Raw genomic sequence first — 288358 nt, forward strand, 5'->3', positions numbered from 1 at the left:
AGTACTTAACAAGAATGATAGGAACAAATGACAGTTGCTTTAATTGCCATTAATTGCTCTTATTTTTTTACATGAGATACGCATTGATTTTTTTTTTGTGGCATTATTAGTTTTAAAGCTGAAATTACTATATTTTAGCTTTAGTATTGGGTCTGGAGTAAACCCACAGCTGAGTAAATACAATCAATTTAAGAGAATTTATTGGTTGCAGGATAATTATGAATCTGATAGACATTTTTATAAAACAGATACAGATTATAGTCTCCTGCAGAAAATTATCAGAAAGGTTCTGAGTCACCTATAGCAGAAGTGTTTACAAAATCAGCACAGAAATATCTAGTTTTCTTCTTGGTATAAAGAACTATACCAGGGATGGAGGCTATGGGGGCACAGACTGTCTCTATTCCCCCCACTCCACAGATAACATTTGTGGACAATATGATATTCAAATTAAAACTGGTATGAGTGGTAGTGATTCTTTATTTTTCATACCTTTGCTGAAACTCAGTCAATTTAGAGTAAAATGGCTCACATACTGACTTTGTGAAGAAACAGAGATCACAGGACTGGTGGTGTTTAGGATTATGCCAAGTATTGAGAGATTTCCAGGATTCTGCCTGAAGTATGTCACCTTAACAGCAGGGCATTAAATATCATCTGAGTTAGATTTTAAAGTACAGTTTGAAATATTCAGAATCATTTTTAGTCTGGATATGGGTCATGAGAAGTCTCTGATTTGAATGGGAGTTCGGTGAATGCCATGGCTTGGAATGCCTACTTCGGAGCTGTTCTTTCCATTTTTTCATGTATATTTCAGGTAAACACAATAACTTTCCATCTAAGTAGGTGGAGGGCTCACCATAATTTAAGTGGAATCCCATGGCTAATCTTTGTGGACTGTGGTATCACCAAAACATTAGTGCTCAGGTGAACCGACTGGGGAAAATAACCAGTGCGAGTAGGGGATGGGTCTTGGTTGGCGACAGGAGAGCATAACCTGGGTTTGCTCCTGTGGCCTCCAGAAATCTCTGTCACCTGAGGTCATTAGCGTTAAGTTTTCCATTTTTTCTTTTCTTTCAAGAAATCAAACCGGGGAAGAACCAATTTAAACATGCTTCCATTAGTGCTGATTTCTTTGGCAAAATGAATAAGGTTTTCTGATATAACAAAGGCTAGCCAGGACGGAACTGGTTGGAAGGGCTAGGAGGGGCAGAGGCATTGTTACGTGTGTCCTCTGGGCCTTCCTGAGTGTTAGGAAATAATCATTTGGATAGAAGTAGTGACAGGTGAGCCGGGCAGAAAAACCCAAAATAATACACACAAATGCACAGTACCTAGAATCTATTATTTTTCTAGTGTGTGAAAAATATACAAAACAAGAATTCAGTCTGTTTGTATTAAAATAACAAAACCAAACTAAAAGGCACAAACCCTACACCCTCAAGAACAAACAAAAAAATTAAATACATGGGAAAATCACAGGAATTACAGATTTTTCAATTAATTTTTTCTATATCTGTCTATAGCTTCCAGGAGAATGAGGAGTATCTACTCTGAGAACCCTACAGCCAAATTTCAATGGTAGCTAATAACACAAAAGGATATTCCCTCTAGGCTGTCCACACACATATTTTAATTCCCTGAGCAAAGAAGGTGCAAAGGAGAGCCAACTGCTTGGCACTGTTAGCTGTTGTCACCTGATAATGTTTTGAACACCATCTGTGTGTATGAAGCTCTTCCAGGACCTCGGCAAAAGTCAGCTTTCTAGAAAACTCTTTTGGTAGGGCAGGAGATTTACAGAGTTTACATTCTGGAAATTGAGAATTGACTAGGAATATAATATCAACTCAACTCCCCTTCCTCCTCTTGCTTTTCTCTAGCATATCTCCCCCATTAGCACATGGCTGTCCCTAGACTATTCCAGTTCCCAATCAATTCTTACTCAGGCAAGGATAATACTGGCAGCTGTGCAATAGAGGAGGGAGGCTTTGCAAAAGTAAACTGTACTTCCAGACCTAGAATTTGGGATCCAGACTAAAGCCTTAGTTTTTACCAACCAAGCTCACTGATAGCCCCAGTTGCCCAAACACATGCATAATTGTGGTCATTAAGCCTCCTCCCTGACAGTTAGACCCAGCTGCTGTTCTCCCAGGCCTGGGCCTCACCTAAACTCCATCTCAGCTTGCACTGCTGCTGTGCAAGGACACATTTTCTGTTGAAACCTGCCTGCTCTCCTGACTCCTGACCATACAGCACAGGGAACCCCTTTCTCTAAATGACCAGGGTGCTTGCTCTTTGCCTTTATGGTGGACTTTATCACATTGTACTTTATGTCATAATTAAGCAAATATTGGAGTATAAGTATCTTAATGGCAGTACTTTTTCATCTCTGATGAAAGAGTCTAATCTGAGACTAATCTGTGCCTTGCATGAGTAGAGGTGCAAAAAATATTTGCTAAATAAATGACTCTTATGTCCCAGTGTTCCTTCAACCTCCAGCACTCAAGCCTTGCTAGTGGCTATGAGAAGGTAGTAAATCCTACATGCAGGGTTTTAAGGAAATAATTATGTGCTCAAATGCATACTAGGGAAGTGAAATTTTATATTTTCAAACTCGCCAACCAGGGACCATATTTGGAGGATTCATGAGTGAGTAGTATATGACTGATAGCAGAAAAATGAATGTTCATCCTGTGCTTTATTGCAAGAAAAAAATGAAGACACTGTAATATTTATTATGGTATTTAGTCACTCATTCATTCACTCATCCTTTCACAGGTTACTCGTGAAAAATAATTATTTACTAAATGGTATTGTACAATGTATTAGTCACAAGTTCAGTACTTCAAGAAATCTGAATTATTAAATGATTCAACCTGTGCTCCATGTGTATATAACAGGTATTTTTCATAGAATGGTGTTTCACAACCTTCAACATGCATACAAATCACCTGGTGGGTTAAAACGCAAATTCTGATTCCATTGGATGAGATGGGGCCTGAGATTCTGCATTTCTGACAGACTCCTGGGTGGAGCTGATCCTGCTGGTCCATGGATCACACTACCAAGAAGGAAAGCCTCAGAAGACTTCGCTCTTCTCTGAGTGAAACTATTTAAGAATTTAACAGAAAGAAGACCTGTGCATGATCTAGGTTCTTTCTTCCCAGCATAATGCTCAAGGCAAAGGTGCCTCACTCAACTTTTTGAGCATCTATGAAACGGGGTGATAATACCAACTCTAACTATCTTAATGAGTTGTTAAGATCATAAGAGATGTGATCTTTTATAAATAAAAGCATCATGATTAATATTGATAATAAAAATTACTAATTTCACAGTTTATTTGAAATGTGGAGCCCTAAGTAATGGAAACTTCAAATAGGAAAAAGAAAAGATTTTATAACACAAAAATCTCACTGGTCTGATTTCTTGACTGACAGGAGAGAAGGTGGTTTCTGACTTGGGGTGACATTGGGGTGAGAGAGATGTTAAAGGTGATTTTCAAAAAGCTTTGCTGTGTGTGGAATGGGCATGATTTCCCCTTTGCTGCCATGTAAATGGGATGTCTTAAAGAAATGAATTCCACACAAAGGCTTTCGTGTTGAATGTTGAGTCTACATTTAATTTTGTTTGACTTGTGCATCAACCCTAGACATGATATTGGTTATTCACATTTTAAAGATAAGGAGCTTCATGAAGGCAGGGACTGTATTGTTTTCCTCATCAGTATATTCTCAGTAGTAGCACAATGCTTAAACAGAGTAGGCATACAAAACCATTTAATGAATGAATCAGACTCAGAGAGATGAGGTGTCTTGCTTAAGGACACACCTAATTAAGTGGTAGAGCAAGGCATTGTTTCAGATCCCTTTGGCTTGTACATCAAATAACTGACTTGATCTTGGAGTTTCTCATTCAGTAGTCCAGGCTGAGTCCAATTATTTGTATTTCTATCATGCACTCCCCTGGAACTCTTTGGCTTATTCTTGTTTTGAGCATGTATTTAATAAGCATGTAATATATGTTAGTCACATTCTAGCTACTGGGACTCCATCAGCACCCTGATGGAGCTTTAGTGCTGGTGGCATATCAGGTCAGTCTGAGACACTCTGCATTATGATGTGATGATACTGGGTTCTGTTTATTCAGTTCAAACTGGCATCCAAGGGAGCTTTCATTTATCCTTCCACTCACATTTCTTATGAGACCTAATAGCATCCTGGACAGATGAAAGCAAATTCGAAAGGTCCTCTTTTAATAAGGAGTCCTGGATTTTTAGGTAGGGCAATCTTTTAAATTTTGTGGGCTTGTTTGACATCCCTGACTCTTAGCACTAAATTCCAGGAGTGCTCCCTCATCTTCACTGGGACAGCTGAAACCAAAAATGTCCTATCCCCCTTTCCTGTTGAGGACTGCTGGGGGTACTGAAGTAAGAATGTACTGGTGGGGGGACGCTGTGGCTGAGGCTGTGCTCCATCATTTGAAGGTCTTTCAGTTCCCTAAGAGGAATTTTTGATTTACTCTTCTGAGGAACAGGCTCTATTTCATTAAATGGAGGTACTTTAATAAAAGACAATGTTGTATTTTAATTATCTGTAAAGCTCCCACAGATCATTATTTTAGATTTCTGACTATTGCATTGAAAGGTCTTGATTGCCAGCATTTAACATGCATTGCCTCCCTTCTTTGCCCCCACTTTAAAATGTGAATAGAAATTTCAGGCAGGTGAACGAGGGGGGCAATGATTACCTTCGTTTTAAGTGTCTGCTACTTTAAAAACCTGTAGTTACTTATCTGCTCAAATGAGTAACCTGCATAACTGTCATATTTTTAGTCCTTAAAAATCTGTTTTTGCAATGGAAATCTTCATGCAATCAGTGTAATCAATTGCAAAATTAATAAACTGAGGCACTCTTCAACACACCTTTTCTGCTTTGAGAAATGAAGGGAAAACTATCTCCATGTGTGGTTGAGACCTGAAAGACTTTTAGTACAAATTCTGAATTGTAAGGCCTTATTTCGAAGGTGTTGATGATGCTCATTTTTCTGACATTTTCTTAAATGTTTTCTGCACCGAACTCAGCACACTTAAAATGGACAGAAGACAGCAACTTAGGGAACCTCTTGCAGGGTAGTGTGGGGTGATGTGTGGCACTATCTGAAAGAACTTTGCATAAAATTTCTCTGTTAACTCTTCCCTATTTTAGAAAACTAGCAAAGCTAGGTACGTGTTCATGGAAACACAAAAATATGTGGAAAATCAACTGTTTTCATAAGATTTTTCCCTAATAAGAGGTGTGCTTCATTTGTTACAATATCAGGAATGGAATTGTGGGGAAAATGGAAGTTGCCATGGCCAAGATCCTCACCTGACCCTAAACTACTTGATGATGTAATTGGCTTACCACTAGGCAAATGTTTCATACCTGTAGACAATAAGCTATTATTGACTGAGTCACTGTATAAGGATCTCTGCCCAGTGCTCTGGAAGGAGGCAGGGATGGAGGTGGATTATGGACCTGCAGACTGCTGGATGCAGATGCAATTCTAGTGCTCGACCTACTGCTGGGAGAATAAAGCTGGGTATAAACCCTTTTATCCCAAGAACATTCCACTGTCATTTCACGGTCTCACTGAATCCATAGTGAACTTGCCTGGGGATGAAATGCTCAGGCAAGACAATTGGCATAGTCAGCAGGATTGACTGTAGACTAAATAATGGAACAGGTTGCCCTTATGGAAGGGGTGCTTCAGCATGGTGCCCCTATGGATGGGGAGACATTCAAGTGTCCCCCAGGGGGAATGTGGTCTGAGGTTTCTTGCCTTCTAGAGGACTGGGTCCCTCTTCAGGACTGGGGAAAGGTGGAGTTGACACCTGAGGCAGTTGAGTTGGCCTTCAGCATAAAAAGGAGGTCCTTTGAGAAACTGAGTGCCTGTGAGACAGTGGGAACTGTGGGTTGGCTGTAATTTCATGTGTTGTCTGAAAGCAAAGTCTGCAGAATATTTTAGATATCTAGATTCATAGTATATACAAACCGGGTCAAGTTATATAACATATTTTTAAAGGTCTTTTTCACTCAAGTCACCACCAAAGCATGGTGCCCATATGGAGAGCATTGCAATGTTTTTTTAAAAACAGTTTTTGTTTACTTTTAGCCATTCTCTAAGTGAAAGTAATAAAACAAAATATTTTTAGTACATTTTATGTTCATAATGAGCCTCATCCTATTTTGTATATCATAGAGCTGCCTCTAGTTTAAGTTCTGTTAATGAAAAGTAGGGTGGGATAAAAAGGCAAATTGTTTGTTGAGGAAAACCCAAGTTGAAATTGGTTACATCCAGACACGAGTTGATTTTCATTTTGCTTGATTAGGGAAAGAAAGAGAAAAAAATTAATAATCCAAGTCTCTAGCTTAATTTCTAATACTGATATTATAAAAGTGTTAATTACCTACATAGAAATTTATAATAATATATATGGTTATGATATATTTTATATCATTGAAAACTAGTTTTGGATTATTTTTCTATTTAATGCCAAATAAGAAACAGCAAATTTGTGGACAGCACTTTTTAAAAGTATAGCCTTGTGGACTTTCAAAAAGTCTGTTTATGCTGTTGGAAATGAGAAAGTAAAAATAAGGTTTTTTACTTTATAGTTTATTTCTTTCATATCCTTGAAAGCAGAATTAGTTTTTCATGAGCAGCAAAGACACAGGACACAATGAAATACAAGTGCTATGTAAAAACATTTCCTCATTTAACAACTAGCTGCTATAAAAATAAATTACACTGTATGACTCAGGGAAGTTTTTAATAATTCTACTTTGTTTACATTATACTTGGAAAGCAACATAGCTTAATGAGATCTAATATTAAGCTAACAGTGTATCTTGGAGTCATAATGTTTTCAAGTTCTGGCAAAACTGTAGGCAGATTGAATGTGGGTTGTTTTTACTGATAGTGTTTTCAATAGAGGAAATGAATAATGTCCTGCTTGGTATAGAAGCTATGCATTCATTACCTAAGAGTATTGAGTACACACAGATTACTGAGCTGCTTTGAAAGGACACAACTCAGTGCAAGTGGGGAAAAGATCAAGAACCACAAAGATATTTTTATTTAAGAACTATGAATAATAATAGCATTAATAATAAAAACCTACAGAAAGCCCATAATAACAAGTGACCAAGTATCCAAAAAATCATGTGATTGTGTTCTAAAGCAGGTGAACAGTGTTTAGAATTCCAATTTTCTACTAAATAGAATTTCCTTCTATTCCTTGAGTTTTTTGAATAGATTAAAACGAAGTGAGCAATCATCAGTTTCTCACTTTTATGATTCAGAAAAGCATTAAATTTCTTAGCCTCGGAATTGCCTACTTGATTTTTAAAATAAATGTGATATTCAAATGGGTAATACTTGATCTTATACACCCTTTATTAAGTACATGACTGATTGTTAATGTGCTAGGGCATATCATTGTCTTCATGAAAAATGCAAAAGTAAAAGTTATCGACTGTGATGTTAGTTGACATAAACCTGGATGTCTCTAACACATAACATTTAATGAGCACAGTCACCCCAGCACAACAAAATATCTAACAACAGATTCTTTATAGGTTTGTTTTTTGCTTTTTCAAAATAACTTGGTATTTTTTACTGTCTTTCTACATCCAAGCTTTGCAAGGTGCCAAAAAAAAAGAAGCTACAGCAGCAATCCTAAACACACACTTTGCCAAATCAGTGAGAAAGCAGAATCTGTGAAATATAGAAAATACCTGTTTTGTGCCAGTAGAACGTGTGAGCTGTATGCATGCAGCTGCCATGTTGAGCATATGTAAGTTTTCTAAGGGGAAGGGACAGCACGTGTCAGTACATTTAACCTTAGATAAAAATAAATACGACAAGGGCAATAAGAAAAACATTATTTTGCAAAGCTTGTTGCTAACTAGTGAGGGGACATGTTGTTATTTTGTTCTTGCATTCAGAAAGTGATGGAATTTCTAGGGGTGGAGAGAATGTACATAGTATAATTTAAATTAGATCTAGATCCAGAAAGGCATTGCCTACCTTAGATGTGACACTGTCAAATGAGTATAAGCTGGCAAAATCCAGTGCTAACATGTGTAATCTATAAAGCTACACTACCTTCCAATTTTTCTATGAAACTAGTTCAAGAAAAAGGAGCAAAAGAAAGTGAGTTTTATGGTGGTTAGTCCATCATCCCTTCAACTGCTATCTTGCTAGTGATTGTAGAGTCTCAGAAGTAAATTCAGAGACTGTTTCATCTATGTGATAAAGAACAGTCTGTTTTGGTCATTATTGTTGAATAATGTGTCACACCAGTAGTTAGTGAATTAAAACAACAGCACATCATTACCTCAAAATTTCCACAGGCCACAAATTTGGGATGGGCTCAGTTAGGTGGATCTCGGTTGGGGTCTTACATGGTTATAGACAATTACTAGCTGGTGCTGAAATGGTGGTCTGGATCAGCTGGGGGCTGGCCTGATATCTCTCCCTGTCTCTCTGTCTCTCATCTAGCATCACAGAGTGTCAGGGCTCCTCTAGGTAGTGTCTCCTGGGGGGCTCATTTGGGATTCCTCACTGTATGGTCAACTCAGGGTAGTTGAACTGCTTATATGGTGACTCAGGACTCAGTATATATACGTCCTATCAACATGGTGGAAGCTGTAATATTTTTTTCCAGCCAAGGCTCAGTAGTCACACAAAATCTACCACATTTTATTGGTTACAAGTAAAAGAAGATAATTAGATTCCACTTCTAAATAAGTGAGTGTCAATGTTCAGAGGATCTTGTGGGACCAGAGATACTGGGATGGCCATCTTTGGAAAATACTGCTGCAGTGTCTTGTACTCTGATGGTTATCTTTGCAAAATTGATGATGTTATATATTGAATAAACATAGGTGTGTCTTTGCTAGTAGATGACTAAGGATGAATCATTACAGTATAAAATAAAAATAATATGAAAAATTTAGTCTCTTGATTCCTTGAGGCAAACTATATTGTTAGTCATAACATTATCCCATGGAAATTCCAGTAGTTTCCCTCACCATGAGTATGCTTTGATATTTTTTAGCCTCAATCCTGCTAGAAGGTCTGGAATTACACCTTTAGTTCTAACAGATTCACTTCTTTACAAAGACCCAGCAACAGTGGGAATAACAGAAAGTGAGGGCCATTTAGCTTGGTTAGTGAGGAAAGAGGAGAAAACTGATGCCAACACAAACTGACAGGGGAGCTGGGTTATCTTCTGCTAGTCTTGTCATGTCTCTCTGGTTATAAAACTTGCCACACAGAACAATGGTGATGCAAAGCTAAGAAAAATACTTAGGGAACAACTTTCAAATATATTGTTCCATCTGGATGCCAAGTGGGAGATGCAGTTATGATACTTGAATTGGTTTGCCTACAGGCCTATGGCCAGGCCTTTGTCTTTGGAGACCACGGACTTAACACTCAGATACTTGCTTGGAATGTTTTTTTTCTCTAGTGGACACAGATCTCTAAGCCACCCACTTTCCTACCTGGTCTTCCTCTCCAACAGTGGAATGTCCCTGTTGGGTGGCTGGCTGGGTGAGCTAAACCCTTACTAAGAGGAATAAAATACACTGAATTTTCTGACACTTTGGTCTATTAATAGAAAATTTTAACCAAGTGAAAAAAAGAAGTCTGATCACAAAGGTCTGCAAAACCTTCTAGGTAAATGCCTACTGAAATCTGATATAAACTCTTGAGAGTCTGCAGTACAGAGGAACTTGCATACTTGAAAGCAAAAGTGAGAATGTGGTAGTGGAAGCAGAATTTTTAGTCCACAGACATCAGAAGCTTACCTTCAAAGGGTAACCCAGAAAGACAAAGGTTGTTTCACTATTTGGGAGTCAGGGGAAGCTCATCCTCTGCAAAAGGATTTGGCAGGGCCCAGTGAAGGGCTAGCTCACCAACTTCATAGCACTACAGAATATTGGATTTGGAAGCCACATTTCAAGATCATTTAAGGCTGACAACCTGACGCTCTTCCAAATGTGATCATCTGGGATGAACATGACTCCAAAATTCCAAATCTATGGGTTGTTTAAAGCATATTTATTGCAAGACCTCAGGGGCAAGTTGCGGTTGCAGTCAGCTTCATGCTGCAAGGATGGAAAAGGTGATATTTCTTATTGTTTAGATGAAGATGACAATTTATCTTTGATACTCTCACCTAACTTTCTATTCCCATTAAATAATTCCTGACTTTTAAGATCCTGGGAAGGAATCAAACTCCAGCTGATCCCAAAAAAGCAGTTTGGAAATAGAGCAATTATTGCCCAGATAAGGAGATAAGAAAAGTTTCTGACAATCCTTTAAGTCAAATTATTTACTTGCAAGAGAGTCACCTGTATGGCAAGCACAGCTTGATGCTTTTGTAATGTCCTCTAACTCTCTTCTAAAAGAAGCTGTATTTAAGTAATCATCCATTTATACCATTTATACCGGCAGATAACTGCACACCAAACAACACTTTGTACTTCTCTGAGAAAATGTGAAAGAAACAGATTTTCCTAAAATGAGATTTCAGTGATATTTTGGGTTAAATACAGTGCTTCTATTGTTTCTGTAATTTAGAGTCTTTACTAACAGTGAGCAAAGAGAAGCAATGATTCCAGAGACTTTTGTAAGGCAAATAATACAGATGGTATTTCACTCTCTTGCATTGTTTCTAGTGAATAACTTCCACTGGGCTAATTAGTCTTGGAAAGAATTTCAACTCTGTATACTACACTGTTGAAAACTGGGCATAAGAACAAGTAGGCTATGCTCTGAATAAATAATACTTCATGGATTCAAGATGCACCAAGGAGGCATAACCCCAGACTGAAAGACTGACTTGCTCTGGATAGAAAATTGATATAATACATGGTTTTTGAAACCAAAAACCTGTCTGACTTTTATTTAACAATTGCTAACTGTGGTTTCTCAATGTGAGCTTTGTATAAACAGATTAACTTTGTTTTCTAAGTGTTTCCAAAGAGCTTGGAAACTAAGAATTAAGCGCTGCTTCTTCCCATCCCTCAGAAACCAACAAATTCTTCCCCAAGCTTAGCACCTGTTGTTGAAATCTACCCGACAGTGGCCTTCATCTTCTATGCCAACAGATGTGAAGATGCCCAGAGGTCCTTCAGATGTTTGTGCTTCTGAGTCTCATGGGGGAAACCAGGAAGGGAGGGAAAATAATTCTGGAATTCCAAAGGTCACTACTGGATTGAAATACTTAAAATTGCCCACATGTTGAAAAAAACTCAGATGTGATTACAAGAAAGTCTGGCAATCAGACCAAGAAGCACTAACTAGGCTAGAATTTCATTTATACTTAAAAAAAGGAGAGAAAGAGAGAAAAGGATGTTGTACCAGGGAAAGAGAGAAATAATTACTATGTTCTTCAGCCTTTGGAATACCCCAGTTAACAAGTTCAAACATAAAATGGAAGAAATATTTACATGTACCAAAAGGGATCAATTCTTCCTGAAAATAAGCCTAAGAATTTAAGTAAAGAAAGTCCAAATCAGAGAATTTTTTTTTATAATAAAGGAGGACCAGGATACATATTTGAATTTTCTTTCAAGGTACCTATTATGTCTGACTATTTCCTTAAAACTTTTTTACTCTAAGGACAGCTTTTCTTTCTCATGTCTCTCTACTCTTCCTTGAAAGTACTAGAAATCTGTGTGGTGATACTAACATGATTATAGATGTAAAAAGATACACTTTGAGCATGAAAAACTTGACAATGATAGTCTTTGTAGTCTTTTTATTCTGGGTTATTTAGTAGGTGACCTAGAGGAATAATGGTGTAGTACCCATTGGGTAGAGACCAGGGGGTTTGTAGGCTAAGTCAGAGCTGGGCTCCCACCCAGCTCTGGTTCTGGGTAAGTTTTCCTATATTGATTTATTCCTTCATCTAGCAAGTAAACAGAGGCACCTGAGAAGTGACAGGCTCTGCGTATGTGCTATAGTTACACAGAGGTCGATATCCTCCCCTCACAGTTTTTTTTTTTTTTGGAATTTCACCTCATTCTAGAAGAGAAGCCTGTGCTCCATTCTAGAAAAGAAGCATGACTTGGGGGCTCCCATGAGGGTACACTCCCAGAGTGCTGAGGGTGGGTGGGCTGAGGAGAAGTCAGGGAATACTCCTAAGGAGAGGTTAAGAGGGAACCAGAGGCTCACGTAGGAGTTATCCCATGGAAGAGCACGGAGGGGTTGTGGAGAAAGAGCTTAAGACAAAGATGGCATATATATATAGACCTCAAAGCGCTTGATTTGCAAATATTTTCTGGGTGGCCTTTCAGGTCACTTAATGTATTTTGAGACAAAGAAAGATGCAGAGTTTTGTTTAGAACTAGAATCTTTGGAAACAAATGGCAGAAATGGTAAACTTATGAATAGCATCTATTGTAGTTGTCAGTGGTTCTCCTTCAGCTTTTCTCTTTTTAGTCCAAAGATATCATGGAAATCACACAGGTAAAGGTGTAAGCCTTTGCTTAGAGTAACAGGTGGGAACTTCTTAGATTATACCAGCATCCCTGAAGCCAGAGAGGATGCACACCCAGGCTTTCCCAATGTCTGATGCATCTTCTAAAATAAACACATATTTTAGAGTGCAGCTTCTAAAATTTTAATTTTCATAAAAATCACCTGGGGTTTTGTTAGAATGTAGATTCTATTTCAGTAGGTCTAGGTGGGCCTGATATTCTCCATTTAAAGCTCCTAGGTTTTGCTGATCCCTGTGGTTCAAGGATGTCACTAAATAGTAAGATACTCAAGCACTTATGGAATGCCCAATTCAGGGCCTTAAAGTTTCAGTATTTTGAATCATTTACTTAAAATAGACTCTCTCATTCTCCACCACCACCCCCATACATAGGTGTACACACTCTAAGTTTACCCTGCTGACTACACACAAAATCATAACAACTGGCCAACCAATACTGTAAGTAGAACTATTCTGGTTATTATTATCAGTCTACAGATGGGTTAAACACATATCCTGTCCACCATTACCTCTTTTAATGATTATGCACTTTTATTTTTCTTTCTTTTTTGCTCTAGGATATTAGTGAAATGTCAGAGCAGCACATTTAAATGTATATTGCCTCCAAAATCCCAAGAAGGTCCACCCGGTGTTGTACTTTTGTCTTCATGGGGGGAGGCTCGAGGTGCATCAGGATGTCTCTTTTTAAAAGAAGCATCTCCATGTGCTCCAGAACACTGCACGCACAGAAACCTCCCCATGGGGAAGACCTCTCAACTTTTGTAGGTTTATTTCCCCCTCTCTGGCACACATGTATTATCAAGGTGTTTGAGATTCTTGCTTTATCCGACTTATCAGATCCAATTAGTATAATGTCACCAGTGACTAGACCAGGCTGCTGTTCTGGGGGATACCAAGTCAATCAAAGTCCCTAAGAGAATGATTCAGAGAAATCTGGGGATTAAAAGTCATCAGTCTTGCCTGTGTTTGGACAAATATCCCACCACAATCACCAGAACCCTACTCCTTCTCAACTAGTCTCTCATCTTAGCAAAAGAGACCTGGTGGCCTGGTTTATTTAAATGAAACAGCGATTTCAACTCTTAACAATTAAGCTGTGGCCTGATTCTCAGCTATGTGGGCCCAGCAGCCAAATGAGTTAAGGAAATAATAAGGTATCATAGAGGATTTCTGGTTTTCTACCAGTGTCTTGGGTTAGAAATTCAAGACTTCATACTTATCTTTTTCTTTACACGTACTTTCTAGAGCAGTCATAAGCAGACATTCCATCCCATCATCTTAGTAATCACAACTGTCACCATAGCAAGTCAGTGCTACAAGCCACTTCATCTGCCAGTGCCTTGATCTCTACTTTCACTTACTGCCACCACTGGTGATAATCTGAAAGACCGTGATGCTACTGTATGCCCTGGACTACCAGTGTTTTCTATCCCTCTATCATTCTGTACACCATTCAGATAGGGGTAAAACAATCACAGAATCCTGTTTTGAGGTTCTATTTGTCATGCCCATACTTGGTACCAATTACTTCCTTAGTCAGAGTACAAGCAGCAAACACAGCACACTCACAAGGTTTAATGATAGTTTAAAACAGTACTAATGCAGTTGTCTCCAGAGATGCCCATCAGTTTGTGTTGGCTGGAAATAGCTGATTATTTTCTTCTATTAACTATATAGTATGACCTTTCACAGCTAAGTTTTATGACCCATCTAGATTCATCTCTGTATATCATACAAGTTAATTTTTCTCCATAAAATAAGCTAGTTTGCCATCAATGTTCCTAAAAATCCATTACTTCTTCACTAAAATGTGATGCCACCTTTATCATATATCAAATTTGCATATATGCAAAAGTCCCTTTCTAAGCTATGTATTTTATTGCATTGGTCTATTTGTCTATTGCTTTTGTTATTGTGACTGTGTGGGGTGTCTGAATATCTAGTAGGAGATTCAAGCACCTTATATTCATCCACATACATGTCAGATTCAGCTTACTAAGTCCTTCAAACAACTCAGCATGCTCAGTTACCAAGAGATGATTCTGAACTGCCAGCTAGGAGGGTAGATCTGGTTATCTTCAGGACTTCTGTTTTGCTGAGCAAGATGTGTAAGTAAAAGATAAGCTGAATTACTCATTTGTCACCTGTGATTTTCCTTCTCCACCCTTTCCCACACAGTGATCCATCTTTTCCTGCAATAAATATTGACAACAGGCTGAATTGTGTCCCCACCCCCAATTCATGTGTTGAAGACCTACCTAATATACCTCAGAATGTGGTTTATTTGGAGATAGGTGAGGTAGTAAAGTTAAAATGATGTCATTAAGGTGATCCATAGTCCAATATTACTAGTTTCTTTCTAAGAAGAGTAAATTTGGACACAGATACATACAGAGGAAGACCTCATAAAGACAAGTTGGCCACCTATAAGCCAAAGAAAGAGGCCTCAGGAGAAACCAACCCTGCTAATACCTTGATCTTAGACTTCTAGTCTCCAGAATTGTGAGAAAGTAAATTTCTGTTTTTTAAGCCACCCAGTCTGTGGTATTTTGCTTTGTCAGCCTTAGCTAACTAATACACATAGGTATTGAAAGAATGTTTATTTAAAAGGACTATTTCTCATGTCCATGTGCCTTAATCTTGCTCTGTCCAAATGTATGACTTTAATTTTGGTCTTTTTTTCTGAGGAACAGACCTACTAGTCAAATGTACTTTTGCCATCCCTCTATGGATTTTCTGTGTGGTACCTGGAGCTTAAGGCTCCAAATCCAAGTTGTGATGTTTTCCTTCAATTTTGCTCATTTCTGATCGTCTCTGTCCCATATAATAACCATTGAGTGGCCTAGGATTCACCCAGACTTCTGTCCCCACCTTTCTTTACATCCCTTTGTTCAACTGACTCAAAGAGTCAGTCTATTCTGATGATTTCAACCTTGGAGATGTCTCTTGCCCCTGACCTCTAGCCATCCCAATTACCACTGTGCTGGTCAGGTCCTCAGGTTTTCTCGCCTGGCTTTAAAGATGTAAAATTGGTTTCCCCAGTTCCATTCTTTCCATTTTTCAATCTATCCTTCATCTGGCCTAATATCTTCTAAAACATGTTTCATCATGTGACTCAACCCTTTCATGATTCCATTATTTATATTAAAAAGTTCTAACTCCTTAGGAAGACATTTGAGGCCTTTTATAATATGGATCAACCTACCAATTCAATTTTTTTTTTTTACCACATCTCCCTCTTGCCAAGTACCTTTTACTCCTGCCACACCAATCTACTCATACTTCCTCCAGCATAAAACATGTTCTCAACACCTTTATATTTTTGGTCATCATGTTAGTCTCTCTGCAATGCCTTGTTTCATCCCCTATTTTACTATTAAAATGCCACACATATTTTGAGGTCCAAATAAATTGGTACTTTCTTCAGAAAACTGTCCTTGGTACTCTTAATTGTGATTGACAGTTTCATACTTCACACCCACTACTGCACTTTTTGAATCCCATTTCCTTCATGTTGACCACCTTTTGTTTTAGTTTGGTATCACTGGCCTTCCCTGGGAGGCAGTGAGCTCTCTGAGGGCAGGGGCAATATTTTTTTCTACCCACCCAATATATAGCATAGGGCTCTGTATATTTGATCTATAAACAATTGAATGAATGAAGAGTTTTGAAGTCCTACGTAATATAATTCTATTAGAGTTTTGAGTTTGGAAGCATGTCACCATTTAATTAGTTTTAGTCCACTTATTTTATGGAAAATATGGCTTACTCATTCACAGACCTAAAGTACTAAAAGGTTCATTTCTTTTTTGGCTAAAAGTAGTTCTTAGAAAATATTAAGAAAAATGAAGTGCAAGTTAATCAGTGAAGTGAAAATTAAGTTTTCCTTGAGATGTCCTCAGAATTAAAATTCAGAGAAACCATTCAGAAGGCAATAATGTGATTGCATTTGTGAAATCCAAAATATTTTTAGTAATATTGTATGGTGATTGTCAATCTTCTCAAGGTTCAGAGACAGACTATGGAAGTAGCAGGACCACTGCTCTGACTCCAGGAAGAAGAGCTATTTGTAAGTGAATATGGCCACACAATTAAGAGACAATACAGCAAAACATAACAGCATTTGAGAAGTGGTCAGAACTAAATAGACTGACACCTTTCATTACCTTAACTTGTTCCTCAATTATTTTTGAAAGCAAGTCTGGTGTAAGTACCATTTACTGCCCAGATAGGATCTATGGAATCATGGCATAACCCATTAAATACTCCCAAGTTGAGATCTTTCTGCCTTGATTTTGTTGTGTTTTTGTTTCTTGTCTTTTTTATGTGTGTTTCTGATCCCATTTTTTATTGTAGAGTCTCTCTGGAGAAAACAGAGGTTGTTCTAATTTAAATATCTTATATGATTACAGTGTTTGTTTTTTAAGGACTTCCCAGTGATGTCTTATAGAGCCCTGGGTCTTTAGATCCATGTTTTGAAGATTGCTGATTTAGTAAGTTAATTCAGCTTTATGGAGAAAACATAATATTTATTTTGTTCTGACAGCACAAGCTCTGTATGCCTCCATTCCTTAACAGTTGATAAGGCAGCTCTTTAACTATATTTCTTCATATCTCAAAAAGAAGAATCTCTCAGCAGTTGTTAAATGAAATCCAACCACAAAATTTGACAGGACAAAGTAAAATATTTGTTATCTTTTACTTACTCATATATGATGGTCTCCACAGATGAGGATTCCATTTCTCCAAATTCATATTAACTGTAGAATGAATATGGAAAATCTTGATCAAAGAAAATTCAAATAATGCTATAATCTTAAACGATATTCACAATAGCCCTGTTAGGTAGATATCACTGGGTAAAACAGTGTGAAACTGCCATGTGTATGTCAAAAATGGTTGAATCAACAGTTTCATACAGTTTAAACTTTCTTGTTAATATCTCCATTATACAGATGAGAAGCCTGAAGTTTAGAGGTCAAATTAACATACTGAAGGTTACAAAGCTGTTAAGTTTCAGAGCAAGACCTGGAAACTAGGAACCTAGGTATGTTTGCATCCAAAGCCTTGTTGTTCTCCACCAGGCTGTACTGTCAGGTGAGGAATTAAGCTAAGAGAAAAAGATGCATACATTTTCTTCCCTGTTCATTGACAAAGCAGAGAGATAGGTAGCATTTCTTTGTTGTAGTTACATTCATGACTCATAAAGACAGATCCAGACTTATGCAAGTATTACATTCTAGTTTCCTCCCCTATGAGCTTTAACTGTGTTAAATAAACAATGGTTTTACAGACCTTGATCCATGGGGATGAAATTGCTTAAGATATGGATGGTAATGGTTTTCAGATAAGCAATGTTTTAAGTCACCAAGGCTGTGACTGGCTGGAAGGCTCTCACACTGCCTTTGGGTTGTCTCATATGCTTTGTCTTAGATTGTAAGTTGCTTAAGCATAGCTACCTTTTTCCTTTTGAGACTCCTGGGTCGGCATAAATAAATGATAAATGACTTTTAGGAAAATGGTTCAGCCTGAAAATGGTGGTGGCCCAATTACAGATAAAAATATCACTGCCTAGATAGAGAAGCTCAATCAAAGTTATATGGACATACTCCTGTTTTGAGTAGGGCCTACTGTATACATACTTCATTTCACTAGTTTTACTTTTCTTTTTGGAAGTTTGCTTTTAATTTCTTTTTCTTTTAGTTTGGCAGCTTCAAAGCTACAATCAGTCTTCTCTACTCCTGCCGAATGCCTACCAAAATAAGGGCAATTGATTTGTGCCTCAAAAGTCTGATAGTATATAGAAGGTCATTCATCGAGAACTAAAGGGCTTATTTGAACAGTGGTGGTCATGCAAATTAGTGTGATTGCTGGCCCAGGTCCTGAAAGAAATTAAGTTGAACTGAATAAAAACCAAGCTATGAGTAAGTTTGATTTTAAATAAGGTTTGAAAGCATATGTTTCCATCTTGGTCCTAGATTTTTTTCATGTCACTATCATGAATTGCTACCAGTTGCATGAAATTAATAAGCAGGTATAATAGGGCTATAGAGATTGGTTGGGGGTGAGTTTGTGGTAATAACATTGTTGGCAGGAAATCGATGTTTTTAAATTTGTCTTCACTGTTTTGTTAGACAACATGAAATGACTTTGAAATACACCTTTATTTTATTTTTTAAATTCTCCCACACCTGCCTCCCCACCAAGGAATCCTGAGACCAAGAGAAGGAGCAATTGGTGGAAGCTTTCCTTTGACTTTTTTGTAATAGTTTGACTAAAATGTTGTTTGCTTTTAATTGAAATATATTTGACATATAACACAGTATAATTTTAAGGAATACAACATGTTGATTTGATACATGTATGTATTATAATATGATTGAAATTGTCACATTAGTTAGCACCTCTATCAGTTCACATAATTATTCCTTTTTTGTGGAGGGAGTAATTAAGACCTAGTCCTTTGGTCTACAGAACTTAGTTTTCTACAAGTTGCAAGTTTTGGTCAGAGTTATTTTTAAAGGTGCCGTTTTCCTTCAAGCTGGTCTTTCTCCGTCTTTGACTGTTCTGCCCCACCTCTTCCAACAATGGGCAGCTTGGGTAATTGATAGGGCGAGAAGTTCTGGACTGTTGCATGAATAACAGGAAGTGGTGCAAGATACCTTTGGCTAATCCCTCTGAAGCCCCACCCACCCTCCATTAATTTCTTTGTCCTATTTCTACTTGGCAGCTACTGCTCAGCATCTCAATGAGATGGTAACTGGATTTAGAGGGATTTCCCTAAATCCCAGAGTGATAGTATCATTAAACTCCCATGATTCTATTTCGACTTACATATACCCTTTATTCTCATGCCTAGGATGAAATCCATAGACAATATTAAGACAATCTTTGGTGAATCAGCTGTGGAGGATATAAAAAAGACACAAAGCTTGCACTGAATGCATGACACCCTTCCTTAGTTTGACTTTTAAATTCTGAAATATATATATAGAAGAGTACATAATATACATATACAGTAAAAATAATAAAATGAGTTGCAATGTATCATCTACCCTGTTTGAGAAACAGAACATTACAATCCCTTTGAATTTACCTATGTTATGGATTCTTTCCCAATCCCACCACCTTACCTTTCAGAGATAATCAGTATTGTGAATTTTATGTTGTTAACTTTCTTGTTTTTCTTCACAATTATATGACATATATATGTATCCCTCAACAATGAATCACTTAATATTGTGAATTTCTAGACTCTATATAAACTGAACCATATCTACATGTGTGCTTATATGATACCTTTTATACTCAACATTATAGTTTTGAGATTAATCTGTGTTTTGTATAGCCATCTGTTGTTTTTATTGTTGTATAGTCATCTGCTGTGTGACCTTTTTATATGTAATTTTTCCATCCATTCTCCAGTTGATGGATATCTGGATTGTTAAAATGCACATTAATATTACAGTAGAATATTAAATAGAAAATTTCAAAACAAAATATTTTCAAACTGTTTAATCAGATTTCCTTTTTGTCTGAAATGACTATGTGCAATTCGTAAACCAGTCTTTAAAATTATAATCTCTTAAAATTCTTGACAATCATCGTCAACAAGAAATTTTGTCAGAAATTTGATGATAAAAACTTTTCAACCATTTTTTATGATATTATTTTAAGAATCTAAGAGCTATCATTTTCTTTCACGGACAAATGTAATACTGAAGTTCTTGTTACTTTGTGGCAGTACATAGGGATTTCTAATTCAACTGATCTTTTCTCTAATTTGTAGACTGTTCAGGCATCATCAGAGCAGCCACTTTGAAATGACACCAGTGATGTGGTGCTAAAAGGACACATGAGTCACAGATATACAGAAATATCCTCTATATGGGGTTGAATAAATGTTCCCCCAAAATCCATGCCCACAGGAACTACTCATTATGTGAACTTGTTTGGAAATGGGGTCTTTGCAGATATCATTCAGATGAGGTTGCACTGGCTTATGGTGGGCAGCAACTCCAATGACTGGTGTCCTGATAGGAAGAGAGAACCCAGAGACACACAGATGCACAGAGAATGGCATATGATCATAAAGGCAGAGATAAGAGAGAGGCCGCTACAAGTCAAAGCATGGATTGTCAGGAGCCACCAGAACCTAGGAAGAGGCAAGAAAGGATTCTTCCCCGGAGGTTTCAGAGGGAGTATGGCCCTGCCAACTTTGATTTCAGACTTCTAGGCTCCAGAACTGTGAGAGAATAGATTTCTATTGTTTTAATCTCCGAGTGTTATGGCAGCTGTGGAAACTAAAACATCATCTATTAATGAAGACGGGTGGGATGCAGCTCATGGAGTTTTGTCTTCCAGGAGACCCTGCTGGTTTCCTGCCCTCTACACCTTCAAGATGCTGCATCTTGGTCTGTATGCCATGTTCCTTGGGACCAGATTCATGATGACCTTTTCTAACAGCTCCACAGGCTGAATTGCTGTCCGCAATGGTCCATCTGCAGTTGCCTGATGGAGTGGATGTCAGACTGTAGAGCAAGTTTGGGCTTACCCACTGTCCAGACAGTGGTGAGGGCAGGGTGACATCTGTAGGTCTCACCCTCTGCAAGGACTGTGGAGCCATCACTCACTGTGTCTGAGCAGTTTTCCCCAGTCCTGGGAGAGGTTGTATACAGATGGAGGTGATTAGCCTGGTGGAAGCTCTGCTGCCCCAGGTCCAACAGATCACCCCAGGGTATGATGGGATCCTCACACTGATGGGGAAGCTCAACTCTTGGCCAGCAAACTTCAACATGTAACTGTAGAGCAAGAGTTGCCTCCAGTGTTTGCCTCTGTGGGACCCTGTTTCCTTTGTTCCTTAGAAGGAATCTTTTATTTCTTAAAAGCTTTGCTATAGGTTTTAAATATTTTACTAAGCATATTAACTTGTGCTGTACTGGAAGATTTTCTATGAGCATTTAGTCTGTCATCTGGTGGGGGAAAATGACGTGAAGCTGACTTTTATAATACCTAGGTCTTCGTGTGTTGCTGTTCCTAGGTGTGATATGTTGGTATGTTCTGCTTGTAAAAGCATAGGAAACTTATCCTCTTGAATTCCCATTACCTTATAATGACCACATTTTCCGAGTCTTAAACCAGGATATATGGTCCACAAAATAGGACTATGTATTTATGGAGAAAAGGATAGAATCTTTGAAATTTGAACTCTTATGGAAAAAGTGATTAATCATCCAGTTTCTGGCATTAGATTCACATACCCAGGCCACCACTATTTATTAGTAGTGCAAATGAACAAGTTGCTTATATCCCTTACACCTTTAACATCATCTCTAAAATAATATTACTTAGATCACTAAATGATAACTAAATGAAATAATCCACATGAAGCATCAGATTCCTATTATATGCACTTGTCAGGCATACAACAATTGCTCAATAAATGTTAGCTAGTGCTGTTATTATGCTGCTGCCATTACCGTGCTAGGACTAGCTTTTGGTAAGACCAGTGGGAAAAGAGTTGGCTGGGCATCTTCTCCTTCTCTTGTTATCTGGTGTCTCCTCTCTTCTATACCTTTATCTTTCTTCTCACACTTCATCCTATTCTGATTAAAATGCACCTGGAATTGCCTCATACCCACCAGGTCTCCGTTCTCCTGAACAGATCCAAAATCAGTGAAGATCAGTGTGAAAACAGAGGAAAGCCTACTTAATGCTAGTTGACCATGCACTATTTAAATTTAACAGTAGTCTTGAGTGTTCCAACTAAGGGACTCTCCAGTACGACAGTTAGAGGGATAAAACAAGGCCCCTGCACTGTGAACTTTTAGGCACGGAAACTTTTAGTATGATGGAAGCAGAATCCACAGAAGATGATTTAGGGTATGAAAAGGTCAACTAATACTGTTCTTATTCCCATTTCACAGAAGAGAAAACTGTTGCTTAAGGTGTATATATAATTTGCCTGAAGTCACACAGATAGTCAATGTGGAGGGTTTGCATCACCTATCTCTAAATACAGAGCCTTAGCTCTTACTTATGAAGCTGGTGAGCATAAATTAGTAAGGTTTGCATGGGAGTCAAAGTCAGCGCAAAGCACAATAGAAAAAAAAAGGGTAATAGCAGCCGTTAAGGTAGAGAGCTGTGAACAATAGAAAATGGGCTTCCAGAAAGTCAGAGGGCATTTAAGAAGCTGTTTATTAATATGCTATTAGAAAATAATGTCTTACTATGTATGGATCATTGTGAAACCCAAGAATGATACAAAAGAGGCCCAGTGTCACCACTGGGATGTTGTATGAGCCATAGGGTGCTCAGAGAGTGTAGCTGTCCCTTACAAGGAAGTATTAGTGGTTAACTAAGAATCACATTCTACTGAGGAAATATATGAATTGTAATCCATTGGCTGTTCATGTTCATTCTTTAATTCAATAGTCAGCTATGTAGGTAAGCCCATGTACTAGATACTGTCAGGAATCCAAAGGTAATGGAAGTGACTTAAGCCTATTAGACTATATATATAAAACTGATAAGTATCTGGTAATTTTATTTGTAGTTTATCCATGACAGCATTCTGTGAATTCATTTCTTTGGTTATAAATTTCAAAAAAAAAAGAGAAGAATTCCTTTCCATTGTTGTTAAAGGAGAAACATCTAGAACTGGCTGTAGATACAACTGATCTTAACATTTAAGTTTAGACATGAATTAATCTGTCTGTTACCAAGATATCTATAACAGGGAATGTTTCTGATTTAAGTATAGTTAGGAAACCTAATTTTATGTAGGCAGCTTCCTATTTTGCTTGTAGGGAATGTAGGTGTTGGCTCTTGTATTTCTTTTGGATATTATTTCAAAAGGTATTTGTGTGCACCATTGGGTGCACCATTATTCAGCTGCTTTGACAAGAAATAGCGAAGTTGTCACTAACCTTACGGAAAGGAGGGCTGTTGCCACTCTTCCTCTCTGGCCTTGAAAAGCCAAGTTGCTTAGAGAAGGAAACTAAAGGCCCCACTCCTCCTCCCATCCTGTATGACAGCTCATCAAAGTCCTTTCTCCTGTACAGTCCACCAACAGGGGAGCTGGTTTGTATGAAATTGTTCAGTGATGGATTGAGATGCCAGTCTCTGAAATTCAAGTCCTGGCTTTGAAACTTAGTAACTGTGTTCCCATGACAGGTTATTTCACTCCTTATGCCTGGTTTTCCTCAGGTATAAAAGTGGGTGCAATAGTATATTTTATGGGATTAAATATTAAATAGAATAATGCATGAAAAGTGATTAAATATATTATCTGGCATTAGTTTGGTGTTAATTAAACATTGGTATGAAGCTGTGACTCTTGTGGTCCAGTCTTATAGCAGTCAAAGCCTGGAAATATGAAAAAAATCTAAGATGCTCAGTTTCTTTACTTACGTGTATTTAATAAGCCCCTTGAAGAGAACACATAGCCTTTAGTAATAATTCTTAAACTTCTTTTTCTCTTACACCCACTCAGTTAGTTGCTTGACTCTCCTTCAATTCCTTCTGCAACCATAGACAGTGAATCTCTCCTCCCTTCAGGCTTCCCTCTTCTCCCAACTCTGAATCACAAAATCCCAAGGGAAGACGCATCTCTGGGGAGATGTGGTGAAGAAACTGAGTGAGTAAAATAAAAATTATCTTAGTGGTTGTGAACCACTGTTTTGATGGTGTTAAAAGGGACAGCACACTAATACACAAAAATCCGTTGTTCCTTCACATTTTATCAATTCTGATGCCCTTTAAAAATAAGCATTCATTCACACCTTATCATAAAGTTCTGCAGCCAGATAATTGAATCACTGACCAATCAAATTAAAAGAAGGCAGGCAGGTAATTTTGGAGCAGGATACTCTAAATGCTGAGTAATAATGACCAAAATAATGACTAAACCATTACACCATGTACATTTGTACCATACTTTACAATTTTATTAGTATTTCACATGTTATCTAATATGATTCCCTACAAAAACCTTGTGAGGTTGGTGGCATGAGGGTAATTGTTTCTCTTTTAATAAATGAGGAGATTGAACCAAAGGAGACTGGTGTCATGAAGGTCTTCATACTTGCCTTTCTTCTATTAAGATATAAAAACACAAATGAATTAATTTTTAAAAAAACCATGTTTTTTTTTTTTTTTTTGTTAAGAAACAGGAAAAATTTTTTTAGGCTGACTCTTAGTACCTAGGAAATATATCTGTTGTGGTTTTAGAGCATAAGGACACCACAGTCAAGACCTTTTATCCCTAGTAGAGAGCAACAGTACATTTTATTCAATACATTAAATTACATAGACATTAGCCACAACATGTTGATTCAGCTTCACAGGAAATGAAAATCAATACCATCTGTATGAATAGCTACGCCACATCACTATAGCACACACCAATGTGTTCACTGCATCTCAGTTCCAAAACCTCACTTCACTAGAATGACATTACTGTAAGTTTTTTAAAAGTCACTTTAATGTGCATATAAAAAATACAAATCAAGAAGTCAAGAGATTTTGAATCAAGATTTCAGCAGCAATGTTCTTAAGCTGCTTTGAATTTGCCTCAGGTTCGATAAATTTTGCTCAAAAAATATCTGTTTATTTATCAGCACAGATCCACTCTCAACTAAATAACTTATCCTGGGACAGAAAGAAACTTAAAAGTAAGTGTCCTCATTGAACACAGGACATGAAGTAATTTACAAAATGTGAAAAAAATTGTAATTTAGAACTTAGGAAAAGCAGTGGGTGTTCTAGGAGAGGCAAGTGTGCTGGAAGTTTGGAGGACTAAGAGTTTATTTGCATGTAGAGGAACCAGTCAATTTTTTACTATAATTATCTGGAGAAACTGTTAGGATTGGCCCTTTTTTGAGAGCTCCAGAATTCCTGAGTAGGAGTGGCTTGGAGATGACAATCTGACTAGAAAGAGGATGAGTGAGCAACTAAAGGACTTGCTAGAAAACATTTGTTTAGGCAGCATACTGGTTTTCTTAGGTTTGCATGGTTATTTGAGAAGTCTTGGATTGGACTGGGGGTAAGGAGGGGGTGATGGTGAGTATGCAGAATTCAAAATTTTCCATTTGGAAAATTTATGAATTTAGGAATTTATATCTAGGTTCTATATCATTGTCTACTCTCCATTTGTCTGCTTGTCTACCTTTCTTTTCTTGAAAGCAGTATAGCCAAATTGTCTGCCTTACTTGAAAATAACCTCTGTTTATATTTATCATATACTGCGATACTCATCATTCTCTTCCATATTTAGAGTATTTCCTGAGAGAGCATCTTCATTTTATCCATCTCCATCTCCACAGCATTAATGTAGAGCCTGGCTCTTAGTAGGTGTGAAATAAAGTTATTTATTGAAACGAATGCCCTTGAAAAGCATAGATGGGAGAATTCTTTCTTTTCAGCATATTCAACATATCGGATCATTTTTCATTTTGTAGAGAGAATGATGAAGGGAGATTACAGGCCCAACCTGTAGTTATAAATAAAGGTCAGAAGAAAACCTGAGCTAGAATCTAGAGGGTTCAAGTTCCAGTAGTGTATTTTGCAACATATTCTCTAAGTTCCAGAAAAAGTCAGATGTATGCTCCTTGCATATGAATATGTTCTTGTCGGCTTAGGCATTGGGACAGTTTTATTACTATTTCAAACTTTAAAAGTCAGACATACATGTTAAACTGACTTTTGGGGAGAGGAGTGGGTTTTGACCTTTGAGTTACTGACATGCACCTTGTGACTCTTGTGACATGGTGGGGGAGGGTGTATACTTGTCTCCATGTAATAACATGCTATAGAGTCTCATAATTTCTGGTTCTTTAATTCAAATTTCTTAACCAACTCCTTCAAGTTGGATCTTCAGTACAGCTGTGCTAATCCCACAGCTTCAAAACAAAGTCATTTTTAAGCTATTTGAACATGGAAAAAAATCTGAACGATTTCTGAAAGCACAAAGCAGGTATTTTCTTCAAACTCAAGTAACTGAAATAACTGAAGAGATTTAGTTCAAATTGCAAATAAATTCGTCTTTGGATCGAGACAAGTCAAGAAAAATATCAGACCAAAGGTTAAAAGGAACATATTGGAGTAAGTTATAAACAGAAAATAGGGATTTAGAATGGGAAAGCTGAACTCAACAGTAAGATAGGGTCATGACACCTTGGTAAGTATTTTTTATTATTACTTTAAACTCACTGTGTTAACCCTGTACTTTATTTTCACTGATTCTAATTGAGAGTATTTTAGTGATTTTGTTTCTGTGTGTGTGTGTGTGTGTGTGTGTGTGTGTGTGTGTGTGTGTGTGTATGTGTGTGTGTTTAAAGGATCAGGGAATGATACTTTGTACTTTGTTATGTCTTGGTTCAGAGAAATTTAAAGCCTATAGAAATCTTGGGCCAGATATCATCTCTATTCCTGCCTCTTCTCTAGAACATTTAACCCCAAATTACCATTTCATGAGGTTAGATTTCTCATGTCTATCCCTTTCAGGTATAATTTTATTTATGTAAGTGACATATGCCTAAAAACACATTTTAAATCTTGTTAATCTAATAAAATTCTAGATCCATGCCACATTGTCCAATATAGTAGCTGGAGGCCACATGTGGCTATTTAAATTTAAACCAATTAAAATAGAATAAAATAAAATTCAGTTCTTTAATAGCACCAGCCATATTTTCAGTGCTCAGTAGCCACAGGTGGCTGGTGGCCACTGTATTGGACAGCACAGCACAGAGAACATTTCTATCACTGCAAAAAATTCTGGATAATGCTACCTTAGGGAAACTGGCTAGATTTGGTCATGTTTCAAATTCTTCTGTAAAGTAAATAATCATATTCTAACTAATTACCTTTGAAAATCTGGATGCTAATATTGCCAGATTATTTAAATAGTCTTAAGAATGTCATCATCTCTGGTACAGCCAGGCATTTTACAAATGTTTTAAATAGTTTCTATTTAAATCTAAAAACTGCTCAACAAAATAAAATCTTGAGACTAATATGAATCAACATGATGACCTAGGTACACCATTTTATTATTTTGCCCTCCTGAGACACCAATAAAATTATAGCAAAAAGAATGTTTTATGTACTATATATAATTCCACAACATGAAGAGAATGGGACAAGATCATCAGTGGACAAAGGAATTCAACAAATTTATTGAATATAGAAAACTGATGAAGCAAACTGGGAGAAAGCAGCTGCCTATATTATATTATATTATACCTGGAGGGGTGTTAAGTCCCCAGTCTTGATACTTAGAAACATTAGATAAAAAGGAGGTCAGGAATGAATTATTCAACAAACAGAACGATTTATTAAAATCTGTCAGCTGGGGAAGAACTACTGCTTGGTACAATAAAGGAAAAATTACCTCTATTTATCTCACCCAGGCATTTTAGAACATCAGGGATAAAGGGTATATGGACAGAGATAGAAAGGGGTACCTACAAAATAATGAGCAGCAGCCTTAGAAGAAGCTTCTCATCGGCAACATTAAGTACTGGAAGATAATGGAGCAAGCTCTAGAGGTTCTTTATCCATTAGCATAAGGGCAGAATGAAGATATTTTCAGATATGTCCCATTCACAAAGCTTACCTACTATACACATCTTCTTAGGAAGTTACTAGAAGATGTTCACCAAAACAAGGGAGTAATGAATAAGACATAAGTTCTTATGGTGGATTAGGCTATTGTTTCCTGTTGTTCACATTTTCCCTCTCATCAACATGTATATTCATGCCTTTGCCAAGTGCCTCTGCACTGCCTCCCACTAGAAAGATGAAATACATTTTCTTACTCCATTGATGTTGGTGTTAGCCATGTGATTTGTTTTGGCTGATGGAAAATGAGTGGATGCAACATGAACAGAGACTTTGAATATGCTTGTTTGGCTTATCTTGGTCTCTCTGTCTCTCTTGCCATGTTCCATGAGAAGAGCATCCACGGAGAGTTTCTGGCACCACAAGAAAGACACATTGAGCAGTCTTGAATTCAACCCACAGTCTGAAGCAGAACAGAGAATGGTAAATGATTCTTGTTGCTGCTGAGATTTCAGAATTGTTTGTTATGTAGCATTATGGTTACACAGCATTTCTGTAACAATAACTCATTAAGAAAGTGTCAGGAACAATTAATCCAGTCTATGAGAGCAGACCATTCTAGACTGATAGCTGTGGAGCACACTTAAACTGGTTCAGTTTGGTGTATGTATGAGGATTAACGTCTCTGGTTGGGAGATCTCTAAGAAATAAGAAGAATCAGTAGAAGAGAAGGTATAATCGACTTTAGGAATATAATAAAGGTAATTCGAAGTGCCCCAAAACAGGAAATCCACCCAACTGAATTGTGGGACCACAGTGGTCATGGCATTGGACTTTGTAGAAAAGGTATCTTGAGCCTATCACATTATTAGTTTTGCAGTGAACCAGACTTATATAGATGTAAGTTAAGTTCCACTTAGAGATTTTTTCCCCATGACTATGTACTTATACCTGAACTAATCAGATTATATACATTAAACACATGCAGCTTTTTGTATGTTGATCATAACTCAATAAAGTGGTTTAAATAAAAAAGAAAATAAAGAAAAAATTAAAACTGAGAAAAAGAGCAGAGAAAAAAATTTAAAAATAAGGGAAAAATAGACAAAACGCCACTTTTGGAGGAAAAGAGCTAACTGTGGTCAGAGTCTTTCAGGTTAACAAAAACCAGATTCCTGAGTTAGAAGGAACAAAAGCTTAGACCCAGCCAGGGATTTGTATAGGTGCTTGGAATTCCATAAAAATTGTTCTTTATGAGGTCATAAGGTACTATCATGGTTATGGATAAAACACAGTGGTTTTCTCATTGATTTTATCATCTTATGTCTTGGTCTTAAAAATATTTTACTCTGAACAAAAGGGGGAACCCCAAAGAGCTTTTAGTTTATGTGGGTTATAGTGATTGATATTTACCATATTAGAAATTAATGAATGGTTCAGCTGTCTTTTCATTTCTAGTTTGAAAAATTATAATAATTATTGGATTTTAAAAAGCTCATAAAGTCTCCACTTAAAATATTCATTTTTTTTCCTTTAAACTCTGAGTGATGGGTCAAAAAATGCCACAACTTGACTGGTATCATGAGACTATATGAAAATGTTCCACTGCATAAGACACAATTATAAGATATGCTATTAACATCAAGAAAGTTGAGAGGAAGCCAGTTTTCATCATATCTACATTTCCTTTTTACAGTTTAGCTCAGTTTTTCTGCAGTAGATTCCTCCCTTCCATGAGCCAGAGAGCTTGCTAAGTCCATTTCTGTGTCTTGTGATGCAAAGGTTGCAGCTGTGGATTGACAAAGCAAGTTGTGTCATCTTCCCTTTTAAGCCAACAGTCCTTTTTGCTTATGTATGCATTATTCAGCATAGGTAAGGGGATCTTGGTGCTGGGCATAGCTCCAGTACCACAGAGGAGGAAACAAAGCATCCCCTTCATTTATTCCTTTTCTAGTATTATTTTCTTTATGTAGATCTGAGTTTCTGACTTACATCACTTTACTTCTCTCTGAGAAATATCTTTTAATATTACTTGCCAGGCAGATCTATTGATTACAAATTCCTTCATTATTATTTGTCTGTGAAAGTCTTTATTTCTCTGTACTTTTGAAGGATAAGTTTGCTCAATACAGAATTCTACATTGGTTGTTTTGTTGTTTCTTGCTTGCATGGTTTCTGAAGGAAACTCTGATGCAATTCTGATCCTTGTTCCTTTATAGGTAAGGCTTTTCCCTCCATCTGGCTTCCTTCCAGATTTTCTCTTTGTCTTTGATTTCTTGTAGTTTAATATGGCCTAATATGCCAAAGCGTAGAATTCTACAACATAGTGTTTTCTGAGCTTCTTGGTCTATGGTTTGGGTTCTGTCATAATATTGCTTTTTATTATGAAACTTTAATCATATTTAAGTTTTAAAAATGTAATATCTGATTCATATATTTTAAAAATAATTATGGCACTTTCTAACCCAATAATACTCTATAACATCTTTTCATATTTAATATTTTTTCAGTCTTTTTAATGATCACCTTCATATAAATATCTACATAAACACCTAATTTGTTTTCTTTTTATTTTATTTTATTTTATTTTTATTTTGTTATCATTAATCTATAATTACATGAAGAACATTATGTTTACTAGGCTCTCCCCTACCCCAAGTCCCCCACACACACCCCATTACAGTCACTGTCCATCAGCATAGTAAGATGTTGTAGAATCACTACTTGTCTTCTCTGTGTTGCAAAGCCCTCCCCTTTCCCCCATCCCCCACATTATACATGCTAATCATTATACCCCCTTTCTTCTTCCCCACCCTTATCCCTCCCTACCCTCCCATTCTCCCCAGTCTCTTTCTCTTTGGTAACTCTTAGTACATTCTTGGGTTCTGTGATTCTGCTGCTGTTTTGTTCCTTCAGTTTTTCTTTTGTTCTTATACTCCACAGATGAGTGAAATCATTTGGTATTTGTCCTTCTCCGCTTGGCTTATTTCACTGAGCATAATACCCTCTAGCTCCATCCATGTTGTTGCAAATGGTAGGATTTGTTTTCTTCTTCTGGCTGAATAATATTCCATTGTGTATATGTACCACATCTTCTTTATCCATTCATCTACTGATGGACACTTAGGTTGCTTCCATATCTTGGCTATTGTAAATACTGCAGTGATAAACATAGGGGTGCATCTGTCTTTTTCAAACTGGAGTGCTGCATCCTTAGGGTAAATTCCTAGAAGTGGAATTCCTGGGTCAAATGGTAAGTCTATTTTGAGCATTTTGAGGAACCTCCATATTGCTTTCCACAATGGTTGAACTAATTTACATTCCCACCAGCAGTGTAGGAGGGTTCCCCTTTCTCCGCAACCTCGCCAACATTTGTTGTTGTTTATCTTTTGGATGGCAGCCATCCTTACTGGTGTGAGGTGATATCTCATTGTGGTTTTAATTTGCATTTCTTTTATGACTAGCGATGTGGAGCATCTTTTCATGTGTCTGTTGTCCATCTGAGTTTCTTCTTTGGAAAACTGTCTGTTCAGCTCCTCTGCCCATTTTTTAATTGGATTATTTGCTTTTTGTTTGTTGAGGTGCATGAGCTCTTTATATATTTCGGATGTCAAGCCTTTATCAGATCTGTCATTTACAAAAATATTCTCCCATACTGTAGGGTACCTTTTTGTTCTATTGATAATGTCCTTTGCTGTACAGAAGCTTTTCAGCTTGATATAGTCCCACTTGTTCATTTTTGCTGTTGTTTTCCTTGCCCGGGGAGATATATTCATGACAAAGTCACTAATGTTCATGTCCAAGAGATTTTTGCCTATGTTTTTTTCTAACAGTTTTATGGTTTCATGACTTACATTCAGGTCTTTGATCCATTTTGAATTTACTTTTGTGAATGGGGTTAGACAGTGGTCCAGTTTCATTCTCTTACATGTAGCTGTCCAGTTTTGCCAGCACCATCTGTTGAAGAGACTTTCATTTCCCCATTGTATGTACATGGCTCCTTTATCAAATATTAACTGACCATATATGTTTGGGTTAATGTCTGGAGTCTCTAATCTGTTCCACTGGTCTGTGGCTCTGTTCTTGTGCCAGTACCAAATTGTCTTGATTACTATGGCTTTGTAGTAGAGCTTGAAGTTCGGGAGTGAGATCCCCGCCACTTTATTCTTCTTTCTCAGGATTGCTTTGGCTACTCAGGGTCTTTGGTGTTTCCATATGAATTTTTGAATTATTTGCTCCAGTTCATTGAAGAATGTTGTTGGTAATTTGATAGGGATTGCATCAAATCCTTGATTTGGGCAGGATGGCCATTTTGATGATATTAATTCTTCCTAGCCAAGAGCATGGGATGAGTTTCTATTTTTTAGTGTCCTCTTTAATTTCTCTTAAGAGTGTCTTATAGTTTTCACGGTATAGGTCTTTCACTTCTTTGGTTAGGTTTATTCCTAGGTATTTTATTCTTTTTGATGCAATTGTGAATGGAATTGTTTTCCTGATTTCTATTTCTATTGGCTCATTGTTAGTGTATAGGAAAGCCACAGATTTCTGTGTGTTAATTTTGTATCCTGCAACTTTGCTGTATTCTGATATCAGTTCTAGTAATTTTGGAGAGGACTCTTTAGGGATTTTTATGTACAATATCATGTCATCTGCAAATATTGACAGTTTAACTTCTTCTTTACCAATCTGGATTCCTTGTATTTCTTTGTTTTGTCTAATTGCCATGGCTAGGACCTCCAGTACAATGTTAAATAACAGTGGGGAGAGTGGGCATCCCTGTCTTGTTCCCAATCTCAGAGGAAAAGCTTTCAGCTTCTCGCTGTTCAGTATGATGTTGGCTGTGGGTTTATCATATATGGCCTTTATTCTGTTGAGGTACTTGCCCTCTATACCCATTTTGCTGAGAGTTTTTATCATGAATGGATGTTGAATTTTGCTGAATGCTTTTTCAGAATCTATGGAGATGATCATGTGGTTTTTGTCTTTCTTTTTGTTTATGTGGTGGATGATGTTGACGGATTTTCGAATGTTGTACCATCCTTGCATCCCTGGGATGAATCCCACTTGGTCATGGTGTATGATCCTTTTGATATATTTTTGAGTTCTGTTTGTTAATATTTTATGAGTATTTTTGCATCTATGTTCATCAGGGATATTGGTCTGTAATTTTCTTTTTTGGTGAGGTCTTTGCCTGGTTTTGGTAATAGGGTGATGTTGGCTTCATAGAATGAGTTTGGGAGTATTCCCTCCTCTTCTTTTTTTGGAAAACTTTAAGGAGCATGGGTATTATATCTTCTCTGTAGGTCTGATAAAATTCCAAGGTAAATCGATCTGGCCCAGGTTTTTTTTTCTTGGGTAGTTTTTTCATTACCGCTTCAATTTCTTTGCTGGTAACTGGTTTGTTTAGATTTTGTGTTTCCTCCTTGGTCAGTCTTGGAAGGTTGTATTTTTCTAGGAAGTTGTCCATTTCTTCTAGGTTTTCCAGCTTCTTAGCATATAGGTTTTCATGGTAGTCTCTAATAATTCTTTATATTTCTGTTGGGTCTGTCGTGATGTTTCCTTTCTCATTTCTGATTCTGTTGATGTGTTTTGATTCTCTTTTTCTCATAGTAAGTCTGGCTAGAAGCTTATCTATTTTGTTCATTTTCTCAAAGAACCAGCTCTTGGTTTCATTGATTTTTTCTATTGTTTTATTCTTCTCAATTTTGTTTATTTCTTCTCTGATCTTTATTATGTCCCTCCTGCTGACTTTAGGCCTCATTTGTTCTTCTTTCTCCAATTTTGATAATTGTGACATTAGACTATTCATTTGGGTTTGTTCTTCCTTCTTTAAATATGCCTGGATTGCTATATATTTTCCTCTTAAGACTGCTTTCGCTGCGTCCCACAGAAGTTGGGGCTTTGTGTTATTGTTGTCATTTATTTCCATGCATTGCTGGATCTCCATTTTAATTTGGTCATTGATCCATTGACTATTTAGAAACGTGTTGTTAAGCCTCCATGTGTTTGTGAACATTTTTGCTTTCTTGGTACAATTTATTTCTAGTTTTACACCTTTGTGGTCTGAAAAGTTGGTTGGTAGGATTTCAATCTTTTTGAATTTACTGAGGCTCTTTTTGTGGCCTAGTATGTGGTCTATTCTGGAGAATGTTCCATGTACACTTGAGAAGAATGTGTATCCTCTTGCTTTTGGGTGTAGAGTTCTATAGATGTCTATTAGGTCCATTTGTTCTAGTGTGTTGTTCAGTGCCTCTGTATCCTTATTCATTTTCTGTCTGGTGGATCTGTTCTTTGGAGTGAATGGTCTGTTGAAGTCTCCTAAAATGAATGCATTGCAGTCTATTTCCTCCTTTAATTCTATTAGTATTTGTTTCACATATGCTGGTGCTCCTGTGTTGGGTGCATATATATTTATAATGGTTATATCCTCTTGTTGCACTGAGCCCTTTATCATTATGTAATGTCCTTCTTTATCTCTTGTTACTTTCTTTGTTTTGAAGTCTATTTTGTCTGATACTAGTACTGCAACACTTGCTTTTTTCTCCCTTTTGTTTGCATGAAATATCTTTTTTCCATCCCTTGACTTTTAGTCTGTGCATGTCTTTGGGTTTGAGGTGGGCCTCTTGTAAGCAGCATATAGATGGGTCTTGTTTTTTTATCCATTCAGTGACTCTATGTCTTTTTATTGGTGCATTCAGTCCATTTACATTTAGGGTGATTATTGATAGGTATGTACTTATTGCCATTTCAGGCTTTAGATTCGTGGTTACCAAAGGTTCCAGTTTACTTTCCTTACTATCTAAGAGTCTAACTTAACTCACTTAGTATGCTTTTACAAACACAATCTAAAGGTTCTTTTCTATTTCTCCTCCTTTTTCTTCCTCCTTCATTCTTTATATAATAGGTATCAAATTCTATACTTTTGTCTATCCCTTGATTGACTTTGGGGATAGTCAATTTAATTTTGCATTTGCCTCACAATCAGCTGCTCCACCCTCCCTACCGTGATTTTACTACTTCTGATGACAGCTATCCAATCCTAGGAACACTTCCATCTGTAGCAGTCCCTCCAAAAGAGACTGCAGATGGTTTGTGGGAGGTAAACTCTCTCAGCTTTTGCTTATCTGGAAATTGTTTAATCCCTCCTTCAAATTTCAATGATAATCTTGCCGGATAAAGTAATCTTGGTTCCAGGCCCTTCTGCTTCATGGCATTAAGTACATCATGCCACTCCCTTCTGGCCTGTATGGTTTCTGCTGAGAAGTCTGATGTTAGTCTGATGGGCTTTCCTTTGTATGTGACCTTATTTCTGCCTCTGGCTGCTTTTAACAGTCTGTCCTTATCCTTGATCTTTTCCATTTTAATTACTATGTGTCTTGGTGTTGTCTTCCATGGGTCCCTTGTGTAGGGGGATCTATGGATCTCCATGGCCTGAGAGACTATCTCCTTCCCCAGATTGGGGAAGTTTTCAGCAACTACCTCCTCAAAGACACTTTCTATCCCTTTTTCTCTCTCTTCTTCTTCTGGTATCCCTGTAATGCAAATATTGTTCCACTTGGATTGGTCACACAGTTCTCTCAATATTCTTTCATTTTTAGAGATCCCTTTTTCTCTCTGTGCCTCAGCTTCTTTGTATTCCTCTTCTCTAGTTTCTATTTCATTTATTGTCTCCTCCACCATATCCAACCTGCTTTTAATACCCTCCATCGTGTTCTTTAACGATTGGATCTCTGACCTGAATTCATTCCTGAGTTCTTGGATGTCTTTCCGTACCTCCATTAGGATGTTGATGATTTTTATTTTGAACTCCCTTTCAGGAAGTCACGAGGTCCTTATCATTTAAATCTTTCTCGGGAGTTGTATTAACAATTTTACTCTGGACAAGGTACCTTTGGCATTTCATGTTTGTATATGGAGCCCTCTAGTGTCCAGAAGCTCTGTTCTGGAGCTGCTGAGCCCCTGAAGCAATGTCGGGGGTCACAGGGGAGCAGTACTGTGGGTAGGAAAGAGCTGTTCCCCACCTCCTGGCTTCTGTGCCTGTCTACACTGCCTGAGTCAGTGGGCCGGTCACACAGGTATAAGTTTTTGTCCCAGAGCAGCCAGATATGGATCCCTGCTTTCCACAAGCAGCCAGAATCCCAGGCTCCCCAGGAACTCTGCCTGTATTAACTTTCCAACCCGGTAGTCACGCGAGTCTCATGAAAGCACCATGAAGTACAGGTTTGTCCTCCCAGAGCAGATCTCCCAAGCTAGGTATTCAGCAGTCCCAGGCCTTCCACTCCCTCCCTGCTCCGTTTGTCTTCCTTCCACCTGTGAGCTGGGGTGGGGGAGGAGCTCAGGTCCCGTGGAGCCACAGCTCCGGTACGTTACCCCGTTCACTGAGGTCTGCTCGTTTCTCCAGGTGTGTGCAGTCTGAGGCCATCCTCTTTCCTGTTGCTCTCTCAGGATTAGTTGCACCAATTAAATGTTCTAATTGTATCCAGTTTTAGGAGGAAGCCTCTGTCTCTCCTCTCATGCCGCCATCTTTAATCCTAATTTGTTTTCTTATTTCTTAAAAGAAAAGAGTCCAGAAGATGTGGTACATATACACAATGGAATACTATTCAGCCATAAAAAAAGAAATCCTGCCATCTGCAACAACATGGATAGACTTAGAGTAATACCCTCTAAGTGAAATAAGCTAGGCAGAGAAATATAAATACTGTATGATTTCACTTAGTTGTAAAATACAAAAACAAAGCAAAACAAAATGAACAAAACAGCAGTAAACTCATAGACACTGAGAATGACTGGTGGTTACCAAGGGAGAGGGGTTGGGGTGGGTGGGTGGGGAGGGTGAGGGGAATAAAGGGGCACAAAAATTCTCAATAATCATGTAATTTTGTCATGAGGATGGTCGTACAGTATGGAGAATATAGCCAATGATTCTGTAAATCTTCCTATGTTGACAGATAGGAACTATATTAGTGGGGGAGAGGATTTAATAATATGGGTAACTGCTGAACCACTGTGTTGTATATATGAAACCAATATAAGATTGTATATCAACAATACTTTAATAAAAAAAGAAAAAGAGAGTCCAAATTCTCACAGTAGTTAAATTTGAGTAGGCATTTCTATGATGAAACACATTTTTAACTATTTGTAATGGCCAAAAAAGAAAAAAAAGTCCTTCAGACTGAAACTTGGTTTAGATTTATTTTAGTTGCAAAAGAGCAAAAAAGAAAGGTTTGTTGTTTTGTGTTGGCAAATTTTTTCAAATTCATGAAATCCAAGTTTTCCTTACAGTTTTAGAAACATGATGGTTTTTGATGTTGCAATAGTTGTATGATGGGCCATCCGTATCAGGGTGGGGAGAGTTGGGCTCTGGTTCAGGTTGGTTTAAAGGGAAGTCTCCTCTCTGAGTCTTGGTTTTCCACCTGTAAAATATGCATAATGTCTACTCTGTTTCATGGAGAAAGAAAGGGAAAATCTCAGATTTTGGAGTGAAATAGCCCTGAGAGACCCTTTTGTTCTTTTTTGATGAGAAGACAGAGGCAAAAGTGGGTTGAAAATCTTGCTCAAGTTCAAATATTAAGGGAACACATAGAATCACTGTATTTACATTTGGCAATGACATTGCAAAGCTAATATTTTCATTTTTATAACCCCAGTGAGTCCTGTGTAAACTCATTATAACAGTATGAGCCTTGTGGGCCACTTACATTACAATAACATATTTCTGGGACAGAATCTCCTGCAGGTAAGGAAAATGTCTGCTTTTTAAGTAGGATCAATCCTCATTTTCATATGTGTCCAATATTGCATTATCAGTTCTATATCTTGCCTTTTCTGACAGTAACCAAGTTCGAGTGTATTTTTTGTAATATCTTTAAGCTGAGTCAGGGTTTCTGTGTTGAAACATAAAGTTAAGTGGCTTAGCAAGAAAGATAAGAAGAGTATTATGGGAATAATAACCCTAATGGATGAAGACACTGAGATGTGAAAAAGTGGTGTGTGCATGACATCACAAGTAATTTGTTATTGGACACATCCTCTTCTGTTAAAGCCATTCATCTGTGCTCTCCTTCCCAGATGCACAAAAGAGAATCTGGTGGGTGGGCAGCGGAGTGGGCATCCTTAATTTCTTACCTTTCTCACGTTTAATATAAGTCCTAACGATTCTGAAATGTGCCCCTTGGGTTGTTTATTTGCCACTGAATTAGTTCAGGTTATCATCACTTCTGCTTAAATAATAGTTAATAGATTACAATCAGCCTCCTAACTAGCTCAATGTTTTCATCCAATTCACTTTCTACACTGGGGTTGAGTGATCTTTGTAAAACCGGCTTAAATGCCTTCAACCTAGGGAGAAAGACCCAACTGTTTAGTGTGGCATTTGAGGCTGATTGCCGTGCTCCTGAGTTGCCTGTGCTCTTGCCCTCTGAGCATCCATACTGCTCTAGTTTACTGTCCTTTGCAGAGTAACTGGCTCTTCCAGTGATACTCTTCTTGTTCTCTCCATCTCCTCACCTGGCTAATGACAAATTAGCCTTTTCTCTCTTTCCATCCTTCTTTCCTTTCCTTCTTCATTTTATTCATTTCACCAATATTTATTGAAAATCTTCTGTGTGCCAATCATTGAAGATACATTAGTGAGCAAAGCAGGCAAAATCTCTGTCCTCATAGGTCTTACATCCAAATGTGTGTGTTGGGAATGATAGGAAATAAGTGTGTTACATAGTAAATAATACTGTACGTTGGAAGATAAGTGCTGTGGAGAAATATTAAGCTGTAAGTGGGAGAGGGGAATTCAGGAACAGTTGTCATTTAAAATGGAGTGGTCAAGGACCACACAGAAGATATTTCAGCAAACGTAGATGAGGTGAAGAAGACAGCCATTGGTTATTTGCAGAAACGATGTTCCAGGCAGAGGGAATAGCCAGTGCAAAGTACTGGCATGTTCAAGGATCAGCATGAAAGTACAGCTGGAGTCCAGTGAATGAGTAAGACTCAGAAGAAGAGATCTGTGAGGTTCCTGGGGGACCTGACAACCATCTAGGCCATGGTAAAGATTTCAGTTTTTATGCTGAGAGAAATGGGAAGCCAGTGAAGGCTTTTGAGCAAGAGTGACATTGTTTGACTTTTATTTGAAAGAAAGGCAGTAGGGAAACCTGTTAGAAGGTTATTAAAATAATGCAGACTAGAGTGCAGTAGCCTGGATCAGGGTGGCAGTAGGGGCTGATAAGGATTGGTCAGATTCTTGGAGTATACATATATTTTTTACAATTTTAAGCAAATTATCAAATAATAAAACTGAATCTTTTTGTTGTACAGGTCAATGAATATTAACACACATACAGATTTATGTAGCTACCACCACAATCAGACTGTAAAACAAACTCACTCTTAAACTCCAAACTCCTAAAACTCTCTCAACCTAACTCTTGTCAAACACTTTGCTCTCTGTCACTATAGTTTGGTATTTTCAAGACTATCATATAAATGGAATCATGTAAAATGTAATATATTGAGACTGGCTTCTTTCACTTAGTACAATGTCTTGGAGATTCAGCCAAGTTGTTGTTTTTGTCACTAGTTTGTTCCTTTTTATTAGTGAGTAGTATTCCATTAAGTGGTTGTACCACACTTTGTTTACCCATTCACCTGGTAAAGGGCCATGGAATGTTTCCAGTTTAGGGTGGTTATAAATACTGCTGTTATAAAATTAGGTTCAGCCATTTTATTTCAAGTGAACATACATTTTATTTCTTTGGGATAAGTGCTTAATAGTGCAAATGCTGGGCCTTATGACCATTGCATTTAACTTTATAAGAAGCTGCCAGGCTATTTTCCAGAGAGGCTGTATCATATTTTATTCCCACTAGCAAAGTTCTAGTGGCATTGTACACTTGTCTTTACACCAGTGTTTTTTATTTCAGCCATTCTAATAGATGTATAGTAGTATTTCTTCATGGTTTACATTTGCATCTCCTTAATTTGAATTTTCCTCTGCACCTATTAGAATGGCTAATTACATTGAACATCTTTTTATCTGCTTATATGTTATTTGTGTATCCTCTTTGGTGAAGTTTCTATTCAAGTCCTTTGCCCACTTAGAAGAAAACTGAGTTTAATTAACTACTGTTGAGTTTTGAGAATTCATTACATATTTGGATACAAGTCATTGTTAGATGTTTTTGCAATTATTTTCTTCCAGTCTCCAGCTTGTCTGTTCAGAATCTGTCAACTTTCACCAAGCAGAAGTTTTTTAAAATTAAAAATTAATTTTGAGATAATTATAGGGTTTTTTTTTTACAGTTTTTAGAAATAATACAGAGGAATCCCAGAGTCCCTTTACTTGGTGTCAGCCAGTGGTAACAGGTTGCAAAACCATTGTACAATATACAACCAGAGTGTTGACATTCATTTGAAACAGTCAAAACACAATCCCATCATCACAAGGTTTTCCCATGTGGCCCTTTTGTATCCTCACCTGCTTCTCTCCCATTCCAACCTCTTCTGTAACCCTGGCAAGCACTAATTTGCCCATAATTTTGCTTTTTAAAGATTGATATATAAATGGAATTATATAATACTCAACCTTTAAAATTTACCCTTTTTCACTCAACATAATTCCCTGGAGAGTCATTCAAGTTGTGTGTATTAATAGTTTTTTTGTTCCTTTTTATTGCTGACTGGTACTCCATAACATGGATGTACCATAAATTTGTTTAACCATTCACCCATTGAAGGACATTTGGATTCTTTTTACTTTTTTGATATTATGAACAAAGATGCTATTATGTACAGGTTTTTATGAGTTTCATTTCTCTGAGATAAATAAATACCCAAGAGTGCAACTGATAGGTGGCATGGTGGTTGCATACTTAGTTTTATAAGAAACTGCCAAGCTGCTTCCCAGAGTGGCTACACCAGTGTGTGTTTTACATTTTTACCAGGAGTATGTGAGTGATTGAGTCTCTCTGCATCATTTTCAGTATTCAGTGATCATTATTTTATATTTTAGGCCATTCTGGTAAGTGTGTAGTGATATCTCATTGTGGTTTTAATTTTCATTTACCTAATAGTTAATGATGTGCTTTTTATTCTTGGCCATTTGTATACCCTTTTTGGTGAAATGTTTATACATGTCTTTTTCCCATTTTCTAATTGGATTGCTTGCTTTTTTTTCCTGCTGAGTTTTGAGGGTTCTTTATATATTCTAATTACTGTCTTTTGTCAGATATGTGGTTTGCAAACTTGTCTTCAAGTCTGCAGCTTGTCTCTTCATCTTTTTCTTTCATAGAACAACATTTAAAAACTTTTTCCTCAGCTTTACTGAGATATAATTGATATATAACATAGATAAGTTTAAGGTACACAATATGATGACTTGATACACATACATATGGCAAACATTTTTATCTTTGATGAGTTCTGATTTATCTAACTTTTTTCCTTTATGGATCATGCTTTGGTGTCAGGTCTAAGGGCTCATTGCTTACACTCCTGTCATGAGATCTATCTTCTAAAATTTTCCTAAAATTTTTACATTTTACATTTATCCTATGGTGAATTTTAGTTTAATTTTCACTTATATTATGAGGTTTAGGTTGAGGTTAATTTGTGGGCATATGGATATTCAGGTGATCCAACACCATTTGTTGAATGCACTCTCCTTGCTCCATTAAATTGCTCTTGCAATATTCCAAGGTAGTATGAGTGGTGATAACTGACACCCTTGCTTTGTTCCTGATCTTAGGAGGGATATTTGTTGTATGTTTTTGTAGATGTCCTTTATTGGGCTGAGAAATTTCCTATTTGCTGAAAGATTTTATCAGAAATCAATGTTGAAATTTATCAAATGCCTTTACTGTATCAATTGATATAATCACGTGGTTTTTCTTCTTTGTACTATTAATATGGTAGATCACACTGATTGATTTGAAAATACTAAAACTTCAGCCTTGCATTCCCAGTTTAAAATCTACTTGCTCATGCTTCATTATTCTTATTACATATTGATAGATTTGATTTGCTAAGGTTTTGTTGAGGATTTGTGTGTCTATGTTTATGAGAAGCTAACTTTGGCAAACCATTTAGTATTTCTTAGTTTTAGCCAACAAATAATTTTGTTGCTCCTACTTACGTCACAGGGTAATTGTAGAGATAAAATATAGACCAGCTAAATGACAGAATTCTTAATATGTGAAGTGCTACATAAATGCAAGGAATGAGGATGGATACTTCAGTCTTTGTTTTGTTCCCTCAACTAAAGAGCAAGCCCCTTTTTGTAGTTTCCTTAGGTGTAACACTTTTTCTTTTTATAAAAATAGCCCTCTGGAAATGATAATTTGTATAAATTTCTCAGCAGTCTGGAATTTTAAGGCAGGTCACCAGGATCTTGGAGAATCTGCATAGAGAGCTTTGGAATTCCTGGGGATCGGTAATAATACTCTCAGGAAAGGAGAGGATGTAGTGGCTTAGTTTTATCTGGAAGTAGGAGAAAGGCAAAGACAGATGCCTTACTGTGGTACTCCTGGCTGCTTTCATATGCATCACTGGGTGGTGTCTCTCAAACAAGCCTAGTCTCTGTGAACTTGTTTCAAGTCCTTAATCAGAAGGAATTATAAAAGTTAAAAAAGGTCAGGATTTGATTTGGGCCCATGGGAGAGTTTAATCACTGTGGGAGCACTGGACTGGATTCAGCAGAGTAATGGGAACTCTCACACCAAAGAAATCTACTTACCTCCTTTCATCCAAATCAAAGACACGAAAGACAACAGAGACAAATCAACACTTCTAGGACTTTTACCACTGCAACTGATGGGGCCGTGGCAGCCATAGCAACAACCTTGGCTAGTATGCCTCTACAAGCAGTTTTTAAAAAGGGCAAGATATCTGTATATTGACTATTTTGCCTGTTATTAAATTTGTTCTCTCCATCTAGAATGATGCAAAATTGGTACTCAGGGATCTGTGACAATTCCTTCATTAATCCAGATGAGAGGGCTGGTGTACAATCTCTGCAACATCATTGTTTGCAGCATCACCAGAGATTTAATATCCAACATCATTGTAAGTAAAAATAATCAATACATGATGGAGGAAATAAATCCCCCATTTTGTAGAATAAGGTAAGAGAAGGTACAAACATGCCAAGTCAAGTCCTCCACAAGTTTACATGGAGTATGTGCCTTTCTGGTGAAAATGAAAGATTAGTGCTTGATTCCTAAAGCATACTGGTAAACTGAATGTGATATTATAATTGCTGTTGTTTGGGGAAGAATTTTTTGTAACTTCTTTTAGTAGTATTCTCTTGCTACGAAAAAAATTATTTCTTGGTTGCATGCAAAACTCTAAAGTTTTATATTAGGTGATACAGATGAGGAGGTTTTGAGGAGAATTTGCATTTTACCTATCCTCTCCATTATTAGCTGAAATTTATATCTATTTTTAGCTATTTTTCATTTTTTAATCTTTCCTATCCTTGTATGTCCCCACTTTTTATCCAGTTTTATCTGTTTTCCTTGTACATTGGCAAAATAGATACAACTTCAACAAAATTATCCAAAACATCTCTCTCAGAACCCAGGACCTTAATAGTGGAGGCAGCATGATTGAACTGACTGTGCAGCGTTTCATAGAAGAAGGGTTATTTCCAGATTCACTCATATGAGAATGTTAACTCATGTGGCCACCAAACTGACTAAGAAATCCTTTGGTAAAAACCCTTAATACACAAGCATTTTCTGGTTATTAAGGGCAGTTTAGCTTCCTCTGTACCAAAGGGCTGTGGAGGGCTGCATACTCTGAAGTCTGCTCCCTTGCCAAGTAATGCCATCTTGGAGAAGATCATTTATTAAGGGAACCAGATGAGCCAGAGGGAGCCCTTGAGATGTCAGACCCACCATTGAGCTCCTGTGAGATGTGAGGGGGTCCAGCTAGCTCCAGACAATTTACAAAGTGTAGACTGAGCAATGAGGCAGAATGAGCACTAAATTCCTCCTGTACTTTTCTTTGGAACAATAGAAAATGTGGCAAAATGTGCAAACAAGTTTTATTAATTCAAATAAATTGGAGAGAGTTCAAAGGAGAACAAAAAAAACTGATGAAGGGTTTATATAAGTTAGCCTCTAGAGAAAAAAGTGCAGAGTGGGGGGCATATTCGCTTGAGAGGAAAAAGAACTAAAATGAGACATAATAACAGTCTAAAACAAATAAAAGGATGTTAAGTAAGAGAGATTCTAATTATCCTCAGTAGTTAGTGCTGGGTTGAAGCCTTAGGAAAGTCACAAAATGTAAGATATTTTAAAACAATTACCTTCTGGAGGACTCAAAGACGGAAGGAAATTCCTGCAGTTCTCCAATCAAGTTGGCAAAATTAGAAGCTACACATTTAGTGTTGGATGTTTTCAACATAGATAAGATGAAAACTAGGTTTATGGATCAAGCCTAAAGTGCCTATTTGAATTAATAGGCATTGTGTTGACAAAAATTAGTTTAGAGGAAGGAAAAATATAAATTCATCATCCATGGTGATGATTTAAAATCTTAGAGGCATGTAGAATAAGATAGTTAAACAGGAGCCAAGCATATTGATATGAGCACAAACTAATAAAAAAGAAAGTTAAGTAGCAAGAGGAAACTAAACAGTATGGAAACCATTATGATAATAAATGTTCGTGTAAAGAACATGAGAAGTGTATTCACTGTAGAGAAGAGAAATGCTTGTAAATTCATTTAAGAGAGTTAAAAGTTACAGATGTGAAAGTCTCAGACCTTTGTGAGAGTTCTCAACCCCCCATAATGGCTGTGAAATCCATGCTGAGAAAGCCACACTAATCATCTACAACAGTCTAAGTTGCAGAGAAAGTCAAGAAAGATGAATAAACCATAGTACACTGCCAAAATGAATCCTAGAAACTGAGCAGAAAATGGGTCAAAAAATTGATCTTGACAGATTTGTCAATCAGGCTGGAAGTACCTAAACAAGTGCAAAATGGAACCATAAGAAAATCACAAAAGAAAAGCTAAGAATCAAAAGGTTTTGAAAACTACACAGGATTCAATAGAAAGGAAAAGATATTAATACAGACCATTACAAAGGACGAATCTGAAGAGGTGACCAAAATTACAAAGAAAATCTCTCTGGAGAGATAATGGTGAAAAGGGACACAAAGATTCAAGGATATGGGCTCAGGCTATGTAGTCAGGGAACTTCAGTAAGCTCACCACATGCAGGGAATTAAAGAGAGGGTGGCTGACAGAAAAGAATAAAACGTTATTAGGGAATGTGTCTCTTTGTGCCAAGTGCTATCTTCTGAATCTAAACAAGTGGATGAGTGAAGGGAAGATTTGCAGCTGGATGAAGAGCCTTTAAAAGGTACATGCCTGAATCACAGAAATCAGACCTTAGCAAATGCCTGTTGGGTGACGGAACTCACCTTCTATCTCAGTGCACTGTTGCTCCTGGCAGGGGGTTGGCAAATGCTGTGTCCGGTCGGGTTCCAGGCTAGCAGAACAGTCTTGTGCACAGCAGGCAACCTTTCAATTACTATATAAAAAAACAGGACGTTAATACTCATGTATTAACTATTTTTGACAGACAGAAGTTTAGTCCCTTTGGAATAATAGTAGAGAGTCTTTGAGGAAAGTGTACAGGGAGGCAAATACACTCACTAACTGGAAGTGAAAGCAAATAAAAGGCCAAGAACAAAGGAAGATACCTGAGGGAATGGTTGGAATTAAGGGATTGGCCACTCCATAGGAGCCTTTGTGAGACTTTAAGTGGGTAGATGTTTAGGACACTGGAAACCACTTCATCAATACTGACAAGTAATGTGAATGAAAGATTCACCCTTAAGCAAAATAAAATCTAATAATTTGGAATACTGATGAGTTCCCTAATAGCTGGGCCATGCATATTTAATATTGTTAAAGAGACTGTATCGTGTTTATTTATAATGATGTATGAGGTGCGATGATGGTGTTATTTATAGAATTTAGTTTTGTTCTAAATTGCATTGCCCCTGCTCCTCCTCCTGCCAGGTACAAAATAGAACCTCTTCTATTTTGCACAGGGTGAACACAGAGTGCTCCAAGCAAACTTAAGGCAACAAATACAGACAGCAGGCATGCCCAGCCTGTTATGTAACTAGGACAAAATTTCTCTGAGGAAGTTGGGAAGAAGCAAACATCCTTAAGAACACTATTAATAGATCATCCCTGCTTCAGGGGAATTTGGAGCAACTGCAGCTTCAATGACTGAACAAACCCACCAATAGTCACAGAACCCTGATATAAGAAAGAAACCCGAAGAACCCAGAGGAAGAGAAATCAGATCCCGGAGTATCCCCTTAACCACACCTAGCTAAGAGTCTCACCACCATCTCTTTGGTGGAGAGGAGCACTGGAATGACAAGAATCTCATTTGAAGTAAAGCATCTAAAAATAATTACTCATAAATATATTATATGTGCATATATAATATGTATTATAGCATATGCATAGTTCTTATTCCTTAGGATGGGAACCTTTGTTGTCTTCATAGCAAGATTATCTACTGCTGAAAGTAAATATCTGAACTGGACAAACTGATTAAAGCAGTCAAAATCCTAATATAAGTGGCGGGAAAGCTTAGGACTCTGAGTGGAAATACAGGATATACTGTGACAGACTTTTGACTAAAGTCACAATGTTGTCAGTGGTTTTTTTTTTTAGCAAAAGACAGCACAGGTTTATTGGGATTTTATTTTCACTTTTATCTGTATTAAAAATCACCTGAAGATAATTTAGAGAGTCAAAATTTCTCCATTCAGAATAGAACTTGCAGCAGAATTCTTCTGCTGGTCACATCCTCATGTATTTATTTTGCTGGGTCTAATTGACCATTATTAGCCACACTTTTCATGGAGATATGAGCTGTGGTCACAGCCAACTGTCTTGAGTCATGTTATTATGGACCTTATTTTTGGTATACTCCATATTTACTATGTATAGGTGAAAAAGAATCTAAATATGTGCCTCAGTTTATATATTTGTTAAATAGATACAAGAAACAAATATTTTTCAGCCTTGGAAAGCTGCAATGAAAGAAAGCATCAAGCACTTTTAAACATAACACCAACAATCATAATGGTAACAGAAACAGCAATGTGCCAAAAATGAAAACAAAACCAAGGACAGTACTATAATACTATATTTTTCAAAATAATAGAGAGGAAATTTCACTTTTGTTTTTTCAAGTGAGGAGGAATATTTTATCCCTAAAACTATCGATGTTTTCCCTTAGAGAAAGTCCCGTGACTTGAAGGTTTAAAGATTTTCTAAATTTTTATATTAGCAACACTGGTTAAAACACATCTAGGTCTGATCTTGGCAAATTAGGTGATTCTACATGTATCTGCTAGATATTTTTTTAGAACTGGACAGTTTGGCAGCACTTTAAAAATGATGCCTTCTAAGTGGATCTGTGGCATCTTGCTGCACTGATGGACTGTGACTGCATTGGGGTATGGGTGGGGACTTGATAACATGGGTAAATGTAGTAACCACATTGTTTTTTCATGTGAAACCTTCATAAGAGTGTATGTCAATCATACCTTAATAAAATATTGAAAAAAAAATCATGCCTTCTAAAATGTGCCATATTACCAGTTGATTTCTGATTCCATAATAAATTATTGAATTTACCTGGTTCCTATAACATTTTTGCTAACATTATGGGAAATATTGTTGACGTAAGAGTCATAAAAATGTAATGAGAACATAATGATCTGATTTTCTTCCTTTGTTTTCTTAAATGTGCAACATTATTTTAAAATAAATTCCTCAAGATGAACATAGTTGCTGCAATCCTTTGAAAGTTATGGCATTTAAGAATAGACATGTGTTTCTTCAGTACAGGAGCTCTTCAAGAGAGTTCTCATGACTCTCCTTGACTTAAAAAATCATCCAACTTTCCTAAAATATAAAGATAATAGGGTTAGGTTAAATAGTCTTCAAGGTTTTTTACTTCAAAAACTTAATGGCTTCAATATATGCCATGATGTCACTTTCTTTCTTTCTTTTCTTAAAAGCAAAGAACTGTTCTTATTTTCTGAAAAGAATCAAAAGGCAAAGGAAAAATCAGTATATTGATCCCTTCAATGGATCCCAATGTTATCCTAGCTTCAGAAGGTGTCCAGTTACAGAGAAACATTTTAGTAACCGTAAGGTTCAGACAGACCTTACGTGACCCTATTCATTCCTGACCAGCAAACAGTTTTTGTTTAACTTCGAAAGAAACCAGACAAACCCTGCGAGGTTACTTGTAATCATGACACCATTCTTAGAATTGCCATGTGCTGGGAACATGCCTTCTCGCTTCCTCCTTCTATCTACAGTATAAATCTGAAGGACTTTGTTATGGCTCTTATACTTGGCACATCTTAGGCCTATTTAGAACATCAACACCATCAATCACAAAATTTGGGGCCGACCAGCTGGATGAACTCTGGCTATCATGCAGGGGTTATTTGTCATCTGGGCATGTCTGTTTGGTATATAACACTCCTTCAGTCCCAGAACAATTTTCCTCTCCAAAAATATTCTCTTTGAATCAGGAAACACGTGATTAATAAAGGACAAGGGTTTAAAGCTGGAGGTCAAGGCTAAAAGTCTTAACCAAACAAGTGCATTGCTTACTAACTTTTGCAGCAGCAGTCATAAATTCCCTTGAAGAGCTCCTGTGCTGAAGAAACACATGTCTATTCTTAAATGCCATAAATTTCAAGGGACTGCAGCAACTATGTTCATCTTGAGGAATTTATTTTAAAATAATGTTGCATATCTAAGAAATGTTTTGCCACCGAATAATAACATTACATCAAGCATTTAAAAGGCCCATTACAAACATTTACAATTTAACAAAAAATTAAGGTTGAAAAGACATAATTTAACCAATGTGATATGTAAAGGACATTTGTAGTATAACATCAGAACAATTTGCATTAAAAATAAATTGTTTGCTAAAATGTCTGTTTATACTAAAATGGATTTAAAAGCAACACTCTTTCCCTCATACTTTTTGTCTTATTTATATGCCAATCTAGAATACTTTATAGTACTTTTCCATTAGACAATTTTTCTTTGGTCCTTGTTTCCCCTCCTTACCAAATTGAACCTTGTTTCATGTTTATAGAATATTGGATTTTCCTCTTTCTAGGCAATTGTTATAATTCCACCCAATTTATAAATATCAAATAAATAGTATTTTTTACTATTAAATACTATAAAATAGTATTTATTTGATATTTATAAATTGTTTTTGTATGTGTATGATGATAGAGAAAAAGCAAATTTGAAATTAAATGAAAAAAGTCATTGTTGATCAGGTTTTAAAATTATCCTAACATCGATTTAACTGGAAGGGACTCCATTTCTCACACTGGAAAAAATGGACTGAATAATGTTTACTTTGATGGCATTGTAAAGAGAGTGACAAACTCTCATTGGAACAGAATTTCTCAGAAGAAAAATGATATGCAGATTGTATTATAGTGTTGATGATGTTTCAAGGCCTAAGGAGCACATGTCAGTCATCACGTTATTCAACTTGTACAGGTTTCTAAGTTCCTGTACACATGCCACCTGAGGTAACCACACTTGCTGGAAATCAGCTTTTTTTACCTCTCTGCCAAATGCCAAAGGGATAAAAATAAAAACTCAGAACAAAACACACTGTATTAAAAATGTTTCCATTGAAATTCATACTGGTGATGCATTTATCCAGTGGGCTGCCTTAAACTCATGGCTCTGGGGGTTTAAAGGGGCTTTCGATGTCATCTGCTCTGACTTCTCATCCTATTGCTGTAGAAACAGGCTTTAGGAAGGAAGTGGCAGAGGTGAGACTAGAACCCTTGCTCCCATTTCCCTGTCCAGTGTCCCATGGGCCATGGTATAAATCCTGCTATGGTTCAAGTTTTAGTGCAGAATCTTTGGGTAAATCTGACTTGCTCACAGCTGGCCCATCTGTTGCTCCAGTACTTATGCTAATATGATAACATTGTGCATTTGACTGTTGATGGGGTCTTCTTGGCACTGTACATGCATAATGCTCTCAGTTAACTCAGTTGACCCTGTTAAACAATGACAATGTATATGAGGCCCAAGTTTGTTAGCATTCATTGTTACAAAAACAGGGTTACTGACCTTGTCATATTTAACAGCATTGAGCAGACACAGCAATGTGTATCCTGAGGGCAAATAAAGAATTTCCAGTGGTGATGTAAGAACTATGCTAATTAGTTTCTCCCTCCATTCTGCTTCTAGCACTGAATAACAGTATGGTTCAGCTAGAAGATTCATTGAGCCCTGAACTAATAAAACCCAAGAATTTTTATAAATAATAATAAAAAATGAGTTTTAACATACCTTTTCCTTTCAGAACAAGACTAGCTTTTACAGAGCAGTGTGCCTGGAGGGAGTGATCACTATTTTTGCTATTACATCCCTGCCCCCAATAGAACTGACACAAAAATGTAGGTCGATACCCCTCCCCCCACAAAAAGCATAAAAATAACCATCTGCCTATCCTTTCCCTTAAAATAATTTTCTTAAGAATGAGTTCTAAAAAATGCTACTATACTATGACTAACATGAGAACTGTATGTGAGGTTTACATATCTAAACATTTAGATATGGGTATTCCTGCCTCAGTAGAAAAACAAACTAAGTTAATTTTTTAACAATGCAATATTACCTTGATACATCTTGTTCTCTCTTTCCCTCAGGGTCTTACACGAATGAATCAGAAAATTGTTCCCTTATGTTAAGCCTGAGTCTGCACCTGTGCTAAATTCACATGGAACTGGAATTCAGGGTGTGGGGGCAGGGATAAATGTCAGCAAAACTAACAGGATGATATATTCGAGTTTGAATTCTCAAATGGACTAGCATCCAATGCAGAGACCATTGACAGTAACACTTCTGTAGGCATATTGTTTCATATCTAGAACTAAAATTAAGGATATATAATCATGTTGATCAGCTGTCCTCAAGTTCTCAAGTTTATAATTAGAAGCATCTGCCTCCAGATTTTGGGAAACTTGAATTACCAGGTATTATGGACATTTTGGCAAGCCAAAAATTTTACTTTACCTTCTTTGAGTATCCTGGGTTGCTTTCCAGGTATTAAAATAATCCCTATGTTTTAGACATGCTAAGAGAGATCATGAAAAATAAGCAAGTCACTGAAGTAAAATTTAGAAACTAATGAAGAGTTGAAAGAAGCAAAGAGATTAATGACTTCTAGATTTGCAAAAACAAGCTGCCTTTTTGATGTTCTGGACAAGTGGGTGAGTAGGAAGTAGGGCATGGGTCAGCATAAAATTGAGAGGAATTAAGTGAGGAAAACAGATATGTGAAGAGAATTGTGTCCACGTTCTAAGTCTGCTCTTCATCCCTGATCGGAAATGACTGGAACAAGTTAGTTTGTTTCAAAATGAAGCAAACTTGTTAATGAAATTTCACATCTGTTTGTTTTATACTGTACAGTAGAGCATTGATGTTTTCAGGCAATATGGCCAGCATTTGAGATATATTGTAGATGAAGATATTTGCCTTTTTGAAAGGTTTTGCTACCAGAGAAAGGAAGGACATGAGAAAGTTGGGGGCTTTAAGAATAAGACACCTCAGTTTTATCTGCCATGAAGTACACACCACAGAGATTGATTATTTGCATATTGCAATGGAAGCTGGTTAAAGTCTGATCAATTGAATCCAGATGTTGGTTTCTTGTTTTTGTTTTTTTTTTTTCCTTGTTTAAGTGAGGGTTGCCAAAACTTCATGGGAGAAGAGACCACAAGTGAATATAAGCCAAACTACAAGGAAAGCTTCTGGCTTATAAAAAAATCCTATTGTTTTAAGCTTGGTGTCTGAAATAGAATAAACTGGTTTATGATAAATGAGAGGATATTTACAAATGTTAGGCCCTTGCCTAAATAAAATCTTTCAAAACTACAAACAATGTTCCTGATACGGTGCCCAATCACATATTTAGGGAACACCACAACTGGTAGTTTATACTCTTTCAGTAGGAGGTAAACTCCAAGCAATGCATGAGAATCCATCTCCTGGCACATGGCAGTAATAAAGGGAATTTGAAAAAAATGCCAAAGGTGTGCTTTTTCAAAGGGTATAAATGTTCATAGGAATCTCAGATCTCTTAAAAAGCACTAATAGGAAAGTCCTTTAATCTTAGAAATTGATTAGTTTTAAGAATATTAGGAAAACATTTCATAAGGAAATCCTGTTGCTCTTGTGTCTTATTTTCAAATGTGACTAATTTTGATTAGTCAAAATATAGAGAGAACTCATACAACTCAGTAACAAAAAACAAAAAACAATTTGATTAAAAATTGAACAGAAGATCTGAAGAGACATTTTCCTAAAGAAGACATACAGATAGCCAACAGGTACATAAAAAGAGGCTCAACATCACTAATCATCAGGGAAATGCAAATCAAAACCACAATGAGATATCACCTCACACCAGTAAGAATGTCTGATATCAAAAAGTCAAGAAAAACAAGTGCTGGTAGGATGTAAAGGAAAGGGAATCCTTGTGTTCTGTTGGTGGGACTCTAAACTGGTACAACCACCATCGGAAACTATGGAGATTCTTCAAAAAATTAAAAACAGAGCTACCATGTGATATAACCCAGCAGTTCTGCTTTTGGGTATAGATCTGAAAAAAATGAAAACACTAACTTGGAAAGATACACAACTCCTTTGTTTATTGCAGCATTATTTACAGTAGTCAAGATATATAACCGAACTAAGTATTCTTTGATAGATGAATGGATAAAGAAGATGCAGTGTATTACTCAGACTTAAAGAACAGAATCTTGCCATTTGCAACAATATGAATGGATTTGGAGTATATTTTGCTAAGTGAAATAAATACAGAAAGACAAATACCCTATAATTTCACTTATATGTGGAACTAAAAAACAAAATTAAAGGAATAAACAAAGCAGAAAAACACTACTGGCCATCACTTATCATCAGAGAAATGCAAATTAAAACCGCAATGAGATATTACCTCACACCAGTAAGGATCGCCACCATCCAAAAGACAAACAACAACAAATGTTGGCGAGAATGTGGAGAAAGGGGAACCCTCCTACACTGCTGGTGAGAATGTAAATTAGTTCAACCATTGTGGAAAGCAGTATGGAGGTTCCTCAAAAAACTCAAAATAGAAATACCATTTGACCCAGGAATTCCACTCCTAGGAATTTACCCTAAGAATGCAGCACTCCAGTTTGAAAAAGACATATGCACCCCTTTGTTTATCACAGCACTATTTACAATAGCCAAGAAATGGAAGCAACCTAAGTGTCCATCAGTAGATGAATGGATAAAGAAGATGTGGTACATATACACAATGGAATATTATTCAGCCAGAAGAAGAAAACAAATCCTACCATTTGCAACAACATGGATGGAGCTAGAGGCTTTTATGCTCAGTGAAAGAAGCCAGGTGGAAAAAGACAAGTATCATATGATTTCATTCATCTGTGGAGTATAAGAACAAAGAAAAAACTGAAGGAACAAAACAGCAGCAGACTCACAGAACCCAAGAATGGACTAACAGTTACCAAAGGGAAAGGGACTGGGGAGGATGGGCGGGAAGGTAGGGATAAGGGGGAAAAAGGGGCATTATGATTAGCAGACATAATATAGGGGAGGGGCATGGGGAAGGCTGTACAATACAGAGAAGACAAGTAGTGATTCTATAGCATCTTACTACTCTGATGGACAGTGACTGTAATGGGTTATGTGGTGGGGACTTGATAATGGGGGGAGTCTAGTAACCATAATGTTGCTCATGTAATTGTACATTAATGATACCAAAACAAACAAACAAACAAAAAACAAAAAACACTATTGGTTACAAAGAACAATCTAGTGGTTGCCAGAGGGGTCAGGGTGAAATGGGTGAAGTGGATCAAGAGTACAAACTTCCAGTTATAAAATAAATGTCATGGGCATGTAATGTACAGCATGGGGAATATGGTCAATAATATTATATTAAGTTTGTAAGGTGTCAGATGATAACTAGACTTATTGTGGTGATCAAAACTTCACAGTGTATACAAATGTCAAATCAATATGTTGTATACATGAAACAAATGTAGTATTGTATGTCAGTTATATTTCACTAAAAATATATATGAAAAAACATTCTTAGCTGTAGTACATGTACAAAAAGTTAGACTGGGGGTTAGATCTGGCCCCTGGGGCAAAAACCAAACAAACAAAAATCTTATCTTCCTCTTGGGACCAGTATTCTTTTTTTTAAAAGTATAATTGATATACAGTATTTATTAATTTCAGGTGCATAAGATAGTGATTCAACAACTATATACATTGAAAAATGCTTACCATGTTCTTGAAATAGGTACAAGACCTAAAGTCATGAGCAGTATGAGTAGGTACATTTTTTTTGTTCATTTTCTAAATGTATTGAACACTTAAGAGTAAATAAAAGGAATAATTTTTCCACAGCACCATCATCCTGTCAAGTCAACATGTTTTCATATTTCTACATTTTCCTCAAGTCTGTATGCATGCACTTTCTTTTTAGAATATTACAGGTGTGTTAGAATACTTTTTCCCTAAATAATAACTTAATGGAATCCTTGTCAGTTGACTGTTTAAATATCACTCAATGTTTTAGATTTATGGAGTTTAATTTATATATTTATTAGATTGGCTAATTATTATTTAATAAGAAAATTTTGTTTGTATTGGACTAGAACTTTTTTCCTGAAATCTCAAATAAAACCTAGAATTTGTCTCTTAGAGCTTTGTTTTTTTCCCATATTTGTTTTAGATCACTTACTGTTACTTCAAAAATACACAACCAAATTTGGGAATGAGAAACTCAGAAATTAGAAAAGTGCTTACTTAGAAATCAAATCCACTTCAATTCCACTGAATTTAATTCAGCCCTAAACTTATTTTCTATGGTTAGATACTATAAAGGAGACACAATCAGATGAGGCTTACCTGCCTCCCAGGGCCTTCTGATACATTGTACAGACACGTGTGGATTGGACCAAGCAGATTTTAATAAAAAACAGGCAAGGTTCACAGAGAACTTACACTCAAGGGATTAGAAAATTTGTTCCAACAATAAGAGTTTCTTGGAATAAATGGAAATTAAACTGGCCTAAAGGATGGGTGGGTATGATGTGTTGTTTGCATCCTTTGGTATATAGTCTTCTGAAGGTAGTGAATTATGCAAGAGTAATTTTAAGCTTCCTTTAATGAATGGGAATGGAAAGAGAACACTCTTTTTCTGAACTCATACTGTATATTAGGCTCTGTGCTAAGTAAGCCTTTCTTAGGCTATTTAGCAGTGAGCAGAGTGGCTTCTTGGGCATATGGTCAGTGCATTCTCACAGGAAACTGCACTTGTACTTGGATTTTACTGTTCTGCAGTTACTGTCTTAAAATTCTTAATAACTTAACTTTGGATTTTTGTTTTGTAGGTGGAAGTCTGATACAATGATGGAGCATGTGCTGGGGGCTGGAAGCTTTGCCTCACATGCTGTCCCATTTCTCACCACCACCACACCTCCCTGGACAGGTTCTCAGCCGGCACTCCCCACACATGCATGCAGCTGCATTCAGCACTTGGCCTTCCACTCCCCATCCCCACCTTGCATTCAGGAAGTTTTCTTTTGCTTTGTTGCTAGCTTCCTCTGCTGTGCAGAGCTTTTTGGTTTGATGTAGTCTCATATGCTTATTTTCACTTTTGTTGCCCTTGCCTTTTGTGTCAGATCCAAAGGAAAAAAAATCTTGAAAAACTGATGTCAAGGAGCTTATTTGCCTATGTTTTCTTCTAGGAGTTTATGGTTACAAATCTTAACATTCAAATCTTTCACCCATTTTGAGTTGATTTTTGCATGTGATATAAGATATGGTTCAGTTTCACTCTTTTGCATGTAGTTGTTCAGTTTTCCCAACACAATTTATTGAAGAGACTGTCCCTTTCCATTGTATATTCAACAACTACAGTCTTTTGGTTAAAGAAATAAATACTTGGAATGACTTATTCTAATAACCTAATGGATGAAAATGTAAACATACTAAAGAAAAATATTTAAAGATTTTAAGCATTTAAAGATGGGTTAAATATATTCTATCACTAGATTTGGGGTCTTCCCTCTTAAGCCGAAAAAGCAGTAATTCTGAATCCCTTCTTAGTGTCTGAAACCTTCCAGCCTCTGTTCTCTTTGGCAGAACTTCATGCCTCTTGGCTTCAGACAGCAATTTGTCAAGAACTGTTTGCCATTTTGGCTTGCTTCGCCTTTATTTCTCATTTCCTCCATCCACTCAGGCTTCAAAAGCCTTTAATTAGCTGTTTACCTTAATTATACCAGCTAAGACTTCATCTGGTCTTGGGTTCTCCCACTTCTGAGGCTCCAAAGTGCCTGTGCCTTCCCTACTGGGAAGATCTTTCAGAATCACTTCTGAAAAATGCATTTCCTCACCTCCACTCTGTGTCTTGTGGTTTCCAGAGAGGGGAAGGGAAGACAGAAAGAAAACTGGCAGTAGTTTCAGGAGTTTGATTCTGAGCCACATCTACTCCATTTAGAGAGAACTAAAATTTCTTAAATAGTCCCCAGCAGAACAAAGGCTTCCACTCAGAACAAAATTCACAGATCAGCTACTTGAAGCAAACACACCATCTCAGCACAGTCTGGGCTTAGCCCACCTCTAGGATCCCCAAGACTTTGGAGGAATAGGGGGTTGGTGCCCTTTTTCCTTACCAGACAGACTTTTCTACCATGTTTTTTTAGCTCATGAGCATATAAAGGCAAACTAAGCTGCCAGGTAACTTGAGAACAATGTTTAGAATTTGTGAACCTGGTTTAGGTCAAGGCAATATCAAGAACAGTTAGAGATTTCTTGGGGTTACCTGTGTTGATACTTATCAATTAACTAAACATGATTCTGGATTTCCCTAGGTTATTCATGGAAATTACACTCATTATTTTACATAGATATATTTGTTCACTAATGAACTAACTGTTACCATCTTGATGAATAACATTCTTTATATTTAAAATTTTACTTATGGAAATGTTTTGCCAAAAGATATTGTCACTAGCTTGGGCCCTGATTAACCCAAGAACTACCTTTACCAGTAGGTGCCATCATGAGTTGACACAGCCTGGTCACTTACAAGTTTGAACCTTATGGAAACAAAAGTTTCTACCATGAAGCTTTGGAGTACCTTAGTATTAAATTTGAATTTGAAATTTACCATGCCCTAGGCTTTCCAGCCCTCACAAGATGTCAAGCGTGAAATACATCACTTAGACACCTCAGGTGACAAAGAGCACCAGTCCTAATTGCTACCTTTAAAACAGACCAACTTCTGGGTCCACTATGAGACTGTCCAGCTTGAGCATTCTTATGGGTGATCTACAAATCACAGAAAAAGGAAAGAATCTGAAGATTATTTTAAGATGATGGTTTGTTTAACTTGGAAATTCTCTAGCACTAAGTTCTTTAAAAATCCTCATATATTTTTAAATTTATTTAAAATTCAGATTCTCTATTTCCCATTTTATCACTGCTTTAATTAGGCATAACAGATTGAAATTAGGTATCATAGAATAACTTTGCATGTTGAGACTAACAATACTGCAATTTATTCCACATGATGATCCCCGCCCCCCTGTACCTGTCTGAGTCACCAGGCACAAATGAATATGCAAAGAACAGGCCTTCATATATTGGGATTCTCAGATTCCAAATGAGAAAATTATTCGTCTAGTTTTAAGACTTGTGAACCAGCCCCAACTGTAGAAGTCTACATTTTGTGCCTAATGACTGAAAAGCCAGTTTTGATGTGTTTCTGAAGAAGCACTTCAGAAAATAACTGGTGCGGATAAAAAAATAAAGAGAGAAATATGCCTCAAGCTATTTGCATATGATAATTCATAAAACATTCCCTTTGGGAAATAGCTGAGTGAAATTAATTCACAATCAGTAGAAACCCAGTGGGAATGTGTTCATCGAAATAAATAATCCAAAATTATTCTTGAGCTGTGAAGTTTGTTTACTGCTTTAACTGAAGTGTGTATCAAACATAAGTGCATTAGCATTGGCTGTGGGTTGGGGAGAGTTAGGCACAGCCTTCGCCACCAGTGTTTTTCATCCATCCTGCTGTTTATATTTCTTGGCAAGAGATCCAAGCCACAAAGGGGTTTGTACCAATATTATGTGTGTGTGCGTGGGCATGTGTGTGTATGTCTTTCTGGCATAATGATGAACATTGCTTCTTTTCAAAAGGAGCCTCAAAAGAATGGCTGATTTCTTGAAAACTGAGTAAGAGTTTGCTAATTTAAAATTTTATTTTAAAACCCAACATCTCTATAGGAGCAATGAGTATTCTTAGTCACAGATATAAAGAACATTTCTTCCCACTTAGAAATTCCCAGAGCTGCTTATCACTCTTCAGATTATCTGTACCTGTCTCTGCCTATGAATGTCACTTGTGCCTGGTGTTGGGATACAAAGAACTTGACAGATATTGCCTCATTTAATTCTCACAACAACCCTGCTAAGTATGTATAACTGTACCCATTTAAGAGCTGAGGAGACAGGCTCAGAAAAGTTAAGTACCTTGCCTATTGTATCAAAGCTATGAAGTGATGGAAGCAGGATTTAAATTCAGCTATATCTGGATTCCAGAGCCAGTGTTCTTAACCATGATACATTCCTTCCTTCCTTGCTTTCTTCTCAGGCTATGCAATTCTTTTGGCAGAATTATGATTTTATGAAAACATAATCATGAAAGTTGCCTCTGCAAATTTCCCTCTTAGCTGCCTCTTTCCCCTTCAAGGCTACCTTCAATGTCCATTCTAACCAGATTTCACCGGTATAGAAATGTTGCTAGGTTGAAGTCCCATAGTGAAAATCATGTGGATCTTAGAGCCAAATGGATGGCCAGGTGGATGGCTGGAGCATGGATGGCCAGCCTTGTTTTCTTGGAACAGGATGGCCTAGGAGTTGGGTGGGGATAATGCTACCTTAACAACACAGACTGAGTAATAAAAGGAACAGCCATGGCAGACAGCAAATAGAAAATTTCCCCTTCAAAATGTCAATGGGGAAATGCTACCAATAGTGAGTGATCCCATTGAAAGACACTGAAGTGTTTCAAACCAATCTAAAGAGAGATAGTGCATTATCATATTTAAAAGGATGGATTCTGAGGCCAGGATGCCTGGGTTTAAATCCTTATACTAATATGTGATTTTAGACAAGTTATTTATCCCCTCTGTGCTTCCATTTCCTAATCTGTAAAATGGCACAATAATAGTACCTACCTCAAGGAATTTTTGTAAGGAATATGGTCACACACACACATACATATACACTAAGTACCTGGCACATAGTATGTGTTATTTAAGTGTTTGCTGGTAATAGTTGTAGTAAATGCTTTGTGCTAGATCATTCCTCTCCTGAGACCTGATTGTGATTCCAGGTACCTGATAGTCAATTGACATATAGCTCTTTGTACCTCCGTGGTAGTTTGGGGGTTATTTCGACCCAGTGCCCCTGCCGTCAGCGTCCAATGCAAACATTCCAGTCACAGACTGAAAGAGCAGCTGAATTTTAAATATCTGGTAATAAATCCCTTCTCCATGCCCAAACTGGTAATAAATGCCTAGCCTCAAACTATGTTCAGGGGCTGGAATATTTCTCCTCTGTGAAAAAGAAAACAAAACCAAAAAATCATAATAAAACAAGGAAGGACGGAAAGGAAGAAGGAATAAAGAAAAGAAAGTGGGAGCAAGGAAGGGAGGGACAGAGGTGGCAAGGGAGGGAGGAAGGAAGGAAAGAGGGTAGGAAGGAAGAAAGAAAAAGGAAGGAAGGAAGGAAGGAAGGAAGGAAGGAATTAAGAATATTTTAGAGGCAACGTAACAGGGAACTTGCAAGGGGAGAAGTGTCTGATGCATTGTCAAGTTTCTGTAACAGTCTTTGATATAAGATGCGCCAAAACCATTTGTGAGTGAGACTACCTATGTGTTTCCATGATGATGCCATCCTGGTGGTCAGGAGAGTCTGAAAGGGAAACCAGCATCTTCCAATGCAAAACATTAGTTTTTCTTCCTAGTTATATTCCTAGGAGGTTCTTCCCCAAATCACAAACTTCTATTCAGTTTAATAAAGGTACTAGAGATTTTACTGAAAAATCTGGCTCCACAAATTGAAGGAGCTATCTAGATTTGCAATTTGGAAACCTTGGAGGCATCAGAAAATACACTCTGGGCGCTTACTCTTATTGACATTCAGTTAAATTCAACACTGTCTAAAGGGTCTCTAAGGAAATCCCATCAATACATTTTTCGTGAATATGATTATTCACAAATAAATGGAAAACTACATTTAGAACAACCTCACTAAATGGTTCTTTTCTGCTAGTGTTTATTATAAACTTAAGCAGTAAAAAAGTGGGAAAAAAGATGAAGGAATAAATAGTTTCTTTTAAGACAATTGCATGACTGGAATTTATACTTAATTTCTATAAGACTGCACAAAGAAGCTTTCTTAGTTAATTCAAGTCTCTGTATTGTAGCCTTACTCAATCATGTAAAAAAGCAACATCATTAATTATACAAGTGAAAGGAGGCATTGAAAAAATCCTGCATCCTTTCATTAACTTACAAAAATACAATTAGTAATTATTAGTGATTTCCTGGACAAAGTCCAGAGCTGAATTAAAAATATCACTAACCACAGATATCTTCACTGGTCCCTTAGAGGAAGAAAATGCAGAGCTATAAAGCTGATCTGTTGTACTAGCTTTTAAAACATTAAAGGACTAATTCATAAAGCAGCCACACTACATTTGTAGTGCTTTTAATTTTCTTTTGCAATCCTTAGGAAACGTGAAGAATGTTCCTTTCTCTAAGTAAAATGACCTGTACTATGTAATATATAGTCTTGAGTGAGAATGATTATTTCTTCATTCAGAAATCATGGATATTCTGCCCAAAAAATGAGATAGTTTTTTAAAAAGGCATATTCCATTTCTCAATTTTGGCATATCTTCTTTTAATGGACAGTGTGTTTACGCTGATTCTAGAAAGATGGAAACACGTTTTCTAAAACATCTAGAATCTCTAGGGTCAATTGTACACTTTGTCAAATGTTATTCAGGATCTTGCTATCTACATATGTTAAAATTATTAAAACATGTTGTTAATTTCAACTTGCTGGGCTTATAGCAACAGGCTCCCGGGTATCCAGTAGACCCTTCCATGCTGATGTTTTTGGACTATCCCTCCTTGTGTTCCTGTTTGAAGAGACACACAGTACTGGCCCTCCTTGAGGTATGCAAGAGGTGAACTCTTCCTGGGAAACATATGGGTCTTTGAAGGCAGGTGTCTTTTGACTGGGAAGGAGCAGGGTCAGCAGAGCTCTCTGCTGACATCAGGCAGAGGGGAAGGAGGCCCAGTTTGGGGAGCATTTGGCACAGGACTCCAGAGGATTCTCTTACTCATATTTATTTGCTTGGTATTTATGCAAAACTTCAACCTGTTTAACTATTACCCTTTTTTCTCTGTTGTCTTTTGTAAAAACAATAAACTTAAGTTTGGAAACTGCTGAACAAACTTTTAAATTTAGTCAACTACTGATTTTTCAGAACACACACAAACTGATTTGCTGTTTCTCTGGTATCAGGTTTTATTCTTAGTTTATATTCTGTTGTCAGCCTGCTTCCCTGCTCCATCTCTTTCATTGGGGGGTTGACAACTTAATCTAAGGTTAGACCAGGAATTGTCAGAAAGTTAGTCTGCTATGCAAAAAAATAAGTATGATAGGATGTCCTCCTTATCCCCTCGTCTGTTCCTACGTTCAGCTCTGTGAGGAGTGACTCAGTACTGTAATACATGAATGTGATCCCTAGGACAGCCCATCAGTGTTAGTACTATGGTTCATTTTGTAAGTCCTTCACTCTGAGTAACCTGAAGTTTCCAGAACTGCTGCCCTCAACACCATGTGGTATCATCGACTCTCCTCCAGGAAGGTACCTGAAACACTGGTATCCAGGGTATTACGTATGTGGGGCAACTGCAGGAAGGAGACAGGGAGGATGGGCCAATTATGGGGCCAAGGCCAAGGTTTAAAAATGGAAGAAGGAAGGAAACCAGGGAGGATGGGGCACCTGGGAGCCTGTCCTAGGCCAACTTGATAAGAGCCTGTCCTAGGCCAAAAGATAAGATGATGGGATGTTTTATATTATCACTTGTGTCCTTTTTGCACTTGATATTGGGTGGCTGAAATATTTTCTTTCTGGAAAGAGACTGCACCTTCATGTACTTTCAGACATTGAGGGCATTGACACAGGATTCTTCAACCTGTGATTCAAAGTAGAGGACTTCAGATTTTCTGGCCAGTTTTTTACGGGCCTCTGTCAGCAAGGAATTTAATAACTGAAAGTTACATCTGTGCTATGCTCAACCATGTATACCCTAAACAAAATAAAACAACAGCATCAAATGTCAGTGGTGGGATTCTACAGGCATGGCTGAAAAGTGAGGTATCACCAACTGCAGAGGAACGCCTGCCTCACGGGTCTGGACACAGTTGCTGGCAGGCTCACAGGAGAGGGGAGAAGAGGTGCAGAGTCTGTTCAGAACAAAGGCCTTTTTTGAAAACCACAGGCTTTTTTTTTTAAAATATAATTCTAGGGGCCAAAATTAAGGCCTCCTTAGAGTAGTTTTACAATTCTAAAAAGAACTGATTGTTCTAAAGCCACACCTTGGCTACTTCCTCAGCAATTATTACAACTAAAGATCATTGTCAGATGCATGTTCAGGAGAAGGAAAGATACTCACATTGTAGTCTGCCTGGATTCCACCAGGACTGGGGCTTCTGGGCAATGTATCTCACACAGCCCTGGCAGAGTCCTATGGGCATGCCTCACGGTGCCGCGGCCTGCACTGCAGCCTGCAGACCCTTAGGATTAGGATTGTGAGCAACAGCTTTTCAGTTTCAGAAATGGGAAGGGAGGTCAAGAGGAGCTAACCGTTGTGGTGTTTCTCTCTCTCTTGCACGCGTGCAGGCACACATGCACACACACACACACACACACACACACACACACACACACACACACACATCCCTCAAATTGTTTTTAGTGGGGAAAGCATTCTATCATGTATATGTAGCCAAAATGTTCTGAACCCATTATAAAACTGATAAGAAGATGTAGTCCCTGTCTAAGAGGCATCTGTATTTTTCGTTCCCCAATGAAGATAAGTACATACAAGGGTCCTTAAAACGGTGTGACTTTGATAGAAGTCCCTGCTTGGAATATCTACTAGTTTTGAGGAAATGAAACAAATATTACAAAAGGGAAGCAACTTCAAGCTTTCCACATGGGTTTTGACGGAAAAAGTGCCTGAAGAGGAGGACATATCTACCTTAGATACATGAGACTTCAGTTGAAGTTACCGTTCTACAACTGGCTGTGAATGACTTTTAAAAAATCTTAAGCTGTTTCCTTAACTGTAAAATGAGAACATCAATAACCATTAAGCTACTTCCCAAAGTTGTCATAAGGGTCAAATACAGACCACTGTACTAGAGTTCTCCAGAGAAACAGAACCAAGAGGAAAGAGAGAGAGGGACAGTTAGGAAGAACTGGCTCATATGAGACTATGGAGACTTAAAAAGCTCCATGTTCTGCTGTCTTCAAGCTGTAGAATCATAAATGCCAGCATTGGAATTCCAGTCCCAGTCCAATCGCCTGAGAACCAGGTGTGCTGAGAGTGTAAATCCCAGTCTAAGGGCAGAAGAAGACCAATATTCCAACTTAAGCAGGCAGGTAGAAAGGAAAAGGAACAAATTCCTCCTTCCTCTGCCTTCCTTCTGTTTAGGCTCACAAAGAATTGGATGATGCTCACCCATATCAGGGAAGGGAACCTACTGAGTCCGCTGATTCAAATGCTAATCTCATCTGGAAACACCCTCACAAACACAGCTGGAAATAATGTTTAATCTGAGCACCCTATGGTGCTGTGAAGCTGACAAAAGATTAACCATCGTCCCACTATATAAGGCACTTGAAAGTAAAACACTGGTATATAAACTACCCAGGTTGAAGTACAAAGTGTGCCCAGTTGTACCTTAGTAGTAAATAAAAATTATTGAAAAGGCAAAACTGGTCATTTGATCTGCTGTTATTAGATGAAGCTTGACTAAACATGATGCAGTTACAGGGAAGACAACTTTGTGCCTTGAGATAAACAAACAACAAATAAAATCTCCCTACATAAACTGAGTCACTTGCCTAATACTAGTCTCGAAAATACATAAAACCTGAAGCTCTTTTTCTGTGAGTTATTTACTGTCCAATAAAACTTTATCCAACTCTTGCCATTCTGATATGTAATGACCCTTGCAGTACTTTTGTGCAAAATGTTTTTATTCCCTGTGCCAGTCCCTGAGAGAAAATATTCCAGTTGTGGTAAGGAAGCCAGTCAGCACAGGTAGGTGGGCTGCCCCCAGGGAGGCCAAGGGTAGGCAGCTTTCCTTCCTTAGGAGGAAAATTTCTAAAGTGAGACACAACTGTGGGCCATCAAGCAGGCCACACTGCTGGCAGCTGGGTGAATGAATGTTTTGGTTCTGGAGAGGGATCCAGCGGGTGCATCACAGAACCCACTGCAAACAGTTTCCCAGAAGTTGAATTGCCAATTAGAGTACAAGTTTAAATTTTAATATATGTTTATGGATTATTTTCCTTAGAAGTTTTTGTAATTTGTACTTCTATCAGCAATGTATGAGAATGTCTATTTCCCCTAATACTCACCAGTACTTGGTATTATTGCTTTTTAAAATATTTAACAATAACATACCATTGTTATTTTACGATGCATTTCCCTGATTTAACATCTCTTTATTGGTGATATGCATTTCTGATTTGGCGATATTTGAATGTATATGCCCTTTACTCATTTTTCTGTTGTTTCTTTCTGGAGAGGCTTATAGAAGCTCCCGTATATAAATGATATTAATCCATTGTGATTTGTTGTGGTAGTGTCTTCTGGCTGTCTCTTAAACTCTGTTCTCCACTTCTTTGCATAGGCACATGACTTGAGCACATTTCCTCACATCCTTTGCAATGAAGTATGAGTATGTGTATATGTGTGTGTGATGAAGTATGACTATGTTCTAGATAGTGGATTACAAGCCAAAATGTCTGTTATGCCTATTTTCATTTTTATCATCTGATGGGTGTGTGCAGATGACAATGGGTAGGGTAGAGCCACGAGATAGAAGAAGCCTGGGTCCCTGAATCACTATGTGAAGTAGGGGCCTGCCAACCATGAACCCCCACTGTAAACTGTTAGGTGAGCAAGAAATAAACCTCTATTATTTTGAGCTACATTTTTGGGATGCACTATTTGTTTTATCCAGTTAGCCTACACTAATGCAGGCATTTTGTCTATTTTCTTCCCATTCTATCATTTGTAGTGGACCACACACATCCATGTTGTCTTTTAATAGGCTGCTTAGAGAAAGATGCACAGGCAAAGGACTCTCAGAGAGAGGCAAGAGGAGTCAGAGGAAAACTAGGGCAGTGTGGTGATCAAGGAAACCAAGGAGAAAGAGTGCTTCAAGGAACAAGCCACGATCCGTCATATTTTACACTATAGAGAGGTCTAGTCCAAGGAGGCCTGAAACCTAACAGGTACTTTCATGACTGGTTGGTGAAAAGATGCCTCTGAAGGCAGGATTACACCAGAGAAGTATTAGAAAGTTTTCCTGTATTGAAGAACCTTATCTGGAAAAGTGAATGCTGCTCTAAATGTTTATCTTCTGCTAATGAATTTGTCAAATCGGTCAAATGTCTGGAATATGCCCACCCATCATACCTTTGAACAGAAGTAAAAGCATGATTCAATCCTGAAGTTCATTCCACACATGTCTGTAGGCCTGGGCACCTGGGAGATTCCAGCTCAGTCCACTAGAATGCATCAGCAGGCAGGCCATATGAACTGCTGCAAGTGCAGAGAGCCAAGCTGGCCATTCACACCTGAACTAACTGTGCCATTCTTAAAAGGCCCACATTCATGAGCCTACTATTCCCTGCTGTCTGAACACGACATATCAATTTTCCATTTTCCACCTATGCCTTATTCAACTCTCTTGTTTTCTCAGGTGAGCCTCTAAAAATTACTTCTAGGGACAGAACATTGTGGGTTACTGACTCTCAGGGTAGGAATAAATTCTCTTGCTAGTAAGAAAAACAGTAAAATTCTATTGCACAATCCCAGCTAGGGGATTAAAATAAGAGGAAATATATTTCAATTAATCTTTTACCCACCATAAAAGTGAGAGATGGGAAGATATTCACATGTTGAAAGACATCAATATGAGTAATCATTAAAAGTATATGGTACTGTACTTTAAAAATCTGGAACTGAAGGTGACTTTTCTAATTACCCATGACATGTGAAGTCAATTGTCCTTAATACATTCAGAATGACATATTACGAATGAATAGATATTAGAACTTTCTGCTCTGTTGCTCATAGAAACATCTGATGGAGGACAAGTACTTGGATATGTCACCTTATGTTTTAGGAAAAAAAGAAAGAAAAGATGACAATATGAAAAGGCAGAGTCATTCTATGCTACATGCTTTTAGTAATTCTGAGCATGAAATTATTCTTTGAAGAAAAATCCTGTTTCTTAATTTAAAGTATATAACAAGTTTAAGCTACAGAGTTAAGAACTGTCCATCTTACTTGATTCAAAATGCTTATTAGTTCCTGGCAATTAAACAGCATACATGCTTTCCATCTTAAGGTAATTTATCTCTAGTTTTTTCTTATGAACATATTCCGAAAACTATATAGAATCTAGCAGTAGGAATAAAAATAGGGTCTATTCTCTCTTATTTATACCTGACCATTACGTACTATTAAGGATTAAAGGCATCTGTTTTCTTCTATAATCATTCTATAACTGTTCCTATTAATTATTAGCAAAAAAATTAAGTAAATAGTCACATTTTGAGCAATGGGAATTATCCAGGATTCCAAGACACTCACTTATTCCATGTAATTTTAAATGTATTATGTACAAAGTTGCTTTGTTTTTGCATCTGCCAAGTTTCCACACAATGTGAAAATATAGGCAAATAATCATAATGTCATCAAAAATATCTTTAATTTTTAAAAAGTAAAATAATATTTTCAGTGTTTCTGGACCTTATGTATGTCCTGCACATTTTGTCAGATTTTTTTGTATTGAGCACAATGCCATGTAAGGTGAAAGCATGACAGTCTGTTGAGTCTAGCGCTGATACATGTACTCTGCTGGTAATAAGTACTAGCCAATGAAATCCACCAGACTTGCTCTCTCCTTCTCTTTCAGTGATTGCCATTTTCCACTTTGTATTGTTATTACCACGTTTTCTTCCCTGGTGTGGAGCATGAGATGAGCTCTTCTAGACAGACCCATGTCTCACTCTTTGCTGGGTCCTTCAAGTGCCCTGCAGGTACCTGGCTCTGGGCACATTGCTGCTGAATAAATAACTTCCAAGTGATCTATAGCATATTCCATTTTGCTTTTAAAAAAAATTAACACATACAAATAATTTTACATATGAATACATTCGAACAATTTCCCTAGCAGTTGTATTAAAACACGGTTTCCAGCCCTAATTAACTGGATTAGGAACAAGGAGTAAAGCCCTAATAAACAATTAGATTATTATTAGCTTTGATACTAGAGTGGAAGACAGTTTACAGATTATAGGGGAGCCAATTTTGTTAATACTTTCACATTTCCACACTAGTCTTTAGAAAAATCATACACAGATCTGCACAGTATTCTGAGTTACCCTTTGTGGTTTGTGGTGATTTTTCCAAATTCTTTGATAAAATATTTCTGGTGTTATATATACACATAATAAAAATGTAATGCATTTTTATTTAATAGAATTCCTTCATGTTTTGCTGCACTCTTCTGGGCCCGAATACATCTCTGTCTCTCTCTCTCACTCTACATATTTAACTTTCTAAGCATTCCTCTCCACCCAAATCCAATATAGTTCTCTGTACTTTTGGAGATTCTCTATACATATTGCAACTAATTGATTAACATACAAGGTTTCCCACATGTTTATCCAAAAGAGTCTGAAATTTTACTTACTTCCTTTACGCTTTACTACTTTCCTTTTTTGCAGACTAAAATCATGAGTGATGATGTTTTGGGGCATACATACTATAATAAGGTCCTTTCCAGCACTTATAAATAAAGGTCATTGGATGGGTTCCAATGAAGATGTGACTGTGTTATGCCCGATTGCATTCTATGACAAATTATGTTACAGCAAAGCTTTGGTTTTTCTATATCAAACTACTGGGGTTCTTTTTGTATGATTGAAATATTGTTGGGTTGGTAGCCTTAAAATTCCTTTTCCTCAGCTACATTTATAAGTTGTAAGGATACCCTTTGGAGTTATGATGGCTAATTTAATATGTCAACTGAATGAACTAAGGGATGCCCAAATAGTTGGTAAAACATTATTTGTGAGTATGTCTGTGAGGGTGTTTCTGGGAGAAATTAGCATATGAATTAGACTGAGTAAAGATCCACCCTCACCAACATGGGTGGGTATCACCCAGTACATTGGGGGCCCAAAGAAAACAAAAAAGGCAGAGGAAGAGTGAATTCTCTCTCTCTTCTTGAGTTGGGCTATCTTCTCCTGCCCTTGGGCATCAGAGCTCCTAGTTCTTGGGCCTTCAGAGTCTAAAACTTATACCAGAGCCAACCATTCCTCTATCCTTAGGCCTTTGACATCGGACTGGGAGTTGCATTATCAGCTCCCCTGGTTCTCTCAGGACTTCGGACTTGAACTAACTGTACCACTAGCTTTCCTGGATGAGCCAATTCCCGTAACAAATCTCCTTTAATATAGCTATATATATTTATATCCTATTGGTTCTGATTCTCTGAGGAACCCTGACTATTCTAGGGTTGAGTGTCTAAATTCTAGAGTTGAGTGTCCTGGAAGATCATTGATCACCAGGGGCTGTGAACTACACCATTCTTTTGTGCATCTTTAACAGCCCCAAAACTCACATTATAGGCCTGAATGGAATTTTGAAGTTCATAAATTCACCCCACCAGTTTTCACATGACAGTCTCATCTTTCAAATATTCAGAGACATCATTGTATCATACCACCCTCCCTATACCAGACTTCCCCAATTTCAGATTAACAGTTCAAGTTGTCAGTTTATCCTTATGTGATATATTTCAAATCTCTTCATCCATCTGGGTTACTGCCCCTGGAAAACTCTCTAGGTCATGTTAAAACAGCATAGTCTGGTTTATACCACATTCATTCTTTGTCCACTAGCTTTTGAGGGTCTGTGGTGTGCTGGGCACTGTGCAGAGCACTAGAGAGACACATAAACACAACAGACAGAGCTTCTGCCCTTAAGGAGCCTACCATTTAGATATAATCAATTTGTTAGTAAAGGGCAAGAGATAAATTGAATTCTGGCCACCACAAAAAAGTAGTTTGGGGATTAAATAGTAAATGTAATAGAGTAGAAAGAACATAGGCTCTAAAATCAAACAGACCTGGATTACAGTGTTAGCTCTGTAATTTACTGTATGTTATATATTCATTTATTATATTTTATATATGTAAATATGTGTAATTATATATAATATAAATAGATATAAATGTAAAAAATATATATGGAATATATATATGTACATGCTTTAAAAATATTTTGAACTTCAAATGGTGTAATAATACTTATTATTAATGGGTGTAATAATACATATTTTGTTAGGAGGATTAATTCAAATAATCAATGCACATCACTGGTGCTAAGTAAGTATTAATTTCCTTCCCACTTTTTTCAGTGATTTCTAGAATGCTAGTGTTCCATGAAGAAAGGTGTTTCAGTCAAATTAGTTGGCAAAATAAATAGGCTTAAGTGAAGTTACTGAAGCTTTCTTTTTAATTAAAACTCTTTTCAGAGCTTTTAACATGCTAATATGTTTTGTGACTCTAAAAGAACATGCTTTGCAGCATTTCCCAAATTTATTTGACCACAGAACCCTTTCTGGGTAGTACACAGAATAACATCTTGTGTTTTTAACTGAACGTGGTGTGAGAAACATTGTCCTAGTGGGATCTTTGGATATGCTGCTTTGCCCCCTGGGCATGTCTGGAAGTATGATTGTCCCTCTGGGCCCAGGGAGTGGCCCATGCAGGAAAATTTATTCCAAGCAAACACGAAGAGGGCAAATATTTTCCCGCTGCTACGAGTAAGAAAATCGAGTCAGTAGTGAAGTAAAGACTTAATCTTTTTTGTTTCATGTATGAAGATTAGGTACAGTCCTCAGGTTTGGGAAACCCTGAGGAATTACTGTCATGAAAATACTAAGAGAATACATTACCAGGAAGGAGGAAAAACTGAAGATATTATGTGGTGGACTGGGCTGAATTGAGCCACTGTCCCCTTTCATGAAATTAAATATTTCTGTTTATATGATGGAAAATCTGTGCTGATTCATTCTCATTAAGGCTCTAGCAAGTTCATCAGAAAAACTTTATAGAGACCTTGGGGAAAACTCAACAGGGGGGAATTTCCTGTTGGGGGCTGGAGGTGGGGAGAGAGTATTTTCCCTTTATTGGGGTTTGCTTTGTTAATTGGTGTTTGAAGAAACCCTATTTCTTTCATAGTTAAAGCTAAGCAGAATTGTTAATTAAAAAATCATGTTAGTGTTCGCAGAGCATATTTAAGCCACTAGTTAGGAAAAGGCTTGTCCAAAACACTTTTCTCATAGCTTTGTTTGCATGGGGAAGTGAAGGGTGAGCAGTTTCAACAAGGAAAAAGAGGGAGCTGCCAGTTTATTTCTGGAACACAGCAGGATGTGTTTCAAAGGACACTCAAAATAAAGAACACACTAAAAAGTATAAGAAACGATCTACTTTTATTTTTTTTTAACCAGGGATAGAGCCAACCTTGTGACTTGTAAAACAGTACAGTGTACAAGAGTGTGAGTGTTGCTGTGCGGCAATGGGTGGGGGAAGTTATGCTTGTACTGTTGATTATCAGCATTCTAAAGAATGTAGCTTTAAAGACTTACTAGTTGTAGTAGACTATTTTCATTGCTTGTATAAATCTGTACTGGGGTCTTTCCATTGAATGTTCTTTAAGGACTATTTTACTTCACTCACAGAGGACTTCAATAAATAGATACATTGCCATCAATTCCCAGAGGTCTATGGACTTCCTTTGGGTATAATTAACTTGGGTGGCTCACTAGATCTAAACAACTACCTCAGACAGTACAAGGGGAAAAAGTGAAATACTGTATATATTTTTCTGCAAGTTCTGGAACCCTCTGATTATTTTTTAAGGTGTAAGTTACATGCTATAGAATAAGAATGTCTAAAATTGAGTTACATTTGGGTACAAGTAAACTATCACTAACAGAAATTCTGAAACATGAAATGACTTTCCAATTCAATGAAAATAATTATTAGGTTATTTATTTATTTATGTATACCTCATTTCTTTCTTAAAACATATGAAGTGGCTTATAAGCAAGATCACATACAAAATAAATGTGACAAAATAAACCCAAGAATTATAAATGGGTTCCATGCAAAGAGGTGATAGCAAATATTCCTACCACGAAGGCTTAGTATAGCTCTTATTACTGAGCATGGATTTTGATTCTGAGTTTTCTGCAAGGCAGAATTTAAAAGGAAGCATCATGGATTGTTATCATGAGAAATGAAGATGTGTATAAATAAAATCCTTTTTGAAAGCAAAGTTTTTCTGGCACTAAATTTTAAAGAGAAAACATTTTTTTGCATGTGCTTTTCTCTCACATAATTTCTCCTTTGAAAATTGTTTTTTAAGTGCACAAATGACTTATGAGTACATTAAATGATGCAGGAGTATACAGTTTAAAAAGTTCAACTTCACCTTCACCCTTTCAACCTCATTCCCCCACTTAGAGGTGACCTTTAGTAAAGTCTGGTATCGTTCTTGTCCTTTTTCTACGACCCCATTTCTCCCTCAGCCTCCATGTATGAGATCAGAGATCTGGATTGTTCTTTAGCTGACTTTTATTTAGCAAAACATTCTCCTATGTTTGGGTTGCTTCCGGTTTTTCATTATTATAAATAATGTTACAATAGCCATCATGTGCATGTTTAAATATTTTTGTGCAGTAGATATGATCAATACTTAGAAGTGGAAAAATAAAATCTATAATCCTCAAACTTTTTATGTGGACACTATTCCTGTAGGCATCATAACTCTTTGGGGGAATTTTCTGACACATTGTTGAAAACCACTCTATTACATGAGCACTTTTGCTATCATATGATAGGACAATATTTTATATAGGTGATATCATAACATACCATTATCTCACATCTCAAAAACACCAAGCTGTCACACAGGGATCAGCCGTTTCTAGGTATTTTTGTTTTTAATATTTTGTCCCTTTTTCACTTCTTTATTTCCTCAGCTTTATTGAGACGTAATTGATGTATAACATTGTGTAAGTTTAAGGTGTACAACATGATGATTTGATACACATATATTCAAAACGATTACCACAATAAGGTTCGTTAACACCTCCATCACCTCACATAATTAGCTTTTTGTGTGTTTGTAATGAGGAGAATTTAAGATCTACTCTCAACAACTTTAAGGTATATGAAATAGTAGTATTAACTATAGTCACCACGGTGTAATTTAGATGCCTAGAACTTACTCATCATATAACCAGGAGGAGTTTATACCCTTGGTCATCACCTATCCTACTCCCTAGTACACCCAACAACCATCATCTACCCTGTTCCTATGCATTACACTTTTTTAGATTCCATATGCAAGTAATATCAAGCAGAATTTGTCTTTGTCTGAGTTATATCACTTAGCATGATACATACGTATATATATATATATATATATATATATATATATATATATATATATCACCTTGTCCTTATCCACTCATCTATTAATGTGTTCATTTATTTCTTGACTATTAGCATTCATAAGCAGATATACAATTCAGGAAATAAATAATAAGGAAAAAATATGAGTAATTTTTTTCATTCAGAGTGAGTGAAAATATCTGTTACTTGATTTTAGCAGTAGAAAATCTAAGTTCAGCATGTTCCAAGGGAAAATAGTTTAACGAACAGTGCTCCAAGTCACAAAAATGAGAAACAATTTGTTTTACATAATACCATCACTAAAAGACCCACTTTAAATTTTTATCCAGTATACTTTCAAAAAATGAGTTTATAATGAATTTTAGATGAATCCCAGGCTGATAGAATTTCTAATCTTTTCTTTATTGTTTAAGAATAAACTGACATTTAATTCCTGCTTCCAAATCAGTCCATTTGAATGTACACAAGCAGGTTTTGATTCTGCATAGACAAACCATGTCTTTAGCTTATACTTTTGATTTTTGATAATGCCTGAGAAACAGAATGACTCTTTCCAGGCAGGTATCTAAAGAGTTCTAAAGAAATACTGAATAGAAAGCCACTGAAGTAAATTATAGTCTGCTTAAAAATCCTGATGTTTTTCCTGGTACAATTTGATCATAAAAGAAATCAGAACTTCAATCTTAAGGTAAAAATCTGCATCTTCCTAATGTTTTCTTCTTACACACTCTGAATTTGATGTCTTCTAAACCAGAGATTCAAAGTGAGTTATGACCTCAGGAATGTTTGATATTTAATGGGTTCAGCAACTCCACTGACCCATTTCCCCTCTTTCAGACTCCTCATACCAGCTTCCTATATTAGCCTCATTCATTAATGATTCAGTTCATACTTTGAGTAAAGGAGGAGAAAATGTAATGGCAGTCAATTACTTCATAACTATAGGCTTTACAAAGTAGACAAAGGATGGGTGTCCCCACAAGCACTTATTCTAATACCCATAACCACAGCATAGCTTCAGTAATAATACCTGGGCCTTTCTTTTTCTAAATTGGCATGTAGTTGATGGGATACTTTTAAGGATTTTAAATGTTAATAGGAATGAACACACCTCTTGTCTTTTATTTATCCACAATTCCACAAGATATTCTCAGCTATTTTGATTTAGAGACCTGAAGTGTGGAAATTGTGAGGCAGGGCCCAAACACTGTACTTGGACTATGTTGACCTGGATTGCTCTTTAATTCCTAGATCTCTGATTTCTTAAAGAAATCATTCTCATCTGGCTAGCCTTTTAAGATCAGAATCCAATGGTGATAATCAGGAACCAACAAAAGGAAACTGTATTACTAATTTCTTTTCTTCCCAGATTTTCTTGGATTTGAACACTGAATCAGTAATTTTTAAATCCTAGGCATGGCATTACTGAGTACTTTTGTGTCTGCATGCTTTTACTAGCATTACTTATAATCCCCCAGACTACTAACTACTAACTACACAGTCAAAAGCTGATCTGGGCTTTATTCTGGATGCCCCATGAGTTCTAGGTCAAGTTTTCCACCACAACCATAGCACTGAGATTCATATGGATCCAGCAGATCTTGTATATCTCCTTAGGGAACTGACTCTAACTGACTAGTTTCCTCACCTGTATAAGAAAGGAGCTACTAATGACAGTCTTCAGAGAGGTGTGTGAGAGTAAATTGGGTAGTGCATACAAGGAGCTTAGCATAGTACCCTAAAACAGAGAAAGTATCCAACAATAGTTAGCTAGGGAAAAAAAGCCAGATACAAAGCAAATCCTGATATTCACTGAGGCAGATTTACGGTGAAAGCTGATTTCCCCTTCTCTCTTTCTTTCTTGGGGTTCTGATTCGTTTTATGTAATACAACAATAAGCAAATTCGGCTACATAAGACAACTGATTCTCAACACCATCACCATCTAATGCTCTTTAAGTTGTAAGACCAACAATGTACATTAATTGTCTATACCAAATACCTCTGGAAGGCACACGAACTAGTTCAAGTCCAGAGTGAGAGTGAAAGCAAAGGTACCTTCAGACTTGGTACAATCATTAAGAGTAGAATGCCATTAGGAGTGATGTAATAGATGGGCTTCCTTCCAACCATTTATAAAGGATCCCTTTGATATTATCCGGATTTACTTACAGAACCTGGCCTAGCACATCATGCATATGTGCATGGTTTGGGCCAGCCTCCAGCAGTACAAGTTATAAGGTGGGCTGGAGAAGTATTTATTTGGTGAGGCAGAAGTCCAGTTTCTGGAACAGAGCATTAGCCTGCTGGGTATCCAGTTAGATACCACAAGATACTTACCCTTGTCTGACTTAATGTCTAAGGTACTCTTGCAAGTTCTGGATTTTACTGACTAATGCAAACAGTTCCTGTCCTACTTCTTCACCATGACAACATTCCTCAGCATAAGAAGAATTATGCTTTTTCCTAGTAGTCTAAAGGCTGCTGCATCTGAAGACCTAAAGAAACTGTCTCTGCCTCATTTCTTCACCATGATCTGCACTGTTTCTTCCTGGCAAAAGTTTATAGTGCTAACACTGTAGCATGAGCAGTCTCAACCTTGAATGCAATTAACTTTCAATTCTTTCTTTTTTTTTTTTTTACTTTGCACAATTTATTTCCCTTCCCTGAAACATATTTTCACCAGCTCTCTTTCTTCAAAATAAGAATTCTTATCTCATAGGTTTCTGAGAAATAAGTGCTTATGCAAAGCACTTTTGTGTATTTTAAGGCATTTGTAGCCCTATGATGTTAATCAATAGTAGTCAAGGCTTTTGGATTTTAAAGGCAGAAGCAACTTTCAATCTTTCTATGAATTCTTTTCCCATCACTTTGTTTTTGAAGAATAGAACAGTGAATATTTTTGGCACCTGAGATCATATTAGAAACCAAGCATGGACCATTCTATGCTTAAAATCACCAAAAGGTTTGAGAGTTTATTTAGTAGCTGTGGAATATACTGCTTACTCTATGTTGCCTGATTTAACTTTTAAGATCATGCTTGCAGATTCAACAATCTCATGTCCTTTCATAAATTTGACTATCTGAGACAATGTGAGCAACATGGTCAGGCTGAGAATGAAGAAAAGATTCCAGGGGATTCCTGGATCAGGTTTAGGCCCATAAAATCCTATAAGATCAGGGGAAATATTCATTATGTAATAAAGTCAGAGGCAGTGTTTAAAGGACCAAATTATTTATTCAACACATACATTTGACAAACAGTTATGAGTATTACCCATATACTTGATAACATATTAAATATGAGAGATACAGAAATGAGCAAAACCAGACATATCAAATATCAGACATATCAGAATTCCTGTCTGCATATATAACAGAGTTGGGGATGCATATGTTAATCAAATATAATTTACAAATGTAAATGTAGAATTGTGGTAAGGGTTTGGAAGTTCCATGCTTCCTCTGAAGGGTCTGTAGAAAAATCTTTGCCTCTTCCTAGTTTCTGGTGGTTGCAGGCATTCCTTGGTATTCCGTGGTTTGTAGTTATATACTTCCAATTTCTGCCCCATCTTTACATGGCCTTCTCCCCTGTGTATAGCTGTGCGTCTAAGCTTCCCTTCTTATAAGGACACCAATTGTTGGATTAGGACCCACCCTAATCCAGCATGATTTATTTCCAAATAAAGTCACATTTATATGTACTGGAGATTCAACCCACAACACAAGGATTACTTGTGTAATCTGCTTCCTGGGAGAAATCCCTCCTGCCTCTTCTGATTAACCTCTTAACTTTTCAGGTTTCGACCTGTGCTTACTGACTATTGAATTGTCTTTCCTGCCATCTTTCAAACCCAACTGGCACCTCCATATCTCAGAGCGATAGAGCAACAGGTTTTTTGAAGTAGAAATAACTTTACAGAGGATGTTCTCTGTATATATGCAGTTACAATATATGCATTTTACGACTGAGACCATTGTAGCCCAGAGAAGGATGGGACTGTACCCCTCCCAGTCTATCCACTCAGAAAGGAGTCCCTAACTTTATTCTTGTTTTAATTTCTGACCTGTGCATACCACAGATACCACAGGTATGTCTATCTCAAACTCTGCCATTTGGCTACCTATTCTTTCTAACTGTGCTATTTTCCTACCCCTCCCTCACATTCCAATTAGCCAGTTTGACAGGAGTGCGTTTCACAAACCCACCAACCTCACTTCTGAGTAATTACTAGCAAAACTTATTAATACCTAAGGTGGGAAGTCTTGGTCTATGTTAGTCTCTGGCTTAAACACTGATTTTTCAACAGTCAATCTAAGAAGAAAAGTTCCAAAGATAAAAATTATGCCAGATTCTCTTGCTGTGGTGACTCTTCATGCTATGAGCTTATTTTTCAGAACAGCTATAAAACAGGACCCCAAAGATATGGACCCATTCCAAAATTTGCTTAGTCAATTCCCTTGAACCCAGACAGGCTCCCTCTGAGCCAAACCCACTTCCTCCTTGACCTGATACCCTTTACTCTGGTTGCTGCTTAGAATATGATTAAAGAACTTGGGACTAACTACATGAAAGGCAGTCTTCTATTTTTATGTTTGTTCTTCTGCATTAGAAATCCTAAGGGATGGACTGTTCACGCCTCACTGGGCCCATAACTGAAATACCACTGGGAGCTTTCCCAGTATTTACTGACAGTTCGATTAACTGTTGTCTATTTCTGGCTCTGAAATGACTTTTTCTTTCTGTGAACTTGAACAAATAACTGTTAGAACTATTTCCCTTTCCTTATAAAATGATATGCTTATTGCCTGTGGATGTTAGGCTTAACAAGGTTGTTATCAAGTGATTATACATCAACCTAAGTCATAAAACATTTTACAGTTATTTTATTGGTTATGCTGCAGTATAGTTCAATTTGGGGTACTTATTTATTTATTTGGCACATACTAGCTTTGTGCTACATGATGTTGACAATCTATTGCAAATAGTAAATGTCCAATATGAACTTTGTTGATTAAAGTATAAGATACGGTTCCTTTCTTCAGAGAACCTAGAGCTTCTATGATTAGAAGTACTTTGCTTATTTTGAGGAAAAAGCAATTTATTTAAATAAAACATTCTCAGTCAGGTCTAGGCATTAGCAAGGATAACAGTAAAGGAAAGGACAAGGAACAAATATTTGTGAAGTACTTAATGTATACTAAATGCTTTACTGACAGTATACTATTTAAAATTTTTATTTTATTCTGACAAAAACATGAGATCTAGCCTCTTAAATTTTTAAGTAAATTTTAAGTTAATAGTACTGTTAATTACAGGTACAATGTTGCTCAGTAGATTTCTAGAACATAATCATTTTGCTTAACTGAAACTTTATGTGTGTCGATCAGTAACTCATTTTTTTCTCCCCCTACCCCCTGGAAACCACCATTCTATTCTTTGATTCTATGAATTTGGCAGTTTTAGATGCCTTATAAAAGTGGGATCATGCTTTATATCTCTTTTTGTGACCGGATGATTTCACTTAGCATAATGTTCTCAATGTTCATTGTGTTGTTGCATGTTGTGGAATTACCATTTTTAAAGGGTGAATAGTAATCTATTGTATGTGTATATACCACAAACATCCATTCAACTGTCAGTGGATATTAAAGTTGTTTCCATATCTTACTCTCTATGAATAGTGCTGCAGTGAATATGGGGGCACTAATGTCTCTTCAAGATCCTGATTTTATTTCTTTTAGATAAATATCCAGAAGGGATTAATGTATTATATGGTAGTATTGCTGAATCAAACAAACCTGGGTCCATTTGCCTGATGTTCAGAAAAGCTAAACACTGGCACTAGTGTGTAGTGAAAACAAGTGGGCATTTATTGCAGGGTGCCAAGTAACAAAGAATGAGTAGCTAATGCTTAAGGTCCTGAACTTGCCATTGGCTTACAATCAATGGTTTATTTATGTATTTATTAAGGTATCATTGATATACAATCTTATCCTCAGATTTCACATGAGAAACATTGTGCTTACTACATTCCCCTTATTATCAAGTCACCATATACCCCATGACAGTCACTGTCCATTAGCATAGTAATATGCTATAGAGTCACTACTTGTCTTCTTTGTGCTATAACATCTTACTTGTGACCCCCTACATTATGGGTGCTAATAATAAAGCCCCTTAATACTCTTATCTCTCCTTTCCACCCACCCTCCCCAGTCCCTTTCCCTTTGGTAACTCTTAGTGCATTCTTGGGTTCTGTGACTCTGCTGCTGTTTTGTTCCTTCAGTTTTTTCTTTGTTCTTATACTCCACAGATGAATGAAATCATTTGGTATTTATCTTTCTCTACCTGGATTATTTCACTGAGCATAATACCCTCTAGCTCCATCCACGTTGTTGCAAATGGTAGGATTTGTTTTTTTCTTATGACTGAATAATATTCCATTGTGTATATGTACCACCTCTTCTTTATCCATTCAACTACTGATGGACACTAAGGTGGTTTCCATTTATTGGCTATTGTAAATACTGCTGTGATAAACATAGGGGTGCATATGTCTTTTTCAAATTGGGCTCCTGTATTCTTACGGTAAATTCCTAAGAGTGAAATTCCTGGGTCAACTGGTTTTTCTATTTTCAGTTTTTTGAGGAACTTCCGTACTGCTTTCCACAATGGTTGAACTAACATACATTGCCACTAGCAGTGTAGGAGGGTTCCCTTTCTTCACATCCTCACCAGAATTTGTTGTCTTTTGGAGGTTGGCCATCCTAACTGGTGTGAGGTGATATCTCATTGTGGTTTTAATATGCATTTCTCTGATGATTAGTGATGTGGAGCATTTTCCATGGACTTTTGGTCATCTGAATTTCTTTGTTGGAGAAGTGTCTGTTCAGATCCTCTGCCCATTTCTTAATCAGGTTATTTGCTTTTTGGTTGTTGAAGTGTGTGAGCTCTTTATATATTTTGGATGTCAACCCCTTATCAGATATGTCATTTATGAATATATTCTCCCATACTGTAGGATGTCTTTTTGTTCTACTGATGGTGTCCCTTGCTGTACAGAAGCTTTTTAGTTTGATGTAGTCCCATTTGTTCATTTTTACTTTTGTTTCCCTTGCCTGAGGAGATATGTTCATGAAAAAGTTGTTCATGTTTATATTCAAGAGAGTTTTGCCTATGTTTTCTTCTAAGATTTTTATGGTTTCATGACTTACATTCAGGTCTTTGATCCATTTCAAGTTTATTTTTATGTATGGAGTTAGACAGTAATCCAGCTTTGTTCTCTTACATGTAGCTGTCCCGTTTTGCCAACACCAGCTGTTGAAGAGGCTGTCGTTTCCCCACTGCATGTCCATGGTTCCTTTATCACATATTAATCATCCGTATATGTGTGAATTTATATCTGGGCTCTCTATTTTGTTCCATTGATCTGTGGGTCTGTTCTTGTACCAGTACCAAATTGTCTTGATTACTGTGTCTTTGTAGTAGAGCTTGAAGTTGGGGTGTCTAATCCTCCCCCACTTTACTCTCCCTTCTCAGGATTTCTTTGGCAATTCAGGGTCTTTTGTGGTTCCATATGAATTTTAGAACTATTTGTTTCAGTTCATTGAAGAATGCTGTTGGTATTTTGACAGGGATTGTATTGAATCTGTAGATTTCTTTAGGCAGGATGGCCATTTTGACAATATTAATTCTTCCTACCCAAGAGCTGGCTAGGGGTTTATCTATTTTGTTTATTTTCTCAAAGAACCAACTGATTTTTTCTATTGTTTTATTCTTCCTGATTTTATTTATTTCTTCTCTAATCCTCATTATGTCCCTCCTTCTGCTGATTTTGGGCCTCATTTGTTCTTCTTTTTCCAGTTTCAATAATTGTGACTTATTGTTCATTTGGGATTGTTCTTCCTTTAAATAGGCCTTGATTGCTGTATACTTTCCTCTTAGAACTGCCTTGGCTGAGTCCAACAGAAGTTGGAGTTTTGTGCTGTTGTTGTCATCTGTTTTCATATATTGCTTGATCTCTGTTTTAATTTGTTCATTGATCTATTGATTATTTAGGAGTATGTTGTTAAGCCTCCATGTGTTTGAGAGCCTTTTTATTTTCTTTGTGCTATTTCTATAAACTATTTCTAGTTTTATACCTTTGTGGTCTGAGAAGTTGGTTGGTAGAATTTCAATCTTTTTGAATTTACTGAGGCTCTTTTTGTGGCCTAGTATGTGGTCTATTCTGGATAATGTTCCACGTACACTTGAGAAGAATGGGTATCCTGTTGCTTTTGGGTGTAGAGTTCTGTAGATGTCTGTTAGGTCCATCTTTCTAGTGTGTTGTTCAGTGCCTCTGTGTCCTTACTTATTTTCTGTCTGGTTGATCTGTCCTTTGGAGTGAGTGGTGTGTTGAAGCCTTCTAAAATGAGTGCATTGCATTTTATTTCCTCCTTTAATTCTGTTAGTATTTGTTTCACATATGTTGGTGCTCCTGTGTTAGTCGCATAGTATTTATAATGGTTATATCCTCTTGTTGGACTGCCCGCTTTATCATTGTGTAATGTCCTTCTTTATCTCTTGTTACTTTCTTTGTTTTGAAGTCTATTTTGTCTGATACAAGTAATGCAACACCTGCTTTGTTCTCCTTATTGTTTCCATGAAATATCTTTTTCCATCCCTTCACTTTTAGTCTGTGTATGTCTTTGGATTTGAGGTGAGTCTCTTGTAAGCAGCATATAGATGGATCTTGCTTTTTAGCCATTCTATTACTCTGTGCCTTTTGATTGGTACATTCAGTCCATTTACATTTAGGATGATTATCTATAGATATGTACTTATTGCCATTGCAGGCTTTGGATTCATGGTTACCAAAGGTCAAGGGTAGCTTCTTTACTATCTAACCGTCTAACTTTAACTCACTTATTACACTATTATAAACACAGTCTGATGATTCTTTATTTCTCTCCCTTCTTATTCTTCCTCCTCCACTCTTTATATGTTAGGTGTTTTATTCTGTACTCTTTTGTGTTTCTTTTGACTGCTTTTGTGAGTAGTTTATTTTATTTTTTGCTTTTAGTTAATATTTGGTTCATCAGCTTTCTTTGCTGTGATTTTATTTTCTCTGGTGACATCTATTTAACCTTAGGAGTACTTCCATCTAGAGCAGTCCCTTTAAAATATCCTGTAGAGGTGGTTTGTGGGAGGCAAATTCCCTCAACTTTTGCTTATCTGGAAATCGTTTAATCCCTCCTTCAAATTTAAATAATAATCTTGCTGCATATATGATTCTTGGTTCAAGACCCTTCTGTTTCATTGCATTAAATATATCATGCCATTCTCTTCAGGCCTGTAAGGTTTCTGTTGAGAAGTCTGATGAGAGCCTGATGAGTTTTCCTTTTTAGGTGATCTTTTTTCTCTCTCTGGCTGCCTTTAATACCCTGTCCTTGTCTTTCATCTTTGCCATTTTAATTATTATATGTCTTGGTACTGTCCTCCTTGGGTCCCTTGTGTTGGGAGATCTAAGGCTTCCATGGTCTGAGAAACTATTTCCTTCCACAGCTTGGGGATGTTTACAGCAATTATTTCTTCAAAGACACTTTCTATCCCTTTTTTTCTTTTCTTCTTCTTCTGTTTCCCCTATAATGTAAATATTGTTCCATTTGGATTGGTCACACAGTTCTCTTAATATTCTTTCATTCCTACAGATCCTTTTATCTCTCTCTGCCTCAGCTCCTCTGTATTCCTGTTCTCTGATTTCTATTCCATTAACAGTCTCTTGCACCTCATTCAGTCTGCTCTTAAGCCCTTCTATTTATTGTTTCATTTCTGTTATCTCCCTCCATACTTCATCCCTTAGCTCTTGCATATTTCTCTGCAGTTCATCAGCGTGGTTATAACTTTTATTTTGAATTCTTTTTCAGGAAGATTGGTTATATCTATCTTGCCAAGCCCTGTTCTGGGGTTCTTTGAGTGATTCTTGACTGGACCAGATTCTTCAGCATTTTCATGGCAATAGAAGTGAACGCTGGCAGGTGTCACATGTGTCAGCTGGGAGAACAAGGTCCCTTCCTGCTTGCTGGTTGTCTTGCCCTTCTCTGCTGCCTGTGCTGGTTACCCACACAGAGGGAGAAGTCTCTGGGTTAATTCCCTCAGCTGCCATGGGCAGATCAGCCCTCGGGATAGCCTAGGGCACTGCAGGGGGTCGCTGATGAACCGGGTGTGTTCTCCTGCAAGAACAGTGCCCCTTTGTGCCTTCCGGACCTTGCGCTGGTTTCCTCTGCCTGTGCCAGGCAGCTGCATCCTGGCGGCAGCTTCTGGGTCTGTCCCAGTCAGCTGTGCACTGGGAGAAGACTCTGTGTGGTTGCTGTGGGCAGGGCTGCTCCCCAGCTGGTCTGCAGCAATGGCAAGTCAGCCAGTTTGCTTGCAGTGCCACAGGGGGGAAATGAATGGCAAGCTGCTTATCACTGAGGCGCTTTGGAGCTCCATTGCCACCCTGGGTTTAGGGTGCCTGAAGTTCTGCAAGATTCCCAGCCTGCTGGGCTGAGCATGATGGGAAGATTTTGTCCACCTGTTAAACCCTTGTCCCTTTAAGACTTTTAAAACTCCGGCTTTTCTTTTGTCTCAGGGGAGCCAGTTGTAGGGACCCACCCACAGTCTCTGTCTCAGATTTTACTTTTTTGTTTCTCTAATATTGAGTAAACCATGCGATGTGCGTCTGTGCTCCTGGTTTAGATTACTAGGGCTGGTTATTTAGCAGTCCTGTGCTTCCACTCCCTCCCCACTCTGAATCCTTTCCTTCTGCTGGTGAGGTGGGGTGGGGGGAGTGGTCGGTCCCACCAGGTCACGGCTTTGTATCTTACCCTTTCCATGAGATGCTGAGTTCTTGCAGATGTAGATGTATCCTGGCTGTTGTACTGTATCTTCTGGTGTCTCTTTTAGGAATAGTTGTATTTGCTGTATTTTCAAAAATATATATGGTTTTGGGAGGAGATTTCCACTGCCCTACTCACACTGCAATCTTGAGCACCTCCAAGATTTACTTCTTAAGCAATGGTTTTTAAAGACAAATTTAAGGAAAAGATTGCAGGTTGTTGTGCCTAGATTGTGCCCATTCTTCGACTGGTCAGTGGTGAGGTGATGGGATTCTTCAAGAATCTTAGTCAACAGTGTTTTGGCTCCACATAGTCTGGGGTCTGTATGCTTGTGGTTAGCAGTTGGCTCATCTGGGGGGTGGAGGGTCTAAGTCCTTGCAAAATATTTCAAGGATAAATAAATGAAGAATTTACCTATGGCCTTAAGGGGGAAACTAAGAGTCCAGTGTCTCTTTAGTTTGCTTTACAAACTCCCATTTTCTTTAATCTCTAATTATCCAGCCTAATTTCCACACTCTGGGTCATGATTGAAGGACGTGCACATCTCTTTGCTAATGAGAAGTCTGAGAGACTTCATCAAAAGGGGGATACCTGTGCAGTTACAGTCATCTATTTTTTAATTTTTTGAGGGACCTGTGTACTGTTTTCCATAATGGCTGCACCATTTTGAATTCCTAATAATGTATGCAAAAGTTCTTATTTCTCTACATCCTTGCCAACACTTGTCCTTTTTAAAATGTAATAGTCATCTGGAGAAGTGGGAGATGATATCTCGTTATGGTATTGATTTGCATTTCCCTGGAAGTTAGTGATCTGAAGCATTTTTTCATATTCTTGTTGTCTACTTACATATATTCTTTGAAAAAATAATCTTTCAAGTCCTCAGCCCATTTTTAAATCAGGTCATTAGATATTTTTAATAGGGTTGTAAGATTTTCTTACATATCTGAAGATTAACCTCTTTCTTATCAGATATATGGTTTTCAAATAATTTCTCCCGTTCTATAGATTGCCTTTTTACACTGTTGACAATTTCCTTTGCTGTGCGGAATGTTTTTAGTTTAATGTTGTCCCACTTGTTTATATTTTTGCTGTCTGTGACTTCGGTATCATATCCATAAAATCATTACCACAACCAATGGCATAAAGCTTTCCCCCTATCTTTTCTTCTAGTACCTTTACAGTTCTAGGTCTTACATTTAAGTCTTTAATCCATTTTGAGTTGATTTTTATGTATGATTTAATATAAGGCTTCAATTTCATTCTTTTGCATGTGGTTATTTAATTATCCCAACATCATTTGTTGAAAAGATTACCCTTTTCTCATTTTGTATTTTTGGATCCCTTGTCAAAAATCAGTTGACCATATATGCATGGATTTATTTCTGGACCCTCTATTCTATTCCATTTATCTAAATTTATGTCTTTATGCTAGTACCATATCATTTTGATTACTGTAGCTTTGTAATATGTTTTGAAATCAGGACATATGATGCCTCCAACTTTGTTCTGCTTTCTCAAGATTGCTTTGGCTATTTGAAGTCTCTTGTGGTTCCATATGAATTTTAGAATTGTTTTCTCTCTAAAAAAATGCCACTGGGATTTTGATAGGGATTGCACTGAATCTGTAGATCATAAGGGTAATATGGACATTTTAACAATATTAAGTCTTCAATCGAACAAATACCATCTTCTCATTTATTAGTGTCTTTAATTTCATCAATGTTTTGTATTTTCAGGATGTAGGTCTTTCACTTACTTAAATTTATTCTTAAATATTTTGTTTTTGGAACTATTATAAATGGCATAGTTTTCTTGATCTCCTTTTCAGATAGTTCATTGTTAATGTATAGAAACACAACTGATTTTTTATGTTGATTTTGTATCCTGCATCTTTACTGAATTCCTTTATTAGTTCTAAGAGTTTGTTTTTAATGGATTGTTCTAGGATTTTCTATATAAGATCATGTCATTTGCAAAAAGGCACAATTTTACTTCTTCTTTTCCATTTTAGATGACCTTTGTTTATTTTTCTTGCCTAATTACTCTGGTTAGGAGTTCTAGAGCTCTGTCAAATAGAAGTGGTGAGAATGGGCATCCTTGCTTTCTTTGTTCTTAATCTCAGAGAAAAAGCTTTCAGTTTTTCACCATTGAATATAATGTTTTCTATGGGCTTTGGTCCTGGTAGGTTGTTATGTTTACAGGAATCACCAATTTTATTGTTGTATATACCCAGTTTGTTGGTATATAATTTTTCATAGTACTCTTTTATTATCCTTTTTACTTCTGTGGCATCAGTTATACTCTTTTCTTCCATTTTTTATTTTATTTACTTAATTCTCTCTTTTTTTCTTGGATTAGCTAAGGGTTTGCCAATTTTGTTTAGCTTTAAAAAAAACTACACTTTTTCTGTTGTTTTTCCATTTTGTTTATTTCTTCTCTAGTCACTTTTATTTCCTTCCTTTTGCTAACTTTGGGCTTAGTTTGTTCTTTCTATAGCTCCTTGAGGTGTAAAGTTAGGTTGTTTATTTGAAATCTTCCTTCTTTGTTTAATGTAGGTGTTTGCTTCAATCAACTTGCCTCTATCACTTTTTTTCCCTCTATTACTTTCCTGTATTGCTTTTGCAGCACCCAATAAGTTTGGCACATTGTGTTTTGTTTCTGTTTGTCTCAGGTATTTTCTGAACTTATTTTTTATTTCTTCTTTGACCCAATGGTTTTTCAAGAGTATATTGTTTAAATTTCCGCATTTCTGTAAATTTTCCAGTTTTCCTTCTGCTATTGATTTCTAGTTTCATTCCACTGTGGTCATAAAAGATACTTGGTATGATTTCTATCTTCTTAAATTTGTTAAGACTTGTTTTGTGACCTAACATGTCATCTATTTTAGAGAAAGTTCTGTGTGTGCCTGAGAAGAATGTGTATTCTGCTATTGTTGGATGGAATGTTCTGAATGTAAGGTCCATTTGGTCTATAGTGTTTTCAAATCTTCTGTTTCCTTATTGATTTTCTGTTTGCATGTACTATCTAATTTTGAAAGTGGACTGTTGAAATGTCCTACCATTATTGTATTGCTATCTCCCCCTTTAGTTCTATTAATGTTTGCTTTATATATTTAGGTGCTCTTATGTTGGGTGCTTATTTTATACATAAAAAATAAACAGTATATAATATAAAAATTATGTAATTGTTATATAAATATAATTATTATATATTCTGGAAAATTGACCCTTTTATCATTATTTTATGTCCTTCTTTGTCTTTTGTGACAGTTTTTGACTTAAAGTCTATTTCGTCTGACTTAATCATAGCTACTTTTGGTTAGTATTTGCATGGAATGTATTTTTCCATCCCTGAAACATTCAGTGTATGTGTGTACTTAAAATCTAAAATGAGTTTCTTATACACAATGTATGTTTGGGTGTCATTTTTTTCCATTCAGCCATTCTGTCTTTTCACTAAAGACATTTACATTTAAAGTAATTATTGATAGGGAAAGATATACTTTTGGCATTTTGTTAGTTACTTTCTAGTCTTGAAATTTTCTTGTCTGTCTTTTCTACTTTTGCTGTGTTCCTTTGTATTTTGCTAATTTTTTTGTATTGATATGCTTTGATTGGTTTCTCTTTTCCTGTTATGTATGGTCAACAGCTGTGTGTGTGTATATTTTTCTTGGGGCTTACATAAAATTCTTACAGTTATAACAGTCTATTTTAAGCTGATAATTTAAGTTTGGTTGCATACAAAATCCCAGTTTAACTTCTCCCCTGACACACATTTTTTGTTACTGTTGTCACAATTTACATATATTTTTAATGTGCATCTTTTAACACATATTTTAGTTATAGCTATTTTTAATACTTTTTAGTCTTTTAAGTTTTATACTAGAAATAAGTGATTTACCTAACATCATTACAGTTATACAGTATTCTATATTTGTATGCATATTTACTTTTACCAACATAATAATATTACCTATATCAACATATAACAAAGTATAACATTATTATACTCTGCCGTCACCACAGTCCACAAGGGAGGGTTTTATTGTTATTATTATTATTATTATTATTATTTACTTTCTCAGTTTTTTCTTTCACCTACTTCTCCCATCCCCCTAATCCTCCCCTAAGGTAACCCTCCGTCCATTCTCTGTATTTATGATTCTATTTCAGTTTTATTTGTTTTGATTTTTAGATTCCACCTGAAAGTGAAATCATATGGCATTCATCTTTCTCTATATGACTTATTTCACTTAGTATAATACCCTCTAGGCCAATCCATGTTGCAAAATGCAAGAGTCCATTCTTTTTTATGGCTGAGTAATATTCCATTGTGTATATGTACCACATCTTCCTTATCCACTCATCTATTGAGGGACATTTAGGTTGTTTCCATATCTTGGCTATTGTAAATAATGATGCAGTAAATATAGGAGTGCATGTATCTCTTTTGGATTAGTGATTTTGTTTTATTTAGGTAAATTTCCAGAAGTGGAATTGCTGGAGCATATGATATTTCTATATTTAGTTTTTTGAGATGCCTCTATACTACTTTCCACAGTAGCTGCACCAAAATGTAATCCCACCAGCAGTGTACCAGGATTCCCGTTTCTCCACATGCTCACGAACATTTGTTATTTCTTGTCTTGTTGCTATTTTTTATGGCTGGTATGAGGTGATATCTCATTGTGGTTTTGATTTGCATTTCCCTGATGATTAGTGATGTGGAGCATCTTTTCATGTGTCTGTTGGCCATCTGTATGTGTTCTTTGGAAAAATCTCTATTCAGGTCCTCTACCCATTTTTAATTGGATCATTTTTTATATTGATTTTGTATAATATCTTTATATATTTTGGATATAAGTCCATTATCAGATATATCATTAGCAAATATATTCTCTCATATAGTAGGCTGCCTTTCCATTTTGTTGATGGTTTCCTTTGCTGTGCAAAAGCTTTTTAGTTCAATGTAGTCCCACATGTTCATTTTTTATTTTGTTTCCCTTGCCTGGGGAGATATATCCAGAAGAAGTTACTAATGCTAATGTTTAAGAGTTTACTGCCTATGTTTTCTTCTTGGAGTTTTATGGTTTTAGGTCTTAATTTAAATCTTTAATCCATTTTGAGTTAATTTTTGTATTTGTTGTAAGACAATGATCCAGTTTATATCTTTTGCATGCAGCTGTCCAGTTTTCCCAACACCATTTATTGAAGAGACTGCTTTTTCCCCATTGTATATTCTTACCTCCCTTGTCGTATATTACTTGGCCATATAGGCATGGGTTTATTTCTGGGCTCTTTATTCTGTTCCCTGGGTCTATGTATCTGTTCTTGTGCCAGTATCATACTGTTTTGGTTAATGTAGCTTTGCAGTACAGTTTGAAATCAGGGAGCATGATACACCCAGCTTTCTTCTTCATCCTTGAGATTGCTCTGGCTACTTGGGGTTTTTTGTGGTTCCACGCAAATTTTAGAATTATTTTCTCTAGTTCATGGTAAAGTGCCATTGATATTTTGTTAGAGATTGCATTGAATCTGTAGATTGCTTTGGGCAGTATGGCCATTTTAACATATTAATTCTCCCTATCCATGAGCATGGAATAATTTTCCATTTATTTGCATCTTCTTCAATTTATTTCATCAATGTCTTATAGTTTTCACCTCCTTGGTTAAATTTATTTGTAATTATTTTATTCTTTTTGATGCAATTATAAGTTGGACTGTTATCTCAATTTCTCTTTCTGATAGTTCATCATTTGTATTCAGAAATACAACAAATATCTGTATATTGATTTTGTATCCTTTGTGTTTAAGGAGTTCATTTATTAATTCTAATAGTTTTGTGGTGGAGTCTTTAGGGTTTTCTATATATAGTATCATGTCATCTGAAAATAGTAAATATTTAGTTCCTCCTTAGCAATTCAGATGACTTTTCTTTCTTTTTCTTGCCTGATTGTTGTGGCTAGGACTTCCAGTACTGTATTGAGTAAAAGTGGTAAGAGTGGCATCCTTGTCTTGTTCCTGATCTTAAAGGAAAAGCTTCCAGCTTTTTGCCATTAAGAATGAGGTAAGCTGTGAGTTTGTCATATATGACCCTCATTATGTTGAAGTATGTTCGCTCTATACCCACTTCATTGGGAGTTTTTACCATGAATGGATGCTGAATTTTGTCAAATGCTTTTTAAGCATCTATTGAGATGACTATATGGTTTTTATTCTTCCTTTTGTTAATGTGGTGTATCACGTTGGTTGATTTTCAGATATTGAATCATCCTTGCAACTCTAGACTAAATCCCATCATGGTGATCCTTTTAATTTTTAAATTTGGTTTGCTAATATTTTGTTGAGGATATCTTCATCTCTGTTTACCAGGGATATTGATATGTAATTTTCTTTTTTTGTAGTGGTTTTAGTGTCAAGGTGATATTAGCCTCATAGAATGAATTTATAAGTTTTCTTTGCTCTTCAGAAAGATTGGTATTAACTCTTTAAATGTTTGGTAGAATTCTCTTAGGAAGCCTTCTGGTACTAGACTTTTATTTCTTGAGAGTTTTTTGATTATTGCTTCAATTTCATTACTAGTAAGTTGTCTTTTCAGATTTCCTATTTCTTCCTGGTTCAGTTTTGGGAGATTTCATGTTTCTAGGAGTTTATCCATTTTGGCTAGGTTGTTCAATTTGTTAACATATAATTTTTCATAATAATCTCTTATAATTGTTTGTATTTCAGTGGTGTGAGTTGTAATTTCTCCTTCATTTCTGATTTTATTTATTTGAGTTTTCTCTTTTTTTCTTGATGAGTCTATCTAAAGGTTTATCAATTTTATCTTTTCAGCTCTTAGTTTCATTGATCCTTTGTAATATTGTATCTCTGTTTCATTTATTTCTGCTCTGATGTTTATTATTTCCTTCCTTCTACTAACTTTGGGCTTTGTTTATTCTTTTTTCTGTTTCCTTTAGGTGTAGGGCTAGATTTTTTATTTGAGTTTTTTTTTTCTTATTTCTTGAAGTAGGCCTGTGATGCTAAAACTTCTTACTTGGTACTGCTTTTGCTGCATCCCAAAGTTTTTGTATTGTTATGTTTCTATTTTCATTAATCCCGAAGTATTTTTGAGTTCCTTGTTATAATGTCTTTGTTGACCTATTGGTTGTTTAGTTGCATGTTATTTAGCCTCCATGTGTTCATGTTTTTAAAAAAATGTTTTTCCTGTAATTGATTTTCAGTTTCATACTGTTGTGGTCAGAAAAGATGGTTGGTATGATTTCAATCTCCTTAAATTTATTAAGACTTGTTTTGTGGCTTAAAATGTGATACATTTTGGAAAATGTTCCATGTGCACTTGAAAAGAATGAGTATTCTGCTGTTTTTCAATGTCATGTTATGTATATATTAGGTCTACTTGGTCTAATGTGTTACTCAAAGGCATTGTTTTCTTATGATTTTCTGTCTGGATGATACATCCATTGATATAAGTGGGGTGTTAAAGTTCCCTACTCTTATTGTATTACTGTCAAATTTTCCCTTCATTTCTGTTAATATTTGCTCCTCTGTTGCATGCATAGATATTCACAACTGATATATCTCCTTCCTGGATTGAGCCCTTAATCATTATATAATGTCCTTTGTCTCTTTTTACAACCTGTTTTAAAGTTTGTTTTGCCTGATACAGGTACTGCTACTCCAGCTCCCCACCCCCCCACATTTCTATTTGCATGGAATCTCTTTTTCCATCCTTTCATTTTCAGTCTGTGTGTCTTTAGGTCTTAAGTGAGTCTCCTATAGGCAGTACATTGATGAGTCTTGTTTGATTTTTTAATTCACTCAGCCACCCTATGTCCTTTATTGGAGCATATAGTCCATTCACATTATAAGTATTTATTGATAGATATGTACTTATTGCCATTTTGTTAAACATTTTCTGATAGTTTTTGTCATTCTTCTCTGGTCCTTTCTTATTCTATTGCTCTCTTCCCCTGTGAGTGATGATTTTCTTTTCTTTAGTATTATGGTTGGATTATTTTCTCTTTATTTTTTTGTGTCTCTATTACAGGTTTTTGGCTTATAGTTATCTCTCTGGGCAGGTATTATCATTCCTATTTCAGATGAGGAAATGAGGCTCAGGGAAATTTGAGGGCGTGCCCAAATTTTCACCTGGGTAAGTGTGGAACAGAACATGTTTAATGTTTAAATGCAGTGAATACATTAAATGCAGATCTGTTTAACTACAAAGATGGTACCTTCATTATTACATTAGTTTGTTAAGCCTAGATGCCAATCCCTGGAGCATGATCCCATTGTTTGGTCCTCTTTATTGCTGTTGAATTAGATGTCTTCAGATTCTCCTGCTAATACATGACTCTTCTCTGGGGGGAATAGCTTAGTGTGTCTGAAGTATGATGATCCAACTTCTTAGCTTTATAGTACCACCTTCTTTTCTCATTTTACAGGATTTCCCTTGCCTGTGTCATTCATTCCAATTATCTCTATGCTGCTCATTCCTATATCTCCTTTCCAGAAATGCTCTACATTTTTCAAATTCAGCACATTCCAAATCAAACTCTAATCTTCTCACCTCTCCTCCTTTTCACTCCCAAGTTGGGGAAACTTTGTTTCTTCTCCTTTTCCTGTATTGCCTTCTAGGTCAATGCCATCAGCCAAGCTTGTCCAAGATGGGGACCTCATTTTTTGTTTTTGGATCTATTTAATTTCTTCACTTATTAAACCAGTCCTGCAGATTCTACCCATGACATCCCCCCAACCGTCTTCTTCCTTGCCTTCATTGCTGTTGCCACAGTTAAGCCTCTCACCACCTACCACCTGAACAGTTATGAGAGCTTCCTAAGGAGTCTTCCCGGTTCAAGTCTCTTCCTGTTCCATTCTACCATCTTCCAACTCCAACACTGCCCCCTCACCACTGCCCCCCGACACACTGCTGCCGTACCTTGGGTGACAGAGCCAGGCCTGAGTCAATCCCAGTTTACCAACCTTGTCACCCCACATTTACGCTGACAAGTCTAGGCTTCAGTGAGGCCAAATTTTCTTGCTGTTCTTTGAAAGCATTAAACTCTTTTTTGTACCTTGACCTTTGTACCAACTGTCTTCTCAGCCTCAAATAAATACCCTTTTCTATTTTTCTCCTGCGCAAACATCTACATACTGTCAGAGAATGAACTCAAGTGCAATCACCTAGTGAGGTCTTCTTGACTGTCTGAGACAGAGTTAGTTCTGCCTTCCTCTGTGTTTGCCCTCCTACTTCATACATGCCCTATTATTACCTTTAATACACTATGAAAAAGTTTTTTTGTACTTACAGTGCCCCATTAATCTGAGGGCTTCTTTTACAACAGGACTATTTGTTAGTATCCACTTTAACAACAGGACTTTTAACAACAGGACTATTTGTTAGCATCCATTTTATTATAAAATATTTTAAGTATTCACAAAAATATACCTAATAATATAATGAACACCAATGGACACACCTTCCAGCTTTGTCTTATTTGCTTCAAATATGTTTTAATAAACAGAATGTTACAGATAGATGGATGATCTCTGTGTACTTTCTCCAATCCTGTTCATTCTCTTGCCAGTAGTATTTACCACCCTGAATGTGCAGAGTCTCCTATTTACACATTTTTACATTTACTACATATGTACATATCCATAAACAATAATTTTGCAAGTTTTAAAAAAGTTTTTAAAAATGATATTCTATGTGTATGCTGCAATTGAATTTTTCTTTTTTGCTAACTACTGTGTTTTGGGGGTTTAGTCACACAGGTATATATAGCACTCCTTCATTAATTTTAACTACTATATTATATATTTTTTAACATACTCTGATTTATCTGGTCTTTCATTGATTTTTAGGCCTTTTATGATTCTTAACTGTACATGTCTCCTTGAACACATATGATAGTTTCTCTAGGGTATAGAAGTGTTGGGTTGCACTTCAGGATATGAACATCTTTCACCTCAGGACATATAACCACATTGGTGGATGGTGAGTACACTTATTTATACTACAGACAGCAGTATTGGGAATTCCTCTTGCTCCCTTTTATCGCTATTGCCTAGCAAAAGTCTGGCACACAGGAGATGCACTGTATCTGCTAATGGTGAATGAGTGAACAAGTGAGTGGTGCTTGAATTTATAGAAAGTGAGCCAAAAGAAGCATAAATACAAGTAATCTGAAGTGAAATCACCAATAGAAGATCTAGACCTGTGCTATTTAAATTCAAATTAATTTAAAATCAAATAAAAAATTCAGTTCCTCAGTTGCTCTAAATATGTCAAGTGCTCAAACATGGTTAGTTGCTACTGGTTACCACACTGGGCACCCAGATATGGGACATTCTTACTAAGATAGAAAGTTCTATTAAATAGCTCTGACCTAGACAACAGGTCTTTCTCTTTTCCTCTTTTCCCCTTTCCACCCCCCATCTGACTTGAGCACCTAATACTTTCATAGTACTTTCTGGATGGATGCTTAGAATTCTCACCACACTTGCCTTCTTAGGTCTGAAATCCATAATTCATGATTTTTCATTTGATTTTTCTTTCATTTTTTAAAATTGTGGTAAAACTCACATAAGTTAAAATCTATTGTAACTATTTTCAAGTATACAATTCAATGGCATTAAGAACATTAACATTATTGTGCAACCATAACCACCATCCATCTCTAAACTTTATCTTTCAAACTGAGACTCTGTAATTATTAAACAACTGCCCATTTCTCTCTTCTCCCAGCCTCTGGCAACCACAACTCTACTTTCTGTCTCTATGAATTTGATTACTTTAGGTACCTCATATTATGGAATCATACAATATTTTGTATCTGGCTTATTCCACTTAGCATGATGTCTTTAAGAATCATCCATGTTGTATCATGTGCCAGAATTTCATGCTTTCTTTTAAAGGCTGAATAATAATACTTCATTGTACGTATATAGCACTCTTCATCTGATTTTACCTTTGTCTTTATCTCTCAGGTACCAGCTGGGTGACTGCCTACCCAGACAAATGCAAGCCATAACACTAATAACTGATGCAGGTTTAGTATGATGGTCCCCAGATGCAACACTGCAATGTAACATGTTGGAAAGAATAATGGGCCAGGAATGAGGAGTCATGGGGTCTGCTGTATGAGAGCTGGGTGGCCTTAATGTTCCAAGCTTCTAAACTAATCTAAAAAAAGTAAGGTCTTTCTGTCATCTTAAAATTCTGTGGGTTTAAGAATGTTCTTCAATGCAGTGACTCAAAGTTAATAAGGAAAATGGATCTGAAGGCAAAGTAAGGGAAATATTTTGGCAAAGAGTGCTTCTAAAACTTTCCAACTCCACAAAAAGAGAGAGAGAGAGGCAGCTTACATTATGGGAAAGGCCATAACACATCAAATACTTCTGTGTCTAGTATCTCCCAGTCTAGAGTTGAGAGCTAAATCTTGGAGAATTCTTATCTATTTTTTAACTTAGTCCCATAGATTATTTCAAAAGAGGAATAAAAGTCAATATTTTTGTATATTATTGATTTTCTTCTATATTGTTACTATTCTCTAATCTATTTCCTTACACTTTTTCCATTTATAATTGGTCATGATTCTCTAATCTTTACCCTTTGGTGATATGTTTCTTCCCAAGTGTAATTAAAAGGTTATCTCAGAAAGTAAACAGTAGAGATGTGGCCAAATAAAGAACATGGATTGGTTATGTTTCTCTTATTGTAATCTGGCTTGGGAATGGCATGGAAAAGAAGGAGAGAATTTTGAAGGCCTCATCTTCACATACTTTCTAAATTTCATCCCCAGTCTTGTTATTTATTTGTGTTATCACTGTTGTTTCTGAATACTTTTTCATGGACTCCAGGCAAATAAACCAAAACATATTTTTTATTATGCCTATTTTCTTGATGTATGTGTTTTGAGGATTGAGGACACATACAGCACTAATTCATTAATTTTAACTGCTACGTAGTATAATGTTTATGAACATAGCACAATTTACTTATCTGTTCTCCCATCGATGCTTAGGCTGTTTTTAATTTGTCATTGTACATTTCTCCATAAACACACGTCATGAGGGTGCTCTCAAAACATTACTGCTTGGCTCAGGTTTAGGAAATTTGCTTTCCTTATTTTCTGATACAAAACTTTCACAAACCTCAAAGAGTTATTAATTCATTCAACAGAAATAAACTGAGTGCCTGCTAAGTGCAGAGATACCAGGAAAAGCAAAAACAGAGTCTCTATTCTCAAGGAGAAGCCGTTGGCATGGGACAGTAATTAAATAATTGTATAAATAAATGTAACATTATAAGTGTAATAAATAGTTTGAAGGAATAATCCATCATCCTATAAGCAGGGAGACTGTGTTCTTGGTTCGGTTCAGGGTATTGTTTTGGTTTTTGTGTGAAGTAGTGTGCTTAGTCTAAAAGGGGAAAAAGGAATGACAAAGTGTATGGTAAGGGCTATGGGGCTTGGGCTGAGGTGGATGTGGGAACATCATAAGCAGAGGCAACAGTAGGTATACAGGTTGTGGACTGGAACAGAAAGTGGTCATTTTAGATAGAAGGTCTGCTGCAACAAAGGGTCAAGGGAAAGAAGGTGTAAGAAAAAACAGAATGATATGGGTCAGAGCACACAAAACCTTTTGACTTTTACCCTAAGGTAATGGAACACCATGGACTGGTAAGTGATACCACAAAATTTGAGTTTTTAAACAACAAATTCAATGGATCCTACATGGTAAAGCCTTTGTTGGGATCCCTAATCCAATGTTTGCTGAATCTATGAGGGTGAAGCTAAACATGGTATAGTCACTGGCAGGACTCAGTCATTCTCTTAAAGAGTTATCTGAAATGAGGAAATGTTAAGTAGGAGCATCTGCTTTTAAGGCAGTGTGCACAACAGAGAGAGGAAGAAGGCTGATATCTTCCATGAAGTGGTGAGAAGCGTTAGAGAAACAGAAAATATAAAAGAGGAGTCAAGGTAAGGAAGGGGAGTCTCTGTCTCCAGAAGAGAAAATGGATGGAGAGAGTGGCTGACCATGAAAAGAATCTTGGTCAAGCCGGTGGGCACAGAGATGGGGATGAACAAGGCAAAACACAGGGTTAAGGCATTAGCAGAGACTTCAGTTGAAATATGGAAGGAAAAACATAGCTTTCTAGGCAGTCCAAAGTGGACCAAATAGCTCACAAATTGCACAACACAGCAACTAAAATTCTACAGCCTCTGGGAGGCCTGAGCACGCCTAGACTCAGCCCATGATTAATCTCTACTCCCTCTTAGAAAATCAAAGCCATGATCGAGGACTTGTGGTACCAACATTGTAATGGCTCCTGCTGGGTAACTCGCAAGCACCATGCCATGTCTTTCAGCCTGGCTCCTGTCTCAGCTTGGAAAACATACTTGACAACACTATCATGACTCAAAGGACCAACTTTCAGTCTCCCTATTATTTAGTAGCAGTGTGTTTTTCCTTCTCATGCTTTGAGTAGACGTTTAGTTTCTAAGACTAGGGGAAAAAAAATTCTGAGACTCAGTTTGCAGTAGGTGAAATGCTTTGCAATTAGAGGCAGGGAAAGAACTTTTCTGGAAAACAATGATTATATTTGGCTTTTTCAAAAAGTATATGTTACCATAAGAATGACTCAGATGCTAACAAAAATACAGTCTCAGAGAAGAACCTGACTGAAGCATAACTGATTATGTTGGACAATTACAAATGCCCTTATTAAATAATTGCATTTAAATCACATGATAGTTGTATAGTTGATTTATAAAAACAAAATTGTGAAAGTTTAAGTGACATAATTGTTCTCCATATCACTACAATTTTCAAATGAAGTAATTTAACCTTAGAAGTAATTTCACTTCTTATTGTGATGTTATTTTGGTGTCAGGCTGCAAGTTTTTGTTCCACTCCAGAGTTCTAGGAATAATGATTAACCCTTCCCTTTCCTTGCTGAAGCAACGATGCATTTTTCTAATGTTTCAGCATTTTGCTGCAGACCCAGCAGGTTATGAAAAGAATGGTTTGCAGACTCCTATTATTTATATGGTTTCCATTTAATGAGAATGTGGTAGCTTTATGGATGTGGGAAATGTAAATCTTTCTTAGGTTAGGGGTACTTGTGAACTCAGAATAAAAATGGCAAAAACAAACTGTCTTGTTTTGAGGGTATCAATAAATAATGTTAAGACTTTACACAATTTTCTCTCAAAATTACATCCCCAATGGAAATATTATAGGAAATGGCCCAGCATCTCTGGCACATCTCCTAAAATGTTAATCAAAAGTCTGTATTTTCAAGTGCACAAATAAAGGACCTCAGAACATTCAACAGATAAAAGTCAATACCCCTAACATTCCTTTATTTAGTTTACGTGAATTAAATGGTTTTATGCAACTATTGTCTCAGTATCACACACACAACTCCCAAGACATGTTCTATACGGGTAATAAGAGCTAAACCTGCTGTATTTCATTTCAGTCTTGCTGATAGCATTTATCAGCAAACTCTGGCTAAAAATGGAATATGCAACTTAAGCCTGATCATAACTGGACTATAGAGAAGGAAAGTGGGGGATTATCTGGGGACCAGGAGCACAAATATAAGATTGTATTGTCATTGTGTGCTATAGGCCTTTTGGCAAACTGTAGTATAAGCCCCAGCTGACAGGCCTTTTCACAACTGACAGAGGAAAATATGAAACTTCAATTCTTCATGACAGATAAATCTGCTGAATGAAAGGAAGACCAATAGGATAACAATGAGACAAAAAAACATATTGCTTTTGGGTAACTCCCTTAAATCTACCTCTTTTGTAAATATATAAAATAGGCATTCAATGAATATCTTCTAAACTCCTACCTATCAGCCTTGCAAAGCAAGCTGTTAAATTGGAACGATAAAATAAGCATCTTTTCTTCAGGAGATAAATACAAAGTCTTATAAAACAAGGGTGGCAGATTAAATTTAATATGTGGGCATGAAAGACATTTCCTGGATGACTATCAACTGGAGTGGATTTTTTGAACTAAAGTTGACATGTTACTATTGTAGAAGGCTTATTAATTGAGATATTAAATGTACCTAATCCACCATGATGGGGATCTTTGTCAAATTAAAAAAATATATGACTAGAAGTAATTGCTCTTTTCTGTCAGTGGGTCCCAAGTCCATGAAATGTAACCAGAGACCATCTCTTAGGATTAGTATCACTGGCCTGTCCATTGGTGATACATACCTTTCACCCTTGACAAGGGCCCGGGGGCCTCCAGAGATCTAAGGTTCTTTGCCTTTCCCATGCTGGTTGAGCACTGGCAGTTTCCCTAGGAAAATTCATCCTGGTTGGCTATAATAGCTCTGCCCAATTCCACTGGCAGCCTAGGGAAACTACCTTAAACCATGAGAGGCCAAATTAAATTGAAAAGTGAGATTTCTTGAATAGTTTTTTAATCTTTGCAGATATTTAGCATTTTATTATGTAACCTCACTGTCTTTGACATCTCCTAGAGGAAGGATTCTGAGCAGCACTGCTTCTAGGAGGAGATGGGAAATTAATACAGGCTCCTTAATGTAGGTTGCTGCTTTTATTAATGAACAGCTGGACTGCCTTGGCAAATCCCAGGTCAGGATGATAGACAGTGCCTTGCTGAGATAGCCTAAGGCAAGTTCCAGGACCTAAGAGCAGATCTGCCTTGAACTGTCACTTTCCCTGGTTGCCATGAAATTCATGGCTAGTCTCCCACACAAAAATCAAGGTAAATATAGGAAGAGAGTGAGAGAGCTAGCAAGAGAAAGAGCAAAGACAGAGAGAGAAAGAGAGAGAGAGAATGCAAGAGAGAATGAAGAGGTGAAAGGAAAGATGAAACAGATAAGAGTGTTGAGGGTCATTTTTCTGTAAGACTTCATGCCCCAACCTGTGTGGGCACTTTCACCAGCCAGATGGTCTGGGAATGTCTCACAGCAGGTCTGGGGCACAGTCTCAGGGCATGGGAATCTCTCACCAAGTCACCGGGAGGAGGAAGAAAGACAGAGTTAGACTATGAAAAGGAAGAAGAGGAAGAGGAGGGCAGCCAGCCTGGAGTCTGAGGGAGGAATCCCGGCGCCACAGCGCAACAGCTGCCTCAGGTATGCTAGCCAGTCTCAGCTCGTTCCCCAGCTTGTTCCCAGCTCTTTTCTGGCAAGCCCCAGGCTCCCCACCACCACCACCACCACCACACACACACGCGCACACACACACACACACACACACACACACACACACACACACACACACACACACTCTGGCAAGCCCCAGGCTCCCACCACACACGCACACACACACACACACACACACACACTCTGGCAAGCCCCAGGCTCCCACCACACACACACACACACACACACACACACACACACACACTGTTGTAAAGAAGCCTCTGGCCTGTCCACAATAGTGTCTTTCAGATACTTGCTGAGAGAGCTGGGCTTGCTGGGCACTGCTTTCATAATTGTGGTAAAGTTGCCTAAGACCTTGATAAATAACAAAATCCACTCAAATACAAAGGGATTTAACTTACTCTAAAGATTATTATGTTTTGTCTGCTGGATTAAAATTATTTTCAAAGTTATTAGAGAAACTCTATGAAGAAACAAACCACACACACACACACACACACACACACACACACACACACACACAAAGGTGCAGCATTATATGGTAATTATCCAAAATGCTACTGCTTACAATAATAAGGATGCTGTTTGTTTACATAGCATCTTACTTTTCCAAAGAATTCAAACAGCTACACCATCCATATCCCATTGTTCCTTCTATAGTCTTCTATGAGCTATGTAGGCAGCAAGGACAGTCATCTACATTACATAGGAGAAAAGAAGCCCAGAGGGGCACTTAGGATCACACAGTAAGGAAATAGCAATTCTGGATTTGCTACATAACACATTAACTGTCAAGATTTTTCCTGCTTAAGTAAAATATATACTCGTCTTTTCCATCTTGATTCTCTAAAAGTAATTTGCAAACAATTTTTCCTCTTTGGGGACTCATCCCTGACCCCTTCTTTGTGTGCACTTTCTACCTTAGCATTTCTCGGTGTTTCATAATCTTTCATTTATTTGCCTACCTCTTTCATGGTATATTCTTCTTGAGAGCAGGGACTTGCTCATCTCTGTATCTCCAGTGCTTGGAACAAGTTTGATCTTTCTTAAATGCCTGTTGGTTAAATGAAGGAAAGGAAAAAGAATAAATGAATTAATGGATAATCTTCTAAGAACAATTTCTGATGAGGTAACAATAAATGCAGATTTGGATTTAAATGTCTCTTCTGATTTTATCTTTGCTGTTACAAATATGTCCACCTCACAGCCTTCTTTTGACAATCCAGAAAATCCAGAGAATACGTTTAGAGCTAATTCCTTCTCTGCCTGGGCTATTGGGTTTATTGTTTGGAACAATAACCTGAGACTTGTGGAAATACTAAGGCTCCAGATGGTCTATTGTAATTATTTTCCCCATAGTCTTCTTTTTGTGGTATCTATGAGAAAGCATTTTGTGTAGAGGTTTTGGGAAGTGTTAATGTACAGTTATTATGCGGTCCCAAAAAACCCTTATCTCTGTACACTGAATCTTAAAGCCTGATTGTTATTTGGGGGAGGGGGTGTACACCCCCAAATAACAATAGGGGCAATGATTGCTCTTCAAGGAGACTACAAATTTAATTCTCTTTTATACATTTTTTGGTGATTAATACAAAAAAGGCAAGGTAATATATGTTAATCTTTACCAGCTGTACTTTATGTATCCCCTTACATTGGAAGCCTAGCAGGAGCAGAATGTCACAACAGACATTTACTGAAATTCCTGGGGAAATGTAACAAAAAGTGTTAGAGAAAAATGGTCTTTCAGCTAAATTACCTAATATATTTGCTAATGGTATCTGATTTAAAAGCCATAAAAATACCAAGTTAAAAGCACATTAGAAGATGTGTTATATTTATAAGTGTTTGTCACCTTGGCAACAGAAGCTATATTCCAAATCTAACACTAGCTATGATGGGCCAAGACCTTTTAAAATTGGTAAATACTTCTTTATGGCAATGATCTGCTTTAAGCTACTGAATTAGAACTAGAAAAGGCAAGTTCTTCATTGCATAGCAAGTTTTTTTGCTAGCTTTCTACTATGGGTAAGCTTTCTCTTTCTTTTAGTAACTATGGTTACTTAACAAGAAAAATAATGTATTTTCAAACAATAAACCATCAATCTTAATTATTCCCTTCTTGCACTGAGAAATGCATATATAAGAGCTAGAATATTCCTAAAAATAGTTTCTCTATCAACTTTAAACTTATAGTAGTGACCTTGATTCATTTATGCTACAAAAATATATCCTCCTAAACAGCTGGATGGAATATGTCCAGTTTAATAGGGGATCATACACAGGGAACTTTTCCAATACCTTTACCTTCCAAGTGAGCAGCACAAGGACTAAAAAATTATGTTTCACTGTGTCTCACTAAAATTTTGCTTCCTAGTTACATCTAGTAAAAATGGATGATTCAGTAAAGGGATCCATGCTTTAAAAGGTAGATTTCAAGTGGACCTGAAGAGGTTTAGATTAGAACCCTCACAAGTCTTCCCTTATTTTTAAGCTCCAATCTGATTTCCAAGTCGTGTAAAAAATGTTTGGGTTACACGCCAGTCCAAGATTGTAGTTCCAAGAGTCTAACTAGATTCCTATGTGGCTGAACCAATTTTCAGAAGTAAACCATGGAAAAGGTCTGTGTAAACACACATTCTCTGTGGGCTGTGGCTGTTTGCTGGAAGCCCAGACAAGTCTCTGCAGCCAGCTTGGGAAAACCCAAGCCCAACTTATGATCTGTAGTAATGCTCAGCAGGTTCTCAGATAGGTGGGCAACTTGAAGGGTCAAAGACCATCACTCCCAAGTAACTTTCTCTAACATAAGGTGAGCATGTCCCTCTTCTACCCAGAAATCAATAAAAATTCCCTATCACACCAGCCCACATTAAATATTGCCCAGAAGTATGTCATGCTTCCTTTTTGTTTGCCAAGAAATAAGGTCTTCTTACTAACATAAGAAATAAGACTTAGTTTGTGAGACAGAGACATTAATAGTGCACAGGAGAATGTTCTAGAAGAGGGCCAGCTGAACCTCAAGCCTAGAACTCATAAATCAAAGTAGCAGCTTTGAGTTCAAATATAAACTATGTGAACAAAGCTGACAAAATATGTTCAAACATAACCAGATTTGCCTCCCATTGACTGAAGGCAAAGAATCACATGGATTGATATGTATTCTAGTCCTTAAACATATTTTTCACTTGATTGATAAACGTAACTCACCTCTTGAAAATATGTTCTGGCTACATTATCTTACTGCTAAGCCCTTTATTTAAATCATGCTGAATCAATTACCAAGCCATAAGCTTCTGGCAAATTTTTTAAATGTCCATTTTTTTACTCAATATGAATTTTAAACAGCCTGAGTGGAAATTATAGCATCTTATTTAAAAATCATCATAGATCATATTATTTAAAGAGTTGGCTAATAATCTCATTTCACTATCCAGAAAAATGTAAGCAAAAGGCTATCTATGGCCTGAATTTCACCAACTATATGCAAGATATTTTATAACAACTACCTTAGCTGAATGAAAAATACAAATGCAGCATCACTCAAATTTCTTCCCAAGGGAATAATTCCCAACTTTATATCCTCTGTATAGTAGGCAAGCAATAAATACTTGTAGTATTGAAAATAAATGTTGCATAAATGAATTTCAGTAAGTCTGTTTTATACATTGCCCATGATATTCACAAGTTAAAGGATGACTACACAAATACATAGTTAAGATAAGATGTTAAAGGTTAAGTTTAGTAAAATAACATGATTCATTTCTATTCTGTTGATCCTTAACGTGTATTTTTGCGTTATAAAACTGAATGATGAGTAAAAATTAGGTAAAGAGGATGGGGTCATAGTAATGTAAACCAAGGCAGAAAATGAAAATTAGCATAGCAGGAACATTAGGGAGACTTGCCTTGCTGACTGAAAGTTACAGGTTTAGAAGAGAATAAATAGTAAATGAGGCTAAGTAGTAGGGTGGGGCCAGTTGTAGACCAAGAAAGGAAACTAATATTTGCTGAGTGCCAGGCCTTGCACAGAGGTTCCCTTGGGGTTATTCCTCATGAAAAGACTGTGAAGTAGGTATGATTACCCTTACTTAGGTTGGAGAGAGAGCCTCAGAAAAGTTTAGATGCCTGATTTCAGTGGTTATATGAAAGTACACGGTAAAGTAGAGCCATAATCCAACACTCTTTACCCAACATTACATTGTATTGAAAACCAGGCAAAGGGATGTAGAGATTAACTCACTAGGGAGTGACAGCATATACCAAGTCCAGAAAATCGAAGCTAAGTAAACAACTTAAAAATACAAATGGCTTAATAGGATCCCTAACTGCCCTGGGATGTTTCCATGTATGTAATGAGTAACATTATTATGTAATCATGTTCTTAACCTCAAAAGGCAACCTAATTAATTTTCGGTTAAAAATTTCAAAATAGTACTGATTAAGACTTTGCTGCTTAGGCTGTTACTGTTCATCATTCCAGAGAACCGCAGGTCTGATTTGGAAAACAAAAATATTCTAAAGGCGATCTACTTCTGGGAATTTAGACATTGTCTTGTACTGGCGACCTGACAGGCCTGCTGCTCCACTCCTCCCTTTGTGGTTTACATGCTGCTTCCATATATGACACTGGCATCCCATTCAGAGGTTGATTGCTGTGTTTTGGTTTATGTTTCATACAACTGCCCTGAGCCACTTCTAAGAGAGAATGGTAATGACAAATTTGAAACTTTCTCCCCAGGAAAGGAGGCTGTGGTGAAATCGTGAGATGACATTTAAGCAACTACCATTAAAGGCATTTTAATTTTCTGTTGACAAACATGATTTTCCAAATGATTTACAGTGAAGTTTCTGGGCTGAAAGCCACACAGCCTGTCTAGGACTACATTTCTGGTTCCTCAAAAGTGCTAATGATATCTTCATTCTTCCGTGAGAGACTTAATGTTTTGAAAACCACAGTGCTATTTAGGTTCCGGGTTCCCCAGCTTCTGCTTTCACTTTCCTTCAGAGCCCCTTGCCACCACTTCTTACACCAGGCTCTCCTAATCCCAAACACTAATGTTGGATTTGAGGCAGTAGTGCTTTAAGGAGCATTGGTCCTATACTCAGCAGTGCCTGATTTCTTTCAGTAAAAACAGCCTAGCTCTTCAGCAACCTGGAATTTCACTTTGTTCAGAAGATTCAGTCTCCACCTCAGACTTCACTAAGTTTAGTTAGTTTTCCCGTCTTGGATGCCATTTGTTTTTATAGCTTGCTGGATTCCCAGCCTCTTTGAAGAATGAAGGTCTTTAGTGCTCTTAACTTTTCCTCTCTGGTCTCTCCTGTTATACTCAGAGTCTGGAACTTTCCTGTTGCTTAATGCCTGCCCTCTGTTTGTCTGGATTTTCAGTTTTGTTTTCAGTATCAAGGTATTTTGTATAATACTTTCATTTTACAGACCAGTAGACCAAAATGTAAGACAGTTGGGAGATTTGCCCAAGGTCTCAACACTAAACTCAGGTCCTACTAATTTGAGATCTAAGGGCTTTTTACATAGTTGGCTAAGGTTATTAGATGCCTCCTTTTAAGAGATTATTCCCCTTTATTTGCATTTTTATCTAACATGTGAAGAAATCTTGGAGAAGGAAAGTTGTTCTCCAACTTTTAAAAAATGTTAAAATACAAAGCCATATACCTATTCTTGTTCAAGGGTTATTGGTCTATGGGAGGTTTTGCTTAAAAAGTTTTAAAAAACAGTTTTGTTTTGTTTCCTACTAAAAATAATTTACTTTCAATGAACATATTTCAAAATAAAATTTCCTTTAGCAATCAATGTTTCCTTCCTTACATTATTACTGTTCTCAGCTTGGAGGGTATTCTGGACAATTAGCTATGCATTTAGAGGCATAGTACATCCACGTACCTGAAGACATATAAAGCTTTTTTGTGTGTTTCCATGTGTCTTTTTAAATTAATTGGGGTAAAAATCATATAACATAAACTTTACCATTGTAATCATTTTAAAGTGTACAATTCAGTGGCTTTTAATATGTTCACAGTGTTATACAACCATCTTTACTAGCTAATTCTAGTTTCTAATTTCATCTCCCCCACAAGAAACACTGAACCCATTAAGTGGTCACTTCCCATTACCCTTCCCTCACTCCATTCCCTGGCAACCACTAGTCTGCTTTGTCTCCTATGGACTTGTCTATTCTGGATATTTCAGATAAATGAAGTCATATAATATATGGCCTTTTGTTTCTGGCTTCTTTCATTTAGCATGTTTTCAAGGTTCATCTGTGTTGTAGCATGTATTAATACTTCATTTATGGCTAAATAAGAGCCCATTGTGTGGATATATTGCATTGTATTTATCCATTCATAAGTTGACTGATATTTGAGTTATCTTCACTCTTTGGTGATTGCTACGAGCATTCGGGTACAAGTATTTGTTTGAACACCTGTTTTCAATTATCTTGGGTATATACCTAGGAGTGGAATTGCTGGGTCATATGGTGATTCTGTGTTTAACTTTTTGAGGAACCACTAAACTGTTTTCCACGGTTTTTTTTTTTAGCATGAGCATGTTTTATCAGTCATCCTGTTTCTAGATTATTGTTATTATAGATCTCCATTTTATTAAAACAGTCTTTCCCTTTAGACAAATTTTTGGTATAGTATAAGTCATTGTTTTCCCTTTCAAATGCTTGGTTTTTGTTATCTGTTCTATGAATTCTAGCTGAGAGTGTGCCCATTTTTGTTTTTCTACTTATATCTTACCTTATGAGTCTGTATTTCATCCCACCCACAACATGCATTTCTTTCTAAGGAAAAAACTTTTCACCAATATGTCAGTAGAGCCTTTTGCCAAGTCTATGACATGTTAAGACATTTTACATTATATTAAAATACAAGTAGACACCCAATGATTAATAAAAAATATCCATGACTATCTTAGTGTTTTAAATGCTTCACATTTATGGAAACTAGAGATGCCATATGTTCTACAGGGTTTTCACTGAACAGAATTTATATTGAATAAAGACTGAAAGCCCTATCACTATGGATCATTTGGTAAGAAATGAAAATAACAAGACATTACAGTGAGATCTGATTTAATGAGAGTCTGTGTTGAATTTTTTTCCCTCCACATGTCCTACCTTTTTCTGGAATGGTAGCAGGGCTTTCTTACCTGGCACTCATCTGGCTTACAGACCTTGTCTACACAAACTTTCTCTTAGTCCTTAACTCTGGATTGTTGTGTCCCACTCATTTGGATGTGACTCTGCTGCCACATATGAAGTACCAGAAAGGATCAATCTCTGAGTCATCAGACTGACTAGACCTCTACGTCTTTCAGGAACTAACTGGAGTCAAAGACAAGGCCAGAAGTCTTTTAAAGCTAGCCTGCTATGTTTGCTTCCTAAAGTTTGAAAATTTTGAGGATTTGCTGCCATTCATGCATAAATCAACAAACCATTTTGGTGTGTGTGTGTGTGTGTGTGTGTGTGTGTGTGTGTGTAGAGTAAAGCAGAATTTTTCCCTTCCTATAACCAGTTTTTTATAGAAATAGGGTTCTATATAGTAGAGTGACTAGTCCACTCTTTTCCCACAGATCCTCCTTGCCTGCCGTGTCGTACACGAAGTTTCCATATTGTGTGAGTCTCTTCCTAGACATTTCATTATGTTCTATCAGTTTCCCAAAGTAACAATATCACTTTATGTTATTTATCATTATGTTAGAATAAATTAACATTTGGTAAAGCAAGTCCCCTTACCTTGTTCTATTACTTCTTTAGGAGTATCTTGGCTGTTCTTAGTTCTTTGTTTTTCCAAATATATTTTAGAATCAACTTTTCAATTAAAAACCTGTCTGCTTATAACTAATATATTGTCAGACAAAAGTTATTTTAAGGAATCTCCTTAATATTTTGTAAAATTTCAATTCTTATAAACAATGCTTACCTATATCCTATAAATCTTGTAGTTTTTTTTGAAGTGTAGCTGACATACAATATTATATTAGTTTCAGGTGTATAATAGTGATTCTACATTTATGTACATTAAGAACTCATCATCACAATGTTATTAACTATATTCCCTATACTGTATATTACATCCTGGTGTCTTACTGATTTTGTAACTGGAAGTCTGAACCTTTTAATCCCCTTCCCCTATTTCACCCATCCCCCAATCCTCTCCCCTTAGACAAGAACCAGATTGTTCTCTGTATCCACAAGTGTTTTTGTTCTGTTTGTTTTGTTTTTAGATTTCACATAAAAGTGAAATCATATGGTATTTGTCTGACTTAATTCACTTAACATAATACCCTCTAGGTCCATCCATGCTGTTGCAAATGGCAAGATTTCATTCTTTTTTATGGCTAAGTAATATTCTATTATATATATAACCCATCTGGTTTATCCATTCATCTATCAATGAATATTTAAGTTGCTTCTATGTCTTGGCTATTGTAAATAATGCTCCAATAAAAATAGGAGTGCATGTATCTTTTCAACTTAGAGGTTTCATTTTCTTTGGATAAATACTCAGAAGCAGAATTGCTGGAATCATATGGTAGTTCTATTTTTAGGTTTTTGAGAAATCTCCATACTGTTTTCCATAGTGGGGACACCATTTTGCATTCCCACCAACAATGCACAAGAGTTCCCATTTCTTTGTATCCTCACAAACACTTGTTATTTCTTGTCTTTCTGATAATAGCCATTCTGACACAGTGGAGATAGTATCTCATTATGGATTTAATTTGCATTTCAAAGAGGATTAGTGATGTTGAGTGTCTTTCATGGACCTATTGTCCATCTGTATGTCTTCTTTGAAGAAATATGTATTCAGGACCTCTGTCCATTTTTAATTGGATTATTCATTTATTTTTGCTCTTGAGTTGTGGGAGTTCTTTATATATTTTGAATATTAACCCTTTATCAGTTATATTATTTGCAAATATATTCTCCCATTCAGTAGATGGCCTTTTTGTTTTGTTGATGGTTTTCTTCACTGTGCAAAAGGTTTGCAGTTTGATATAAGTCCATTTTTATTTTTAACTTTTGGTGCCTTTACCTGAGAAGACAGATCCAAAAAAAATACTGCTAAGAGCAATGACAAAGAGCTTACTGTCTATGTTTTCTTCAAGGAGTTTTATGGTTTCTGGTCTTATATTTAGGTCTTTAATACATTTTGAGTTTATTTTTGTATATGACACAAGAATGTGGGTCAGTTTCATTCCTTTCATGTCCAGTTTTTCCCAACACCATTTATTGAAGAAACTGTCTCCTCCTCGATGCATATTTTTGCCTTTTTTATAGGTTTACTTCTGAACTCTCTATTTTGGTTCACTGATCTATATGTCTCTTTTTGTGCCAGTATCATATTGTTTTAATTACCATAACTTCATAGTATAGTTTGAAATCAGGGATGTGTTGGTTTCTGTATTCTTGATGACAAAAGCACATTATCTGTTAATGATGATATAGAAGAAATTCAAGTACTAAATTAATTTGACCATCCTTGTACTACATTAATTTTATTTGCAATTGGTTCATGTGACCCTTTTCCAGATCATTTATATATTTGTATCAGTTAGGGTTCTATGTTAGTCAACAAGGCAGGAAAGAGAGATCACTATTGATATTTATAAGCAGAAAGAATTTAATACAGAAAAGGAGTTCTTACAAAACCATTAGAAGTATGGAAGGATCAAGCTGTATGTCCTAGGTCTCTAAAAGTGATTGCAGAATAATACAGAACTGCCCCAACAGCTACTGCCACTCATGCACCACTGGAACCATGCCTGAGTTGAGAACCTGTTACCACTCTGCTATCATTGGTGCCACCATTTCTGAGTACGAACAGGCTACAGTACAGGGATTAGGAGATCAGAGCAAGTAAAAATTGCTGCTGCCATCACCACAACCACTTCTCATCACCAATGAAGCTGTAGAGTGGACAACGGGACACAGCCACAGGGAAATTTCATATTTTCACAACCATGTTTACAGCAGAGATGGGCAAAAAGGGACAGGGAAATTGCCTCTGCCTCAGTTTATATTTCTAAATCTTACAGTAATGCTTCAAACTGGTAGAACTTGAATTATATCTAGAAGCCTAGCTGCAAGAGTTGAGAAATGAGGATATTGGCTTTCGAGCCTCTTCCATTAGAATGAGAGTGGAATGGAGGCCAACAGATTCCATCCACATACCAACCACTAAGCATGGTTTGTTTGATTGAAAGCAACAAAAATTAACATAAGCAAAAAAGCAATTTATTAGAAGGTAAGAGTGGTTATATAGTCAAGTAAGAAACATTCAAGTCTTTGGAAAAGCAGAAACCCGGTCAGCTCTGAGGATCTTGGTGATGGGAGTTAAGGACACCTCTCTCTTTTTAGTACTCTGCCACTGGACAGCTGAGCTCCACCTGTTTCATGTCTCTTCGCAGAATTCCATCCCTGGGTGTCACCCCTCAAGGTAAAAATTTTCAGGAGAAAGGATCTCATTTTCCCAGTTAGGGTCAAATGGTCTTTCCAGTGGTAGTGGTGGGAAGGCAGGGTCTCCTGGCTGACAGTTCTCCCAGAATTCCCACAGTAGAGAAGCAGTAGATGTCCAAAGGAGAGAGAACTGGGCAAACAAAAGATATCAATCACTTGCTCCAGTCCACTGGATACTGCCTAGAAGTCACATACCTGTTGGAATATATGCTAATACCAAAAGCTTTTGTAAAACTCTGAAAATAAAACACATTAGGCTTTGTCAAAATTATAGACTTGAATATTTCAGTATAAATTTTTCAGTTATATAGTTATTTTGCTACATGTTTTAAATATCTTATTTACAGGTACAGAAAGTGAAAATCTTGAGGGATTATAATGTCATAGTAATGGATATAGAGCCAGATACAGAGGCCACTGTTCTGGAAGTGTTCTTATATGTGTCTTAATAATAAAAGTGCTCTTTGTCTTTACTGGCTTTCTTATACAGGAAGTATATTTGGAATCCTCATCCATATATAGCACTTATGCACAGTACATTTCAGAAAGCAACCTGACTTACACCTACCTGCTTTATCTGATGTGTGCATCTGAAAGGCCCTTGAGCTGTCATGATGACAATGTGATTCAAAATTAATGAGAAATGGAAATTCACAGGCCCCCAGAAAAGAAACTTTCTCCCACACTACTCAGAAAAAATTTCATACCAATATACTAGAAAGAGTTGTTACCAACATGGGATTTTGACCTGCAACAGAATGTGTTTCCCAAAGGCACCATGTTATTAGTGAGAATCCTTCAAAATAGATTCTAATGAAGCTTCCCACACCTTGAAGGTGAGAACCATGTTCAATATGAGCCCTTCACTTGCTTGGCCATTGGTAAAGGAAGATTTAAAGGAAATTGTTTCCAGGTCTCTGGCACTCTCGTTTTCCCTTTACCCGCTATGATAATGGAGTTACTGCTCACAGTTCTTTACTCTCTCTCGCCAGGGTCTCCTATTTCCCTGTCCCATTAACACCCAGACTATGTGACTTGCTTTGACCAGTAGGATGTCTATAGATGTCGTGGGCATTTAGGTTTGAAGCTCTTGGTGCAATGGAGCTCATTCCCTCTTGGGCCTCTGACTTTACCATGAGAATATGCCTCAGCCAGCCAGCTGTTCTAGGAAAGATGAGGTGCAGAGCTTCTTAGCTGACCTGAAAAACTGCATCTTGAAGCTCAGAAGCCCAGTTGTCAGCCAGTGGAGCAAAACTGACCTCCCCATGATTTGCATATGCATAAGCAAGCCTAGCAGAGATCAGAGTTGACCCACAGATGCATGATAAATACATGCTTACTGTATGCCATTGAGATTTGTGATTGTTTATTATTTGGCATTACTGCAGCAGAACCTAAAAGAATCCACTTCTAATTCCCTCTCTCTTCTTTCTCCATCTTCTTCATCCTTGAGAAGTCTCCCCCTTCAGCTCATGCTGATCCTTTAGGTAGATGAGCTGTCTGCTAGATAGTATCATAAATCCCAGGTAATTTTTGTGAGACTCCTCACAAAAAGAGAAGGAGTCTACATAAAAAAATCTGGGCGATTCTTGTTAGCAATGCCTCTTCTCTAATAGGCATTTCTGAAATGGTTTTATTACTCATTTGTGTATGTCACTATCATTGTGAGTAATTTTCACTGTAACACCAGGTATGACAAATTGAGGCATACAGTAAAAATGGTATTGAGGGTAACTCTTGGATGTAAGCCATTTATTATCCCATATTATGGGATTTTCCAGGAGATAATGAGAGGAATCTCAGAAAAACCAATCCCCACACATGTAATATATAACATCTTACTTCCCCTTGATCTCTTGTTTGTTCTTTTCTTTTCTTGTCTTTCCAGCCTGTCGATTATGGAGTCCTTTGCCAGGAACATAGTTACCATTCCCTTTTCTCCTTTACGATGTAAATGTCAGTTGAAAATATGCCAAGTTCCAGATACAATATAATCATAATACTACCACTGTGCTTCTGGATTAATTAATCATAATGAATGAAATTTTTCTTGATTTTGTATGCCAAGCCTGGAAGCATAATTCAATTTTATCCTTGACTTTTGTAGCCTGAAGCAACCACTTAAACTCAGCTGTCATAAAGCTTTTGGAGGGAGATAAAAAAAACACTAAAAAAAAAAAATCCAAGTTGCAAAAAGGCATAAGAGGAAGTTGAAAAATATTCTTTAAATATATCAAAAGAAGGGCACAATGTTGTTTGTTTCCCAATGTGAGAATAAAATATGATGACACTGTCTTAAAAAAGTTTGCTTTTTCCCTCCAAAATCATCTGGAAATAGTGTTAGGCATAATCAAAATACACACTGGAACTCTGAAAGCCTCAATGAAAAATAAACTATTTGAAAGCTATCAGAACTTGTTTCTATCTTCAGAACCAGCAAATCATTATGAAACCTCAAGTTACACCTTTTGAAATCATATAGCTGTAAATGAATTTTTTGTTTTGTTTGTTTCCAATGTAAGTACCATCCCCTTGAGGGCTCTCTAAATATGTATTGCTCATGATTTAATTTATAATATTTAATAGTCACTGTTTTCATTCATTGTGAAAATAAAGATGGCCATAAAGAGATAAGAATCCTCTATAATCCTAGCACTGGAGATTGGAGTATAGGTAATATGTTGGTGGATATATTTTCAGTCTTTGTTCTCCAGGTTGTGTGTGTGTATAACAGAATTGTATCACATAATACATACTGTATTTGCATTAACAAGGTAACAGGAACTCCTTCCTTGTCATAATGTTCAACTTTCTCTCCTTTCAATGGTTACTTCTTTCAATGACATTTCATAGGATCTCAAAATGAGATATGTTCAGAGAGAAATAAATGGTATTGATGGACATCTGGCAGAGAAGAGAGTCCTGGAAAGAGCTCAGTTTGTGCTGTACTTTGAGTATACATTTTGTATCTCCAATATTCTTTGAATGACAACTATAGAATCTTAAACTTCATGATTACAAGTCCCTTGACCCTAGAAATTAGTAAGCTCCATATTTCTAGGAAAACAGCTCCATTCTGAGGAGGCTTTTTCTGTTTCCTCTGAGGAGGAGGGTATTTCTTCATTCTTTGCTGCTTTGCTGCTGACATAACTTAGACACAGCTTTCAGTATTACTCAAAGCATCCACCTGATCCCAGGCATCCATGCCATTGTGACATGACAGAAGTCAAATGATTTTAAATGAAAATCTTCATGCTTCTTAACAGCAAAGAACTAGAAAGAGGCAGTAATAAAGCAGCTGACAATACATGAAAAATATACTGAACAGTCAACAACTTCTATTTATCTGCAGAATGATTCCTGGGCAGGATTAGTAGAGGGGAGACAAGAGGGAGTGAGCACAAAATTAAATCCACAATAAAAGAGATGATGCAAAGAAGCATGAGAAAAATGGGATGGGAATAATCAGTTGATCAGAATGATGAACTATAACACAAACCACAAGAATCCATTAGGTTTGAAGGGGAAAAGTGTAAAAGAACCAAATGAGTTACAGTGTTACAGTATAGGAACAGGCCTCAATCCAGAGAGCAGAGGTACTTCAGTGATAACTGGGGACCCCCAGGAAAGAAAATCCACTCAATCTTTGATTACCACCTTTGGCCACAGTGGAATAACTGTTGATTTAATTTGAGGTTGAATCTACAACTTCAGGAAAAGTATGTATTTTGAATTTTCGCCTCATAGAGATTTTTAATAATAATTTTACAAAATGGGGTCAACCCTGCTCAAACCCATTCTCCACTGATGCTAGCACATGGAGCACTATATATAGTAGACACTTACTGGTACTTTTTAAAAATGGAAAACTAAACATCATGCTAGTTATAGCTACATGTGTCCAATTTTCTGAGGAAAAAAAACTAGTTTGTAAATTGGGAAACCATTGTGATGACATTTTCTACCCATCAACCCCAAAGTAGCTGCAAAACAATTCATTGTTTATTTGATGTAGCAATTTTCACAATACAGAATCCTGTGGAAATCTGGGACTGATTCTCATAGATACCCACCTTATGACTCCATGAAACTCTAAGGTCCCAAACACTGTTAAGGATTAGAATAGTCTCCCTCTGCCTCAGGATGAGAATATCTACTTATACTGAGGCTTCAATCTATTTCCAACAGAAAATAGCAGCCAATAGTACTGTTGACTGTCTAGCTAATTGTCACTATGCAAGGTCTTTTTGCTATGGCACATTTGTAGGCATTTTTGAGCAATGACACCATAACTGAATGGAAAACGCAGGACAACACCCATGGTAAATGGTTGGTAGCAACTCTGGCTCTGTGATTCCACATGACTTGGCAACAGTCTTTCAACAGAAATTTTCTGGTCTCATGCATAGTTTCAAGGGACACTTTTCCTTCCCTAGAAATAAACCTACAGAGGACTCCCATTTTAGAGTTTCCAGAGAGTTAGACTTTTTAGTCTATTTCGTCAAAATGGAATTTCATCTCTCTTAAGTTTTTTAAGGATAGGTGCACTAGTATAGGTTTTCTAGCCACAACTGGTTGGTGTGGGTTGACTTATACAATGTACTAATTGTGATTACTCAATGATGTTAAGACTTACATGTGATGCCTCCCTTCAGCATCACTTTTTCTGCCCATGCAGGGAAAAGCAATGCTTGTTAGATACTAGGTAAGTTGCTCTTTACTGTTTCTGCCAGATATCATTCACTGGGGGACACTAATGTTCTTTATGGAGAGAGAGTGAATTTCCTGTTTCATGGCACTAATCTGAAATCATCTTTGAATTCAATTCTACAGACTGATGTCCCGAAAGCTTTTGAAACCATATAAGGAAAAATAAAGAATAGGATTCTTATCTGGGAAGTGCCATACTGTGAAACAATAAGCATGATGTGCTGACTGACTAACCAACTGGCTGATAGGTGGATTATGTTAAAACCTGAAAAGCAGAAACACCTTTGTCAGAAGGAAAAAGAAAATCACTTTACTGCATGTGTCTACTTGTATGCTTCCTAGTTTTCCTTTTAATTGAAGTATCATTGATACATAATCTTATTTTCAAGTATACCACACAGTGGTTCAACAGTTACCCACATTATTAAATCCTCACCCCCATTAGTGCAGTTACTATCCATCAGAATAGGAAGATGTTGCATAATCACTTATATTCTCCATGCTGTACTATCCCTGTGCTGTACTACCAACTAACATTATGACTGAAAATTTTTGTGCCCCTCTACCACCTCACTCATGCCAATCCCTCCCCCCTGGTAACCACCAGTCACTTCTCAGTATCTATGAGTCTACTGCTCTTTTGTTCATGCTGTTTTGCTTTGCTTTTATGTTCCACAAATAAGTGAAATCATATAGTATTTGTCTATCTCTGCCTGGCTTATTTCACTGAGCATAATACCATCTAGATCCATACATGTTGTTGCAAATGGCAGGATTTCTTTTCTTTTTATGGCTGAATAATATTTGATTTGTATATATGTACCATCTCTTCTTTATCCTTCATCTATCGATGAACACAGGTTGCTCCCATATCTTGGGCAAAATAATGTGGCGATAAACATAGGCGTGTACATATCTTTCTGAATCAGGGATTTTGTTTTCATTGGGTAAATTCCTAGAAGTAGAATTACTGGATTGAATGGTACTTCTACTTGTAGTTTTTTGAGGAATCTCCATATTGCTTTTCCACAATGGCTGCACTAATTGACACATTTCCACCAACAGTATGGGACGGTTCCCATTTTTCCACATCCTCACCAACATTTATTACTTCTTGTTTTTTGGATAGCGGCCATACTAACTGGTGTGAGGTGATATCTCATTGGGGTTTTAATTTGCATTTCCCTGATGATTAGTGATGTGGAGGATCTTTTCATGTGTCTCATGCCCATTTGTATTTCTTTGGAGAAATGTTTGTTCAGGTCCTCCACCCATTTTATAATTGGGTTATTTTTGGTGTTGAGGAATATGAGTTCTTTATATATTTTGGATGTTAACCCCTTATCAGATAAATTATTTACAAATATATTCTCCCATACTGTAGGTTGTCTTTTGCTTCTGCTGATGGTGTTCTTTGCTGTACAGAAGCTTTTTAGTTTGATGGAGTTCCATTTGTTCATTTTTATTTTGTTTCCCTTGTGCAAGGAGATATGTCCAGGAAAAAATGGCTCTTACATATCTTCAAGAAATTTTGTCTATATTTTCTTCTAAGAGTTTTATGGTTTCATATCTTACATTCAGGTCTTTGATCCATTTCCAGTTTACTTTTGTGTGTGGAGTTAGGTAGTAATTCAGTTTCATTCTCTTGCATGTAGCTGCCCAGTTTTCCCAACACCAGTTATTGACGAGGCTGTCTTTTCCCAATTGTATGTTCATGGCTCCTTTGTCATGTATTAATTGACCATATATCCATGGGTTTATATTTGGTCTTTCTATTTTGTTCCATTGATCTATGTGTCTGTTCTTGCACCAGTACCATATTGTTTTAATTGCTGTAGCTTTGTAGTATAGCTTGAAGTCAGGGAGTATAATAGCCCCAGCTTTGTTCTTTCTCAGGATTGCTTTGGCCATTTGGGGTCTTTTGTGGTTCGTATTGAATTTTAGAACTATTTGTTCTAGTTCATTGAAGAATGCTGTTGGTATTTGATAGGGATTGCATTGAATCTGTAGATTGCTTTAGGCAGGATGGCAATTCTGATAATATTAATTATTCCTGTCCATGTACACAGGATAGCTTTTCACTTATTTGTGTCTTCTTTAATTTCTCTCATGAGTGTCTTATAGTTTTCAGAGTATAGGTCTTTAACTTGTAGGTCTTTAACTTCCTTGGTTAGGTTTATTCCTAGGAATTTATTTATTTTTTGATGCAGTTGTAAATGGAATTGTTTCCCTGGTTTCTCTTTCTGCCAATTTGTTGTTAGTATATAAGAATGCAACAGATTTCTGTGTATTAATTTTGTATCGGGCAACTTTGCTGAATCCAGTTATTAGTTCTAATAGTTTTTTGATGGAGTCCTTAGGGTTTTCTATGTATAACATTATGTCATCTGCAGTAGTGACAATTTAACTTCTTCCTTACCAATTCGGATGCCTTTTATCCCTTTGTATTGTCTTATTACTTATTCATTTGTATTGTCTGAAGGCTAGGACCTTCAGAACTGTATTGAATAAAAATGGTGAGAATGGACATCATTATGTTGTTCCTGATCTTAGAGGAAAAGCTTTTAGCTTTTCACCATTAGGTATGATGTTAGCTGTGGGCTTGTCATATATGGTCTTTATCATGTTGAGGTACATACCCCCATGCCCATTCTTTTGAGAAGCTTTATCATGAATGGATGTTGAATTTTGTCAAAATGCTTTTTCAGCATCTATTAAGATGATCATGTGGTTTTTATCCTTCTTTTTGTTAATGTGGTATATGATACTGGTTGATTTACAAATACTATACCATCCTCGCATTCCTGGAATAAATCCCACTTGATGATGATGGATGATCTTTTTGATGTACTTTTGAATTTGGTTTGCTAATATTTTGTTAAGGATTTTTGCATCTATGTTCATCAGGAATATTGGAGTATAATTTTCATTTTTTGTGGTGCTTGTGCCTGGTTTTGGTTTTAGAGTGATGCTGGCATCATAGAATTGAGTTAGGAAGCATTCCCTCCTCCTCTACTTTTTGGAATACTTTAAGACAGATGGGTATTAGCTCTTCTTTAAATGTTTGGTAGAATTCGACAATGAAGCCATATGTTCCTGGACTTTTGTTTGTTGGTAGTTTTTTGATTACCAGTTCAGTTTCATTTCTGGTGATTGGTCTGTTCAGATTTTGTTTCTTCCTGGATTAGTCTTGGAAGGTTGTATTTTTCTTGAAAGTTGTCCATTTCATCTAGACTGTCCAATTTATTGGAACATAATTTTTCATAGTATTCTATAATAGTTCTTTGTATTTCTGTGGTATCCATTCTGACTATTCCTTCCTAATTTCTAATTTTGTTTATTTTTGTACTCTGCCTTTTTTTCTTGATATGTGTGGCTAGGGGTGTACCTATTTTGTTTATTTTCTCAAAGAACCAGCTCTTGGTTTCATTGATTTTTCTTTTGTTTTATTCTTTTCTATATTATTTATTTCTGCTCTGATCTTATGTCCTTCCTTCTACTAACTTTGTGTTTCATTTTTTCTTCTTTTTCTAGTTTCTTTAATTGTTAGTTTAGACAGCTTATTTGGGATTGTTCTTGTTTCTTGAGGTAGAACTGTATTACTATGTACTTTCCTCTTAACACTACTTTTTGCAGCATCCTGCAAATTTTGGACTGTGGTATTTTTGTTTTCATTTGTCTCCATGTATTTATGATAGCTTTTTTAATCTGTTCATTGATCCATTGATTATTTTGAAGCACGCTGTTTAGCGTCCATGTGTTTGTAGGCCCTTTGTTTTCCTTGTGTAATTTATTTCTAATTTCATACCATTGTAGTCAATAAATGCTTGAAATAATTTCAACCATCTTTAATTTATTGAGGCAGTTTATGTGGCCTTGTTTGTGATCTATTCTGGAGGATGTTCCACATACACTTTAGAAAAATGTGTATCCTGCTGCTTTTGGATGAAATGTTCTGTAGATATCTGTTAAGTTCACCTGATCTAAAGTATTGTTTAATGCCTCTGTTTCCTAATTTAGTTTCTGTCTGGTTGATCTGTCTATTGATGTGAGAGGTGTTTAAAAGGCTCCTAAAATGAAGGTGTTGTAATCTATTTATCCCTTTAATTCTGTTAGTATTTGTTACATATTTAGATTCTCCTATGTTGGGTGCATAGATATTTATAATGGTTATATCCTCTTGTTGAACTGACCCCTTTATAATTATGGAATGTCCCTTGTAATATCCATTGTCTCTTGTTACTTTCCTTGTTTTGGAATCAATTTTGTGTGATATAAGTACTGCTACTCCTGCTTTTTTCTATTTTTTGCATGACATATCTTCTTCCATCCCTTCACTTTAAGTCTGTGTATGTCTTTTAGTCGGTCTCCTATGGATGGGTCTTGTTTCTTTATCCATTCTGCCACTCTGTGTCTTTTGATTGGTGCATTCAGTCTGTTTACATTTAAGGTAATTATTGATAGAGGTATGTACTTATTGACATTTTATTAATTGCTTTGTGGTTGTTTTTATACCTCCTCTCTGTTCCTTTCTTTCCCTCTTATACTCTTGTTATTTGATGGTTTTCTTTAGTGTTGTGATTGGATTTCTCTTTATTATTTTTCTCTGTATCTATTATAGACTTAGGTTTGTGGTTACCAAAAGTTCAAGGATAGCTTCCTGACTAACAGCCTATATTTAAAGTTGCTGATTGCTCTATTTCAAACAAATCTAAAAGTAGTTTTTTCTTCTTCCTCCTACACATTTTTGTATTAGATGTCATAATCTGCTCTTTCTGTGTATCCCTTGACTGATTTTGTGTATAGTTGCTTTGTCTACTTTTAAAAATTTTCATACTTGCTTGGTAATTAATTGATTTCCTACTTCTACTGTGGGCTTATTTTCACTGGTGAAAACTATTTAGCCTTAGCAACATTTTCATCTACAGCAGTCCCTTTTACATATTCTGTAATGCTGGTTTCATTGTTATAAATTCTTTGAGCTTTCATTTATCTGGAAATTGTTTAATCCCTGTTTCAAATTTGAATGATAATCTTGCTGGGTAGAGGATTCTTGGTTGAACGTTCTTCTGTTTCAGTACATTGTATATTTCATGCCACACCCTCTGGCCTGTAAAGTTTCTGCTGAAAAGTCTGCTGAGAGCCTGATGGGGTTTCCTTTATAAATAATCTTTTGTCTTTCTCTGGCTGCTTTCAATATTCTCTCTTTATCCTTAAATCTTTCTCATTTTTATTATTATATATCTTGGTGTTGTCTTCCTGGGGTTCCTTTTATTAAGGATTCTCTGTGCTTCCATGACCTAAGTGTCTATTTTCTTCCCCAGATTGGGGAATTTTTCAACAATTACTTCCTCAAAGAGACTTTCTATCCCTTTATCTCTTCTTCTGGTATCCTCATTATGCTAATATTGTTTCATTTGGATTGGTTACACTGTTCTCTTATCATTCTTTCATTCCTAGAAATCTTTTTTCTCTCTGTTCCTCAGCTTTGTTTCATTCCTGTTCTCTAAGTTCCATTTTACTGATTGTCTCCTCTACTTGGAGCTATCTATTATTCATTCCCTCCATTGTATGTTTCATTTCAGTTACTGTATTCTTCAGCTTTTGTATCTCTTTGTTGAAGTCCTCCATGAGAACATTAATACTTTTCTGCAGATCAGTGAGCATTTTTATGAATTTTACTTTAAATATTTATCAAGAAGATTTATGTTTTCTGTTTCAGTGAGCCCTTTTTCTGGTGTCTTTTCCTGTAGTTTTGTTTGGAACATATACCTCTGTTCATAATTTTGTGAGAGTTTCTGTGTTGCTTCCTTTTTCCTTAAATGGATTTGCTATGCTTCCTGGTCTAGAGATTAATGGCTTTATGAAGAAGGTATCTTGTGTTGCCCAGAAGCTCAGAACTCTTTCCCCTCCTTTGCCTGATTCTCCTTTGCTGTGGAGCTCCAGTTGCTGTTGGTGAACAATGGATGTGGCCACCTGTCTGTCTGCCCACAGTGGTTTATCTCAGTCTTCTGCAGCAGGCAGTTTTCCTCAGAGGCCCTTTCTGATCAGAGGAGTGGATTCTACTGTGATTGTTGTGGACAGAGCCACCCTCTGCCTTCCCTTCAGTGATGGCTAAGCTGTTGAGTTAAGGGGGTGAGCTGGAAGGTCACAGGGAAAGTTGTACAATGGCAGTATGCACGGGCTCCAGTCAGCAGCAAGTCATGTGGTTGTGGAGTATGTGGATGCCGGCAATGGCAGTAAACTGTGTGGTGGGAGAGCACATTGGCACACAGCATCAGCAGTGAGTCACTCACTAGGAGGGTGTGCAAGGGCTCACAGGCATGTGGCAATAGTGAGTTGTGAGGTGGAAGGCCCCACCTGCAGTGGAGAAGTGAGGTGCACTGCAGCACATGCAGCAGCTGCAGTGAGTTACACCATGCTCCCCAGCAGCAGTGAGGCATGCAGCACTGGTCTTGGCCATCAGTGGGGAGGAAGGAGCTCTCGGAGATGCAGATAGATGCCTTACTAATTGGGCTGAGACAGAGCTGAGAAGGCTGGCAGAGACTCTCTCTGCCGGCTAGGCAGTAAAGTCCCTCACTGCTGGGCTAAGTGGGCTGGTGTGCCAGTGGTACGCAGGGAAGCACCTTGGACCTGAGCAGCCAGTGAGGGGGAAGGAGTATCTCAGGCTTCTGAGAGTGCCCAGCCAAGGGAGGAGTTGGGAGGTATCATCCACATGCCCTTTCTTCTGAGAGAGCTCCATCCAACCCTCACCCCTCTGGAACCTTCCCACTGCTGACAAGTCTTCCAAACTGTTGTCTCTGCTTTGGGTCTCAGCCTCCCAGAGTATTCCAACTGTCCTTGGTGTCCAGCCCCACTAATCACCAGAACCCAATATAATGTGGACTTGTGTTCCCAAGCCAGATCTCCAGGGTCAGATGTTCAAAGTTCCTGGGCACCTATCCCCTCCCTGCTCTGTTCCTTTTCCTCCCAGTCTGTGGACTGGGATGGGGGAAGGGCTTGGGTACTGCTTGATTGTAGCTCTGCCACTTCACCCTTTCTTCCTCATCAGGTATAGGTGATCTGTTCTGCAATCTCTAATCTTCTCAGGTTTAACTGTATTTGCTGTAGTTGCTTCCTTGGTATGTGTGTATGAGATGAGGTTTCTGCCTTGCCTTCCTACTCTGCCATCTTGAGCATACCTCCTCCTAGTTTTTTAAATAGAATTATTTTCATTTGTGTTAAAAGATAAATGGTCTTACCCCGAACAAAACTGCAAAGTAGATTGAATTTATCTCTGTCATTCATTCCCTTTCTGTCTATTCTCCTGCTCAGAGAAGCCAGTTGTCCACATCACATTCCTTGTGGTTCTCCCACTTTATCTATCTGTCTCCCAGATAATTATCATTTGCAGGAAGAATCTGATACTTTCATTAACATAGGATGCAAAATCCTCCTGTAAAATGTGAGCTTTACAAGGGCAGAGAGTTTGTCTATTTTGTTCATTGGTACTTTTCAAGCACCTAGATAGGACCTGGAACATAGCAGATAATAAATAATAGTTGCTGAATGATAAGGTCAAAGCAACTGAATTTTTTATTATACATCCTTATGTGTGTGTGTCTGTGTGTGTGTGTGTGAGAGAGAGAGAGAGAGAGAGACAGAGAGAGAGAGAGATCAAGTGGGCTACAGAGCTAAAGGCTTGAGATATCTTGAATCTTGTACCTTTAGAGATAAAAGTAATGTATACAATACAAAACTAGGAATTCTCTCTTCTGTATAGCCTATTCTCCTGTTACTCTTGAGAGGAAGGAGAGGGCTGCCTCAAGGGTACTCATGTAAGGACGTAAGGCCATAGTGTGAGGAGTACAGGCCTGTTCACACCCAGTAAAGGAAGTCGTGCCTGAGACTGTTTCAAAGGCTGAACTCCACCTTTAGTATACCATGACCAATTAGAGCTAGAAGCCCAACACAAATTACCTAGAGGATATAAAGTTTTCTAGAAAAAAATCTTTGGTACCACCTAGAATCTTAATTTTTGACATCGTCCAACCCTTCTTAGTTTCTGACTCAATTTCCCTATGAAGTTTGGACTTCTAGAAAAACACCAATCAGCTCCCATTGTATCTTCCATGACTGCTCTTTCCCTCCTATGTCTCTGCTTCCCGTTTTACACATGTAGCCTGACCATGGTTATGCAGGTGTGATGCCATGCAACACATTCCAGGGTCTTGGTTCTGCTCCCCTTCAGTGCTCCCTTCAATTCCTGAAGAAAGGAAACTACTCAAAATAGTTTAAAAATTCATTTTCTTGCAATTATTTGTAAGATTATCAATGATTTCAAATGTAAAAGGAAAAGACATGTAAATAAAACCTACTCTAGTAACATTAATATAACAGAAAATTCAGTAAAAACTTAATAGGAATAATTCATAGCATGTCATCTCTTCCCTGGCCCCCAAAGTGAAATGTGGATTTTGTTTGCAGCATCAACTTTCTTCAAAACAGAACAATCCCAGCCCCTTTATATTAGGAAGTTGCCCCTACCCTACAAAAGACTCCTGAATAATATACATAAGTATACTGCTTTTGTTCCTTATAGGACCCCACTGGACCTCAACACAGCAGTTCTCAGGGGAATTCTGTTTGCTTACTCTTTAGTCTCCCTCCTTATGAGCTTGTCTATGAATTAGGGATTTGCATTATCTTTGTTTCCTTAGTAATTAGGAAAGTGCTTGGCACATAGTAGGTACTCAATAAACATTTGTTAAGTGAATGAATGAATTCAGACAGGGTTCCACTACTTAGAAAAGATGGTGTGATGTTACGTTATAGGGAGAAAGCAGAGTTATTTCATTCTTAACTTTTTCTTTATCTTTTTTGGCAAGAAAAATGATTTCCAAATGAAGTGGTAGATACACACTCGAGAGCAGTGGTTATCAAAATGTGGCCACTGGATCAGCAGAATACTGGGACCTTGTTAGGAATGAAAATTCTCAGGCCCCATCTCAGATCCACTCAATCAGAAACTCTAGGGGTAGGGCCCAGAATCTGTGTTTTAAAAAGCCCTACAGATGATACTAATAATGCCAAAGTTTGAGAACCACTGGTTTAGAGAGGTAAAGAGAAGCGGTAAGATACAAGAATACAGCATCTCCACATTTTAATGCATGAATATGTCTGCTCTTAGATACTTTACATTGTGGGGTGCTGAAAGAACTAACAGGTGTGGTCCCTAAGTCAATATTAATTATTCTGAGGACATGTTCTTTTGAGGAAAATAAGTGAGGGTCCTAAAGGGTCTTGATCTTAGAAGAAGGGTGGAAAAGATAATTTTTGGCAATTACATACAATGTGAAGTTCATTTCTGGCAGTTTTAGAGTTATTTGCTAAACAGATGATCTGTAAGCATTTGGGGAATGACGCACAGATCTAGGACTCAACCTGAATTAACTATGAAATTTGTGTTTCAGTCATTATTTCTTTTTTGATAGGCATAAATACATTGTTAGTCTATAAAAACCCATTTATTTTAACAGTAAATATGCCAAAGAATATGATTATTATTCCCCAGATCACATTTTATTTTAATCACTTTTTTTTTTTTTTGCAGCTTTCTTCCCTGCTAGACTCTAGGTTCCTTTTGTAGCTCCAGTGTGAATTTCTGGCACATAATTTCATATTAGAAATGTTTATGTGAATTGAATTGAGATATGCTTGAATAGAAGATAAAAAATATGGGCTGGATAATAATAAATGTAACTGGATATGAGGCTGATTGAACAATAATAACCAAGAGTACCAGTGAATTGAATTTTATGTTTAGCACCTACTAAGTGTTTGAGAAATAATTGTTGAACGAAACTATGTCAACATGAAGCTGGTTTGAGTGTCACAACAATTTTTGTCCTGGTATTATTCAATATCCATACAGTAACCTAGACATAGAAAATCAACTTCTCTAAGTATTAATGTGGCTTACTTGAAAGATGACAGAATAAAGATTCAAATTTATCTCAATATTCTAGAATGCTAGTAGAAAAACAAGCAGGTGAAATTTAATAGGGACATATATAAATAGGGCTTGGGGACAACTTGGCTCAGTAACAATGAAAAATATCTGGTGACAAATACAGACCTTGCCATTTTGCCTCTATTACTGATTCTCTATGGGAACTATCCCTTTTCACTCTTACTCCCTGTGATTCAAGTAGGTCCGAATCCACCCCTCTATTTGGGGAATTGATCAAAACTCAGGCCTGGCCCATTGGGACATTCTAGCCCCCCCTGGCCAGCATGTTCAGTTCAGGGATTGGTACATGACCTAAGCCAAGACAGTGATAATTAGGCTGGGATTTTTAATGGAACTATAAATCGATGGACTCTCAGGATGTCATGGGTTGAAAACTATCAAACCAGGCCAAAAGCTCAATTTTTCATAATGTTGGCCATGTTCTGACATGAATTATATGTATTTTTTATCTCAGGATGATGTGTTTAGGGTTGCTCATCTAACAAATTAGTAGAGGTAGTTCCCTAATTAAACCATCCCTTATCTATTTTTAGATAAAGTATACTTAACTATAAAGGTAGAGGAAAAAAAGTATTGGGAGATGTGTATATGTGTGGGTGAGTGTGATAGAGAAGATAAAAGAGAGGGTGAGGGAGAGATCACTTACTCAACTATATGACCATTTGGAACTAAACAGGCCTGAAATCTCTCCATGGATATTTCATTTACACACAAAGCCATGATACAACTACACAGTGTGTGTACTGTACAGCCTGCACATCCTATGTGGCAATTCTGTTTATATAAGTCAATAAATTGTTCTATTTTCTTAACTTTTATGTGTCTAAGAAATGAGGCCCATTACAATGTATTATTGCTAAGCAGCATCTATGTAAGGATCATCTTATTCTATGGACACTGAGGTTCATAAAGACATGGTAGAAGCCATGAAATTGGAGTTTTGTCTTTACATTGGGTTAGGTCACATTTTGGAGCAAATTCCTATCTCCTTCCTCTAATCCTGACATCATGTCTCTGTAAGCAGAAGATGGCAAAAAAATAATTAAATACTTCTCTGCCCAGAGCAAATTTCCAGATAATGTAACAAACAGCAAAGTGCTATCCTAGTTACCCCTAAAAGATTGATATACCCCTAAAGGATATGTTGGATGTTATTCATATTTGTAGGCCTCCAAAAGAAGCTGTTGGGAACCAGAGTGGAGAGAAATGAGGAGCCTATTCATCTGACATTTAAGTCAACTCCAAGTTTAGAGCAGATATCTTAAAATTTAAAATAAGTGGCTATATGTAATAAGCTTCAACACATAACAATTTACAAGGACATTGTGGTTTGTTCCATCATCTGTGCAATCAGTTTACACTAGAGAAAGAGGCAGAAGAGAGAAAAAGCAATACCATCTGCCTGATAAACTCTATCCCCTCTCATTCTTAATCCAATTTCCTAAGACTGTACTCTCATCTCTGAAAATTCCAAAACCCGAATCTCAGTTCTCGTTCCACAAAGTACCACCAGTAGGCTTTTTAGGACACTCCCTACTTTAATGAATGAAGAAAGCAAACTTCTCAGGCTATTTCTCTTAATTTTGGGGTAAGGAACTCCAAAGATGTTCATCTTATTATCTTTCCCCACACCCACTGCCATATCCATAAATAGAAACTCAATAAATACGTGTGAGAGATGAAGGAAAATACTTTTCACTTGGCTACACAGCCTCTTATAATACCAATGATTTCTTGAAACATTTTAACAATCATCACCACTCTTCTTACTTTTACAGCCTAATATATTTGCTTCATCACAAAGGCAGCCAACTTTGGGGAGTCTAGGCCCCAATACATTACAGGACAGGAATGATTTATCACTGCCAGATATAGAAGGGACTCAGAATGAGAGGTTTGCAGTTGCAAATGAATACAAGCCTCTTGGTATTGAAATGCATTTGTACTTACTTTTGGCAAAACATTGCTTCTTACTTTTAAAATAAAAATTTCTTTAAAGAAAGGCTCAAAATGCTTCTTTGACATCAACTAACTTGTGAAAAAAACACCATTTTGATTATTTAAATTTAAATGAATCAAAAACACATAAGTTAAATTTCCCTTAAAACACATATGGCTTTTAAAATGAGAGTAAGAGGTGCCTGGTAAAAGTGGCTTGGGTTTTACTGAACCCAAAACTTTTCAAAAATAGTTTAAGCACGATGAGTCCAAACCACGCTTATTTAAAATACGATTTTTAAAAAAATGAAAGCCAGAAAAGATATATAATAAAAAGCCTCAAATTCTGACCTTCTATACATTATTGTTAGTTAACAATTTGCCTTTAAAAGAGTTGATATAATTTACTTAATGGGTTCCCCACACCTATTGAATTGTTTGAAATTTGTGACCCCCAAAATTACATATGGACTAATACTTTCAGAACTGGTTTTTTTTTGTGAGTTATGGATCACCTTTAGCCTCTTTAAAGTATGGCAATAAGCATTATTATTGGAAACATTTCCAGACAATCTAGACACTTTGTGAAACTGTCTGCATGGAGCTGTTAGCTGTTACATTTTGTTGTTGTCTATTATTTTCAAAAAAGACATTTAATTATTTCAAATTGCTTGGCTGATACGATCCAGTTCTCCTTATCCTTCCCCACTGCTTCTTCCCCATCCTGTATTTCCCACCCCCCAAAGAGTCTCTAAGGATATTTTCTTTTTCTCTAGAAAAATACACATGGTGTTAATATCCTAGATTCATCATATCTGAGGAAGAAAAATATCTGAATTGAACATAGGTTCTCAAAAACATCAAAAAGTGAGTATAAAAAGAGACCCAGAGTTCTGGTCTTTTCCACCTACCACAAGCATCTTACCTTTCCCTGCCTATCATCCTCCATTGAGGATACTGCTGAGGAGAGAAGCAGCCTTTTAAATTTGAGATATGTGCCCCTAGGACTGGACAATACAAGCCCCAGTTTGCAGAAAGCATCACTATGTATACTTATAATATATATATGTAAGTGGGGAGGTTGGATGTTTAAGGTGTGGGGAGGGGGTGTATAAATGAGAGTGTATGTGTATGTATGTATTGGCTTAGCTTAAGTTATGTTGCCATAACAAGCAACCCTATAATGTCAGTGACATAGCCAAAAAAGTTCATTTCTTGCCTTTGACCATTCATCTGTCACTGGCCACCTGTGACTCCCCACCTAATGTTATCATTCTGGGACCCCAAATAAAGGAACAGTTCCACACCTGGGACATTACACAGTCTGTGGCAGAAGGAAAAGAAAGATGGCAAAAGCCACATGACGGTTCTTAAAGCTTTACTCAGATATGGCACCTAACATTTCTATCCATGTTGCATTGACCAAAGTAAGTTACCTGGACAGGTGTTACATCAACCTCCACTGGAGGGAATATTTTGAATAATGATATACATATCACACTACATGTAGACTCAGTTGTAGTGTTAGAGTTAAAATTTGACCAAAGGTGTCTCTTAGGTCTATTCCTCAAAGGTTTTGCTAATTTATATTTTAAACTATATCAAAATCTCCTTTCAGGGTTCAGTGAATAAAGTGCTATTGAGCTGGTTACTGGACACTTTTGTACATAGAAGAATTTGCTGCTTTCCCTCTAGCATCTTAGTTGTTCCATAACACAATGTTGTCATGTAAGATTTTCTATTTGTCATCTATAGTATCCTTTCTTAACACTGTATTTTTCCTTAAGAAGCTTATATTTTACTTAAGTCAACAAAACCTTAGACTCAACAAATTCTAGTTTTTCAATGTTGCTTATTTAAATTTTCTCCTTGAGAATCATTACTATGTCTAAACAGAACTTGTTTTATGTTTACATTATTTTTTAGATACTTCTGTGAGATTCCTTTTTCTAAAGCAAAAAAAGTATTCTTTTTTCCCTTTCCCATAACTCAGCAAGACTTAACTGATTTTACTCATTTCTCTTGGAAAAAAAAAAACTCATCTTTTGTCTTAAACCAAGCATGGAAAATTTTAGCCCCAAAGGAATATTTTGGAAGATAGTTGTATAAACAAAAGAAAAAAACTTTTCACATTTAACTACAACAACTCCAGCTCATTTAGGGCTGCAGACTAAATATAGGTACTATTAGTTGTTCTTAGTAATAATAATAATGATAGTTAACAATGTATGTAACAGTATTAATAATAATAAAGTAGCTAACTTTTATTGCACATTTACTATGTGCCAATACCAGATATATTATCTCATTTAATCCTCACATCAATCATCTGAGGTAGGTACCTTTATTATTTCTACTTACAAAAAAAAAAGAAACCAAAGGTTTGAGAGGTCAAGAAATGCAACCACGATCTCAAAATTAGTATATGGCTGAATAGGTCTAACTAACTCTAGAACCTAAAACTAACTACTATCCCAGTGGTTCTCAATAGAGGCACAGCAGCACCTGGGATCTTGCTGGAAATTCACATTCACAGGCTCCACAACTGACGTAGAAATCAGGAATTCTAGGTCTTGGTCCAGCAATCTGCGCTTTAACAAACAACTCTTCCAGGTAATTCTGGAAGTTGGATACACAGTTCATTATCTCACGTTTCCTCCAACAAAGGTTTTACCAAAACCTATGTCTTTCTGCTTTTCACTTTTTTATTGAGATACAGCCTACATATGGTGAAGAGTGAAAGTACACTATTTCCTGATTTGGGCCTAAGAATTTCTGTTTGTTTGCTGGTTATTGTGGATGTTATGTTGTTTAGTGTTAGATTTTATTGCCTTTATAAAGTTTTGGGTTAGTTCTGATAGACTGTTAAGTTACTTGCATTTTAGTTTCATCCTTATGAGACTTAATCTTTAAGAAAATTTTAGAGTGTATCTAGAGTAGCTGTTACTCTAGGGATAGGTCAGTCCCACTACAAAATACGTAACACTTCTGGGATCCCTACTGAATGCTATGGTTACTGGAATGACTGGAAGATGAGAGAATATGGCTCAAAAGACTAGTTCATTAGCTATCTCCAAATATTTTTGTTCCAAGTTTGTTTTGCTTTCTTGGATCTCCCCAGATCTTTGTTTTTTGCTTAAGCTTATTAAATATATTTTCTGCACTGAGATCCCTTTTAAATTTATATTTACTAATCTATATCATAAGCATTTCATAGTTTTGTTATAAAAATAATAAAGCTCTAATAGGACAATATAGAATAAAGGATATTTTGGTTACCTTCAAGAATACACAATGTGGATAGTGGGAACTTAAGCAATTCTAACCCCTGTGTGAATTCTGAGCAGTTTAGCTCATGGCTCTGTTGCAGTTTTCCTGAGCTCAGAGTTTTACTCTGTGTGCAGGGTCTTAGTGTTCAGCAAAAACCCAAATGGAACTCTATGTAGATTTCTGAGGCTATTTTTCTGTTCAGCTGCCTTCTCTCTGGAATTCTTGTCCGCAACTTCGAGCCACCTCAGATTTCCTGAACTCTCTCATCTCTCAACTCCGCAACGTTTCTGGGCTCACTCTGACAACCTTCATCCTATTCCATAATTCAAAATGTGCCTCAAAGCTGACAGCTGAGGTGATCACGTGGCTTAGTTTATTCATTCCCTTCCCCTGGAGACCACAGTCCTCACTGTCTGTTGTCCAGTATCTGAAAAAAATGTTTACATATTTTGTAGAGTTTTCCATGTAGTGTACATAAAGAGGTAAATCTAGTCCCTGCTACTCCATCATGGCCAGTCATGGAATTTCACCATACATTTTTAGAAAGGAATTGACAAACTGATCTAAAATTTACTACAAAAGCAGAGGATATCGAATAGCCAATACAATTTTGAAAAAGAACAAAGGTGGAGGACTTATGCTACCTCATTTCAAGATGGAGTATAAAGCTACAATGTGGTATTAGTGTAGGGATAGATTATGCACTCTCAATGGGAGTAGTATCACCCTGAAGGAAGTGGAAATTGGTTCTTGGAGGACAAATATTCTTTTATCCTTCTCATTATATAAAGCACATATATGTACATATACATATATATATATATATATATACATACAGTACATAAACAATACACCTCTGATATTAAAAGTTCATGGGGGAAAGGGATAATTAGAAATAAACATGTCTAGAAAGGCTCTTTAGGGAGTGATACTTTAAGAAGTTAAGAAATACTGGAGTAGACAATTAGATAAATAGAACAGAAGAGAAAGCCCAGAAATAGTTTCACACACAGCAGTATATTGAATTTTAGTCAATCCACTAAAGAGGAAACTCTTTTTAACAAATGGTAAACTAGATATTTGTAAGGAAGAAAATGAACTTCAACTTTTATTTTACTCCACTTACAAAAATACACACACAATGGCTCATGGTTTAACATATAAAGCCTAGAAACCTGGAGTTTCTCAAAGAAAATACTGGAGAATATCTTCACAAATGTGGTAAAATAAAAACAAAGTTTTTTTAGAACACAAAAGTGCTAACCATAGGGGAGGAGCCAAGATGGCAGCATGAGGAGGGAAGCAGAAATCTCCTAAAACCATATATATTCTTTGAAAATACAACAAATACAACTATTCCTAAAAGAGAGACCAGAGGATACAGTACAACAACCAGGCTACATCTACATCAATGAGAACTTAGCATCTCACAAAGGGGGTAAGATACAAGCTGGGGCCTGCAGGACCCGAGCACTCCCCCCACCCCAGCTCACCAGCAGGAGGAAAGGAGTTGGAGTGGGGAGGGAGTGGAAGCACAGGATTGCTAAATAACCAGCCCTAGTCATCCACACTGGGAGCTCAGACACACATTGCATAGTGTGCTGGATATTAGGGAAACAGAAAAGTAAAATCTGGGAGCTGGTCCCCACAGCCAGCTTCCCTGGGACAAAAGAAAAGCTAGTGCTTTTGAAAGTCTTAAAGGCACAGGGACCTTACAGCTGGACGGAATCGTCCCAGCACACTCAGCCCAGCAGGCTGGGAATCTTGAGGAACTTCAGGCGCCCTGGCCCCCTGGGTGGCAAAGTACTCTGAAGCTCACAGCAATAAGCAGCCTGCCGTTCCTTCTCCTCCGCCCCCACCCAACCCCCGGCTGGTGTGACCCCGCCCACAGTGGGGGAGCAGCCGCAGAGCGACCCGCCCACAGAGGCAGAGCAGCTGGAGAGTGGCGGTGTCCACAGCAACCTCCCAGAGTCTCCTCCCAGCACGCAGCCACCTGGGCCAGACCCAGGAGTTGCCACTGGTGCGCAGCTGCCCAGCGTAGGGAGAGGAAGATGGGGCAAGGTGCGAAGGGGCGCTGATCTCACAGGAGAACACACCTGGTGTGTCTGCCACTCCCCGCAGGGCTCTGAGCTAGCCTGATGGTGGCCCCACCACAGCAGCTCAGGGGATTGACACAGACACTGCTTCAGGTGTGTGGGTAATGACACAGGCAGCAGAGAAGGGCAAGGCGACCAGCAAGCAGGAAGGGACTTTGCTCTCCTGGCTGACACATGTGCTACCTGCCTACAGCTACCTCTATCACCATAAAAAGGCAGAAGAATTTGGTCCAGTCCAGAATTTCCCAGACAACCCTGGAGAGAGGGCCTGGGGAGATAGATTTAAACAATCTTCCTGAAAAAGAATTTAAAAAAAAGGTCATAACCATGCTGATGGACCTGCAGACAAATATGCAAGAGCTAAGGGATCAAGTAAGGAGAGAGAATACAGAAATAAAACAATCTCTGGAAGGACTTAAGAGCAGACTGAATGAGCAGACTGGACTTAAGACCATTAATGGAATAGAAATCAGAGAACAGGAATATAGAGAAGCTGAGGCAGAGAGAGAAAAAAGGATCTCCAGGAATGAAAAAATAATACTGTGTGACCAATCCAAATAGAACAGTATCTGCCTTATAGGGGTACCAGAAGAAGAGAGAGAAAAAGGGATAGAAAGTGTATTTGAACAAATAATTGCTGAAAACTTCCCCAAACTGGGGAAGGAAATAGTCTCTCAGACCATGGAAGTCCACAGATCTCCCAACACAAGGGACCCAAGGAGGACAACACCAAGACATATAATAATTAAAATGGCAAAGATCAAAGACAAGGACAGAGTATAAAAGGCAGCCAGAGAGAGAAAAAAGGTCACCTACAAAGGAAAACCCATCAGGCTATCATCACTCTTCTGGCCTGTAACCTTACAGGCCAGAAGAGAATGGCATAATATATTTAATGCAATGAAACAGAAGGGCCTGGAACCAAAAATACTGTATCCAGCACGATTATCATTTAAATATAAAGGAGGTATTAAACAATTCCCAGATAAGCAAAAGTTGAGGGAATTTGTCTCCCACAAACCACCTATACAGGATATTTTAAAGGGACTGCTCTAGATGGAAGCACTCCTAAGGTTAAATAGATGTCACCAGAGAAAATAAAATCACAAAAAAGAAAGCAGACCAACCAAATACTAACTAAAGGAAAAAATAAAATCAACTACTCATAAAAACAGTCAAAGGAAACACAGAAGAGTACATAATAAAACACCTAACATATAAAGAATGGAGGAGGAGGAATAAGAAGGGGGAGAAATAAAGAATTACCACACTATGTCTATAAAATCTTAATAAGAGAGTTAAGTTAGACAGTTAGACAGTAAAGAAGCTACCCCCTTGAACCATTAGTAACCACAAATATAAAGCCTGCAATGGCAATAAGTACATATTTATAGATAATCACCCTAAATATAAATGAACTGAATGCACCAATCAAAAGATACAGAGTAATAGAATGGCTAAAAAAGCAAGACCCATATATATATATATGCTGCTTACAAGAGACTCAACTCAAATGCAAAGATATACACAGACTAAAAGTGAAGGGATGGAAAAAGATATTTCATGGAAACAATAGGGAGAAAAAAGCAGGTGTTGCAGTACTTGTATCAGAAAAAATAGACTTCAAAACAAAGAATGTAACAAGAGATAAAGAAGGAATTACATAATGATAAAGGGGGCAGTCCAACAAGAAGATATAACCATTATAAATACTATGCAATCAACACAGGGGCACCGACATATGTGAAACAAATACTAACAGAATTAAAGGAGGAAATAGAATGCAATGCACTCATTTTAGAAGGCTTCATTCAACACACCACTCACTCCAAAGGACAGATCAACCAGACAGAAAATCAGTAAGGACACAGAGGCACTGAACAACACACTAGAACAGATGGACCTAACAGCCATCTACAGAACTCTACACCCAAAAGCAGCAGGATACACATTCCTCTCAAGTGGACATTGAACATTTTCCAGAATAGACCACAAACTAGGCCACAAAAAGAGCCTCAGTAAATTCAAAAAGATTGAAATTCTACCAACCATCACCTCAGATCACAAAGGTATAAAACTAGAAATAAATTGTATAAAGAAAACAAAAAGGCTCACAAACACATGGAGGCTTAACAACATCACCTAAATAATTAATGGATCAATGATCAAATTAAAATAGAGATCAAGCAATATATGGACTCAAATGACAACAACAGCACAAAGTCCCAAATTCTGTGAGATGCAGCTAAGGCAGTTCTAAGAGGAAAGTATATAGCAATCCAGGCCTATTTAAAGAAGGAAGAACAATCCCCAATGAATAGTCTAAAGTCACAATTATTGAAATTGGAAAAAGAAGAACAAATGAGGACCAAAGTGAGCAGAAGGAGGGACATAATAAAAATCAGAGAAGAAATAAATCAAGTTAAGAAGAATAAAACAATAGAAAAAAACCAATGAAACCAAGAGCTGGTTCTTTGAGAAAATAAACAAAATAGATGAGCCTCTAGCCAAACTTACTAAGACAAAAAGAGAATCTGCACACATAAACAGAATCAGAAATGAGAAAGGAAAAATCACGATGGGCACCACAGAAATACAAAGAAAAATTAGAGAATACTATGAGAATCTATATGCTAACAAGCTGGAAAACCTAGAAGAAATGGACAACTTCCTAGAAAAATACAACCTTCCAAAGACTGACCAAGGTAGAAATAGAAAATCTAAACAGACCAATGACCATCAATGAAATAGAATCAGTAATCAAGAAAAAAAACCCTGGGCCAGATGGATTCACCACTGAATTTTATCAGACATATAGAGAAGACATAATATCCATTCTCCTCAAAGTTTTCCAAAAAAATAGAAGAGGAGGGAATACATCCAAACTTATTCTATGAAGCCAGCATCACTCTAATACCAAAACCAGGCAAAGACCCCACAAAAAAAGAAAATTATAGACCAATACCCCTGATGAATGTAGATGCAAAAATACTCAACAAAATATTAGCAAACTGAATTCAAAAATACATCAAGAGGATCATACACCATGATCAAGTGGGATTCATCTCAGGGATGCAAGCATGGCACAACATTGGAAAATCCATCAACATCATCCACCACATCAACAAAAAGAAAGACAAAAACCACATGATCATCTCCATAGATCCTAAAAAAGCATTTGACAAAGTTCAACATCCATTCATGATAAAAACTCTCAACAAAATGGTTAGAGAGGGCAAGTACCTCAACATAATAAAGGCCATATATGACAAACCCACAGCCAAAATCATACTTAACAGCAAGAAGCTGAAAGCTTTTCCTCTAAGACTGGGAACAAGACAGGGATTCCCACTCTCCCCACTGCTATTCAACATAGTACTGGACGTCCTAGCCATCACAATCAGACAAAAAAAAGAAATACAAGACATCCAGATTGGTAAAGGAGAAGTCAAACTGTCACTATTTGCAGATGATATGATGTTGTACATAAAAAGCCCTAAAGAATCCACTCCAAAACTACTAGAATTAATATCTTTATTCAGCAAAGTTGCAGGATACAAAATTAATACACAGAAGTCTGTTGCATTCCTTTACAGTAACAATGAACTAGAAGAAAAAGAAATCAGGAAAACAACTCCATTGACAATTGCATCAAAAAGAATAAAATACCTAGTAATAAACCTAACCAAGGATGTGAAAGACCTATACCCTGAAAACTAAAAGACATTTTTAAGAGAAATTAAAGAGGACACTAACAAATGGAAACTCATCCCATGCTCTTGGCTAGGAAGAATTAATATTGTCAAAATGGCCATCTTGCCTAAAGCAATCTACAGATTAAATGCAATCCCTGTCAAAATACCAACAGCATTCTTCAATGAACTGGAACAAATAGTGTTAAAATTTATATAGAACCATGAAAGACCCCAAATAGCCAAAGTAATCCTGAGAAGGAAGAATAAAGAGGGGGTGATCTTGCTTCCCAACTTCAAGCTCTACTATAAAGCCACAATAATTAAGACAATTTGGCATTGGCACAAGAACAGACCCACAGACCAGTAGAACAGAATAGAGAGTACAGATATTAACCCAAACATATATAGTCAATTAATATATGATAAAAGAGCCATGGACATACAATGGAGAAATGATAGCCTCTTCAACAGCTGGTGCTGGCAAAACTGGACAGCTACATGTAAGAGAATGAAACTGGACCATTGTCTAACCCCATACACAAAAGTAAATTCGAAATGGATCAAAGACCTGAATGTAAGTCATGAAACCATAAAACTCTTAGAAAAAAAACATAGGCAAAAATCTCTTGGACATAAATATGAACAACTTCTTCATGAACATATCTCCCTGGGCAAGGGAAACAAAAGAAAAAATGAACAACTCAGACTATATCAAGCTGAAACCTTCTGTACAGCAAAGGGCACCATCAATAGAAAAAAAGGCATCCTACAGTATGGGAGAATATATTCATAAATGACATATATGATAAAGGGTTGACATCCAAAGTATATAAAGAGCTCATACACCTCAACAAACAAAAAGCAAATAATCCAATTAAAAAATGGGCAGAGAAGCTGAACAGACACTTCTCCAAAGAACAAATTCAGATGGCCAACAGACAATGAAAAGATGCTCCACATCACTTGTCATCAGAGAAATGAAACCTAAAACCACAATGAGATATCACTTCACACCAGTAAGGATCACCACCACCCGAAAGACAAACAACAACAAATGTTGGCAACGTTGTGAAGAAAGGGGAACCCTCCTACACTGCTGGTGGAAATGTAAATTAGTTCAACTATTATGGAAAGCAGTATGGAGGTTCCTCAAAAAACTCAAAATAGAAATACCATTTGACCCAGGAATTCCACTTCTAGGAATTTACCCTAAGAATGCAGCAGCCCAATTTGAAAAAGACATATGCACCCCTGTTTATTGCAGCACTGTTTACAATAGCCAAGAAATGGAAGCAACCTAAGTGTCCAGTATATGAATGGATAAAGAAGAGGTGGTACATATACATAATGGAATATTATTCAGACATAAGAAGAAAACAAATACTATCATTTGCAGCAACATGGATGGAGCTAGAGGGTATTATGCTCAGTGAAATAAGCCAGTCGGAAAAGATAAGTACCAAATGATTTCACTCATCTGTGGAGTATAAGAACAAAGAAAAAGCTGGAGGAACAAAATAGCAGCACACTCACAGAACTGAAGAATGGACACTCAGTTACCAAAGGGAAAGGGAGTGGGGGGGATGGGTAGGAAGGGAGGTATAAGGGGGTTGAGGTGAAAGAAAGGGGGCATTTTGATTAGCATATATAATGTAGGCGGGGCACGGGAAGGGATGTACAACACAGAGAAGACAAGTAGTGATTCTAAAGCATCTTACTATGCTGATGGACAGTGACTGCAATGCGGTATGTGGGGGAAACTTGGTGATGGGGGGAGTCTATAAACATAATGTTCCTCATGTAATTGTAGATGAATGATACAAAAAAAAAAGTACACGCAACACCACTTTAAAAAAAACAAAAAAAAGTATTAACCATAAAATAAATTATTGATAAACACTTCATCTGATAAAAAAAAACTCCATTAAGAAAGTCAATGAACAAGTCACAGATTGGGAAGAATATCTGCAACATATATATCTGATAAGGGAGTCATATGCAGAATATAAGGAACTCCTACACAATTAACAATTAAAAGAATAATTGCAATTTAAAACTGAGGAAAAGACTTGAACAGTCACTTAATAAAAATGCAAATATATTATAAGAATAAAAAAAGATGTTCAACAGTAGCAGTAATCATGGAAATCTAACAAGACACTTTTACTCTCTCTAGAATTGTTTAAATTAAAATGATAGAGTAAGAAAGCAGGCAAATATGTGGAGCATCTAGGACTCTCACGCATTGCTGGGGGAAGTGTAAAATGAAACTTTTTTTGAAAAACTGGTTTTCAGTTCCTTATGAAGTTGAACATACATTTACACTATGACCCAGCAATTCCACTCAGGTATTTTCCCAAGAACAATGAATTGTGTGGTTCTCAACTGAGGATGAGTCTCAACAAATGTCATGCCCCACAATTAAGGAACATTTGGCAATGTCTGGAGACATTTTTTTTATTGCTACAACAGAGGAGTGCTACTAGCATCTAATAGGTAGAAGCTAGGGAGCCCGTTAAAAACCTTATAATACACAAGACATACCCAACAACAAAGATTTTCTACCACAAAAGTCAATAGTGCTGAGGTTTAGAAACCATGGTCTACACAAAAAATTTAAAAAATGAACATCTGAAGTAGTCTTATTTATAGCAGCCCCTAACTGGAAAATCCCAAGTATCCATAAATTTGTGACTGGATCAACAAACTGGGGTTTTCATACAATGTATGAATAGTACTTGTGATATGAAGAAGCTACTGAAACATGCAATAAAGATAAATTTAAAAAGCATTTGGCAATGAAAAAAGATTTGATTCCATTGATATGAGTGAGTAGGAAAGACAAAGCAGAGAGCAGATCAATAGTTTCTTGGAATTAGAGTTAGAGAGCGATGATTGTTTGCAAAGTGGCATGAGGGAACTTTTTGGAATAACAGAAATGCTTTATATTTTGTTGTGGCAGACACATGGGAGCATACCTTTTTCAAAATTTATTGCAATATACACTTAAAATGCATGCATCTTATTATGTGTTGATTTTTCTGCAATAAGGTAGATTTTTAACAGAGTCTGCAGGGACTGCACTATATTTATAGATCAATTTGAAAAGAACAGATATCTCAAAAACATTGTGTCTTCTAATCCTTGAACATGGTTTCTTTTTCTATTTAGTTCTTTAGTATCTCTCAGCAAAGTTTTATCATTTCTACAGAAGTTTTACATATTTCTGCTAGATTTATTATCAGATATTTGATATTTTGAAGCTATTATAAATTGTATTTTTTAAAATTTCATTTTCCAACTGTTGCCATGTTTGTATGCTTTTAACTTACAAAGCTGTGGAGAATTCCTGATATGAGGGGGGAAAAAAACCTTTAAATAGGTATGGCAGCACCATTTCAAAAACATGGAGGAAGGGCTCTGGTTTTATTTATATGTTCCAGCAAACATTATGCACTGTATTTTCTACAATGTCAGCTAGGTTTCCTGAACATTTATTAGCACAGTGTATTAGGCCTCAAAACTCAGTGAGGTGGCCTCACTAAGACCATGGCTTTTTGTGTAGTGGCCATGGAGATTCCATGTTTATACCACCCTTCAAGAATATAGGCAGCTTATTCATCTGCATGGAACAAGGTTAGTTAACAGTTTCTAAGCTTCAGAGCCTTCAGTATCTTCCTTAGCTTTTGAGCTAAGGCCATGTCTTCCTGAGAAGTCCTCAGCCAATGACTACACATGGCAGGGTGGTAGGGCCTGGCCACTATGCCCAGCAGGGCCTCCTCTAACCAGGCATCTGTGCTCAGAAGTTCTCTGCTGGGATGGCCAAGACCTTGTTAGATTTCTCTCATGGTCTGAGGCTCTTTGTGCTGAGTTTGACTTCCCAGGCCCCTTTCCTCGCACAGGTGTCAGAACTGCATCTCAGCCACAGGCTTTCCCTGGTCAAGTCAGCTTCACCCCTCCTTTATCTTTCACATGTGTTCCTCCTCCACCCTCTAGTCCCCGACAGGCCACTTGAACTCCTTATTAGTATCTGCTTTTTGGAGGATGCAACTGACAATTTCACAATGTGTTTGAAGAAATTGGAATCTATACTTCCATTGCCCTTCCTGTCACGCCCACCAGATTTATTTCTTTCACACCAAAGAAGTGGCCTTTCTCTTATTTTGAGTGTAAAAACTCATCCCTCCTTTAAACATTTGTATCCAACCGTGGCACCATGCTACCTCAGTTCTGGGGGTTCCTGAATGAAATTCCTCCTCTTTTGCTAGTAAGGAGCTCTGAAGGGTCCTTATGTAGCGACCTCATCTTATCCAATGGGTTTGTCTTGCACATGGATCCTTAGCTCTCTTCCCAAAAAAGTACATTTTATTTTATCTGTGAGTCAATTTATAGCTGCATAGCTCCCAAATCTCTCTTACCATCAGGCTACAAAACTACTTTCTCATTGATTGGGAACTCTGCTGAATTTTCAATATCTCATTGTAAGAAGGCCTTTAAAAAAATACTGTCAATTCTTTATGCTTGGTTTGAGTTTTAAGGCTGAGATTAAGTAAGGGAAAAAAACAGTATTTTTCTCTTCAAAACTTCTTTCTTTAATGGAATATGTTGTTTGAAGGCTTTTGTCCAAGTCTCTGAGGTCTATAGAAGTAAAGGATTTCTGCATTTCTCATCTCTCATTGGTTTTTCTGAAAATGCCTGAGACATATAGTCGTTCTTATTTAGACTCTAACAACATTGCCATGCTCTCCTTCCATTCCTGTGTGGTCTTTTCAGGAAAGGTTAATTGCCCTGTGGCTTCCCCACTACCGTTCATTCATTCAAAAAATATTTATTCAATGCCTACCATGTGCCAAACATTTTAATGCATATTTTTTGCCACACTGCCTACAATTACCTTACAAAATTAAAGCACAGCAGAATTGTGTGAATTTTAAAACTTGGAATAAAAGAGGTTTTCTGTTTTGTTTTACAGCAATAGGTCAACGAGAGATTGTATAAAGTGGGTGGTAAGGAAAAGGACTAGAGTTGGATAACCTGCTGTTCTCCTAATGCTTTGCAGTGCAGCAAAAGCACCTATGCCAAGCTGCATCTCATACTTCACCTCTCCAAAACGGAACTTCTGATAGGCACACCCCAACACTCCTTCTCTCACAAAATCCCCTGTTTTAATAAATGTCAACTAATTATTTCAGTTTTTCATGCAAAAATCATTAAAAGAATTCTCAATTTCTCCTTTACATCCCATATCCAGTCCATCAGGATATCTTACTGACTCTACCTTTCAAAAATATCCAGAAGCTAATCATTTATTACATTTCCCATGACACTCAATCCATTATGTTTTTTCTCTGGGTTACTGCAATACCTTTTTACCTGATTTTCCTGCTTCTGTTCCAGGCACTTATAGTCTACTTTCAAGGGTACCTAGAGTGCTTCAGGGTTACTCCTCTACTTAAAATACGTTGCTTCCCCAAATCTTGGTAAAAAATGACCTCCTCAGTCCCTGAGCATGTACTTGGCTCAGGGCCTTTGTATGTGCCAATCTCTCTGCCTGGATCACCCTTCCTCCAAATCTCCGCATGGGTTCCCCCTTAATATTCAGGCTTTATCTCAAACTTCACCTTTTCAATGAGGCCATCTCTAGCTACTCTGTCAAAACTTGCACACACCCTAAACTCTCGCCCATTCCTGCCCCCCCATCCCCAGACATGCATATGCTGTCACCATTTTTCTTTCAGTTTTTCTCCTTAGCACTCAAATCTATCTAAAATCCTGTATGTTTTACAAATTTATTTCATTTACTGATGAACAAGTTTGTAAACTCCATGTACTACAAATGTTTATCTGTTTTGTTCAGTCTTGTATCCCCAGCACATAGAACAGTATTTAGTACAAAGTTGGCACTCAAAAAATATTTGTTGAGTGAATGAATCTTAAGATACTAGCAAAATTCCAGAGAGGAAGGAATGTATTTTACTTTTTTGTTGTTTCTATACTGCAATTTCAAAGACATCTTTTTATTTTTGTTTTTAAACAAAATAAAAATCAATGCTGTATAAAGCTTCCAACATTGCACTTTAATTTATATATGTATCTTTTAAAGGGCCTCACTTCAACCATATGCTACACTCAGAAGCCCTACTTTTCAAGGTCTCTATAGAAGGAGATCCCACAGTTCTCTAAGTAACTCCAACATTTAATTCTTATTATTAACCTTCTCTTTATTTCAGTCCATTTGCTATGGTCTGAATACTTGTGTCTCCTTGACATTCACACGTTGAAATCCTAATGCTCAATGTGATGGTATTAGGAGGGAGGGGCTTTGGGAGGTGCTTAGGTCATGAGGGTAGTGCCCTCATGAATGGGATTAGTATCTCTACTAAAAAAGACTCCACAGAGCTCCCTCTTCCCGTCCTACCATGTGATGATACAAGAAGTCTTCTACCTAGAAGAGGGCACTCACCCACCCATGCTGGCACCCTTATCTTGGACTTCAATCCTCCAGAACTGTGAGAAATAAATTTCTGTTGTTTATAAGCACTCAGTCTATGGTATATTGTTATAGCAGCACAAATGGACTATGACTGTAAGACCTTTAGGCCTTTGTTTAGATCTATTTCTTTGTGTCTGTTTTCCATGAAAATGGGTAGAATGGACACCTTCGTGACTTGCTTTCTTTTCCAAATCAAATCATTCCAGTTTCCCTAAACTCTTCCTCCAAGGTTGGATTCACCAACTCTTTAGTCAGCAACTCTGTGGCTCTTCTGTCAATCAATGGTTCAAGGTCAGTATCCTTCTTAGTGAGAAATTATCTCCTGGGAACAGTTTTGATGACTTGAAGACCACTTTCAGTGAGACAAATGGAAAACACACACACACCCTCCTGGTTGCCACTACAAACTAACCTCATAATTAACACAATGAATAGACTCTGCTGTATATTAATTAAGCGCATTTAAAATTGCTCATTTTTAACCCCCAGCCTCCCCTGACCTGACTTCTACAACAGCCGCCCGACTAGTCTCCTTGTCTCATTACAACTTCTTCAAGTTCTCTTCCACACTGCCTACAATTACCTCAGGGAAAAAAAATCTAGATTCTTCATGGTGGCAAAGAAGGCCTCTCTCGATCTGGCCTCTGACTCCCTGTCCACCCTAACTCATCACCTAAACCTCCTTAACCTGGTACTTCAGATTCTGCTTATTGAACTAACTAGAGTTTGCTGAGTATACCACAACCTCAAAATTCCTTGTTTGTGTTTATGTTTCCTTTGCCTTGGCTGTCCTGACTTATCTGCCTGACTAACTCCTAATCATCTCTTGGGAGGGAGTCTTTGAAGGAACTCAGTATAGAATATCAGTCTTCCACACTTCAGTTCTGAATAAAATGAGAAGTAAGATAAAGGATGAGATGGTTGGGAGATCAAAACAGCACTTTCTTACTCTTAGAGCCTAGATAGGAGGTCATTCTTTAGGTCTGTGAACCCAGTGGTGATGCTAATGAAGAACCCTGAGGCCAAGCAGCCCACCAGCCCACTGGAGCAACAGTGGTGGACTAAACTTTCTCTGGCCACTGAGGAGAACCCTGGAAAAGCACAGTCATATGTGTGCCCTGCAACCAGCAGATTCTAAGAGGAAAAAGACAGAAACAGCCTGATAAGCCCAAGGATCTTCTGCAAACTTTCCAACTAGGCCAGTTATTTAATTTTTCTAGGACAGAGCAAATAAAGAGGCAATGGGAAGCCATGAATGTGCTTTAAAAAAAAATCCCTCTATGTGGACACTGAAAGTGGGAGAAAGGCAGTCCTGTCTAACATCCTTCAGGCCTCACTCCAATGTTTACTCCTGTGTGTATCCTTCCTTAGCTTTTGCTGAGAGACTTATAGGCTTAACTAGGGGTGATTTTTCTTCCCAGGTGACATTTGGCAATGTCTGGAGACATTTTGGGTGTCTCAACTGGAAGTGGGATATTACTGGCATTTATGGGTGGAGGCCAGGGGTGCTGCTGAATATCCTACAGTGCATAGGAGAACCCCTAACAGAATTACCTGGCCCACAGTGTCAGTGTGCCAAGGCTGAAAAACCTTGTTGTAGGCACACACTATCCCTGACTTGTACTCTCCCACCCTTACCTTCTCAAAGTCCCAAAAGACAGGTAGGCATCAAGTGTTGCTATTTGGAATTTCCAGTATCCACTAGGTGATCAAGAAACATTTGTCAACTTAATGAATGAATTAATCAGATCATAAACATTAAACCTATAAGAAAATAGTCAGTCAACTCTCTGGATGACCTGCAGATCATTTTTACCATAGGTCTGCTAATTTGGAGACTGCATGCATGGCGTCTGTGAACCTCTAAAACTCTATGCAGCATGACAGGTGTTCATATTTTCATTTTTCTGAGTAGAGCGCCTAGATTTTATCAGATTCTCCAGGAAGTCTATTACTTCAACAGTGCTTAAAACCACATTTAAGACACCAGTTAAAAATCATACCTTAAGAATTAGTGCATCAGCCCCTCTTTCTAGGAAAGGTCTGGCCATACCTGTCGGTCATGAAAGTATAACCTTGTGGTTCTGACTCATTACATCCAAATTTAAGAACCACAAGTGCTTGTTTTTATGCCCAGAACCTTCTGCCTTTGACTTTCTCATTGTTCTGTTATTGTTCATGACCCCTAGGTCACATCTGCTGTGCTGACACATAGGAAGCCTTCAAATAATACATCCTGTGCATTTCTTTAATCAATCTCACTGTTTTGTTTCTAATTTTGCACTAATTTTCCAGGCCACAATAAATTTTAACAGGGACACTAGAAAATACCTGTCCAATGCAGTCATTTTACAGATGATAAAATGAGACATGAAAGAGATAAATCAATCACTCAATATCAGGGAGACTGCAAGGGGTCAAGAACACATCTCTTACTTTCTGGTTTAGCTTGCTTTTTATTATGCAAGCTAATGTTTTAACTATAATGACTTCTTACTCATTGCCCATATGACATCTTGCTTTTTAAGAAATTTTAGTTCTTGTACATAATGGGAACTGCCTGCCACATCTTAAGATTTAATTTCATGTTGGCAATCTACTAACCAAAATTACTGTTTAATTATCCAATTTTTCAATTAACCTGCACAAAGAAGGTACAGTACATGGATTGGATACATTTTGACTAAATTAATTTGAATTATATCTTAGTTTTACAAGTTACTTTTCAGCATTTAATATTGATTCACTAAAGCTATGGAGATAACAGATGTGGGGGTGTGATGCTGACTACAGAGAAATCGGTGTAAGGAGAAGAGTAAAATAAAAGCACAAACCAATTCAACTGCCTTAATTGGTTTGATCAGTTGTTAGACACAAAAATAAACCATTCTAATTAAGGCTTTAAAAATAATTTTGTCTGGCATGGCTCTTTCAGGTTGTGTGTATCTGAGTGCATGTTTGTGTGTGTGTGTGTGTGTGTGTGTGTTTACACTTTTATTCTGGGATTATGGGAGAATTTATATGAACAATTAGATGAGGCATTGGGACTTCTTTTCCTTTTGGACTCAGAAGCATAGTTGTGTTTATTATACTCTTGGGTTTCTGGCTCTATGCAGATCTTCTCTTGTTTTATCTCTAATTGCCACCATTTCAACCTCAGTGCCCACTTACTTCACCAATAGATAGCCACTCTAATTTGCTCAATATGTACCTTTGAAAACATTGTTAATATGTGCATTGCCTTTGTCACTCAATACTGTTTTAAAAATCTATCCATGTTGCTGTGTATACATTGAGGGTATGGTATTCCAAATATGTGTTGGCTACATTTTATTTATGCAGTTTCCTAGTGATTGTACCTAGGTTGTCTTCAAGTCACTCATTACATACAACTTCAATGAACATCCTTATATGTAACTATTTATGTATCTGTGAGAGTATTTTCTGGGGCATAAACTCAGGAATGGGACTCATAAGTCACTGAATAGAGAATACATATAATTTATATGAATAAATCCATAAAAATTTATACATATATATTTAGTGGATATATAAATGGAAATATATATATGTATGTGTGTATGTATACATATAAAAAACATAAGTATTGACAGACTACTCTCCAGAATGGCTATTCCTGTTTCCACAGCACTCTAGTTTTCCTACTTTCACCTAGATCTCACGTACACTTGATATTATCCTATTTCTAATTTTTGCCTCTCTGATCAGTAAAATATATTTCATTGTTATTTTAGTTTTCTATTTTTCTCTTGATTACTAGCAAGGGTGAGCACCTCTTTATACATTCATTGGCTATTTGCATTTTCTATTTGTGAATCACTTCCATAGTCATAGCTCATTTTTTCCATATGTTCATTTTTTTTAAGTTACTAGGAGCTTTCTTTAGAACTAGCAAATATTTCTTTCAAATGACCTATTAGTCTTGTCTATATCCTTTATTGAACAGAAATCCTTAAATTTTATATCATTATAGCCATCAATTTTGGGCAGTATTTGTGTGTGCTTCTTTGATCCAAGAAACCATTCCTTGGGATGAAGTTAGAAAAATTTACATTCCTTTTATTAGCTTTATAGTTTAACCTCACACTTTTTGGTCTTTAATTCATTTGAAATTTACCTTTGTGTATGGTATGAAGTAGAGCGCTACTTTATTCTTCTTTATATGTTAAACCAGCTAAGCAGAATCATATATTAAAATCTATTTTTCTCTACTGCTTTATAATGCTTATTCAATCATGTACTAGGTTTTATAGGTACATGGATCTGTCTATAAGCTCTCTGTTCAATAATACTGTTCTCTTGCCTGTTCTTATACCAAGATCACATTGTTTCTATTGCTAAGAGTGGGTTGTAGTATCTTAAAGTTCTAAGGTATGTCATCCTGCTTTGTTCTTGTACTTAAAAATTGTCCTAGTAATTTGGGGATTTTTATCCTGCCATACAAACCTTATAATCAGTTGGTTAAATTCCTAAAAAATACTGCTAAAATTTTATTAACACATTTTCAGGTCATTATTAGTAGGAAAAAATGTTATTTGCTATCTATTTATGTAGATTTTCTTGTATATTCTTAATAGAGTTTTAAAATTCTCCATGGGGTTTTGTGCATTATATACTTAAGTTGCTTCCTAGGCACTATAGTTTTGAATGTTACTGTAAATGGTATTGCCTTTCTGTTCATTTCTTTAAGCTAATTATTGCTGGTTGAAATTTTTAAACTGATTTTGTTTGCCAAACTTGATTTTGTTTGGCAAAGTTTGAACTCTCTCAAAACTTCTAATACTTTAATATTTTGTCTGCTTAACCCCTTTGAGTTTTTTTACATAAATGTGGAAAACAATTGTTGTTTGTTCCATTCAAATCTTTGTTGCTTTGTTTTCTAATATTATTCTTTGGCAGGAAGTTCTGGTATCATACCAAACAATGGTGACCATTGTAACCAACCTTCAAAGTTTCTCTATAATGTTGGCTGTATATTTCAGTCAATAGGCTCTATGTAGAGAAAAATTTTTTCTTTCAGTTAACAGGTTTTAAAAGTTGTCTTTTTCAAATTCTTTTTCCAAAGCTATTTGAGTAACATACACTTTTTCTTTTCTTTCCTTAATGTGTAGATTTTCTTATGTTAAACCACTTCTATATTCTGAAGAGAAAAACTTCTTGATCATGATAATATTATTTTGAAAAATACACTGCTTCATTAGCTAATAAATTTTATTCAAAATTTTCTCATCTTGGTTCATAAGTAAAGTGAACATACATATATATATTTTCCTTATACTGTTTTCATCTGGGTTTGAAATCAAGATATTCCTGGCTTTATAAAATTACTTAGGCAGCTTTCCCTCTTTTTCTATTTTCTAGAATAACTCACATTAAGTTAATACTGCCTTAATAATTTAGTAAAACTCAACTGTAAAATTGTAAAAATGCTTTGATTACTTTAAAAAATATAATTGCATTAGTCTATTAAACTTTTCTATTTCTTCTGGAGCCAATTATACATTTTATGTTTTTTCTTAAAATTTATATTTTACCTAGTTTTGTTGATTATATTTTCTATTTCATTGTGGGGTCTTTTTTTAAACTTTATCTCCAATAGTCTCCTTCCCCTTTTTTTCTTTGAGTTTACTTTTTTACCCCCTTTTCTATCTTCCTTGGTTGAATTCTAAGCTCATTTGTCTTAAACTTCCATATTTTCTCATAAATATATTTAAATCTTTTGAATTTCCTCTATATTCCACATTTGTTTTGATTGCCCTCTAGTCACCCCCACTAGTGAGGGAGGGATTTCCCCACCCTAAACAGTATGAGATGGGCAAGCACAAGACATCTGACTTTGGACATATGAGACTGACAGCAGTGTATTAGTCACATATACTAATAACCCAGGAAAGGAGAACACTACACACCACTGAGGGCCCTTTCTTTAGGTTGTACCTGGGAACAGAATGATCTACTTTTATTCCTGCTGGTGTACAAGAGAACATTTAATGAGAATCTAATGTTACAAATTTTCTCAGCTTTGCATCACTGAAAATATCATAAAACCCTTGATCAAAAATCTTTTCCTCTAACAGATTGTGTTAATCAGTAACACAAATATTTCTCTACTGTTCTCTTCCATTTAGGGTTGCTATTGAGAAGTTTGATAAAATAATAGCTAACATAGAATGCCTGCTATGTGCAAGGGAGTGAGTGTTCTAAGCAATTTACATAGACAAATTCATTTAATCTTGATAATAAAAATCTCATTTTTATTCTTTTATAGGTATAATTCTCTGTTCCAACCATCCACCCACATTTAGAAAGCTTGTAGAAATATTCTTTTTTGGTTAGGATCTTAAATGTTTGTGTAATGTGGCTAGGTGTGATTTCTTTTTTTCTCTATTCTATTTACCAGACTGTGGGTCATTTTTAGCTAAGTTCTTAAATTTTTCTTTAGTATTAAACAATTCTAATTTATTACCTCCTCAAATAATTCCCTCCCTCCTTTGATTTGATTTAGTCTTTTTTTTTCCAGCTTCATTGAGATATAACTGACATACAACATTGTGTAAGTTTAAGGTGCACAACGTGATTTGATATAATTCAAATAACAAAATGATTACCATAATAAGGGTAGTTAACACCTCCATCACCTCACATAATTGCCTTCATGTGTGTATGTGTTTGTGTGTGTGTGGTAAAAGCATTTAAAATCTACTCTCAGCAACTTTCAAAATCTACTCTCAGCAACTTTCAAGTATATAGCACAGTAACTATAGCCATTATGCTGTACATTAGATCCTTGTAGCTTCTGATTATTAGTTCTTCATTTCTCTCACTACCAGAGCCCCTGTCAATCACTCTTCTATTCACTGTTTCTATAACTTTGGCATTTTTAGATGCCCCATACAAGCTATATTATATAGTATTTGTCTTTATATGATTTATTTCATTAAGTATAATGCCATCAAGGTCCATTCATGTTGTCACAAATGACAAGATGCCTTTCTTCCATTTATTTGTTCTCAAATTCTCCTTCTCAAGACTCCTATTACATAGATCTCAACTCTATTTTACACTTCTATCCTCTGTACCTCTTAACTTTCCTTTTATATTTTCTTGCCTATTGGTTTTTCGGGAGCTCTCTCTCTATCTGATATTCTAGTTCACTAATTCATCTTCAGGTATACTGAGTTCTCTGTTTCAACATTCATGTTTTGATGCTCAGTTTCATTCACTGATTCATTCTCTTTTTTTTTTTTTACTCTTTTTATTTGGTATCATTAATGTACAATTACAAGAGCAACATTATGGTTACTAGACTTCCTCCCTTATCAAGTCTCTACCACATACCCCATTACAGTCACGGTCCATCAGCGTAGTAAGATCTTATAGAATCACTACTTGTCTTCTCTCTGTCGTACTGCCCTCCTCGTGCCCCCCCCAACATTATGAATGCTAATTATAATGTTCCTTTTCCCCCCTTATCCCTCCTTTCCCACCCATCCTCCCCAGTCCCTTTCCCTTTGGTAACTGTTAGTCCATTCTTGGGTTCTGTGATTCTGCTGCTGTTTTGTTCCTTCAGTTTTTTCTTTGTTCTTATACTCCACAGATGAGTGAAATCATTTGATACTTGTCTTTTTCCACCTGGCTTATTTCACTGAGCATAATACCGTCTAGCTCAATCCATGTTGTTGCAAATGGTAGGATTTGTTTTCTTCTTACGGCTGAATAATATTCCATTGTGTATATGTACCACATCTTCTTTATCCATTCATCTACTGATGGACACACACTTAGGTTGCTTCCATTTCTTGGCTATTGTAAATAGTGCTGCGATAAACATAGGGGTGCATATGTCTTTTTCAAACTGGGCTGCTGCATTCTTAGGGTAAATTCCTAGGAGTGGAATTCCTGGGTCAAATGGTATTTCTATTTTGAGTTTTTTGAGCAACCTCCATACTGCTATCCACAATGGTTGAACAAATTTACATTTCCACCAGCAGTGTAGGATGGTTCCCCTTTCTCCACAACCTCGCCAACATTTGTTGTTGTTTGTCATTAGGATGTTGGTCATCCTAACTGGTGTGAGGTGATATCTCACTTTGGTTTTAATTTGCATTTCTCTGATGATTATCAATGTGGAGTGTTGCTCTTCAGCAACAAGAAGGCAGGGGGACAAGCAGGACCAGCCTGTTATCCCTGGGGCTGAGCGAGAGGGCAAGGCTTGGACACCCTCCCCTGAGATCCGGGGAAAAACAAAACCACACTAAGCCAGGAGATGTGTCAGCCTCAAGGGCACAGCAAAACTCAGCTTTATTCCATCAGAGGCTTAGTTATATAGGGGAAGATAAGGAAGTAACAGAAACCAATGGGAATTGATCATCTCATCTGTCACTAGGGTTTTTAGGCAGGTTTCGAGTTAGGACCAAGCGCGCACGCGCGCAGGAAGCTAGCTAGGCCACGAACGTGGAAGTAACGAGGGAGGATGGAAACCTCCAGTTTGCAGCCGTCACAGGCCTAAAAGAGGCAAAAGGTCCCAACAGTGGAGCATCTTTTCATGTGTCTGTTGGCCATCTGAATTTATTCTTTGGAGAAGTGTCTGTTCAGATCCTCTGCCCATTTTTTAATTGGATTATTTGCTTTTTGTTTGTTGAAGTGTGTGAGCTCTTTATGTACTTTGGATGTCAACCCTTTATTGGATATGTCATTTATGAATATATTCTACCATACTGTAGGATGCCTTTTTGTTCTATTGATGGTGTCCTTTGCTGTACAGAAATTTTTTGCTTGATATAGCCCTACTTGTTCATTTTTGCTTTTGTTTCCCATGCCTGGGGAGATATGTTCATGAAGAAGTTGCTCATGTTTACATTCCAAGATATTTTTGCCAATGTTCTTTCTAAGAGTTTATGGTTTCATGACTTACATTCAGATCTTTGATACACTTTGAGTTCACTTTTGTGTATGGGATTAGACAGTGGTCCAGTTTCATTCTCTTACATGTAGCTGTCCAGTTTTGCCAACACCAGCTATTGAAGAGCCTGTCATTTCCCCATTGTATATCCATGGCTCCTTATTGTATATTAATTGACCATGTACATTTGGTTTAATATCTGGACTCTCTATTCTGTCCCACTGTTCTATGAAGCTGTTCTTGTTACTGTGGCTTTGTAATAGAGCTTGAAGTTGGAAAGTGAGATCCCTCCTGCTTTATTCTTCTTTCTCAGGATTGCTTTGGCAATTTGGGGTCTTTTGTGCTTCCATATGAATTTTAGAACTATTTGTTCCACTTTGTTGAAGAATGCTGTTGGTATTTTGATAGGGATTGTATTGAATCTGTAGATTTCTTTAGGCAGGATGACCATTTTGATAATATTAATTCTTCCTATCCAAGAACATGGGATGAATTTCCATTTGTTAGTGTCCTCTTCAATTTCTCTTAAGAGTGTCTTGTAGTTTTCATGGTATAGGTCTTTCACTTCCTTGGTTAGGTTTATTCCTAGGTATTTTATTATTTTTGATGCAATTGTGAACGGAATTGTTTTCCTGATTTCTCTTTCTGCTAGTTCATCATTAGTGTATAGGGATGCAACAGATTTCTGTGTATTAATTTTGTATCATGCAACTTTGATGAATTCAGATATTCTAGTAATTTTGGAGTGGATTCTTGAGAGTTTTTTTGTACAATATCATGTCATCTGCAAATAGTGACAGTTTGATATCTTCCTTAAGTACCTGGATGCCTTTTATTTACTTGTGTTATCTGATTGCTGTACTAGGACCTCCAGTACTATGTTGAATACAAGTGGGGAGAGTGGGAATCCCTGTCTTGTTTCCGATCTTAGGTGAAAAGCTTTCAGCTTCTCGCTGTTAAGTATGATGTTGGCTGTGGGTTTGTCATATATGGCCTTTATTATGTTGAGGTACTTGCCCTCTATGCCCTTTTGTTGAGAGTTTTTATCATGAATGGATGTTGAATTTTGTCAAATGCTTTTTCAGCATCTATGGAGATAGATGATCATGTGGTGTTTGTCCTTTTTGTTGATGTGGTGGATGATGTTGATGGATTTTTGAATATTGTACCATCCTTGCACTCCAGAGATGAATCCCACTTGATCATGGTGTATAATCCTCTTGATGTATTTTTGAATTTGGTTTGCTAATATTTTGTTGAGTATTTTTGCATCTATGTTCATCAGGGATATTGGTCTGTAATTTTCTTTTTTTGTGGGGCCTTTGCCTGGTTTTGGTATTAGAGTGATGCTGGCTTTGTAGAATGAGTTTGGAAGTATTCCTTCCTCTTCTATTTTTTGGAAACTTTAAGGAGAATGGATATTATGTATTCTCTAAATGTCTGAAAAAATTCAGAGGTGAATCCATCCTGCCTGGAGGTTTTGTTCTTGGGTAGTTTTCTGATTACCAATTCAATTTCATTGCTGGTAATTGGTCTGTTCATGTTTTCTGTTTTGTCCTTGGTCAGTCTTGGAAGGTTGTATTTTTCTAGAAAGTTATCCATTTCTTCTAGGTTATCCAGTTTGTAAGCATTTAGATTTTCATAGTATTCTCTAATATTTCTTTGTATTTCTGTGGTGTCCATCATGATTTTTCCTTTCCCATTTCTGATTCTGTTTATGTGTGTAGATTCTCTTTTCCTCTTAATAAGTCTGGCTAGCGGTTTATCTATTTTGTTTATTTTCTCAAAGAACCAGCTCTTGGTTTCATTGATTTTTTTCTGTTATTTTATTCTTCTCAATTTTATTTATTTCTTCTCTGATCTTTATTATGTCCCTCTGTCTGCTGATGTTGGGCCTCATTTGTTCTTCATTTTCCTGTTTCAATAGTTGTGACTTTAGACTATTCATTTGGGATTGTTCTTCCTTCGTTAAATAGGCCTGGATTGCTATATACTTTCCTCTTAGAACTACCTTTCTGCATCCCACAGTAGTTGGGGCTTTGTGTTGTTGTTGTCATTTGTTTCCATATATTGCTTGATCTCTATTTTGATTTGGTCGTTGATCCATTAATTATTTAAGAGCATGTTGTTAAGCCTCCATGTGTTTGGGAGCCTTTTTGTTTTCATTGTGCAATTTATTTCTAGTTTTATACCTTTGTGATCTGAGATGTTGGTTGGTAGAATTTCAATCTTTTTGAACTTACTGAGGCTCTTTTTGAGGCCTAGCATGTGGTCTATTCTGGAAAATGTTCCATGTCCACTTGAGAGGAATGTGTATCCTGCTGCTTTTGGGTGTAGAGTTCTGTAGATGTCTGTTAGGTCCATCTGTTCTAGTGTGTTGTTCAGTGCCTCTGTGTCCTTACTGATTTTCTGTCTGGTTGATCTGTCCTTTGGAGTGAGTGATGTGTTGAAGCCTTCTAAAATGAGTGCATTGCATTCTATTTCCTCCTTTAATTCTGTTAGTATTTGTTTCACATATGTCGATGCCCCTGTGTTGGTTGCATAGTATTTATAATGGTTATATCTTCTTGTTGGACTGCCCCCTTTATCATTATGTAATTCCTTCTTTATCTCTTGTTACATTCTTTGTTTTGAAGTCTATTTTTTCTGATACAAGTACTGCAACACCTGCTTTTTTCTCCCTATTGTTTCCATGCAATATCTTTTTCCATCCCTTCACTTTTAGTCTGTATATGTCTTTGGGTTTGAGATGAGTCTCTTATAAGCAGCATGTAGATGGGTCTTGATTTTTTATCCATTCTGTTACTCTGTGTCTTTTGATTGCTGCATTCAGTCCATTTACATTGAGGGTGCTTATTGATTGATATGTACCTACTTCAGTTGCAGGCTTTGGATTCGTGGTCATCAAATGTTCAAGGGTAGCTTCTTTACTATCTATCCAACTTCAACTTATTACACTATTATAAACAGAGTCTGATGATTCTTTATTTCTCTCCTATGATACACCAATTGGTTAGCTTAATTAGCTTGGTATGCGGCCAGGAAGTGGCGGGATTGTCCAGAAGTAGTCTTTGTTTTACCTACAACTTTTTCTCAAGCTGGGCGCCATCCACTGTTTATATGTTAGGTGTTTTATTCTGTATTCTTTTGCATTTCCCTTGACTGATTTTGTGGATAGCTGATTCTATTTTTTGCTTTTAGTTAGTATTTGGTTGGTCTGCTTTCTTTGTTGTGATTTTATTTTCTCTGATGACATCTATTTAGCCTTTGGAGTGCTTCCATTTAGAGCAGTCCCTTTAAAATGCACTGTAGATGTGGTTTGTGGGCAGTAAATTTCCTCAACTTTTACTTATCTGGGAATTGTTTAATGCCTCCTTCAAATTTAAATGATCATCTTGCTGGATACATTATTCTTGGTTCAAGGCCCTTTGTTTCATTGTATTAAATATATCATACCATTCTCTTCGGGCCTGTAAGGTTTCTGTTGAGAAGTCTGATGATAGCCTGATGGGTTTTCCTTTGTAGGTGATCTTTTTTCTCTCTCTGGCTGCTTTTAATACCCTGTCCTTGTCTTTCATCTTTGCCATTTTAATTATTATATGTCTTCATGTTGTCCTCCTTGGATCCCTTGTGTTGGAAGATCTGTGGGCTTCCATGGTCTGAGTAACTATTTCCTTCCCCAGCAATTTTCAGCAATTATTTGTTCAAAGATACTTTCTATCCCTTTTTCTCTCTTTTCTTCTTCTGGTACCCCCATAATATGAATATTGTTCCATTTGGATTTGTAACAGTTCTCTTAATATTCATTCCTAGAGATCTTTTTATCTCTCTCTGCCTCAGCTTCTCTGTATTCCTGTTTTCTGATTTCTGTTCCATTAAATATCTCTTGCACCTCATTCAATCTGCTCATAAATCCTTCCATTGTTTGTTTCATTTCTGTTATCTCCCCCTGGACTTCATCCCTTAGTTCTTGCATATATTTCTGCAGCTCAGTCAGCATGGTTATGACTTTTGTTTTGTATTCTTTTACAGAAAGATTGGTTATATTGTTCTCCCCAGGCCCTCTCTCTGGTGTTTGAGTGATTTTGGACTGGACCAGGTTCTTCTGCCTTTTCATGGTGATAGAAGTGATTGTCTGTGAGTGGCACTTGTGTCAGGTGGGAGAATAAAGTCCCTTCCTCATTGCTGGGTGCCTTGCCCTTATCTGCTGCCTGCTCTGGTTCACCACACACAGGCAGCAGTCTTTGGGTTAATCCCCTGAACTGCCATGAGCGGGGCAGTCCCTGGGATAGCGTAGGGCACTGCCAGGGGTTGCAGGCACACAGTGTGTGTTCTCCTGCGAGAACAGCACCTCTTCCTGCTTTTAACACTTTGTGCTGGCTTCCTCTGCCTGTGCCAGTCAGCTGCACTCTGGGGGCAGCCTCTGAGTCTGGCCTGGTTAGCTGCATGCTGGGAGAAAACTGTGTTTGGTTGCTGTGGGTGAGGCTGCTCCCCAGCGGGACTGCATTAATTGCTGGTCAGCTGGTTTGTTTGCAGTGCCAGTTGGGGGCAATGAACAGCAGGCTGCTTATCACCATGTGGGGCTTTGGAGCTGTGTTGCCACCTAAGGTGTTAGGGCACCTGAAGTTCCTTAAAATTCCTAGCCAGCTGGGCTGAGTGTTCCAGGATGATTTTGTCCACCCGTTAGGCCCCTGTCCTTTTAAGACTTTCAAAGTACCTGTTTTTCTTTTGTCCCTGTGCATCCAGCTGTGTGGACCTGTTCATAGTCTCAGTCTCAGATTTTACTTTTCCATTTCTCTAATATCCAGTATACCTGCAATGTGTGTCTGTGCTTCTGGTGCAGATTACTAGAGCTGGTTATTTAGCAGTGCTATGCTTCCACTCCCTCCCCACTCTGATTCTTTTCCTCCCACAAGTGAGCTGGAGTTGGGGGAGTGACCGGGTCGCACCAGGTCACGGCTTTGTATCATACCCTTTTTGTCATATGCTGAGTTCTCACAGATGTAGATGTAGCCTGGCTGTTGTACTGTATCTTCTGGTCTCTCTTTGAGGAATAGTTGTATTTGTTGTGTTTTCAAAATATATATGGTTTTGGGAGGAGATTTCCACCACCCTACTCATGCCACCATCTAGAGCATCCACTGATTCATTCTTATAATGATCTGTGTCTGTTTTATGTTTCTTGTAATCTCCCCTATTTCTTTGGAGATCTTTATTATGCTTTAAAATTTATTTCTTCTTCCTGGTACATTAATTGTGTTTCATCTAGTACATGTTTTTTTCAATTTGTCCTCTTTCATAGTGCTTATATATCAAAAAATTCTTACTTTGGCTGGTAATGTTCCCAAGTTGTAGCAGAAAAGGCCTAGGCCCTCTGTAGCACCCAACTGAGTGTATTTGGCATTGGGTTGGGACTGCTTGTCAAGGAACAAGCTCTCTGGTGTTATAATCTGCCCTCTTTCATTGACTTGGTTTGTTCTCTCCACTATGGACTATGCAGCCTATTTGATATTCTCCTATACCTTGGTCTATGGCACTCTTCTTTGCCAAGAGCTGCCTCTTAGAACTGCAATCTCCATCCCATGGGGTATTGAAATGAAATGGAAAAGGGAGGAGAGAATGCTTAAGGGCTGGCCTATGACATACTTTTTTTTTAAATCACTCTGTACCTAAACTAGGACCTCTTCCCTGGCTGACTCATCCACAGCATGGCTGTCTGCTCTGGGCTGCCATGCACCTCACACCAAGGTCTAACCTTCTTCTGTCTTCCTATGAGCTTCTCATAGTTTCAGTGTAAGGTTCTAGGAATTCTCAACATTTTTTCTTTCTCTTTGGCATCTCCAAGAGTGGGTTAGGGGAAAGCCACAACCTAGAGCTACTTCACTCCCTTGACAAAATCAGTCAAATATTTGCTGGGTACTCCTCACTTTATCAAGTTCTCACTAATATATAAAACATGTCTGCTGAGAGATATGTTAAGGCTGAGTTTTTCAACCAGAAAGTTTTAGCTCTATAATAGTAGAAATATTTCAGATTTGAGGGTGGCAGTTTTGTGCCAAGGTTTTTAGCTGTTAAAAAGACATACATAGCCAGGACAATATGTTATGAGAGCCCTTGACAAATATATATATATATACCTCAGCCATATTTATTGGCTTCCAGTAATCCTGCAGTGTATTTTTCATTCATTTCCCTCTGTCTTCTGTCTTTTGTTCTCCTCTTCCCCCCACCCTCTCCTTCCCTCCCTCTTTCTCTGCACATAAAATAATCACAAGCAGGTTATCCACAGCAAGGTGAATTCACACAGAGGAGTGCAGGTAAAAGCAGATTTGCTGCAAGAAGTTTAGTGGAAAGGCAAAGAGAAACTTTCCTCTGTGGTCAGAGGATTATGTCTAGACAAGGATGACTGATTTGACTCTAAAATTAAAATGCTGTAATGTGATTTTTCTAACAGCAATTCTTAAAACCAAAACATTATATAATTTTTATTTTCTCTCTTAATTGTAATGTCCTCTCAGATTTCTACCATGAACATGCTTCTTTCCAGAAGCAAGCCAGATAATTGAGTAAAGACAGTGGATCTGTCTCTCCAATTTACTTATAGTCTGAAACCAAAAAAAATTACCAGAAATCTATAGTCAATTTTTATTTTCTCCCAAAGTGAAAATATGGTGCAGGGTACTATTCAGAAATGTTATTTTATTTGCATTCTACATTTAAGTAAATCCACAAGAATACATGGTTTCCAATGACATCACCCTCCCTCCTAAGTAGAGAATTAACTGACTGTTACACTTTTCAAAGGAAGGATTTCAACAAATAAGGGCCTTTGTGAATGCAAATCTACACTCACTGAACAGAAAAATAAGTCTACCCCCAAAAGAAAGAGAATGTCCTTAAGTAACTGTTTCTTAGGAATCATAATGTTATTCATTTGTTTCAGATTTTCTAATTCAGATATTCTCAATTTATTCAACAAAGAAAAATGGTTTTGAAACCTATAGTTTTGTATTTTTTATTGTCTAAATTTATTTCATTATGGCCAGAACCAATTTGAACCTATTGCTTGTCTTTCAAAGGATGTCATAACCATTCCCTCCCTTCTTTCTATACTGCTATCATATCCTTGTCCCCTCTTTCAGTTACTATTGCTGCATAACAAAACATCCCAAAACTTACTGGCTTAAAACAATTACTTGGTACTTATCATGCTTTTGTGGGCTGGTTGGGATTAGTTGGGGCTCAATTGCTCCTCAGGCATCTATTGGCTAGCCAACCCATGTTCTTGTCTTGGTAACAGCAAACACAAATCCAATCACACAAGTGCTTCTGGAGACCTACTTACATTCTATTAATCAAAGCAAGTCATGCTCTGAAGTTCAGAGCCAAGGAGTGGGAGATATTGAGTGGAAGAGAGAAGAAGTGAGTACCTGGAACACATATTTAACTTCTCACATCCAACTGTTCATGCATTATGGCAAATAAACCTTTCAGCTGCTTTGGATGACTATGGAATCATTCTTGTCCAATGTTGCCTATATAAACTTCCAGATCAGTTTTCCATAAAATATTTTTATCATGTCAATCATCAGCTCTAAAATCATGAATGGATCATGATTTCTAACTATACTGTGTCTAAAGTTTTCCTGTTTTTCAAAACCCTTCATGATTTGGCCTTCTCCATTTCCTCAATATATATTCTCCATCCTAATGAAGCTAGACTCTTCAATAGTTTATCTATTCTCATCTAGGGATCTTTGTTCATACAGTTCCTCCCACCACAAATGCTACTTTCTCTCCCCAGTCCTAATCTCTTCCAGAAAGTTCCCTAGGTAATTTTCCCTAACCTGTCTCCCTTTCATGCTATTGAATCAATGTGTTACTTCTCCCAGGGGAAGATTTGTTGCTTATTTATTGATTCCATAAAGTTTTACTTAGTGTTTACAAAGCATTGCCAGGCATTGTAGTAAGTGTTGGAAATAGCACAGGGAAAAAGACCCAGTCCCTACACACCAACAAACTGGACAACATAGAAGAAATGGATAAATTCCTAGAAACAACCTTCCAAGACTGAATCACAAAGAAATAGAAAATCTGAACAGACTGACTGCAAGTAATGAAAATGAATCAGTAATTTTACAACCATCTCCACCAAAAAAAGTCCATAACCAGATGGTTTCCCAGAAGAATACCACCAAACATTTAAAGAAGAGTTAATACCTACCCTTCTCAAATTATTCAAAAAATTGAAGAGGAAGGGAAGCTTCTAAACTCATTTCACAAAGCCAGCATTATGTTGCTACTAAAGCCAGACAAAAACATCCTTAAAGAAAGAAAATTACAGACATAAAATTATAATATCCCTGATGTACACAGAAATGTATATCCTCAACAAAATATTAGCAAACTGAATTCAATAATACATTAAAAAGATATTAAGCATAATCAAGTGTGATTTATTTCAGGGATGTAAGGATGATTCAACATCTGCAAATGAATTGTGATACACAGCATTACCAAAATGACATAGAAAAATCATATGATCATCTCAGTAGATGCAGAAAAAGCATGTGACAAAATTCAATATTTATTTATAATAAAATCTCTCCACAAATTGGGCAAGGAAGAAATGTACCTCAACATAATAAAGGCCATATATGACAAATCCACATTTAACATCATACTTAATGGTGAAAAGCTGAATGTTTTTAGTCTAGGATCAGGAAGAAGACAAAGAAGCCCATTCTTGCCATTTTTATTAAATATAGTATTGGAATTCCTAACCATAACAATTAGGCAAGAAAAAGAAATAAAAGCATCTAAATTGGAAAGGAAGAAGTAAAACTGTCACAATTTGCAGATGATCTGATACTGTATATAGAAAACCCCAGACTCCACCAAAAAACTATCAGAACTACAGAACATAGAGAAATCAGTTGTATTTCCATATACTAGTAATTTCTACTATCAGAAAGAGAAATAAAACAATCCCATTTATAATTGTATCAAAAAGAATAAACTAGATTAAAGATGGTGGCATGACAGGAGAGACAGAGGCTTCCTCCTAAAACCGCATATAATACAAAAATATAATTAATACAACTGATTCTGAAAGAGCAACAGGAAAGAGGACTGCGCCAGGCTGTATACACCTGGAGAAAAGAGCAGATCTCACAGAACAGGATAATGTAACAAAGCTGTGGCTCACTGGGACCCAAGCCCTTCCCCCACCCCAGCTCACCATCTGGAAGAAAAGAAATTGAGTGGGGGAGGGGGTGGAGGCCTGGGTCTGCTGAACACCTAATTCCAGAGATCTACTCTGGGAGCAAAAACCTACATTTCAAGGTGCTTTCATGATACTCTCATACCTAGGGGATTGGAAAGCTAAGACAGGCAGAATTCCTGGACAGACTGAGATTCCAGCTGCTTGTGGAAAGTAGGAATCCATATGTGGCTGCTCTGGGACAAAAGAAAAGCAGGCAGTCTGAGAGACTTCCTAACAAGGAAGCCCTTAGCAAGAGGGCTGCTAAAGAGGCAAGGATTGCACAGAGCTTACTGCTCAGGAGAAAGGACAGGTAGACAAAATTGTCTGGATGCACTCTGCCCAGCAGGTTAGGAGCATTCATGATCTTCAGGTGCTCCAGCTCCCTGGCTGGCTACACAACTCCAAGGAGCCCCTCTGTGATATGCAACCTACTGCACCTTTCTCCCAGCCAGCCCCACCTGTCTCACAAACTGGCAAACTCTACCCTGGCATTAGGACATCCAGAGGGAAAATCTATCTACAGCAACTACACTTGCAAAGCATAGAGGCTTATACCTGTGTGTTCAGGCAGTGGAGACAGGCATCGAAGCCAGGAAGCAGGAAACACCTATTTCCTCCCCCTAGGCACCAATACCACTCCCCTGCAACCTCCAACAGTGCTTCCAGGGCTGAGAAACTCCAGAGAGTAGAGCTTCTGGGCCCTAAAGGGTGCAATATACAATTACGAAATCCAAAGAACCAGGTACAGAGTAAAACTAATACAACTCCTGAGAAAGATGACATGGACCTCATGACTCTCCCTGAAAGGGCGTTCAAAACAAAAATCATTAACATGCTAATGGAGATATGGAAAGATATTCAAGAACTCATGAATGAATTCTGGTCAGAGATCCAATCATTGAACAGCACAATGGAGGGTATTAAAAGCAGATTGGATATGGTGGAGGAGACTATAAATGAAATAGAAACTAGAGAAGAGGAATACAAAGAATCTGAGGCACAGAGAGAAAAAAGGATCTCTAAGAATGAAAGAATATTGAGAGAACTGTGTGACCAATCCAAATGGAACAATATTCATATTATAGGGGTACCAGAAGAAGAAGGGAGAGAGAAGGGATAGAAAGTGTCTTTGATGAGGTAATTGTTGAAAACTTCCCCAATTTGGGGTAGGAGATAGTCTCTCAGGCCATGGAGGTGAACAGATCTTCCAACACAAGGGACCCAAGGAAGACAACACCAAGACACATAGTAATTAAAATGGCAAAGATCAAGGATAAGGACAGACTATTAAAAGCAGCCAGAGACAGAAATAAGATCACATACAAAGGAAAGTCCATCAGGCTAACACCAGACTTCTCAGCAGAAACCTTACAGGCCAGAAGAGAGTGGCATGATGTATTTAATGCAATGAAGCCTAAGGGCCTGTAACCAAGATTACTTTATCTGACAAGGTTATCATTTAAATTTGAAGGAGGGATTAAACAATTTCCAGATAAGCAAAAGCTGAGAGAATTTACCTCCCACAAACCATCTCTACAGTGTATTTTGGAGGGAGTGCTACAGATGGAAGTGTTCCTAAGGTTTAAGAGTTGTCACCAGAGGTAACAAAGCCACAGTAAAGAAAGTAGAACACCTAATTACTAAGCAAATGCAAAATTAAATTAACTATCCCCAAAGTCAATCAAGGGATAGACAAAGAGTGCAGAATGTGATACCTAATATATAAAGAATGGAAGAGGAAGAAAAAGAAGGAGAAAAAAAAAGAACCTTTATATTGTGTTTGTAATAGGATATTAAGCAAGTTAAGTTAGACTCTTAGATAGTAAAGAAGTTAACCTTGAACCTTTGGTAACCATGAATCTAAAGTCTACAATGGCAATAAGTACATACCGATAATCGCCCTAAATGTAAATGGACTGAATGCACCAATGAATGTTGGCAGCCGCGCTCAGAAAATAGCGCCCAATGCAGGGCAGCCGGAAGGCCCCGAACTTCCTAATGACAAATCATCCCACACCACTAAACTACATGCTAATTGCACCTTGGCATAAGGACCAATGAGACCCACCAAATTGTTATGCTAATAAGGCATATGGAGCCACACCAACCAGGTCAGAGCATGAGAACTATATAAGCAAGCCTCTCCTTCCCCTCTGGGTCCTGCCCAACTCATTTGTTTCACAAAGAGCTGAAGAATAAAGCTTTCTGCAGAAGAATCCTGCTCTTGTTGCGTGCTGTTCTTGCCGGCGAGGACGGGGCGCGCGACAAATGAAAAGAAATAGAGTCACTGAATGGATAAAAAAAGAAGACCCATCTGCATGCTGCCTACAAGAGACTCATGTTAAACCCAAAGACATACACAGACTAAAAGTGAAGGGATGGAAAAAGATATTTCATGCAACTAATAGGGAGAAAAAGCAGGAGTTGCAGTATTTGTATCAGACAAAATAGACTTCAAAACAAAGAAAGTCACAAGAGACAAAGAAGGACATTATATAATGATAAAGGGTCAATTCAACAAGAAGATATAACCATTATAAATATCTATGCTCCCAACACAGGAGCACCTACATATGTGAAACAAATACTAACTGAATTAAAAGGGGAAATAGAATGCAATGCATTCATTCTAGGAGACTTCAACAATCCATTCACTCTGGAGGACAGATCAACCAGACAGAAGATAAGTAAGAAAACAGAGGCACTGAACAACACACTAGAACAGATGGACCTAACAGACATCTACAGAACTGTACACCCCAAAGCAGCAGAATACATGTTCTTCTCAAGTGCACATGGAACATTTTCAAGAATAGATCATATATTAGGCCACAAAAAGAGCCTCAGTAAATTCAAAATGATTGAAATTGTAGCAACCAGTGTCTCAGACCACAAAGGTATGAAACTAGAAATAAATTATGCAAGGAAAATGAAAAATCCCACAAACATATAGAGGCTTCAAAACATGCTCCTAAGTAACCAATGGATCAATGACCAAATAAAAACAGAGATCAAGCAGTATATCAGGACAAAAGACAACAATAATTCAACACCACAAAATCTGTGGGATGCAGCCAAGGCCGTGCTAAGAGAAAAGCATATTGCAATACAGGCCTACCTCAGGAAAGAAGAACAATCCCATATAAGCAGTCTAAACTCACAATTAATGAAACTTGAAAAAGAACAACAAATGAGGCCCAAAGTCAGTAGAAAGAGGGACATAATAAAGATTAGAGCAGAAATAAATAAAATTGAGAAGAATAAAACAATAGAAAGAATCAATGAAAGCCAGAGCTGGTTCTTCAAGAAAATAAACAAAATAGATAAAGTGCTAGCCAGACTTATTAAGAGGAAAAGAGAATCTACACACATAAACAGAATCATAAATGAGAAAGGAAAAATCACGACAGACACCACAAAAATACAAAGAATTATTAGAGAATACTATGAAAATTTATATGGTAACAAACTCGATAACCTAGAAGAAATGGACAACTTTCTAGAAAAATACAACCTCCCAAGGCCTACCAAGGAAGAAACAGAAAATATGAACAGACCAATCACCAGCAAAGAAATTGAACTGGTAATCAAAAAACGACCTAAGAACAAAATCGCTGGACCAGATGGCTTCACTGCTGAATTTTATCAAACATTTACTGAAGGCCTAATACCCACTTTCCTTCAAGTTTTCCAAAAAATAGAATTGGAGGGAATATTTCCAAACTCATTCTATGAGGTCAGCATCACTCTAATACCAAAATGACACAAAGACACCATAAAAAAAGAAAATTACAGACCAGTATCCCTGATGAACATAAACGCAAAAATACTCAACAAAATCTTAGGAAACCAAATTCAAAAATACATTAAAAAGATCATCCATCATGATCAAGTAGGATTTATTCCAGGGATGCAAGGATGGTACAACATTCAAAAATCCATCAACATCATCCACCACATCAACAAAAAGGACAAAAACCACATGATCATCTCCATAGATCCTGAAAAAGCATTTGACAAAATTCAACATCCATTCCTGATAAAAACTCTCAACAAAATGGACATAGAGGGCAAGTACCTCAACATAATAAAGGCCATATATGACAAACCCACAGTCAACATTATACTTAACAGGGAGAAGCTGAAAGCTTTTCCTTTAAGATAGGGAACAAGACAAGGATGCTCACTCTCCCCAGTTGTATTCAACATAGTATTGGAGGTCCTAGTATGGCAATCAGACAACACAAAGAAATAAAAGGCATCTAGATTGGCAAGGAAAAAGTTAAACTGTCCCTGTTTGCAGGTGACATGATATTGTACATAAAAAACCCTAAAGAATCCACTCCAAACTATTAGATCTACTATCTGAATTCAGCAAAGTTGCAGGATACAAAATTAATACACAAAAATCTGTGGCATTCCTATATACTGACAATGAACTAGCAGAGAGAGAAATCAGGAAACAATTCCATTCACAAGTGCATCAAAAAGAATAAAATACCTAGGAATAAACCTAACCAAGGAAGTGAAAGACCTGTACTCTGAAAACTACAAGACACTCATGAGAGAAATTAAAGAAGATACCAATAAATGAAAACACATCCTGTGCTCATTGATAGGAAAAATTATTATTGTCAAAATGGCCATCCTGCCTAAAGCAATCTATAGATTCAATGCAATTCCTATCAAAATACCAACAGCATTCTTCAACGAACTAGAGAAATTGTACTAAAATTCATATGGAACCACAAAAGACCTCAAATAGCCAAAGCAATCCTGAGAAGGAAGAATAAAGCTAGGGGAATTATGCTCCCTAACTTCAAGCTCTACTACAAAGCCACAGTAATGAAGACAATTTGGTACTGGCACAAGAATAGACCCATAGACCAATGGAACAGACTAGAGAGCCCTGATATAAGCCCAACCACATATGGTCAATTAATATATGATAAAGGAGCCATGGACATACAATGGGGAAATGCAACCTCTTCAACAGCTGGTGTTGGCAAAACTGGACAGCTACATGCAAGAGAATGAAACTGGGTTATTGTTTAACCCCATAAACAAAAGCAAACTTGAAATGGATTAAAGACTTGAATGTAAGTCATGAAACCAAAAAACTCTTAGAAGACAGCAGAGGCAAACATCTCCTGAATATAAGCATGAGCAACTTCTTCCTGAATGCATCTCCTTGAGCAAGGGAAACAAAAGCAAAAATAAACCCATGGGACTACATCAAACTACAAAGTTTTTCTACAGCAAAGGGCATCATCAACAGAACAAAAAGGCATCCGATAGTATGGGAGAATATATTTGTAAATGACATATCTGACAAGGGGTGAACATCCAAAATATATAAAAAACTCACACTCCTCAACACCCAAAAAGCAAATAACCCAATTAAAAAATGGGCAGAGGATCTGAACAGACACTTCTCCAAAGACGAAATTCAGATGGCCAACAGACACATGAAAAGATGCTCCACATCACTAATCATCAGGGAAATGCAAATTAAAACCACAGTGAGGTATCACCCCACACCACTAAGGATGGCCAGCATCGAAAAGACAAAGAACAACAAATGCTGGCAAGGATGTGGAGAAAGGGGAACCCTCCTACACTCTGGTGGGAATGTAAGCTAGTTCAACCATTGTGGAAAGCAATGTAGAGGTTCCTCAAAAAACTAAAAATAGAACTACCGTTTGACCTGGGAATCCCACTCCTTGGAATTTACCCAAAGAATACAACTTCTCAGATTCAAAAAGACATATGCACCCCTGTGTTTATCGCAGCACTTTTTACTATAGCCAAGATATAAAAGCAACCTAAGTGTCCATCAGTAGATGAATGGATAAAGAAGAGGTGGTACATATACACAATGGAATACTATTCAGCCGTAAGAAAGAAACAAATCATACCATTTGCAATAACATGGATGGAGCTGGAGGACATTATGCTCAGTGAAATAAGCCAGGCAGAGAAAGACAAATGCCAAATGATTTCCCTCATTTTTGGAGTATAACAGTGAAGTAAAACTGAAGGAACAAAATGGCAGCAGATTCAGAGACTCCAAGAATGAACTAGTGGTTACCAAAGGGGAGGGGTGTGGGAGGGTGGGTGAGGAGGGAGGGAGAAGGAGATTGAGGGGTATTATGTTTAGTACACATCATGTGGGGGATCACGGGGAGAACAGTGTAGCACAGAGAAGGCACATAGTGAATCTGGGGCATCTTGCTGCACTGATGGATAGTGACTGCATTGGGGTATGGGTGGGGACTTGATAATATGGGTAAATGTAGTAACCACATTGTTTTTTCATGTGAAACCTTCATAAGAGTGTATGTCAAACATATCTTAATAAAAAATTTAAAAATAAAAAAATAAAAGAATAAACTACTTAGGACTAAATTTAGCCAAGGAGGTAAAAGACTCATAAACAAAAAACAGTAAGACACTGATGAAAGAAACTAATGACACAAATAAATGGAAAGTGTTACATTCTCATGGATGTAATAATCTACATAGCAATCAAAAGATTCAGTGCAATCCTCATTAAAATACCAATGGCATTTTTCACGTAACTAGAACAAAGAATCCTAAAATTTGTATGGAATCACAAGAAATCTCAAATAGCCAAAACAGCCTTGAGAAAGAACAAAGCTGGAAGTATTATGCTCCCTGGTTCTAAACTATATTACAAAGCTATAATAATCAAAACAGCATGGTAATGGCACAAAAACAGTCATATAGATCAATGGAACAGAATAGAGGGCCCAGCAATTAATATAAGCAATATCTATGTCAATCTATGACAAAGGAGGCATCTTTAATAAATGATGCTAAGAAAATTGGACATACAAAAGAATGAAATTAGATCACTATCATACACTATATACAAAAACACATTAAAAATGGATTAAATACTGGAATGTAAGACCAGAAACCAGAAAACTCCTAGAAGAAAACATACGTAGTAAACTCTTTGTCACTGGTCTTATCAATTTTTTTTGGACCAGTCTCCTCAGGCACAGGAAACAAAAGCTAAAATTTTAAAATGGTATTACATCAAACTAAGAACCTTTTTCACAGTAAAGGAAACCATCAACAAAATGAAAAAGCAACCTAATGAATGGGAGAATATATTTACATATCATATATCTGATAATGGGTTAATACCCAAAATATATAAAGAACTTACACAAGTTAATATCAAATAAAAACAAAGAATCTTATTTAAAAATGGGCAGAGGACTTGAACATTTTTCTGAGGAAAATATACAGATGGCCAACAGGCACAAGAAAGATGCTCAACATTACTAGTCATCAGGGAAATGCAAATCAAAACCACAATGAGATATCACCTCCTACCTATCAGAATGGCTATTTTCCAAAACACTAGAAATAACTAGTGTTGGCAAGAATATATATATATACCTTGTTCATTCATCCATCAATGGACAATTAGGTTGTTTCTATGTCTTGGCTATTGTAAATAACGCTGCAATGAACACATGGTGGAGATATCTTTTTGTATTAGTGTTTTCACTTCCTTCAGATAAATACCCAGAAGCAGAATTGCTGGATCATATGGTAGTTCTATTTTACAATTTTTGATGAACCTCCATACTGTTTTCCATAGTGGCTGTACAAATTTATATTCCCCCCAATAGTGCACAAGGGTTCCATTTTCTCCACATTCTTTCCTGTTTTAAATCTTTTAAAACAAATTAGTGTTTTAAAATATCATCTGGGCTGCTCTGTTGACTATGGATTGAAGGGAAATAAGAAGAGAAGCAAGGAGACCAGTTCAGAAGGCTGCTGAAATAATCCAGAAGAGAGAGAAGTGTGGATTAAACTAAGGAAGTAGAGAAAGGTAGAGTATTTCAGAGATATTTGAAAGTGGATTCAGCAGGATTTGGCTATTAAATGAAATAAGGGTACAAAGTAAATACTGACACCACTACATTGGGGACCCTAAGAGGAAGAAAGGAGATATGCAGAAGTGGAAAGTGAGGCAGGTGGATGAAGAAGGGTGGTGGGGGAAGGATGGCACACCTTGATGCTATTTAAAGAATGATGTTTTTTGCATATAGAACCTTCCTAGCACCCCTGAAATCACTCCACATAGGTGGCCATGTAGCTTGCTCATGAGTGGGGTAAATTCAAGCTGGAACAGGCCCAGGAAGAGTGCTGTAGCCCAGTGTTGCCTGAGATCCAGATCAGCCCAATTGTGGTTAGCACAATCAGGGCAAAAAGTTGCTGAAGATAAGACTATGGATCTCCGTGCATTCTCTTACTGGACTTAAAATAGTGATAGTTGTTAATTCCTCATTCCTTAAATATATATCCACTAGTGAAATTCCTGAGAGATGTAGCTCATCCCTACACATTTGATGTTGCCAAACCTAATTGTGCTCTATAAAGAAGAAATCAAAGAGGTTATGTCAGAAAAAGTTAAAGTGTGTTTTCCATTTTTAAAAAGTTATATTCCTTTTGAGGAAATCAAAATAAATATTTTTCTTTTATATCTGAAAAATAAAATATCCTTTGCTGAAAGAACAATATATATAAATGATTGTAAAAACAAAGGCAAACTTACAGAATTTTCATGGTAGTAGCTGTGATGTTAGATGATTTCTCCAAAAGAAAACAATGCCCATAGGAATGACAGATATATACTCGAGGGAGGGAACTGCATATTTGACAGTTTGCAGTGTATTCAATATCTGGTTAAATCAGAAACTCAAGGCCCTTAGCAGTGCAAAAGACTATTAGATCACCTACCACCCTCACAATATGCACCCCCAACTAGTCAGGATTCTTCTCTCTGGTATGTACACAAGGACTCTGTTCAGTCTCGTTTTAAAGGTCTTAAGCTTAGAGGTTTTAATCACCTCCTTTAGAAGACTCTTCCCTCCTATCATAGGATGTATGTCCTTAAGGGAAATTCACTGACACTTAACCCATGTTTTACTTGTTATAATTTCCTATTACCCTAATTAATACCTTTCTCTAAGCCTTTCATTGTGAGTCATCCACCATGTATCACCTCTTCCTCTGTGGTGTTTTTGCCATTCAGATCTCTTGCATGTGGACAGTTATCCTGAGTCTCTAGTCAGTCTTAATAGTTAGGAAATGTTTAAGCCTGTAGTACTAATAAATCATCTCAAGGTATAATTAGAGGCTTAACTCTGTGAAGAGACCATGTAACCTATTTGTTAATAACATCACTTAGGTCTTTTGAAAACATTCTTGCTTCAAATAACTGAGTCAAATGAAAAACTAGCCTTAAACAAAATGTCAAAATAATGGCCTCCCACAATGGATATTATGAGCCCTACTCCTTCCTGAAAGTGTAGCTATAAATGCTCTGTAGTTTTCTGCTAGTTATTTCACAGGAAAGTTGACTCTTAGTTTCTCCAAGGTTGATTAAAATTCAGAGGTAATTAATATTCATTGATGTGCTGGATGTTTTTATTTAATCTCCACATTATACTTATTTTATAGACAGCTACACCAAGGTTAAGAGATGTGAAGTAACATGCCCAGTGCTATACAGTAGAAAGTGACAGACTCACTCAGGCTATAGACCCAGGTACTTTGACTCAAAACCCTGAGACCTTAGAATGTCATTCACCTGACTACAAGATGGTAAGATGATTACTCAGTGGGCTTCAGTCTTTCCACTATACCATGAAGCCTTAACAAAACACCTGCTTTGCATTTCTGTGGTGCCCATAAAGTGTATGGGTATTAAGAACAAACAAGCATTAAGAACAAACATAGTTAGGGATGTGTAAGTGCCATGGAATGCATATTCTTCACCTTATAGTAATCCAGGCTTCATTGCCCAACCTACTTCACATTACTCCTTCTGTGTTCTTATACACATGGCCACTGCCTTCTTTTATAGATGATGCATCCCAAAAGTTTTTCTAAAAATCATGCAGTGGAAAGTGGCTAAGCTCAAAATCAAACATGAGTCTCTCTGACTCAAAGCCCTTCTTGTATTTGTTGAAAGTGATGGAAAGAAGCCCTTACTTTGCTTCCTTATAGGGATATTGGGGTGGGAGTGGGGGGGAAATAACCAGAGTGATTGCAACATGTTTTGCAAAGTAAAACATGCTAATGAAGAACTGATAACTAGTTCTGATAACTGATAACCTGCTCCACAGGAATTATACACATGATGAACTTTAAGACTCACTGAACCAGTTTTGTGTTATGTAATTCCTCCTGCTGTCACTCTCCGAAATATGCAGTGGCATCTCTTATATATTATAACCAGTGCAGTGATAGCTAAGTCTGATTCTACCACTACTTGGATAAATTCTGTTTAAAATTAAAGTTAATAATTTTTAATGAAGAGAACATTCTGTATAATTAAATTTCAAAAGAGCAAGTAACCTGACAAATACTATCTCAAACAGGTAATCAAGGCTGACATCATCAGTGGTAAGTTATGTTGATAGCACCCTTGATACCATGGGATGAAAATGGCACTTTATCTCTGTGGTCTTGCTCCCCAAGATCACAACCCCAATCTAATCATGAGAAAAACATTAGAAAAACATCAATAGAGGGACATTCTACAAAATACCTAATATAGACATAAATATAGCTAATAAAAAAATACCTAAGTACTCCTCAACTATAAAAGTCATCAAAAACCAGAGCAGTCTAAGAAATACTCACTGTCAAGAGAAGCCTAAGGAGGCTTGATGACTAAATGTAATGTGATATCTTGGATGGGATCTTGGAACAGAAAAGGACATTAGGTAAAAAGTTAAGGAAATATGAATAAAGTACAAGCTTTAATTAACAATAACATATTCATAATTGGTTCATTAATTGCAACAAATATACCATACCAAGGGAAGATGTTAAAGACAGGGCAAACTAGGTGCGGGGTATATGGGAATCTCCATACTACTATCATATTTTTTTCATAAATCTAAAACTGTTCTAAAACATTGTTTATTAAAAAAACAAAGGAGTATATAAATAGGATTTTGCTTCAAGTAAATTCCATAAAAGTTCTCCGTCTCCTATTCTGTAGTTTCTATAAATATTCCAAAGACACAGAAAGAACAGCATTTTTAATAAGATTCACAGGAAATGTGTTTATCATGGAACATAATAAATTAGGCTTTCCCCATCCTGCCATCATGAATAGATTAAAAAATTTAGGCCTATTTTTCTGTAGCTTTACTACTGATAAACTGTGATCTTTAAAAAGTTGTTTTCTATTTGTAAAACAGATAAAATTCTACCTCATAGGAGGCTTATAAAGTTTAATGAAATTAGATGATTAATAATGCATACAAATAATTACTTTAAGGCTAGCAACCTACTATCGGAGCTTTTTAAAACAGTTTTCATCCATTTCAACCACTGACCAAACTCTGTCTATGAAGAGCCTTGTAATGATTTTATTCCTTTGTTGGATTTTCTTCATACATACCAGCACACACTTAAACTTTGCTTAAATACCAGGACATGCTGACACAAGCTGGGGGCAGAATTGCATAGACAGTCCACACCCTGGCTCCTGCTCAGTTTTTAAAATCCAGGACACAGTGTAACCCAGCAAGTCACTATTTCATGAATCAGCCCCTCGATGTGAGTGGAACAGTCCTTGGCAACCTTACTGTGCTGTTCTAAGGTAAGACAAGTGATTGCCTAGGGAGAAGACATCAAGGCCACCACACGTACAGACTTGCCTTGCCCAATATGGGAATTTTGCTTTGCTTGGAATCAGACCCAGAATTCAGAATTAAGCTAACTACTGCTTGCTTTTCTAAAAATGTACACTTTTCATAAGACCCTAGGTGCTGGATTTCATATGTGTGTTTGTTTTGCTTCTGCTTGCCTTCCCTGAGCCCTTGGAGTCAACACACTATTGCTTGATCTTGTCAGGTAACATGAGGTAGAGTCAGCCAATCAACTGTTTAATTCAGTCACAGCTGTGAGTGTAAAAAAATCTCATGTGACATCAGCAGTCACAAGACAGTAAGGGTGAACACAGGTACTGAAAGGAGACCTTACTAGGTCTATGCCAGAAACTGGGCAGCCAGGATGGGGTAAGGTCATCACTTCTGTAGTGTCTGTTGTTCTGGGGGTTTCTGCTATCACTGCCTGATGCAAGAGAACCTCACCTGGCAGGATCAACAGAAGACAAGCAGGCTATTCTTCTGTGGAACCTGCTAGGTCCAACCTCTGGCCCACACTAATTTCCAAGTATTCCTTTTCTTCCCTCATGTAGGCCTGTGAAACTCATCGTGATTAAGACTTATGAGTCATGGTAGCTACTGACAAAAATTTCGTGGAACTTAAGTTCAGCAGGTTCTGTGTTTTGGCTTTTAATACTACATGACTTAAAAGTTGTAACACTGAATTTCATAGACTGCATTCCTCTTCTCTTGAATACTGTTCTACTGCGCCTATCCCTACAGATTCCTCTCTCTTCTCATCTCTAAGACTAGCTGTTAGTGGATCACACACTCTCTAGTACTTTCTTATTAACTGTATAGACATACATACCATTTCTGCTTTAGAAATTTAGATTAAGTACTATAGGAATGCTGACACCAGAAAGAAAAATGTAATAAGCATGAGGGAGTTGTAAAACTTTAAAAAATATATAAAATTCTTCCAGTCTTAGTCCCTAGTCTGATGTGTGGGATGACACCCTTGGCTTTCAGTTCTTATTCATAAGAGTGAAGTTCAGAAGAAATAATAAGGAAAAACATTGATATGGTTCCTATTTGTGGTTAATGTTTATTTTTCAGGAACTTTTAAATGCCTGTTACCAAATTCAGTGGGCATTTTCACAACACAGAAATCACTCACCATGAGCATATTATTGGGAAACTTTCATTACTATTTAGAATCTCTAAGTGCTAAGAAATTATTCAATTAGTATACTGGAAAGGGGGAATCAGACTTCAAATTTTAAGTCTGTCATTTGACTCATGAGAGTAATCACTGTTTCACTAAATATAAATGTGATTCTGAAACAAATGCACAAGCTCTGTGGCATGGTTTTTAATTTCATTATCATATCTCTACTCAGCAATGTTGGACCCAGTGCTAGCTTAGGATTTTCTTCCTCACTTAGTTCTTAGAGTCAGAACTTCATTTGACCTTGTTTAGACTAAGTTAGACAAAGTCACTAAAAAAGTTTATTAGTTCATAATGTAAAATGTTTATGCTAAGAAAATTAATTTGTTTTCCTCTGGATATTGACCTCAGAAATGAACTAAAGGCAGCGATAGTCTTAATGATTATGAAGCCAGGGAATAAAGCAAAGATATTGTTTTTAAACTGAGAAAGCTTGCTGAAACTTCTTAAAATTATGGCACCAGAGACTTTTATCTGCCCAGGAGCTGTCACTCGTCCAGGAGCCCTTAGTTTAGGGACATACCAAGAAAATTCTTACTTTACAATTCTCATTTTTCTGGATGCCACATGTAATCACACTTTTTGAATTCAGGATTTTCACCTCCATTGCAACCCTCTTACAACATTTGGATGATGTGTTTTAAATTTCATTTATCTGACTTCCTATGGAAAGGAAACATCTATGCATGTTACTTGTTGTCAAGTCCCACATAGGACTTGCTTTTTACCTTTTTTCTTTTCTAGCATTCATCTTACTTTGGTCTGTTTTATATATCCAATTACTACAATAGCATATGAGAATAATTCACCACATTTCAAATTTGTATACCATCAGTTGAATGGGCACCATGAGCACAAACAACAATGAATGGCATTATGAAATCACAAAAGAGAATCATATAGGATAAACATCCCTTTGTCCTTCATTCTGTATGTGTGAATGGGACAATTAATGTAGGATGACATAATGATAAGGATCTTGGCACTTGAATATGTAACAGTAAAGGAGGGACTGCAATTGAACAAACCTATCCTCTGGTCAGTCATTACTGACAAGATTTTATTTCAGAGCATATATGTTTTGTTCTAATTACAGTGTTTATAAAGCTTTGCTAGAATAGCAGGAAAACACCCAGACAGGAAAAAACAGTATTGTAATTAATGTTAGTAAGCATATTGTAATTAATACAGCATCTGATTATTTTTACCTAAATTTTAAAAGGATCCTGTGAACAACAAATGATTCCAGGATAATGATATCCACATAAAAAGAATGAAGTAGCACCCTTATTTCAAACCATGTACAGAATTTCATGGATTGGAGACCTAGACCTTCATGACTTCATATCAAGCAATGATATTAAATGTGATCCAAAAGCATAAGCGATAAAAGGAAAAATTGATAAACCAGATTTCATCAATATTTAAAACTTTTTAGTGGTAAGTATATGAGGAGGTATGTTAACTGGCTTAACTATAGTTCATTAACTGTACCTCATTTCACAATGTATATGTGTATCAAATCATCATGTTGAACACCTTAAATATATACAGTTTTTATTAAAAATATGTAAATTTTAAAAAATATTAAAAACTTTTTGCTTTAATGGACACCATCAAGAATGTGAAAAGACAACCCATTGGATGGGAGAAATTGCAAATCACATATATCTGATAAGGGATTTGTACCCAGAATATATAAAGAACTCCTTTGACCCAACAATAAAAAGACAAATAAACCAATTTAAAAATTGGCAAAGGATTTGAACAGACATTTCTCTAAAGAAGATATGCAAATGGCCAATAAGCACTTGAAGATAAACAACATCATGAGTCACTAGGTAAATGCAAATTAAAAGCACAAAGAGATACCACTTAATACCCATTAGGATGGCTATAATCAAAATGACAGACAATGACAAATGCTCACACGGTTGTGGAGAAACTGGTACCCTCCTACATTGCTGATGATAATGTAAAATGATACAGTGCTTTAGAAACAGTTTGATAGTTCCTCCAAAAGTTAGAGTTACCATATGAACCAGCAATTCCACTCCTACTGGATCCACTATATCCCAAGAGAAAGGAAAACATAAATGTACACAAATTGATAATAGCCAAAAATGGAAACAAACCAAGTGTGCAACAAATGATGTATGGATAAACAAAATGCAGTGTGCCCACACAATTTATTTGACCATAAAATGGAATGAGGTATTGATACATGCTAAAATATGAACCTTGAAAACATTGTGCTAAGGGAAAGAAGTCAGACACAAAAAACACATATTTTATTACTCTATTTTTATGACTTGTCTAAAATAGGCAAATCCATATAGAGAAATAAAGTAGATTAGTGGTTATCAGGGCCTGGGAGAGGGGAAAATAGGGAGAGACTGCTAATAGGTATTGGGTTTCTTTTTGGAGTGATGGAAATTTTCCAGAATTAGTGATGATAGTTGCAAAACTGTGAATATACTAAAAACCTGTGAATTGTACACTTTAAAATGGCAAATTTTATGGTATGTGAGGTGGATATATATAATACTGAGAATTTAAAGTCAAGAAACTATGGTCCAAAAAGGCTGAGGACTGTATTAGATTGGAGATGGCTGGTCTACTGCATTGATTAAACAAACGTTCTCAAAATGTGGTTGCAAATCAGAATCATCAACTTTACTTGGAAAGTTGTTAGAGATGCACATTTTCAGGTTACACCCCAGATCAAATGATTCAGAATCTCTGGAGGTGGGGTTCAGCAATCTTGCATCTTAATAAATCTTGCAGGTGATCCTGATGGACACTCAGGTTTGAGAGATTTAAAGACTCATTGCTCTTCCACTCACTAGATTTGTAGCCTTTGGCAGGTTTCTTGACCTGTTGGTACCTCAAATTATTCATCTGGAGAAATGGCTCCTCACAGGGTTACTATAAGGATTAAATATTTAAATATAAGTAACATGCTTGGAAGAGAGCTTGCTAGTTAAAGAGTTGAGATCCTCAGTAAGAATCTGCTATTATTATGCAATAGTACTGAGCTAATCTGGGAATCAAATGCAGATCTCCTAACTCAGCAGAACTGAGCCACAGAAGTTCAAATTTTCTAGAAGCTGTATTTTTAAAAATAAAAGGGAGAAATTCATATTAATAATATTTTACTTAATCAAGTGTATTAAGATATCAGCATTTCAACATGCAATCCACATCAACATTTTTGAGATGATTTATATTCTTTTGCCAAATGAATCAGCAAAATCCACTATATTTTGTACTTAGAACATATCTCAATTCGGACCAGCCACACCTCAATTGCTCAGTAGTCACCAGTGGCTGGCAGCTATCATTTGGGCAATGCAGCTCTTACTCAAATGCTATGCTCTTTGCCCTCTCTAAAGTTCCTGAGCCTTTAACATGCAATCTCTGTCTGAAGACTTGCAAATAGTGGATGACCAGATGGGGTCGTCATGAAGCATGCTTTCCTAACCATGTTTCATCTTAACAGATGATGCTAGGTTGCAGATGAGTGTCCAACCCTCAACTACATATTGTTACACAAGGATGATATGGTGAACTTCCTAAAGAGCATCTTAATGGACTAATATTGCAGGCTTGCGTGTGTTGTTCGCTCTTAAATCCATAGGGTCTAGAAAACATGCCTGGCATATAGAGGCACTCAACACATTTTTTTTCAATTAATCAATGAACATTAACAATGTTTTTCTAACTTAACCTTTAATTTTATTACCATTTTTCAAATACCTGAAAACTTCTAATAATTCCTTTAATATTACCCTATTTCTCATAAGCAGATCAATTTTTGTCTTCTAAATTTATTTTTAAGCTCCTCCTTATCCTTAAATATTTATCAAGCCCCTACCAAAGATTAGGTTTTATAAAGCATGGCCCCATAATAAAATTGCTTATAATAGGGGTGTGGGGTAAAATTGCAGTACTTCCAGCATCTCTCACCTGGCCTTAGTCCATTTACATATCAATAGCTGTTTCTTCCTGCAGTCTTGGGGGAGAGAGGATGTTCTTCCCTCCCCTCTACTGCATAATTGGTCTGGTGCCTATCAGTCATGGGGATCCAGTGGCAGAGTCTTCCCTGGAATGGGCTGGCGTGGAGGCAAGTATGAACTTGGATGGGAGAGAGGGCAAACTGACTGCCAGAGAAGGATGAACAGAGCCAGGCCTCTTGTGAGCAATAAATGGGTTTCTCCCACTTCATCCTTTCCCTAGACTTTATCAGCTTCACTGGTTTCATTAGTTTATTTGCCCCAGGCCAGGAACATGCTTCCCTGGAAGCTACATCTGGCAGTAGGCTTCTGGACTGGTGGACCTGAAATCTGTCTTCATGGGTGCAATGCTTGGGCAGGCTTCCCCTAGAGATGGTGGGGAGATCCCCTCTGAATGGTGGAGATCCCCCTGTGGATGGTGTGGCTTCACTGGGGAACCCCTCATCCATGGGGCTTCCACTCAGAGAGACCCTAGTGGGGAACTGTTCTAGGATAAAGCACCTCCTAGACAAGTAGGCCCCTCCCTAGAATTGGCGAATGGTGGAGACACTGGAAACTGTGGAATTAGCCCTCAGTGAGATAGGGAACTGCTTAGGGGGCCTGAGAGGCTGCATAGCAGCCAGAATTGTGGGGTGGTTGTTTCTTGAGTTTTTGAAAAGGGTTACTGAGGAGAGAGATGTACTTTGGTGTTGCTTGCATAAGCTGGGCGATGAGCTTTGGGATACCATTAAGAAGGAAAGACAGCCATTGAGAACTGAGGTTACATTGCTGAAAGACATGTTAGCAGTGAGTGAGGAGGCAGCAGGAGAATCCAAGCTGCAGGAGACCATGGGTTGTGGGGAGGAAGGGGTGGTGCCTTCAGCCTCTGAGATAGTAGAGGAGATGTTGGGGTAGGATGAAGGGGTGGGGCCGAGGGAAGAACTCTTCATGAGGCCACCAACTGAAGTACCAGCCTCTCCCATATTAAAAGCCTGCCCAGTTGTAATTAAGAAAATAAAAACACAACAACTGTGGTCTCCTCAGGGGGCAGAGTAACCTCTCCCAAGGTTGTGAAGCACTCCATGCTCCACCCCTGTACACAGGATGACTTCGTGGATTTCAGCATCCAGTTTCGACAGAAGCCGTCGGAATCTCAGCCTACATGGCTTTTGTGTCTTTGGGACTTAGGGGTGAAAAGCATTGTTTGGTCTGGGTCAGAAACAGGTCAACTGGCTTCCCTGACAACTGATCCCTCTTTCCAGCAGTGGCTGCAAAATGCCCATCACACCCCAGCGAATCATGCACTTCTGGATTGGCTGACAGCAGCCATCAGGGCAGTTTGGCCTAATCAGGGTGATTTACCATAGTTACCCACTAGCTGGAAAACGTATGCAGAGTTCTAACAGGTTTCATGGGAGTTGGGCATGAAAAATATCTTCTATAATATGGACCTCCAGGGCCCTGATGAGTTGTTCACCGTGGAAATGAGAAATCTAGTGCTCCATACAGCATCCCCATCTCTCTTTGGGCCTGTAGTGACTATTCTTGCCCTTCACATAGGGCAACCCATAAGTGAGCCTACTTTTACCTTAGCAGATCTGAGGGAGGTTAAAAAAATAACAGCATGGAAGGAAGTATAGTCTACGACTGAAAGGAGAGGTTCAAAGGGCCCCATGAAGGTCTCGAGGACCCAGATGCGGGTTGATTTGATAAAGGCTCGGGTAGTGAAAGAAAAACTTGATGGGCAGCCCAATAGGATCCTGTTATTTAAAAGCCAGACCGGTGGTTTTAGCTGCTTGAGGTCAAAGACATGGAAGCCGGAAGAAAAGATCCATGCCTGGCCTGTGTGCCTTCAGGACTTCCTGGGGGAAAGCAGGGCCTCTGCTCCCACAGGAGGGCAATGGGGCTTTGCAGTTTGACTGAGGTGTGGGGCGGTCAAGGCCCCCATCTTGGGAGACATGGTGAGGATCAGAGGCGACATGTAGAATTAGCAATTCATTGGTTCCCTGTGAATGTACAATGTGTCTTGGTGCTGGTGGACATAGGAGCTGAATGTTCTCTGATTTATGGTAACCCTGAGAAGAAGCTTCCTGGGACCCCACTATGATAGATGGCTATCGGGGTAAGGCAGTTAGAGTGAAGAAACCCAAATCCAATTGGGAATATGACATTTACCCCCAAAGGAGTATACTGTGTACACTTCTCCTATCCCATCCCTGAATATATTTTGGGGATAGATATCCTGCAGGGCCTGTGGTTACAGACCACCGCAGGTGAGTTCAGACTGAGGTTACGTATTGTAAAGGCAGTTCTGAGGGTACATGCTAAGCACCCACCTGTAGCTCTTCCTGTACCTTGGTGGGTGACAAACACTAAGCAGTATAAACTGCCTGTGGAACACAAGGAAATTAGAGAAACTTTACAGGAGTTGGAGAAGGTGGGCATCATAAAGCCCACTCACAGTCCTTTTACTTCCCCGGAGTGGCCAGTGAAAAAGCCAGACAGCTCCCAGCATATGACTATGAATTACAGAGAATTGAACAGTCACATCCCCTTTGCATGCTGCTGTCCCCTCTATAGCAGCTCTTATGGACACCCACAGTCATAAACTAGAGACATATTATTATGTTGTGGACCTTGCTAATGATTTCTTCTCTTGACATAACACGAGTAAGTCAGGAACAGTTTGACCTCACGTGGTGTGGGGTAAAACTGCAATATTTCCAGAATCTCTCACTGGGCTTTAGCCCACTTACAAATCAATAGGTGTTTCTTTCCACAGCCTGTTCTCTCCTCTCCTCTGCTGTGTAATTGGTCTGGCGCTTGTCAGTCACTGGGGATCCACCCACGGAGTTTCCCCTGGAAGCTGTGGGAGGGGAGGCAAGTGCAAGTTGGATGGGAGAGAAACAGCAAGTGAGAGTGGCTGCCAGAGAGGCATGTATGGAGCCAGGCTTCTTTTGAGCAATAAACAGGTTTCTCCCACTTTCTTTTCCTTAGACTTTTTTCAGCTTCACTGGTTTCACTAGTTGCCCTGGGCTGGGAACATGCTTCTCCTGGAGCTACAAGAGTTTTAGTTTCTGTGACAGAAAACATTTCATATATGTACAAACATCACACAAAGATCACAAATGTAATTTTGTTTGGATTTTTTATTAAAGGTCTAAGAATAAATGGAAGAGAATATCCAGAGTTCCAGTATTGATAAGCCTCCCTCATTCTCCATTGCAGTAACTACAGGACATATTAATACCTTAAGGGCCCATGCTGCTGGATAATGCTGACATTATCAAAACTTACTAAGTGAGAAGCCTGCAGAAACATGGCTGATGTGTGGATGGAGTGGTTTACAAGGGATGTTGACACCTGGCATACATTAGTTTTTTCACTAAGTTCCTAGGATTCTTGAAGCAAAACATTGTGGGTAGTTTACTCAGGCAGAGTAAAAGATGAGAATTCACTAACAACCTACAAGGCCTCCATGACCTCACTCTAATATTAATCTTCCATACACTCACTCCCCTCTAGCCACCCTGGCCTCCTTCCTGTTCCTCAGACACACCAAGTTTGCAACAACCTTCCTGCTATACTCTGCAGTTCTCTCAGTTTGGATTGTTCTTGCCCGATATCCACTTTGATACCTCCTTTCACTTCCTTCAAGTCTTGCTCAGATGTCTCTTCTCTGTGAGTTCTACCCTGGTTGCATTACTAAATATATCCAGCTGTCCAGATTCCATCCCCCTACCCCTCATCTTCCTTAGCCTGCTTTTTTATCTCCCTTAGCAATTATGACTCTTCAACTTATAAGACATCTTCCTGTGTTATTATTCCTCACACTAAAATGTTAAGTGCCACAAGAGCAGAGATCTTGCCTGTTTTTTTCACAGACGCACTCCGACCTAAGTAGCTGGCCTATAGTAGACACTCCATAAATCCTTATAGAATGAATAAATGAATTAGTTCACTCATAGACCATATTCTTTAATAGATTTCTTTTCCTTTTCACTTTTTAAGCCTGCTCTAGTATTAATATCAGCCGAGAGGTTTTCCAAGTCTGCCTGCGAAGTTGAACTCTCCCAACTTGTTGGTTGGGCTTGCTCACTGAAGGGTCCTGTCTCTGGAATTTATTCCTCTGGGCAGGTTGCCAGAGCCTGAATTTGTCACCTTTGGGTATAATGCAAGATGGAGGGTTTTTTTTCTTTCTTTCTTTTTGGAGGGGTGTGTTTCCATTTTGGCTGACTTTATTGTTTTGTCTGGGGTTTTATTCTTGTCTTGAGTTTTATTTGTCTGAATGATCAAGCAGTTTAGCAACTATTCTTCACAGAGCTATGGAGTAGGAGAAATTAGAGCTGGAAAGACCTCACAGTTGATCCAGTCCATCCCCCTTGCCATTGAAGTCTTGTTCTCCACAATACAATGTCCACAGCTTTGCTCAATGAGGTTTTAAATGTCATCAGAGATTCCTTTGGGTGCCCACTTAACCTAATACTCTCTAACAATTAACAAAAATTCCCTATGTTTGTCTAAATTTTCCTTAGATATTTTCATTTTATTTCTCCTATTCGTAGTCCCAGGTAGCAAGACCTTTCTCTTTTGAGACTTTATACCTTTCAGAGAAGTGTTGACTTACATTTCTGCTTTATCAGTTCTTTAGCTAAATTATACATTTGTCCCTAATCTTTCTTCATTCTTTTAATTTTGTTTTTGTTTATTGAATTCCTTCAAACTCTCCACCTTGATTTCCAGTGTGTGTAGTTTCACTAGTCATCCATCAAACAACTGTAACACAATGCTCTTCCTTCTGAAGCCTAGAGACAAAGCACCTCTGTCTGCCACGTGAAAATGCAAATATATGGAGTTTGATGCCATAATCAACCTAGGGTGATTTTATTTTATTTATCAGAGTATTAAATGAATTCTGTGTAATACTCTTCACTTGACTTTAAAATTTTGATGGTAATTGTGTAATATCAGACAGCTCACTTAAGCCCTTTGCACTTTGCACTTCTGTTTTTAAATCTGCAAAATGAGAGAATATCTACTTCAGCCTCCTTTGCTGTAATCTTATGAAAATAAATATGTTATTCTAGGTTAGAAAGAGATCTTTCAGAGATAAAAACCCTTCACTTTCCAACTTCAGACAGAATCACATGGGATAAATTATTTCTAATACTATGAAGTTCAAATAGTACTCTTTTTTTTCTGGCTTACAGTGATTTATGATAGAACAATGCATCTCAAACTAATTGTAGTAAAGGGAAAATTGTAAAGGGCCTAAATGCCATGGACTGATTTTTATAAAATACAAAATCATATGGTTGGACGAAGTGGCAATGACAAACTCCTCTAAGAGTTTCTAAATGCTATACTCAAATTATGTATTTATATTGTCTCAGATAGGCACTGATACTTGGACCCCACTTTGAGTTAGCTCTGATGGACAACAACATTCCTCACCATCAGATTTAGATACTTTTCAAAATATTTCTCTTCTGTAAATTAACATAATACTTGCTTTTATTCTTCAGCTTGTTTTCTACTTCATTTAAATATCAACTTTAAAAAAATAAAGAACCAATCAATTAATCATTTCCCTAAAACAGTTATGTGTTTCCCTTTATCTTCAATTTTTCCAAACTGTAGCAATCCCTAATTTTAATTTCATAAAATCAAATCTGAATGAAAAATACTTTCCAGAACGAAAAAAACAATTTCTTGGGCATTATTCCAGGTCAGTGAGTTACAGGATGGTCTCTTGGTCACACTATGCCAGCAGCGTCATTTCTCAAACTGTCACCAGTCTCTAGCAATCCTGATCAAGGCCACGGCACACTGAAAGTGGGCAGAAATCCACCAATCCAAGAAAGGTGAAAAACACTCTTGCTTATTCCACCCTGCTTGGCACTCTGCCATCAACCTGTACTTTTTGGACTTAAGACACAGATTATATGTCAGCAATAGCTGGGGTAGCTATTACATAAGCTGGTTAAGGGATGCCATGTGCTTTTAACCAGCATCTTTTATAGTCTGGGTATAGTTAACAAAAATTTAGTTTTAGCACTCTTATGAAATAGGCTTCTCTTATTTTTAGTGGGGTTTAATTACTTTGAGGAGGAATTAAATAAAACTATACTGAAATATCATTTCTTCAGGGAATTAAAAAAATAAGGTTTATGGGAAAACATGAAATGTGGGGAAATATTAAATATAGTAAACTGTACAAATGTAATAACATAGGTTATATGTTGTGCCTTTTATGATCTAAAAATCTATTCCAAGAAAAAGAAATACTGAAATTTGAAGACTTATGAGCTTGTTTCAAAAAATAGTAAAAATAAGTTACAGCTGGTGTGAGAACATGGTAAACGTTCATCACAGTACAAGAGTAAATAGCCCAGGATGGGCAAGGTGTTAGCAGCGGGAAACTTTAAATGCAGAACATTTAAACCCTGTTTTTGTAAGGGATTTTTATAAAAGTAAGAAAACATATATACATACATATCAATAGCAGAGAAAAATGTATTGAAAAAATATATCACATGAAGTTTTCTTTACATATTTTTCTAAGAGCAAGCACATGGCCAGTGTGGATTAATCACTAATGAATTTAATAAAGTGAACAGATTATTAGCTCCTAAAGCTAGTTATTTTCTTTTCAAATGTTTCAATATTCCAGATGTTTAATAAAAATAGTTTTATTATTTAGAGTGATTTATGAAGTTAGAATGCCCAACTTTCATTTCTGTGTTAAAAGTTGAGAGTTAAAAACCATTAACAAACAAACAATTTGCAGTTCTGTTAGCAGAAACTGAATGTGAAAAGAGTTCTTAAAATGCTCCTCTTCAGAGCCATTCTTGTTCCCATAGAAACCAATGTGAGATCCCGGAAAACAAGGTAAGTTCTAAAATAATCACCATTATAAATACCCATTATATAAATGTAAATACAGGCAATTGAAATGATTTAGATGATTTTGAAATTGCATATCATTTCCCAAACCATAATGATTCCTTCAGAGTGGTTCTTGTCTGTCATATAAATACAGCATTTACAAAATTTTAAAAATTCTTATGATTTACTTATAAGACCATAATCGCCTTTTCAAACATCGCCTTTTCAATCACTTTGTGCATGCAAATATCATTTTTTGAACATGTATTTTGGTGCAAGATGGATCTTTCTTGGTGAGGCTTTTACTTTGTGGTAGATTAAATACTATCATTATTAGCAGTTGGATTTTATATAACTGTTTCTTTATTTATCATTAATTGCTGAACAGTGAGACCTAGATATTTAAGACAGTTATTTTATGATTACATTTTTTCACATTTTTATTTGTCCAAGCATTCTGTCATGTCATAACAGAGCCAAGAAACCTTTTATTGGGATTATGATTCTTCTCAAAGTCCAGAACCAATCATTGAGTACAGAGTACTCATAACATTAAGTGAAGATGTGAGTGGGAGTTGTTCAGAGATACACATCCTTCTAAGAAGAGCTAAACCTCCTAAAGTTTACAGAGGAAGGACCTTTAGATGATAAGTTCCAATACTGAAAAGGAAACATTTGGATTTAGTCTGGGGGTTGATGGAGCTTAGGACATGCTACCCCAAAATACACTACTTTGGTATATTGATGATTCTGAGCTGAAAACACTAGAAAAATGTCAAATATAGGGAGAGGCTTTCTCTAAATTCCCCTTAACTGCTTAAAAACAAATCTGCCAAAAGGAACTCAATGGTAATAAATCCCCTTCCCAGGGTTGACTCCTTTCACCCAGTGGAGACTAGAAGAGTATATTCCACACCCAGACAAACTTTATCACAAACTATCCTATCTTCCACCTATTCTTTTAAAGGCCCTTTGATCTTTCCAAAAAATCATTTCCTCTCCTAAGTTGCCTATATCCTCCCCCTCCCCTATTAAGACAGTATATAAGCTCTCAAATGTCACCACTTTTTGGGTATTCACTTTTTTTCCTGTGATGCCCCAGTGCACATAATATTAAAAATTGAGGAGGATCCAAGATGGCGGCATGAGTAGGGCAGTGTAAATATCTTCCCAAAACCATATATATTTTTGAAAATGCAACAAATACAACTATCCCTAAAAGAGAGACCAGAAGATACAGTACAACAGCCAGGCTACATCTCCAACTGCGAGAACCCAGCGTCTCACGAAGGGGGTAAGATACAAGCCATGGCCCAGCAGGACCTGAGCGCCCCTCACCCCAGCTCCCAGGAAGGAAGAGAGTAGTCAGAGTGGGGAGGGAGAGGGAGCACAGGACTGCTAAATACCCAGCCCTAGTCATCTGCACTGGGAGCGCAGACACACAGTGCATGGTGTGCTGGATCCTAGGGAAAAGGAACAGTAAAACCTGTGAGCGGGCCCCCACAGCCAGCACCCCTGGGACAAAAGAAAAGTGAGTGCCTTCTGAAAGTCTTAAAGGGACAGGAGCCTCACAGCTGGATGGAAGTGTCCCAGCACACTCACACCAGCAGCTGGGAATCCCGGGGAACTCCAGGCATCCTAACCTCCTGGATGACAGTGCAGCTCTGAGGCCCCTCACGGCGATAAAGAGCCTCCTGCCTGTTCCCCCTCCAGCGTGGCCCCGCCATAGCAGAGCAGCAGCCTGAGACCAGCCATGCCCACAGCAGCCATGTGGAGCCTAATCTGCAGTCACCTGGGCCAGACTCAGAGACCCCGCTAGGGCACAGCTGCCCAGCACAAGCCGCTAGGGTCGCCATTCTCGCAGGAGAGGAAGGTGACGAGCAAGCGGGAAGGGACTTTGTTCTCCCAGCTGACACACACGCCAACTGCCCATGTCTACCTCTATCACCATGAAAAGGCAGAAGAATCTGATACAGACCAGAATAACCCAGACATCCCCTGAGAGGGAACCTAGGGAGATAGATTTAACCAATCTTCCTGAAAAACAATTCAAAATAAAGGTCATAACCATGCTGATGGAGCTGCAGAGAAAAATGCAAGAGCTAACAGATAAAGTAGGGAGGGAGACTACAGAATTAAAACAATCTCTGAAAGGACTTAAAAGCAGAATGGAAGAGATGCAAGAGGCCATTAATAGAATAGAAAGCAGAGAACAGGAACACAGAGAAGCTGATGCAGAGAGAGATAAAAGGATCTCCAGGAATGAAAGAATATTAAGAGAACTGTGTGACCAATCCAAACAGAACAATATCTGCATTATAGGGATAACAGAAGAAGAAGAGAGAGAAAAAGGGATAAAAAGTGTCTTTGAAGAAATAATTGCTGAAAACTTCCCGAAACTGGGGAATGAAATAGTCGCTTAGATGAGGGAAGCACACGGAACTCCCAACAGAAGAGACCCAAGGAGGACAACACCAAGACACATAATAATTAAAATGGCAAATATCAAGGACAAACACAGAGTACTAAAGACAGCCAGAGAGAGAAAAAAAGTCACCTACAAAGGAAAACCCATCAGGCTATCATCAGACTTCTCAACAGAAACCTTAAAGGCCAGAAGAGAATGGCATGATATATTTAACGCAATGAAACAGAAGGGCTTTGAACCAAAAATACTGTACCCAGCACAAGTATCATTTAAATATGAAGGAGGGATAAAACAATTCCCAGACAAGCAAAAGTTGAGGGAATTTGTCTCCCACAAACCATCTCTACAGGCTATTCTAGAGGGACTGCTCTAGATGGAAGCACTCCTAAGGCTAAACAGGTGTCACCAGAGAAAACAAAATCACAGCAAAGAACGCAGACCAACCAAATGCTAACTAAAGGCAAAAAATAAAATCAACTACCCACAAAAGCAGTCAAAGGAAACACAAAAGAGTACAAAATAAAACACCTAACATATAAAGAATGGAGGAGGAGAAATAAGAAGGGAGAGAAATAAAGAATCATCAGACTGTGTTTATAATAGTTCAGTAAGTAAGCTAAGTTAGACAGTAAGATAGTAAAGAATCTACCTGTGAACCTTTGGTAATGACGAATCTAAAGCCTGCAATGGCAATAAGTACATATTTTTCAATAATTACCCTAAATGTAAATGGACTGAATGCACCAATCAAAAGACACAGAGGAATAGAATGGATAAAAAAGCAAGACCCATCTATATGCTGCTTACAAGAGACTCACCTCAAACCCAAAGACATGTACAGACTAAAAGTCAAGGGATGGAAAAAGATTTTTCATGCAAACAACAAAGAGAAAAAAGCAGGTGTTGCAGACTAGTATCAGACAAAATAGACTTCAAAACAAAGAAAGTAACAAGAGATAAAGAAGGACATTACATAATGATAAAAGGGTCAGTCCAACAAGAGGATATAACCATTATAAATATATATGTACCCAATACAGGAGCACCAACATATGTGAAACAAATACTAACAAAATTAAAGGAGGAAATAGAATGCAATGCATTCATTTTAGGAGACTTCAATATACCACTCACTGCAAAGGACAGATACACGAGACAGAAAATAAATAAGGACACAAAGACACTGAACAACACACTAGAACAGATGGACCTAACAGACATCTATAAAACTCTACACCCAAAAGCAGCAGGATACACATTCTTCTCAAGTGCACATAGAACATTCTCCAGAATAGACCACATACTAGGCCACAAAAAGAGCCTCAGTAAATTCAAAAAGATTGAAATCCTACCAACCAACTTCTCAGACCACAAAGATATAAAACTAGAAATAAATTTTACAAAGAAAGCAAAAAGGCTCACAAACACATGGAGGCTTAACAACATGCTCCTAAATAATCAATGGATCAATGAACGAATTAAAATAGAGATCAAGCAACATATGGAAACAAATGACAACAACATAAATCCCCAACTTCTGTGGGACACAGCAAAAGCAGTTTTAAGAGGAAAGCACATAGCAATCCAGGCATATTTAAAGAAGGAAGAACAATCCCAAATGAATAGTCTAAAGTCACAATAACTGAAGTTGGAAAAAGAAGAACAAATGAGGCCTAAAGTTAGCAGAAAGAGGGACATAATAAAGATCAGAGAAGAAATAAATAAAATTGAGAAGAATAAAACAATAGGAAAAATCAAATAAAACCAAGAGTTGGTTCTTTGAGAAAATAAACAAAATATATAAGCTTCTAGCCAAACTTATTAAGAGAAAAAGAGAATCAATACACATCAACAGAATCAGAAACGAGAAAGGAAAAATCACGACGGACCCCACAGAAATACAAAGAATTATTAGAAAATACTATGAAAATCTACATGCTAACAAGCTGGAAAACCTAGAAGAAATGGACAACTTTCTAGAAAAATACAACCTTCCAAGACTGATCAAGGAAGAAACAGAAAATCTAAACAGACCAATTACCAGCAACGAAATTGAATCAGTAATCAAAAAACTACCCAAGAACAAACCACTGGGCCAGATGGATTTACCACAGAGTTTTATCAGATAGACAGAGAAGACATAATACCCATTCTCCTTAAAGTTTTCCAAAAAATAGAAGAAGAGGGAATACTCTCAAACTCGTTCTATGAAGCCAACATTACCCTAATACCAAAACCAGGCAAAGACCCCACCAAAAAAGAAAATTACAGACCAATATCCCTGATGAACATAAATGCAGAAATACTCAACAAAATATTAGCAAACCGAATTCAAAAATACATCAAGAGGATCATACACCATGACCAAGTGGGATTCATCTCAGGGAAGCAAGGATGGAATAACATTTGAAAATCCATCAACATCATCCACCACATAAACAAAAAGAAGGACAAAAATCACATGATCATCTCCATAGATGCTGAAAAAGCATTAGACAAAATTCAACATCTATTTATGATAAAAATTCTCAACAAAATGGGTATAGAGGGCAAGTACCTCAACATAATAAAGGCCATGTATTATAAACCCACAGCCAACATCATTCTGAACAGCGAGAAGCTGAAAGCTTTTCCTCTAAGATGGGGAACAAGACAGGGATGCCCACTCTCCCCACTGTTATTCAACACAGTAGTGGAGGTCCTAGCCATGGCAATTAGACAAAACAAAGAAATACAAGGAATCCAGATTGTTAAAGAAGAAGTCAAACTGTCACTATTTGCAGATGACATGATATTGTACATAAAAAACCCTAAAGACTCCACTCCAAAACTACTAGAACTAATATAGAAATTCAGCAAAGTTGCAGGATACAAAATTAATACACAGAAATCTGTGGCTTTCCTATACACTAATGATGAACTAATAGAAAGTGAAATCAGGAAAACAATTCCATTCACGATTGCATCAAAAAGAATAAAATACCTAGGAATAAACCTAACTAAGGAAGTGAAAGACCTATACCCTGAAAACTACAAGACACTCTTAAGAGAAATTAAAGAGGATACTAACAAATGGAAAGTCATCCCATGCTCTTGGCTAGGAAGAATTAATATCATCAGAATGGCCATCCTGCCCAAAGCAGTCTATAGATTCAGTGCAATCCCTATCAAATTACCAATAGCATTCTTCAATGAACTAGAACAAATAGTTAAAAAATTCATATGGAACCACCAAAGACCCTAAATAGCCAAAGCAATCTTGAGAAGGAAGAATAAAGTGGGGGGGGGTATCTCGCTCCCCAACTTCAAGCTCTACTATAAAGCCACAGTAATTAAGACAATTTGGTACTGGCACAAGAACAGAACCACAGACCAGTAGAACAGAATAGAGACTCCAGACATCAACCCATATATATATATGGTCAATTAATGTATGAAAAAGGAGCAATGGACATACAATGGGGAAATGACAGCCTCTGCAAGAGTTGGTATTGGCAAAACTGGACAGCTAAATGTAAGAGAATGAAACTGGATCATTGTCTAACTCCATATACAAAAGTAAATTCGAAATGGATCAAAGACCTGAATGTCAGTCATGAAACCACAAAACTCTTAGGAAAAAAACAGGCAAGAACTCTTGGACATAAATATGAGTGACTTCTTCATGAACAGATCTCCCTGGGCGAGGGAAACAAAAGCAAAAATGAACAAGTGGGACTATATTAAGCTGAAAAGCTTCTGTACAGCAAAGGACACCATCAATAGAACAAAAAGGCATCCTACAGTATGGGAGAATATATTCATAAATGACATATCAGATAAAGGGTTGATATCCAAAATATTTAAAGAGCTCACACACCTCAACAAACAAAAAGCAAATAATCCAATTTAAAAATGGGCAGAGAAGCTGAACAGACAGTTCTCCAAAGAAGAAATTCAGATGGCCAACAGACACATGAAAAGATGCTCCACATCGCTAGTCATCAGAGAAATGCAAATTAAAACCACAGTGAGATATCACCTCACACCAGTAAGGATCGCCACCATCCAAAAGACAAACAACAACAAATGTTGGCGAGGTTGTGGAGAAAGGGGAACCCTCCTACACTGCTGGTGGGAATGTAAATTAGTTCAACCATTGTGGAAAGCAGTATGGAGGTTCCTCAAAATGCTCAAAATAGAAATACCATTTGACCCAGGAATTCCCCTTCTAGGAATTTACCCTAAGAATGCAGCACTCCAGTTTGAAAAAGACAGGTGCACCCCTATGTTTATCACAGCACTGTTTACAATAGCCAAGAAGTGGAAGCAACCTAAGTGTGTGTCCATCAGTAGATGAATGGATAAAGATGGGGTGCATATACACAATGGAATATTATTCAGCCATAAGAAGAAAACAAATCCTACCATTCGCAACAACATGGATGGAGCTAGAGGGTATTATGCTCAGTGAAATAAGCCAGGTAGAGAAAGACACATACCAAATGATTTCACTCATCTGTGGAGTATAAGAACAAAGAAAAAACTGAAGGAAACAAACAGCAGCAGAGTCACAGATCCCAAGAATGGACTAACAGTTACCAAAGGGAAAGGGACTGGGGAGGATGGGTAGGAAGGGAGGCATAAGGGGTGGGGGAGGGGAAGAAAGGGGGCATTACGATTAGCATGTATAATGACGGGGGGCATGGGGAGGGCTGTGCAACACAGACACATAGTGACTCTACAGCATGTTACTACACTGATTGACAGTGACTGTAATGAGGTTTGTGGTGGGGTCTTGGTGAAGGGGGAGCCTAGTAAACATAATGTTCCTCATGTAACTGTAGATTAATGATACCAAAAAAAAAAGAAAAAAAATTAATAAGTTTGTTTACCTTCTCTCCTTTTAATCTGCCTGTTGTCAATTTATGTTATAGACTCAGGTATTGGACCTAGGAGAGAGGAGGTAAGTCTTTTCTCCTCTACACTGTTAAGGTTATATAGACAGTCAATAGTATTGTTAGCTAAATCAATTTTCAGAAACACATATATTTTCTCTTATTTCCATATCATCTATACCCTTCTTTCTTAAAATGTCATCCAGACCAGCAAAACTGGCATCACCTGGGAGACTGTTAAAAATGTAGACTCTCAGACCCTAGGTAGACCAACTAAAAATGAAGCTGCTTTTTAACAAGAGTGCCAGAGACTTGAATGCACACTGAAGTTTAGCTACAAAGCCAGTCCCAAATATTTGCTTTGAAAAATTTTAGAAGCTTTATACCAGATAGGTTGATGGAAGCTAAAGAACCTGCTAGAATATAAACTCTAAGAAAAGAGGGATTGTGTCCACATGTGGCATCTGCAGAGCATATAGCTCAGGGCAGAATCTGTAATGATGTTAAATAATTTTGAGAAGAGAATGGAAAATATCCCTTTATTTCAAAATGAGATTATTGTCAAGTTTTATGGTTTTGAAAGAAAATATTCTCTCTTTTTTTTTACCCACTCCCCATGAGCCAAACCATTAAACATGTATCACACACAAAAATCAACTGAAAATGGATTAAAGATTTAAACTTAAGACCTGAAGCTATAAAATTACTAGGAAAAAACATAGGGAAGAGCTTCATGACATTGTTCTACACAGTGATTTCTTGGATATGACACCAAAAGCACAAGCCACAAAAGCAAAAACAAACAAGTGGAACTACCTCAAACTAAAAAATGCTGCACAGCAAAATAAATAATCAACAGAGTGAAAAGGCAACCTACAGAAGGGAGAAAATACATGCAAACTATATATAACTGATAAGGGGTTAACCCCCACAGAACATATAAGGAATTCCTACTACTCAAGAGCAAAAAAAAAAACAAACCCCAATAACCTAATTAAAAAATTAGCAAAGGACTTGAATAGATATTTCTCCAAGAAGACATACAAATGACCAAAAGGTATGTGAAGATACTTAACATCATGAATCATCAGGGAAACACAAATCAAAACAATATATCACCTCCTGTCTATCAGAACGGACCTCTATTATCAATGAACCCAAAAGGATGTGGAGAAATTGTAATCTTTAAACACTGTTTTTGGAAATGTAAACTGATGGAGCCACTATGGAAAATGGTATGGAGGTATCTCAAAAACTTACAAATAAAACTACTATATGATCCAGCAATCCCACTCCTGAGCATTTATCCAAAAGGACTAAAATCAGGATCTCAAAAAAATATCTGTACTCCCATGTTTGTGGAAGCACTATTCAAATAAATAAGAAAGGGATACAACTTAGATGTCCATTAACAGTTGAATGGATAAAGAAAATATGGTATTGTGGGTAAAACTGCAATATTTCTAGAAATTTCTCACCTGGCCTTAGTGCATGTGTATATCAATAGGTGTTTCCAAGGGGTGGAGAAAAGTAGTCTACCTCCATATCAATAGGTAATAACAAGGGGGAGGAGGGCATATCTGGACCAGGGAGGTTGGGTGGGGTCCCCAGCTGGGTCGTGAGAGACATCTCGAGCAGAAGTGGACGACTGCTTGTAGGCAATAAATGGGTTTCTCCCACTTAATTTTTCCCTTTGACTGATCTTGGTTTCAAAGGTATTTGCCCCTGGGCTGGGAAAATATTTTCCCCCCAGACTTACAGGCATATACATACAATGGAATATTTTTGAGCCTTTGAAAAGAAATTCTGCCATATTTGACAACATGGATGAACCTGGAGGATATTATGCTAAGTGAAATAAGCCAGTTACAGATAGACAAACACTGCATCATGATTCCACTTATAAAAGGTATCTGAAATAGTCAATAGTCAAACTCATAAAAATGGTGAATAGAATGATGGTTGCCAGGGGCTGTGGGGTGAGGGAAATGAAGAATTGCTGAACAGAATATACAAAATGAGTAAATTCTAGAGATCAGCTATACAGCATCATGCCTATCGTTAACAATATGTATTATGCATTTAAAAATGTGTTGAGAGGGTAGATATGTTAAGTGTTCTTACCACAATAAGTAATAAAAGAAAAACACAGATCACAGTAGCATTTAGAGTTAGCTGCAGATATTCAGAGTCTGACTTCATAATTATAGTCTAATTTTCTTAAAGACCTTCAATATCTGTTTCCAGGAAAAGTGAGTAATTTTAAAGGTCCAAAGAGAAAAAAAGAAAATTTGAATAAAGAGCTATAGATTTATATGAAATAAGAGGATGTTCTATGAAAGATATCCCAATCTCTATTTTCTAATATCTCATCCTTTCTACATCTTCCATTGCTGCAAATTGCATATGGTTTGGTTTGCCTCACCCTTTAAAATTTCCATTTTCTCCTAATACAGTTACACTTCATTTATCATAAATGTATGTGGAATTTTGATGATGTTATTGGTAGCTGCCTAAAAGTTGTGACCTCATGGGAAAGGAGGGTCCTGGAGCTGTGCTACATGAATTTAATCTCATCTAGGACCTGCCCCGTGGAGACTCTGAGAGAAGGTACAGCAAATGGTTGTGTTCTGGAGGTTAGAAAGGACAGATAAAGAAGAGAACTATTGCACTGCAAAAGTGCAGTACTTCCTGATGACAAGCATGGATGCTGTGGGAAATAAGCTTTTCTTCTAAGATGTACGCACTGCTAGAGGGTGGGAATCAACATTATTATTCTCCTTTTTACCTCAAACTATTACTCTTCATTGTCTATTTATCATATGTCAGACATTCTTCTGAGTGTTTTACATGAAATAGCTCATTTAATTCTTACAAGAATCTTACTGGGAAGGTAATTATTACTCTCTTCGAATTTGGGTGAACCAAGGCCCCAGATGGAACATAATATTCAGCTGGTTGAGTGGTGGAGCCTGGGGTGATGTCAGGAGAGTGACTGCAGCCAAAGCTTCTTACATACCCTGAGAGAACACCACAGAGACGTGAGGTGCAGGTCACCGTCTTCTGAGTTCTTCACTCTGGCAAATTAGCTGTGCCTTCTTGAAATCAAAATGAAGGTACCTTTCTTTTGGGCATTTCTTCCTGGGTAGACAGAGATAAAGGTCAATCCTGTATGATTCACTCTGCCTAGGTACTGAATGGTCACTCCAGAGCAAACTTAAGAATTCAGATATTTGTGATATAACTAAATCATGTGGATCCTAAGTGAAACTTTGGGAAGAAAAAAATTTGCTTGAGACAAATGGTATCATCTACTGTAAAATCACCTGTTAACCTGATTTCCTTTGATGTTAAACTGATCAACCAATTATAGATATATGATACATAGGTAAAGGCACAGTCTTGACTACAATGCTTATTACTAGAGTGTAGAGGGATTCCTAGCCATAGAGTTTAAGTTAATCTTAAGGTTCAATTTTCTTTTTCATTCTACATCTTTGCCTTCTGTATTTCTGTTTTACATTTAGATATTTTTGCTATTTTCCCATATGTGTATATGTTTAGTAGCATTAGGAAGAAATGACTCTAGGGATTCTTGTGACAGCTGTCCACCTCTCCACACACTGAGATGGTTTGTTTATCCTTTAAGAAATCCCTAAGGATATAATACCAGCTTTACCATTTCTTAACACCATGACTTTGGCCACATTACAACCTCTATGTGCTTCAGTTCCCTCAAGTATTAAATGGATTTAAGTTGTACTCATTCAAAACATACAAAGGGCTTTGCACAGTGCCTAGTATAAATATATATAAAACATTAAATACATTTTCTTTTTAATTGAATTAAATACATATTATTAACCTGTGGAGGGACTGGCTTCTTTGCAAAATATTACCAAAATAACATCTAAGAAACAAAACCCAAATTTAGAAACTTTCAGGATTGGTATGGAAGATGTATTTTAAAATTTAAGTCCCTTGTTTAATAATAGCTAACATATATTAATCACATATTACATGCCAGGTACTAAGCTGTACATGTTATATACATAATCTCATTTAATAGTCATTGTAACTATAAAAATCACTAAAATGTACTTAAGAGAAAGTAAGTAATTTGCCTAAACCCCTTGTTTAGTAGGAATGGGGCCTGGATTTATATCCTGGTCCATTAATTATGTATTCTTATGTGCTTAATTTAACTAAGCAATAATGCCTCTTATACTTTAATAGCTATCATTTTCCAAGGTTTTTCTATGTACCATGACCATTAAAATGAGAAGCTGTTCATTGTACCCTGTGTCACAATTATTTAAATGAGGAGTTATTTCAGTAGTTCTAGCAATCTGGATGTAATGAGTTAGTAAACTTTTTTTTAAATTGGGAACTTAATGCAAGGTTCTTTTTTTAAAATTGAAGTATCATTGGTATACAATCTTATGATGGTTTCACATAAACAACAAGGTAGTCTCAACATTTACCCATATTATCAAGTCCTCACTCTCTCTATTGTGGTCACTATCTATCAGCGTAGTAAGATGCTATAGAGAGTCATTACTTGTCTTCTTCAAATGCAAGGTTCTTTTTATTTATTCTTTAAATTGACTATATTTAGCTTTAGAGGAAAAAATCATTACATTGCCATTGATTTTTTTTTCTTAAAAACTGATATAAACGTCATCACAGATAAATTAAAAAGTAGGCCCAGGAATTAGGATTTGAGATTCCTGACTCCTTAGCCAAATTTTTTATAGCATTTTAAAATATGAGATACACTTCACATAACATATAATTCACCATTTTGAAGCTTACACTTCAGTGGTTTTTATTATTCACTAAGTTTTGCAATCATCATCACTATCTAGTTCCAGAATATTTTTATCACACCACAAAGAAACCCTGTACCTGTTTAGCAGTGAGTTCCAAGTCCTCTCCTCTCCCTCCCCATCTCTTAATCTTTCTCTCTATAGATTCCTCCTTGGGCAAATCATTCCTCTCTGCACAAAATGGTTGTCTCAGATCTATGATTTGCTCTTTTATTCTTTGCTTCCTGAATCAAACTGCCTGTCAGAAATTTCATCTTGGTGTGTGGTTCCCAATGGTATATATAATATGTATGATAGAGGGCATAATAGAGAGTATGAAACTCTGAAAGATCTCATTAACCCTAGCAAATGCTGCCAAAGACTTTAAATGGGGAAATATACTACATACTTTCTACCTTTCTACTCTCTACATTTACTTCCAATTTTAGACTTTCCTCATCTTTTGTCTTAATTTGGTATTTATTAATGTAACATTCGAAATTACATGTACTTTGAATTTGTACTTAATTTGTAGAGTGTTAATATTTTCAGTAGTCAATACAAATCTAAATAATATTATAAGGGTCATCTTATTTTTAAAAAATTTACAGCTAATTACAGATTCCCAAATTCTGGTCCAAATTTGTGCTCTTAGTTGCCCCATTCTTTGTATACCCATGCATTCTGTTCACTTCTCAATTTTCTTTATTGTAGAGATTCAAATGTATTACCATCTTTTATTGTGGTCTATCCGTTTACATGCCTCTGGGTAGAATATGAGTTCATTGAGGGTAAGGACCTTGTCTATACATGTCTGATTTCCAGCACAATGCCTGGTAAATGGTATCAACTAATGTTGTTGAAGGAAGGAATGGAATTTAAATATATAAACAAACACATGTATCAAAATTTACAATAATACTCAAGTATCTGTGTGTACATATTACATAAAATTCACCTAAAATATTACATATATATAGTTTTATGCAGCCCTGTATATTCAAAGCAATATTTAATATTTGAGAAATTCAAAATGATCTATTTTGAACATCATAAAATATTACATATATCGGGTTTTAACAGTACTACTTTATAGTATCTCTATTACACACACACACCTAAACACACTATTGAACAACATATTTACCACAGTACAATTACAAGGTAGAGAAGTCTAGCACTACCGGAGTGACGTGGACTCTTTCTTTCTGAACCTAAATTTTCTGGTATGTTGGGGGGATCTTACACCCACGCTCTGGGAACTGGTTTAGACAGGTAACCTATCTTAGGGCCTGCCACTGAATTTTTGCGGGCACTTCCCACAGCTGTTAACTAAGCTGCTTAATTTTTCTACACATTCTGAGTCTTTTCCAGTCACGGAAACCTACCCTGAGCTCCATCTTGTCAATTCAGAGTCTGGATAAGAGGTAAGGGCACAAAATAATCCACTTAAACACTGAAGTAGAGCTAAACCCACAGGCAGCGTTGGGCGGACCTCCAGTATCCCAGCATTCCCCGCGCTGCTCCCGCAGCTCCTCTCCGCGTCTCTATGGTAAAGTCGGTTTTACAGGCGGTAGCGGCTTCGGCGGCTCCTGTGAGGAAGAGTGAGGGTTCCAACGTTTCTGCTGGCCTGAGCGGGTTTGGGTGCTGAGGGTCGCAATGTCAGAGAAAAAGCAGCCGGTAGACTTGGGTCTCCTGGAGGAGGACGACGAGTTCGAGGAGTTCCCTGCGGAAGGTAACAGGTTGGGCCCCGGCTTCTGGGCCTCGCGGCGGTTGACTCAGGCCCTCGGGTGGAGGCGGGCGCGGGCGCAAGGGCTAGGTCCGGAGTTGCCCCGCGGCCTTACGCGGCGCGGCGCGCACGACCCTCCGTGAAGGTGGCATCGGGTTCGGATGTCACGGTGGGACGCGCTGGTGAGGCCGAACGCCTCTGCTTTCTCCTTGGGAGGAGTCATGGTGACCCGGGGCGCCCAAGCCTGGTATCCGGGAGGTTGGTTCTTTGGCTCTTTAGCCGTTACTCGCAGCCTTGCTCATATTTACGGAACCTCTTTTCCCTTTATTTTTCTTTTGGTGTAGCAGCCTTCCTTTGCCTTTACACCGTACAGAATTAAATTATTTGTGGTTAGGCCCGTGGTGCTTTTAGGACTTCACAAATGAAAAGCCTGTTAGGTAGGATGGGCGGGCGGATCAGGTGTTAGTGCTTAATACACCGGATTGTCTTACTTTTGTTCCTCAGTTTTGATAACTTTGAACAAACTTAAGTGTAAGACCCTAAAACGTCTACATTTTTTTTTATTAGCTTCATGGTTTTTAAGAGGAACTTCAGTTTTCTCATTGTAGGTAATAGCAGATAGGTAACATTTATTCGGCGGTTGCTTGTCTGAGTGCTGGTATGTGTCTTAAGTGCTTTGCTTGCATTAATTAATGTTCACAAATCTAGCAAGTAGGTACAGGTATTACTATTCTTCAGATAAGGAAAGTGAAGGTTAGAACAGTTAAAAAAACTTGTCTCATGTCACAGAACTGGCTAGAAATGATGGACACCTGGCCTGCTTGACGCCAGGGCTCCTAAGCTCCTAAGATGTACTGCTTCTGTTTGTTAGATTGTTGTAGCCAGTTAGGTTTTCAAATTTGTGTTATTAGCAACCGTTACAAGTAAGCTATTTATTTCATAAGAAAAAAGGTTACTGTTGGGTAGCCTTTCTGAAGGTGGTAGGGAAACAGTTGTGGGTAACGATGTACAAATCTGTTAAGCAATTACTCCTTCACTAAAATTATCCTAAGTTGTACTCCATTATGATCCCTATTGTGCATAAAACCACATGGCTGAGACGTTCTTTTTATTTTGTTTAGTGGGAGGAGACATTAATGTATATGATACACAAACTTAAACCCAAAGCCCATTTCAATCCAAGCTTCATTATGTATGGTGGGAGTTGTTTGTGTATTTTTGGTGGTAGATTTATCTGTCCAGACATGTTTTATTTTGTGTACTTTCAGGTTGGTTTATAAACTTCCAGTGGTGAGCCATGTAGTAGAAAACTGGCTTATTAAGGCCAGGATCCAGTTTTTACTCAAACTTCATATTCAAATAGCATTTATTCATTGTTTATCATATACAAGGTACAATGTTAGGCACTTAATTTACATTATGTAGTCTAATTATCACCACAACTGTGAAGAAACTGAGGCTCAGATACTTAAAAAGTTTTTCATTAAGTAGTCAGGTCAGGATCTGAAAGGTCTGGTACCCAATCCAAGCTTTATTCTTATTCAGCCAGTGTGCCTGGTGCATAGTAGGTGGTAGTAAATGATTGTTGAATGAATGAACCTCCATTTAAAAGTAAGTAGTTGAGAGTTGACTGCCTAGGAGGATCTAGAGATAACTTTGCCTGGTGATACACATGATTTTTCTCAGCAACTTCAGTTCATCAACTTTTGGAGAATGCTGCTTGCAGCAATTTGCTCAAAATGTTGGTAGTTATATAGTAAAATCTCATTAAAGTTAAAAAGAAAGCAAAGAATATTTTTTCTGAAGACAAAGGCCTCTCAACAACAGACCAGTTTATTATAGTAACATTATTTATTGGTCACCTTAAAGAATATTTGCTGCCTTCAGGTTTGGATGTGTGAACCCTCATTCATTCAGAAAACTTTCCATTTAGAATGAGAAATAACATTTGAAATGCCTTTGTTTCCTTCAGGCTTTGTTCTGTATGCTTCTTTGGTTTATAATTCAGACGGGTTTCCTTCCATGTTAATTTTGTTTTTTATTATTATTATTATTTGTTTTTTGATTTTTTTTTTACTGAAGTATAGTTGATGCACAACTTATATTGGTTCCTTTCATGTTAATTTGTATTAGATTTTGCTGGATACAAAATTAGCCCGCTAGGTGAAACCAGTCGATATTTGCTAATAAAAACTGCTCTGATAAATAACAAACCTTAGAGAAAAATGATTTGGAGAAATGTTACCAAAGAATCATCTCATTTGAAACTGTGCTTTTCTTACATATTTGGGCCTATGGTTTCATCTCCATTGCTACTCAATGTGATCCATGGACCAGCAGTTTTGGCATTACTTGGGAGTTTATTAGAAATGCAGCATCTCAACCTAGACCTACTCGAATCAGTTGGACTTCACCAACATTCCTAAAGGATTTGTATGTATGCACATTAAAGTTAGAGAAGCTCTGTTTTAAAACAGTGGCCTGTTTTGAGTCTTTCAGTATTTGTGTTTTTAGTTCAGTTTATTAATGCCCTGAGTTACATTCCAGTTCTTGTCCTTGGGAAATTCTTTTTCTGTTGATTGTCTTTATGGTAAATAAGCCACTGAGAAACTCACTAACAGAACTTAAGATTGCCTGTAATATCTTTCCTGTTTGTAGGAGGTATTAATTTCAAAGGTCTTCTTAGCTCTCCATTCTCAAGTGGGTGATGTCCATTGTTGAAGGTAGCTTGAGGTTGAGAGCCTGCTACTTCTTGGACTTCATTACTGAAGTTATGTATTCCTCGTTTGACTAATGGATTGTCCGTTGTTCAGGAGTGTTGCTGCTATGTCTCCTCCTGGATAATAATTTTGGCAGGGTGCCAATTCAGTCCTCTTAGGGGAGAATTTCTGTTTAAAAAGGAAATTAAGATGATGTGTTTCATTGGAGGCCTCGTTTATTCTGAATAGCTCTTCTTTAAGGTGGGTGATTCTCTGGTTCACAAGATACAAAGGAAAGTGCTCTTTTTTATTTTTCCTTCCCCATATTTAATTTGTGGTCTGTGATACACTGGCAGTTGTTCACAACTATTCTAATTGGTGAATGTATGATCGATCTGCTGGTGATTAAACAAGAAACTGTTAAAAATCATGTTTGGGATCTTTGTGAAATGCATTCTACAACTTCCTGACCACTTAAACTTACTGAGATAGACTTTATTAGGAAAATACATTCAACATTGTGGGTGTGATTGATTATGATACAATTTTGTAAGCTTTAGTGTGGTTAGAATTTTGTAACTGGAAAGCAGCTTAAAGTCCAGAGAAAGAATTTGTCAAGATCCCACAGCTAAGTTAGTAGTAGTAGAGCTAGGTCCAAAACTGAAGTACTTTATAATTTATATGAAACTTTAAGTAATTTTTCACAGACATATTGAAGGGGTATTATAAATATTTTCATTAACCTCCATTCTCTGACAGATGTGGGTGAGAGTAAAAGTGGGAAGAACAAGTGAGCCTTTGGATTCTTTTAATTTCTATAAAATGCCAAAATTGAGAAGTTTTTTCTTTTTTAGGGGGAAAAGCTGTTTTATAATATTTAAAAGGAAAACTGAGTTTGCTTCCAGAAGCAGTGATTTTTACAAGAGAATACTATTATACTAAATATATAATTTTTCTGTAACCACTAAAACTTCTGTGTTATCTGAAGAAATTAAGCAGTATACCACCACATCCCCACCCTCCTTAAAAAATTTCTGGATAAGACACTGTTACTGACGGTTATCTTATCTGATGAGGCAGACAACACAACAGGCTGGTGGCCCCCTAATACTGCCAGCATTCTCGAATAACTGAGGTGCAATTACCTGTGCCTAATAAAGTAGGCCATCTTATACTGGTCCTTAACTAGGAAAATATTTTTGGATGCCACATTCACTTGACAGGTGTTAATGTGAAATAACTACCAGCATTTAGTGGGTAGAGGCCAAGGGTTTTAAATACCTGCTATGCGTAGACCAGTCCTGCTCAGGGAAGAATTGTCGTGTGAAAAATGCCACTGAGAAATATTTACATGAACGTTGGGTACCAACTAGATTAAACCATCAGTGGAAAGATACCTTAGAATTTTAAATGTAAAGGTGGATACATCTGACATTAACAATGTCAGATAATGTATTGGTCACTTTATAGAGTCCCACAGGGACTTTGCTCTGTTTAGTTAGTTATTAAATGTAATATGATGGACACATAAATAATACCATCACACATTTAAATTAGTTAAATGGTGTTAGCAAGAGGTGGAGAAATTGTGGTAATAAAATTTAAGGGAAAGGAAAAATATGAATGGCAGAGTGCCTACAGAATATCCATTCATGGTAATCATGCAAGAAGAAAGTTTTTGAATCCTGGGATGGAATAAGCATGACAAATCTAGGATGAGACCTAGGTTTAGAATTCACCATTCATCAACTTCTGGCTTGTCAGCTCATGCTAGTTACTTCCTTAAATAAATTTTTATAATATAACATATGGGATAATTGTAAAAGTAAGTGCTTATAGTAAAAATTTAAACCTAAAAAGGGCAGAAATTGAAAAGTAAAAATACCGTCTTTCTCCCAAAACGTTTCTAATGCTTGGTGGTACCCACTGTTAGATTGTTTTTCTAGTAGTCTCCCAAAATTTATATATTGTATGTGTTCGTATATATCCTTTAAATAGACAGGACCATACCGTATGTACTGTTCTCCTACTTATTTTTTACATTATAGATCTTAGACACGTGTTCACGTAAAAAAGTTTACCTTCTGCTTTTTAACAGGTGTGTACTACTGGTCCATTGTATGCATGTTAAATAATCTATTTAATTAGCTCTTTATTGATAGGTGGTTTTAGGTTTTCTGTTTGCATGTTTTTATGTTTTTTCTTTTATGGTGCAGTGAATATTCTTACATCTTTATATGTATGTGTCTTGCCATACATATGGGTTTCAGTCCCGGGCAAGTTCACTATGGATTCGGTATGACCAAAGAAATGACAGTACAACGTTCTTGGGCGAAAGGGTTATACCCAACTTTATTTCCATGGTGGCAGGTTAATCACTAGAAACCCGTTCACTCAGAGTGAGTCTGCACGCAGCAAGCCAGTCTCTCTCTGCCTATGGGCCGCTCTGCCTGCACAGCTGTCCCAGTCTCTGTTCTCGGCGTTGCCACCACTCCAGCCTCTGCTCTGTTCTCCTGCAACCTTGCAGCCATGCCACCGTGTCACCCAGAGCACTGGGCGGAGCTCTTTATATAGAGCCAATAACACCGTATTGCCCACAAGTGTGTAGTGAGCTAGCCAACCAGGGCCAGTTGAGAATCCTGGCCACAGGAACCTTCATTTTATCCATACTCCACCTCTCCAGGATTCTCACCTCTCAATCTGCGTGCTCTCAATCCTCTGCAGTGGTCCCTGTGTGAGAAAGCTGGAGTGTTGTAACCACATTCCATAATAACATAACATACAAATAACAAAAATTATGACAAATTATAATGACCTTCAAGCCTGAGGAGATCCATTGCACCAAGTGGTCATCCTGGCTGTATTCAAACCAGTTCTACTCAAATGAGTTAACCAAAAGGACTATGGGTGGGCTTTACAATACCCACCTTCTCCAGCTTCTCCAGCAAAAAGTCTTGCAGACACACAGGCCAATCTTATTGCCTTATCTCTGCCTTCTGCTTCGTTCTCAGCAGCTGGAATGGCTACTCCTGTCCCAGTTGTTGCCACAGCTCCAGTCATTCAATTTCTTTTCATCTGCTCCTGCCTTTTCAAACCAACCCACATCTGGGTCCTCGTGACCTTCATGGGGCCCTTTAAATTCTTCCTTCGAGAAGCAGACCATATTTCCTTTTGTGCTTGAGCCTGAGGATTGAAGCAGAGCATGAAGTGCTCCACAGCCTGAGGAGGGGGCTGCTCCTCTCCTGAAAGAACCCGAGGTTGCTGAGTGCTTCTGGCTTTCCACTAGCTTTCAACCAGGTGGGGTCTCAACCGAGGAGGGGCCAATGCCTTCGGCACTGGCAGGGCCTCCACCCCAACCACCGTTCCTCCATTTCTGGGACTGAGCTACACTACATCCTTCACCTGCCCTAAAGCACCTGGCAGCCTGCACGCTGCTGCTTCTCCTAATGTTGCTCCTTGGGCCTCTGCTCCTTCTCTTGCTGCTTTCTCTTGGGCCTTTACTGTTTCCACAGCACTTCGTAGTGACGCCAGTCAGCAACAAATTTTCTTTCTCTCAGGGTGGACCCCAGTCCTCCACCCCTTCACAGTACCACATGTCCACAGGTGCAGCCTGCTGAAACACTCCTTCCTGAGGGCAGCCTTTTCTTTTCCTTGGTCAACAGTGAACCCTGCCGACTATTGCCAATTGCCTTGCCTGTGGGTTTCAGCCCTGGGCAAGTTCACTATAGATTCAATGTGACCAAAGAACTGACAGTAGAACGTTCTTGGGTCAAAAGGGTTTATTACCCGGCTTGTTCTCCAGGCAGGACATCGAGCACTAGAGTCTCTGCCTCTGCCCAGGGCACTGGGCCAGAGCTCTCTATCGTGCAATAATAGCTTATTGCCTATGGGTGTGGAAGCAGTAACCTAGCAAACAGGCCAGTTACATGATCAGGTGGTCTAAGTTCAGCGAGGATCCTGGCCATAGGAACCCCAACTTCCCCACAGTATGTTTTTGTACTTATCTGTAAATTAACCTCTTAGAGAGGAAACTACCAGATCAAATTGGCAGGTAAATTTTTTATTTTTAATATAATTTTTTATTTTGAAATAATCACAAACTTACAGAATAATTGAAGGTACAGTACAAATACCTTTTCTCCCTGAACCATTTGAGAGTTGTCAACCTGATGCCCATCACCCGTGAATATTTAAATGTGTATTTCCTAAGAAGACTTAAACACAGTATAACCATCAAAATTAGAAATTAGCACACAGATAAATTCCTGTCATCTAGGCCACACATCCTTCTCAGGTTTCTCCAATTCTCTCAATGTCTTGATTAAGAATCATGAATTACATTCAGCTGTTGCATCTCTTTAGTCCTCAGTCTATAGCAGTTCTTCGTTGTCTTTGACTTTAATGATTTTGACACTTTGAAGATTATAGACCAGTTGGTTTTTAGAATGTTTCTCAACTTGGATTTGTCTTGTATTTCTACAAAATTGATTCAGGTTCTGCACCTTGGCAGGAATACCGCAGTCATGATGCTGTGTCCTCATTGCATCCTGTCAGACAGATCGTAATTCTCATTTGTTTATTATTAATGATGTTCACTGTGATCATTTTATTGAGATAGCGCCTGTGAGACTTTTCCATTGCTATTCATTTTCCCTTCATGATAAATAGGTATTTTATGAGGAGGGATTTGAAGTACATAAATACAGTTCATCATCAAACTTTTTGGTTTATTCCTTTGATGATTTATATCAGTACAGACTCATGGATTCTCATTCAAAGGGTTATAATTTGTTATTACTTATTTTGATCCTCATATTGTCCCATATTTGAACATAGGGAACCCCTTTAAGCTGTCTTCTGTGACCTTTTGACATGTTACCATCATTCTTTGTGCATTTCCTAGCATTATGGCACAAGAAGATTGTCTTGCCAATTAGTTTCAGCCCTGGGCAAGTTCTCCATGGATTCAATGTGACCAGATAAATTGACAGCAAAACGTTCTTTGGGGTGAAAGGGTTTATTACCTGACTTGTTTTCCCGGCAGTAGGTCGAGCACTAGCGGCTCTGCCTCCACCCAGAGCACTGGGCTGAGCCATCTATATAGTGCAATAATAGCTTATTGCCTAAAGGTGTGGAGGCGGTAGCGTAGCAACAGGCCAGTTATATCATCAGGTGGTTTAAGTTCAGTGAGGATCCCGGCCATAGGAACCCCAACTTCCCCACAAAGGTATTCCAAGTTAATCTTGTACTCTCTGTGCTCTAGTCCTTCTAGTACAGAATGATATATAGAAGGCAAGATGTTAACTCCAGTTGTGCTAACTCCAATTGCTTTGGGGAACCTCTCATTTGAAGGAACTAGAAAATACACAAATATGTGTATACATATGTACATGTTTACATCTGTATATGTGTGTTTGTATAAAACCACAAGCTCATACAGAGATCTCCAATTACAGTTCAGTACCACAGTGTTCATTCAAGTTTTTTCCTGTCCATATTTGTAACCCTCCTCCCCAGCTGTCTTCCCAGCCTGGCTTCCACAATCTTAAGTATATTGTTTGTTTGGTCATTCTCCTCCCTAACCAATATTTGTTGTCCCCTCCACTCAGAGATGCCTTCCTTATCCCACTTGTGATAACATTGAACATTCGGTGCCAGGCCACCTTCTTACAAAGGCTCTGGCACACTAACCATTCGACACTGCCACTCCACAGGAATGCCTCTCTGCCTCATCTTGGGCTCTGACACCTCATCCAGGACCAGGTAAACCTTACTTTTTGTCATATATTCTCAAATTGCTTTTGAGAAGTATTATACCAATTAACATTCCTATCTGCAATTCACTTTTTCCCTCATAAGGTTGCCTACACTCCATATTAAAATAAAACATTTTAGTCATGGTGAACCTGATGGATGAAAAAGAATCACAACATTTTGGTTGGGATTGATTTCTTTTGAATGAAATTAACATTATGTTTTTTCCTTGAACTATTACCTTCTTAATCTTCAGTTTCTTCCTATGTAATTGGTAGATAATAGTCACCTAAGGATTACATGATTGTGTTAATCTGTTCGAACTGCCATAACAAAAATACCATAGATTGACTGAGTGGTTTAAATAACACAAATTTATTTACTCAGCAGTTCTGGAGGCTAAGTCCAAGATTAAGGTGTTGGTTGATTCAGTTCCTGGTGAGGATTCTGTTTTGCAGACTGATGCCTTTCTTACTTTGTCTTCTTAAGGTAGAGTGAGCAAGCTCTTTGGTGTTTGTCTTTTCCTGTAACAGCACTAATCCTGTCATAAGGATTCCACTTTCATTATCTCATACAACCCTAATTAACTTGAAAAGGCCCCATCCCCAAAAATACCATTCCGTTGTGACTTAGGGCTTCAACATACCCATTTTGGTATAGGGAGGACACAGTCCATAATAATGATGTATGTAAAATGCATAGCATACAGTTTGGCAAAGTCGATATTCAGTAAACATTAGTCCCTTTTCTTTTCTCCCTCTTAATCAATTTAGGGATTCAGAGTTTGGATTCTCTTTGGTATTTAAGTTATTTAAAATTTGTCAAATTCTAAATTTTTGACAAATATTTTATTTGTAATTATAGGTATATCTAAAGTAAAGCTTGTTGAGTTTTTGAATTATTTGATAACTCATTCATTTTCTAGTACTAAAGATTTCTAAGTTAAAATACGGCCAAAATTTTTTTCCAAAAATACTTTAAAAATAGTTCAGTTGTTCATATAAATTATAAAGATACATAAAATAGCATACATTTTTTAGGATGTAATTAGATGTACAAGACATTCAAAGAAATACAATGAAATGAAAAACCCACGAATCAAGATACTAGTTCTTGGGAAGGGGTAGTGAGAGGTGTGACCTGGGTCATTAAACAGTAAAACTACTTTGAAAAACTAATGAGCTATTTCACTGATTTTGTGGGATGAATAAGTCATAAGCAATTGTGACTTAGTGTTTAATGTTGCTACTTGGTTGCTATTCAGCATTACTCATTGAAAGATGGGATGAACAGTGAAAACATGGGGAAAACAATTGTTTAAAAAACTATACTTACACTCTTCTGAAGTATTGAAAATTCACCAAGTGTCTTCCCGCCACCCCCCACCACCCCCAGTTTGTGTTCTGTTATGTATGTAATAATTAGCAGGACTGGCATTGTTGTCTTTATTCTGGGACTTCTCTTCTTGATTAGCACATAATAAATGATTAATTCATTCAATATGTATTGATTGAGTGCTTCCTGTAAGTTAGGTACTGAATTGTATATAGAAAGAATGATACTAGCTGCTACTTAGGAATACTAAGTGCTTTACATATATAGTCAAATTTAATCCTTAAAGCAGCCTTATGATGGCTTTAAATTTAGGGCTCAGCAAAATTAATTTACCAAGGTCATAGTTAACTAGAGGCTGTACTGTGGCAAATTTGACTCTCTAGTTAGATATATGTCTTTGAACTTAGTGATATAAATCTCAAGGGAGTTAGGGATCAGTGATTTTGTTCCAAGCTTGAGCTTTTTAGTATTTTAGAGGTGCTGATCCTGATAGGTGGTTGTCCAAGCCTTTCCCTCCCCACCCCCAATTAAATCAGAGTAACTTCGCCTTTGACTTGACTGTCTTTAACTGTTGGTCTTCTGGTTAAGATTTCATGTGATTTCCTTCCAGTGGGGGTTTAGAGGTGAGCATTTAAATAACTGATGGTAAAGTGCTACAGTAGTTGAAAAGAAGAGGGAATAATTTCCACTCAACATGAGATAGCAACATTTGAACAGTTTCCAAAAAATAGAAATGTAGGAAAGGGTTTTCTAAAAGAAGGGTAAAAGGAATAGATGGATGGAAGATCAAAGTGTGTATGTTTGTGTATTTTATTTGGCTGTGAGAAAGTGGTTGCAAATGCAGGTAGTTTGGTACCTAATCATGGAAAGCTTTAAGGCAAGTGGCCAGTTAAGACTTTACCCTTAGATAAGAAGTGGGTTTTTTTGTTTGATATGTGTTCCATTTAGGCAGTGGTCAGTTAAGGAAAAATTAACCCAGCAGAATTAATTTGAATGGATAGAAAGACATTCAGGGAAGCTAATTAGTAAATTGTTGAAATAGGTTGAGGACTAAGGGCCTGAAATAGTTTGTTACTGGAAAAGAGTAAATAAAAACAGTGATAGAAGAACAACAAAGGCTCTTTGGCAACTGGTATGATACAGACTGTTAGGAATAAGAAGAAAATGGGAGTGTGATTTTTGCACTTGCATGTCTAATGGAAGACGGGTTGTGGAACTCACATCGGGTGCCCATGGCTCCATAATATGGAGGATCAGAATAAGGGAATTGAGATGTGTAGGACATGAGGGCTTAGAAAAGATGAGAGTAATGGCTTTTGGGATTAAATAAAACTAAAGAGAAACAAAAGCACTAACCAACAAAGAGAACTAAAGTCAGCATGACTCTGTAGTGGAATCATTCTGCCAGATACATAATTTTTTGAATTGTTGATGAAAAGAATTGTGTTTGAATTCCCTTTTTAAAATGTAAGAAAAATTATACACGATTAAGTTATTTTGATCCTCTGTTTCAGACTCCTGGTCACAGACAACTGAAAACTCACCAATAGTGTGGTAGCAACATCATTGATGATTTGCTTCTGGTTGTTTGCTCTGAAGTTTGCCAGTGACAGTTTTGGTCTGTTGGAGAAAATATAGTAATACAATGGTTACTATGGAAGATACAAATTTCTTAGCTGCTGAATAGATGTTAGGTCTCTAAGATATAGAAGTTTTTGTGTCATATAACCTAAAGAAATGAAATTTATTTTAAAAAATTCTGATCTGTTTTATACAGTTTAAGCAGGAACACATGTAAATTTATCTCAGAATAACTAGATTTATTGTGGCTTCATTATCATATTCATGAGTGTAATGATGCTATTTGCAACTATTGCTGTTCTCTTTTACATGCACCTATGATGGTGAATGTATATTTTAGAACTCTTTTGAACCTTCATCCATTTCTTCTACATTTTTCTTTATGTAATGTTCTGTATATACATGCACATTTTTTATTTGAAGAAACTTTGTGGGAGATTAGTTTATATTCAGAGTAGCTTTACTGTTAAAGAATGAATGAGAATTTGATGCTCCTGAAAATCGGTATAGAACATTTGCAACTCTATTTGGTTTAAATGGAACTTCCTCTTTTCTCCAAAGTGGTGTACTTCATACTTTTAAGAAATTTCAAAATGTATGTTGGATGGTGAGGAGAGTTAAGTAATTTTAAGAACATTAAGTTGAGAAAAAAAACCTATTTTCACACTTAAATGTTAGTGATACTTAAAGAGATGAAGTATATGAGATCTTTGATAGTTCAGATTTTGGAAATGTAAAGCTAGTTACAGATGTAGTTTTCACAGACAAATGGGAACAAAGCCATATTTGGGGGCAAAGTCTTAAATAATTTAGAATTGTTAGAAACTTATGTATTAGGCATCTGTTACAGGTTATTTCCAATTCTGACTTCTTAAAATATGGTAATATTTTTACCAGTACACATCTGGAGGCCTGCACACTGAAGTAAACACAGCTGTGGTCATTTAAACGATTAATCACTATCCTGGCAATGCATTTAGTGTTGAAGATAAAGTGTACACTTTATAAAGTCATCTATGAGATTATTTGAAGTACTTTATTCAATTTTAATTTTAAAGATTAAAGTCACTTAGTGATTTTTGGTTATTTATTATTGTAGAGAAATGTGTCTGTTGTTTGAAATGAGGCTCCTTTTTCATTTAAAATTTGATCTTAAACTTTTCCCTACTCAGTTTTCCTCTCTTGTATACTTAACGGTCCAATTTTTATCCCCTTTATTTTTGCCTTAAATGGCTCCCTTCTTTCTGGCTGAGATTTCTCTGTTCTTAGAAGAACAAAAAGAAAGTTTACATGTAACATTATAACGTACTTGGTAAATAGTTTGTTATTGACTGCAGTGACAACATGAGAGTAACAGTACTATTTTATCCCTAAACCTAATGATTAACTCTAAGTCACTTTTCTCATCTATAAAAGTGCAGAAATGTTGATTTTTTTTAGTTTTTAGCTTTGGGAATAGATACTTTTAACAAAATTTGGCCTTCTAGCAGTTTTCTGATGACTCTGCTATAAAACTAAGGGAAATCCTGAGTGTGATTTCCTTTTCTTTAACTTCTTAATTTACCTTCATTATAAAATATAGGTAGTTTCATGCTGATGGACAGTGATTGCAATGGGGACTGGGGGGAAGGACTTGATAATATGGGTAAATGTTGAAACCCAGTGTTACTCATCTGAAACCTTCATAAGACTGTGTATCAATGATACCTTAATTAAAAATAAGTAAAATGAAATATAGGTAGTTTAACAGAGAATAGAAAATTTCAGTTTAAGCTTCAAGGTACTTCTACAAGAAAGGAGAAAATGTAAGGATATCTCTCTCTCCCCCGGTCAATTTTGAGATGTAATTAGTACTATTATTAAGTATTACTATTGTTAAGGACCTCAGAGAATAGTATAGGATTTCTATTTAGGTAACTGCAGTATTCCCTCTTTGAGGATAGTAATTTTGCTAGGAGACATAAGACAATCAATTGATGAGGGTAAAAAATCAATATTTTTGATTATTGAGAATTTTATGAATGAATATAAATTCACTCTCCTCTACCCAATGATCAAAGTTGGGTATACATTTGATTGAGCTTCTAAGCAACCTGAAATAAATTCCCTGTGAGAAACTTTTTCATCTTTTCAGGCATTGAGTTCTTAAAAGAAGTTTCCCATATAATTTCTCTTAGGAGAGTATTGAATGAAGTTATCACTATTCCCAGAAGCATTCTTAATAGTAAATACAGTTGAGAGTTTTACATTACTCATTCCTAATACATGATATTGTTGATCTCTTCTATCTTGAAATATATACTCTTGGCTTCACTGATAACACACTGGCCTCTGTTTTCTTGAGATTTGCCACTAAAAGGGAGGGAACTTGAGAAATGTTAGTTTCACTTACCCAACATGTTACTGAGTGTTTGTTTGTGCCCAGCACTCAGCTCTAGGCATTAGAGTTACAAAGTTAATAAATGTGGTTCCTACCTGAAGGTTTTGAGTAGTAACTGGTAGGCATCAGTGGAGGTTAGGTATAAACAGTGTGAGATTAGGGAGGAGGAGACAGAAAGACCAGTTTTCCATGAAGGGGAATAATAGCTCCTAAATTAACATAGTGGCAATAAGAATAGGGGGAGAGGAGACTAATTCTGGAGATACTTAGGAATTGAAATGGAAGGGACATGAGTGATTTGGGAGTTAAATAGGAGTAGTAGCTAAGATACCTCCCAAGTGTCTGGTTTGGGGAGCCAGATAAATGGGTGTATTTTATTCTTAAGTCATAATGATGACATACTGCACTTAAAAAATTTTGGTGGATACATAATGTAATGAATAAAATACTGATACTATAAGCCATTGTTGAATAGCTTTAAGTCTGTATGTGTGTTAAAAGAAAATCCTAACTCATTCCTTTTGTTACTTTTGTTTCCAGATTGAAATGTTATTAGCCATGATTCTAATAAGCAACTACTAAGATGAAGCTAATTGCTAGGACATACTTAAAATTGAGTATGTAACTTATAATTACTGTTTTAAGAGAAGAAGCAAGATCTGATTTAGAGTTTTGTTTGATTTGTCATAACCAATGGTTGTGCATATTCTAGGTACTATTTGTAACTTAAGAATACAAAGATAAGTAGTGTTGTTATTAAGGAGCAGACCATTAGTAATGGACATAGACATAAACAAATAATTTTGACTGGACATAGACATATAAACAAGTAATTTTGATTGTACATAATGTAAATGATGAGATGGAGATACACGCAAAAGAGGAACCTAATCTCTGAGGGTGAGGAGAGGAAGGGAATAGAGAAGGCTTCCAGAGTTGATTTCCAAACTGACTTTTAAACAATTATTTTTCCCACATTTTCTTTTGAAAATTTCAATCTTATAGAAAAGTTAAAAAAGAGGTCAACTGAGGGGAGAGCAAAATAGGTAAAGGGACCAAAAGATACAAACTTATAAATAAGTCATGAGGATATAATGTACAACATGGTGACTGTAGTTAATAATATTGCAGTGCATATTTGAAGGCTGCTAAGAGAGTAGATCTTAAAAATCCTCATAAGAAAAAAATTGGTGACAGATGTTAACTAGATCTACTGTGATCATTTTGCAATATGTGCAAATATTGAATTAATGTTGTACACCTGAAACTAGTATGTCAGTTATATCTCATTAAAAAAGAAAAGAGGGCAACAAATACCCAAGTTTCATCACTTAACTTTTGTTATATTTACTTCATTTCTATCCTCTATGATAGAAACTATCATACATGATATATATAAAATAACAATAACCATTTGCAGGTAAACCACTGACAGAATTACACTTGACTCAGCATACATGTCTTAAATAATAAGGACAGTCTCCTATAAAAAATTTTACAAATCTTATTTAAGAAAATTAAACATTAATTCAGTATTCCAAGTACATAGTCCATAATCAGATTTTACCAACTGCTCCAAAAATGTCTCATCACTTTTTTCCCCAGTCCAGCATACCATTACTTCACTTATACATTCCATTTGATTGTTAAATCACCTCAGCCTCTTTTAATCTAGAATAGTTCTGTTTTTTTTCTTGTTTTTCATGACATCAACTTATTTGAAAAGACCAGTTATAGAAAGTCCCGCCTTCTGAATTTGCCTGATAGTTTCCTCATGATTAGATGTAGCATTAACATTTTTAGCAAGAGTGCTATGTAGGTGATACTTCTTACTGCTTTGCATCAAGATGCATGTGTCAAGTTGTCCCAATTTATCATTGATGTTAAATTTATTATTGGTTAAGATGATGATTATCAGCTCTCTCCATTTTCCCCTTTTGTAATGAGTAATCTATCCTATTGTCTAAGCATTTTCCACCCAATAGTTTTAGCACCATTGTTGATCCTTGCCTAAATTGCATTAGGTGTTGCAAAATGGTGCTTTTTTCTAATGAATCTACATTTATGGAGCTGGGAACTGTAACCAAGAGTATTTCTACCTCCCTCCTCCCCAAAGCAGATTGCTATGGGCTTAAGGGTTTTTTATTTAATTCAGTGTGTCTTGATTCTCAAGTTGCTGCAGATTTGGCCAGTGGAAACACCTTTAAGCCAGCGTTTGTGTCCTTCGATGTGCTTTCGGGCATTAAAAAGATATCCCAGACTTACCTAGCAATTACCATGTTCCAGATATGAGGTGTCAGCTATTTCTTCAGGGAGCTGTGGTTCTTTTTAATGTGGAATAGTATTTGAGCTAATTCAGGTAAGTAGAAGTTAGGCCAAGGAGTAGGTTCAAAAGATGGCACAAAGAGAGAGATGAGGAGCAGCATGAAATGTTTGATGAAAGTTTTAAGCAGTTTCAAAACATGAAATAAAGTTAGGGTTGAATAAAATGAAGGTCTTAGAATTGTTTGTCATTATTACAACTTTTAGGTTGGGGAAAGGTGTATGAGAGAGTACTTCAAGACACATGACTAACAAGGAATCATACAATGGATTAAATGCTAAATTAAAATTTTCATATAAATACATCATATAATATACTACAGTTTTTTTGTGATGAAACTTAAAGCATATTATAGCAGGTAGGCCAACCTAAGTAGAAGGAGAGCAGAGTATGCATGAAGTCTCTTGCTTCTGGTGTACTTTGATGTCATTTTTTAAGAGTATGTAGTGACATCACCATGGAGACTAGATTTTTATCAGAATCAAGAGAATAGAAGAAAGAAAAACTTGTTAGAAGAATATTGCCATTGTATAAGTAAGGGTAATGTGAACGTCTAATCTAGAGAAAAGGTAATAGGGAAGGAGACACAAGGATAGATTTTTAGAATGACTTTGGGGATAAAACGGGCAGGACTTGATCATAGAAAGAGGAGAAGATTTAGGATGACACTTCCGACCCCACCCCTGCACCTAGAACGCCTGACTGAATGCATTTGTGTTTTTCCTAAGGCCAGGAATAAATGTTAGTTGGGAGCAGGAGATGGTGAATATAATTAAGTTTTGGTCATGTTGAGCTTGTGTCATATAATTAAGTTTTGGTCATGTTGAGCTGGTAGGCAATTATATGTAGAATTCTAAAGTTCAAGAGAGAGGGTCTGAGTAGAGAGACAGGTAAGAAAACATGTTGCTGAAAAGTATTTCTTTGGGGAGGCTCTAAAGGAGAGCAGGAACCAGGAATGCATTCCTAATTCAAGCATTCTGCCACAAACTGGTATTAAGAGCCCTAAGGAGGAGATGTGTGGGAGGCAGCTTACATTTCACCATAATGCTACTTGACTTCTGAAATGGAAATAATGACTAGAAATTTGGTTGTAGGAAAGCCATCTTATTGATAGTTCCTTTCTACTTGTGTATCTAGTGATTTGTAACTTCTGCTCTTACTAGTATTACTCTCTCAATAGTTATTCCTTGTTCTGGTATTAGACTGACTGAAGATGTTAGTTTACATGTGTGTTTTCTGACTATTCTAAACAAAAACTAAAATCTAACCCCTCTCCCATCACCAAAAGGGAAGGAAGACCCAAAAAAAAGTAGAAAACAAAAACTACAACATTCCTCTTTATGCGTATTTATATATCCTTCCTTTAAAATTATGTATTTGTGATGTTAGGCAAATGTTAGTGATAGCCTAGACTTCAGTCTACTTTTTATTAATCTGTGTGTGAGTTATCCTTTTTTATTTTTAGTTTCAAATTCTAGGCTGACACTTTACTTCTACTCAATGTGATTCAGTGTTGTTGGTACTGTTTTGAAATACTATGAAATACACCTTATAAAAATTACCCCACAGTAATACCAGAAAAGTAAATATCCTCCTGGGATTATAATAAATTTTCATGGCAAATAGAATTTTTTGTATTAATTTCTGTTTTAGATTATCTGCAAATTCGAGAAGTGAGAGAACAAGGCAGTGTAAATTGAGATTTAAAGATTATCATTTCTCATAGGTATATTAGATTTTGATTGTGATTTTAGATACTAGATTTGATTAGGTTTTGATTATGAGAGTCAGTGACAAAGTTTCTGAAGTTTTTATATTTATGGAAATAATATATGAGAAATAACATCTGTTTCTGTTTTTAGACTGGGCTGGTTTAGATGAAGACGAAGATGCACATGTCTGGGAGGATAATTGGGATGATGACAATGTAGAGGATGACTTCTCCAATCAGTTACGGTAAGTTTTAAGCCAGACTTTATATAGTTTAGTATTAATTGTAAGTATGGAATATGTAACATACATATGTTAATTGACCTCTTAAAAGATAATTAGTCTTTGAAATGTTTTTGAATTATGAAAAGACATATTGCCCTCATTTCCTATGTCTCTAAATAGGAATACTTAGTGTAATTGCATAAAACTTGTTTTTTTAGTCTCTTTACAAAGGTAAATAGCATATTTGCTGTATTTTATCCTTGTGTCAGTGTTAATATCTGTTAGCATTAATTTTCTACCAATATTGAATAACTCAGCAAAAATTAGAGTACTAGGCCCCCATAGATTGGTGATTCTCAAGTTGAAATGGAAATTAGGGTGATAAGGAGTATACTTTTTCATATTCATATACAAACAAATTTACCTAATATGATTGATTAAAGTAAAATTCATATAACATAAAATTTACCATTTTAAAGTGAAGAGTTCAGTGGTATTTTGTATATTCAGTGTTGTGCAACCATCATTTCTGTTTAATTCCACGACATTACATCACCCCAAAAAGAAAACACTATGCCCATTAAGTAGTCACTCTGCATTCCTCTTTTCCCCCAGCCTCTTGCAGCTACTAATCTGCTTTCTGTCTCTGGATTTGCCTATTCTAGATATTTCATAGCAGTGGAATCATACAAGAAGTGATCTGTGTGTCTAGCTTCTTATACTTAGCATAATGTTTTCAAGTTTCATCCATGTTGTAGGATGTATCAGTACTTAATTCCTTTCAGTGGCTGAATAATTTTGTATTCTCTGGATATACCAGTTTATTTATCCATTTATCAGCTGATGGACATTTGGACATCTTTTTTTAGCTTTGGACATTTGGTGGATGGACAGTGTTGCTATGAACATTCTTGTACAACTTTTCATTAATACCTGTTTTAAATTTTGGGGAATATAAGCCTTAGAATAAAATTGCTGGGACATGATGTAATTGATTTTAAATTTTAGAGTAACTTCCAAACTGCTTTTCATAGCAGCTGAACAATTTTACGTTACTACCAGCAGTGTATGAAGGTTCTTAACTCTCCACATCCTCACCAAAACTTATTTTTCATTTTTTTTTAGTGTAACCATCCTAGTGGATATGAACTGGTATTGTGGTTTTTATTTCATTTCCCTAATGATTAATGATGAGCCTCCTTTCATGTATTTGTTGGCCATTTGTATACCTTCTTTAGAGAAAAACCCATTCAAGTCCTTTGCCCATTTGTAAGTGAGTTGTTTGTCTTGCTGAGTTGAAGGGTCCTTCAGCATACTATTTACAAGTATTTTCTCCCATTTTGTTAGGTGGTCTTGATCACTTTCTTTGTAATGTTCTTTGTACAAGTTTTTAATTCTGATAAAGTCTAGTTTACTCTTTTTCTAACAATTTCAGAATTTTATCTCTTACATTTAAGATTTCCATACATTTTAAATTAACTTTGTAGATGGTGAAATAAGGGTCCAGTTTCCTTGGCCCATGGATAGCCAGTTACGCCATTACCACTTTTCAGAGAGACAACTCCTTCTTCTCTAATTTTTTTTTATGATTCAACTCATATTTATCAGTCTTGGCTGCAAAGATATCCCAAGTAGACTGTTTCAGAATTTGTTCAAATCAGGATACAGATGTTCTATTGCAGTCTTCTCATTTTCTAGTTTAGTACATTTGTTCAAAAAAGAGAGATAATTTATAATAAATTTTTAAAGCTTATTTTTAATAACGATGTGGTAGATTTTCTGTGGTGCATTTTTTATGGGCTCAAACCCCTACATTCTAAAGATTTTTTAGTATTTTCTGGAGACTAATAACAATTTTACCCATCACCTTTCTCCCCTTTTTGGAAATAGTATGATTTACCTTTCACTTTTATTCTGGTACTTCTTCATGAAGTTCTCCATGACCTCTCAAAATTACTGACTCCAAGTTTTTGACTACATCTTTTCATTCTTCCAGTACTTTGAGATATAATTATTCAGAGCCTTGATGTTTTAAACTACTTTAATGCAGTTTGGAGTTATCTCACCTTAGTTTTCAAGTTTGTGTTGATGTTGTTTTTCCTTTTACAGTTTTATGAGCAAGATAGGAACAACAGCCATTGAACAGTAATCTTGCATTTTCTGTGAAGTCTATTCCATGCATTGGATCTATCACCTCTCAGTCTTCTTTATCTATACATGGTGCTCAAAGCATTTTTTGTTCTTTTTACAGATCTTGGTCCAGTCTGGGATTCTGTGTGTACAAGTTCTTGTCACTTTCTTTTTGCATTTAAACCAGCCACATCAGAGACACTTTACCTTTATATATATATATATGCATCCCTTTCTTCCTCATTAGAATCATATTATGCTGTTAGAGTATTTTCAGGCCTTCCAATTCTGTTGATCCTTATTCTGTGTTCTTAATCATATATCAGGTTTTGGTTTTCTGCTGTCTTGAAATTTTTAAAGTTGAGACTAAGTGAGTTTTCTTCCTTTGCAATTCACAGAAGAGTCAGCTTTCTCCAAAGTGTTTTACTTTTTTTTTTTTGCCTATCTTTAGTCAGAAAATAGCATTTTTCTCTTAAAAATTAAATCAAGACATTATTAAACATTATGATTTTTATCAGAAGCCTTTTAGTAGTAAATATATTAATAATTGGATTTCTTGTTACTGCTACATCTTGCCAGTTTACTCGTTCGGAATGAGAGCATTTTCATAGATACATTGTGGCTTACTGGTTTCATAATACACCTATACGTTGCTCTTATGTTTCTGTTATGTTTCTGCCTTTAGGTTTGTGAGTTTCTTCCAAAAGTGTATATAAATCTTGGTACCTCCATTAGTAAGATTTATCTTTTTAATTTCCCTATTTGTGAATTTGTCCTATATGTTATTGGTGTATCATCAGTGCTGTCAAATATAACTTAGTGATGGAAATGTTCTAGAAGTTTCACTATCCAATACAGTAGCCACTAGTCACATGGCTATCGAACACATGAAGTGTGGTTAGTGCAGCTGATTAACTGAATTTTTAATTTAATTCAAGTTTAATAAATAGCCTCATGTGACTACTATATTGGACAGTGCAGCCTCGTGTAATATTTATATCATTGCTTCAAAAAAGTATCTTAACAGTCCCCTGCAAAAATGTTCTTCCTAGTCTTTATAAAATGTATCAAGGCCCTCAATGTAGTATTATAAACCATGATGAAGAACAGTTTTACTGTTTTCTGATGTTACTGGGTCTTAATGCCATCTAACTTTGGAGAGGCAGTTCATTTCATACTCTAGAGTCAGTCAGATTCCCAACTCTGGATCAGCCTTTATTTAACTGCTCGTCTTTAGAAAGGATTTAGCGGTATACTTTGCATGTTTCTCTTTCAGTGTAATTACCTTCAACATGTATAAGTAGAAAGAAAAAGGCCACCTGTTTCTGAGTAACTAGAAGTCATTCTGTTTTTAGTGCTTCTGATACATTTTACTTTTTTATGTATCAGTAGAAATAAGTAGGATTATGAGATTTTCCTGCCAATGTATCACATTCTACATAAAAACTCTATGAAGACAATATAGTTCCTGATTTACCATGTTGGATATAGCCACTGTCATATAACAGTACTTTCTTGAATAGTAAGAAGAGTTCTCAAACCTACTAGTGGCTTTTAGTCTTGTTCTTGTTTTGTTGTGAAAGGAATGCTGCTATTTTTGTTTCAGTAGTGCATCTTCACTATATGTGTTCTGTAATAATGTGCCAGTTGTGCTGGATTTCTTCTCATTTGTGTTGGATTTTTCCATTCAAGAGGCTCATGATAATATTTTTGTTTGTTTTGTGTTTTGTTCTTAGTGGCCTTGGTTTATTTTCCTTATGGTTTCATATTTGTCCTAAATGCTAACAAAGAACTTTCCATTTTCTCTTTAAGAATTTAGCTGATGGCCGAACATGTCATCATCTCCTTTGTGTTCATAAACAGTTTATAACTGTAATAGGTCACCACCTCCTGTCAGGATGGCAAACAGAAACAAAGGTGGAGAGATTTGGTGTCTTTGTTACCTAAATCTTAGGTTGAATTTTGGGGGTGTTTTTTTGTTGTTGTTAAAATAAGAAAGAGAAAGTGAATAATCTACACTGATTTTGTTGAAGGCAGAAGAAAATTATTCTTTAAGAAAGTTTTTAAATCATTTCCATTTTAAATAGGAAACATACAAAGGATAGATACAACCTTCAGTTTTCTTGGGGGACAGGTAGCGCAAAGGAAGCATTTTTGTTAAATTTAGCAAAGGGGTAGAGTCAGAAACTTGTGCTGATCTCTTGACTCCAAATCCAGTGTTTTACCACCAGCCCATAATGCTCTCTGCACCTGAGCAGAAGACATCTAAGATGGTTCATATGAATAATCTTTGGCCTTAATATTATTCCTGGGCTTTAGGTCAGTATTTATATTTAAAATATTTTATAATAGTATAAAAATTTTAGGGAAGTGAAGGAGTTTGGGGGAATGAAAAATTCAGTCATCCTACTTAATGTGCTTTTTGCATTTTTTTGCATTGGATAGTGTATTAGTGTCTAAGCTAAGTTGTATTTGAGAGCAAAGCATTTTTATCTTGTTGGATATAGTAATGTAGGGCACACTAATCATACTTTACATTTGTTCAATGTTTTATCATAGATAGACCCACACATAATTTTGTTACGAACATCTATAAAATCTGAATTGTGGCAGATAAATTTCCAGTGATATTTGGAGTGGTAATTAGGTGAAATTGATTGCAGAGCTATTGTGTAAATGTTTTATACAATGCAGATCAACAGTTGCAGTTGAAATTCTCAGACTATGACTGAGACTTCAGGTTGAGTAAATTATTTAAATTACAGAGTGTTTTTTTAAAGTGTGTATATTTATATCAATATAAATTTATGAGATTTTTATATAGTTAAAAAATTAAAGTAAAAAGCCTTATTTAATATTACTTATTAATTATATTTATTTTGCCTACATACAGTTAATGCAGAATAATTCTCACACCCCTGTAAACTTGATCATTAATTTTTGACTTAGAGCAAGATGCATGTCAGCATGGAAAGCAATCTGTTTATTCTTTATGTGTAAATAACAGTAATTACCTGTTGTGATGATTATAAAGTCCCTTAAAGTTTGAGCTCAGTGTCTTGTGTTCTTAGCCACATGGTTAATAATTCTTAAAATTTATTTAAATATTTATGACAGAATATTTGCATGGTATTTGGAAGATAGTAATAGTTCCGTCATAAGTAGATTTACCAAAAAATTAAGGAATATACAATGTAAGTTTACTAATGAGAAAACAAAATTGTATTAGCAAAATATTGATTCACATCCAATTTCCTTTTTTATATAGATTTCTTTGTAGGGACTAAAGTAAAGCTGTTTAATAGTATTTTAAATTAGCTCATTGTTTTATTTATTGTGTTATTTCTAAAAACCATCTATTTCTTCAGTTTATCATAGAGAATGTCTAGTGACGTTGTTCTTCTGTGTTTTATTGTAGAGCTGAACTAGAGAAACATGGTTATAAGATGGAGACCTCATAGCATCCAGAAGAAATGCTGAAGCAACCTGAACTTGAACTGTTTACTAAATTCTAGGACAGAGAACCCAGAATGGGACAATAAAAAAATGTTTCGTTACCTGCTTGGATTTATTTTTGTTTTTGTAACACACAAAAATAAATGTTTTGATCTAATCTTAGTTTGGTTCAGAAGTCTTGATCATTAATTTTCTCATACCATTCATGATGTTCCAGAACTTTATTATATAGAGATAGTAAAATTTCCTATAATGAGATTTTTTTCTTTTTTAATGTTTACTGAGGCTCAGTTTAAATTGTGACTATAATTCATCTGATCCCCAATTCAGTACTTTTCTTAAACCACATTGATAAAATGATCTTATTTATAAGGTACTTCTTTTAAGTTAACTTTTAATCTTGGAAGCTTAGGCAACATTTACTGACATTTCTAAGGTGACCCTTCAAAACTTGTGTTTTTAAAATATTAATCATTTTAAGTTCCTGTAATTAGTTCCTGAGCCATTAATATTAATAGTTGATAGAGTATTAATTAGTCCATAAAATCCAGAATGGTTTGATCACAGTTTTTAGAATAGTGTCCTCTGTCAAAATTTGGAAAGTGGGCTCAAGATACTTTGTTAACATGTGTATATTCTCAGTACTACGTAACAGGTTCATTTTCTTCAGTTATGTTTCTGTGAAGTGATTACTGTTGCCGCATCTGCTCTTCTGAGTGGGAGATTTAAGTTGGTAGAGGATTCTTTCTTGAGAAGACTTAGAATGGAGTGAATGTACAAACTTTATTAGGAATTTTTTCCAACTTGAATGTTTTACTCATGTAGAAGTAGAATCACTGATCCTGTTGAGTAATTTAAAATGTAAAATTTATGTAACATGATGTACATTGGAAACCAAATTAGGAGTTGGCACTAGAAATACAATTTAAGGTATGCCTCAAAATAATTTTGAACACAAGTAAGTTTTCTCCTAAGACAAATTTTCGTTGCCTACCTGACAGAACTGCTCAATGATCAGGTGGAATGAAGAATAAGAAAGAACTTTGGAAAGTATGAAAAAGCACCTTGTATTTTTGTAATAGTGTAGTGAAGCATGGCTGTCATGCAAATGCACATGTGAAGAAGAATTTTGATGTATATTTTCTCAATACTTTGTGATTACAAGGTTATATTTAGACCTCAGTCACCTTGACAGTGTCAGATCAGTACTCAGGGAGATGGCTACCTCATGTCACTTGAGTTTAAATTGATGTAAAATACTATTTTTGAAGCCTCAAAGGAATTAGAGGCTTTAATGGGTTATCTCTAGTTATCCAGTGTTTTGTCCTTAATGAAATTCCAAAATTTAAGTGGATTTTCTCTTAAAGATCAAGTACCTGAAAACTCAGCATCAGTATGATGAAGCACATCAATGCTGAGAAGTGAGACTACAGTCAGGCAGCTGAAGAAAATTACTGGATGTTATGGTTAATAGATTTAACTTGATCTTCACTCTAAAGCATGCAGGCAGGGCCTATCCTAAGCACTTCATCAAACAGAAAACTTAGTTACAAAAAGGAAATGAAACGGTCCAAGGTTGCATAGCTAACCAATGTCAGGTATGGAGTAGAACCAGGAATTTTTTCCCTTGTAATTTTCTATAATCAAATCCATTTGAAATATTTTTAATTCAAATTACGGATGTAATAATAGTGGTCTTCAGGCCTTGGATTAGAATTGTTGCTATTGGATGTTATGTCCCTTCATCCTATTCCCACTAAGTGTTTAGAGGACTATGATGAGCCAATTCTCTTCTGAAAGGTTGGATAGTGTATCTGCCCTGTATTTTTAAAAGATACCATATCCTTTCTCTCCCACACTTACCAACTTGAGAGAGGGAGCATCTTCCACCATTTTGGCAGAGCTAACAATTTGCACCTCTCTCATTCCACCCACACATGACCCTGGGGAGTTGAACTCAGGTCTTATATAAGAAACCACTTGGTGGTTTCTGTTGTACTCCACCTCTAAATTTTGGTGTGGGTCTAGTCTTTTCTCTGGGTCCACTCTTACTCTATCCATACATTCTCTTTAGTTATCTCATCCAGTCTCAGCTGCTTAAAAAGAAATACCCCCATATCTCTGCATTCATGCTTATCAGTCTTGCCCTCTCCCTGACACCCCAAACCCCCAACTAACAACTTGATCACCTCTCCAATGTCTAATGGGTATTTTAAAGTTAACTGGGTGGAAACAAGCCTTGGTTATCCTTCTCAAACTGATATTTCTTCCATTCTTCCCCATCTCAGTAAATGCCTCCACTTTCTTCCCAATTGTGAAGCCAACACTAAGAACTTTTTGAATCCTCTAGTCTCCCAGTATTCAAAACATTGGCAAGCCCTTCAGCCCCGCCTCCAAAGCATATCCCATGTAGTTGCTACCATTGTTTGCCTATTTGGCATCCATTTCCCCCATCTCTTCTCTGACGTACTCATTATTTTCCCTCATGTATCCATCCTTCTTTCATACAGGCCATGTGACTCAAGGCAAACCAACTCTATTCTCATCTCGGTGAGAATCTTGTCTCTGCTTGATATTTAGCCAGTTGTAACTCCATCTCCCACACAAATAAAAGAGCTGGACAAAGCTTAAATAAGTGTGGCTTAATGAAACAATGGGCTAGGGGCATTTGGTAGAGAGGAAACCTGGCTCTTGAAATAGCCACATAAAGTGAGCATCTGTCTCGATATGAAAAAAGCATCTAGTCTGAATTGCCAGTGGAGGTCTTACAACTATGCCAGTTTGAGAGGATGATTAGAAAGTCTGGAAGAACATGATTCGTTAATGACACCATTGAGACTTTTGGCACTAGGCTTGTAAAACAAGCATACAGATTTCCTTACTTAAGACATCTTAGATTGGGTGTTTGCTTACTCGCACCCAGAAACATCTTAACTGATAAATCCAGAATCTTACTCCCACTTACTGGTATCTTAGTTTAAACTACCACTATTGTTCACTAAGGTTTCCTGCAATGACCACCTAACTGGTCTCCCAACTACTTCTGCCTTACAAGCTTTTCTGGAAAAAAGAGGGATCTTCAAGTTTAGATCATTGTCCTCCTTTCCTTAAATGTCATCAGGGGCTTAAAGCAGCATAAAATCTAAACTGCTTATAAAGCCTAACATGAACTGGGTTGTGCCTATCTCACCTTACATCACTTGATTTTCAAAAATGCCATATTTTGGTCACTTCTGAAAAGTAAATCAAAGATAAATCACCTATGCAGAAAGTGGTTAAACTACACTCAATTGCTTGAACATGCCAGGGGCCTTTCCCAGCTTTCTCTGGAATGCTTGCCCTCCTCATCTTCACAAGTCAGGCCTTGCTTGATCACTCAGTCTAAAGTGCACATCCAGGCATTCCATAATACATTACCTTCTAAAAGCTGTGCAATACTGCATCTTTTCGTTAGTGTTTTGCATTGCAAATGATCACCTCCCCTGTGTATCAGAAACTAATAGTGAATGATAGCCAGAATATTGATTTGATTTTGCTCTATATAGTTGCCTTAGGGTTTGTTGGATATCAAAAAGGATAATGTAAGGCTCAATTTCATTTTCTAATGGTTACCCAAAGTTTGAATTCACTTGTCAAGTGGAATCACTGTGTTATTATTCTGGTTTCCTCTTCCTTTTTTCTATAGCTATCATGGAATTGAATGAAGTTTATACTCTGACCCTCTTTTTACCCTTTGGCTACAGTCTATTATTCAGGAAGTGTTAGAACAGTATCAGTGATGGCAGCAAGAAAGAATGACATTTAGAGTAAGGTGAATATTAGAGATAGTCATGCAGCTCTTTCCCAAGGAAGGTAATAACTCAGTTATCAAAAGGACCATTAGCTAACATCCCATTGATGCCCAGAACATTAAAAACTCCAGATTGTTCGCTTTACCTGGGCCAACACACCTTGATTTACAGTGTAATACTGTATATTTTTCTTTTTGGTTATTGTTTTTGTTGTTTGTTTTGTGGATTACCGGTCTCCTGTCTAAGGTTGTTAATTCTTTAAGGGTTGAATTATTGTATTAATCTTTGTACTTCATCTTAGTTTGGGTTCCCTCAGAAGCAAACCTAGAGATAAGGATTTGAATGTAATTTATTACAGAGGAGATAAGGGAGTGGGGAAGTGAGGCAGGAAACAGAGGGAAACTAATAAAGAGTGTTAGTCAAGCAAGTTACCACCATGGGTAATTAGACCTTTCTACTTGGGAACTCTGGGAGACCATATATAACATACTGCAGTTACCTGAACCAAGGGGCTGGGAGGCCAGGGTATTTTCTGCTAACTCTAGTCAATCACTGGTTGATGGGTACTCTTAAGAGGAAAATTGTTAGTTCCTTAAGAACTTTTGGTCTGGCCCACGTGCATGCAGAGTAGATTCTGGCTCCCAGAGTAAGCCTTCAGGCAGAATCATAGCTTCTGGGGGTTGGAAGTGGGGCTGTCCTGCCTGGAAATGGTATGTGATGAAGGGATAAGGGCAGGGCACTAATAGCATCTGCACATCACTAGACTATACTTAATGTGTCTTAAATACTAACTATAAATCTTGAAACCATTGATTGGGAGAACAGAAGAAGGAGTGGCAAAATCAACACAGACCAGAAAGTAGAGACATTTGTAAATTTTTCAGTTTTTAATTTTTGTACATGAATGCACAAATCCTAGTGTACAGCTCAACAAATTTTAACATGTATACACTCATGTAACCATCATCCACATCAAGTTATCAAGCATTTTCACTAATTTTTCCCCTTCACCTATTTCACCTATTTCCCAACCCCTATGGCAACAGTCTGAGTAGAGACATTTTTTAATAATGAAAGATGACTTTTGTCTTTCATCTTGGTTATAAGGCACAAATGCATGTTTTAGGCCATATCGTTTAATTGGTTGTACCTAGACCATCAAACCTTTTATCCTTCCAAGAGAGGTCAGTAGGATCATCAACTACTATGAAATAATGTTGCCTACAATGAAAATGTATTGCAGAAAAATCTTCATAACTCTTGGCTTTGACTAAAATAAGGCATCACTGAAGTTCAATAACCAATAAATTGATGACATGCATTTTCAAGATTAATCCCTTAAGGTAAAATGATGTGCTTTTATGTACATTAGTGTGAATAAAGATAACTTTAATAAGGATGTTTGAACTTTGTAAACTTCATACTCAAACTCACAATTGGCATTTTACGTATAGAAGCCTGTGGTCCAAGTTAATATGGTATGTCTTAATGATTTTGATTTTTCAAATAGAGGAATGGAAAGATTTTATAAGTGCAGTTGCCTCTCTTTGCTAAGTCTTAGAAGGTCACTGATTAACCACAAAGATGGCAATTTGTGTTCATATCATTTAATATTTTTCAGTAATTTTTCTGGTGATTAAGAAAAGAGCATGTGCTAAATTCCTTTGGCTTTGGAGATGTATCTTTCCTATGAAGCAGGACAGTAGGAAAAAATTATATAGGAGAAGCATGTCTTGCTAAAATTTATCAAAATCACAGGCAAAATCTAAAATGCTGTTCATTTATATATATTGGAGAGGTTTCTTCATATTTTACAATTTAGCTTGTTAAATAAGTCTAGTAAAATGTTTTGAAGGCTAAATTTTCACTGATACAGCAGTCTTAGTCTACATATTACTAGTTGTTAGTGAAGGGGATTAACTAATTGCTGTTAGATTTTATTGTTTCAAATTGAAATCATTGATAGACTAACAAGTTGTCTAAGTCTTTTTCATACCATTGAAAGAGCATGTACTTTTGCTTTTCAAGGACATTTCTTTCCTTAATTTTTCTTGTCTGAGTGAAATAGGTAATCTCATTTTAGAATTATCACAAGGTGCAGAAAAGCCTAGGGATATTCAGTCAGTAATTAGATAAATGAAGTCAAATCGGTCAAATGGTGTTCCCAGAACCTGTGGGAGAAGGCACAAAGATGTGGATCTATGTATCTCTGTTTCAGCTGGAATTTTTTTTACCTTTATTTGTTTTAGACATTGGGATTCAATGTAAGATTTCATTTGAAAAATTGATTCTGTTGCCTTTTTTTTAAAGTTTGATAACAGTGATCTAGATTTTCTACAATATTGGCAATTTCTCCTAAATACTACCAAGTAACTTAGGTTTTACTTTCTTTTCAGATTCAGGGTAGAGCCACTTCATACTGTGAAAATTATAAACATTTTTTCTCAGTTCGCTGTGTCTCTGTCATCTATGTATTTGTGTCCATGATGTTAGACTTACAGAATTGTGTGGATTCTTAAAGAGCATCTACCTCCACCAGTTCCTTTTACAGATGAAGCAATAAACCAAAAGCAGTTGTGACCTCTTCCCAAGGTCACATTGGGCATAAGCAAGAAAAGATTCTACTCCAGCACCCTTTCCACTGCATTGAACTTTTTCTTTTAGGGGTTCTATTTCATCAATCTTGAATGATAAGTATTTGTTAAATGTTAGCAAATATAAATGGCATAAAAGAAAGGATGAAAACACTGCAGAAGAAATACATCTACTGAACAGATATTTATTGAGCAGCTACCATGTATCAGATACTGTATTATTTACTGAAAGTATGCTGTTAGCATACAAATGAGAAATCTACATGTGTTCTATGTAGTGTTAATGTTGAGTAGATGATTCCTGCACCTTAGGGTTAAAACATATGGGATATTCGTTAAATCATGGCCATGCAGTATATATTGTCCCTTATGTTGATAAAAACACCCAGATTTCCTTATGGGTAAATAATACCACCACCTCCCCACTTTACCACCCCCTGCCCTGCCCATTGGGCTTCAGGGGGCCAAAAATCAAGTTCCCCAGTCTATCCCTAACCAAAAGGGTGAAGGTATATAGCAAATTCTAGGCCAATTAAACTCTTTTTCCTGGGACTTTTGATCTCAAGAGAGATACCAAGATGGAGAAAATGGAGTTTATTCAGTCCTGACTACTGAACAGTTGCTGCTTTTGAGATAGCCTTCCCACCAGAGCATCTTGGACCCTATCATTTTTAAGCCTAGCATTTTAACTTCATCTTTGATTCTCATAACTCTCACTTTTTTCCCCACTAAATTCCCTTTTTACTTCAGTTCAAGTTGGTTTCTGTCACAACCAGTTAACCCCAAATGATACCTAATGTTTGTGAAAGCTTCTGCAATTCTTTATTGGATATGACAATGCAAACTGCTAGAGAAGAACAGGACCTATGAAAGTTTAGGCTCTTTGTCTCAAAGTTCAAAACACTGTCCTAAAAATGATGACCCTAACTCCCAAATGAACCTTTTAGCTCTTTGCTACATTAACAAGCTTGGTATCAGGAGACCTGTTATGCAATAAAGATAATTCCCTTCTCTTACTTATTTTCTCCCTTCCCATTTAGAGGCAACTTCCTAAGAAGGGGTACAGGGCCTCTTAAAGCTGTGAAGCACTGTCATCCTTTTCCCAGGTTTCATTCTGATCTATTAAAGTACCATTGTTGGGCCCTCTGCTGAGTGCTGTTTACCTTGTTCTCTGATTGCTTTTAGTGATTCCCTTCAGTGATTGATTGAATGACTGGACAGTAATGAAAACAGAGCTGATTCACTTTATCTTAGCAGGATTAAAGCCTGAAAACAAATCTAATTTTCTTTTATGGGGAGGGGAAGTAAGAACAAAAGATTTTGATCAGCATCTTAAAGTAACATGAAAGGAAGACCAGAGGATTTAATATGGTAAAAGGAAACTGTGTACAGGAAAGCAAGCAAAACTGTTAGATTCCTAATGGAAGGACTGGCGATGCTCTAATTTCCTTTTTAACAATAAATGCTATTCACATGCCAGGCATGATATATATATTAGCCCACAGACCATCTGGATAAATTTGGGATTTAAGTTGGGAGAAAAGACATGGAAAATGTAAAACAATCATGGGAAAATTGAAGAGGTTAGAATAAGAGTTCTGGACAGCATGATTTCAGATCTTTCCCTTTCCATGATACCTCTGTAAAATCAGGAAACTAGCATGTAGGAATTGAAGATACTTAGAAAGTTCTTTGAATTCTTTAAGTTGTTTTTATGCCCAGTGATGAATATAAAGGGTTAGCTCTTAAATAGCATAGCACAGAATGTAGATATTTGTAACTATCTTTGAAATTAAAGATTCCAGTCCTTTTAGGCAAATTACAGGTCAGTGGCACTGTGTAGACCCTATCATAAATAGATGAACTGTTGCAGCATTCCTTCTCCTTTCCCATTTTCCTTGCAGGAATAAATAGGTAGTTCAGTCTGTAGGTAGAGAGAGATGCAGAACAACCCAATGCAACATCATTGTATTACTGTAATCATAGTCTACATGTTAATGACTTAATTTCTAGGCCTCTGTTTTACAAATGAAAAATGGGAATGTATCAGTCAGGGGCAGGGCCACTGCCTGCCTATACAATGCCTCTGTGTAAACTGGAAAATGCCACCCCTTCCTCCACAAGCTTGTAGCCCCATGAGCATGGCAAGTAGGGCACAGTTGGATTTCAGTCTCCACAGTTTCTTTTGCAGCTGTATAGAGCAGCCTTGGTTTGAGTTCTTGGTTGTCTATAATAAAGCCCAACCCTAAATATCTTAAGCCAAATGGGAGATCACTGGCTGGATATTGGCAGCTGCAGGAATCTGAAAAGGTGACAAGAGCTTCGGCATTTCTGGCATTAGGAGCTTAGTTGAACAAGGTTTTAGCTCAGGAGCTGTGTTCCATGGGCCCCAGGTGTCACGTCAGTGGATTTGACCTCTGTCTGTGTCCTCTTTCCTTTGCATTGCTCATTCAGGGTTTACAGTTCCAGGAGTGGTGTTTGATTGCTTGGGCCCTAGGTGTACCAGGGAGCTAGTGAAGGAAGGAGCAGTGGGAAATGGCAGTGAGAGGTGGCACTTAGTTCCCACTAAGATCACACACCATTTGAATTATCCCCAAAGGGAGACGGGGGTGCTTTTAGGAAGGTGTGTATGTGTGGAGACAGTTGGGTGCTGGATAACTACAAAATGATAAATGTCTGGTATAGGACTTAGATATTAATATCTGCTATTTTAACCTACATTAATTATTTTTCTGGTCCTAGCTCCTGTACAAAACCTCTAAAAAGACAGTGACATAAAAAAAGTTATAACTAAAGGCGCTTAGGTGACTAGTTTTCCTCAACCAGTGCATGTCCCTTTCTCCATGCACAGAAGTGATGGTGGAAAAGGACGACCAAGGAAGAATCATAGGTCAAAGTGCATAGTGAAAGGCTCAAAAAATAATGCTGTGAATTCATTATTCCTCTTGGTTCTTTGTAGTCTACCCTATACTGAGTGCAGAAGAGAGTTTTCTTCAAAGAAAAATAGAAAGTGGAAAAGTTCCCAAATTGTTATCATCATCTCTCTTACAGATAGAAATGTTTTTTGTTTGTTTTTGGGTTTTGTTTTTTTTTTGGAATGGCCATACCCATAGATAATAAAGAAGTCACCCACAAATCAACAGTGCAATCTTCCACATGATATTGTCCCAACTCCTTCCTGCTATGAAGGGCTTCTGGTGCTTGTGGACAAGATGACCAGAATGAAAGAGAGCATAACAGCGATTCTGATTTTTGGTTCTTGCCCAAGATTCTGATGATCTTCCTTTGATGCCTTTAAGTTTCTTCTATATATAAAACCCTTTTATAGTTAAATCTCTGTACAAATTTCTGGCCTGGAACATAGCCCAATGGAATGCATCTTCTAATTCCATTGTCCATATTATGAAACAAACTTCCTCCTACTTACATATATAGTTGACCCTTAAATATTATAGGGGTTAGAGCAGCCAACACCCCCCAAACACCTGAAAATGCACTCCCCCAAAACTTAACTGCTGCCTACTGTTAATCAGAAGATTTACTGATAACATAGTCAACACAGATTTTGTATGTTATGTATATTATATACTGTATTCTTACAATAAAGTAAGCAAGAGAAAAGAATATATTAAAATCATCAGGAAAATACATTTAATGTACTGTACTGTGCTTACTGAAACTAAGTTTATATCACCTGTTTACAAGATGAATCATCTGTCAGGACCTACATCAATATTGTGTTATATGATACAAAACACTGTAGATGGTATACATATTACACTAGACATCAGCAATGAAAAGATAATACAAAAAATAAATTCATATTTATTTACAGGAATAACAATTCATGCACTGATAAGGTAGAAGCAGCAATGTGTGTTTTGTGGAAGCCTGGTGAAATCGACATGTTGCTTCATGGTAGCCTAGCCTATGAAGCTAACGAATGAGTCAGTATAAAATTTTTCTGGCATACAGTATCACAATCATACAATATTGGAAACACAGTTGCATTAAAAAAAAGCCAGTTACCCTGATAATAGGCTGATACACAGTTTCTCCAGTTAGAGAGAGTGAGAGTCATGTTGTATGATATGGTAATGTAATTCTTTGAAAGCAAAGTTATAAAACAGTAAGAAAACTAACACATTAGTAGCTTTATATTAAATATCACTCACCTTATGCCTGTGCAGGGTAGGCTGTCCACTTCCATACAAGTCTCCTACATGATGTCCTACATGGTGAATACTTAGGTGATGACAATGACACAAAAACATCCTGTACACTTCTTGCTGTGTGATTATAGATTTTCACATGAAGACACATACAAGCACAACAGATAAGTTTATTAGCTGTGAGACAATGATTATATATTAGTCATTAAGTGGAAATGGGTCATTGTAAAAGTCTTCATCCTTGCCTTCTTGTGGAATAGGCTGAGGAAGAGGAGGGTTCGCCTTGCCTCGGGGGTGGCGGAGGTCCCAGAGGTGGAGGAGCAGCTGGAGGGGAGGGCAGCAGTGGCAGGCATGCTCCTTGTCACTTTGCCTCATCATTGCTGTCTGACTTTTTTGATTTTTCATTTCTCTAAAACTACTTCTATATGGTACCAATCCTTCTTCCACTGTTTGCTTTAGTTCAGTACCTGTATCATGGAAGGGTCTATATCGTAAAAGAAGTCAAAAGCAGTCTTGAATAATCAGAACCCTTCTACCAGATTGTCTGTCAATTTCCTTTCTGACACTGCTGCTTCTGTGTCTTCTTCCTCATTGTATGGCACTTGTTCAGAAACACTCATCTTCATCAAGTTGTTAATTCCTCTCTCATTTCCTCTGGTGTGGTGTCTGTTAGCACTGGAATTTCTCCAAGATCCATATCTTGAACCACTCCCCCACCCCCACCCCCACCCACCATCACCTTTTTTGCCATATCCACAGTCTCTTTCATGATTTCCTTGATGGGCCTATCATAAATCCTATGAAGTGAGGCACAACATCTGGACACAGTTTTCTCCAGCAGGAATTTATTGTTTTGGGCTTAATAAATTTCATGGCTTTTGCTATAACAATGATGGCATCTTCAATGCTGTAATCCTTCCAGACTTCTGTGACGTTCTATCACGGTTTTCTTCCATAGCACTGACAATCCTTTCCACAGAATACTGTGCGTAGTAAGTCTTAAAGGTCCTTATGACACCCTGATCTATAGTCTGAGTTAGAGATGTTATGTTTGGGGGCAAGTAGAGAACTTTGATGCCTTTGATGTTGAACTCATGGGGTTCTAGGTGGCCAGCGACATTGCCTATTATCAAAAGATCATTAAAAGGCAATCCCTTCCTGGCAAGGTATTTCCTGACTTCAGGGACTAAATATTGATAGATCCCATCCAGGAAAAGTGTCCTCCTTGTCCATGCCTTCTTGTTATGCAGTCAAAAGATGCAGCTGGTGTTAATCTCTGGGATAAGCAGCTTTGTAGGTAAAGGCAGTCCTCATCATAAACTCAACTGCATTCACACAAAACAGTAGAGTTAGCCTATCCTTTTCTGCTTTAAAACCTTGAGCTCACTTCTCTTCCTTGCTAATAAATGCCCTTTGTGGCATTTTTTCCTCCAAATAGGGCACTTTCATTTGCATTAAAAACCTGTCCAGGCAGATATCCTCTCTCCTCAATGATTTTCTTAATGGCATCTGGGAACTCATCTGTTGCCTCTTGGCTGGGCAGAAGTTGTTTCTCCTGTTACCTTGACATGTTTAAAGAAAAACCTCTTTCTAAAATTATCAAACCATCCTTTGCTGGCTTTAAAATCCCCAGCTTTATATCCTTCACCTTCCTTTTGTTTTAGCTGTCATATCATGCTTCACTTTTTCTTGAATCATATTGAAGTCAATAGGTATGCCCTTCTCATAGCAAGCCTGCACCTATGTAAAAGCTGCATTTTCAATGTATTTAAATGTAAACATATTTCACAAGAAGTGCAAGGTTTTTGTGGCTTCTGGCACAGCTGCAGTGACAACTTCACAGATTTTCTTTTCTTTTTTTACAGTGGTCCTTATGCTGCATTTGTTTATCTTGAGATGGTGAGCATCTGCAGCTGCAGACCTCAATCTGCAGTACATCTCAAGCAATTTAACTTTTTCTTGTAATGTCATGACTCTTTCCTGCTTCTTGGGAGCATTTCCAGCTAGTGGCACTTCATATGGGTCCCATGGTATTATTCAGGCTTATAGTATTGCACTGAACACAATGAAAAATGTGCAAGAACCTTAAGAGATCACTTTTTAGTCTGATATACAATTTACTGGAGAGAGGAACTGCTCCTGTGGAGATGCTCACATGGAGATGATTAGCTTCACATGGTGTTTTAAGCAGCTACTACACTTGAGCTCACTACAGTAGCAACAGGAGGGGGCTGCAAAATTATTACGGTAGTATAGTGTGGACTAAAGTTAATTTTATGCAATTAGGATTTCATACTTCTTCATCTTTACATTTGTTTACATTTCTCTCAACTGCGAATGTCACCACATACAGTTTGTAACTGTGCATAAGTTTTGATAAAGTTTAACATTTTATAATTTGTATGTATTTATGGCAGCAAATGATAAAATAGACTAGTACATACATATATTTTATGCATTCATTACATACCTTTTTCTTAACCTTTTCAATATTTCTAGGCTACACAGTTCATCTGCAGGTTTTTTCAAATTACTGCAAATTTCCAAAAATTTTTCAAATCTATTTATTGAAAAAGGTCCATGTATAAGTGGACCCATGCAGTTGAAACCCATCTTGTTAAAGGGTCAACTATACTTATTTTGATGGATCAATATTCATTCATTAAAAAAAACAAATACTGTTCTAAGCCCTAGTTTATTTATCTACTTTTTTGGTTAGTAAAACCTAGGTTATCTCTTATAGATTTCTTGTGTATTACAGTCTAGTGCTAGAGACAAGGATAAAACAAATGGACAGACGTGTGCACATGTAATTACAAATTATGAGGACAATAATAGCACAGAATAGCAAGGGTAGGGCCTACTTAAGAAAGGAGGACTATTAGGCTTTGCTGAGGAATAGGTTGTCATTCTGAAGATTGACAAGAAACCTGTCAGACGGGTGAATGGCGAGGTGAAGGTCAAAGATGGGGCAAGTAGGTTGGGGTGGGGGTGAGGTGTAACTGGTGTATATGATTCAGATGGGCCAGACTTAAGCTGTGATAACAAGCAGCCCCCACATCACTGTGGCCTAATCCTTAAATGTTAATTTCTTACTTACATAAAATGTGTTCTCTGGGGCAGCTATACCCTTTTGGCGATGCAGACCCATCACATGGACCCCAATCTGCACACATGGCTGCCATGGTCTCCACTCATGGAAGAGCAAGGGAGAAGGTTATGCACTGTTATTTTCCACTGGTAACAGACCACTGACCTCTGCTGAGTTCACAACCCTACCTAAGTGCAATAAGCCAGGAGGCTTAGGAGGGAGTAGAGAGCTGTGTATTGTTGAACACTAGTCATGTGCACCTCAGAGAGTATGGGAGTAAGGGGGAGCTAGAGCATTCCAGGCAGAGACTACAGATGGAAAGAAGCTCTGGAAGTAGGGTTATGATTAGCCTGCTGCAACGCTGTTGGGTTGTAAGAGATCATGTCACTTTCTGCAGCTATGTTGCATATGCACACTTGAAGAGTGACCCTATTTATAGTGCCAGCTACCAGAATTCAGTGGAAAGTCAGGTCTTTTATACAAAAATATGGATTCCAACTTTTAGAGTCCTAGATGGGAAAGAGATAACTACTTATTAGTCATATATTATATGTTATCATAGCATACTCATTTTCTCATTTAATTCTAAGTACCATTATTATTCCCATTCTACAGATAGGAAAGAGACACAGGAGACTAAGTAATTTAGTGCCAGCACATAGCTAAAAGTGCTGGAGCTGGTGTTCAAAGCCAGGCAGAGGACCTATTTAGCTACTAAGTTGTAATGTAGATTAAAAATGTTTTCTTGGTCTTGGCCAGGAAGGACCAGTTACCTGACCTAACAGAAGAGAAAGTGTTAATGCATCTGACAGGGGCAGGACAGAAGATCGGAGAAAGGAATGAGCGTGGGGTGCTAGTGAAGTTGTATTGCAGTTTGGAGTTAGTGTTTATCCTAAGAACAGAATTTTGGATGGTGAGAAACCAACACTTTGTTAGCTTAACTAGATATTGTCCTTTCAGTGTTGTTGCTATTCTTTTATACCAGGTGTTTTTGGAAGCTTCAGCTGTTGCAAGTGAAAAACCAAAGGTACCCGGTACCCCTCTGGTGCCCAAGCCATAGAGGCACCATCCGGGGTCGGTGGTACCCATCACCAAAGCATAGAGATGAGGGGGACAGAAGCTCATTGGGGATGAAGCTGGAGGTTCTCAGACAACTGCCTTTCCCCACCTAGAGTATATTTCCTCAAGGCTAAAACCTACGTGGGTCTAATTTTATTTTAATAATGGAGGTTGTTCCTTTCAAACTTCTGGGGTGGCTGCCCTCCAGATTCCACAGCAACAATGACCTTGGGGCAGAGAGGGCACTGCTCTTGATTTTCTGCCCAATGTTGTTCTTTCCTTGTACCAAACGGCAAATGCAAAGTACCTCCCAGAAGCACTGGGAAGGACCCTAGGTGGGCTTCATGTTCAGTCAATAATTTTCAGGGAATTACACTTGAGACACCATTGAGTTTCTATTTATTTTAGCTGTAGTCACAGCAAGTTTTCACTGAATGAGGGCACTGACCTGAGAATAGGCATGAGCCACATCACCAGCCTGGAGACAAAGGGAGTATTTATTTTGGCTTTCTAAAATAAATTCTTTGTTACAAAGATGATTTTAAGATCAAATTCTCCATCCTGATTTAATAAGATTTCCTTGTTACAGTTTACAGTGTAACAAGGAATTTAAAGCTTTTAATAATATTTTCTAGACACTTAAGTTTTTCTGTTTAGGAAGGCCATTGATTGGCGTTCTCAGGTTATAGTTCTGCTCTCTCCTTGGAGTATGCTCTCCCAGCATATACTGCAATGTTTCCTACCTCTCAGCTTTGCTAATGCAGTTTCCTCCCCCCCATTGGGATGCTCTTTCCCGCTTTCTTCAATTGGTTAAATCCTCATTACCCTTCAGGACTCATTTGAGGCATCATCCCCTTCTGGAAGCCTTTTTTGGACTCTCAGTTTGGGCTCAGTGCCCTTCCTCTAGTTTCCCATTGCATTCAATACCTCTATCTTACCCTTTGTCTTCATTTAATGGAAATTATCTGCTTGGAGGGCTTTTGCCCTTCTGTAGAATCTCAAGTCCTCACACATGGGATCTGTCTTTATTCAGGCTTTTCACTTCTGGATCTAATAAAGACCTTAATAAATGTCAGTTGAGGCAAATGAATTGGGCAAAAACTGGTTTCTGTTATGTAGGGAGAGTTCCATGATTTTATTGTAGCTTTGGAAGTGAGAACTGATTCTATATAGTCATCACTGAAACAATGGAACCAAAATTAAGATTCACAATCCAGCTACCCCACAGAAGGTAAATAGAAGATGTTGAAACTATACTTCAACCTTACTGCTGACTTCTGACTTGTCTTGAGGCAAATCATTTATTCCATGTGCCTTAATTTGCACAACTGTAAAATAACTGTGAATAATGTGTTCACTGAAATCTATGGGTGTGCTATTCTTATTGAGTCATTGGATGTCAGTCCACCATGAATGCAGCTTGTTATGCAAAACAAAGTACATGCAGCTCAATCGATGCAGAAGTGAAGACCAAGTGTCTTGACGCAGTTGTACTGGTATGTTATTTTCCTGGATTTGGCAAGGAAGATGTATCTTCATGTGGCAAGCTACTGGGTTTCCCTTCCCTATACTTGAAGTTATAAACACTTCCCTCATTGATGCTTATTAGAAAGTAACACAAAGCAGATTGTTAGGTCTGTACTCTGTGGACATTTTTTATTGGGCATACTGTATGCTCTCTGTGTGCCAGGTGTGGATAAAATGAGAGTTCCTGTGGCCAGGATTCTCACCTGACTCTGGTTGACTAGCTCACTGCACACCTGTGGGCAATACATGGCTGTTGACTCTATATAAAGAGCTCCACCCAGGTGCTCTGGGCACGGCACGGTGGCAGGGCTACAAGGCTGCAGGAGAGCAGAGAAGAGGCTGGAGTGGTGGCAGCGCCGAGGACAGAGGCCCAGAGAATGGCTGTGTGGGACTGCTGTGCGGATAGAGGGGTCCAGAAGCAGAGACCAGCTTGCTGCATGCAGACTCACTCTGAGTGGATGGGATTTTAGTGACTGACCTGCTACCTGGAAGTAAAGTTGGGTATAACCCTTTCACCCCAAGAACGTTTTGCTGTCATTTTCTTTGGTCACACTAAATTCATAGCGAACTTGCCTGGGGCTGAAACCCCAGGACACAGGCATGTTGGCATCCTGGGAGGTTAAGCCTTCAAATCTTCTTCTATCACTTTAATAACTTCATTGACTTAACCTTTATGTAGATGAAGTGTGTAATTTCCTCAAAGAATAATTTGCTGCTCTGTGCTTGCTGAAAGAATGTTTCAGGTTAGAAATTTGGTCTGTGATCTGTCAGGTGATGATTCAAAAGGTTTAACTTAAATGCAAACACTGGGTCACAGAGGGACAGGATCCAGCTGGTTTTGTATTTGATTACACCATCCTCGGTCTCCCTGGCATCTCTATTCTTTCTTCTATTTTCTGCCATCTGTCAATAAACTTGAATGAGGAACTTAATCACATATGCTATCAACAGGTTAGTTATTTTTTTCCACCTTCTCTTTCACTGGGTGGTAAGAAAAGAGTACATTATAAAATAGTATATAGTTTTGCATTGCATTGTATGCTGTTTTCCTCCAAATTAAATAGTTTTAGGCCAGGCCATTTGCTCATTAATTCCACTATTTGAGGCAAAGACATGAAATGTATTTGAGCTAATTCAATGAGTAAAATGAAGTACATTTTCCCTCCACTCTTTATTATCATTAATTGCAGATTTGTTCAATTGGTTATAATTTATTATTAATAAAATGATAGGCTTTGTTATACTAATAAATTATAGCTTATTATAAATTGCAATATTTGTTTGGAAATTGCCCATTTGAAATTAACTATAACAAGAAATAAACAATATATGTGGAGTGTTTTAAATTATGAACCATGGAGTTAGAATGATCTGACTTATCCCTGGCTCAATTATATACTAACTGTGTGGCTTTAGGCACATTACTTAATCTTTCTATGCCTCATCTGTATAGGAAATACAGGACTATGTAATTTATAGGGTTATTAATGAGACAATTGTGTATAGCATTTAGCAGAGTGGTTGGTACTCTGTAAGGGCTCAATAAATTGTATTTTTAAAAAATTTAGTATTTGTTCTAGTAAACTTTGACCACTAAAGAGATAAAGTAATGAAATGGAGCTTTAAAAAATTATGTATTTTAAAAAAACGTGATCAGATCATTTTATAAAAAATATTTATATTATGGAAAAATGTAGCTCCATGAATACAATTATCATCTACAGAAAGTCAGGTTGCTTAGCTGATGTCTTATATATAAGGCTGCATATTGCTTTTCTATCATGCTTTCTCCCAAGTCATTCAAACTTACGTTAACTTGGAACAGGGTTCAGCAAACTGCAGCTTGCAGACCATCCACCCTTGGTGCTTGTTTTTATGAGTCCTGGGAGCTAAAAATGGTTTGTATAGTTTTAAATTGTGGGGAAAAATTTAAGAAGACTAGTCTTTGTGACATAGGGAAATTGCATGAAATTCAAATTTAGTGTCCATAAATAAAGTTTTATTGGAAAGCAGTCACATTTATTTACTTCATTGTTTATGACAGCTATCAACAGAATTGAGAGTTGAGTAACCAACAGAATTGGTGACAGAGACTGTATGACCTGCAACACCTAAAATATTATCTGTCCCTTTACAGAAGAAGTGTGTTGACCTAGACTTCCAATAATAAAACCATATTTATGGGTGAGGCTTTCAGAGTCCAGACTTCTCAATTTAAAGGTCATGTTTTAGTTTCCCTTGGCTGCCACCCAAACTGGTGGCTCAAAACAATAGGAATTTATTGTCTCACAGCTCTGGAGACTAGAAATCTCAAATCCAGGCATGTCCAGGGCCGTCGTGCCCCCTCTGAAACCTGAAGGGAACTCTTCCTTGCCTCTTCTTAGCTTCAGGAGGTTTGCTGGAGATCCTTGGTGCTTCTTGGCTTGCAGCTACCTAAGTCCAGCCTGTACCTTTCTTGTCACACGGTGTTTTCTGTCTTCAGTGTGTGTCTCTGTCTTCAGTGACTGTCTTATAAAGACACCAATCACGTTGGATCAGGTGCCCACCCTACTCCAGTATGACCTCATCTTAATTTATCTTTGCAAAGGTCATATCTTGAGGTACTATGGGTTAGAATTTCAATATGTCTGTTTATTTTTGTGAGGTTGTGGTGTGGGGGTGTGGGGCACAGTTCAACCCATTACTATCAAGAAACCAGATCCCAAAAATATGAGAGGATTCACTAAAAGTCACAAAGAGAGTTAGTTGTAGAACCAGGATGAGTCTTTGAAGTTGTACAGATTTGAACCAGAACCTGGGAAGCTGAATTTCTAATCGATGAGTAATCTTTCCTCTATACCATGTAGGTTCAAAGTGAATTAATCTCCATCTAATGTATATGAAATACAGAACTTTTTTAGTCCTTTTTAGGATATATATATTTAAGCATTAATAATGAAACTGCATTTAAAGTTGTGGACTATAATTGGCTACAATCCCCTGTACTATAATTTTTATTTATTTATGAGTGTGATGAGTTTCCTTATTTTCTTTATTTTTCAGTTTCCAGTTAACCATTCTAGAAAACAAAATACTATGTATTTTTAATCTGTATTCTATGGTGACACTTCAGTATTCTGCCAAACTAAGCTTACATTCTAATTCAGAAGTGACATGCATATAAAACATTATTAAAGAGGAAAAATCAGGAATATAAATAATATTTTAAGTTCTTTAAAAAATAACACATCTGCTAACTATATAATTTTTTTCTTTTCCCAATGGCTTATCACTTTTATCAGCTGTAAGAACTCAAGCTTAAAGTCACTTCCTTCTGAAAGCTACTCTAAAAGGAGGTAGTAGAATTTCTCAGTGTTAAAAGATCATTAAAATATGGAATGTGGAAAACAAGACCCCTTTAGAATGAGAAGTAATAGAAACATGGCAAATAAAAAATATATTGGTGTTACAAGGACAGCAAGCAGATATGAGAAACTTTTCACCAGACTTTGTTTACCTGTTAATACAAAACGATATTCTTTAGAGTAGTTTTCACACGGTATCAGATGCTTATATTATGGGGAAGCCTGGGCATTTGGCACTAAATAAAGCCACCACTGTGATTCAGAAATGCTGTTCTCCTGAGCTGAATCTAGGCTGTTTGGTTTAATGTTTTGGAAAATGCTACTGCCTCCATTAGCCAGCACTAAAGCAATTGGGTATGTGGCTCAGTGACCCTAGAGAAAAATACCCTTGAATGAACCTCTTGCTATTACATTCAGACATCCAAAATCTAAAGTATCTTAAGATTAAATTATTATACTTTGAAGGAAAGGGCTGACAACAGCTTTGTTACTACATGGAAAGTTCCATGTTTTCTGTGGCATTGGGGTAATTAATTGTCATACCATACGCCTTTGAAGTAGCTGGAAGAAAAGAAAAAGTACCCCATTTGACTGATAGAAAAACTGAGACAAGGGCAACTAACTTGCTTGTGGTTACCCAGGGAATAGTTGGCTGAGACTCCAGGATTCCTGACTCCAAATTCATTGCTGTAACCACCAGACTGAAACCAGCCGCCAAAGGCTGTAATTTGGCCTTGATGCTGTGGCCATAGTTTAGAACCACAATAGTGAGGGAAACACACTTTAAGGAGGACCTTGAAAATCTCTCAAGGGAATTATGCCTCTTTATCTATATTGATTATGCAATGATTGGAATAAATGAGGGTTCTGGCCTCACCACATTTGTGGCTTTGGGTTAGGCTGGGGTCCCTCTTAGGAAACTGGGAAGGTTTGCCTCATCCATGAGCCATATTTTTAAGTCAACTGTGTTGCATTTATGATGCACAGATAACTGCTAACATTATGCTTTTTATTTGGCAGAGGTCACAACATGGGTTGCCATGAATATAGCAGGATGAACCAGGCAGGAGAGGTCTGGAGACCGGGAGACTGAGAAAGCATACTTCTTGGGGCTACACGGTGATCTGGAACAGCCTTGAGGTGGGTGCTCTGTAGGGATCCGAATGGGCTTTGCATTGAGAAAACTTCAGGTGTCTCAAAAGGTAGAGCATGGATTCTGACTGTACAAGGCTCATGTTCTAGAAGCCAAGTCTCAAGCATCATGGGGGTTGGACTGCATATCTTTGGAACTGAGGCTCAAAGGGTGGGTTTCAAAGGCAGCAAACTATTTTTTGAAAGAGTAAAGCAATACCCATTAGTATGGGGTACCAGGCAATAACAGTTGTTATATTAATATCAATAATAGCTACATCTACTCTTTATTGAGTACTACTGTGGACAAGGTGTTATGCTAGCTTTTTATATTTGTTTCTTATTCATTTTTCATGACAGCCTGCAATATAGGTTTTATTTTGTACTTTTTGTAAATGTCAAAATAGAGACTCAGAGGAGTTACCTGACTTGTCCGAAGTCACAAGGATACATGGAAGGGAGAAGGGATTTGAACCCAAGATTCTGGGACTACCTATGCTTTGTGTTCATCCTTTTGGGAGTAGAGGACATGTCAGTACCTCAGTGCATTGACATAAGGTGAGAGCCCAGTTAACAGATCCAGGGGGCAAGACTGATGGATGCACTGGACAAATTCTTACTATTTTTTTTAAGAACAAGATTGATCCTAGAGATAAAGCCTTGGTTGTGTCTTCAAGTAGGAATGGAATGGCTCTAGAGTGGGAAGTTTGTGGTTGCTGAGAAGGTCCTTACCCATATTTAAGTGTCCTTCCCCATAATGACAGCTTTTCCTAACTTGCTACTGGTTAAGTGCATGGACTTTAAAGTCATTCACATTCTATTTCAAATCTTGTTTCAGACCCTTAGTAGCTGTGTGGTCAGGGGTAACTTAACCTCTCTGAGCCCTACTTTCCTTTATTTTGGGGACTAGCATCTTCACAGGATTGTTGTGAAGAGTCAGTGAAGTCCTGTATACACATGTTTAACTTGTGACAGGTTGTCAGCAGTCCTCAACCTTAGCTTTACATTAGAATCACCTAGAGGTCTGTAAAACCCCCAGTGGCCAGCCATATCCCAAATCACTTAAATCTAGGCATGGGACCCAGGCATTGGTATTTTTTCAAAGTTCCCTATGTGATTACAATGTATAGCCGAAGTTGAGCACCAACATATAAGTGCAGATGTTTTTCTCTTGTATGGGTGAAAGTTAGTTTTCTTCCTCATTTTAGCAAAGAATTGGAAATATTCTTGAGCAAAATATCTATGGGTGTATCTTAACCATAAAAAGAGTGTTTCCCTATTTATAAATGAAGAACAAACTTTCATATTTATTCTCTCAGAAGTTCAAATTTGCTACATCTCCTTTATTTTATTTGGTTTCCAATTTAGTTATTAATTTGAACAATGAAGAGGAGTGAGAAACCATGGGCATGTTTTTAAAGATGGGTATATCTCTCCAAAAGAGACATCTTCTATCTCTCCTCTGCTCCAAAGCCCCATCAACACACACACATTTTCTCCCTTTGGAAACTCCCTGTGTAGCAGGACATGTGAAAGTTTTGTGACAGAGTTGTGTCTGAAACCCACCTCTGGGGTTTGGTAAGCCAGGGGGCAATCCAACTTGAAGGTGGGTCAGAGGGCTGGCTCCTAGGGGGTACACTAGGATAAAGCTGCCTTTCTGGGGCAGAGGATTGTAGGGACAGCTGGTGGGAGGTTTGGAGGCCAACACCTGCAGGGGCACTGAGAGTTCAAATGCAAATACTGAATCCCCTGAGGGAGAACTAAATGGAAACTGGGTTGACTTGGGAGTAGGTTGGAAACAAGTAAAGTGGTTGCAGAGTGACTGTCTCAAGTACCACTGCATATCCACTGGTAACTGTGCGTGTTGGGCTAGTTTAATGGTCAAGGGGAGCTCATCATAAAAGGCTTATATCATGATCCTTAAATCACTCTATGACCAATAATTTTTTTAAAGTATTTGTTGGCCTAGAAATGAGTGGTTAGCAATAACTGATAGAACAAACTGGTTGTTAAAAGAGCACAGAATGGAATGAAAGTAGGGTGACTATCCATCCTTGTTTGACAGGTATAATTTAATTATAAATAGGGCGCCCTCTTATTCTCAATAGTGTCCTGATTTGGCCAAAAAATTATATGGCCCCCTCGGTATAAGAGTCTTGGAGTTTCATTTTCTTCTAAATTGGAACTAATCACACTATTAATAGACTTAATTAGAATTGCAGAGGTTAGTGTCTGACCACCTGTGAAAATAAGGTAAATATTATTTACCAAAGTCATTTGATACTTTGAGGGAGCATTGCTCCACAAGTTGAAAGCTCTTACAGTGAAAATATGTGGTAACAGCAAGGGTGTAATAGAAAATAAGTTCTGTTCCTTTGGTCAAATTCATCTATTTCTGTGCTAGCACTACATACCACCTTAATCAATACAGTGTATAACTCTTTCATATCTGGTGGGCAAGTCATCTCATCCTATTCTTCTCCAGGAATGTCTTAGCATTGACCATTTGTTTGTTCTTTTCATATTAATTTTAGCATCACATTGTTGAATTTCTAGAAGCAACTTGAGATTTTGATGAAATCAAAATGAATTTAAAGAACAATTTTGTGGGAGGAATTGGTATCTCAAGGATTTAGGGTCTTTCTAATCAGAAATGTGGTATGTTCATTGATTTATTAGGTCTGAATGTCGTTCTATAAAGCTTTATGGATTTCCCCAGAAAGATCTTGCATGTCTTTTGAGAAATAGTATATAGGGGCTCAGAGTGAAGAATCTGGCACTACATTGCCTGGGTTTGAAGCCTACCATCTATCAGCTGTGTAAACTTATAAAACCTCTCAGTTTCTTCATCTTTAAAATGGGGATGGTAATTACACTTTCTCCAAAGGGCTATTGTAAACAGTAAATGAATTTATATAGAAAGCATATGCAAATAGTTCTGGGAAATAATAAGAAACACGTAAGCATTTCCTTTGAGTATTATTTATTCCTAGGTTCCTTTTATTATTCTATTTCAAATGAAATAGAAATATTTTTTTGTTTATATTTTTTTATTTCTTTATATAGGCATGTAATTGACTTTACTGATCTTAAACTTAATTTTAATTCTGTTATAGTCAGATATTATTTGTTAGAAATTTCTTGAGAATTGCTCTATGGACTACACTGGTTAGTTTTCATAAATATTCCATGAGTTTTTCAGAAGAATGTGTATTTTTCAGTTATTGGATACAGATTTCTCAATATGTTCATTAAATCAAATTAATTAATTGTGTTGTTCAAATCTTCATTGGAATATATTTAAAGTATGTGGGTTTCACTAGATAAGTGGATGAGATTAAGTTAGTAATGTGAAAGATCTCTTAATAACTTAACAATTTCAAAATGCCTATCAGAAATTATATATACAATAACCATGGGGCTTCTTAGCTTAAATAAAGCATAAAGTTCCTTTGATTTTTACTGTGATTAGATCAAGTCATTATGTTCAGGGTGGTATTTATTTATATTTCTGACTTTAAAAAATGAAATTATTGCCCCCCAAAATGCCACAATAACTCTATTAGGGTTTTTTTTCATAAATCTTTTTGACCTATCAAGAATAGAGAAATCTGTGTTGAAATCTTATTTATATGCAGTTTTAGAATTGTTATATATTCTTGGAGAGTTGAAACTTTTGTTGTTGTATTGGGACACCCTCTGCCATAAGAAGTTCTTTTTGTCTCAAAGTCTATCTTATCCACTATTATTATAAATATCCCATCTCTATTTTGGTCAGCATCTGCATGGTTTAGTTTCTCCTGTCCTTTTATTTTCCACTGATCCATGTCCTTAGGTTTATTCTTGGGGTACTGTTTATAAATAATATGCAGCTGAATTTTATTTTTCATCTAGTCTGATACTCTTATTTTTAACTGGCAAGTTTAATACAGTTACACTTACTGTGATTACTGATACATTTGGGCTCTTTCTTTAAACCATCTCACTTTTTACCTTCTATTTGACATTTTCTATGCTTCTTCCATTTATCTTCTTGTCTTTTAGGGGTTGGTGGAATATTTTTGTTGCTGTTTTTATTCCACTTTCTTCCCTCTATTGGAAAGATATTTTATTTCTGTTGTTTTAGTGATCACTCTTGCAATTTGGAAGTAGATTTAACAAACTTACTAATCAATGCCTTAGACTCTCTCTGGAAGAATATGCAGATCCTTAATATATTTTAATTCTAATCGCTCTCCTATCTTGAGTGTTTCTGTCTTTTTCAAAACATTAAATTGAAAATTATTACTATTTTATGCAAACAACATTTGGATTTACATCCATGTTTAACCATTTCTTTGCTCTTTTCTTCTTGTGTCTCTCAGATTTCCTCTTTTGGTATCCTTTCCCTCTTCCTGATAATTACCTTTGGAAATTCCTTTAGTAAAGATCCTTTAGTGATGATTTCCAGTTTCACATACCAAAAATGCCTTTGTTTTGTCTTTGTGCTGGAAAGACAGTTGCTCTGAAGATCTAAGTTGGCAGTTGCTTTCTGTCAGCAATTTGAAAATACTATTTCACTGTTTCCTGATTTTCCTTATTTCTTGCTGATTCTGTAGTTTGTGGATCATTTTTTCCTGTTGGTTTTAAGATTTTTCCTTTGTCTTTGGTGTTCTGCAGTTTCACTAAAATGTATCCAGGTTTGGATTTCTTTTTATTTACTTTGTTGGCATATGTTGTGCTTCCTGTGTCTGTGAACTCATGGTTCCTCAATTCAGGAGAATTCTGAGCCTTTATTTGGATGTTGATTTTTTTCATACTCTTCTTTTATCTCTTTCTGGGGTTCGTTGTAGTACAGCTCCACAGGCATGGACATCTATCAAGCACTTTCAGTAAAGTTGCTGTATTGTTATAAGTAGTTCAGAAATTGTCACAAAAATGCAACTAAGTACAACTCTAAGGCCTCTGCTTGATCATATAGTGCTTTTTTGCAAATTAGAAAAAGGGGCCTCCTTCAGGTGGATATAGGACATTTGATTTAGTGAGCACGGAGCCTGGTGCTGGGAGAAGGGCTCAGGGTGGGTTTTATTCACTTTTTGTGCCCTTAGCTGGGTCCCTTTAACCAACTGCTGCCCCTCTGAAGTGGTAAGACCTTTTAGAGACTGCGCCCAATCAGTATTAGAGGTATGAGAATGGAGACCAACAGGTCTGCTGAACAACTGGAAAGTTTTCACATTGTATATGAGGAGAAAACAGCTTCTGACAGGCTGATCTCTTCAACAACATTTGCACACAGAGCTTCTACTTGCAGATCACCTTGTAATACTGAGACAAGTTACGGGTCCCGTCACCTAGGAATTGCATAGCTGCTGTATATGGATTTAACCTTTGTTTCTCTGATTCTATTTCCCTATGCTTTTCAGGGCATGTGTTCATATGAAAACAAATAACTTGGACATTTTTACTATTGAAAAATATCCATATTGTATTTAACCATTTGTATCAGTAAAGAAATGAAAAGACTATACGTTAGAGATGGTCAGCATTCTTTCACATATATAAAATGTGTACTCCGAGAATTCCTGATCTTCTAAGTGGCTGCTTACTTATTGACCAAATGCAGAGAAAAAAGAAGCAGTGAGATTTATGCCTAGCCATTTATCACTGGGCACTCACTCTGTGTCCAGGACTTGGCCGGCACCAAGCATTGCACTAAGGTGCAAAGGGAATATTAGCAAAATATTAACATGGCAGGCCCTGACCCTGGAGCCAGGAGAGCTGCAGGCCATTGAATCACACATCCCATCCTCTGATTTCACTTGGGATTCGTCAGCCCAAATAACCTAATTGAGTGTCATAATTGATTTGGGAGACTCATTTCCTTCCTTGGAAATCATTAAAGGTGGCCACAGCTTGCTTGAAGCAGCACTTTCTCTAATGGAGTTCCCTGGACTTGTTCATGAGGAAGAAAGGCCCTGTCAGCAGGTGGCTGCTCAGCCCTGCTGGCCTGAGGCCTGCCCAGACCTGCCCTCTCCACAAAGGCGGGCAGTATCTCCTGAGGCCTCCCCACCGGGAGCCTTTCAGAGTGTACAAAAAGGGCATATTGCCCTTCCTAATGGAGGCAGCTACCCTGGGCAAAGGGCTGACCGTTGGCGTCCTCTTGGCCATCACCCCAATTAGAGAGACACACTCCTTGCCACTAAAGAATTTTCAGCAGGAAACTCTTTTGTGAGTGGCTTGACTTCTCCCATGTGTGAAATACCTAGATATTGTGTCTTCTTTTTGGAAGCCAATGTTAAATTCCTAATTAAATCCTTACCTTTGAGGTTTTCCAGCCAACTGAGAAAACCCACTAGAGGAGGCCCTAAAGAATTTGCAATTCCTTCTGTTTGATTTCACCAATGAGAGGTGAAGCTGGGAGCAGCTACTCAGCTCAGAATACCTTTGGAGTCACAGGAAGTGTTTCTCCTTTCCCTAGATATTAATTTCTCTTTTGCTTAGGGTAGAAACGACATGAACCAAAATCTGAAAGAGTGGCATCAAGTTCTAATAAAAATGCTGAAGTTTAGGGTCACAAATGGAAAGAAGTTGGAGTTTTGTGACATTCACTCATCTCTGTACGTGTCCTATTCTTAAGCATGCATCTCTGTCTGCAGTGGAAATTTCTGTTTGAAATATACCCCACATAAGTATAATTCACACCCATTAGAATCATCTCATAGCCCTGAGATAGCCTGAAACCTATGAAGGGAATTTCTAAAGTCATCTAAGAAAAAAGTTGTCATTGGTGAGAAAAGAAGACTATCCTAACTTGTTCCTTGGTTTAACCATCCTCTCTGTCTTTTCATGTTTTTCCATGCATGCAGCTTAAATTTTCTTGCTGCCTTTGGAATGTTTTGTCACTCTGGAGATGAATAACAGATGTTTTATATTTTTCAGGGCTTAAAGACATTATTTCTTCAGGGTATATAATTATAATTTTATACTGTAGACTGAATATTTTTATAGTCACAGCTACAGCCCATTTTTTAATAAGTTCACCCAACTTATAAATAAACCCACTTACATATTACATAAAACTTTTTTTTTAATTTTATGTAATGGGCACTCTTCATCTGGGCTGCATCAGCCCAATAATGGAAGAGTGCAATGTTAAAAGAAATGCTACAAGTGCTAGAGTAGCATTGTTGTTCATCCATTTCTCACTTACAGATTTTATGGGATTCAGAGGTTATTTTTCCCACTTCATTTACATCACTAAATAAATATGGATAATTTTTTATGTACACTGTTAGATTCCTAAACACTGATCTTGCTTTTATTTTAGTGAGTCCAATTGACTCTCAAGGACTAAAGAAAAAATATAATTTATCATGGAAACTACTTAAATGCAAAATTAATTAGGCCAGGGGAGAATGGACAAGGGGATTAAACTGTCCCGCTGGGATGTGGATAGCTGGTGGCAGACCAGGTGGGTGAGGGAGGCCAGGGTGGGGTGGGGCTTTGAAGTGTTGGGTTTATCAGAGGCTGCAAGAGGGAATTCAGCTGAAGCAGCAATGATCACACACGGGAGTCAAGCTTGGAGAGACGAGCCAAGCTGGGAGGGAAAATTGCTCAGGTGGTAGGAATGGGGGACTTGGTTAAGAGATCGGCGACCTGTGGATCTGGACAACCAAAGGCCAGGAACTGATACCAGAGAGATTAGGCCGCATCTTATACATGGAGCCTTATATATGATATTAGTACCAACAGCAAGAATGGAATTTGATTTTGAACTCAGAGTTTGAGTGGAGGAAGTCTTTCTGTGACCCTGCCCAGGCCATTGTCTATCTTTGACAGAAGACTAATCTGAGCCTGTGGAAGCGTGGAAAATGACATGGGCAGCAAAAGGACAGGGGCCTGGAAGTGCCCTGCAGAGCAAGTGTCCTTGCTGAATGAGTCCAGGCGGAGGCTGCCTGGAACTGCTGTGGGGCTCTGGCCCAAAGTTTCTGTCATCAAGATTAATGGCTGAGTAATATATAGCCAGTCCCATGTTTACTTTCTACTATTATATTAACAGTTGTATCTCTAGTCCTTTGTTTTACAATCACTAATCCTCAGCATTTTCTGATTTTGAAGGTAGCTTCATATTTATTATGGAGATAATAAAATGGAAACTGATCAGTTGTTCAAAGCCACAGGCACCTAAGACATAGAGCAAAAAAGGGTGAAAGGATCGAATCACATATACCCAACATCCAACATCTGTTATAATAAAGAATGGGCTGATTGCAAAGGAGCATGAGAACACTTTTGGGAGTGATGGACTTGCTCATTATCATGTGTTATTTTCACAGGTGTGGGCATATGCCAAAACTTTTCAAATTAAACAATTTAAATATTTGAAGTTGATTTTATGTCTTCATAAGAAGTGTATCAAAAACATATTTCAATAAAGCTGTTTAAACCTGAAATAAAATAACTGATAGACCAATAGTTGATGAATGTAAGTGGATATAAGCTGTGGTTTTTGCACAACCACATGACAATGGAAATGGGAGTCTAAGGGCACTAGATCCCTGTCTATCTGCTAAGACTGAGGGAGAAATGTCTAAATAAGAGGTAAGGTTCAACTTGTCCAAGACTGACGCCCCTGCTGGCTGGCCTCCCTGAATAGGAGCTGGCCTCCTGCAAAGCTCTGTGGAAAGAGAGTAGACTGTAGTCTTAAAGCAACCCATCATTCCTGATCAACTACCAGGCGTGGGGCCTAGCCTCTCCCTCTCCTGCCAGGGGATGGCATGGTGCTCCACAACCGTGAACACTGACATGAAGAATGCTCCACATAGTGCAGCTGTCCCTCACAGTGTGGACCTCAACCCCTGATCACACAGGGGAAGAAGCCCATGACCCTCAGTCATTAATCCTAAAGTGGCAGGAAAGGCTATATTAAGGTTCCACACCATGTAGCTTTTGTATCCTGGCTCCTGATTATGCCAGGAGAGGGATGATGCTTTCTAACGAAGGTAGCTTAAAAGCTTCACAGCCTGAAGTTTAGATCCCTCTCCTCAAATCTGAAATCTGGCCTGCCTCAGTCTCTCTATGATGCCATAGAATTAAATGAGAGTTGGGGACCTATGTCTCCTGTCTCCAAGAATTTTCCCCAGTGAACACTGGTATAATTGCTTCTTGGCCAATCGCCATTGTTTGCAAAACACTGAGTAACCATGCTGGAGGTTTCATTACAATTATATAGCTTTCTTCCCCAACTGCACTCTCATGCTTGCTCTGCAAACCGCTTACTCTGCTCTAGGTAGCTCCTAGGTGGATGTGAATGTTTACAACTCTCTTCGAGTCTCCTACCCAGTCGTACTTTCATTTTAGGCAAATAGTCTAGTTTCCAACTTCATGGAGAAACAGACACCCTGAAGTGTAATTTCTGCCCCACAGACAACTGTATCTTTGTATTTTCCCACTATTCCTTCATTTCTACCTGTTTCAGAAGAAAAAGAGGAGACTGTGTTGTATAAGGGTTAGGGGCTAGATGGCCTGGGTTCCTGTCTTGTCTGGCATGGTGACCTTAGAAAAGTTATGTAGCCTGTTTGAGTGTCCTCATCTGTAATGCAGGGGTAATATTATATTGGGTTCATACAGTATGGGGAGGAATAAATGAGAAACGCTCAGTACATTACCAGGCCCATAACATGTACTCAGTCTGTCCAGGCTAGTATCAGTGTTACGATGACTCCTTCCTAAGGCTAACTCCTCTGCCCTCCTTATGTTATTCTCATGTCCCTATTTCTGGGTCCTGACCACAACAGTCACTTCTCCCTGCATCATCTCCCATCCTTAGCTGAAAGGTCACCTCCTCTGTGAAACTATGCTGCCTGGCAAAATAAATTTTATTTATTTGTTTGTGTATCTGTCTCCTCAGTTATAAGCTGGACTCAGAAGCCAGATAATCATCTCTAGACTCTGATACTTAGGTGCATAATTTGTTAAGTGAACTGATGTAGGAAGCAGTCAGATTTCCTCTCTTTATGCTATTAGGAATCTGTCTCCTATTAAAAAGCCAAATGTGATAATAACTCCTTTTATTGTTTTATTCTTTTTTGAGAGGTGGTGGACCTTAGCAGTCAGCACAAAAGTCTGGAGCCTGTGAGGCCTGAGTGGAAAGTATGGCCCTGCCATTTACTAGCCATGGGCCAAATTTGGTCAAATGACTATTTAAGATTCCGGTGCCTCCATTGGTTCATATGTAAAATGGAGCTAATCACAATACCTACCATCACAAGGCTGTATTAAATAAGACATTGCACTGACAGCATGCAGCCTAATGCTTGGCATATTAGTGATTGTTACCATTATTGTTATTAGAATTGAAGAATCCCTAAAACCATGGTACTATAACTGCTTGGAAATCCAGATCCTGCTTGTATGTCAATATGGATAGTGCTGTCAAAACTACAGAAAGAGTAGAAATAAAAAGAGAAAAGGGGAAATATTTTTATTTTGTTCACAGATTCTTTTTTCAGTGCATGCTTGAATGATTATCTGCAGAGTATGTGTGTTTCAAGTTTAAGTTTAATTCACACAATTAGCTTTTCACTTCATATCTCAAACAATTTGAGTACAAACAGGAAAAATTCTCTACTTCTTTTGGAAAATGAAACTGAAGATAAAAAGGAAAGTTTTTCTAAGGTAGCTTAGATTTTACCTGGGATTTTAGATAGTACCATACACAAAATCTGTTATGCTTTTGAAGTTTTAAAAATTGATATTTGGTTACTATAAAAATTGAAATAGCTTAAGTAATGAATTGGGTTATTTATGCAGCATATCCTTGAAACAGTCACTTAGACATAGAACAAAAAATTTCCCCCTCTTTTTTACATTGGTGATTATTTTTCTGTGATTTCTCCCCTTTCAGCAAAAAGAGAAAGCATTTCATCACATCCTAAACATGCCCAAACCACTTTACCAAAATATATGTAACATGTATAGAATGTAAAAGATTTTTATACTTAATATAGAATTGGCTCAAAAAAATCAATAAGAATATAATCTCTCTCACACAATAAGTGGACAACAAACATGAATAGGCAATTCACACTCAAGAAATACAAGAGGCCACCAAATAATAAGGTAACAAATATTTCAATATAAAAATTTTACTTGACTTGGGCATGCATTTTACCATGAAATTCTTCATGATCCAATTGTATTTAAAATGAAACTTCAAGAGACATTAATTCTTTTCAGACAACTTTATTATCTCAATTTTACATGCTGTCCAAAACTATGGAAAAAGAGAAAAAGAGATGGGAGGAGATATGAAATAAAAAGTGGAACCGTGTTAAATATTCAGCACGAGGCACATCTGCTCTGCTCTAAAGTCCTTGATAAAGTAGTTTTCAGCCTCATCCCAAACTTTTGAGTTCGGTAAAATTTTTGACCCATATTTGTACCTTAAAATCCTTTTTTTTTATCTTGTTCTTCATTAGCCCTGTATACTGAACCTTCTTTTTCAGTCTTAGTGGTCACAAGTCCCACTGCCCATAAGCAGAGATCCTAGCTTCCACTGTAACCTGGTTCTTGGCTATGTTTATGTTTCTTTCAGGTCTACCTTACATGAATTACATTTGGTGGTGTGGATATTCCAGAAAGACCTCCTCAGTTATTGTCTTATACTTATTTTAAGTAATGATAGTTTATCTTTGAAAGATATGAGAAATCACATGTATATATATATATATATATATATATATATATATATATATATATATATATATATATATATATATATATATATATATATATATATATGTTTACATAGGAATCTTAAAGGAAGAACATGACACCTTTCCCAGTGTGGAATTTTAAGTTCTCTTGATCCCTAATTTATTACCACTCTGGCCACAGAGGTAACATTTCCTACAAGGTTTAGGAAATTTATGGCAATACTAATAAAAACCAGTCCTTGACTTGCCACCCACATGCTGTTTGAAGCTGTTTTTCTGGAGGACCTGGAGACTGTGGCATCTTAGATTCCTGACTTTGTTGTTACTCACCACACCCACCCTTCATTTTTCTCTATGAATAGCTGCTTTCCTCTCAGCCTTAGTAACCCAGAGGCACAGAAGTCCAAAGGCAACAGTCAAATGGAAACATAAATCCCAGATTCTCACACCTGAACACACCATAGGCAAGCTTGCTGCCAGACTAACTCTGGGAAGCAAATGCTATCAAATTACATGATGAGACTTACCTTATACCAAAAAAAAAGTCACTACCTTAACAAATAGAAATTTATATATTTTGAAATACTTGTAGCTTTCAGGCCTGTTTTTTGCATGGTGAGAACATTAGATCTTATCTGTCACTCTGGTGTGTGTGTGTAAGTTCTTCCATTTGCTTTTTTCATTTAGAAGTTAGTGGTTCTCATTGGAATTCTAAGTAATGCCTTTTAAAGACAGGGCAACCCTAGAATGTTGTTATTGTTATTTATAATCTATTTTTCTTCAGAATTTTTAGTCTTTCCATCCTTCCATGTATAAAAGCTCCCAGAAAAATCCCTGAACTCAGTCTCCTCAAATGGCTGTGTGCCCTAACATTGGCTGGGTACTCCTGAGTCAGGTGAAGGACCAGCTGGCAGTCTGAATTCCCCACTGTCTGGAGGATGTGCCTCGGAGGCTGGAACCTGTTCCCGTGACGACAAAACCCTGTCTTCTCACCCATTTGGCAATAGTGTAACATGCCAGGCTGAAGAGGACTTTCTGACATCTGGCTGAAAGAGGATTGTACACAGTTTCCCATCATTTGCTCCATCTATCCTTAGCTTTGAGAGATGCCCATAGGAAAAAAGATATTTGTGGTCAAATCAGTTATTGAAACCTCTGCCTTTGAGCTGTTTATAGATTCACAATACACATTAGCATGAACATGTTCTGAGAATTCCTGTGTTTAAAAAACACTCTGTTTAACATTGTTTAGCTTAGCAATGTCCAAATTTGTTTGACCACAGAATATTTTTTGGGGAGACATTAATATTTCGTATAGCTGGCTACATAAAACACACAGGATGTACTGATGGACAGTGTTAGAAGGATGGGTTGGACATATAATGGGAAGAGAGATGGACTTGGAGTAACAGACCTATGTTCAAATCAAATCTATTTACCAAAAAATAAAATATTTTTAAAGTTTAGATCTCCAGACCCCTCTTATCCTAAGTTTCCTCGTCTGAAAATTGGAAATAATACTATTTTCTACTTGAAGAGCTGGAGGGATGAAAGGAGGCAGTGTATGAGAGGACATGGAACTAATGCCTGGTGCAATTTTGGTCAAATCTGACTTTTGTTGAGGAATGAATACTGGGGCCCAGTGGTAATACGACAGAGTGGCCTACAGAAGCCTTCTGCTATTGTACATTCACATGTGTGCTCTGCGCTGATGGTCTCATGCCAGGTGGCAAGCAGCAGTTTATTGATGAGTTGGGTGCAATTGAAAAGCATTCAGGCATTTCTCCACCACCAAGCTGGTCATCTTCAGAGTTGGTTGAGATTGGCCATCTTACAGTCACAAAGGATCAGACTAACTGTTCTCACAACACTGGACCAAAGTTTATTTTTCACTAACAGCCAGCAAGGTGATTGACTGGAGATTTGGTGACCACTTTCCTCAGGAGAAAAAACACAAATCTTTCAATTCAAGCTTTGGCTTGTGATATTTTTCTTTGTACAAGCAAGGAGCTATCATTGACCAGGAGGTCTTTTATTGATGGTTTTGTGACTTTTTCATAATTTGGGGGGATATTTTTGTGTGAATATTTTGTCATATGTCAAAAAAACTATGTTTTCTAATCTCTACTTTAAATAAAAACATATTCATTTATGAGCTAGCTCTAAACTAAACTCTCTGTATACATGAAGTACTTCAGCTATATATAGCTAACTCCTCAGGAGTCCATTGCTAGATCTCTCTGATAAGCTTCCATTCACCTTCACTAATCAATACTTTAATTAGAAGTTCTCAAAGAGCCTTACAAGTGAATTATGATAGACACAGAACTGTGCCGCACAGAGCCTCCGTCTGGGATGTGCTGCAGCCCCTCACCCCATGAAGTGTCCATTTCAGTTGCAGAGAGCCATCTTGCGGGAGGTACACCCTTCTCAGGATTGTCCAAACCCAATGACTGATCCAGGCAGATATAAAAAGCCTTGCCCTTTTGGCTCAGTATGAGACAGCTCTGATGGCCAAGATGTGCGTCAGCATCCCTTGGATGCTCCAAAACTCTGTCAGGTCTCAATTGCAGTTTGACCTGCAATAGTGTGCAAAAAAATTGACCTGCAAAAGGATTTGCGGTTTGACCTCTGCTTAGTCGTACTTCCTTCACCTCCTTTCTGCAGGTATAGATTCCCAAATCTCAACATCTGCTTCTGGAGAAGCCAATCTGAGCCAGAGGTTGGTACTTCTTCATACTTCCTAAATGTCCATTCAGTGTTTGATTCTCTCTCTAGTTGATTTTAAGTTCTTTTGGGGCAAGAAATATACAGACTTCTACATATATGCCAGTTTCTATTGCTGTGCCATGGACAGGGAAAATAGCTATTAAATTTATTATGAATGAAATTATATATTTTTAAAGCATACTTCCATTGTCCGTACTAAGCAAGTGGTCACAAAGTGAAAGAGCCATGTCAGAACTCCAGAAATTCTGATTGTCAGTCAGCCTTGTCCATCTTTTTTAGTGGCTCTCTCAATGTCTACTTATTCTATGGAAATTTCCAGTATGTGGTTATTACTCCCTTCCCTCCTTCCTTTTATTTCTGTGTCCAGAACTATCACTGATGTCCAGAATTCTCCTACCTATATCCTTCTACATTCTTCTATGATAGCCAAAATGATATTTTTCTTTATGAATTGTAATTCACAGCAGCCTACTTGACTAATGCATTCAACAATTGTGAATGCTATTTTCCCCTTAAATAAGCCCCTTTAGACAAATGACTGCTAAGCATGTTTTTCTGTGAATATGTAAATAGGTTAAAAATGAAGATGCAGCCAGTGTGTGAATATTATTCCAACATTACACTTAAGATCCTTTCAGCACCATTTGCTAACATTTTGTACTCCTAACCAAAGTGCCAAAAATTGTTCTCTCCTCATGCAATTTTCAGAAATTTCACTGGCACAAAATGAAGTAAAATCTCTATCTGCAGGAGAGAGTAAACTTCATTTAGCATGTTTTACAAAGTGCTAAATAGGTTTTCTATTTTGAGAGTAGAGTGGTAGAATGTGTGCTTCCTGATATCCTGATCAAACATTTGCAATTCTGTTCCTGCATGGATTGCACATTCCAGGTTGTCTTTGGATGTATTAACATAATACTTGTTATTTTATTCAAAAGAAAAGAAAATTGCGATGTGTTCAAGGATGTGATGTTAGTACTGGAAGGTTATTTTTCCTTGTATTTAACTTTTATATTATTTAAAATAAAATAGTGATTATGGTCCCTATGAGAGACTTCTTTATACAGCTGGTTTCATAGAGCTTTTAGTTCCAATTTTTTAGTGCACCATCCAAAAGAAAAGGGTCATGGTCTCATTGCTAAGAAATTAAGACCTGTATCACTACTATTATTTCAAGTAGTTCATCAAATCTGTGTCTGAAAGAAACCATACATGATTAAATAGTCACTGAATATATCTTCTGGGGGAAAAAGTACCTGTGTCATAGCATGGTAACAACAATAATAACTAATATTTATTAATCGATTGCACATTGTGTTCCAGGCATGATTGATCATGATTCTAAGAACCTGACCTGTTGTTATCTCATGAAATCCTGACATCCATTCTCTGAGACAGTACTGTTATTACTCCCATTTTACAGATGAGAAACTAAGAGAAGTTAAGGAACCTGGGCAAGCTAGTGAGCAGATGAGCTGAGGCTTAGAACTTGATTTTACTTCAGACCTAGCATTCTCTACTGCTGTGCAACACTCTCACACATAGTGTGCACTGATAGTCCCTTCACCCCTCCTGGAGTTTACTCTTCAATCCATAAGCAAAATTGGCTGAGAGAGCATAGAAACAAAGTTATCAGGGGAGGAAGCTGGAGAGCACAGGAGAGATTGAAATGTGTTAACTTTTTGAATGTCTCCCTATTTACACCATAAAACCCATATGCTGAGAGTATTTTCCAACTTTTCCCAGTGCTTAATATGTGGCTTTTGCCAATACCCAGCTATTGCTTGAAAGGAGAGAAAGTTCCTTCAATGCCAGTGAAGGCTGGAGAACTGACCTCGGCAACTCCTTTTTGGAGAGTCGTGATGCTAGTGAGCATTAGCTTTTTAAATATATCTGCTAACTCACCTTCTCAGAAGCAGTTAACAAAAAGAAGAGATAAATCATGATTCTTAGATGGGGCTCCAATTACATCTTTAATCCATAGAACTGTCTCCCAAGTGTATACACTTTTGTGTGCAAATACCTCACATGGGGAGAGGATAGCAGTGGGGTTTGGGGTGGGAGTGGGAAATTAATGGCAGTGAGAAATCAGGAGGCATTCCCCACAGTTCCTAGAATCATGCCTTGAATATTATAGACAGCCAGCAAATACTTTATGCATGTAGGGTTCTGGTTTTCAAAAAAAGTTTTCATTTGTAATTGGTGTGAAAAAAATCTATCTTCCCAGGAATAGAAGAAACTCAAGACAACAGAAAAGAGAACCAAAATAATAGGTGGCCTAGACAGTAACAGCTACTAATTCAGAGGAAAGAGAAAGATCACTATGATCTGAGCACTCAAGAGAAGCTTTGAGCTATGCTTTTAGAAATTAACAGGATTTGAAAAAGTCTAGAGTAGATGAGGGGTCAGCAAACTTTTTCTGTGAAGAGCCAGATAGTAAGTATTTTAGGCATTATGAGTCACATATGGTCTCTTTTGCAGCTTCTCATCTCTGCCATTGTAGTTAAAAACAGCCAGCAAAAAATAGGTAAATGAATATTTATTTAAGTATTCATTTAAACAAATAAGTAAATAGGGCTGGGCTGGGTTTTGACAAAACTTTACAAAAAGAGACAGCTGACCAGATGCAGCATGCAGGGCATAGTTTGCTCACCTCTGGTCTAGATCATGGAGAGGATGTTGTCGGGAAGAGGCATCATCAGGTGAACAGGGAGGGATATATATCCTTGGGATAGTGAAGGATAGACAAGAGAAGATGAATCAGTGAAACATTCTAACATGTGAAAGAAACCATACATGATTAAATATTCACAGAATACATTTTCTTCTTATGGAAGATGGAGGTGGCATCATCTTTATCATGGAAGATGGTATCTTACTAGACTGAAAAGATGCTACCTCTGCTACCTGAGTTCAGACCTTCATCACTTTACACACTTGAAGGATCCCTCTGGTTCTCCTTAGTTTCTCACTCCCACCTGCCTCTAATCCATCTATCCATCCAGAGTGGACCATATAAAATGCACATCTTGAGAAAGTTACTCCTCTTAAACTCATTAAGTGTTTCCATGTGGCCTAAAGACTGAAAACCAACCTTATGTACAAGGCATATAAACTTAACCTCTCAACATTTTGCCCACATCCTGTGTTCCAATCATGCCAACCTATTTGCGGTTCTTTGTGCTCACTCTGGTCTCTCTTTCATGCTTTGTACAAGCTGTTCTCTTTGCTTAGAATGTAAATCCTTTCCACACTACCCCCAATACCCCAACTTGTCCACCCAAGGAGCACTTAATTATTCTTAAAGACACAGTCCATGTTTCCCCTCCTTGGGGACATTTCCCTCACCTGCTCTATCTGGGAGTTGTGCCCTCTTTCTTGTTCTTAGTGTTCTCTACACTTTCACTCATAATCCTTTTATACAGTATTTACTCTTTGATTTGTCCATCTGCCCTGACCAACCTTAAACTCCCTCAGGCAAAGATCTTCACATTTTCAATCTTTGCTTCCTTCATATCTGACATGGTTTAAGAAATAACGAGTTTAGAGATGGATTCATTTATTGATCATTCAGTGAATGAATTTCTAGATTCTTTTGCCTATTCTTGAACACAGGGATATATTCTTATATTCTAACACTTGCATGGTAGAAGTATAAAGATATCATTAAGAAAAACAAAAAGAATATGTACCAGAAAGCCTTAATAGTGCTTATCTTTGTTTGGTGGGATCATGGCTAATTACATTTTTAAAAATCTAACTATATTTTCTATGTTAGAAATGTATAAAACAATGTTATAAAACTTGTTTTATAACAAGAAAAAAACAATAAAAGAGAAAATATGTACAAAAACCTTTGGTATCAGTTAAAAATGGAATTGGACTAGCTGCTCTGAGATGGCCTCTTCCAACTTCCCCCTTGAATGCCTATAAGACACAGAAAAATACAAAAATAACAAGAAAAAAAACCATGCCTTACATAAAGTCTATTGACAGAAGCTGGGAGCAGTCTTTGGAATCTACAAGGCACTGGAGCTTGGTCAGGATAATCCAACCTTCCCTTTGATGGGTGGCATTCTCAAATTTTGCCTTATGAGACAGAGAATGTACCCCAGAGAACCAGAGCTTGCTCCAGCCAGAAATTGCTGAGTCATACCTCCACCACACAGTTGCTGCTTCTGGAGGCTTCCTTAGCATTGTCCAAGCTGCCTTCCACCCCTTCATATATCATTTAGAGAAGGAAGATCCAGAAAACTATGGGCCAGTAAGGTGCTGTGGTCAGCAGTTTGTTACATGCTAGAAGGCAGATATAAATAGAATAGTGGGATTAAAAAATTAAAAGAAACACAATAGTGGGGTTAAAATCCATATTGTCACAAAAAACACAAAACCCATAATTTGGCACACAGGAAATAAACTCAATATGTGAAGGGCTAACTTGAGAACTTTTCTTGGAAAAGTAAAATAAGAGACACAGGTAAAAATGATATGAGAGAAAAGGAGGACAGAAAGTGGAAACACAAATCCAAGACACTAGAATAGCTAGAGGGAAAAAAGCAATTTTAGAAGTAAAGAAAGCTTCTCTGAGCTGAGTAGATTACATATGTAGACTGTATATCTAAACTGTAATCTTCATAATTACAAACTGAAATTTTAAAATTCTATAAACTTTAGGTACAAAACTTTTATTTTAAAAAGGAATAAAAGATAGGTGTCTTCAACCTTTCCTAACTTTAGAAGTCAGTAGATCAATATTTAGATTTAATGCTGTTCAATAGAACTTTCTGTGGTAACGGAAATGTCCTATATCTGTGCTGAACAGTATGGCAGCACTAGCCACATGTGGGTACTGAACTCTTGAAATGTAACTAGTGAGCTGAATTTTTCACTTTATTTTACTTTAATTAATTTAAATTTAAATAGCTCCATGTGGTTAGTGCCTATTTGACCTGCAAACTTAGAGTTTTGAGGTCAAGAGGTTATGACCTAGATTTTTATTCCCATCAAGGTTGTCTTTCTCATGTAAAGAAAATTGAAGAACTTTTTTGCATGTTCAGGAACTTAGAAAAATTGCATGTTCAGGAACCCATGAAATTTGAAAAAAATCTCCAAAGATCTATTCAAACTTTAATAAAAATAAAGAAAAGTTAAAAGCTTGAGAATGTTCGTTTTATTATAAAAAGCCTAGTGGTGACCCCTAGGAAATAGGAAATACACAATGTAAAACTTGAACATTTAAGACAATGATCTGTGCCTATATCTGCAAATTATGCTGGCAAAAACAGAAAGTGAATAGCAGGCATGCTAAATTCTTTGCTTTTTGTTTTTACAGATGCAATTTACCTCTTAATCAGACAGAAGAGAACTATAGAATGCTTTTGCATATGTACATGTTGAATTTAAAAGACTATACACCCATAAAAAACTGAAGAAGATAAAAGTAAAGAAATATATTATTCTTCACTGAGGGAAAAATCCATAATATTCAATACTTTCATTATTAAAGAATAAATAATTAAAATAACTTAAGCATTCAACTCAAGAAGTTAGGAAAAGAAAAACAAAGTCACTTTAAGAAGACAGGAATACTAAAATATTGAATGAAAAATTAATATTCCAGGAAAAAGAAATACAGTAGGATGAAAATAAACCTGAGAGCTGGTTGTTCAGGGGAAAAGCTATTAAATAAATTCTAGCTAGCTGAATCAATGAAAAAAGAGAGTAAAAACAGCTTAAGTTATGAATGAGAAAGGAAATATGATGGCAGATATGAAGTAGATTGGTTTTCAGTGAGAGAGAATACTATACTAAAATCATGAAAAAAATTCAGGAAAGCATAAGTTATCAAAATTAACTTAAGAAGAGGTAGAAAATTTTATAAGCGTGGGCAAAAATTTTTAAGTTTTTAAAATGTTACCTCAGAAAACTGATCTTGGAAGTTTTGATGTAGTTCTTTCAAACCTTTAAGGAAGACATTACTCTCAATTCTTTTTACTTGCTCTAGAGCATAGGGAAGAAAAAAGGGTAATTTAAATTCATTTTATAAAGATCATATAGTTTTGATACTTAAACCTGACAAAAATAGTATAATGAAAAAATTAAAACAACTAGAGATCATCCCAGCTTCTAAATATAGATGAGAAAATTCAGCAGTATATTCAAAGGGTATGATAAATCAGGGTCATTTTCAGGTCTGAAAAGCAATTACAAACACTTACATAGCACCTGTTATGTTCTAAGATCTGCTTATGTCTTTACTCAATTCTCACAACTATAAATAAGGTGGGTCACATTATTGTATCTCTTTCATGGATGAGGAAAATGAAGTATGGGAATAAGTAATTTGCCCAAAATGAGTAAGGACAGAGCCAGATTTAATTCCAGGTGATTTGACCTGGAATTAAAATCACACTTTTGCCACCAACTATATTGCCTTTTATGTCAGTAGATTATTAGAAGAAACCAAATCACACATCTGTGCTTTATAGAAAGGCATGTGCTAACATTCAGAATTTATTCCCGACTTAAAAAGAAATCACCTAAACTAGGAGGGAAGGTTATGCTATTCTTAATACGACAAAGAAAATCTATCTGAAATAGCATCTAACAACATAATTAATAGGGAGACTTGAAGCATTCATAGTAAAGTCATGTACAAGGCAAAGATACCCATCATTATTTAATACTGTTATGCTAGTTATACTGAATGCAACCAGACCAGAAGGGGATGGAATGAAGAGTTTAATTCTTGGAAAGAGGCAAAACAAATTATTGTTATTTGTAGGTGATATGATATTCTACCTAGTAAACTAGAGGGAATTAGTTAAGGATCTACTGAAACCAATGAAAGAGTCCAGTACAATAATATGTAGAAATCAATAAATACAGAAAAAAAAATTAGCTTTCCTATGTATCAGAAAGACAAACTCAAATGCCTTTAAAGGCCAGGCAGAAACTGAAATGAATGAACTCTTCTGCTGTAGGGAATACGCTATTTACAAGAGCAGGAAAAATATAAAGTAGCTAAGACTTAATAAGAAATACAAAATCTTTATGCTGAAAACTATGAAAATGGAATAAATTAAAGCATATAAATATTTACTTTTACATAATTTATGAGTGATTATTTAGATAATTATTGCATATGCAAGAACTTAGAAAATATACCACCCATGAACTTTATAAGTAAAGAATAAAGAAATATGCACCATGTTCCCAGATCATTTGGAGAATAAACAGGCAATACTAGCCAGGAAAATTTAGAATAGTGAGAAAATGAAGGAGAACTTTCACTATCCCTATGAGATATTAAATGTATGTGATAGTTATAGCAATTTAAATGTGTTTTGTTTCTGTTGGCTTGTTTGGCAGGGGAATAGATAGATCTTTAGAATAGAAAAGAAAACTGAGAAGCATAAATAAGTATAGGTAAAATGCTAGCCAATGGCACATCCATTCATTCAAGAACAATATCCTAAGGACTAATAATTGAAAATACAAGGGTGAATATGGATGGTAGACAAAATTCTGCTTCCTTTGCATTCTCGTGGGACAGATAAGCAATGCACAAATATAACAAAAAGAAAAAAGAATAAAGATAATTCAAATAGGGTGACTTAAGGAGGGGACATTTAAGCTGATAAATGAATCACTACAAGGAATGAGCCATGTACAATTCAGGGGAAAGAACCTTTCAAACTAAGGAAGTTCCATGTGCCCCTCAAAGGTATCAGGCTTGGTATGTTCAAGAAACAGGAAGAGGGCTAGTATGGGTGGAGCAGGGAGGCAACAGTTCAGTGTGACTTTGGCAGGAGCTAGATCTCCTAAGACTTTGCTCCCAAGACAAGGAGTTTGAATCTTATTTTTTAAGTATAATATAAAAACTTCAGGAGATTCTTAAGCAGAGGAGTGACATAGTCTAATTTGTAATTTATAAAGCTCACTCTGCTTTCTGTTTGTAGAATAGATGCAAAGGGGCTGGTAGAGAAGCAGGTGGCCAGTTAGGAAACTATCTGAGCTGTCAGGAGAGGTAAATGTGGATTAAGGTGATGGTAGTGAAACTGGAGAGAAGTGGATGGATTTGGAGTGTGTTTTAGTGGAAGAGTTCAAAAGCATTGGATTGGGACACTGAGGAAAATAAAGGAATCAAGGGTATTTCCTAATTATGGGCTAAAGGAACTGGGTAATATTAAGAAGGCTATAGAAGACCAGGAATGGAATTAGTGTAGGGAAACAACAGTTGTGAATGTATCAAGTTGTAGATGTCCATCAGACATTGTAAAGAGGTAATGTGGGCAGTCACATATACAAATCTGGTGTTCTGATGAGAAGCTGGGCTCAAGACCACTATTTGGGAATCAGTGTAGCAATTATATTTATGGCCAGGGAACACATGAGATAGTTAAAGAAGGAAGGGTGGCCCAGAAAGGAGTGCTGGGCGCTCTGACATTTGGAGGGCAGGTAGAATGGAAACAGGGAAGAAGTAAGTGGTGAGGCTGGAGAAAAGCCAGCTGGGCTTTGGAGCTGAGAGAAGAAAGCATTCCGGGGAACGATAGTCAATGTGATTAAGTACTTCTGGGAGTTTAAGTAAAATAAGAACAAAATAGAGGTCATTGCCTCACTTACAGAGAACAATCGTGGTGACATTTGTGGGTATGGGATTGCTATTAGAAGGAGAGGTAAGGAGGCACAAAATCTCAGTTACCATATAAATTCGTTACAGGGATGAAAGTATAGCATAGTCAACGATACTGTAATATCTTCTATGCTGACAGATAGTAACCACACTAATTGGGATGATCATTTAGTAATATAGATAACTGCCAAATCACTATGCTGTATACTTGAAGCCAGTAGAATATTGTATATCCACTATACTTCAGTTTAAAAAAAGGAAAGGTGAGAAAGTATAGACTGCTACTTCTGACATATTTTTCAGTGTAGTTAAGGTGACATTTCAACCATTTCAATACAACGAAAAACTATTTTGATTTACTAAAAGGAACATTTCAAATCAATTGGGAGAATAAGGATTATTTCACAAATGACTATGGCATGATTTTCTTATTATTTGGGGGGAAAAGTAAAGAGTTTGCAGTGTTTTAGAAAAAAATTATAAACTTCAAAATAATGAGCCTTATCTCTAAGAGGTGGTAAAATGTATGTTTTCTTTTGTACTTACACATTCTTTAATTTTTTCATACTATACTCTTTTTGTTCAGATGTATATTTTTTATTGGAATAAAGTTGATATATGATATTACATTATTTTCAGATGTACAACATAGTGACTCAATAATTATATACATTACTAGATGCTTGCCCCAATAAGTGTGTTTCCTGTTACCATACCAAGATAGTACAATATTATTGGTTATATTCTGTATGTTGTACTTCCATTCCTATGATTAACTTAATTACAATTTTCAGTTTGTACTACTTTATTCCCTCCACCTATTTCACCCCTCCCCACCCCACTCCCTATGGTAACCAACAGTCTTGTTGTCCATATTTATGGGTCTATTTCATTTGTCTTTTTGCTTTTTTTTTGTTGTCATTTCCACATGTAAGTGAAATCATGGGGTATTTGTCTTTCTCTGCCTGGCTCAATTACTATAGCATGATACCCTCTAGGTCCATCCATGTTGTCACAAATGGCAAGATTTCATCCCTTTTTATGGCTGAGTAATATTCCACTGTGTACCCGTACCAATATTCTTTATCCATTCATCTACTGGTAGTCAATTTGGTTGCTTCCTTATCTTTGCCATTGTAAATAATGCTGCAACGAACACAGGTGTGCATATATTTTTTCAAATTAGTGATTTTGTTTTCTTCAGATAAATACCCAGAAGTTGAATTTCTGGGTTGTATGTATTTCTATTTTTAGTTTTTTGATGAAACTTCATATTTTCTGCAGTGGCTGGGCCAATTTACATTCTCATGAGCAGTGTAGAAAGGTTCCCTTTTTTCCACATCCTTGTAAACACTTGTCACTTCTTGCCTTTTGGATAACAGCCATCTGACCATTGTGAGGTCATACCTCTTTTTCTTGTTGATAGGTGATGTTGAGCATCTTTTCATGTGTCTATTAGCTTTCTGTGTGCCTTCTTTGGAAAAATGTCTATTCAGGTCCTCTTCCCATTTTAATTGGATTATTTGTGGGGTTTTTTGGTGTTGAGTTGTATGAGTTCTTAATATATTTTGAATATTAGTCTCTTATCAATATATCATTTGCAAATATATTCACCCATACAGTAGGTAGGCTTTTTGTTTTATTTAGGGTTTCCTTTGCTGTGCAGAAGCTTTTTGGTTTAATGTAGTACCTCTTTGTATTTTTGCTTTTTGTTTCCCTTACCCATGGAGATGTATTCATAAAGAAATTTCTCATGTGGATGTTCATGGGATTCTGGCCTATGTTTTCTTAAGGGAGTTTTATGGTTTCATGTCTTACATTTAGGTCTTTAGCCTATTTAGAATATACTTTTGTTGGTGTAAGACAGTGATCTAGTTTCATTTTCTTACATTCAGCCATCCAGTTTTCCCACCACCATTTATTGAAGAGACTGTCTTTTCCCCATTGTATATTAATGGTTATTTTGTCATATATTAATTGACCATACATATGTGAGTTTATATCTGGGCTCTCTATTCTGTTACATGGATCTATGGGTCCGTTCTTGTGCCAGTGTCATACTGTTTTAATCACTGTGGCTTTGTAGTATAGTTTGAAATCAGGGAGCATGATACCCTCAGCTTTGTTCTATGTTCTCAAGATTGCTTTTGCTATTTGGGGCCTTTGGGATTCCATATACATTTTAGTATTATTTTCTATAGTTCACTGAAAAATGCCATTGGTATTTTGATAGGGATTTCACTGAATCTGTGAATTGCTTTGGGAAAGATGACCATTTTGACAATATTAATTCTTCCTATCAGTGAGCATGGGATACGTTTCTATTTACTTGTGTCTTCTTCAGTTTCTTTAATCAGTGTCATATCATTTTCAGCATGCAGGTCTTTCACGTCCTTGTTTAGGTTTATTCCTAGGTATTTTATTTTTTGTGATGCAATTTTAAGTAGAATTTGTTTTCTTGATTCTCTTTCAGCTAGTTCATTGTAGTACATAGGAATACAATAGAATTCTGTGTATTAATTTTGTATTCTATAACTTTGCTGAATCCAGTTGTAATAATTTCTTGATGGAGTCTTTAGGGTTTTACATATATTAAGTATTGCAACACATGTGTATATATACACATATAGTATCATATCATCTGCAAATAGTGACAGTTTTACTTCTTCCTTAACAATTTGGATGCCCTTTATTTCTTTTTCTTGTATTATTGCCATGGCTAGGATTTCCAGTACTATATTGAATAAAAGTGGTGAGAGCGGGCATCCTTGTCTTGTTCCTCATTTTAGAGGAAAAAACTTTCAGCTTTTTGCCATTGAGTATGATGTTGGCTTTGGGTTTGTCATATATGACCTTTCTTATGTTGAGGAATATTCTCTCTATACCTAGTTTGTTGAGAGCTTTTATCATGAATGGATGATGAATTTTTTCAAATGCTTTTTCAGCATCTTTTGATATAATCATATGGTTTTATCCTTCCTTTTGTTAATGTGGTGTATTCATTGATTAATTTGTGGATATTGTACCGTCGTGGCATCCCTGGAATAAATTCCAGTTGGTTGTGACAAATGATCCTTTTGATATTTCTAGGAACTTATGCATTTCTTCTACATTGTCCAATTTATTGGCATATAATTTTTTGTAGAACTCTCTTATAATTCTTTGAATTTCCATGGTGTCAGTTGTAACTTCTTTTTCATTTCTAATTTTGTTTTTGTCCTTTCTTTTTTCTTGACAAGTCTGGTTAATTTTGTTTATCTTTTCAAAGAACCAGCTCTTGGCTTCATGGATTGTTTTCTTAGTCTCCATTTTGTTTATTTCTGCTCTGATCTTTATTATGTCCCTCCTTCTACTAATTTTGGACTTTGTTCTTCTTTTTCTAGTTCCTTTAGTTGTAGGGTTAGATTATTTATTTGAGATTGTTCTTCTTTCTTGAGGTAGGCCTTGATTGCTATCAACTTCCCACTTGAAACTGCTGTTGCTGCATTCTGTGTATTTTGAACCACTGTGTTTCTGTTTTCATTGGTCTCCATGTATTGTTTTATTTCCTCTTTGATCTGTTCCTTGATCCATTGGTTATAAGTGTGTTGTTTAGACCCCATGTGTTTGTGTTTTTTCCAATTTTTTTCTTGTAATTGGTTTCTAGTTTCATAGCATTGTGGTTTGAAAAGATGCTTCATACAATTTTAGTCTTTTTGAATTTGTTGAAGTTAGTTTTGTGTCCTAATATGTGATCTATTTTGGAGAACATGCCATGTGGCCTTCACAATATTTTTTCTGTCACTTTTGGGTAAATGTTATGTATATATCTGCTCAGTCCATCTGGTCTAATATGTCATTCAACACCTTTATTTCCTTTTTTATTTTTTGGATGATCTATCCATTGATGTAAGTGGATGTTAAAGAGTCCTCTACTATTCTTATGTTTGCTGTCAATTTCTCCCTTTAGGTCTGTTAATATTTTATTTATATATTTAGGTGCTCCTATGTTGGGTGCATAGGTGTTTATGATTGTTAGATTCTCTTGTTAGACTGATCCCTTTATCATTATATAATTTCCTTCTTTGTATCTTCTTACATTCTTTGTTTTGAAGTCCATTTTGTCTGATATAAGTATTGCAACTCTAGCTTTTTTTTTCATCCCTATTTGCATGATACATATTTTTCCATCCCTTCAGTTTTAGTCTGTGTCTCTAGGTCTGAACTGAGTCTTTTGTATGCAGCAAATAAATGGTTCTTGTGTTTTTATCCATTCAGTCACCCTCTCTCTCATAAGTGGAGCATTTAAGTGATTTACATTTCAAGTAATTATCACATATATGTACTCATTGTCATTTTGTTAAATGTTTCTTGGTTGGTTTTGTTGTTCATCTCTGCCATTCTTCCTCTCTTGCTCTCTGCCCTTGTGCTTTATGACTTTCTTCAGTGTTACAGCTGGGTTCCTTCTCTTTATTTTTTGTATATCTATTATAAGTTTCTGGTTTGTGGTTACCATGGGGTTCTTAAATGACATCCTATGGGTATAACAAGCTGATGGTCACTTATGTTTGAGTACATTCTAGTGACACTACATTTCTTACTCCCCCTCTTCCACATTTTATATATATTATATTTTCTATTACACATTTTTATTAAATGATTTCCTTAACTAATTTTTAGATGTAATTGTTTTTGCTACTTTTGTCTTTTTGACCATACTAACTTTTTAAGTAATTGATCTCCTACCTTTGCTATATGTTTGCTTTACCAGCGGAGATTTTTTCCCTTTCTTAAACTTCTTTTAGGATCTTTAGTTTTCCTCTTAATGAAGTCCCTTTAACATTTCTTGGAAAGCTGGTTTAGTAGTGATGAATTCTTTTAATAGCTTATGTTTATCTATGAAGTGCTTTATCTCTCCTTCAGTTCTGAAAGATAACCTTGGAAGGTAGAGTATTCTTAGCTAGAGGCTTTTTCCTTTCAGCATTTTGAATATATCATGCCATTCCCTTCTTACCTGTAGAGCTTTTGCAGAAAAATCAGCTAATAACCTTATGGGGTTTCCCCTATATGTAATCTATTACTTCTCTCTTGCTGCTTTTAAGATTCTCTCTTTATCTTTGATCTTTGACATTTTAATTATGATGTGTCTTGGTGTGGATCTCCTTGGGTTTATCTTGATTGGAGCTCTCTGCTCCCTGGACCTGGTAGAATGTTTCCTTCCCGAGGTTAGGGAAGTTTTCAGCTATTATCTCTTCAAATTAATTTTCCACTCCTTTCTCTCTCTCTTCTCCTTTTGGGACAAGAATGTGGATGTTAGGATGTTTGATATTTCCCAGATCTCTTTTACCCTATTCTTACTTCTTTTAATTCTTTCTTCCTTCTGCTGTTCAGCTTGAGGGCTTTCCATTACTCTGTCTTCTAAGTCACTGATCTATTCTTCTGCATCCTCAAGTCTGCTGTTCATTCCCTCTGGTGTGTTTTTTATTCATCTATTGGATTCTTCATCTCTGATTGGTTCTTTCTTAGGCTTTCTGTCTCTTCATTGAAGCCCATCTTCAGTTCTGCTATTGTTTTCTCAAGTTCAGTGAATATCTTTATAACCACTGCTTTAAATTCTTTATCAGGTAGATTGGTTAACTCTGTTTCATTTAGTATTTTTTCTTTTCCTTTTTTTCTCTTGTTCTGTCATTTGGAGCAGTTTCCTCTGTCTCTTCATTTTGTATGACTTTCTGTGACTGGTTCTATGAATTAGTTGAAAGGGCTTGCTCTCCCAGTCTTGAAGGATTGGTCTTATGTGGGAAAGCCCCATGTGTGGACTGCATATGCCTTGTGGTCTTAGCAAGCTGGATGCTGAGTGTGAGTGTGAGACTGGGTTTTCCTGGTGCTGAGACTTCCAGGGCATGGTCTGGGGATGCAGCTTTGGGGGCCTATTGGAGGGATTCTGGGTGGGGGACACCTGTGGGTTCTGCACTGGCAGGAGGAGAGTGGTGGGTCAATGGCAGTTTGGGGTGCACCCAGAAAACTCCCATATGGGTGCCAACCGAGTCCCCTGTGCATTCTCACCTATATGCCCATACATACTCTGGGCCATTCGGGACCCTTCCAGAGAATTCCTGCATTGAGTGTCCACCAGGTCCTGCTGGCAGTGTGGAGTCAGGCTTTGTGCATATTCCCCTGTGGACTCTGTACATTCTGGGCTGTTCTGGGGAATACCTGCATCGGTGCCCTTTGGGTGCCAGTGGTGGCTGGGGGGTAGCTTACATATGTGTTCCCCCTCAGTGCTCTGGGGTATGAGTCCACAGATTTGTGCATCCTTCCTGTGAGCCAAGGAGCTTTCTAGTCTTGCTGATGGGAGCTGGGCTGGTGAATAACAGCAGGCAGCAAGGTGTTACTGATGGATTTCCTGCAGGGTACCCGGGTGTGGCTGGGGATCAGGGGGCTACCTAGACCAAGTGTGGATTGGTATATGTGCTCAGGCTCTGCTCTCAGCTGCACTAAGATGTGCAGGAGTGCAAATAATGGCGCTGACTGGATCCTGCAATCCTGCATTGCCTCCAGTGGTTTCCTTGCCAAGTGGTGGATGTTTAGTTTTGAAACTTAGATTCTTTCAATATGGTCTAGTCATGCTTTAAACTGCAAGATTTTTTCCTCTGCCTCAGGGTAGGGAGTCCACACCTGCCTCTCTCAAGGACATCCCTCTTCCTCCCCTCTGCAGGTGGCTGTGCTGGGGGTGGGGTTCCTGTGGTTATCATATCTCTGTCTCTCCTGCCATTTGGGAGTGTTTTCTTGTGATCTTCCTATCCATCATTGTGTATAAGTTGTTCACTTAGGTCTTGTTCTTCTTCAGGGTGAAATGCTTTCTGTGTAGATGTAGATTTGGTATGCAGGTGGGAGAAGGTGGATTCAGGGTCTCTACTCTGCCATCTTCCCAGAATCCCCACTATACTGTTTTTTTAGTCAAAAGAACTAATGTCTTTTCATGAAAACTAAACATTTCTAGCAGGCCACTAGGTTCAAAAACCAAATTAAATCAACTCAGTTCAACAGACTATTGACATTTTGGCATGAGTCTACCATCTAGAAGGATATAAAATATAGGAACTGGAAGAATTATAACACAAAGGTAAAGAGAAGTGAGTGTCTTAAGCAAAACACAAACCACTTCAAAGAAGTGAAAAGAAGGGCTTATTAGCTTCTGGTTATTTATCATCTAGTAAAACTCTGAAAATGAAAGGACTTGACAAAGGAAAGATCATGGTGGTTGGATCATTATGAGCAATGTCATTGGAGTGGGAAGGCAGAATTTGTAATGCATTGAGTAACTGTGGGAGAAATCCACAAGACGTGGTAACTGAACAGTAGTGACTCCAGGAACTTGTCAGGGCTGTTAGTAACAGGGGAGAAACCCAAGACACTCCCATTCTTTTCCCTCAGGAATGTTTAGTTCTCAGATTCAGCAGAGAATAAGCAAGTATCATGTATAACCCAGGATTTCTAGTGTGTGTGTGTATGCACACGTGTGTATTTCTGTCACCACAAGATATCAAAATCAGCTGTTCACAAATGGCCCTGGGTTCATTCTGGGTCTTTTTGCCAGTGTTCAAGTAACTTGTCCAAGTCTAAGTTTAAAGAAATGTGGTCAGTTAAAGAGGCCATAAAATGAGGACTATAGAGCTGGAATGGGTGGAGACACCACTCCTCCCTATTTTACTCAGTGGCTACGACTGCTGTGGATTCTGGACATTCACTGGATTGGTCCACTGCTCATGTGAAGTCCACCTAATGCTGCATATTACAAAGATGGATTTCTGCATCTGACTCAGTGGAGGATGGAGGTGCCTCCTTACAACTGAGACAAGTACTCTTTGGGTGGGAAGGAGGAATTTTAAAAAAAGTTCATAAGCAAGAGATGATTCAAAATTCTATTCATTTGTAACTCAGAAGCAATGAGTCTAAAGCTATTGTTAGCTACTTCCCCCAGCTCTCCCCAGTCTCTAGGCGAGTGCTGCAGAGGAAATAATCTGATGTGGAGCAGGTATGACTGCCCTTTTATCAGGGAGCCACAAGGTTGCTTATTTGTGCTTTGACACAGAAAAATATTTTAAAATGTCAATAACATTACTCACATCTTTCTGGCTGTCTCAGTGTGTTCTTCATCCTCACATAAAGATTGACAGACAAATGTTTCTTTTGTCCCTGATCAAAAATATAATGCACTTCTCATTTCAGCCTCAATCTATCAAATGGTGTGTCCTAAATGTTTATAATCTTTAATGCAGAGCCTGAAGCCAACACAAGTAAGGTGCCATCTGGATGTTTTAAATGTTTATGTACTTAGAACTTTCATTATATAATTTTTTTTTCCCTTAAGATACTTTTCATTGCTGGCAAGTCCTGATTTTCTGCTTATATTTCCCTTTCTTTAACTTTATTTTGATGCCAGTGGGTTCTGTGGTTGACTGTATTTCTGTTTAATTTTGGGATGTTGGGCTCTTAGCAAAGCATAATGAGAATCCCAGTTCACTCTCAGTTCAAGTGCTGGATAATGTGTTTCTGCATCAGATGAAAGAGATGCCTCTCCTGTGGCTGCCCTTGGTCTAGTTGTTCTGCCTGTAAACCAGCTGCACATGGGCAAATGGCCCCTATTTGAACCAAGCATTCCCTTCATTTCTCTAGTTATCATCTCCTTCCCTCTTAACATCCTAGTTCTTACTCTGACTCTTGGTAAGTACCATGGACTGTCTCTGTTTGCTGGATTTATTCAGACTTCTCCAACTCAACAGCCTTTCTTTTCTCTGTCTACACTCATCCCTCCTGAGCTTCCAAGGGGAATGGCAAACTCATGTGCATACTTCTCTGACAACCCAGTCATACAGACCAGCTAACAGCTGCCAATGAACAGTAAATCAGCAGACACTGCTTGTATTTGATGCCTGGCCTGGTCACCTCATCATCTGCTAATTTTAAATATCCTCACGTAACATTGTTTCTACACTCAGATTTTAGTGAGCCCTAGTTAGTCACATTCTTCCAATCTTCCTATTTCAAGACAATTTGTGATCAAGACTATTTTTCACCTTTCAGAGAAAATCGAAGAAAGGAATTCATTCTTAATTGGTATTTAACCTTTATTCCTTGAGCATCTGCTTGGCTCTGTCATTCGCATGTGGTGTCACAAATTCCTTTCCCATCTAGGGCACAAAAGAACCTCTTCCTGTTGGAAAAATCCACACAGATGTTCCATGAATTCTTGTTTGGAGTTTCTTATTCATACTTTACATTTGACCTACCATTTTTTTCCTTTCACTTGGGCAAGCTTTCACTTTGCTTTTTAAACAATGTATTTGTTTTCTAATTACAAAATTAATGTATATGTGATAAACTCAGTAAATATAGAAAGCTCCAGGGAAGGGACATAGAAACAGCTATAATTTCCCCATTTATTATTAACTGTTTGACTTATATCTTCCTAACCCCCTTTCTATATATCAACACAATTAGGATCATATTATACAATGCTCTTTGTATCTCTTTTTCACACAATTCATTGTAACATTTTCCCATGGTAATAAATATCTGCTACATTCTGACTGTTAGTGATTACATAGAATACAATACTCCTTAATTTAATAAACTAAATCCCTGAAAAATATGTTAACTTGATTGAAATCACCATTTCACAATATATATGTATATCAAGTCATCATATTGTACATTTTAAGTATATACAATTTTATTTGTCAGTTACATCTCAGTAAAGCTGAGAGGAAAAAGAAAACAACACAAGATAAACCAAATGCCCTGTTGTTAGACATTTAGGTTGTTTCCACTTTATTCACATTTTGGATAATGGTTGAGTGAGCATCTCTGGCAATACCTTTTTGTATTCATCTTTAATCCCATCAGGCCACTATTTTCTCATGGAGTCGTGCTCTATGTTGTCCTGTCTCTTGTCCTCGTTTGCTTTGCCAGTTAAGTGGACAGTATTTCTTTACTGGTGTTTATCTTCCCCAACTAGGGCATGTTTCTTTAGGGGGCATACACTAAGGTTGTTTTTTAATGATCTCCAGGATTTCTAACAAACTTCCTTGACCTTTTATCCACTATGTGCAAAACATTGTGCTGTTTCTAACTCTGCAAATATGCAGATTAAAGGAGGGCTTGAATACAGATAGACTAATCCAAACCCGTGCTTAATGTTACTCCAATCCCATCATCACCTACAAAAAAGTTAGATTTGTTATTACAAAATACCAAAACAAGTAGTTGCTGTACTATATATGTATATTCATAATCATCATATTTTTTTCTCCAAGCGTATGTCTATGCCTCCTATGACAATTAAAGTTATTTTCTAGTTCCTTCTTGCAACATCTACAATCCCGATTATTAATCTGGTTCCACATAAGAATCAGCTGAGATCTGAAATACTCCAATGTCTGGGTCCTTCCTCAAACCAATTAAATATGGACTTCCAGGGGTAGGTCCCAAGCAGTGTTATTTAAAAGCTCTCCAGCATATTCTAACATTCAGCCAGTAAAGTCATTTGCTATTAAACAAAGCATTTTTAAGTCTTGCCTTCCATGACCTCAAGATCAACAACCTCTATACTACTGGTTCTCAAACACTGCTGATGATTAGAAACACTGGAGTTTAAAAAAAAATTCTGATGCCCATGTCACACTCAATAACAAGTAAGAATCTCTGGGACATCAGTCTTATTTTACACTCATCAGGTAAATCTAAAGTGTGGTCAGTGAGAACCAGTGCTCTATACCCTTGAAACTTGAAAGTGTGGCCCATCATCCAAAAGCATGGCATCACTTGGGAACTTGTTAGTAAGGCTGGGTCTCAGGTCTGCCATATCTGCAGATGGTTTTTGTCACATTAAAGTTTTAGTGGCACTCTTTACCAGAAGGGTTCAGACATGCAGCTTAGAAACTAAACTTTGAGACCTGCTTTGTTTATTATTTTAATTCATTTACTGTGGAGTAGGAAGTGACACATGAAGAATGGTTCCAAAGATTTGCTTCAAAAAAGCATCTGGACCTTTAGGTAGCTGCATGTCTCTTTGACATTTCATCCTTTTTGGTCATTTTGGTTTCATCTTTAAATTTTTGTTGTAATTCATTCACTTCTTTTGTCCCTGGTCTTACACATGTTTGGTGACTGCAAAAGGGTGAGGGAAAGTGTGATGCTAAATAAAAATGAGGGAGGCCAGAGCCTTTATGCTCTTGATCTAAAAATGAAATGACACCCTAAATATGATGTGTGAATTGCCTGGTAATGCACTGACACCCTGAGATGTGGAAGGAGAAGGCGGCAGCCACAGCACTACCCCTGAGTAGGGCTGTCTCCACTCCCACTGGAACAATGGGATTCTCTGGATGCATGATCACATCTCCACAGGCAGCCACCTCATTATGAAGCAGAGAGAGTTGCTCTTAAATAAGTGTCTTAGGGTGGATGACATTTCTGGGTTGAATCATAGTCACGTGGCATTGAAGCAGTTTCCTAGATATAATAGGTACTTTGGGAATTTGCATGAACTTTTGCAGCATCATGGCTAAGAGTCAAATGCTGACCAGTGGCTGTTAAGGGTTTGCCTAACAATCTACAAGAATTGTTCTTGTTTTCAGAATCTCCCTGTCTTCCTAGTCACCATATCACTCTTTACTCCAGACATGTCCTCTGCCCCTAACTTCCTGCATCCTTTCCTGCTCCCCTCTTCCAAACACATACCTACACATTCAAACACGTGCACACTGTGGGCCCCTGTGTCTCCTTCCCAAGAGCATTTCTCTTAGCTAACAGCAAAAAATCATTACTGTAGCAGATACTAGGTTGAGGTAGAAATTCTCCTCCCTGCCCCACAAATAGGTAATTGTACTTAAACAGTGGACTTTTAACAGCAGAAATCCCACAAAAGTCAACATGGTAATGAAATAGCTAATACTTGTGAGGCCCTTTGATTTGCCTATTGCCTCACAAGCACTGTTTCACTTAATTCTCATGACTGTCTGAAGTTAATATCATTATTACTGTTTCCATTTTATAGATGAAAAAACTAAGCAGCTGACCCAAGATCCCACAGCTCTTCAATATCAAGCCTGGCAGGATATAAACACAGGTACTCTGACCCTGGAGCCCCCACTCCCACCTCCTACACTCAAATAATTCCCCAAGGGAAGCGCTCCTGACGAAATGGGGGATTTGAACTTGGTTTATCATGAAAATTCTTAGTATACAAAAATTATAAGAAATAGTGCAATGAACTTCTATATATCTTCCACCTAGATATATTAATCATTAACTTTTTTTCTTATATATTTCAGCTACATTTATTTTTATTGAGTCATTTTAAAGTAAATTTCAGAGAATGATACTTCATCCCTGAAGTGGGTTGAATGGTGGCCCCCAAGAAGGTATCCTAATCCCTAAATTTGTGAATATTACCTTATATGGTAAAAGATGGAAAATTACTTTATTTATGAAAAGGGTCTAATTTGCAGATGTAATTGATTTAAGGATCTTGAGATAAAGTCATCCTGGATTATGTTAGGGTACCCTACATCCAATGACAAGTGGCCTTTGTAAGAAAAATCAGAGGGAAACTTGACAGACAGTTGAGAAGAAGGTCACATAGATGAGGAGAAGATAGAAGGCACAGATGGGAGTTACATAGCCACAAGCCAAGGAATGCCTGGAGCTTTCAGAAGCTGGAAGATGCACCTTGGATTCTCCCCTCAAGCCATGCAAGAGAACACAGTCCTGCCAACATCTTGATTTCAGACTTCTGGCCTCTAGAACTGTGAGAGAATACGTTTCTATTATTTTAAGCCACTGTGTTTGTGGTGGTTTGTTATGGCAACTCTAGGACACTAATGCAACCCTTTAATACTTTATGCACATTACCAAAAAAATAAGGATATTCTCCTACATATATACAATGTATATATACATATATACAATAGCCATATATACAATGATCACACCTAACAAAATTAAGAACATTAATTCCTTAATATCATCTAATATATAGCTTATAATAAAATTTTACTAATTGTTCTCCAGATGTCTTTTAGAGCTAATTTGTGCAATTAGAGTCCAATGGAGGGCCATACATTGTACTTGGTTATTGTTCCTCATAAGTCTGTTTTGATATAGAAAACTGCTCTCTTCACCAACCCCTTTTCCACAGCACTGACTTATCAAAGAACGCATGAATGGCTTGCATTCTGGGTTGTCTGATTGCTGGAATGAGGGACTTTTGCAGTTAACAGTTTTTCTAGGCAAAGGTTTTCTCAAAGCTTCTCAGATCACGCTCTGCTTGTAGCCCTGCCTGTAGGCAGAGCTGATGGGAGGCAATGATGGAGAGGGGAGGTGTGCTCCACTGGCTGGATCTTCCTGGAGCCTCCTCCTCAGGTTCCTGACTCTTCTTCCTTATGTAGAAAGACATCAGAGTTTGATGACCTCCAGTAGACAAGGTGGAACAAGGGCTTTTTCTCACTAAACTGGAATTGATTTGTGGTGGCCTGGAGGAGCAGTCAGTTTTTCAGAGATTTCAAAACTGGTACTGATCCCAAGCACTTATATTCCTCATAGGGTGCACTGAGGCTAGAGTTTACCTTTTGAGATGCTTATGATTATGTAAATGTTACCTGCTTCCTTTGAAGAGGCCACATCCCTAGACAGGGAAGTGCATTATGTTGCTCACACAGTGGGGTAGACTGGGTTTATATGGATATGCCTGGCTTTCCCACTGATCAGGTGGTCAAGGGAGATTTCAGACTGATGGATGTTTGACAAAGAAAACCTTCACCTACTTTGTAGTTTGGTATATGGCTGGATACCTGGAACAGGAGGATCAGGCAGGAAAATTGCCAGTAGGAAGGAGGTAGGTTTCACCTTTATGATGCAGCTAGTAGGAAGGGAGACAAAGGTACCTAGCCCCTTGCTATGTGAGAGCATTCCATAACTGGAAGATGACGGAAAGGAAAATGACACCCCCTGTTTAGAAACTGCTTCTGGCATCTCTTGATGGTTAGGTTACTTCTCCTGAGTCAACTACAGGTTTCTCCCACCTTCTGAGAGTAGAGTATTCCTATGAAACCTTTCTTTGGTAAGCTGAAATGTTGTAAAGCAAGAAATTACCATTTCATAAAAATGAAAATCCTCTTTGGATTTCTTTCAGCAAGCCCAAACAGGTACTAATATAGGTCTTTCATAAAAGTGAACCTTTGGGAGCCCGTCTAGGCATACCTCAGAGATATCGTGGGTTTGGCTCCAGACTGTATTTATTTATCAAAATAAAGTGAGTCAGGTGAATTTTTTGGTCTCCCAGTGTACATATATAAAAGCTACGTTTGTCTTATACTGTAGTCTATTGTGTACACAGGGTATTATGTCAAACAATGTGCATACATTAATTTAAAAATACTTTATTGCTAAAAAATTCTGTGCATCATCTGAGCTTTCAGCAAGTCTTAATCCCTGACCAGAGGCCACCATAATGAAAATAATAGTAATAATGAAAAAGTTTGATATACTGAAAGAATTACCAAAATGTGACACAGATACATGAAGTGAGAAAATGCTATTGGGAAACAGTGTTAATAGACTTGCTCAACACAGTGTTGTCACAAACCTTCAAGTTGTAAAAGACGCAATATCTGTGAAGCACAATAAAGTGAAGTGCAATAAAATGAGGTACGCCTCTACTATTTTCCCCCTAGTGATTCAAAGTCAAGGAAATGGTTTCTCTTCACTCAACGTCTCAAAGCTCTGAAAGAAGGCATCCTTTCCTGTCTTTTATTTGATATAAGGTCTGCTTCGGGCATTTATTGAACTGATTAGCACATTAGTTTTATTATTCTCTTCCATGTCCTTTTATGTTCTGGTGAGTTTATTAGGTGAGGCTAGTTTCCTTCTGAGAATTTAATCCAAAGGCCTTTACTAGAAGGCCAGCATATTTCCTTTTCTCATAAAGATAAGAAAACATAAACAGGCACCACAAAGATAGCAGACTGTCTGAGCTGTGGTATGGAAAAGGCTCCCATGTCAAACTTCCCAAGGAAACTGACTTCAGCACTCATTAGCTCACTTCTCCTAATACCTGGCTCATAACTGAGATGGGTAATCCCTTGAGGAGGAACTGCTCATATTCTGTTGCTTAGGCATAAATTCTAGGTACATTCTCTCTCTAGGTTTTCAGTAGAAAAAATATGGAGTGTGAGAGAAAGAGAAGTCAAGGATGTCTCTAAAGTTTTTTACTTCAGCAAGGGGAAGGATAAGATTTTCATTTTCTGGCATGGAGTACATTACTAGAAGAAGGCCTTTCATGTAGGTGAGGGAGAGAATGGGGGAAATATCAGGGGCTTAATTTTGGACATTATTAAGTTTAAGACACTCAATACATATCCAAACTGAGATATGTAGCTAAGTAAATGAGGCTGATGTTCAGAGATTTGTTATCATATATATGGTACTTAAAGCCATGAGAAAAAGAGTAGATAAAGAAGAGAAGAGGTTCTCAATAGTTAATAGCAGGGGTCAGCAATCTTTTTCTATAAAAGGCCAGTCTGAAAATATTTTAGGCTTTGCAGTCTGTATGTTCTCTGTCATAATTATTCACCTCTGCCTTTGAAAGCAGCCATATGCAGTATGGAAAGGAATAGATGTGGCTGTGTTCCAATAAAACTTTATTTATAGAAAGAGCCAGGAAACCCAGTTTCCTCCAAGGGGTATTGTTTGCTTACCCTTGGTTTAGAAGTCAGACTTACAGGCTCATAAGAAAGGAATCATCAAAAATCTGAGCTATACTTGAAACTATTTTCTTCTCCAAAGAAACTGTGTGTGTCTGTGTGTGGGGTGGTGGGTGTGGGTGTGGGTGTGTATGCCATATATTTTTGCAAAAGACAAGGTGAATATCTCTGTGGACCAGAAATGCAACAGAAACCTAGAGGTATTTTAGGCTAATACACATGTACTAGGTCCTATATGCAGGGCACTGAGGCAGCCAGAGTTCTGTAACCATGATATAATACAGAGCCCAAATTTCCCTTGCACGACAAAAGACTGGAACTGAACTCATTGCCTGAAATCAGGAGCTGGGTAGGACTTTCTTGCCCAGGAAAGGAAGGCTGGAAAAAAAGTGATACTACTATCTTTGGATATGGTTTACATAAATTGTAAGTTATTGCAAGAAGAAGCAACAAATGTCATTCAGAGAGTTCAGGGTTTGGACAGAACTTTCTGCTGGTTGAGTGACTGTATCTTGATATTCATAGTTCATCTTGAAATTGGAGCTCCAAACTATTTATTAAGATATCGTCCTGGTTCTAGACTGGGAAATTCTAAGAAGAAAACTATATGGAACCAAGTAAGACAACAGACCAGGAACACAAAACAACGAAAACACTTCCATTCAAGGTGAAGCTATAAACAAAAATTTCAGAGCATATTAGGAAATTTAACATCAAGAATGAAACCAACAAAACAAAGAAGAGATAAATAGATAAATTCATACATGGCAAAATGTAAACAATAGAATAACCTCAGTATTACTTCAAAATAGATACAGAAAATTATTCTATCCAGAGAGAGAATTATGAAAATAAAATAGATTGATATGAATTAAAAACCAATTAGAAATCCTGGAAATAAAAATATCATCATTAGAATAAAACTCTTATTAAGCAGAATAATTTCTAGGATGTACTTAGAGAATTAAAAAATAGAGAAAAATCAAGAATTCAACACATTTAGATGAAAAGATGAAAGACATAAATTAGACATTAAAAGACATAGAACAACTGAAAAATAAATATATATCAGATGTGTCAAGAAAGAGAAAAAAGAAAGAGAATTGTGGACAAGCAATATTTGAAATATCACAGCTGGAAGGGTTCAAACACTGAAGAAAAAAATGAGGCTTCGGATTAAAGGTGCACACCAAATGCTGAAAGGAGTAAAAAAAAATTACCCAACTTGTTTAATTATACTGAAATATTAAAACCTCAAGGGCTAAGGGGGAAAAACTTCAAAAGCTAACAGAATATGAAAACAATGTTAAAAACTACAAAGAAAGGGGGGGGATAAAAAAACTACAAAGAAAAGCAATTAAACAAGAAATAGATTTCTCATGAGAATAACAAATACTTGAAGACAATGTAGTGGTAAATTCAAAGTGCTGAGGGAAAACAACTGCTAACCTGAAATTATATATCCAGCTAAACTAGCTTTAAGAAATAAGAATAAACTAAAGACATTATCAAAAATGCACAGAGCAACAGAATTTACCATCCAGAGACTCTTAGTAAGAAAATGCACATTTTTTATTAAAAAGAAAAATGTACTTACAGGGAATGAGATATAATGTGATGTAAGAAACAATGGGAAACACAAATTAATAAAATTCATTTTACATACTATTAACAATCTGTAAAAGAGAGCAACTGCCATAAGTTTTGGTTTATATTTGTTAAGATAAAAGTTTAGAAATAAAATGACACTCTAATGGCTTGAGCAGGGGTTGGAAAAATGTTTCTGAAATGGGCTATAAATTAAATATTTTTTACTTTATGGGTCATATGGTCTCTGTGTAACTACTCAACTCTGCCATTATTCTAGGATAGCAGCTATAGATAATATGTAAACAAATGAGAGTGCTGTTTTCCAATAAAACTTTAGTTATGGACACTAAAATTTGAATTGTATGTAATTTTGAGGTCATGAACTATCCTTATTTTGATTAAAAAACATTTTTTTTAAATGTGAAATCCATTCTTAGCTTATAAACTACACAGAAACAGTGTCAGGCAGGATTTGGCCTTTTGTCTATAGTTTGCTGACCCCTGGGTCAGGACAATAGTAACAAGAAAGATGGGCAATGTGAGGGGTAGAGAAAAGGGGAGTATTTAATGGATAGTTTGATTAAGGAGAATAGAGATGTTAAATATCTAGTCACTATTAAAAAAAGTTAAGAAAACCACTAAAATCATAGAAATACAATCTACAACTTCAAAACCAGCAGAGGAAAAAAGTGAAATAAAGAATATTTGTAAATATCACAGAAAGTAAGAAATGAGATAAAAAGACAAAAATACAGCAAAAGAAACCATGAAATGAATTAGTATTAGTAAGTGTAAATTTATTTGTTTAATGAATGTAAATAGATTAAATGCACCTAAAAAGGATTATATGATTGGATTTTTTTAAAAACCAGCTATATTCTGTTTATAGTCATATTACAAAAAAAAGTCAGACTTAAAATAAAATGACATAGCCAGGTTAAAAATAAAAAATATGGAAAGAGGTATCTGAACACTAAACAAAAGAAAGCTAATAAAATATTAGGCACAATGGAATTTAAGGAAAAAAGCACTAATATCTATAATACTATTAATTAAGATAAAAACATTATACAATAAGAAAAACAATGTAGCAATAAATAAAATAATCATAAAATCATATGCACTTAACAAAATAGCTCAGAAAAACTGATGAAATTACAAAGAGAAATGTATAACCATAGATTGTAATATTTCTGTCTCAAATGTATCAAGCAAATAAGAAATTTCTACCTATTCTTTTGCCCATACAGGATATATATTGTTTTTACCACATAGGACATACATAAAAAAATGGTTAAGACTCAAATAGTAAGTCTTGAGCATTTCAAAGGTCAGTATCTTATGTAGATCACATTTTCTAACAACAATGCCAGTAAATTAAAACTCTAATACGAATTGTAAAAAAAAAAACCCCAACTCATCTATTTGGATGCTAAACAGTACACTCAAAGAATCTATGGGGTTAAGTAAATGACAACAAAAACAACTGCAAAATATTAGAATTGGACAATGAAGTAGTATGCTTTAAAACATGAGATACAGTATATAAACAAGGAAAAAAATGGAAGAAAATAAGATAATAACAAGTTGATAACATTAGAAAGCTAGTCAACAACAAAAATAACAAACAATTAGCATAATGAAGCATTTATTTCTAGGGGAAGAAAAAAAAGAAACAAGATAAAAACTTAAGGAATGGGAATGAAAAATGTGGGTATAATTAATATACAGTAAAGAAAAAAATCAGTGCAGAAAACTGAAAAACTTGACAGAAAATTGAGAAGCAATAGAATAGATGTTTTTTTAGGAAAATAAATGATCAAATTAGTCTAAAAAAAGAAATGGAAAAAACCCAAGTACAGCCCTAGCCATTAGAGATATTGGTTACATGTATCAGCATGACTGATGAGGAAATACTCAAAAAGGTGTCGAATCCCTCCCCCTCTTGGCAGGTGTGGTGGAAAGTCATGGAAGCCAAGGAAACAGGGTTTATGTTAAGGCTTCTGGAATGTAGAGGAATCACAGGGTGCTTGGGTACTTGGGACTGAAACAATAACAGTGTATTCCCCCCAGCTGGGACTCAATGGTATGGAACAGCTTGTTGATCATAGTCATGAAAGAGCATTAGTTTATAATACAGAATCTGGGTAACCTTTACAGAAATAGATTAAAATATAACCAGTATCCTGAATACACCTATAGTGACCTAATAGCTCCCACTGCAACAGTTCCGGGGTGCTAACTCCCCCTAGCTTTGTAGTAAATGCGTAAATGGCATGGCCTTGCTGTACTTGGGGCTGGGATCTTTGGAGATCTCTCTTCTCTGAGCCCAGTGGTGTGAAATTAACCTACATCTTCCAAGCCTTCCCAGTGCCACTTGGTTCTTCTGTTAGTGATCCACTCCAGGTTTTCTGGTTTTCTATAACAAGACAAGATCTCAAATATTTTTTAAGTTAAAAACTAAGTTGCAGAATGTCACATTATTTTACTAGTTAAGTATGTTTTAAAAATTAATACTATATATTATTTTTTAGTGTGTATGTATTTAAGAAAGTTGTGAATGAATGACTTGGATCCATACCAAATTCCTGATAGTAGATGTCTCTGGGGAGAGGATGAGAGGAGCAAAATTAGACCAGCATGGAAAATCTAGTATATATTAACATTTTCTTTAAGGATTATTAAAAGAAAAAAAGATTTGAGGAAACTGTTAAAAGATAATTTTCAAAACCTATGAAATCCTAACTCTCCTATACATATAAAATGAACACATTATAAATTTTCTTTAATCAATGAGGGAAGTAGGCAGATGTTGTAATCGGTTCAAAAGAGAATCCATGAACAGACACATTTATAGATCAGGAATATTGAAACATGTATAAAATTGCTTTTCTGAGGGAAAAGAGACAGAATTTGTATGCCCATAGACAAGAATTGTTTTGCTTTGCTATCAGCAACATAGAGAGTTATAAAATAGCTCCCATAGAATCGGAATCTAATAACCCTGAGAGTTTTCCTTTAGAGTCTAGACAATGTGTAGTTTTACATTAAAGCACTTTTTCTCTACACAACCATACCAAATGTTAACATTTGCTCATTTTAGTTTGCAGGTACATGTATTTTTGTTATATTATTTTCTGTACTTTTCTTTGTTTAAAAACAATTCAATTTTTTAAATTAAAAAGACTATATCCTTATCATTGCTTCCTGCTCCTGGTACTCTATCCCCACTGCCCTACCCCAGCCCCAAACTCCAAAATTTATGATTCTATAGGTTTGGAGGTAGGTCTAGGGATTTATCATTTTAATAACTAATCCAGGTTATTGTAAGTGCAGTCAAGTTTGGGAACTTCTCACCAGATAGTAACTAACATTCCTCTCAACTCTGAGATTGATAACTTGTGCCTTTGTTCTCTGGTTGAAGGGCAGAGACAGGATTAGGGGTTGGGTTAAGTAAGGGCTAATGAGAGAAATGGTTGGAAGCCATGAACTGGAGAAGGAAGATTCAGCAGCCTTTCCTATACCTAGACCGGCAGCATGCATATATCAGAAGCCAGACTTTTTTTTTTTACAGGTGAATTTACTATTTCCATAGAGCAGCATTAGATAACAGTCATTTACTGTAGTGTCTGGATAGGTCTATTAATTGCTCTGAACCTCTTTTCTCAGGGTCATAATCTGTGTCCTGCCTACCTCATAGGGCTACTCTGAGAATGTATTTGCAAGTGCTTTATAAATTGTAAAGTGCCATGCAAACATTACAATGATATTTACAGATAGTGGTTATAATTTTGACAAATTATTTATACATAGTGGATTAGAGATTGTACTTTAATTATTTGAGGGGGAGGGATAAAGGGGAAATAAAAAGAATTCTATCAGCACAGAAATGCATTTGAAAAAAATCTGGTAAAACCTGAGTCATGGACTGACCTTTAAGTAGTAGGTCTGATCAAAGTAGGACTCAATGATATAAACAAGATAGTAATTTATATGAAATAGAGTTGGAATCAGCTAGCCCTGGATGGTAAAGCTCCAAACTTGCTAGGAGTTGTTGAGTAGAATGGGATCAAATTGTTTAAACAGAGGATTCTGTGATTGCTTTGTAGGTTAGGCTGACCCAACAGTTCTTCTGAGAATGAACAAGTAAAGCGCCCAAAAAACCCACATGACCTCATCTCTATGACTTCTCATTTTCTTTCTGTGTGGTTATCTGAGTCCTACTCAATTTCTAGATCCACTTTATTCCTTTGTGGATCTTACTTTGACTGCCCATGATAGCTCACAACTCTTTCTCTGTCTTCTTAACTTCAAGCTGCACTTCTGTTCTCAATCATACAGATAGTTTTTGGCTCATATCCCATGATGTGACTGTTTTGGATGACTTGCCAGTCCTTTCTACCAATTTAGTCTCTTCCTCCTTAGATGATAAGCAACCTAAGGCCAACAGCAGGGTTGTGTATATCTAAAGATCTCCCATAGCCCCAGCCAAGGATTTTACAAAGGATTGTAGACTATGGCAACCTCTCTAAGTTATGTGAGCCATTGACCAAGATTCTAGAAACATCCAATCCTGTAATGGAAGAGATGAGACACAGTTTTTGCAAGGTTTATGGCATAGATTAATCTTAGGAATTCACTTGATTTTTCATATTTAAAAAAATCTTATCACTGATAAAGTAGCTGAATCTGAAGAACAATTTAAGCCAGAGATTTGAGCACAGCAAGGACTGCCTTTCTCTTTCTCTTCTCTTCTCTAGCTTATCTTTGGTATCCACATTATTCATCTTCATAGCAGATAATTCTTCACATGGTAGGAACCCTGATTATCAAAAGTGGCTGTAATTTATAACATAATTTCCATCAATAGGAAGGGATTCACAAGTTTTTTCTTTCTCAAATTCACAATTACTGGGAAAAATAATTGGTCCAGCTTGGGTCAGGTGATCATGGCCTAAAATCAATCTATTT

At 37.0% G+C, this 288358-nt stretch overlaps 1 protein-coding gene and 2 long non-coding RNA genes across 4 annotated transcripts; 2 read left to right on the top strand and 1 right to left on the bottom strand.

Annotated features, from left to right (window-relative positions):
- Window positions 1-17226: 17226 nt before the first annotated feature.
- On the bottom strand, window positions 17227-198506 carry LOC140849907 (uncharacterized). Of its 2 annotated transcripts, none has more exons than XR_012132289.1 (5): window positions 198351-198506; window positions 195174-195295; window positions 101146-101234; window positions 45553-45662; window positions 17227-17319 (listed from the first exon to the last, which is right to left on the bottom strand). It is a non-coding gene; the product is annotated as an uncharacterized lncRNA (long non-coding RNA). The 2 variants fall into 2 exon arrangements; XR_012132288.1 differs by lacking the exon at window positions 17227-17319 and adding an exon at window positions 37337-37542.
- On the top strand, window positions 198505-222446 carry SEM1 (SEM1 26S proteasome subunit). The gene is made up of 3 exons (XM_073238803.1): window positions 198505-198697; window positions 216626-216719; window positions 222247-222446. Exons 1-3 carry the CDS (start codon window positions 198622-198624, stop codon window positions 222287-222289), a joined length of 213 nt encoding a protein of 70 aa, XP_073094904.1. The 5' UTR covers window positions 198505-198621; the 3' UTR covers window positions 222290-222446.
- LOC140849908 (uncharacterized) lies at window positions 198704-216619 on the top strand. The gene is made up of 3 exons (XR_012132290.1): window positions 198704-198873; window positions 207000-207153; window positions 207535-216619. It is a non-coding gene; the product is annotated as an uncharacterized lncRNA (long non-coding RNA).
- Window positions 222447-288358: the final 65912 nt, after the last annotated feature.

The sequence above is a fragment of the Manis javanica genome, chromosome 6 (assembly GCF_040802235.1).
Source record: "Manis javanica isolate MJ-LG chromosome 6, MJ_LKY, whole genome shotgun sequence".
In the NCBI taxonomy this organism is placed as follows: Eukaryota; Metazoa; Chordata; class Mammalia; order Pholidota; family Manidae; genus Manis; species Manis javanica.

Coding starts and splice junctions, on each gene's coding strand:
- SEM1 (XM_073238803.1), top strand. CDS start 198,622: ATGTCAGAGAAAAAGCAGCCGGTAGACTTGGGTCTCCTGGAGGAGGAC. Junction 198,698..216,625: donor CGAGGAGTTCCCTGCGGAAG/GTAACAGGTTGG, acceptor TTCTGTTTTTAG/ACTGGGCTGGTTTAGATGAA. Junction 216,720..222,246: donor GACTTCTCCAATCAGTTACG/GTAAGTTTTAAG, acceptor GTTTTATTGTAG/AGCTGAACTAGAGAAACATG.